The following is a 243,793-nucleotide window of genomic DNA, read 5'->3' on the forward strand; positions in this document are numbered from 1 at the left end:
TTTGACTTCCTCCTTGCTAATTTGGATCCCTTTTATTTCTTAAAAAAAATTTTTTTAATGTTTATTTATTTTTGAGAGACAGAGCATGAGTGGGGAAGGGACAGAGAGAGAGGGAGACACAGAATCTGAAGCAGGCTCCAGGCTCTGAGCTGTTAGCACAGAGCCTGATGCAGGGCTCAAACCCATGAACCCTGAGATACGACCTGAGCCGAAGTCAGATGCCCAATTGACTGAGCCACCCAGGTGCCCCAGATCCCTTTTATTTCTTTGTGTTGTCTGATTGCTAAGTTTAGGACTTCCAACACTATGTTGAATAACAGTGGTAAGAGTGGGCATCCTTATTGTGTTCCTGACCTTAGGGGGAAAGCTCTCAGTTTTTCCCCATTGAGGATGATATTAGCAGTGGATCTTTCATATATGGCCTTTATGATCTTGAGGTATTATCCTTCTGTAAGGACCTTGGTTTCTCACTGGCTGTTAGCTGGAGGCTGCTCCAATATAGCACACTGAGAGGGCAATAAATAGAGTCTTCCAGAAAAATAGAAGTCACATCTTTTTAACATAATCATGGAAGTGACATCCTGTCACCAACATCTGTTGGTTAGAAGTCACTAGGCTAGCCCATTCATGGGGAGGAGATTACACAAGGATATGAATACTAGATGCTGGAATAATTGATGGCCATCTTAGAAGTATATCTCCCACAGAAGGCATGGTTTAGTGGCAGGTTGGGTCTAGATGGACCAAGGGGAAAAAGTAGCTTGTGAAATTTTCTTCATCTTTCCTGTATCAAACTGTATCTCTTTCTTCCTTCTGTCTTTCACATCAGCCTCTCTCCCCTTCATGAAGAGAGACATAAAGGTCCCTCTCACAGTAAGTTTTTTATCTGAGTTGTTTTTGTTTTTATTTTATTTTATTTTATTTTTTTGAGAGAGAGAGCAAGCACTCGAGCTAGGGAGGGGCAGTGGGAGAGGAAGAGAGAATCCTAAGCAGACTCCACACCCAACACGGAGCCCAACATGGGGCTTGATCCCATGATGGGGGCTTGATCCCACAACCCTGGGATCATGACCTGGGCTGAAATCAAGAGTTGGACACTCTACCAACTAAGCCACCCAGGTGCCCCTTGAATATTTTTTATTGTTGTTAAGAGATTTAATTAAGGCTTCTTCCTGAATCATTTAGTGTTTATAGCTTATTTAAAAAAACATTTTATTATGGAAATTGAGACAGACACAAAAGTAGAATGCTATCATGAACCGTATGTACCTTTCACCCACCTTAAACTATTTATTTATTTATTTTTTACCAATCTTACAAGTATACTCTACATACAATAAAATACACTCATTTTAAATGTATAGTTTGTATTCTGTCGGATGCCTATATCCTAACAATCAAGAAGATATAGAACATTTTCACTCCAAAGTTACCTTGTGCCCCTGTTTAATCAGTCCCCATCCCAGTCCTAGGAAGTACCCATCTGATTTCTATTGTTGTGGGTTCATTTTGCCTATTGTAAAATGTCATAGAAATGTTTGGATTCTTTTGATCACCATGTTTTTGAGATTCATCCCTGTTGCATATTTCAGTAATTCAGAGTTTTTCAGCCTTGGCACTGTGGACATTTTGGGCTGGATAATTTGTTTTGCAGACTGTCCTGTGTATTGCAGGATATTTAGTAGCATCCCTGACCTCTATCCACTAGATGCCCATAGCATTCTCCTCCCTTCCTTTGATTGTAACAATCAAAAATGTCTCCAGACATTGCCACCTATACACTAGGGGACAAAATCCCCTCCCTTGACTGGTATATAACCTTTACAGTAGTTGATCCTTTTTATTGTTGGGCAGTATTCCACTGTATGGCTACACTACAATTTATCCATTTACTGATTGATGGATATTTGGGCTGTGTCCAGTTTACTTTCAGTTTCGGGCTGTTATAGATAGAGTTGCTATTAACCTTCATAGGAAGTCTTTGTATAGACATGTTTTTATTCAGGATAAATATCTAGGAGTTAGATTGCTGGGTCTTAAGATAAATAAATGCTTAACTTTAAAAGAAACTGCCAAATTGTTTGTACATTTTTATAGTCCCACCACTATGGGAGTTTCAGTTGGTCTGCATCCTTGCCAACATTTGATACTTATTCTTTTTAATTTTAGCCATTAGTGTAGGTGTGTTATTTGTCACTTTAATTTTCATTTTCCTGATGACTGATAGTGTTGAGCATCTTTTTATGTGCTTGTTGTAAAGTGTCTCTTCAAATCTTTTGTCCATTTTTTCATTGCATTATGTCTTATTGAGTTTCCTTTGTCTTTTCCCCTATGTGTGCATAAACATATTTAAGAAATTAAATATTAAGAAAGACAATTAAGACAATTGAAATAATGAATACACCTTTATATAGTTTCTTATTTATTTATTTATTTATTTTTAATGCTTATTTTTGAGAGAGAGACAGAGAAACAGAGTGTGAGTGAGGGAGGGGCAAAGAGAGAGGGTCAGATAGAAAACCTGAAGCAGATTTCAGGCTCTGAGCTATCAGCACAGAGCCCAACATGGGGCTTGAACCCATGAAACATGAGATCATGACCTGAACTGAAGTTGGACACTTAACCAACTGAGCCACCCAGGCACCTTACCATGCGTCTTTTCTGACCACAATGCTGTGAAACTAGAAATGAGTCATAAGAAAAAAATCTAGAAACAACACAAGTGCATAGAGTTAAATAACATGCTACCAAACAATGAATGTGTCAACCAAGATGTCAAAGAGGAAATAAAATAATACATGGAGAGAAATGAAAATGAAAATACAAGGGTTCAAAATCTTTGGGATGCAGCAAAAACTTTTCTAAGAAGGAAATTTATAGCAATACAAGCCTGCTGCAAGAAGCAAGAAAAATCCCAAATAAGCAACCTAGCCTTATCCCCAAAAGAACTGGAGAAAGAACAAACACACCCAAAACCAGTAGAAGGAAGGAAATAATAAAGATTAAAACAGAAATAAATGAAATAGAAACTAAAAAAAAAACAAAACAAAAAACAACCCAGTAAAATAGGTTAATGAAACCAGGAGCTGACTCTTTGAAAAAATAACAAAATTGAAAAATCTTTACCCAGACTCATCAAAAATAAAAGCAGAGAGAGAGAGAGAGGACTCAAATAAGCAAAATCAAAGATGAAAGAGGAGCAATAACAACTGACACCACAGAAATACAAAGGATTATGAGAATATTATGAAAAATTATGTGCCAACAAACTGGGCAACCTAGAAAAAGTGGATAAATTCCTAGAAACATATAACTTTCCAAAATTGAATCAGAAAGAAATAGAAAATTTGAACAGACTGATTACAGCAATGAAATAGAATCAGCAATCAATCAACTCCCAACAAACAAAATTCTGGGATCCGATGTCTTCACAGGTGAATTCTACTAAACATTTAAAGAAAAGTTGATACATACTCTTCTCAAACTATTCCAAAACATGTAAGAGGAAGGAAAACTTCCAAATGCATTCTATGAAGCTAGCATTACTCTGACCCCAAAGCCAGATAAAGACGGTACAAAAAAAGAATTACAAGCCAGTATCTCTGATGAACATAGATGCAAAAGTCCTTTACAAAGTATTAGCAGGGGTGCTTGGCTGGCTCAGTTAGAAGAGTATATGACCCTTGATCTCAGGGTTGTGAGTTCAAGTCTCATGTTGGGTCTAGAGATTACCTAAAAAAATTATTAGCAAACCAAATCCAACAATATATTTAAAAATTCATTCACCACAAGTAAGTGGGATTTATTCCTGAGATGCAAGAGTGGTTCAGTATTTGTAAATCACTCACTGTGATAATCATATCAGCAAGAGAAGGGATAACCATATGATCATTTCAGTAGATGCAGAAGAAGCATTTGATGAAGTGTAATATCCATTTTTGATAAAAACTCTCAACAAAGTAGGATTAAAGGGAACATGCCTCAATATTATAAAGGCCACGTATGAAAAGCACACAGCTAAAATCACTCAATGGTAAAAAACTGAGAGCTTTTCCTCTAAGATCAGGAACAAGGCAAGGATGTCTACTTTCACCACTTTTATTCAACATAGTACTGAAAGTCCTAGCCACAGCAATCAGACAAGAAAAAGAAATAAAAGGCATCCATATTGGTAAGGAAGAAGCAGAACTTTCAGTGTTTACAAGATGGCATGATACTATATGTAGAAAACCCAAGACTCCACCGAAAAACTTCTAGAATTGATAAATGAATTCAGTAAGGTCATAGGATACAAAGTTAACATATAGAAATCCATTGCATTTTTATACACTAATAATGAAGTAGCAGAAAGAGAAATTAAGAAAACAATGCCATTTACAATTGCACCAAAAAGAATAAAATTAACCAAGAAGGTGAAAGACCAGTATTCTGAAAACTAAACAACATTGATGAAAGCAATTGAAGATGACACAAACAAACGGAAAGATATTCCATGTTCATGGATTGGGAGAACAAATATTGTTAAAATGTCCATACTACCCAAAGCAATCTACACATTTAATGCATCCCTGTCAAAACACCAATGCCATTTTTCACAGAACTAGACAAATAATCCTAAAATTTGTGTAGAACCACAAAAGACCCTGGATTGCCAAAGAGTCTTGAAAAAGAAGAACAAAACTGGAAGTATCACAATCCCAGATTTCAAGATATACTGTAAAGCTGTAGTAATTAAAACAGTGTGGTCTTGGCACAAAAATAGACACATAAAACAATAGTACAGAATAAAGAGCCCAGAAATAAACCCACAATTATATGGTTAATTAAATTAAAGCAAAGGAGGCCAGAATATGCAATGGGAAAAAGTCTCTTCAACAAATGATGGTGGGAAGACTGGACAGCTGTATGCAAAAGAATGAAACTGGACCACTTTCTTTCACCATACACAAAAATAACCGTAAAATGAATTAAAGACCTAAATGTGAGACCTGAAACCATAAAAATCCCAGAAGACAGCACAGGGGGTAATTTCTCTGATATCAGTTGTATGTAGCAACAGCTTTCTAGATATATCTTCTAAGGCAAGGGAAACAAAAGCAAAAATAAACTATTAGGAATGCATCAAAATAAAAAGCTTCTGCACAGCAAAGGAAACAATCAACAAAACAAAAAGCATACTGAATGGGAGAAGATAATTGCAAACAACATATCTGATAAGAGGTAAGTATCCAAAATATATAAAGAACTTATAGGGGTGCCTGGGTGGCTCAGTCGGTTAAGCATCCGCTTCAGCTCAGGTCATGATCTCACAGTCTGTGAGTTCAAGTCCCGCATCAGGCTCTGTGCTGACAGCTCAGAGCCTGGAGCCTGCTTCAGATTCTGTGTCTCTCTCTCTCTCTGCCCCTCCCCTGCTCATGCTCTGTCTCTCTCTGTCTCAGAAATAAATAAAAACATTAAAAAAAAAAAAAAAAAGAACTTCTACAGCTCAACACAAAAAAACCCCAAATAATGCAGTGTAAAAATGGTCAGAAAACATGAACAGACATTTCTGCAAAGAAGACAGCCACATGTCCAGCAGACACATGAAAAGAATCTCAACATCACTCATCATCAGGAAAATACAAATCAAAACCATGAGATATGACCTCACACCTGTCAGAATGGCTAAAATAAGAAACAAGAAACAACAAGTATTGGTAAGGATGTAGACAAAAAGGAACCCTTGTGCACTGTTGGTAGGAATGCAAGCTGGAGCAGCCATTGTGGAAAACAGAATGGCAGTCTTCAAAAGATTAAAAATAGAGTTCGCGTATGATCCAGTAATTCCACTTTTAGGTATTTACCCAAAGAATATGAAAATGCTAATTCTAAAAGATATGTGCACCCCTGTGTTTATCATAGCATTATTCACAATAGCCAAATTATGGAAGCAGCCCAATAGATGAATGGATAAAGATGTGTGTGTGTGTGTGTGTGTGTGTATGTGTGTGTATGTGTGTGTGTGTGTGTGTGTGTGTATAATAGTTATTACTCAGCCATAAAAAAAGAATGAAATCTTGCCATTTGCATCAACGTGGATGGATCTCAACGGTATACTGCTCAGTAAATAACTCAGAGAAAAAAACATACCATGTGATTTCACTCGTGTGGAATTTAAGAAACAAAACAAGTGAACAAAGAAAAAAGACAAATGAAACACCAGACTCTTAACTATAGAGAACAAACTGGTGGTTACCAGAGGGGAGGTAGTTAGGGGAATAGGTGAAATAGGTGAAGGAGATTAAGAGTACATTTATTTTGGGGCGCCTGGGTGGCGCAGTCGGTTAAGCATCCGACTTCAGCCAGGTCACGATCTCGCGGTCCGTGAGTTCAAGCCCCGCGTCAGGCTCTGGGCTGATGGCTCAGAGCCTGGAGCCTGTTTCCAATTCTGTGTCTCCCTCTTTCTCTGCCCCTCCCCCGTTCATGCTCTGTCTCTCTCTGTCCCAAAAATAAATAAACGTTGAAAAAAAAATCTTTAAATAAAAGAGTACATTTATTTTGAGGAGCACTGAATAATGTATAGAATTATTGAATCACTATATTGTACACCTGAAACTAATAAAACACTGTATGTTAATTATACTGCAGTAAAAATAAAAGAATGATAAAATATTAAAAAGTATATACCAAGAACTCTTGTGGGTGCCTGGGTGGCCCAGTTGGTTAGCATCTGACTCTTGGTTTCAGCTCACATCATGATCTCACAGTTAGCAGTGCAGAGCCTGCTTGGGATTCTCCCTCTCTCCCTCTCTGCCCCTCCCCCACTCGTCTCTGTCTCAAATAAATAAACTTAAAAAAAAATTTACAATTCAATTATAAAGAGTCAAATATCCCAGTTTTAAAAATTGACAAAAGATTTGAATGGATGTTTCTCCAAATTGTGGCAAATGGAAAATAAACATGAAAATATGCTTAACATCATCTGGCATCAGGGAAATGCAAATCAAAAGCACCATGAGATACCACCTTACACCCACCAGGATAGCTGTACTCAGAAAGGTAATGACAAGTTGGCGGGGATGCAGAGAAATTGGAACCCTTGTGCCCTACTGGTGGGAATGTAAAATGGTGTAACTGCTTTGTAAAACAGTTTGGAAATTCCTCAAAAGATTAAACATAGAAAATATATGACCCAGCAATTTTACTCCTAAGTGTGTGTGTGTGTATATATGTATGTATATGTGTATGTAAATATGTATGTGTGTGTACATGTAATCGTGTATATATATATATATATATATATATCCGAGAAAAATGAAAATACATCCATACAAAAACTCGTATACAAATATTCATAACAGCATTATTCATAATAGTGAAAAATGGAAACAACCCAAATGTCTATCAGCTGATGAATAAATGGATAAATAAATGTGGTTCTTTTGGTAAGGGATGTTATTTGGTATTTTAAAAAATACTGTTACTTGCTACAACATCTTGAAAATATTCTAAGTGAAAGAAGCTGGTCACAAAAGACCAGTTGTTATATGGTTTCTACTATATGAGGTATCTAGAAAAGACAAATGCTCCTTGACCTAGTCTCAACTTTACCCTTTAATGGGGGGGGGGGGCATTAACACATTAAATTAAAAACAGCATATTAGCAAAATTGTTCATTGTACTCAGATGAAGATGATGGTGACTAGTAATAGTTCATCTTTATTTCATACCTTATAGATCTTTTCAATGATTATTTTTTTTAAAAATAGCATTTGGGGTACCTGCGTGGCTCAGTCAGTTAACCGTCCGACTTCAGGTCATGATCTTGCTGTTCATGGGTTCGAGCCCTGTGTCGGGCTCTGTCCTGACAGCTTCATCCTGGAGCCTGCTTTTGATTCTGTGTCTCCCTCTCTCTCTGCACCTCCCCCACTCATGTTCTGTCTCCCTGTGTCTCAAAAATGAATAAACACTAAAAAAAATTTTTTACAGGCACCTGGGTGGCTCAGTCGGTTGAGTGTCCAACTTCGGCTCCGGTCATGATCTCCCAGTCTGTGAGTTCGAGCCCCATGTCAGGCTCTATGCTGACAGGTCAGAGCCTGGAGCCTGCTTCGGATTCTGTGTCTCCCTCTCTCTCTGCCCCTCCCCCACTCTGTGTCTCTGTCTTTCTGTCTCTCTCTCTCTGTCAAAAATAAACATTAAAAAAATTTAAAAAAATTTTTTTTAATAAATAGTATTTATGGGATACATGGGGGGCTCAGTTGGTTGAGCATCCGTCTTCAGCTCGGGTCATGATCTCACTGTTTGTGAGTTCAAGCCCTACTTCGGGCTCTCTGCTGTCAGCATGGAGCCCACTTCAGATCCTCTGTCCCCCTCTCTATCTGCACCTCCCCTTCTCATACGCTGTCTCTCAAAAATAAACAAACAAAAAAAGATGGTGTTTATTCAGTGCTATTTATTCAATAAATAAGCAGCATTGAATAAATAGAAAAATAATATGGAAAGAAAAAAGTCTCTCAATCATAATCCCAAATAATTGATATAGTTAAACGTCAAGGATAAGGAACATAATAGTCCATTCCTAAATTAAAGGATCAGGGTAGTGTTAGGGTTATGAGTTAAGGATAGGGTTAGGGTTAGCCGTCATGCAAAATGGCTGTGAGGGAGTAGACATGGTAAGTAGCCAACTTCTGATGACTATGTAACTGGAGTAGGGCTGGTCTTGCACCTTTGTAAACACTTCCTGAATGTTGGGTATCAGGAGCCCAGAATTCACACTCTTCATTTGTGCTCAGAGCTTATCTTCCTGTGGAGGCTATAAAGCTGAATAGGAAAAATGTATTTTTTTTAAATTTATTTTTAGAGGGAAGGAGGGAGAAAAAGAGTGAGTGAGAGAGAGAGAGAGAGAGAGAGAGAGAGAATTCCAAGCAGGCTCCGCACTGTCAGAGAGGCTCGAATTCACAAATCATGAGATCATGACCTGAGCTAAAGTCAGACATGAACCAACTGAGCCACCCAGGTGCGAGCATACACAAGTTGGGGAGGGGCAGAGACCGAGACACAGAATATGAAGCAGGCTCCAGGCTCCCAGCTGTTAGCGCAGAGCCTGATGCAGGGCCAGAACCCACGAACCATGAGATCATGACCTGAGCCAGAGTCAGGCACTCAACTGAGTGAGCCACCCAGGCACCCTGAGGTAGCCTCCATTTTAATTTCCAGTTTGGATTAACTTTTTGAAAGGAGGAAGATGATAGAATAGTGTGGAGAATAGCCACTAGTGGAAAAAAGAAGAGTTAGAGATCTTGCACCAAATAATTTCCAGTTCTTCAGGGAAGTATGATTAACATTGAAGTCAGGGCACCTGGGTGGCTCAGTTGGTTAAACTGAGTTTAAAGTTGTGTCTCCCTTTCTCTTTGCCCCTCCCCCACTCATGCTTTCTCTCTCTCTCTCTCTCTCTCAAAAATAAACATTTAAAAATTAAAAAAACAAAAACATTGAAGTCAAATAGCCAGGGATCAAAATAGTCATAGTGTCCCTAGATCTGGAAGATGTTAGCCCATCATTTTCTAAATGACAACATGGAAGCTAAGAAAGGTTTAAGTGATTCCAAGGATGTAGAAAAAAACAAGATGGAACACAGGGTGCTGCAGTTCAATTTTAGATTCTAAATAGTTACATTTGTTTTATTTCCACACAAATAATATGGTTTGTATTACTTATATTAAAAAAAATTAAACAACCAAACTTTATGATAATAAAAGAAAAAGCTTTTGTTTCTCCTTCATCACTTTTTTGGAGCAAATTCTTTTTTTTTTTTTTTTTTTAATGTTTATTAATTTTGAGAGGGAGGCAGTGCATGCAAGTGAGTGTGGGTGGGGCAGAGAGAGAGAGAGAGAGAGAGAGAGAGAGAGAGGGAGAGTGAGAATCCCAAGCAGGCTCCGAGCTATCAGTGCAGAGTCCAACACAGAGTTTAAACCCATGAACCATGCATGACCTGAGCCAAAATCAAGAGTCAGATGCTTAACTGACTGAGCCACCCAGGCACCCCATTGGAGCAAATTCTTAACCACATTCCCTACCTGACTCAGTTTCCTCATATAAGGTAACTTAAATGATGTATGAAAAGTGTGGTTCTAAACTTTGCACATTAGAATCACCTGGGTAGTGTTTCAGTGCCCAAAGCTCAGGCCACAGTGCAGACATAGTATGACTCTGGAATTATTTTTTTAAGTTTCTCAAATAATTATAATGTGTAGCCAAGGTTGGGAGCTACTGAAGTTCTTTCAAGGCATATACTCATTTGATCTCAGATATTCTGACTTCAGTCATTTTGGGGTTATTGCGGCAATTCTAATTAGTGGGTATTGGCCTGAAATAAATTAGGTCACTTGGTTCTGATATTTCTGCTAATTGTGTACTATGTATGAGTAGGGTAGAGTCACCCTGGTGAGAAGACAGTTTGGTATATGGTGGGAGAAGCACTGAATTTGAAGGTGAAAGACCAGGCTTTAGTCATTATCCTGTCACAATCCTAGTCTATAATTTCAGTCAAGTCACAATACCACTGCTGTGATTCAGGTTTTTCCTTTGAGAGTTGGGGGGAGTTAGACTGATTATTATGCAAATTCCTTTCTAGCTCTTAAACTTCAAGTTTGTGAGTTAGTGGGGGTGGGGGAAGGGCAGTTGATGGATTTGTATGCCTTAAGAATAAGTGAGCAAGGGGGCAGGACACTGATAAAAGCATTGCTGAAGGAGCCAGCTGTGGGATGGGATGGGAGTGGGTGGGGAGGAACAGACTGGGTGAACAACAGAACCTGGAGATAAGGGAATGGGGTGGGAAAGGGTTGGGAAGCAAGTGTAGGAGACTGGCTGAAGGGAATATTGTTGAAGGTGGTGACAGTGGCTCAGCCCTTGGTAACAATGTGTTCCAGGTTCTTAACCTTACTGTCAAATGACTCAAGGAAAATGTGGTCAGAGGGGCTCTCCTCAGAACTAGGAGATAGAAAGCAGAGGCTATTTTTGTTGTTGCTTGCCTGAGATGGGGTAAGAGTAGAAATATACTTGCTGCTCAGTGTTTAAGAGGGTAGTAGGTAGCTGGCTTTTTTTTTTTTTTAATACATAATGCATGCATGTGGTTCAGAAATAAAAACATTATAAAAAAGATATACAGGGAAAAGTCTTGATCCCACCCTCAGCTCCCAGGATTTATTTATACCCTTCTCCCCATAACTTTTTAATATGAAAAAAAATGTTTTTAATACAAAAAAGTTGAAAGAATAATACAGTGATAATAGTTTGCTATATTTGCATCATCTGTTTACCTACCTATCTTTACTGAATACTTTGAAAATAAGTTGCAGACATTATGACATTTTATCCCTAAATACTTTGGCATGCATCTCCTAAGAATAAGGGCATTTGCTATACAATCATAAATAACATTACTACACCCAAGATGTTTTTAAAAATGCCCTAATATCTTCTGTTACTTCACATTCAGTTTTTCCCAACTGTCTTAATAATTTTATGGCTGTTTTCTTCAAAGCAGGTCTAAGTAACGTTTATGAATTGCATTTGGTGGTCATATTTGTAAAGTCTTTTAATTGAGAACTGTGTCTTCCCCCTATCTCTTCCCTTAAGATTTTGGGTTTTGAAGAGACCAGATTAGTTTTGTTGTAGCAAGCCACACATTCTAGATCTGATTATTTCTTCATGTAGTCAAATACTTCTTCATGTATTTGTTCTTTTTGCTCTATCTCCTGAATTTTCTATAAAGGAGAAATTACTTTTAAAGACTTTTTAGACCTAGGCTAGGCATTTTTACTAATAATCATCATAGATGATGACTGGTGTTTCAGGTAAAATCACATCAGAAGGCATAAATAAAAGGTCTCACTGTAATTGTTACTGGATTTGATCACCAGGTAAAGCTGGTGAATGTCATATCTTTCCACTCTAAAGATACTTGTTTTCTCTTTGCAATTAGAAAGTAATCTGTGGAATAATCCGTTTGCACCATGGGAGTCTTCTGTTCCCCAGCAGTTTTCACCAGATGGTTTTTAGCATCCTTTGATCATCCTTGCCTGAATCACTTACTTCATTGGAGGTTGCACAATGGTGATTTCAAAAATTCTTTCCTTCTGCATTTATTAACTAGCATTCTGATGTAAAGGAGAGCTTTCCCTCTTTACCAAGGATGAATGCTTCTTAAAAGACAAAGTAAATTTCTTGCTTCATTCTTTTTTCTTTAATTATCAATCTTCAGAGTAAGGAATTGATGTCATAGTTACACCTAATAGTGACTTTCTGAGTAATTTTTTTACTCTCTGAGCTATTATTTACTCTGAGCTATTATTATATATTTATGGATTTCTATTCATGGTATTTTAATCAATTTTAGTCATTAATTCTTTTTGATACTTAAATTGTCTCAAATTTGCCAGTAGAAACCCCTTAAACTGGCTCCTGGGTCCTTGTGATTTTGCTCCCTATTTGTGTGAGTGCTTCCTTGCCCTCCTCTGGTACAACATGTTTTTTTGTTTTGTTTTGTTTTTTTCCTAGTTTACCTTGAAGCTAATAATTTTTACTGTTTTGTGGGGTTTTTTTGTATTTCCTTCTAGAGGTTTTTTTTGTTTGTGGTTTTTTTTTTTTTTTTTTTTTTTTTTTTTTTGTCAGAGGGAGTGTGAGTGGGGAAGAGGCAGAGGGAGAAGAAAACAGAGAGACAATCGTAAGTAGGCTCCACGCTGACAGTGTGTAGCCTGATGCAGAGCTGTCTCATAAACTGTGAGATTATGAGCCCAAATCAAGAGTCAGATGCTTAACCAACTGAGCCACTCAGGCACCCCTAGAGTATTTTATTTTTAATACTAACATATATAAAATATTTTTCTCCTCTTTCCCCACTAAAAGTAGCATCCTGTAGTCAATGTTTTATTCCTTGTTTTTTCTTCTCTCAACAATATTATCTTGGAGATCATTCCACATCAGTGCATAGAGAGCGTCCATATTCTTGCTGCCTTTCCTTTTTATTAGATGTACTATAATTTGATCAGTCTCTGTTGATGGACATTTTGGTAGTTTCCTATCTTGCTCTTGCAAAAATGCTTTTATTGAATAACCTTATATATGTGTCATCTAGTAAGGGAGCAGGTTTATCTGTAGGATCAGTGCAGTCAAATGCTCTACCACTGAGCTGTACCCCCTCTTACAGGATCACCAACCAGAAGTGAGATTGCTGGGTTAATGGTATATGTAATTGTAATTTTGATAGATAATGCCTACTTGCTGATGTTAGACAACCACTAGCAATGAGTGAGAATGTCTGTTTTCCTATAGCCTTGCCAAGAGAGTGCATTATTATATTTTTGGATTTTCACTAATCTGATGAGTGAAAAAAATGTTTTCTTATGTGTGAAGTTTAACATTTTTTATATGTTTAAAGTTCATTTGTATTTCCTTTTCTTTGAATTTTATGATCATATTCTGTGCCCATTTTTGGACACAATACTTTGTCTAAATTGCTGTTCTCTTTATAATACCTATATATGCATACACATATACATACACAAACCTGTTTTTTTCTATAGTATGTTTATATATGGGAAATTTGCTCTTTCATTGTCAATATTTTTTCTTTGTCATTTTGTTTGTTGTTTGTTGGGTTTTTGTTTTGCTTTACTTATGGTATTTTTTGCCTTGCAGAATTCTTTGATTTTTATGTATTCAAATTTACCCATTTTTTTAATGGCTTTGGATTTTATGTCATAGTTAAAAAATCTCTACCCAGTCCAAGAGTATAAAAATTTCTTCTGTACTTTCTTCTAATACTTGTATGGTTTCATTTGTTGCATTGAAGTTTTGGATCCATTTGGAATTTATCTTGATGTGAGGTATAGCTCTAAGTTTATTTTTTCCCTAGGTGGCTACCTAGTCCCATTTAATGAAAAATCTGTTTCCCCCCACCTTTATGAGATACTAAAATTCTACATCCATTTTGATCACTTTTGGGGATTTTAGTCTTCCATTGGTCTCCCATCCGTTTATATGCCAGTACTCACAGTTTTAATTACTGAGGCATTATGTTTTGATATCTGGTAGGACTTGTCCTTTTCCCTACTCTTATTTTTCAGAGGTTTTTTTTTTTTTTTACTCTTTTTATTTCCATGTGAACTATAAAGTCAGCTTTTCCATTTTAAAAAAGTTAGAATTTTTCTTAATGTTTTATTTTATTTTTGAGAGAGGGAGAGAGTGCAAGCAGGGGAAGGGCGGGGGCGGGGGGACGGTGAGACACAGAATCCAAGCAGACTCCAGGCTTTGACAGAGCCCGACAAAGGACTCCAACCCACAAACCGTGAGATCAAGACCTGAGCCAGAGTCAGACACTTAACCAACTGAGCCACCCAGGCACCCCAAGAAGTTAGCATGTTTTAATAGGATTGTTAGATTCTAAATTAGGGAGAATTGATGTTTATGAGTCTTTTTTCCTCTCTCTCTCTCTCTCTCTCTGTCTCTCTCTCTCTTCCTGAGAGAGAGACCACGAGCTGGGGAGGGGCAGAGAGAGAAGGAGAGAATCTTAAACAGGCTTCATACTCAGCATGGCACCCAACACGGGGTTTGATCTCACAACTGTGAGATCCTGACCTGAGCTGAAATCAAGAGTCAAATGCTTAACCGACTGAGCCACCCAGGCACCCTGTGAGTCTTTTTGTCTAAGAATGTGGTGTGTCATTCCATTTGTTCAAGTCTTTTTTGTATTTGGATCCTTTATTAGTGTATTTAAAATTTCATCTTGTAACTCTACATTTTCTTTTTAGTTCAGTCCTAAATATTTTGTCCTTTTTGGGGCTGTTATAAATTAAATTTTTCCCCACATATTGATGATTGATTGCCTATGTAATAAAGCTGTTGTTTTCTGTATATTTTGTACCATTCTACTTTGCTGAATCTCTTATTTTTGCTGTTTTCTTGGTTGATTTTTCAAGATGTGCAAGAATACAATTATATCATCTGCTGATAGTGATAGTTTTACATTCTTCCCAATTTTTTACTATTATTAGTCTTGTTTAATTTCACTGACTTTATATACCTATGATAGAATGTTTAATAATATTTAGTAGATGTCTGCCCTCTTCCCAACTTTTCCCCATTAAGCAAGCTGCTGACTTTAGGCCAAAAAAAGATATATTTTGTCATGTTAAGGAAGTGTTTATATATTTGATTTTTTTTGAGAAGTGTTAAATTTTGTCAAATGACTTTAAGTATCTGTGGAGATGATCATATGACTTCTTCCCTTAGTTTCCTCATAGTGAGCCTTGCTTGTATTCCTAGACCAAACTCTACTTAATTATGATACATTCTTCATCTAATGTACTGTTGTATTCTATTTAAAATTTGATTTAGAATCTTGCATCAACATAAGAGAGATTATAGCTTTCTGCCTGCAGTGTGTATTAGCTTTTGATATTCATGCTATATTTGCTTCATAAAAAGATTTGGAAAGTTTGCTTTCTTTTTGTATGTTCTGGAACAGTTTCAGATCATTAGACTTAATCTGTTCTGTAAAGGGTTAATGTTTCCATTAAATTTGTGTGTGATGCTTTTGGGGGGCATTATATTTATATAGGTAGAGTGAACAAAAGCTTGAACAAAATAGTCTCTATGGTCCTTTTAATTTCCTTTGTTTCTGTGGCTATTTCCTTCTTATTTCTTATTTTATGTATTTGGACTTTCTCCCTTTACTAGATTAACTAGTAGTTTATTTTATTGGTTTTTCTTCCAATGTACCAATTTTTGGATTTATTTATTCTGTTTTTCTGGGTTTGGTTTTGTTTTGTTTTGTTTTTTGAGAGAGCGCAAGCAGGGGAGGGTCAGAGGGAGAGGGAGAAGCTCAAGCAGACTCCACCCCCAGCATAGAGCCCACCGTGGGGCTGGATCTCATGACCTTGAGATCATGATCTGAGCACAAGTCAAGAGTCAGATGCTTAACCAACTGAACCACCCAGGCGCCCCTCTTTTTCTGTTTGTTTGGTTTTTTTTTTTTTTATTAATTTCTCCTTTTATCTGTATTAATTCCTTCATTTTGATTTCTTTCAGTTCACCTTACAGGTTTTTTTCCTGACTTTTTGAGTCAGACATTTAACTCCTTCCTTTCTTTTCTTCTTTCTTTCTTTTCTTTCTTTTTCCTGATGTAGGTATTTATCGCTGTGAATTTTCTTCTTTACTGGTTTGGCTGTATTCTTTAGGTTCTAATATGTAGCATTTTCCTTATTTTGGCATTCTCTAGAAATTTTGCAATATTGATTTCTTTTTTAACCCAACTCCAAGGGTTTTGTTGTTGTTTTAAGGTGAAAAGGCCTTTGTTTCTTGATTTTATTTTAAATGTATAGTTTCAGTACATTGTACTGAATCAGAGTATTATTCTACTGTTACTTTTTGGATTTATAGAGTTTTTTTCTTTTTTAAATTCCAGTATAGAGTGTTATATTTGTTTCAAGTGTACAGTGTAGTGGTTCAACAATTCCATGTATTGCTCAGTGCTCATCAGGGTAAGTGTACTGTTAATCCCATTCACTATAGAGATTTTCTTTATGGCCTTTTAAAAAAATGTTTATTTATTTTTAAGAGAGAGAGTGTGCAGGCTGGGGAGGGGCAGAGAGAGACAAATAATCCCAAGCGGGCTTGCCACTGTCAGCATAGAACCCAGCACGAGACTCAAACCCACGAACCAAACTGAAATCATGACCTGAGCCAAAATCAAGAATTGGACGCTTAACAGATTGAGCCACCCAGGCATCCCTCTTGATGGCCTTTCTTAAGGTCATTTTTTGTTAATGTTCCATGGAGTTTTGAAAAATTAGCTTAGACTTAAATTAAAAAATAATTAAGGAGCATAGTTCTTTCCCTAAGAATTATTTATTAATGTGTAGTATATATATCCATTTAAAAATTTGAAATTATAAAATCAATATTTGACAATAATGTAAAACCATAACAGCCAAGTTAAAGACATTGTAGACTGATACTATCTTTTCTTTTTAAAATTTTCTTACTGTTTATTTATTTTTGAAAGAGAGAGAGCAAGCAAGCCAGGGAAGGGCAGAGAGAGAAGGAGACACAGAATCTGAAGCAGGCTCCAGGTTCTGAGCTGTCAGCACAGAGCCCAATGTGGAGCTCGAACCCTCGAACTGTGAGATCATGCCCTGGGCTAAATTCTGACTCTTAACCGACTGAGCCACCCCAGTGCCCCAGAGTGATACTACCTTATTAAAGTGGGAATATTTTTCTGAAGCATGCCAAAATTAGACACTTTCTATGCAAAATTTCTATGTGTACCATAAATAATACTTAGAAAAACTGAAAATTTAATGAAAAATAAAATAAAATTATATATAAAGTAGGAAAAAAGCTTAAATCTATACTTTATGAAGTTTATTTAAAAAATTTTTTTTAATGTTTATTCATTTTTGAGAGAGATAGAGCACAAGTGGGGGAGAATCAGAGAGAGAAGGAGACACCCAAAGCAGGCTCCAGGCTCTGAGCTGTTGCACAGAACCCAATGCAGGGCTCGAACCTATAAACGGTGAGATCATGACCCGAGCTGAAGTTGGACACTTAACCCGCTGAGCCACCCAGACACCCCATATACTTTATGAAGTTTAAAATGAGTTTTGAAATTATGTTAGAACAAGCGGGTCTTATATTTAGTGTGTGTAGAAAATATTTTGGTCTTGGCTCCAAGTATCTGCAAACAGTGTGGCATGATGATGTTAATTCATTTTAATTTGACAGGTTTAAAAATGGAGGTAAAGGGAGGAGGTCTCTAAGGCTTAGGGTCCCAGTTTCATGATCCTTTTTTTTTTTTTAATTTTTTAAAAATTTTATGTTTTTTTTATTTTAGTTTTGGGAGAGAGAGAGCATGCACACGCATGAATGGGGAAGGGGCAGAGAGAGAGGGAGACACAGAATCCAAAGCAGACTCCAGGCCTCGTGCTGTCAGCACAGAGCCCGATGCGGGGCTTGAACCCACAAACCACGAGATCATGACCTGAGCTGAAGTTGGATGCTTAACTGACTGAGCCACCCAGGTGCCCACCCCCCGCCCCAGTTTCATGATTCTTAAGCGAAGGCAGTATATGTCCTGGAGTTTGCTTCTATACTCTTTGAAATGCTTGTTGAATAGTGGTTTGATCTCAGAAAAAAGATATTCTTTGTAGACTTAATGAAAACTCTATTTTAACATTCTCTAAAGACGTCTAAGTTGACTTGGTAACTTGTATTTGCATTGGCTTCTGTTATAAAGATGTCACCTCTGTAATTTCTAATTTCTATATGATACTGCAACTTTCTCTTTGTCTCTCTTTTTTAGAATTTTTATTTGGCTGCTGCCTTTTGAAATACAGGCCCTAAAAATGCCAGCTTGTTTGGACTTAGAAGATGACCTGAATAAATGATAAAAAAATAAAGACATTTTGGTGAGTGAAATCTTTTGTGAAAGAGTGGTTAAGGCTCAACTTAATTCCAAGCAATGGAATGACTCTACTAAAGTTACGTAGCAAATTAAAAAACTGTTTCCTTTATCATCTAGTGTTTTGTCAAAGGAGAAGATGGTCCTTCAGCCAGTTATCGAAGGTATCAGTATATTTAATGAAGCCCCAAATTCACTAAGTTTGAGTGCCTTCTGTTCCTCTGGGGTTGAGAACTTGATCTATTTTTTTCTTTCTCTTCGAGAGTCCACATACCTCTTAGGAGGCACATCATAACATTTAAATGCATTTCAAATATCTGGTCTATTCCAGCACTGTACCAAACGCAGCATAGTTCACTCACACCTAGCATTGTACTAGTCAATCATGGGAGTTGTAGAAATTGAAAATTGGTGACTGGGCCTTATGCAGTTACAGTGTGTTTCATTTGGCATACAGAGTATTTTTATTTTCCGAAAATGTAAACCTATTTTAAAATCTGGAGATTTCACTGAATATATGGATCTTAGCCTTTTCTTAAAATTCAGAACATCTGCCCAACTCCTCCCATCCTTCCAAAAAGAAAGTAATAAGCTGGAGCAGAGGATAGTAGCTGCTTAGCATAGATGGGTATGTGAGTTTCCTGTTACCCAAATCATTCATACAGTGTGTGTAAATACGCTTAATATCCAGTGTTCTTCTCTTATTTTATCTGCCTAACCGCTATGAGTATGTAAGTTTGTGGTTTCTGATGCAGATCATAGTGTCTTGTCTTTTCAAATGGCAGCCAAGCTGATACTCTGAATAACCTGTAACAATCTTCTACCCATTATTCAGCTACCTGCACCAGTCCCTTCTGTTCATATGTAAATGTAAATCTGGTGCATATTAGCTGGGTATATATATAATATGTAAGGTATATAAATTTATATATTCATAAATAATATAAATTTATATATTTACAAATATATATGTTTAAATATATTTATTTATTTTTAACCCTACTGTGATTTGGAAGATGTTCATAAGTAAGCTTCTAAGCCTTCCTGATGTCTGTGGAGTTTTACCTTGGAGCAGCACTATGTTGCTGGTATGCTTGCTTTTTTCTTCCTTTTTTTTTTTTTTAAGCTTTTTATTATGAACAATTTCAAACATTTTATAAAATTATACTATAAACAAAAGTATAATAAGCACCTGTATACTAATCACCTATATTTAACCATTATTAAAATTTTGTCATATTTGCCTAATCTATTTTTCTCTTAATTATTTTAAAGTAAATTACAAGCATCCTGATGTTTTACCCCTGAATGCTTCAATATGCATCTCTTAGACAGAACATTGCCCTATATAACCATAACACCATTGTTATCACACCTAACAAAATTAGTGGTAGTTCACTAATTATCCTAAAAATGTGCTTTACATCTTTTTTCCAAACCAAGACCTAATAAAGGACCATACACTGCATTTGATTTTTAAAAAATTTTTTAAAAGCTCTTTTATTTTTTTTTATTTTTTATTTTTTCAACATTTTTTATTTATTTTTGGGAGAGACAGAGCATGAACAGGGGAGGGGCAGAGAGAGAGGGAGACACAGAATTGGAAACAGGCTCCAGGCTCTGAGCCATCAGCCCAGAGCCCGACGCAGGGCTCCAACTCACGGACCGCGAGATCGTGACCTGGCTTAACCGACTGCGCCACCCAGGCGCCCCAAAAGCTCTTTTAATGTAGAATAGTTTCACCCATCTCTTTCTTCCTTCATTACAACTGACTTACTGAAGAGGCCAAGCCAGTTATGCTGTAGAAATCCTACACTCTAGATTTGTCTGAATATTTCCTCATGATGTTATTTAAGTTATACCTCTGTCTCCTGTATAAAGATTTTATTATATTCAGGTTAAACATTTTTGGCACATTTCACATAATGTTTTATCCTTATTAATGATCCTTTTCTGAATTATTTTATCAACGATCACAAAATTGTGATTTTTCCAATGATATCATTCTTTTTACATTTAAGTTGGCTTTCTTCTTAAAAAAGAGCTTTCCTTTATCAACTGGAGCTATTTGGTTATCCTGAAATATTACCCTTAAATGATTTAGTTTGGAAATCTATTTCCAAAAGTAGAATAAATAATATGCTTGCTCTTTAAATTCTCCTGGATGTCACATTTATTCTTAGGTTCTTTACAAAAGATCAAAAGAATGAAATATGGCCTTTTGTAGCAACGTGGATGGAACTGGAGAGTGTTATGCTAAGTGAAATAAGTCATACAGAGAAAGAAAAATACCATATGTTTTCACTCTTATGTGGATCTTGAGAAACTTAACAGAAGACCATGGCGGAGGGGAAGGGAAAAAAAAAAGGTTAGGGAGGGAGCCAAAACATAAGAGACACTTAAAAACTGAGAACAAACTGAGGGTTGATGGGGGGTGGGAGGGGGTGATGGTGGGTGATGGGTATTGAGGAGGGCACCTGTTGGGATGAGCACTGGGTGTTGTATGGAAACCAATTTGACAATAAATTTCATATAAAAAAAAATCAAAAGAGCCCCTGTTAGAAGTGAAACCAACAGATAATCTGGAAGTTTATTATGTGGCGGGTGAGCAAATTAACTGGTGGTTAATCTTAAACCCAGAGAGATAGCACATGTTTTCTTGTGATGACCATAAATGAGCAAGTGAGTCTCAAACTGGTCAGCTGTAATGATTTCTGTCTCCAAGAGCAGTCACTGAACTGCATTTCACTCAAAATTAGTTAATTGTTTTGATTATAAATCCTTTGTTAAAGACTAGATTTTAAGTGGACGTTATGTCAATGAATATGTTATCGGGAAGAAGCTTCTTTAAAAAGTTTCTGGAGAGGAGGCCAGCAATTTTTCATACTTACTTTTAATTTCTTCATTTTTTAAGCACCTGTGTAGTGCCATAGTACTTTTAAACCAGTAATTCTTGAATTTGGATTAGTTGATTTGTTTTATCTGCCAGGAGATGGTTTTCCAAATTCAGATTCGCCAGCCTTCATGACATGACCGATGACCCCTTTAGAAGACAGATTTTTAGTTGATCTCTTTCTTTCCAGTAAAAGATTTCTTTTGGAAAACACTTCTTAAATTTTAAATTCTTTTCTTGTAGTTGTTCCAACTGGGGAGTAGCTATTAAATAGCTCTAGTATTTCAGGCAGTCTCAGCAATCAGTCGTTTTCCCGATGAGTAACAGCTTTTAAGCCCTAAAGTCTTTTTCAGTCTTGTTTATTTACCTCTAAAGTTCTTTAAAATCTGTAAGGAGCAGATGGCAGTTGACTAAAGGCAATGGTATTTATAAGGGATTTTCTGAATGCTGTTGTTTCTTAACCACCCAAGTCACACTATTCCTTTGTAACAGTCACAGTACTGGAAAAGGTGCTTTGCTCAAACGTAAGTTTTTTTGTTGTTGTTGTTTTATTGTTTTCATGTTTACTTACAACAGAGGAATTTTTCCCCCTAAGATTGCTTAAATTGGTTTTTGGAAATTCTTTGTTCTTGAAATTTAATTGACTGTTTAAAAAAGAAAAAGAGGGAATACAAACTGGTGCAGCCACTCTGGAAAACAGTATGGAGTTACCTCAAGAAACTAAAAATAGAACTACCATACGACCCAGCAATTGTACTACTGGGTGTTTATCCAAGGGATACAGGTGTGCTGTTTCGAAGGGACACATGCACCCCAATGTTTATAGCAGTACTATCAACAACTGCCAAAGTATGGAAAGAGCCCAAATGTCCTTCAATGGACGAATGGATAAAGGTGTTGTGTATATATACAATGGTATTGCTTGGAAATCAAAAAGAATGAAATCTTGCCAATTACAACTAAGTGGATGGAACTGGAGGGTATTATGATGCTAAAAGAAATTAGTCGGAGAAAGACAAATATCATATGACTTCATTCATATTAGGACTTTAAGATACAAAACAGATGAACATAAGGGAAAGGAAGCAAAAATAATATAACAACAGGGAGGGGGACAAAACATGAGAGACTCTTAAATGTGGAGAACAGAGGGTTGCTGGAAGGGTTGTGGGAGGGGGAATGGGCTAAATGGATAAGGGGCATTAAAGAATCTACTACTGAAATCATTGTTGAACCATATGCTAACTAACTTGGATGTAAACTTAAAAATAAATAAATTATTAATTAAAAAAATAAAATAGGGTGCCTGGGTGGCTCAGTCAGTTGAGCGTCTGACTTTGGCTCAGGTCATGATCTCACAGCTCGTGAGTTCAAGCCCTGCGTCGGGCTCTGTGCTGACAGCTCAGAGCCTGGAGCCTGCTTCGGATTCTGTGTCTCCCTCTCTCTCTGCCCCTAACCCACTCTCATTCTGTCTCTGTCTCTCTCAAAAATAAATAAACATTAAAAAAAAAAATAGGAAAGTCTTAAAATAAAATATACACCCTTCTATTAATTAGAATAACAAAGAACCAAAATTCAGAACTTGGGATAAACATGTATTTGAAACTAGATGGAAGGAGATTTACTAAAAGAGTAGAATTTTTAGTAGTAGACTAAACAGAAATTTCACTGAATGAGAGATCTAATTTGTAATTTCCTTTTTCCCTCATTGTAAAAGCTGCCAACAAGAAAAACAAACTGTTCAGAATAAATGGAGTAGGGGAACCTGTTTGCATCTATGTATCATGACTTTGATATCTAAAAGGCTGAAATGAGTAGAAAGAATATGAATATTAATATAAGTTCCCTGAACTAGATAATAGTTATTAGAATGAATAACTGAATCTAAGTGCTATATTCTATAAGTTTTCTATATTCTATCCTGTAAGTTTTCCATTTTTTTAATATCTGACAATTATATCCATTATCCATAATCTGACAATTATAAAAGTCCAGTTTTAAAGACTTTTGTTCCGGTTCTGCCTCATGGAATGGTAAAGTAGTAGTATTTTTTGTTTTGTGCACTTTTAAATCATCCGATAACCTGATTATTCAGTTGATCATATTTTAAATATTTTAGATAAATTTGCCTTAAAATTAAATTATTTATTCTACAACTGACACAAAAGATTAAAATTGTGATTTAAATTTGCTATATGAGTATCCACTTTGTTAGAAAAATGTATAAAGTTGGGGGGTATTTTATATACTCCAACATAATCTTAGGAATGAGAAGTAAGGTATGTAGATGCTTAATGTGTATTTTCTGTTTTATTATTATTATTATTATTGATGTAGATATGCTGGACTTCCGTCTTTAACATGGGCAAATAAAACCATATAGTATTTTGCTTTTACCAGAGTTTTACAACATGATAGCTTATTGAATTAGGGATATACTGCCAAAATAGTTTTAGAAATCACCCTATAAAAACCCAACAACTCTATCCTATACCTAAGCCAGTAGATCAGTTTGTAGGCATCTCTTTGCAGAACTGATATGCTAGTGTGAATTTGAGGTAAAATATTTAGTATTTAGGAAAGAATAAGAAACGATTCTTGCATGGGACACCTGGGTGGCTCAGTCGCTTAAGTGTCTGACTTCGGCTCAGGTCATGATCTCACGGTTCATGGGTTCGAGCATCCGGCTCTGTGCTGACAGCTCAGAGCCTGGAGCTTGCTTCGGATTCTGTGTCTCCCTCTCTCTCTGCCCCCTCCCTGGCTCACACTCTGCCTCTCTCTCTCTCTCTCTCTCTCTCTCTCTCTTTCTCCCTCTCTTAAAAATAAATAATAAAACATTAAAAACAAATTTAAAAAAATGATTATTGCATGTAAATCCTAAATGAAATGTCAAAGAAGAAGTAACTCAATAAAAGTATGTTATATTTAAACATTAAAAAAAAAGAAAAGTTAAACAGTTTTTAAAAGTTGATAATTTTTTTCCATTTATACTGGTATTATAACCTATTACAGCATATTTAGCTTTGCATGTCCCTAAATGACTTGTAGCATATTTGGAAAATAGGAAAAGAAAATTTACCAGCCTAGTACAATCACTGTTTGCATTTTAGTGAATTTATTTTCAGCCCTTTTTTTCTTATTTATCTTTAAAAAAAACCACATAGTTGTAATTCTGTAAGGAATGTTTTTAAATTAGAAGGGTTGTGTGAGGTTCTTATGTATCCATGTCATTCTGGCTTAACACAGATGCTAAAAAATGAATGTTCACTCACTTTTGGGTTAAGAAGTGATCATCAGTCCCAACGCTAATGGAGAAAATGGCCACATGGTGTGATTGTTAATACATGTATTCTTTGATAGACAGCATAATTGAAAATAACAGATAATGTGACTTCTCTAGATCTAAAAGTTGAAAAGTAATTTAGTTCTGTCCTGGACACAGTTCTTTCTTTCTATAAACATGTGTTAACTACTTATTTTCCTTTCCTAAAAGTATTTAAAAATGTTTTATTGTTTTGTTTCTAAATTATTATTTTTAGCCATATAACTATTAATAATGCTTTAAAAGTTATTTTATTTATTTTTTAAAGTTTATTTATTTTTGAGAGAGAGAGTGCATGCACACAAGCAGGGGAGGGGCAGAGAGAGAGGGAGACGCAGAACCTGATGTGGGGCTTGAACCTATGAACCATGAGATCATGACCAGAACTGAAGTCAGACGCTTAACCGACTGAGCCACCAAGGTGCCCCTAAAGTTATTTTAAAGGGTCCTCAAGACTTTAGGATTTTAGATAGTCCTCCAGATGTTTTTAGTTGGGTCAAGCTTTGCTTTGCAGGTTAGAAAAAGAGAATGGCTTTAGAAACCTTGGCTCCTCTGAAACTTTTGTCAGAACAGGAATAAGGGGAGTATTGGAGAGCCCTTTGCTCTGTGGGGTCAAAGGCTTATATAAATTAATTTTCAAAATATAACTTGTTTTATTTTCTTGTGATTGCTTTTTCCCTCCTCCCTGTATTCTAGGTAGCCTGACATAATAGACATAAACATTATAATATAATAAAAGGAACTTTATTTAAAACTGGTGAATTTTTATTTCAAGTATTTTTAAGAACTAATTATTATAGACTATCTTAGTTTATCCTCTCTGTAATTTCTTAATGTTTATAGTGTGCTTTCTTATTACTTGGGAAATAAATTATAGTTTTTACAGACCAATGGATTATACATTGTTGATTGTATAATTATGCATTGTAACACCCTTTTTGTATCTTCTCTTTTCAAAGGTTTGCTTATTCTCCATTTGGCATATGCTACTGGAATAATATTCACCATGGTTTTGGATGACCTTCCAAACTTAGAAGACATCTATACTTCCTTGTGTTCATCATCAGTGGAAGATTCAGAGATGGATTTTGATTCTGGACTAGAAGATGATGACACAAAAAGTGATAGTATTTTGGAGGATTCCACAATATTTGTGGCCTTCAAAGGAAATATAGGTGATAAAGACTTCAAATGGAAATTGGACACAATATTGGAGAATGTGCCCAATTTGTTACACATGGGTAATTTATTTATTATTTAATTATTTTTAAAATCATTTTAGTTTAATTATTTTTTCTTTTTCTTTTTTTTTGGGGGGGGGGAGAGAGTGAGCACATGCCAGTGGGGGAGGGGCGGAAAGAGAAAGAGAGAGAGAGAAAAGTTAAGCAGATTTAGTGCGGGGCTCAATCTCAAAACTGTGAGGTCATGACCTGGGCCGAAATCAAGAGTTGGATGCTTAATCTACTGAACCACCCCGGTGCCCCTCTTCTTGTTACTTTTTTAAAAAAATGTTTGCTCTTCTGTGATTGTCTTGAGTTTTACGAAGTAAAACTTTCCATACTGGATTGAAAGGCTGATTTTAAGTGCAGAATTGGAATTTTAGAATTTTTTTTTTATGGAGGTATAGTGGACATATAACATTACATTAGTTTCAGGTGTATAACTTACCATTCCATATTTGTATATATTGCGAAATGATCACCCACCACAATCTAGTTAACATCTGTCACCATACATAGTGACAGTTTTGTTGTGATGAGAACTTTTTTTTTTAATGTTTTTATTTATTTTTGAAAGAGCGCAAACAGGGGAGGGGCAGAGAGAGAGGGGGACAGAGGATCTGAAGCAGGCTCTGCACTGACAGCAGAGAGCCCAGCGAGGGTCTTGAACTCGCGAACCATGAGTTTATGACCTGAGCTAAAGTCAGACACCTAACCGACTGAGCCACCCAGATGTCCCTGCAATGAGAACTTTTAAGATATACTCTCTTAGCAACTTGCAAATATGCCATAGAGTATTACTAACTATGGTTACTTGCTGTATGTTATATCCCTGTGACAATAACTGAAACTTTGTATCTTTTGACCCCCTTTACCCATTTCACCTCCACCACCATTCCCTGTCCTGTCCCCTGTCAGCTACCAGTCTGTTCCCTGTATCTATGAGCTTGGTGTTTTTGGTTTTGTTTTGTCTTGTTTTTTCAGATTCCACATGTCTGTGAGATCATACAGTATTTGTCTTCTTCTGGCTACTTAATTCACTTTAGCATAATGCCCTCAAGGTCCATCCATGTTTCTTATAAATGGCAATATTCTTCTTTATGGCTGAATAACGCTCCATTATATGTATATACATACCATGTATATACATACCATGATTTTTTTGTTCATTCATGCATTCATACATCTGTGGACACTTAGGTTGTTACCTTGTCATTGTTCTTTAAATAATGCTGCAGTGAACATGGGGGTACAGATAATCTTTTTGAGTCAGTGTTTTTGTTTTCAGATAAACATTCAGAAGTGGAATTGCTAGATCATATGGTAGTTTTATTTTTAATTTTTGAGGAACCTCCATATGTTTTCCACAGTGGCTGCATCAGTTTATATTCTCACTAACAGTGCATAAGTGTTCCTCTTTCTTTACGTCCTTGCCAACACTTGTTATTTTTTGTTTTGTTAATAATAGCCATTGTAAAATTTTTTAAATATTTATTTTTTTTTGAGAGAGAGAGACACACACACACAGAATGGAAGCAGGGGAGGGCAGAGAGAGAGGGAGACACAGAATCTGAAGCAGGCTCCAAGCTGTCAGCACAGAGTCCAATGCAGGGTCAAACTCATGAACTGTGAGATTGTGACCTGAGCTGAAGTTGGATGCTTAACCAACTGAGCTACCCAGGTACCCCAGTAATAGCCATTCTAACAGGTGTGAGGTGATATCTCATTGTGGTTTTGATTTGCATTCCCCTAATGATTAGTGACATTGAGCACCTTTTATGTACCTGTTGGCCATGTGTATGTCTTCTTTGGAAAAAAGTCTGTTTAGATCTTCTGCCCATTTTTTTAATTGAGATTGTTTGGAATTTTATAATCAAGTTGTATGAGTTCTTTAGATATTCCTTATCAGATACATGATTTGCAAATATTTTATCACATTCAATATGTTACCTTTTCATTTTGTTGATGGTTTCCTTTGCTGTGCAGAAGGTTTTTAGTTTGATATAGTTCCACTTGTTTGTTTTTGTTGCCTTTGCTTTTTGTGTCACATTGAAAAAAATCATTGCCAAGACCAATGTTAAGGAGCTTACCACCTGTTTTCTTCTAGGAGTTTTATGGTTTCAGGTCTTACATTAAGTCTTTAATCCATTTTGAGTTAACTTTTGTGTATGGTGTAAGATAGTAATCCAGTTTCATTCCTTTGCATATGGCTGTCTGGTTTCCCCAGCATCATTTATTGAAGAGACTGTCCTTTCCCCATTGTGTTTTCTTGGCTCCTCTGTTGTAAATTAATTGACCATATACGTGTGGGTTTATTTCTGGGCTCTCTGTTCTGTTCCATTGATCTATGTGTTTTTATGCCAATACCATACTGTTATGATTACTATAGCTCTGATTTTTTTTTTTTTTAATGTTTATTTTTGAGAGAGACAGAGACCATGCGAGTGGGTTAGGGGCAGAGAGAGAGGGAGACACAGAATCCAAAGCAGGCTCCAGGCTCTGAACCCCAGCACAGAGCCCAATGTGGGGCTTGAACCCATGGACTGTGAGATCATGACCCGAACTGAAGTCGGATGCTTAACCAGCTAAACCACCCAGGGGCCCCGTAGACTGTACCTTTTGCTTTGACTCCCTCCTCTCCCACTCACTCAAACTCAGAAACTGTGAGATCATGACCTGAGCTGAAGTTGGATGCTCAACCAGTTGAGCCACCCAGGTGCCCCCCCCTTTTTTTTTAAATTTTTTTATAGCTTTGTAATACAGCTTGGAATCAGAGAGCTAGAATTTTTTTAATGTTTATTTTATTATTTTTTTTAAAGAGAGAATTAAACATTTTTTTTAATGTTTATTTTTGAGACAGAGGGAGACCAAGTGCGAGTGGGGGAGGGGCAGACAGAGAGGGAGACACAGAATCTGAAACAGGCTCCAGGCTCTGAGCTGTCCGCACAGAGCCCGATGCGGGGCTTGAACCCACGAACCATGAGATTATGACCTGAGCCAAAGTCGGATGCTTAACCGACTGAGCCTCCCCGGTGCCCCTTAAATGTTTATTTGTGAAAGAAAGAGTATGTGCACATGAGTAGGGGAGGGGTAGAGACAGAGGGAGAGAGAAAATCCCAAGCTGACAGCAGAGGGACCCAGTGTGGGGCTTGAACTCACAAACCATGAGATGATGACCTGAGCCAAAATCAAGAGTCAGATGCTTTAACCCACTGAGCCCCCCACGTGCCCCTAGAATTTTTTCTTTTAATAGAAATGCTGTTGTGTTTCTTTTAAGTACATGGAGAAACTGAACATAATAAGGTATTGTTTAACTGAACATAATAAGGTATATAATAATAGTAATCCTTAAATTATCTGCTCTAGTAGGTAGGAGTAATTCTCAAGACCCAATTTTATTTCTTGTTTTTAACTCTCTGGTCTTTAGTTTCCTTACCTGCAAAATGAAGAGGTTAGACTGGGTCTTAAAGGCCCCTAAAAGCTTAGAAAAATCTTACTTCATGGTTCTACTTAAAATGTACTTGAAATTTGCCTTCCTGAATTTTATTTATTTCTTATTTTTTAATGTTCACTTTTGAGAGAGAGACAGAAGGCAAGATGGGGAGGGGCAGAGAGAGGGAGACAGAGAATCTGAAGCCGGCTCCAGACTCTGAGCTGTCAACACAGAGCCCCAAATGCAGGGCTCGAACCCATAAACCGGGAGATCATGACCTGAGCTGAAGTCAGATGCTTAACCGACTGAGCCACCCAGGTGCCCCTTGTCTTCCTAAATTTTAGATCAGGCTGCCAACTGGCAACCTGTTGGATCCAGCCTGCAACCATGTGTTATGGCTCTACTTTAGTTTTGTTTGTTTTGATGTTTGAATTTCATCGCCAATGCTTTAAAAATTGAAATATTTTGCATACAAATCCAGATTTTGGATTTAACTCAAAAATGGAAAGATTTGATAACATTGAACTCTCTCCTTGTCCCAGGCAGTGCTGAGGAGCAGCTGCTATTGAGGGCAGGCCCTCATCTCAGATAGTTCCCATCTGGCCTCTTCATACACTTGGATTACCTGTCTAGGTCTTGTAGGCATTTGTGGTTTTGAAACTTGGTTAGAGGTTCTACATCATTTTTGGTTAGCACAGTTATCTAATCTCATCAGACATAGTACAAAGCCTAGATCTTACTAATTTTTTTAGGCTTGGTGGGTTTTTTTTGTTTGTTTTTTTTTTTTTGAGATTTGATGTCATTTTCTCAAGGGCTTTTTTATACCATGTAAAGAATAGTATTAGAGAATTTTATATGTTAAACTTACAGTTATTAACATCATTGTCACTCTAGTCTTATTCACAATATATTACAAGAGCCTTTCCAGGTTAGAGCAGCATACATGAAATTAAATTTTTATAGTCCTAATATATCATATTACACAGAGATAAGAGTGTCAATGAGCACGAAAGTGTTTATTGCTCTTATAATTACCCCCATTTTTTCTTGTTTGAGATTGCTGAATCAGGGGTGCCTGGCTGGCTCAGTTGGTAGAGCATGCAACTTTTTTAATTTTTTAAAATGTTTTTTATTTTTGAGAGAGACAGAGCACAAGCGGGGGAGGGGTGGAGAGAGAGGGAGACAGAAACTGAAGCAGCTCGAGGCTCTGAACGGTCAGCACAGAGCCCCATGTGGAGCTCAAACTCACAAACTGTAGATCATGACCTTAGCCAAAGTCGGACACTTAACTGACTGAGCCATTCAGACGTCCTTAGAGCATGCAACTCTTAATCTCCAAGTCATAAGTTAATCCCCTACTTTGGGTGTAGAACTTACATTAAGAAATTAAAATAAAAAAATAAAATAAAAAAATAAAATATGGATGGATAGCTGAATCAGTTTGTTTATGGCTTTCAAATAAATTGCCAAACCCAGATTTATGGTGTTATCAGATTGTATTCTTGGTCCACAAGTATTTTAAGTCAAATGTCAAGTATGATGGAAGTTAAAAAAACTTTTGATAAATATAACCATGTTATAAACAGGATTTTTCTACACCCATATCATAAATAGATAATACCATAAGCAATTTTTTTTTTTAATTTTTTTTTCAACGTTTATTTATTTTTGGGACAGAGAGAGACAGAGCATGAACGGGGGAGGGGCAGAGAGAGAGGGAGACACAGAATCGGAAACAGGCTCCAGGCTCCGAGCCATCAGCCCAGAGCCCGACGCGGGGCTCGAACTCATGGACCGCGAGATCGTGACCCGGCTGAAGTCGGACGCTTAACCGACTGCGCCACCCAGGCGCCCCTACCATAAGCAATTTTGATGTATGTCTAGACTTTGAATGAGATTCTGGTATTCTTTAGATTGGGCATATATACTCTGGAACTAGGATCCCTCGCTTCCTACCTTTTGCTTTTTGGAGGCATAAGTGTCATGGAAAGGAAATTGACCTGAGAATCAGAGCTGGGTATTAGTCCCATCTCTGGTGCTGCTAGGTGACCACAGGATTCTAGGCAGATCACTTAGCCTTTCTTGGCCTCAGCTTCCTCACATGTAAAATAGACTTGGACTAAATATTGCCTAATCTTAAGTTCTATAATTGTGTTACCTTACTGCGGTTAGCAAGTGGTCTTTTATATCCACATTAGAACAAGTGAACTCCATGTCTGGATAAATTAACTTTCAGTGTGTAGTGGTTTTGGAGGTGGAAGGGGCTTTAGGCAACATGTAGGCACTTTATCTATAGATATATCTGATTTTGACAACACATATGCCCATATGACCCATTTTCTTGATACTGGAATGCATAAATAGAGGATACCAAAGACTTAATTTAGCCAAGTTCATAACAAAAGGGAAAATTATTTTGCCTGGGGTTATTGAGAAAAAAAATTTTTTATGAGTTAACTGGGCCTGGGATTTGTTTTTCATCTGTAAAACACAATTACAAACAACATTTAACCTCCTCAGTTAAACTTTTGTACCTTCTTTTAAAAACGTATCCTGAAGTTTGCATTGACTTTTCAGACTTGCTGAAATGCAGGGTTTTCATATCCTACGTTTTTATTTATTTTTGGGACAGAGAGAGACAGAGCATGAACAGGGGAGGGGCAGAGAGAGAGGGAGACACAGAATCGGAAACAGGCTCCAGGCTCTGAGCCATCAGCCCAGAGCCCGACGCGGGGCTCGAACTCACGGACCGCGAGATCGTGACCTGGCTGAAGTCGGACGCTTAACCGACTGCGCCACCCAGGCGCCCCTTCATATCCTAACTGAAGCTTTGTTGTCAAATTATATTGTTTTTCCCTTCAGTGCGGTATGCTTCAATGAAAATTATACTCTTATTTAAAGCAGGAAAAAATTGGGGCGCCTGGGTGGCTCAGTCGGTCAATATCCAACTTTGGCTCAGGTCGTGATCTCATGGTTTGTGAGGTCGAGCCCTGTGTCGGGCTCTGTGCTGACAGCTCGGAGCCTGGAGCCAGCTTCAGATTCTGTGTCTCCCTCTCTCTCTGCCCCTCCCCTGCTCATGCTCTGTCTCTCTCTCTCATTAATAAATAAATGTTGGGGCGCCTGGGTGGCGCAGTCGGTTAAGCGTCCGACTTCAGCCAGGTCACGATCTCGCGGTCCGTGAGTTCGAGCCCCGCGTCGGGCTCTGGGCTGATGGCTTGGAGCCTGGAGCCTGTTTCAGATTCTGTGTCTCCCTCTCTCTCTGCCCCTCCCCTGTTCATGCTCTGTCTCTCTCTGTCCCAAAAATAAATAAAACGTTGAAAAAAAAATTAAAAAAAAATAAATAAATGTTAAAAAAAAAATAAAATTTTTTAAAGCAGGAAAAACTTTAAAATCAAAGACAAAAAAAGCCTTCTTCTTAAATTGAAGGATTTATGGGACACTGGAAGAAATATCTTCTTCCTGTCTTTGTGAATATCTTGTACAGAGATACTCATTATTTGTTTGTTTGTTTATTTATTTATTTTTAAGTAGGCTCCATGCCTAGTGTGGAGCCCAACATGGGGCTCAAACTCACAACCCTGAGATCATGACCTGAGCTGAGATCAGTTGGAAGCCTAACCAACTGAGCCACTCAGGTGCCCCAATACTAGTTAATATTTAAATAGGACTATGAACTGGCATAGTCTGCATACTGTATTTTTGTATTTATAGAATTTCAATGAAATGTGAGACTTAAATATTCTCATGATGCCAGTTCACATGTATTGAATGGAATCCAGAAATAGACCTTAGTCTATTCATTTAAACTTGTCTCTCTCTTTCTCTCTCTTGTAATCCTTACTCCATCTTACTACTTTCCATGTATTTACTGCATGTGTGTATATCAGGGCCTGTGCTAGGTTTTTGGCATATATTTTCTCATTTAGTGCTCACATTCTCATGAAATAGTTTTTTCATGGTTTTAAAGAAGAGAAAGGTAAGTTTCAGAAAGGTTGAATAATTTGTTCATGGCCACTCAGGTACTAAGTGCTAAAACTGGAATTAGATTTGAAGTCTATCTAATGCCAAAGACTAAGTTCTCACAGCTACTCCAAGGCAATGCTCTGCCTTGTTCTTTTGCTTTTGGTTAGTTTTGTTTGTTCCATGTCTTCTGGTGGTTAAAAGATTACTAATATTATTCACTTTCTTTCATGACCAAGAATCCAGCAAGCTAAAGGTACAGAAGGTGGAGCCCTGGAACAGCGTGCGTGTGACATTCAACATCCCCCGGGAAGCAGCGGAGCGGCTACGGATCCTGGCTCAGAGCAACAACCAGCAGCTTCGGGATCTGGGGATTCTCTCCGTTCAGATTGAAGGTGCCTATCTGGACCCAGATCATAACAACAGTAGAATGTAGCATGATTTTCTTTGCTGCTTTGTCTGTTCCCCTCCTGTTTCAGAATGCCAAGTAACTCACATAACCTGTACTTCCAATTGCCACACCTTAGGGTAAGGAGGGATTGAGGCTCTGTCTGGGTGATGGTTCCACATCCATAGCTTCAGACTCCATTCCCTTGGCTCATTTTGTCTGTCTGTCAGATTTGGATTTTATTGGCACCCTGACCAGGAACTGATTTGTCTTTTTTTTTTTTTTTAAGTTTATTTATTTATTTGAAGAGAGAGAGCATCAGCAGTGGAGAGGCAGAGAGAGAGGGAGAGAGAGAGAGAATCCCAAGCAGTCTCTGCACTGTTAGCATGGAGCCCAGCACGGGGCTTGAACTCACAAAGTGTGAGATCATGACCTGAGCTGAAATCAAAGAGCCAGGTGCTTAACCAACTGAGCCACGAAGGTGCCCTTTAACTTATCTGTTGTTTAAAGAATATCTAATTTCATTTGCTTCTGTCTACCAAATAAGCTTTAGTATTTATTTCTTTAGTCATCTAACAGAGATTAGGAGGCCCTAAATAGTCCTTTTCGTAGCAGTATTCATTTTTCAAATATTTTGCCAGAATGGTCTTTTCAAAATGAAAATACACACACACACACACACACACACACACACACACACACACACACACACACAGTATCCAGCTTAAAACCCCTGCTTTGGCTTGCTGTTATTCACAGAATAAAGACCAAACTTCTTACTCTAACCTCATGGAACTTGTGTGGTCTGACCTCTACTCTACCTTTCTCATCCAATCTTAACTCATCCAACCCTCCTCCTTGCTGTCTATTCCAGCCTCTCCAGCTTTCTTCTGGTTCCTTGAATATGCATTTCTTCCTCCTGCCATGGGCCCTTTGCATTTATGTATTCTCTATATGGAATATTGTCCCTTACCAATTCCGCCTTCCTTAGTTAACACCTACTCAGCCTTCACGTATTAGCTTAAATCTTCTTGAGGATATATTTTCTGAACTCCTTGACTAATTCAGAGTCCTTTGTTATATGCTGTCACAGAAGTCTGGTTTTTGTCCTTAGATCATTTATGTCACACTTTCATCAGAGCAATTGTTTCATTATTGTTTTATTCTCTCCTAGATTGCAAGCTCCAGTAGGGCAGAGACCATGTCTGGTTTTGCTCACTGTTGTAGTTCTGTTTTCCTGGAACGTGTTAGTTTCCTGAGTAAACATATGTTGAATGAAGGCAAGGGAAGCACACACATAATAGCATCACTTTGCTTTAGCACTTGGAATACAGTGATAAGTATAATATGGTCCTTGCTGTTATAAGCTCAAAAGAATTTCCTGATCTTGGTGAGGGAGACAAACCTGTGAGAGAGAAGTACCAGGAAGGGGGAAACACAGAGGAGGTTCTATCTTTGGAGGCCCTGTGAACTAGAACTTTTCTTCCCCTCCTGTATTGATGCAGACATAGTGGCAACCAGTGATTTCAGCCTTTCCTTCTACCGGTGGGCCAAACCTTCCTAACTCCGTGTTTGCTTAGAGCCTAAATGCGCCACAAAACCTTGGCAGCCAAAAAGGTTAATACTTCATATGCAGGAGTGAGACACATTTTGTGCAGTGTAGGATTGTACGTTGCTGTGCCCCAAAAGGGGCAATAGCAGCAAACAAATGAAGATTTAGAGAGGATTATAGGTAGAGAAATGGGGTAAATCCCATCATTTGATAAAAAAGGGAATAGAGGTTTAAACAACAACCAGCCTATTATGAAAAATGGTCGATTGTCTAAAAGGATCCAGAGAAGTAAAATTAATTCACAGCAATCTGTAGGATATAGGATGAACTTTTGGGAAGAGTGGAAGTAAAACAGCTGTTGGCTACATAGCACTATGTAGGCCGTTTATATTTTATGAAAACATAAGTGGTTTCTTAAACTCTAAACGTTTTATAGTCTGTTACCTATTTATGTGAGTTAAAAGGGCTTTGAAAACTTACATGGTAGTGTTTTCCACTGGAGAAAGGAAACACCAGTTTCTTCTTTTAATCAGACCTACTTCCCCTAAGTTCTTTTAAAAAGATAAGGTGCTGGCTCCCCTTTATAGCCGTAAATTAAAGCATAAGTACCATCAAGAAAGTAAAGTAGATAACATGTATTTCAAGAAATTGTGAAATTCACGTATGGTAGTGATTATCACATTACAGAAAAGGGTCCTTTAACTTTTAGGGTATGCATATGTGTCCCAGGTGATCTCCTTTTCTCTCTCTGTGCTCCCTCAGAATTCGGGCAGGAGTAAAAGTGGTGGCAGCAGCTTTGCTTTTGTGAAACTGGTAATAAGCTGATGCCTTTGTAAGTTGTAAGAGGTGTCTGCTGCAAGGGTGTAAGGTCAGGTTGCATAGCCTATTCTCCATAGAAGAACATTCCCTGTACCCTTTCTTTTTTGAGTTTTGGCCAGGGAGTTGGGAAGACATCTTTTTTGAGTATATTTTGTGTCCCCTCTATTAATTCATGGTGATTTAAAGCAGAAGTCTGCAAACTTTTTCTGTAAAGGGCCAGAGAATAAATTCTTTTGACTTTGTGGGCCCTAAGATCTCTGTCACAACGATTTCAGTCTACTTGCAGTGCAAACCAGCCATAAGCAATATGTAAGTGAATAAACATGGATGTGTTCCAGTTAATGTTACTTAAGTATATAGGCAGCAGACTAGACTGTAATGTGGGCCCATAGGCTGTGGTTTGCCGACCCCTAATCAGTGAGTTTGGGAGCCTGTAGTGATCTTTATGTGTGTTTCTTTGGCACCAGTTAGCTTATATGCAGTTGGCAAATAGGAGAATGATAGTACTATAATGTGAGAATTGTGTGTATTCATATAAAAAAGGCAAGAGAAGCTGAAATAGAATAGAAGGATGATTATAAGAAAAAAAAAAAGAAACTCAGCTACTGCATAGGTGGGAGTCCTTTCAGCTCTGTTTTAAGGTAATTAAGGATGAGAATTTAGATACCTTCCCCAGAAGTGCACCCCAAGTGCACTTGCATGGCTCTTGCTTGTGACAAGTTCACTTTCTCCTGTGTCTGCTTTAACGGCAGCCCCAATGGCTCAGAGCTTTACTGAATCTGCATTATCATAGCATCTTTAACCGGGCATTTCCACTGTAAATGTTCTTGGATATATTGCCTCCACCAGTTAATGTTTTCATTAGAACTCTGATTACAAAGCCACATACATTTTGAGTAAGTCCTAACAACATTGTTTTTCCCATAAAACCTATTATTTTCAGTGTGAGTTTTTATAGAATGTGGGGTTTCCCAGGAATGCATTCATCATTTGGAAAAATGCCTATAGTTCTTTGTAAGGTTATAAGATAACAATTCATAATATACTCAAATAGCTAATGAGTACCTACCATGTATTAGAGACTGTTCTCTGTATTAAGGATATAATTAGGGTGGCCATATAATTTATCATCTAAATTAGGACACTTTTGAGAGTAAAAGGGGTGCTATTTTTTTTTTAATTTTTTTTTAACGTTTATTTACTTTTGAGACAGAGACAGAGCATGAACTGGGGGGAGGGTCAGAGAGAGAGGGAGACACAGAATCTGAAACAGGCTCCAGGCTCTGAGCTGTCAGCACAGAGCCCGATGCGGGCTCGAATTCACGGACCGCGAGATCATGACCTGAGCTGAAGTTGGATGCTCAACCAACTGAACTACCCAGGCACCCCAAAGGGGTGCTATTAATAACTACCCCAGAACAAAAGATATAAAGGAACCAGGGCAGATTCATGGTTATCCTTGTATAGTAATGGATGAGGCAGACAATAAAACAAGTGAATGAGTAAGTCATTACATGGGATGTGCTCTGAAGAAATAACATGATATTCTGGGGTGCCTGGGAGGCTCAGTCAGTTAAGCATCCGACTTTGGCTCAGGTCATGGTCTCACGGTTTGTGAGTTCAGGCCCTGCGTCGGGCTCCATGCTGACAGCTCAGAGTCTGGAGGCTGCTTTGGATTCTGTGTCTCCCTCTCTCTCTCCCCTCCCCCCCCCCAAATAAATAAACATTAAAAAAAGGAAGAACATGATGTTCTGATAAGGGTGACCTACCCTTGGATAAGACAGTTGGAGGAGGTCTTTTGGAGCCTGTGACACTTAAGGTTACATGAACACTGAGAAGTTGGCTCATGTGAAGAGAGTAGAACTATTAGAGGCAACTATTTGCACATACTGTATGTGCAAAGGCCTTGGGGTGAGAAGCAGCTTTGTGTGCTTAAGAAATTTTTTAAAATGCCACTGAGGCTGAATCCTTATTATTGAAGGAGAATATAGTGTGAGTTGAGGTTAGAGCGGTAGGCAAGAGCCACATCTGAGCTCTTAAATATGGTAGCCACAAACCACGTATGGCTGTTGAGCATATGTGGCTAGTTCAAACTGACATGGGCTATATTGATATAGCATGGATATATTGAGTCAAATAAAGTATATTACAATTAATTTCACCTGGGGTTTTTTTTGTTTATCTTTTCACTGTGGCTTCTAGAAAAATTAAAATTATATGTGTGACTCATATTTCTGTTGAACAGCACTGGACTAGATAGATTACTAAGGCCTTTTATACCCTGTTAAGGAGTTTGGCTTTTATTTCTACAACAGTAGGAAGCATTGGAACAGTTTTAAACAGAGAACTGAAATAATCTCATGTCCATTTCAAGAATAAATACTCTTTCTGTTTAGAACGTCTTAGTGGGGAGCCTGGGTGGCTCAGTTGGTTAAGCGTCCATTTTTGGCTCAGGTCATGATCTCCAGGTTTGTGAGTTCGAGCCTCGCATTGGTTTCTGTGCTGACAGCTCGGAGCCTGGAGCCTGCTTTGGATTCTGTGTCTCCCTTTCTTTTGCCCCTCCCCCACTCGTGCTTTGTCTCTCTCTCTCTCTCTCTCTCTCTCTCACTCACTCTCACTCAAAAATAAATACACATTAAAATTTGTTTAAAAAAGAATGTCTTAAGTTTGGTATATTAATAGTTGCTTCATTTTATTGGAAACCTTCAAGGTCTGTATTCTCTTTTTCTTTTATTCCTAACTCCCAGAGGCAAACAGTTTAGAGCATCTTGTAACCCTGGTAATCAGTCCCTTATTAGTAGGATGTTTGTTCCCTGGGACCAACCAGCCTACCTGCCTGGTGGAAATACTTAATACAGAAGGGTGACTTATCAGTGATAAGACAGGAAACTACTGTGTCCTCATTAGCTTCCTACTTTATCATCTGGCTCTGTAATCCAGAACCCTACAGTACATAAGGAAGGATGCCAAAGAATGCTGCCTTTGACCTTCTTAGCCACTGGTTAGCTATACTTCTATCTGTCCACATGGTGGTGCTATCATCCACAGTAACAATAGTCAAAATTTTGGATTAAGCGCAGGAAGTCTCCTGAAATTTGTTTCTTTTTATCATTAAGCCAAGTAAAATTTAAGTAAGTTACCTCTAAGTTTAGGGTCTAATAAGTTGGAACACTTCTAGATGTTACCTACCAGGGTATTGTGAGGTTCAGATGAGATAAAATTTTGTAAGCATTAAAAACTTCATATGAGTGTTGGTCTTATAATTAGATGCTGCAAAAGTAGATTAGTAGCAATCTATCTACTCTTCATTGCATAAATATCTCTAATGGATATCTGTTTATGCTGCACTAGTTGAAAGGGAAATTGGATTTTGCTCACAAATACTACAGTGTCCCTATACCATCATATGTTCTTTCTCCATTAAACTTACTCTTTTCTCTACCTTCTGGTCATAAATTCCCAAAAGGTAATCTAGGAGTTTGAGAGTTTCTGAGAACATTTAATTCCTTCTTGCACACATGGACATGTACACACACATGCACACACTATGAGCTAGTTGAAAATAGTCACTCAGAGTTACAAACTCTCTCCTGACACCATACATCATTAATGATTGTCCATCTGCTGTATTGTGAGGATTGATTATGTTTTCCTTGTGCTTCATGTAAGTAAACTTACTCAAGTGAAGTTGAAGAAAGACCTATATAGTATTGAACCTCCCTTTTGTGTGGTTGGTAAAGTTACCATAGTTCTTTAAAAACACAGAAAACTAAAGTTTTTGTGTACTTGTTTTTATTTATTTTTTTTTTTAATTTTTTTTTTCAACGTTTATTTATTTTTGGGACAGAGAGAGACAGAGCATGAACGGGGGAGGGGCAGAGAGAGAGGGAGACACAGAATCGGAAACAGGCTCCAGGCTCTGAGCCATCAGCCCAGAACCTGACGCGGGGCTCGAACTCCCGGACCGCGAGATCGTGACCTGGCTGAAGTCGGACGCTTAACCGACTGCGCCACCCAGGCGCCCCTGTGTACTTGTTTTTAAAAAACATTTGCATCTTATTCTGATGGTTTCCTTCTTGTAACCTGTAATTTTTTCAGGGGAAGGTGCTATCAACCTGGCTTTGGCTCAGAACCGAAGCCAAGATGTGAGAATGAATGGACCCATGGGAGCCGGAAATTCAGTTAGGATGGAGGCGACATTTCCCATGGCAGGTGGTCCAGGTGAGATCTCCCACTCAGTTATATGACATTTTACTGGTTTCCTTTTTCCCTTTATCTGCTAATGTATGATCATTTGAGTTTTGCAAAATAGGTGGGGATTCCTGACACATCACTGTTTACTGATTTAAGAAAATAAGATTTAAATCACTCAGGAAGGTAGAATTGCAGAGCATGGGCTCATGCTTAAATGTAGATAGATGAGCACTGAGCTGTGCAGCAAACATTTGTTGAGTTCTTATTGTAGGACAGACTCTGCTCAAAGTGTTGGAGATAGAAGTGAATAAAATAGGGACACCTGGGTGGCTCAATCAGTTAAGCATCGCTCAGGTCATGATCTTGGCGGTTCATGGGTTTGAGCCCCTCGTCAGGCTCTGTGCTGACAGCTCAGAGCCTCGAGCCTGCTTTAAATTCTGTGTTTCCCTCTCTCTTTATCCCTCCCCAACTCGCACTCTGTCTCTGTCTCTCAAAAATAAATCAACATTAAAAAATTTTTGTTTTTAAAAAAATAAAATAAAGAAGATAAAATTAAAAAAAAAAGAAATGAATAAAATGTTTTTTATCTTCAGAATGTTTATAGTATAATGGAGTATGTAGCTTTCCAATTGCCACCCATTTTCTATGAGGCTGAGAATCTGAGCCAAGAGTTCTTTGTGTTTATGTGGAATCTGAAGAATATGTGGAAGAATATGTGTTTTTAGATATTTAGAATTTGAGAGAGTTATAAATTATTTGTTAACTTTTCTAGTAAAACTGAGATTTCTTCTTTAGAGAATGAACTCAACATTCTGTGAATCACAAAATATTAGAATTGAGTGGACTCTCTCATTTAAAGCTGAGGAAACTGAAGCTCACAGAAAGGAAGCAGTTTACCCAGGGTCAAGTAGAAATAGACTAATATCATGGATTTAACTCCTAGTCCAGTGCTCTTATCACTACATTAGTGGCTTTCAAACTTTTTCTGCTTTAGGACCTTTTATTCAAATAAACCAGAAAAGCACAGCTGCTGTGGTTGAAGCAGAGTAACCACCTGAAACTATACTGAGTCATTCACATTCCCACTTACCACAGTAGCTCTTGAAGAAATAGAGCAGAATGGAGAAACTTAATTTATAAAACCATTATTCCAAACTGTAGCTGAAGACTTGGCCATATAAAATTGGGACTAGATTTTTATCCTGGCAGTGCCATTTCCTGGTTACCTCAAGCTAGTCACCGTACCTCTCCAAGCAATAGTTTCTTCACCTAAAAAATCAGATAGTAATGCGTACAGTCTTTTGTGCTCATGTTTGAAGGTGGATGAGCCCTGAGCCATGTAGCTGACATTTACAGAGTTCCTATTATATGTCAGGACCTGTGCTGTTGAGCTGTTACGGAATACCACATGGTAGATAAACAGTACCTATCCTGGTACCTGTAGTAGGGAGTCAGTACAGTTATAGTTCTCCACAGAAATCTGAGCATTTGGTATTATGGTAGCTTAATGAGAGATAATCAGTGATGCTAGTGCCACTACTGAAGAACCAGAGTGGGAAAACTCTGGCCAAGTTGCATATAGTTAGTAAAAGAATAGATCTAGAATGAGAGACAAGAAATCTGGGTTTTAGTCTCAACTCCTGGACAAATGACTTAATATTTACTGGCCGTAATTGCCTGGAAACATATTTACGTCCTAGAAACAATGCTGTGGATCCCTTCCAGCCTTACATTTTTAGGACTCTATTAAAACTGACATCAACACACTAATGCAAGTATCTGGCAAGTAGCAGGCATATTTACTAAGCATCTCTAGGATGTAAGTGTAAATTATAGTGATATAGTTCATTGTCAACATAGGAAACTTAGAAGCTTAAGGTTGAAATCAAGTTAGATTGGAATTTAATGAAGGGTACTGATTGTGCTAATATATGTAATACAAAGTTGAAGGAATAATAAAGTTGAAGTAATGATCTGTAGTCATACCAACATTTTAACCCCTAGATATCTTTCTTTACTGCCAAGCGTACTTTAGGAATATTTTTCTCTGATGTCCATTGGGACAGTGATTGCAAATAAAATTTAATATTAGGTTGAACATTTATAAACAGAGAAAGTTTTAAGGGAAAGAGATCTTAACTACCCTCTAAAACAATAATAAATGACTTTGGAATTGTCTGTCTAGAATGTCTTGGATTGTCAATTATTCTTAGTATTACTTTCTTTTTTAGCACTGGCAACAGAAGTTGACTGATAAGCCAGAAGTCTTTTGTAATTAAAAGCCTTTTTTAATCTATAGGCTTTTTAAAAAAAATTTTTTGTAGCCATATAGAACTGCCAAGATTAGTAAGGGTGCCATAGTCATTTAGTCATGGTTTCTTGACCTTGTCACTGTTAATATTTTGGGCTGATCATCTTTTGCTGTGGGCAGCTGTCCTGTGCATTGTGGGATGTTTAGCAGCCTGCTTGGCCTCTACCTACCAGATGCCAATAGCACTACCACACCTTCCCCCCTAGTGCCAACAAAAATGTCTTCAGATGTTGCCAAACATTCTCTGGGGGACAAAATTGGCCCCAGTTGAGAACCATGGATCTCGTGCAGATTCCTACCTAGTGCTGGAATATATGTTAGAGTGTCACTACTGAACATGTAGTCAGCATGCTCTTGAACATTTCTGGAGATAGAAAGCTCATTGTAAACTGAGAAAACCTGTTTCTTATCTCCAGAGAACTTTCTTACTGTCTAATTACCATCTTTGAAAAATGGAGGGGGGTTTCTCAGAGACAAATCCAGTTATAGACAGATAAACATTTATCTAACTGTCCCAACTACAAAACACCCAAGAATGCTAGACAAAATATAACATTTAATGCATGGCTGACCTTGTAAGAACTCGAAATCCCCAGAGTGAAAAAGAAGTCAAAAATTAAAATTTAAGTAGCAGTAAACAAATGAAGAGATTCTGCAGGGACCAAAGGCTCTGAGTTTGAATGGCCAGGAAGGGATAAAATATGAAACCTTGGCTTGGGTCTACATAAAGAAGGAAGTTATCAATTTGAAACTAGAATTTTCAGTGAAAGGTAGATTAGAAAATTTTCACCCTCTGACACAGAGGGAGACAAATGCAAAACTTACGTGTCTTGGCCTGGGCTCTAGTTGGGAGGTGGGGAAATGGTGATTATGGAATTGTCTTTTCTACTCTGATTCATGTTGGACATTTAATATATTATTATTATTTTTTTAACATTTATTTATTTTTGAGACAGAGAGAGACAGAGCATGAACAGGGGAGGGGCAGAGAGAGAGGGAGACACAGAATCTGAAACAGGCTCCAGGCTCTGAGCTGTCAACACAGAGCCCAACGCGGGGCTCAAACTCACGGACCATGAGATCATGACCTGAGCCAAAGTCGGCCGCTTAACCTACTGAGCCACCCAGGCACCCTGGACATTTAATATATTATTGAAATGACCCTGGAACAGTCAAGCTAAATTATTAAGTGGTTCTAGACTGGTAATAATTGTTGATGCTCTGGAGGGACACATTCTCAACCTGAGCCATTGCAGACTTCTCATAGTTAAAGCCCTAGTATAAATGAGTTTATACTCCAGATTCATAAAATGTAGGACTAGACTCCCTCCCTCCAAAATTCTAGATAATTTGTAATAGGAGTATCAGGGTATTTAAAATGATGAAAATCACAAGAGAACAAGATACCATTAAAACAGAATTTTGGAATGGCACCTGGGTGGCTCAGTTGGTTAAGCATCCAACTTTGGCTCAGGTCATGATCTCCCCATTTGTGGGTTTGAGCCCCACATTGGGCTCTGTACTGATAGCTCAGAGCCTGGAGCCTGCTTCTGATTCTGTGTCTCCCTCTCCCTCTCTGCCTCTTCCACACTCATACTCTCTGTCTCTCTCAAAAGTAAATAAACATTAAATAAAATTTGAGGTGTGCCTAGGTGGGTCAGTCAGTTAAGCATCCGACTTCAGCTCAGGTCATGATCTTGCGGTTTGTGCAAGATCACTCACTCTCTCTCTGTCTCTCTCAAAAATAAAACATTAAAAAAAATTTTTTAATTAAAAAAAACCCAGAATTTTGGGGAAAAAACCCAGAACTTCTAGAAATTTAAAAATTATTGAAGTAAATAACTTGTTCAGCAAATTAGACACAGCTGAATTGGAAAGTTAATATGAAGAAATTACCCAGAATGCAGCAAATTAAAAATAAAGAGATGGGAATATGAAAGAGGTCAAGAGACATGATGGATAAAATGAGATTTAACATATATCTGAAAAGGGTTCCAGAAGAAGAAAATAAAGAAATTGAAGATGACAACAGAGAGAATGGCTGAAATTTTTTCCAACATTGGTGAAAGATGTGAATCCTCAGAAATACTGAGCAATATAAATTAAAATAAATCCATGTTTCACACAAATTTGAAAAACTATAAAACAAAAAGAGAATGTTAAAAGCAACTCACAATAAAGGATCAATTATTTACAAAGAGAAAACTATCAGATCACAGCTGATTTCTCAGTAGCAACCCTGGAAGCCAGGAAACATTGAAATAATATTTTCAAAGTGATGAGAAAATAATTGACAGCCTAGAATTTTAAACCTATCTGTACTATCAAGAGTAGTATAAAATACATTTTTGGGGCGCCTGGGTGGCTCAGTCGGTTAAGCGTCCGACTTTGGCTCAGGTCATGATCTCACGGTTGTGAGTTCGAGCCCCACATCTGGCTCTGTGCTGACAGCTCAGAGCCTGGAGCCTGCTTCAGATTCTGTCTCTCCATCTCTTGGCCCTTCACCTGCTCATGCTCTGTGTCTCTCTGTCTCTCAATAATAAATAAACATTAAAAAAAATTTTTTTTAAATACATTTTCAAAGACACTAAGTTACCATTGCCAGACTCTTGCTAATTGCAGTGCTCAAGAATCTACTTCAGGAAGAGGAAAATTGACCCTAAGATGGAAGAAATAAGATCCAAGAAGGAATGGTGAGCTAAATAATTGGTAAACATGGGGCAAATCTACATAAGTATTGGCTTATTTAGCAATACTTGAAATAAATACTTTAAAGCATACTCTTTAAATTATGTCTGTTGACATTTTAAAGATATCATTAAAATAATAGAAATAAAATGTATAACTTTTTTTTAAATCTTTTAATGTTTATTTTTGAGAGAGAGAGAGAGAGACAGAGTGCAAGTGGGCAAGGGGCAGAGAGAGATGGAGACACAGAATCTGAAGCAGGCTTCATGCTCTTAGCTGTCAGCACAGAGCCCGATGTGGGGCTCAAACCCATGAACCGTGAGATCATGACCTAAGCTGAAGTTGACCAAGGCACTCCTAAAATGTATAACTCCTAAACTAGTAGTGGAGGGGTAGAAAGGAAGGGCATGTTAGAAAAAATCCAGTAAAATCCAAGAAAATTAGGAAAACAGCATAGAAAAAATAGGAAATCACCATAGAAAGAAGGAGTAAAGAGCAGTGGTATCCTAAGATGATAAAATGAATCAAAATATATAGTAACAGTACAGGTAAACGTATTATGAACACTGGTAAAAAGATGGTGATTAATCAGATTGAATAATAATCTCAGGCTTACTAATGTGCTTTTACAGGAAGCACATAAAACATAAGAACACAGTTCATAGTTAAAAGGATGGAGGGGCGCCTGGGTGGCGCAGTCGGTTAAGCGTCCGACTTCAGCCAGGTCACGATCTCGCGGTCCGTGAGTTCGAGCCCCGCGTCGGGCTCTGGGCTGATGGCTCAGAGCCTGGAGCCTGTTTCCGATTCTGTGTCTCCCTCTCTCTCTGCCCCTCCCCCGTTCATGCTCTGTCTCTCTCTGTCCCAAAAATAAATAAAAAACGTTGAAAAAAAATTAAAAAAAAAAATAAAAGGATGGAAAAAAAGATAATACATGTGAATATTAACCAAGAAAAAGGGTATATCAACAGACTTTAAGATAAAAAGCATTAGGGTAAATAGGGTCTCTGTATGATATAAGAGGAAATACTCATCAGGAAGACAGCTAAACTTTTATGTACTTACTAACCTAGCCTTAAAATATGTGAGGCAAAAGTGGACAGAATTCATGGAGATATCACATCTTCAGAGACCTGTTAACACACCTGTGTTAGTAATTGATGTATTAAGCTTATTTTGAAAATTAGTAAGGATAAAACTTGAATAACATAAGAAAAAAAGTTTGACATAATGGAGGTATATAGAAAACATGCGCTACTAATTCGGGAATTTTAATTTTTTCAAGTACAAATGGAACATTTATACAAATTGACTATTGTGTGTTTCTAAAACCAAGTTTCATTAAATACCAAATATTGGTATCACACAGATCATGTTCTATGACCACAGTACAATTAAGTCAGTGGCAAACAAAACATAGCTAACCAAAATATGCTGTATTTTTAGAAAATGTAAAATATATTCTGAATATCCATGATTTAAAAGCAATCATGGTGGACAGCAAAAATACATACCAAATTTGTGAGATGTAACCAATACAGGGCTTGGAAGAAAATTTAAGCCCTAAGATAACTATATTAGAGCAGAACATGAACTGAAAATTAAGAATCTAAGTTTCTGACCTAAGAATTGAGAAAAAGAACAGAGTAATAATAACTTAGGAGGAAGGAAATAATAAAGATAAGAGCAGAGATAAAGTATAAATTAAAAATAGAACAAAGCAGCAAAACCAAAGATGTTTGTTTGAAAAAAACAACTAAAACTGATGAACCTGGTAAAACAAAAAGAAGTCATAAGCAATGTAAAGAAAGAAAAAAGTGTACACTTCAAAAGGGTGAATTTTGGGGCACCTGGGTGGCTCAGTAGGTTAAGCGGGTTAAGCGTCTGACTCTTTTTTTTTTTTAATTTTTTTTTTAACGTTTATTTATTTTTGAGACAGAGAGAGACAGAGCATGAACGGGGGAGGGTCAGAGAGAGGGAGACACAGAATCTGAAACAGGCTCCAGGCTCTGAGCTGTCAGCACAGAGCCCGACGCGGGGCTCGAACTCACGGACCGCGAGATCATGACCTGAGCCGAAGTCGGCCGCTTAACCGACTGAGCCACCCAGGCGCCCCTAAGCGTCTGACTCTTGATTTCAGCCCAGGTCATGATCTCATACTCCGTGAGATTGAGCCCCATATTGGGCTGTGTAGTCAGCACAGATTCTCTTCTTCCTCCCCCTCTGCCCCTGCCCAGCTTGTGCTTGCTCGCTCTCAAAAAATAAAAAAATAAAAAAATTTTTTTAAGGGTGAATTTTATGGTATGTCAGGGAAATACAAATCAAAACCACATTGAGATACCTCCTCATACCAGTCAGAGTGGCTAAAATTAACAACTCAGGAAACAACAGATGTTGACCAGGATGGGGAGAAATGGGAACCCTCTTGCTCTGTTGGTAGGGATGCAAACTGGTGCAGCCACTCTGGAAAACAGTATGGAGCTTCCTCAAAAAAAAAAAATTAAAAATAGAATTACCCTATGACCCAGCAATAGCACCACTAGGCATTTATCCACGGGATACAGGAGTGCTGATTCATAGGGGTACATGTACACCAATGTTTGGAGCAGTGCTATCAACAATAACCAAATTATGGAAAGAGCCCAGATGTCCATCAACTGATGAATGGGTAAAGAAGATGTGTCTTATATATACAATGGAATACTGCTTGGCAATGAGAAAGAATGAAATCATGCCATTTGCAGCAACATGGATGGGACTGAAGGGTATTGTGCTAAGTGAAATAAGTCAGAGACAGGTACCATAGGTTTTCACTCATATGTGGAATTTGAGAAACTTAACAGAAGACCATGGGGGAAGGGAAGGGGAAAAAATAGTCTCAAACAGAGAGGGAGGCAAACTATAAGAGACTCTTAAATATGGAGAACAAGCTGTGTTGATTGCGGGGGAGGGGTGGCGAGGAGGAAGGGAAAATAGGTGATGGGCATTGAGGAAGACACTTGTTGGGATGAGCACTGGGTGTTGTATGTAAGCGCTGGGATCATGGGAATCTACTCCCAAAGCCAAGAGCATACTGTATATACTGTATATTAGCTAACTTGACAATAAATTATATTTTTTAAAAAACTTAAAAAAGTAAAGTTTAGAAGTAGAATCATAAAAATTAAAAGGGTGAATTTTATACTATGTGAATTATATCTCAATGAATGGAAAAAAGTTGTGAATAACTTTAGCCTAATGAATTTTGAAGCAGCAGCAAATTAACAGTTTTCTTGAAAATATAATTTAACCAAAACTGACTTAAGAAAACTTGAAAAATCTGTACTTAAGAAATTGTGAAATAATTAAAAATCTGTGTCCTTATGAATTAATTAGCATAACCCACAGACCCAGATAGTTTCCAGGTAGGTTTACTAAGCATTTAAAGAACAGATACACATGTTCTTCCAGAGCATAGAAAAAGAGGAAAGATGCTTTTCTGCTCTATTTTGAAGTTACTTTTTAATCTTGATGCCAGAAAGCAAAGACATGAAGAGAGGATAATATATTTTCACTTATTAATATAGATGATAAATCCTATAAAGCCTTAGCAGTATCAGAAATTGGAAAGACACGGAACAAGAGGAGTTCTCAAATTGCTAGTTGGAATATAAATTGGAATAGCCACTTTTTTTTTTAAGTTTATTTATTTACCTAAGTAATCTCTTACCCAACATGAGGCTTGAACTCATGATCCCGAGATCAGGAGTCATATGCTCCTCTGACTGAGCCAGCCAGGCACCCCTGGCATAACCACTTATGAGAGCAGTTTGGCAATATCTAGTAAGATGGAAGATGCTTATAATTTAAAACCTAGGAATTCTGGGTATATAGTCTAAAGACACATGTCCACAAGAATACATGACATTGCAGAATTATAAGATTGAAAATTCAGGGCAGTGGGAGGGAGAATCTTACTATTCATCAGCAGGAGAATAAATGTGTGGGTTCCATAAAATAGCAGTCAGGATGGATGGATCTCAAAAAATAATATTAAGAGAAAAAGGAAACTGAAGAAGACAGACTTTGCCAGTTATACAAAGATTAAAAGCATACAGAAAAGCATACATACATTCCACATACGTAGAAAAGATAAACATGCATGTAACTATTAATCCCAATTATAAGAGAGTGGGAGTGGAAAGAGATTGGGAAGGAGTGGGGACTTCTGCTGTATCTACATATGTATCTGAAGGGAATGGGGCAAAATGTTAATTAACAAGGTGGATGATGGGTACATAAATTTTCCATACCTTTTTATCTTCTTGAAATATTTTACTTAAAAACAAATGTTGTGCCAATTCCAGTAGTCTATTCTACAGATTTTCTTTTTCCTTTAGGACTAATAAGGATGACCAGCCCTGCCACTGTTATGATACCCCAGAGTGGAAATGTGTCATCTTCCATGATGGCACCAGGCCCCAATTCAGAGCTGCAGCCCAGGACTCCTCGCCCTGCTTCTCAGTCAGGTAATGACCTCCAATCTTTGTGGCTTAAAGAGGCTGGAACTCTCTGCAGAGATCATTACAAAATTCAGCTATTTCTGATTCCACGTTCCTAACTGCCCAACTTAAATGCCACCTTCTTCACAAAATCTGCCCTATTTCTTCAAGTTGAAAGTCCATTTCCTTCTCAGAATTTCTCTTTCTCTTATCAGTTACAACCCAACATTCCTAACAATGCATTCCTTGGGCTACTTAGTCCTGCAAGATACTTCTTGGCAGAGAATTCCATAATAAATTTGGTAAGTGCATCATATGTTACCTCCTTCCTAGAGATTCAGAATTAATGTATTGGAGGCACTGGAAGTCCTGCCATGAAGAAACCTGTGTAAGGTGGTTAGGTTCAGTTGTTTCCCAAACCAAATTGACTGTATTTTGTTTTATTTTCTTATAACACTAATGAACATAGTTCCCAAGAATATGCTTTGGAAAATACTGCTCTCCACATTTTATGTTTGGCTCTTATATCCACTTTTGAACCATAAGCTCTTTCTAGACAATATTCGTCTTTCTGTCATCTTGGTGTGTTGCTTTGCATATAGAAGGTGTTCGCAAACATTTCATTGAAGGTACCAGGGGATTTTACTCTATATTTTTCACGATTGCCAGGACTACTGTAGGATCTAGGGTTGCAGTAGTTTAATTATTGCTTTGTTGACTGTCTTTAAACAGATTCAATGGATCCACTCCTCTCTGGGCTCCATATACAGCAGCAAAATCATCCCTCAGGATCTTTAGCTCCCCCGCACCACCCAATGCAGCCTGTCCCTGTGAATAGACAAATGAACCCAGCTAATTTTCCCCAGCTGCAGCAGCAGCAGCAGCAGCAGCAGCAGCAGCAGCAGCAACAACAACAACAACAGCAACAGCAGCAGCAGCAGCAGTTGCAGGCAAGACCCCCACAGCAGCATCAGCAGCAACAGCCACAGGGAATGAGACCCCAGTTTACTGCCCCAACTCAGGTGCCTGTTCCTCCAGGCTGGAACCAGCTGCCTTCTGGAGCCCTTCAGCCTCCTCCAGCCCAGGGTTCTCTGGGCACAATGACTGCAAGCCAAGGGTGGAAGAAGGCTCCCTTGCCTGGCCCAATGCAACAGCAGCTCCAGGCAAGACCATCCTTAGCCACGGTACAGACACCTTCCCACCCGCCCCCTCCATATCCCTTTGGCAGCCAGCAAGCCTCACAAGCCCATACAAACTTTCCTCAGATGAGCAACCCAGGCCAGTTCACAGCTCCTCAGATGAAGAGCTTGCAGGGAGGGCCCTCCAGGGTCCCAACCCCCCTGCAGCAGCCCCACCTCACCAACAAGTCTCCTGCCTCCTCACCCTCCTCCTTCCAGCAGGGATCCCCTGCATCCTCCCCAACGGTTAACCAAACTCAGCAGCAGATGGGACCAAGGCCACCTCAAAATAACCCACTTCCCCAGGGATTTCAGCAGCCCGTCAGCTCTCCCGGTCGGAATCCTATGGTTCAACAGGGAAATGTGCCACCTAACTTCATGGTGATGCAGCAGCAGCCACCAAACCAGGGGCCACAGAGTTTACATCCAGGCCTAGGAGGTGAGGAGCACTGAAGCTATTTGTGTTGATAAATTTACTGGAGATAGATCTTAGTAGAACTTCAATTTTTAGAGTTAATGGAGGGAGGATGTAATTATTTGGCTTTGTGGATATAGTGGTGACACTTGATGTAACTTAGTTAACTTGATACATTATTGACTTGATACATTATGCAGCATCTTACTGGTTACATTTAAGCTAGCCCTCTGGATGAAAATGCAGGTAAAACTCAATGTAGAGATTTTCATTTTGTTTTTTAAATTACTTTTGCTTGATCTTGGACTGATAAGATGTCCAGAAGAAACATGCATTTTATTAATTTAAATCGCTCAGTTGATGAAAAAAAATTAAGATTATGCAATAGAGCAAAAATGAAAAAAATAAATACAGGGTCTTTTGGGGAAAAGGCCCTTCGAGTTTTCAAGTTTGATTCTTCGTAAAGTAGTAAGCATGGTATTTGTTAAGTTTGATTAAAGTGTTAAAGGGGAATAATTTCAGAGATCATTGACTTTTATAGTTTATAATGCCAATGCCTGCTCCTTAGAGAGGGAATTCCACCAGTTATACCTAAAGGAGATTTATTTATTTATTTTGTAAGGTGCCTCTTGTATGAAGAAAAAGCAATGGAGCTTAATGTGTGAGAGGTAAAACGATTACAGTAAAACTTATCCATCTCCATGTTTATTATTTATCTTATTAATCATTGATCTAGTGCACATGAATGTGCTTGGAGCTTTTCAGTAAGGTATAGAGAGTGCCAGTAATACTGTCATCTGATGAACATATCCCCACCAAAAGACACCCATTGCCTACCCAGAAAAAAACCCTTGCATCTTTAGTGCAACATAGCAAAGGCATGTTCTCATGGTTTCTGGTGAAATTAAGTTGCTCATCAGTCTCTTCACTCTCTTGTAATTAATTTTACTGACGTGCAGGCTCTGATATTTAAATCCTAAGAAGTTTTTAGAAAATGCAAGAATGTTTCAGTTCCAAACTTCACTGTTCTGGGCATCTAGTCCTGGATCAGTGGAAGCTGGGTAGTCCCTCCTGCAAATGTGATTCCTGATTTAATTATAGTGGAAGCATGCAAATGGGGACTTGTCACTGCTAAAGAAAGGACAAATGCATATTTGTCTACAGAGTGTTTTTCAGGACATTGAAAAATTGGTCCTTAAAAATAAATGGACTAAAACAAAAATTTTTAAATGAGCTTTAGGTCTTGATGCTTTCATAGAGCAGATTATGTGCTCACGTAGGTGATCTGGCCACATCAAGGCCTATGTTATAAACAATGAGTGGGTTCTGAGATCCTCCTTCTTACAGATCTGTTTTCTGAAATTAAACCTTCCTATAAAAGGAAGTAATACTTTAGTAAGATTCCATTAAAGCATGGCTTTTGGTACCATAGCTGTCGGAATTGCAGCAAACCTTATAAGGGGAAGGCATGATGATAATTTAATATAGCCTCACTTTGAAGCTCCTATGGATTGTTGCTAATCTCCTGTCTCTTCCCAAGAGACGAGCACAATATTGGGGGAAGTTTTCCACAAAGGAGATTGTCATCCATTTCCCTCAATGGAAAAAAAATCACCTATTGTTAATATCAGGACCCAGCTCTTTGTTTTATAGTATTTCATACCAATTTGTTTGAATATGAGAGAATTTAGCGTATTACTTTGGTACCTATGTTAAAGTATGTAAAGTTTTGGGGTCTGTTGTATTACAGAGAAAAGTGAGCCCTAAACCTTGCTGTGACATGGCCTCAGATCACATTTAGGGAGCAGATTGCCATCTCTTCCTTGGCATGTTCTAAGTGTAAATTTTTTAGTATTTCTTTTTCATTTTGACAATGCTCATGTAAGAGATTGTGTTGATTTTTTTAACCATCTTTCCCAACCTTATTATTAAAGATCTTACCAGTGTGACAGAGAGAGCTAAGCCAGTGGAGACTTCATGCAGCTCATCCTTCCTTATTCATTCCACATCTAAGCAAGAGTATAAATTTGCTAGGTAACTGCCTTACTCATTGTTTTCTATTAAGGAATGCCTAAACGCCTCCCACCTGGCTTCTCAGCAGGACAGGCCAATCCGAACTTTATACAAGGTCAGGTGCCTTCGACCACAGCAACCACCCCTGGGAGTTCAGGAGCCCCTCAGCTGCAAGCAAATCAAACTGTCCAGCATGCAGGTTTGTTTTCTGTGATTTATTCAGCCAACATTTATTGAACATTGTGTGCTAGATACCATGATAGATAATAAGAATATACAGATAAATATAAATCCTGGTCCTTCTCTTAATCTCAAACCCAAATTATTCTTTCAGGGCAATAACTAATATATCAAAAGTAGGTACAGTGTCTTGGGAACCGAAGGAAAGGAAATTAAACTTGAGTTTGAGCAGGTTTCAGCAATTTTTTTTTTTTCCTGTAAAGGACTCCAGATAGTAAATATTTCAGACTTTGCAGATTATATGGTCTCTGTTGCAACTACTTAACTCTGCTATCACAGCACAAAAGTAGCCATAAACAATATGACAAATGAGCATGGCAGTGTTCCACACACTGTTTATTTAGAAGCTGGCAGTGGGCTTGATTTGGCTCATGGGCCATAGTTTGCCAACCCCCAAGTTAGTAAAAGGGCAAAAGGCATTTCTGGCAAAGGAAACTATAAGTACAGAGACACATGGCATTTTGGGCAACTGCACCTTTCAAAATCTCTCTATAGTACATGTTAGCTTTGTTTATGCAGAATGTCTAAATTCTGGTTTATAATGTGGTGTTTGAAGAACAGACTTTAATCAGTATAGATTTAATGCCGACAGTGTATTTGTGGAGAAATAGGATAGAGCAGAATGGCTAAAAAAATTTGTAAAACAGTGTTGTAATATGCCCAGACTTCATGTTTCTGGTTGCTTAGGCACCACATGGACTAATCTTATCCTTTCTCATTGAGCCAGATCGGAATGAAGTAAGTGCAAACATTTTCTGTGGAGAACTCCCCATCCCCACTTAAAGTTAATTTAGTTGTGTGATTCCAACTTTTAATGGTAAATCACTAAGGAACAAGAAAAGTTCTAACTTAGTTTTTTGTTTTTGTTTTTGTTTTTTAAAGTTCAAACTACCTCTTGAAGCGTGAGAGAAGGGCAGATTAAACTGTTTTACCCATCTGCCAATGCAAAACTGCATTCCTGGTTATGTGAATTTATGGTTTCTGTAGGAAGTTATGAATAGTGATAAAATCATTCATCATTCTTCCACCCAAGCACATCTATTTTGTATTTCTATATGGTGCCTTCCACAGGCACATACTGTTTAGACTTACACACTTCTCCTAAGATCGTTCTACTCCTGTCTCTCATTTTCTGTTCTCTTAACCCTACTTTATTTCTCTTGTTAGCTTTTAGTTCTCCTGAAAAAATATTTGTCTGTTACAGTCTCTTGCCAACTCCATAGAGTCAGGGGTTTGGTGTGTCTTGTTAATTGATACTACCTTAGCACCAAAAGTGTCTTGTGCATATTAGTTACTCAAGAAGTAATTAATGATTGAATGAGTATACACTGTATATTCAGTGTGTACAGAATATTCAGTTTATACAGTATATACAGTGATCATGGAGTTTAAGTTAAGAGTTTATAAGGCTAATGATCCCAAAATCTTTTTTGGGATTCAGAAAAACTGAATAATGTGAACAAGGGACAGTTTGTCCCCTGCCTCCCTGGCTGGAGTGTGGATTGGCCTCATAACTTCATTATGGCTGCCACTTTCTAGTCCTTACTTAAAAGTGACAAAGAGCTATAAAATAATCTAAAAGAGTATTCAGTAAAAAGGGGGAGATAATGCAAGTAATTATAGGAAAATCCTAAAGACCCAACAATAAGTAAACACTGCAGCAAGCCAGGCAATGTCTTTGTCTAAATTAGAAATAACTGAGAATAGGACATGTGCTTTATGATCCACCAGGGACTGCCACAGGGAAGGGTCAGTGAAGTTTTGTTTTTTGTTTGTTTGTTTCTTTGTTTGTTTGTTTTGGTGGATCGGAGATTTATTTAACACCAGCGGGCTCAGAGGAGACCATTTCTCCAAAGCTCTGAGCCTAGGGGTCAGTGAAGTTTTAACATCCCTTGGTAACTGTTCCTCTGTCTGCAGTTTCTGGGTTATCTGTCAGTTGACTTACACCAGAGGCTCAGCTTCAGATAAGGAATAAGGAATTTTTACCACACTGGGGCAGAGGAGACCTGTCCTTAGGAAGTATCAGGTGTTCTTTCCTTTCACGTGCAGCATCCAATACCACACATGTAAACTTTGAGAGTCATTAGTTTTCCAGGAAGCATGTTTAGCATTGCCAAGGTTTACCTAAGACAATGCATTACATTTGTTGTTTTCCTGACTCATCTACAGCAGAGCTTATTTCACCAGCCTACAGGGCTTTTCATTAATTTTCTTCACCTTAAAATAGCTACGTGTCATTTTCAAACAATGAGATGCTGCCTTTCTCTTTATTTCATCTGAAAGAAACTAAACTCTTGATCTTCAAAGTGTTATCTTTAAGTTACCAAATAGGAGTAAAGAAACCATTTCCCCTTCTCTGTTGTGTGGTCATTGGGAATGTAACCAATCATTCCACAGTCATGTCTCCATACTTCAAAAAAGCCACAGAAAATATGTCAAACATAGCATATTTATTTATGTTGGTCAGTGGATATATGGGTTATTGGTGTTTCTCCAATTAGAGTATCTTAATACCAATATAAGAGTATTTCTATCTGAAACTGTCCTTTTTTTGTTTGTTTGTTTAAGGTGGTCAAGGAGCTGGTCCTCCTCAAAACCAGATGCAGGTGTCCCACGGGCCACCAAATATGATGCAGCCCGGCCTCATGGGAATTCATGGCAACATGAACAGCCAGCAGGCTGGTAGTTCTGGGGTTCCTCAGGTGAACCTGGGCAACATGCAAGGCCAGCCCCAGCAGGGCCCACCATCTCAGCTGATGAGCATGCACCAGCAGATTGTGCCCTCCCAGGGCCAGATGGTCCAGCAGCAAGGAACCTTGAACCCTCAGAATCCTATGATCCTTTCAAGGGCCCAGCTTATGCCTCAGGGCCAGATGATGGTGAACCCTCAAAGCCAAAATCTTGGGCCCTCGCCTCAAAGGATGACCCCACCCAAGCAGATTCTTCCCCAACAGGGCCCACAAATGATGGCGCCACATAACCAGATGATGGGGCCTCAGGGGCAAGTTTTACTCCAACAGAACCCAATGATAGAGCAAATCATGACCAATCAGATGCAGGGGAATAAGCAACAGTTTAACACTCAGAACCAATCCAATGTCATGCCGGGACCAGCACAGATAATGAGGGGACCAACTCCAAACATGCAAGGAAACATGGTGCAGTTTACGGGACAGATATCAGGACAGATGCTGCCACAGCAAGGGCCCGTGAGCAACAGTCCATCTCAGGTTATGGGGATTCAGGGGCAGGTCTTGCGACCACCAGGGCCCAGCCCACACATGGCCCAGCAGCATGGCGATCCTGCTACTACAGCAAACAATGATGTCAGTTTGTCTCAGATGATGCCTGAGGTTAACATGCAACAAACCAACATGGTTCCCCCCCACGTGCAGGCCATGCAGGGAAACAGTGCCTCGGGAAACCACTTCTCAGGCCATGGGATGCCTTTCAATGCACCTTTCAGTGGAGCACCCAATGGAAATCAGATGTCCTGTGGTCAGAATCCTGGCTTCCCAGTCAATAAGGATGTCACACTAACAAGCCCATTGTTGGTCAACTTATTGCAGAGTGACATCTCTGCAGGCCATTTTGGGGTAAACAATAAGCAAAATAATACCAACGCAAATAAACCGAAGAAGAAGAAACCCCCTCGGAAGAAGAAAAATAGTCAGCAAGATCTAAAGTAGGTTGTGATAGTTTTGCCTCAAATTGTATTTATTTCTATGTGAACTTTTTTTGATGGAAAATTTTAAACGTGTATAAAATCAGAACAGTATGAAATCCCTCTGCTTCAACAATTACCAAGTCATAGTCTGTCTTGCCTTCATCTCCCATTACCTTTCTGATTATTTTAAAGCAAAATGACTGTGAATATTTTCAGTACTATGTACCTCTGAAAGATAAGGACAGGTTGGGTTTTTTTATTTTAATGAACACATAATACCATTAACATGTAGGAAAACGAACACTTTCTCCATAGTCTCACACACTCAGACAGTGTTCAAAGTTTTCTAATTATCTTAAATTAATTCTTTTTTTATCGTTTGTTCAAATAAGGAGCCAAACAAGGTTCATACATTGCAACTGACTGATCTACGTCTCTTAAGTCTATAGTCTCAGGGATTGTGGCACATAGAAACTGAAAAGTAGCCAGTGCTACCACATTACACTCCACAAAGCACTTCAGGGTTATAACAGCTACTAGGGAGCCAGAAAGGCCAAATGTGTTTTGGAAATGAAAACAGTTTATCAAAACTCCCCGCTCTCTCAAATGGAAATAGTTTTTTGGGGACACCTGTCTGTCTCAGTCTGTAGAGCATGCAACTCTTGATCTCAGGGTTGGGAGTTCAAGCCCCACGTTGGATGTAGAGATTACTTAAAGAAATAAAAATAAAATCTTTTTACAAAAAGAAATAATTTTTTGTACAGATGCCTTTCCTTCAAAGGCTCTCTATTTTGTGAAAAAAATAAGTAAGTAAAGGCTCTCCATCTCCATCATCCCTAGAAGCTTAAAGCCTCATTCTAACATGGTTGGACCTTTTAAATCAATTACCCCTTAAGTAAAGGTTCTCTAGGTGAGTTCTTTTGCAAGATCATAGCAGGAAGGACGATTAATTTATATGTCATGTCTTGAAGCTAAGTGTTAATCATATTTTTTTGACTTTGATAAAATGTTTCCAGAGGGCATATTGATTAAACTGGATTTTCTGCCTTTAAGAGACATTTGTTAATAGGGAATAGTGACTAATGAATGTAAAATGGGTTCATTGAAACAAATTGCTAGAACTGTAGGAGAGTTTTAGTTAAACAACCATAAATGTTCAAAATAAAACCCAACTGTCTCTGAGCCTTCCCACGATATTTCTTTGATTATACCATACTCACTTGCTGCTTCTTGAGTATTATAAATTAAAAGTCTGTGACTGTATATTAACAAACTATATTTTCCTAAATTCAGACCTAATAAGACCTTTAATTATCTAATTTTTCCAGTAGCTCTAAGTTAAATTCTTTACTGCTTTCAACCTGCTGTCCTGGGAGGGTATTTATTTCTCCCAGTAGTCTAAAATTGTAAGGCTATTCAGTTGCCATTAGTATGCATTCTTGCTGTCTTCACCAGCTCTGAGGAAGATCGCTTACTTGTTGGGGCTAGAAATTGTGGAAAGGACCTTATATAGGCATCAGGGTTCCTACAAAAGGGAGACAGTAGGTATAATAGGAAGAGCACTTGCTCCTAACTCTACCATTAGCTCACTGTAGAGCCTTGGACCTGTTTCTTACACCTCTCTGGGCCTTTGTTTTCTCATCTATAACATGAAGTGACTGGACCAGATATCTTGAGATTTTTTTAGCAGTGCAGTTCCATGAAAGTAGAGACCTACAGAATCCTTATAATTTGAAGTGAGAGAGAAGTCATAGAAGGAACAAATTGCTATAGGCATCTGGATGTGCTAAAGACCTGCTTCAAGCTCTAAATTTCCATGTGCTAGGACTTTTTAAAATGGATTTAAGGTAAGGCTTAGAAACCACACAGAATACAATGAGATCAAATACTGTCTAAAACTGGGTGACCAATATCAGGGCAAAGGGAAACTAAAGATAGGGAAGAAAGATACAGCCAGGAATAAGATTGCAAACCAAATGGATGTGAGTACATTGGTTCTTTGGGAATGTGGATGTTAGTAGATAACATTTTTTTTCGTTTCTTTTTCCCCACTAAAAATTCTAAGCTACAACCAGGTAAAAACGAAAGCATCCCAGAACCAGTGGGGATGTCTGCAAATACTCATTCTGTAGCAGAAATAATTAGCTTTGTTCTAGTATTCTCCATTTTTCTTTATTCCCTGGATACCATTTTCATCAGCCAACCTACAACTTCTTGCAAGGTGTTATGAATTGTGAGAGCTGCCGCTATAATATCCACAAAAAATAAACAATCTGGACTCCATGGTTGAAATTGATAACTATACCAAAGATAGTGTGGTTTCACAAGAATAATACTTTATAATGTTGATAGTCCAAACTATGATCAGGTCTTAAAACATTTAAGCGATGGATGATTACTTGAAAATCATTATGTCAGAAATTTGTAGAAAGCACTTTGAGTAAATAGCCATACTATTATTAGATTAAGTAGATTTTATTGTTTAATGAAATTGCTGGATTATTTTTATTCCAAACAGTGAATATTTTATCGGACTAGAGATATGGAAGTTACGATAAAGATGATAATGCAAACAGATTTTATGTCTTCAGAAATAGGGGAGAAGTTAAGCTACTTTCATGTATAAGCTAAGCAACTTACTCCCAAATGTATAATTTATTTTTTAGTACCCCAGATAATCGCCCAGCTGGGCTGGAGGACACGGATCAGCAGCCATTGCCTGGAGAACAAGGAATTAACTTGGACAACTCAGGCCCTAAACTGCCAGAATTTTCAAACCGACCACCAGGTGATAAAATGTTAGCTAAAGATTGCGTACTTTTCATCATTTATACAGCAGTACAAGGCTTCTCTTCAAGGAAACATTGGTATTTTATTTTGTCTCCTAACTAGGCTTCTTTAGCAATTAAATGTGTCTAATATTTGGAAACTTTGCCTTGATAGTAAGTAAAAATTTCAAATATGACTTCTGAAGGCATATGTATATGTAGTGTATACAGTTGACCCTTCAACAACATGGGTTTGAACTGCATTATCTACTTATATGCAAATTTTTTCAGTAAATACAGTAGTATAAATGTGCTCTCTTATGATTCTTAATAGCGTTTTCTTTTCTCTAGCTTACTTTACTATAAGAATACAGTATATTATACATATAACCCAGAATGTGTGTTAATCAACTGTTTATGTTATGTAAGGCTTCCAGTCCACAGGTAGGTTATTAGTACTTCAGTTTTGGAGGAGTCAGAAATCATACATGGATTCTCAACTGCACAGGGGGTCGGTATTCCTAACACCCACATTGTTCAAGGGTCAACTGTGTATAGATACTGCTCAGATTAGCCTTCTTGATATTAAGTCCTCATAAAGTCAGACTGAAATGTCAAGTGCTTCTTTATTCTTGTCAGTATCAAGATTCTAGTTGGCATCCAAATGGAGTAAGATTAAATGGAAAGGTGTTTTCACTCGAATCCTGCTTGCCTGCCTTTCCTGCAGCCTTTCCTATTGGGTTTTCTCGAAACAATGAATAGGGTTTACAATAAAAATTTTTTTTTTTTTAATTTTTTTTTTCAACGTTTATTTTTTTTGGGACAGAGAGAGACAGAGCATGAACGGGGGAGGGGCAGAGAGAGAGGGAGACACAGAATCGGAAACAGGCTCCAGGCTCCGAGCCATCAGCCCAGAGCCTGACGCGGGGCTCGAACTCACGGACCGCGAGATCGTGACCTGGCTGAAGTCGGACGCTCAACCGACTGCGCCACCCAGGCGCCCCTACAATAAAATTTTTTTAATAGAGTTTTTATTATGAATCTTTAAACATAAAAACTATATAAGAGTAATAAAAGAGACGCTCATGTACCTACCACCCAGCTGAATAATAAGTAAGATCACTATTGGTGAAGCCCCCTGTGTTGTACCCCTTTTTGGCTATAAAATAATATTATCCTCTAAATGTTGAAAAGAAAAAAACTTTCTAAAATTCATTTATTCCAACCTAGGTGTTATAGAAGAACTAAGGCCAGCTGCCACAATATCTCTATACTTGTTACTCTTGGCCTGAGCAGTGATTTGTAACCTTATTCCACTGTGACCCAGTCGAAGACACCCAAGCCTGTCATACTTAGGTCACTCTTCCCTGTGTGTACAAAGGATTATGTTTTGTTTCTTCCTCACTAGTTATTCCTCCTTTTTGACGTGTGAGAGTGACGTTATTTTGGGTATATACCGTAATCCACCCTTAATTTATGTATTTTAAAAGTGAACCAAAAAAAAAAAAAAGTAAATACACCATGATGTCATTACTACATGCTATTTATTACAAATTGTTTGGGAACACCACAATTCCAGTCAGTGAGTTGCAGCAATTGAGGCAGGGAGGTCACTAGTCTTGGCAGGTATATCTAGATGACATTATGAATAGGAAGATACCTTCTTCCCTCAAACACATGTGAATTCCTATATGAATCCCAGAGGTCCTTGCACACATCATTGCTTCCTTTCTAGAGTTTAAAAAGTAGGAACCTACGGGATGAATTTGGCCTATCATGTGTTTGAACTATCATGCAGTGTCTTAAACCAGATAAAAACCTGAATTTAGATACCTTTAGATAGAACATTAATTCTGCAGTTTGGCTCTGTCCACAGGACTACTACTGTCTTATACCAGACCACTTCTGTTCTTCACTACTGGCCTGGTGCCTAAAGGCATATGAGTTGCAACCCTTGATTAATAAATATGGGTTTGGGTTATGTTATAGACACTATGTGTGTTTTGGCTTTCATTCTCTACCATTATGTGACGGCAACCCTAATCTGTCTTCTTAACGTTAGTGCCCTTTGGACTGCTGCCTCCAGCTTCTGGAACCTTTATAGCAGCCATGCCCTCAGCTGTAACTTTTGAAAAGTTGCTGTATTATCTGCTCTGCTGTCTTTGGTATTTATTGTGCTACCTGGTGGGCTGATTTAAAGATAAAAGACATTTGTGACATAGCCCAACAACCATGGGCTTCTACAGAAATGACAATTTTCTTAATATGGGAACCTGAGTTAAACCTGTAGAAGTGCCATATTATTGTTGGCTCTATAATTGTAAAGAAGTGACTTGGGCCTGAAATAGAAAAGGATTTTTTAAAAAATCTCTAAAACTGAATTCTGTACATTGTACTCATTGGTGCCATGGTAATCTTTGGCCAGAAGACATTAATTAGGGTTGACCACAGGGTCTGACCCTGTGGATCAGCAGCATTTGGTAGCTCCTCTGTGAAAATCATGAACCATCATTTCTGCCAACTGCCAGAGCCAACTGTTTTTATTCCTGCGCCTTCTTAAAACTTCCCTTATGCATTTTTATGCAACAGTGGAATAAATCTAGTTTGTGAAATTGTATCCCAGCTATATCCCCACTTTTTCCCATGGAACTACCTTTATTCTTGGTTAATGATTTTTCCTTTCTGCTGATTGTGTAAAGCTCTGGTTCTAAAATGTCAAGTAAAAGCTTCACAAAAGAAGGAATCATTTGAACTGTTGCCTTCTGAAAATCTATAAGGCATTGTCCCTCAGTTCTTTTCCCAAAATTATTTTTTATTCCTGAGGGCAATGTTTCTGGCTTATTATTCTTCCTTTGTGGATTCATAGAAAATATTTCTCCAAATTCAGTTTTAACATGTAAGAAAGTAAATGGAAATTAATATCCATAAAAAAATCTTCAGTATCCTCAATTTATTTTCAATGTGTATATCAGCTTCTGTTAGCTCCTGCTCTTTATTAAATTGAACTACATCAGAGGGACAGTTTAGTTCATTTGGGTTCCCCAAAGGATTGAGCCTGAAGGATGCAGCATGATGTATGGAGCCAGTGGATTGGCGTCATTTTAAATCCCTCTTAAGGCATTGAATCCTAGAATTGTATATTTGCTTCTGTTGAAAGAATAAAAAGCCTATCTTTGATGCTGTTGTTTTCACAAAATCACACCTTAAAAAATTAATCTTGATAACAGAAAAAGTGAGTCCTAAATGCCTTACTTCATTCACAAGTACAGTGAAATATTTATTATTCCCACATGAGACCCCAGTGCTGGGTGGTCAGCTACTTGCTATTGATGGGAATTTTTCTCATTTCACCTGAATGTTTGGCTGGGATAGACTCAGCCACTTTCATTGCATAGCACAGAGTGTCTGTCTATTACAGTCTTAGTACAATAGTGCCTCATTCAGACCTTGAAGACTAAGGGGCTCCAGGTTCTTGATGCTTTGCTTTTTGCTTCCTTAAGCTGTGTGCCCCTTTGCTTATGTCGGATAATGAGGAGCTGCTCCTGCCCCCCTGGCAGTGGGCATGCCTAAGCTGTTTGTGCACTGTCTGGGCCACCTAGATGAGTATTGCTTGGCTATACTCTAAAAGTTGCTTTTCCTGCCGAAAATCTAACTTCCCTGATTTTGGGGGCTTGTTTTAGGTTATCCTTCTCAACCAGTTGAACAGAGGCCACTTCAGCAGATGCCTCCTCAGCTCATGCAGCATGTGGCACCCCCGCCACAGCCACCACAGCAGCAGCCGCAGCCACAACTGCCGCCACCACAGCAGCAGCCACCACCTCCCAGTCAGCCACAGTCGCAGCAGCAGCAGCAGCAGCAGCAGCAGCAACAACAACAACAAATGATGATGATGCTCATGATGCAGCAGGACCCCAAATCAGTTAGGCTTCCGGTCTCCCAAAGTGTCCACCCCCCACGGGGCCCCCTGAACCCAGACTCCCAGAGAATGCCCATGCAACAGAGCGGCAGCGTGCCTGTTATGGTCAGTTTGCAAGGACCTGCTTCCGTGCCACCATCACCTGATAAGCAAAGAATGCCAATACCTGTGAATACTCCTTTGGGAAGCAATTCAAGGAAAATGGTATACCAGGAGAACTCCCAGAATCCTTCTAGCTCACCACTGGGAGAAATGTCCTCGCTCCCTGAAGCAAGTGGCAGTGAAGTACCATCTGTCTCAGGAGGCCCAAATAACATGCCTTCACATTTAGTAGTTTCCCAGAATCAGTTAATGATGACAGGGCCAAAACCTGGACCATCGCCCCTTTCTGCAACTCAAGGTGCAACTCCCCAGCAACCCCCTGTAAATTCCCTGCCCAGCTCTCATGGCCACCATTTTCCAAATGTGGCTGCTCCAACCCAAACATCTAGGCCTAAAACACCGAACAGAGCCAGCCCCAGACCCTACTATCCTCAGACACCCAACAATCGCCCTCCTAGCACAGAACCTTCAGAAATCAGTCTGTCTCCAGAAAGACTCAATGCCTCCATTGCAGGACTCTTCCCCCCACAGATTAATATTCCTTTACCTCCTAGGCCAAATTTAAACAGGGGCTTTGATCAGCAGGGCCTAAATCCAACAACTTTAAAGGCCATTGGGCAAGCACCTTCGAATCTTACCATGAATAATCCTTCCAATTTTGCTGCCCCACAAACTCACAAATTAGATTCTGTGGTGGTGAATTCTGGAAAGCAGTCTAATTCTGGAGCAACAAAACGGGCTAGTCCGAGCAACAGTCGCAGGTCTAGTCCTGGGTCCAGTAGGAAAACTACCCCAAGTCCTGGGAGGCAAAATTCAAAAACCCCTAAACTTACTCTGGCCTCTCAAACAAACACAGCTCTGTTGCAGAATGTGGAGTTGCCAAGAAATGTATTGGTCAGTCCCACTCCTTTGGCCAATCCCCCTGTACCTGGGAGCTTCCCTAACAACAGTGGGCTGAATCCTCAGAATCCTACTATGCCTGTGGCTGCAGTGGGAGGTGTTCTGGAGGATAACAAGGAGAGCTTGAATGTGCCTCAGGACAGCGATTGCCAGAATTCCCAGGGTAGGAAGGAGCAGGTAAACATTGAGCTCAAAGCCCTCCCTGCCCAAGAAGTTAAAATGGTTGTTTCTGAAGATCAGTCTAAAAAGGACGGGCAATCTTTGGATCCTAACAAACTTCCCGGTGTCGAAGAGAACAAAAATTTGGTGTCTCCTGCTATGAGGGAAGCACCCACATCGTTAAGTCAACTTCTTGATAACTCTGGAGCTCCTAATGTGACCATTAAACCCCCTGGGCTTACAGATCTGGAAGTAACGCCTCCAGTAGTTTCTGGGGAGGACCTGAAAAAAGCATCTGTCATTCCCACACTGCAGGATCCGTCTTCTTCTAAAGAACCCTCTAATTCCCTAAATTTACCTCACACTAATGAGCCGTGTTCAACCCTTGTGCATCCAGAATTGAGTGAGGTCAGTTCTAATGTTGCACCAAGCATCCCTCCAGTAATGTCAAGACCTGTCAGCTCTTCCTCCATCTCTACTCCCTTGCCCCCAAATCAGATAACTGTTTTCGTTACTTCCAATCCTATCACGACTTCAGCTAATACATCAGCAGCTCTGCCGACTCACCTGCAGTCTGCATTGATGTCAACAGTCGTCACAATGCCCAATGTGGGTAGCAAGGTTATGGTTTCTGAGGGACAGTCAGCTGCTCAGTCTAATGCCCGGCCTCAGTTCATTACACCTGTGTTTATCAATTCATCCTCAATAATTCAGGTTATGAAAGGATCACAGCCAAGCACAATTCCTGCAGCCCCACTGACAACCAACTCTGGCTTGATGCCTCCCTCCGTTGCAGTTGTTGGCCCTTTACACATACCTCAGAACATAAAATTTTCTTCTGCTCCTGTACCACCTAGTGCCCCCTCCAGTAGTACTGCTCCAAATATACAGACTGGTCGACCCTTGGTCCTTAACTCACGAGCCACCCCTGTTCAGCTTCCTTCCCCCCCATGTACAACTTCTCCAGTTGTCCCTCCTCATCCCCCTGTCCAGCAAGTGAAAGAAATGAATCCAGATGAGGCTAGTCCTCAGGTGAGCACCTCAGCAGATCAGAGCACTCTTCCCTCTTCACAGTCAACCACAATTGTTTCTCCCCTTTTGACCAATAGTCCAGGCTCCTCTGTCAACCGGCGAAGCCCAGTCTCATCTAGTAAGGGCAAAGGAAAAGTGGACAAAATCGGCCAGATTTTGCTGACCAAGGCATGTAAGAAAGTTACAGGCTCTCTTGAGAAAGGGGAAGAGCAATATGGTGCAGATGGAGAGACTGAAGGCCAAGGGCTAGAGACCACAACTCCAGGGCTCATGGGAACAGAGCAGTTATCCACAGAGCTGGACAGTAAAACCCCAACACCCCCAGCACCCACTCTGATAAAAATGACCTCTAGCCCCGTGGGCCCGGGCTCCACCTCAGCAGGACCCAGCTTACCTGGCGGTACTCTCCCCACCAGTGTACGCTCGATAGTAACCACTCTGGTACCCTCTGAGCTCATCTCTGCGGCGCCGGCCACAAAAAACAATCATGTTGGCATAGCATCTGAGCCACTTGCGGGTGGCCTAGTGGAGGAGAAGGTGGGATCTCATCCAGAGCTTCTACCCAGCATAGGTATGTACTCGGGGCCTGGCATCATCTCCTCGTGTCAATTTTATGATGACCTATCCCACAAAAGAAAGCATGACTTCTCTTCTACTTGGTTGAAGAAGAGTGGGCTAAATGGCAATAGTGGTAGTTTCATTTATTAGAAGTACATTGGGAAATATACTTGAAAACCCATGTTAAGTTTACATTCATTAATAGGTTCTCTCTCAGCTCCTAAAATAATGGCAGACCTTTCATTTATATAAAGCTTTTCATTTTACAAGGAAACATCTTTACCTGTTATCTCACGTTATCTTGATACCAACCATGTCAGGGAGCCCTTAACCCAAGTCCGATTCCGTGAGTGAGAAGACTGAAACTCAGAGTTCAATATTTGTTCAAAGTTGATACTGTGAACCTTCAGTTTAACATTGTCTCTTAAAGGTGAATAGAAGTTTCTGCAAGCTCTCCTTACCATGATAATGACTTGCTCTTGACAGTTTCAGAGCAGGGTTCTCATAGCCCCTTCCTCATTATACTGTATCCCAGAGACTATTCCTTTCTGACTGTCTACTCCAGAGGAGAACTTTTCAGAAAACTAAGTTTCATGACAGTAGACACAGGAGAAGCAAAGTGGTTGAGAGACAGATAGGCTTGAGTTAGTATCACAGTGCCACCATTTACCAGCTCTATGGGTTTAAGTAAGTTGCTCAACTACTCCAAACTTGAGTTTCTTCCTTTTGTAACAAGGGAACAACAGTAGTTCTAAGAGTTCATTGAGATAATGCATATAATGTGCTTAGCACAGAATATAGTAATGAATAAATGGAAAAAAATTATTACTGATTTCTCTTTGACACAGTTTTTCATAAATTAGACCATTCCAATTCATGTATATCTAGTTCAAATTATTTCCTATGTACTGTTAAGATGGGCAAATGATGGGAGCGTAGGTATCCTTATGCCTCCCCTCCCCCCTTCACACCCCGCCACACCCCACCCCCCCTCCCCCACGCACACACACACGTCTCTCCTGTGAGACCTAAGTGATGCAGAAGCTCTATTTTCCCCAAGTGGAGTCAATCACACAATGCCGAAGCTGAGAAGGACCTTTGCTATATCCTAGGGCAGCTAACAGTGCTTTTCTCGTTGAATGCAAGCTAAAATGTTTTGAGTGGTAAGCACCTAGGAGGAGGGTCAGAAAGAACATAAGCTTCAGGTTATGATCAGAGTTCAAATTCTAGTTCCACTGGTTACTAATCACAGTTGGATAAATTCCTTAACGTCTTATAAGCCATGTACTTCACCTGTAAAACAGAGTTTGTAATTCCTACCTCCCAAAATATACAAAGATAAAAGGAGAAGACAGCATAATGTGGCCAGCACACTGCCTCACACAGAGCTTTAGAAAGGTTAATTCCCCCTCTCCCTCTTCAATGCTAGAGACACGGAGAGATAAAGACCCTTAAGGAGTTCATTGCCGTTGCAGGAGACAGAGACTTCACAGGGCTGGGTGCCCTAAGTTTCTGGTTCAAATTCTGTGAATGTAGATGACTCCTAAGAATGAAAAAGAAACGTGGTGTGAGTTAAATATATTTTCTGCTATTTAGTGTTTCTGTTGTACTTCTGGAGGGATCTGCCCACCCCCCCCCTCAACCCCCCCACTGCACACACATACCAAGAGAATAATGATGAAGTGATTAGGGAATATTTTTATATGGGTCATATATAATACTAGAGAAATATATGAGCTTTGGGAAGATGAACCTGCAGTTTAAAAAAACCTCAATTTTAAGATTGTTTCCATTCTTCTAGGTTTTTATCTTGAAAATGTGAGAGATCAATACTGGAGTTAAAAGTAGGATTTAAGATACGGTTTTAGGCTTTATCAGATAAACATCCAAAAAAAATTCTTTTTTAAATTTTTTTTTTCAACGTTTATTTATTTTTGGGACAGAGAGAGACAGAGCACGAACGGGGGAGGGGCAGAGAGAGAGAGGGAGACACAGAATCGGAAACAGGCTCCAGGCTCTGAGCCATCAGCCCAGAGCCCGACGCGGGGCTCGAACTCACGGACCTCGAGATCGTGACCTGGCTGAAGTCGGACGCCCAACCGACTGCGCCACCCAGGCGCCCCCCAAAAAAAATTCTTAACACAAAGGCATTATTGACTAAGCAGGGAGAGAAATATACAAAATTCACAATTTCCACAAGAGGATAAAACATTGTTACTAAGTTTATCTAGGATGTTAGACTGAAATGTCAAGATAGGAGGACATAATCCTTGAATGACTGTGGCATATCTATGCCCTTAATCTTTATTGTATGATCCAATAAGCCTCCATTCTAGAGTACATTGTGTATCCTGTTCCATTCCTCTTCAGGGACCTAAGTAGTCTCTGTCCTCCGAAGCCTAATTCTGATGTTTCTCCCTCTAATGTACCATCAGTTTTCTCAGTCTAGAATTGATCTCCTTTTCTTTCGATTCCCATAGCACTTTCTACCTTATGAATCTTCTTCATATAACATCCCAGTGGACTCCAGAGTACCACATTTGTGTATCTTATCTTTGATACTGGACTGAACAAAAAGAAAAATTAGTCTCTAACGGTGCCTGGAACAGCGCCTTGCCCCTAGGAAGTTCTTGGTAACTGTTTGTTATATAAGTAAATAACATCAAATAATGTATTCATCAAGTATGAATTGAATATCTGCTCAATGACCATCACTCTTTCCAGGTGCTATACAAAAGTACAAAATGAATTTTAAGATTCAAGTCTCAAGGGGTGTAGTCTTTAGAGGAATGAGAAATTTTTTAAATGCTGAGGTAAATGGTATCATTGTTCTCTGCAAGTGGTTCAGTTTGCCTACTAAGGTGTGTTTTGGGGGTTAAGTTTTGAAATGTCCTTTCAAGGCCAGTTTCAAGTACTGCCCTCCAAGCGTATATGTATTTCAGCAGTTACTTAGCCCTTGAGTCAGTCAATGCCTTCGGTTTTGTTGAGAAAAGAAAGTAAAAGGCCTGTATTTTTTTTTCCTTGCCTTAGCCCCTTCACCGAGTTTAGTTGCAAAGGAAACTCCAGCCACAACACCACAGGGGCCTGGTGCCAGACCAGGTAAGGCATGCTTTGGAAAAACTTCTCTGAGTGGAATGGATTATATGTGAAGGAACTGCTGCTGTCCTCAGGGTGCCAGGAAGTGACTGAAACTCTCTCACCTGCTGGCTTCAGAGCAGACCTCAGATGAGTGGCAGGGTTTGTGCAGGACTGTTAGGGTTCTTTTCCCCCCGACTGGCTTGCTGTCTTATGCGTTCCTGGTGTCAGCCAGGGAACCCAAGAAGGGTGTTGCGGTGCCCATTGTCTGCCACCTAGCTGTGGATGGTTTCCATTGGACTGTTTGCCCTGTTGCATGACCCCGGCACTCATAGCTGGCAGCTGACTGGCCCATGGTAACTTGCTAGGGTGGCAAGCATTCCTACACTCAGTAACTGCATATTCATGACAGGAGTGGAGGCTTGTTCTGAGAACCTCTGCTACAGTGAGGTAGCCACTTTTCCTGGGAGTCAGTCATTTCAGTCCTCTCTGGATGGCATTATGTTTCCCATGACCAAGAAATTGCAAATAGCATGAAGGATGGTGTTTCTGGAAGGTGGAGTCCATGGTAATCTGACAGATAATTGCTGTGGAATGCTGGGTCAGCTCAGAATGCGTGAGGATCTTGATGGCAATAACAGTACTGCCTTCATAGATAAATAGTGTAAGTGTGTTACAGTTTAATCTTGGCCTGGCCCTTTGTCACTGAACATATTGAGAGATAACCAAAAAAAAAAGTATGACACTTTTCACTCAGAGGTTAGAATCTCATTTACAGTCCAGTTCACACTTGAAAAAATTTGTAAGGAAAAAACAGTATTACCATGTTTAGCTTTGTGGGCCTAAATCAGTGAAATTAAGCTATAACTTGTGATTTTTTTAAAGATTTTATTTTTAAGTAATTGTTACACCCACAGTGGGGTTTGAACCCATGACCCCAAGATTAAGAGTCACATGCTCCACCAACTGAGCCAACCAGGCACCCTAACTTGTGTTTATTTTAAAAGCTGCTTCGGGTGCTATGTGCTATGTTATGTTCTATTGCACACTCTGGGTAAAATCAGGCTTCTGAAAAGAATGGTTGAGCAAAAAGCGTTTCTGCCATTCAGATTCTTCCTTTGCTACCAACTACCCACATGATGCATGACATTGTGCTAGGCACCTGACAAGGATAGGAGTGGAGCAAATCATTCACAGAAGGTATTAGATGGTAATGTTCATTTTTGGCGAGAAAAGGAGCAACTAAAAGAGGAAGGGAATTACATTTTCTGCCCCAATTCTTTACTCCAGAAAAATGTGCTTTACTATATCGTACATCTTCCTCAAAATAATTGGCCAAAGAATCCTATTGCTTTTAAAAGTTTGACTTAAATGAATCTCCTTAAAATACCCTCATAGTCACTGATTGCCTCACCAGATTCCTTTGATCTCTACTAATGTGAATTAGCTGTAATAGTGTTAAAGTTCTCAAAAGCACTGACTTTTGTTTCACATGAGCAAACTAATAAAATTTTTTGGTAATCAGCCTCTTTTGAGCTGTTTTCATTTTTGAGCACACATTACCTGAGTTTGTGTGCAGGCAACAGAGACCCAGTGAGTTGGTATCTATTTCAAGTGGAGGGTTTCCAGGTTTTATGGGTTAGATGTTGGGAGCTAAGTAGCAAATGAGAAGCGAGGATTCCCTCATCTTGCATTGAAGGCAGAGGGATGCAAGGGATTCCAGCATGAAGGCTGCATTGACATGAGTATCCTAACAATAACAACAGCTAATTTTGAGTTCTTACTAAGAGCCAGGTGCTGTACTGAGTTTTTATATATATTGTTCCATTTAATCTTAATTTTGAGGTGAGTAAAGTGGTTGTCCCCATTTTTCAGATGAGGCATTGAGCACAGAGAGTCAAGCACAGGGTTACATGGCTAATCAATGGCGTCAGAATTCTAACCTATGCACTCTGATTTCACTGCCTTCAAGGAAGTTAACGTGTAATCTCTGGGGTAGATGAGGCATGTACACTGAATCTGCTGTGCTGAATTCTCTATAAGGGGAGGCAGGAACAGGTACAGAGCTGTGGGAGGCCAGAAGCAGGAGAGATCACTGCTGTCTGGTGCATTAGGAAAGTCTTCTGGAAAGATGAAACTCTAAAAGTGATGTTTTTCTGCTGATGCTGAGAAAGAAGTGCCTGGTAAACCCATAGAGTATTCATTTAAGCAAAACCCTGCTAGACAAATTACTGAGATTTTCCTTTCTTAGAGGGTATTGTGGGGAGTTTGAGGAAGAGAGGAATGTAATGGAGTCTGTAGGCATTAGCTCAAAGCAAAGCAGTCTGCACTCTGTAACTCAGTGAGGAAGTCCTTTGGAGGAGAATGCATCCTTAATATATATTTAAGACATATTTTAAGATTACTGCCTTTAAAAACAAGTATGAAGAGGTTAGGGATATTTTAAGAAAGAAACCAATCTCTTCTACAAGAGAGGAAGAGGCTTATTTTACTAATCTAGTTATAGCTGGGTGAAATATGAACCAGGTAGTGTGAATCTAGTTCTATTGATCCAAACAGGATTATTTCACAGTGTGGAGTAGAAATAAAAATAGACCAAGTAAGTGTCTTATGCCCCAGACTACTGAGTTGTGTCCCTGCCAACTCTGTCTCCATACCATGTAGGGTGAGGATCCTGCTGGGCATGAAGACATGTTAGCCTAAATAGGGCATTTAGAATTCTGAGACACCTCCCTTCTCCCAGTGGACATAGACACCAGAAGCTCCCACATCTCATTTCTGTCCTTTGTATTTTTCACAGAACTTGAGGCAAATGCTGCCATGGTCTCTGGACAAAGGTAAGATGATCATTCTGCAGACTAAGCGTGAAAACGGCATAAGCCTCTTTGAAGGGAAGGGTATCGGCTTTCTCATCCTTTAAACCTCTCTTCACCTTGTCCTTTTTCCTTGACTCATTGTGCCAGTCTGTTTTCCCTGCTAAAACAGGGGAGCTGTCATGAGTCCTAACCCCTGAGAGGTAACATTTCCCTTAACAAAGCTTGGTGGCCAAGTTTCTACCTTTTTTGGTTGTTTTGAAAATTGAATGAGATAACATGTTCAGCACTCACCATAGTGAGTAAATAGTAAGTTCAGTATGTAAGAACTGTTGTTATATTGTCATTAATAATAGTCCTTGCAACACCTTCTAAAGCATAGCTGTTTGATCCTCCAGGCTTAAGAGAGAAAGCCAGACAGGGTCTGAACCCCAAAATTCATGCTTTTCCGGTTATACTACAAAGCCCCACATAACCTAATAAAATGAAATACACCTGTGGCTTCACTAACTCCATGGAAAGGAGGAGGAATAGTTCCAAAAGTAATTCCTTTTTTAATCTAGTAATGCATTGGATAACATTTTAGAGAATTTATCATATTTGTACAACTTAGTTTATAAAACACCTTCACAATCATTTTCTCATTTAATCCTATCCACCCTTTGAGGTGGTCATAATAACCAACATCTATCTGAATGCATCTCATGCTATGCACTGGGTTGCAAGCCGCTTAAGTGTATCATCTCATTGAATTTTCACAGTATCTATTAGGAAAGTAAATTCTGTCTTACCGGTAAGGAACCTGAAGCTCAGAGAAGTCAACTAAATTGCCCAAGGCCACAGATTGAGTAAATGGTGCAACTGATATCCAAACTCAGGTGCCCTGATTCCAGAACCCTCATACTTATGTATTGTAGCAGACAAAATGGGGATTATAGATCAAGAACCTGAAGCATAGAGGAAGTTAAATATCATGTCCAATAAGTATATAGGTAAGACTTGACCCCTTTTCTTCTGCCTCACAGATTCATTGGCATTCCTACTACATATTTCTCCCTGTTTTTATTTGAATTGGCTAATATTTGAATTCATTTGCCCTTACCAAGCATACTCCAGCTGTGTGGCTACACAAAGAAGATAATCAGATCAAAAAAGGGTATTTGTTTCCAGAGCTATCTGAGTACTGACCATATGAACAGCAGGACAGTACTTCTGTGGCTTTTGTTTTGCCAGGAGAAAGAGGCACCTCTGTTAGGAATCTTTCTTCCTCAGAGACTTTGACCATTTTCGGGGCTCCTAGCCAGAAAGCCATCCTTTACCATCTCTAAAAGGATGTGTGAATACCCCTGACTTACAGTTCTACCCCAGCTCTGGCCTTGCCTCTTCTTCACTTGACTTGGTTCATGGGGCAGTTGTTAGATACAAAGCAAGATGGTGAACAGTATGGCCAAATTCCCAGCTATCGTACCACCAGTGAAGGGTCCTATGGCAGGAATGAACAATGGAGGGGTAGAGGGAGTTCATAGGCCATGGTTAATGCCTCTAAGGAGCTCCTGATCTAGTGGAAGGCAGAAGATATTAAAATAAAATATGCTGTACAACCTGATGGGTGCTCTTGAATGCCAGATACAGACTGTGAACCCAAAAAGAAGAGACAGCTTTACTTGGGGAGTAAGGGTCAAGGAAGACTTCCCAGAAGAGACATCCCTTTAACCAGCTTGTTTTGTTGCATTACGTTTGTTTAAGTTCCATGCCTTACAAGCAAGTTTAATCAGCGTTTTTTCCCTAATGATTTTGACATGCATTTTTTTTGAACCATGCAAGTAGTAAAAAGTTTATTAAAGAAAATTTGAAATTCAGATCAGAGAATTAAAAAGAAGAAAATTACCAGAGCGCGTGAGTGGCTCAGTCAGTTAAGTGTCCGACTTCAGCTCAGGTTATGATCTTGCAGTTTGAAAGTTCAAGCCCTATGTCAGGCTCTGTGCTGACAACTCAGAGCCTGGAGCCTGTTTGGATTCTGTGTCTCCCACTCTCTCTGCCCCTCTCCCACTCTCACTCTGTCTCTCTCAAAAATAAATAATAAACTTTAAAAATTTTTTAAAGAAGAAATTACCAATAAACCAGTATTCCTACGACTCAGACAATATTCACTATGTATATTTTAGTTCATTTTCTACTTCTCTTCAGAGTATGTATACAGATAGGGAATATTTTATATGTAAACACTATAATATTTTTATATATAGTGATATATATATAAGCATTATACACACGTGTATTTCACACCCATTCATTCGTATGTAGTTACATATATATGCTCAACATGTATTATGACGAAAATAGGATTATACTATTCATAACACTGGTAACTTTTTTCCCACAGTAATGTGTCATGAACAGTTTTTATCATTAAATAGCTTTCTACAACATGATTTTTCATGACTGAATGTGAATGTGCCATGTTTTAGTTTTAAAATCTGTTGTAAAGCATTTAGGTCTTCTGTCTTTATTAGTACTTATATAATGCTTTGACATCCTGTGTGTAATTACAGCTCTGTAAAAAGATTTGTTTCCTTAGGCACCTAGAAATGGAATTGCTGAGCCAGAGGATTACACCAGGGTTTCTCAGCCTCAGCGTTATTGACAGCTTGGATCAGATAATTCTTTGTTGGGGTTGGGGGGGAAGAGCTGTCTCATGCATTATAGAATATTTAGTGGCATGCCTGGCCTCTGCCCAGAAGATGCCTGTAGCATCCCCCACTCAGTCACGGCAGTCATCTTAACAATCAGAAAAGTCTCCAGACATTTTTAAATTGCTAAATGTCTCCTGGGAGGCCAAAATGCCCCCTATTGATAACTGTTGGGTTACATAATTTACACTCTGATCAGGAGTTTCTGTCCTCATACCCTCAGTAGTACTGGATATTACCAATTTTAAATCTTTGCAAACTAAAAAAAGGGCATTGAGGTAGGGGTAATCAGTATACCCAGCAGTATATATACTCTGAATACATTCTCATGTGTATTCTATAATGTGACTTAGGCCATTATATGATTATACAGGCTCATAGAAAATACCAGTACATATTAGTAATTTCCTAAATTTCAGATACTATTAACTTTTGAAAAGGAATATTGTTATTTTAAGAAAAGGGTGAGGAAGTTTCGGAATTTTTATTCCAAGTTCTTAATTTCTTTTACCTGTTTTTCCACAATTTCACCAGCAATATGCTTTTTAGTATTTTATTTTACTACTGTAACAAGCTAGACTCACTTTTAAATTGTGAGTAATATAGAAGGTATTTTGTTTATTGTCCCAGAGTGGAATATTTTCTCTTCAGAATGACTGTATAGTTCTTAATCTCCTGCCTCACAAATGAAGCTCTATCTGAAGAGCTTTTTTGTGTGTGTGACTTGATTCCCTCTCCTTCTTGGAAACTTTGTGCTTCCCTCTGTCAGCAGTGAGCCCAAAGAGATCATTGAAAAGTCCAAAACCCCAAGCCGAAGAAACTCCCGAACTGAAGAGCCAACTGTGGCTTCTGAAAGCGTGGAAAATGGACATCGCAAGCGATCCTCTCGGCCTGCTTCAGCCTCCAGCTCTACTAAAGGTTAGCAGTGCAGTGTGGGTGCTTTTGTGGGTCAGATAGAAGAATGGGGTCTTTATCACCACAGCAGAGGACTTTGTCTTTTATCTATGCTTCTGTTACTTTGACTTCTACTGTCTGTCCCTCCTTTGTTTGTTAGTTCATTTACCTGTGTGTTTTCTGTGTATGTGCACAGAGCAGCAAGCACTGTTGGGGGAAAAAAAAAAAAAGAACATAACAGGGCAGATTGATTCGTGATCACCACTTCAGATATGTGCTCAATATGGCCCAGCCATCCTTCTGTGATCAACTCTCTTTTCCACTCCTCTGGCCCCTACTTTCTCTCCCCTCTCTCAGCAGAGACTCTCACCTCTCCACAGAGAAAATAGAACTGCTTCAGCTGTCACTACCAAGACCTAAATCTACTAGGATCCTCCTTTGCTCCTACTATACTAGAGCAGCTGTCCCTCCTCAAGTCTAAGGCCAGTTCCTCCACTTGTGCCTCTTTGATCCCATCTTCTCTGACCTTGTCAAGAACCTTACACTACTACCAGTTTTCTTTCCTGTATTGATTGCTGTCTCCTTTTTTAATTCATGATGTCCTTGGTTTCTGTGACCTAGAGCTCTCCATAGTTTTCTCTCTACCTCTCTGGCTTTTCCTGCTCAATCTCTGTAGCCAGTTATTAGATGTTGCCCTTCCTCACAGTTTGATCCTGAGTCACCCTTTCTCTTCAACTCTTTCCCTAATTGATCTCACTCATGCCCTTCTTTTTTAGTTACAACTTTTCACAGATGACTCCTAAATTTGCATTTCTAGTACAGACCTCTAAAAATCTTAGACAACTGCATGTACATCCTTACCAGGACTTCAAATTCAACATGTCTGAAACCAGACTTGTGATTTTCACCCCCACTATCAGGTCATCTGCCAGTGTTCCCCACCTCAGGGAATAGCACCACCATCTGTCGATTGGGCAAGTCCTCCTTGGCATCTCTCCCTCATCCTCACATCTCTCATGTTCGTTACCAAAAGCTGCTGATTTTATTTCAAGTGGCCCAAATTCATCCCCTTTTCCCCATCTTCATTGCTACTGTAGCTTAAAACCCTTTGGTGATTTACATTGTAATTTGGATTAAAGTCTGAAAGTACCAACATGGATTAGAAAGGTTCTATGTGGTCTGGCCCCTGTCAGCCTCTCCTGGCCTCATCTGACTTCCCTCAGCAACTCAGACATGCCGCCCTCTCGTCACAAGCCTGTGTGTGTGTACACCCACTGCAGGGAGTGTTTTTCCCTCTTCCTTCCTCCCTTCTCCTCATTAACCTACTCTTTGTACTTAGCTCACTTGACACTGCTATGAGGAATCACAGCCCCATTTCTCCTTCATAATACCACAGCTTTAATTTTATATTTATTTATGTGATAATTAATATACATGCCCTGTTAGGGCAGGAGTTTGTCTGGTTTTGCTCACCACTATATCCTCGGTACCTGGTACAGTGCCTTATACAAAGAGGTATATAATCAGTAACTATTATATTAATAACCATCTATCAAATATATATTAAGTACTTACTACATGCCAGGCTCTGGGGATGTAATAGTGAAAAGGGAGAGTCTCTGTCTTCATCATATCAGTTATATACCAGCCAGAAAGACAGACTAATACAGCGTGTTAAATGTTAAATGCTATGATAACAAACTTACATGGTACTGTAGGAGCATATTGCTGGGATGCTTTACTCCTCTGCCTAGTCATAGAAGGCTTTGAAAAAATGATGTTTAAGTTGAGACCTGAAGAATGAGGAGGCATTATCCAGGCTGTGGGAGTTGAATGAAATATTCTAGGCAAAAGTACGGCATGTGCAAAGGCCCAGATCTGAGGGAGAGTCATCCCCTCTGGGAATGTGCTGAGCTTGAGTAGCTCAGCTTAGGCAAGAGGTGGAATCCTGGCCAAGTGCCTGATACCAGCAGGGCTGCTGAGACGCAGTCCAGTACCATTGGGATGCCAACCTGAAGATGAGGGCAGGTTGTGGTGCGCCAACACAGACACTGACCTGAGAACTCAGCTGTTATTGGCAGGTTGTGTTTCTCGGCAAGAATTTCATGATTCCTCATGAGAGCCTCTGGGTAAGCCACAGGTCTACAGATCATACAGGTAAAGCAGAGGTGTAGAAGTTACCTTACCTCAGCCCATCAGAGAGGGAGGAACCTTTTTTCCTCTCCAGGCATACTGTGTACACCACAAGCAGAGTCCTCTTAGGTATCCCCACTTTGATGCCGAAATGGAATCAGCCACTTTTCTTCCTCCTCCCTGGGAATTATCTCCCAGGCAGAGATTTGTTTGGAAGGAAGCACTCCTTTCAGTATATTGAATACTAAACTTAGAACACTAAAGGGAAGATTCCTAGAGTTCTGTGGGAAAATCTGCTTCCCCTCAGTTCTTTGTATTCTTTATTTAATGTTTGTTTATGTATTTATTTAGAGAGGTTGAGACAGAGAGAGTGCAGGGGAGGTCAAAGAGAGAGGGAGAGAGAGAATGCCAAGCAGGCTCTGCGCTGCCAGCACAGAGCCCATTGTGGGGCCTGAACCCATGAACTGTGAGATCGTGACCTGAGCTGAAATCAAGAGTCAGACACTTAACCAGCTGAGCCACCCAGGTGCCCCTCAATTCTTTGTATTCTTTTGGCCCCTCACTTTCCCAAAGATCGAAGTTTTCTAGGCTATAGAATATGGTGTGTAATTACCTTTAAAGCAGGAAATAAGTGTTGACCTTTAGAGATGTCACACACCAGATTTTTGGAAACTTCATCTAAGTCCAAACCCTCAAGATAATAAGGATGTCATTTATAGTGTACCAGAAAGAATTAATCAAAGGAGCAGCTGGGACAGTTAAGAAGAGATGCCCAAATTAGGGCCAGTTTGTAGAGAACTGCCAGCCAAGCAAAGATGGAAAGCTGGAACGTGTTTTAGAAGAGGGTGGGGAGTAGGCGTGTACACTTAAGGACGTTGTCCCAAGGTGGTATTCATGTATTCCAACATGGTATTCATGGAATGCCTGCCCCATCCGTGTTCTGAAGCTTAGCAACTAGCTTAGTAAAGGTCATAATAACTTGAAAGCTTTGTGAGTTTGCATGGAGGGGTGCTGGATGTCTCCTGAGAAGATAAAGAGAGCTCCGGCCAAACCCCAGGAATCAGTCATGTACAGATCTCTACATCAGCTTCAAGCCCTCAGGCTCCCAGTTCTGAACTCCCAGGGTAAGTTACCTTTTGTACCCAAGATGAGTGCTATAGCTGTTTTGGGTTTTAAGTGCTAGAGCTCTTGGATCCAAATTAAAGAATAAATATGCATATTATTTGGGCTGCTATGTTGTATCCAAAACTCTGAACCAAAGTCATAAAATAACTTTTTGTGATGTATTTGAGCCCATACCCAGGGAATGATCATAAAATATCATGGTGGTTTCCTTCAAGTTTTGAGGGGAGAAAAAGGTTTGCCTTTTTTGCACTCATACAATGTGGGTCATATTTGCACAAACAGAATCAGAAATGGTCTGTGTTTTTCATGAGAACCTTGAAATCAGCTGAGAAATATGAGCGGTGTATAATGAGAAATACTGGTACATTTGTATTGTCAGAGAACCAGTGACATTAATTATGCTCCTGCTGTGAGAACAGAGTTTGCTTATCTCATGCTGGCCAAGGCCTCCTGTACTGCCAGGTTGGAGCAGGTGGGACAGATTATTTCTGGGCAAGTCTAGAGAGGCACACATGGTTAATAGGTCACTCTTTAACCTATTGTTTTGTTTTTGATTGTTGGGTTCCCCCCCCCCCATCCCACTTTTAATTACAGACACAAAAATTGGCTCTCACAAACTAGTGAGCTTCTTTTTAAAATTGCGCTTGATCAGGTGTGTTGTTACAAATATGCAAATGAGTAGTTCCACTTCCTGATATGAGGTGTTGCCTATTAACACAGAAATGATTTTTCTCATTTTTCTTGTCATTCTTCATTTACTCTTCTGTTAATAATAGTTTTTATATTATACTTTCAATTGGAAAAAAGATTAGTAGTTAAAAATGTAAAGTTCAATGCATAAGTTTGAAACCAGGGAAGGTATGCTAATATGAAGGAAGTTCAGAGCAACTTATAATCAGTAGCAGCTGTGGGTGTTCCTGGAATGCCTTAAGATGCCTCTGATAGCAAAGTGGGGTGAGAGTCCTACCCTCCCCACAGTCAGTGACTTGAGAAGCAACAATCTCAAAAAACAGACATTCTTAAAATGAAAATGTTATTGTGGAAATGTAAATGAACATAATATGGAGAAAACTCTGAACAGTAACTGCCTGAAACTGCACTCTTGTAGTAGCATCATTCAGAAACCAGCCATGAAAATTTTGAAAGGAAAGTTCCAGAATTTTCTTTACAAATAAATAGAAATCTTGGCTAGAAGTAGTACAGTAAAAAGCATAATGAAGTGAGCGAGGTCAAGGTCATTTTCTAAAACTCCTTGAACGGTAAAGGTAAACTCCACATAGTAGAAGATTTAATAAACCCTTGTACTGTAGATTTGGCCAAATTTGCTTAAGGTCAAAATGAGGCAACCAGTGTGTGTGTGTGTGGGGGGGGGGGATGCCCATGTCAAATTATAAATGTAAATGTTCTCCAAGGATGTATATACAACCATCTGAAAGACTGTTATTGACCCAGTTACTTACCATATACTTTGTTCTAAAATATTAATATAAATGATGTTACTTTTAGTCTTTGGACTACTTTTATATCTCTCAAGACATTAATTTGTAAAAATCGTTGATGGTTTAAAAAACTTGGATTTTCCAACAATGTATGTAATATTTATTTTGCTAGTATGGTATTGAGTATGGGACTTGGGAGTGGGATTATGCACAGTCAGTTAAGGTAGGCAGCCTTTAGGAACAGACTTGATGTACACTCTGAATGTACCATCAACCACTTCATTACTTCCCTAGAATTCCTTTACCTTCAAGAGGTAACCTCCAGATTCTCTTATTGTGTTCAGCGGAGTAGTAAAAGTTGTAACATTTTGGAGGAAGTATAAAGTTGAACTACAAAAACAAAAAACTCATCTTTTCAGATAGATTTATAAAGACTTCAAAAGTGACATTGTCCTGTGACCGAGATTGCCTAAATTTATCTAGCGAAGGTGATAAAGGACTTCAAAATCAGGTTGATACAGCTTTTTCCCTCATGGAAGTATAAAAGTGCACCCTACACCCATTTCCCAAACCTAACCCTAGCATCTAAAATATTATTTTTTTTGCAGTTTCTAGCACAAATCACTTGTTGATTCATGGTCCCACTCACTGATTCATCCTCAGAAGCAGAATCAGTCTGCCAGATCATTGGGTGCTTTGGAGCAGTGACAGATGGGAACAAACAAGGAAGGAGGAGGGGAAGAGGCTGGGGTGCTCTTCCCAGCCACATCCCTCAGTCCTTCATATCACAACAAAGAGAGGCTCCCAAAGTTGGCCTAATTAACAGATATCTTTCTAAGAATGAACACCCCATCAAGACAAAACCCTGTATATTTTTCCTGCAAATGACAAATTTGCTACAGTGAAAAGGAAACTTGAAAGCTGGACTGGGAGTTGATTATAGGGAACTGGGGTGGGTGTGAGACTCTTAGTTTATTTCATGGAATTAAAGAACACCATTATCAACATCCTGTCAGATTAACTGTCCTCTGATTAGCAAAAGACTATGGTGTAAATCAGAGAGACTGACCGTACCACATGGCACAAGCAGAGTGACCTTCCAGCAAGAAGATATATACACACTGGAATTTTCACCAACAGAAGCCCTAAAACATTACACAGGCCACTCCTCAGAAAGTCATTGAGCCTTATTACTTCCTAGCAATTACTATAGCTAACAGCAACATTTTTGCTTTTTGTATCTACATCTTAAGTCTGTGCTCTCAAAATATGATACAAAAGAGAAAAAAAATTTCTTAGAACACTGAATCTAACATGTAGCATCAGGAACTTTAGCCTAGGGGCACCTGGGTGGTTTAGTCGGTTAAGTGTCAAACTCTAGATCTCAGGTCATGATCTCACAGTTTGTGGGTTCAGGCCCTGTGTCAGGCTTTGCCCTGACAGTGTGGAGCCTGCTTGGGATTCTTTCACTCCCTCTCTCTCTGCCCCTCCCCTGCTCACTTGCTCTCTCTCAAAAAAAAAAAAAAAAAAAAAGAAAAGAAAAAAAGAAAATTTATTTATCCTAATTTCCAGAAATGAATAAAACTGATTCATCTTACATATTATTGTGTTAGATAGAAAATATTTTTTTCTCCTTGATGGGAAGTAATTTTAAAACATTATTTTCAGGGTGCCTTGGTGGCTCAGTCAGTTAAGCATCCAACTTCAGCTCAGGTCATGATCTCACAGTTTGTGGATTCGAGCCTGCGTTGGGCTCTGCACTGACAGCCCAGAGCCTGCAGCCCGCTTCAGATTCTGTATCTCCCTCTCTCTCTGCCCCTCCCCTGCTTGTGCTCTCTCTCAAAAATGAAAATAAAATAAACCTTTAAAAAGATAATAAACCTTTAAAACATTGTTTTCATATTAAGACCAAAAGATCTGTGGAACAACATGAAGAATCAGAGTGAATTTAATATAAGATTTTGTTTTTCTTAAATGTTTATTTTGAGAGAAACAGCAAGGGGGAGGAGTAGAGGAGAGAGAGAATCCCAAGCAGGCCCCATGCTGTCAGCACAAAGCCTGATACAAGACTCGATCTCATGAAGCATGAGATCATGACCTGAGCCGAAACCAAGAGTCAGACACTTAACCGACTGAGCCCCCCAGGCACCCCTAAGATCAATATAAAATTTTAAAGAAATGTTTACATTTGGAGAGCTTTAAGCTATTCATTGTACTCTGCTGTAGAAGACTTATGTGTGGAAAAGTTTTTGAGAAACATGATTTAAATATGGAATAAGATTGAGTTGATTGAAGACATTAAAAGAGGAATGAAAGGAACACATTTATTCCCTTTATGCCACTGTTCTCTGTGTTTAAGTTACTCAGGTCCCACCTCTTCCATGAAGCCTGCAGGCTCACCTGGACTCAGAGCAGGCTGTGGCTTGCTCTGAATTGCTTCTGTGCCTGTGTGTAGACACTTGACCAGGGATCGTGATCATACTATTTAGAGATTTTGATTATAGTACAGCAAGAGTTGCTTACTGCAAAATAATGGCTTGGCTCCAAAAGAGATCCAGAGGCTGGTTCTTTGCACTCTGGCACAGCTTACTCACTTGCTTGTAGCAACACTCATGGATGTATCACCAAAAGCACTCATTCTGTCATTTCACTGGGTGATAAGAACTGGTGATGGAGATTGTGGGGTTAATTGCCCAGCTCCAGATGCTCTCCCCACCCCTGCCTCTTTTTCCAACTGCTTATGTGTGCTCCATTTCCCACCACCTGTACCCTACGTCCCAAGTCTCCAAGGCCCTACTCTACAGGTCTAGGCCTGATACCCTCTCCACACTGAGCACTCCTTTTGAGGACCTTAGATTTATTCAGAGTCCAGTAGGACCCCACTCCGGCCAGCCCTGCTTCCTGTGGACTGCCTAAACAGCACTGCCATAAAGAGTTGCCTCAGCTGAGCATGTCCTTTCTTTCCCCCGACAGACATAACCAGTGCGGTGCAATCCAAGCGAAGAAAATCCAAGTAAACAAGCTGGACAGCGACTTGATCCTTGTAAATGTGTGTGAATTTTACAAAAAGCAATTTTGAGCTGTGACTTTTTAAAATCCATTTCTGTACAGTTAGTCATTTTAATAAAGCAGCCCTTTTCCTAGTCCCTGCAACCTGTTTCATAAAGTGCAATGGGGAAAGCAGAGTTGTTGAACCCTTTTTTGGTGTTGCAAGATGAAGTTCAAGGTTTCTAAAATGTTGCCATGTATTGAGAGGAGCTAATGCAATTATGTTATTAGTTTTCACATTTCCTAAGCAGCCTAGAGTACAGGGTGAGCATTTTTAGATCTTCTAATGATGTATTGTGCTGTGGAAGTTATGTGTGTGAATAGCAGTAGCGGGAGCAAAAAGAAGCTTCTCATTTGGAAATGTTGTAAATAATTTTATTATATAGTGTTTTGGATGTATTTGTTGTAGAAATGGACCAGTGAATAAAGAGAATCTAAGGGTTTGTACAATGTGAAATATTGAATGTGTTAAATAAATGTCATTGTCCTAGAACATAAATGTACGTTATTGGCAAGGGATTACTGGGTGAACAAACTCTTTGTTTGGACCATAGATGAATAGGAACAGCCTTCTTTGTAAATTAGAATTCCACCTTGTCCTTACTATACTGACTTTGAAGAAACTAGCCTGTTTCAGTGTTTCAGCACTGTACCAGGCACTTTGATAGATGTTGGTCAAATTTGTTTTGGATGCAAATAACAGAATCAACTTAGGATCAAAGGCCACCCAGAATTTTTTAGGGACAGGAAGCCATCAGTAACCCAGATGCACTTTTTCTCCACCTCTTACATATGTTTCTACAGTGACAGGATGGATTGCTTCAAAACAACTGTAAACATTTCCTCCATTCAACAGATAAGCCCAGACTAACCAGCAAGATTCTTTGTAACAGCATCAAGAATCTAGCCCACTTTAGAGAGAGCCAAAGCATAAGAGACTCTTATAAACTGAGAACAAACTGAGGGTTGATGGGGGGTGGGAGGGAGGGGAGGGTGGGTGATGGGTATTGAGGAGGGCACCTTTTGGGATGAGCACTGGGTGTTGTATGGAAACCAATTTGACAATAAATTTCATATATTAAAAAAAAAAAAAAAGAATCTAGCCCACTTTAGGTCAGCTTTCCACCTTCATTTCAGTTCTGTGGTTAGATCAGGTAGCTTCCAAATAAAAGTGGTCATTTTGTGTGGTATACTTCAAAGATGTCCACGACTTTTCCGCCCTTTGGGTACCCTGTTTCTCATCTACATTAGGCTTAGGGGTGATTTCTCATCAATATGCCCAGGTTTTGCCCTTTCCTGGCTTAATTCCTACCTAAAAATTATAGACTCCAAACCTGCTGCTTCTGCCCCCACCCTACTCTCAACCTTCAGTGAACTCTGATGCTTAGGGCTCTGTCCTTGTCTTGGTCTGGGCCTCTGCCTTCTGCTGTGTCTTCTACAGCTAGACACAGACTCATCCCTTCCCCTGCAGTCTCTCCTTGCCCTTGCCAGAACCTAATGCCTGAGACCATGACTCCGTCATGCTTATTCTCATCTGTGTTTCAATTGTCATTATAGATGTCTTGGGTTATAAGGATCCTCTGAAAGTAGTTATTTATGAGTCAGACCCCACAATTGTCTGGTTCTATTTCCAGCAAGCTCATCTTCCCTCTTCCTTCCCTGTATGTGACACACACAACCAGAACCAAAGCCAGCCTAGTAATAATCCCTATGCCAATACTGTGCTTGAGATTGCAGAGTGCTGCTTCTACTTTAGCTCTATACAGACAGAAAGCATAATGTGCTTTAAATAGATTTTTATTTATTTTTCTTTATATTAATTTTTTTCTCCCATAGAGGAATAACATCAAAATCTAACAATCAGAATCCTGTTATACACGTACACAGGCATGCCACATGACTGGATTGAGGTGGTTGTGTCCTTGAGTCTGTCAGCATGTCACAACATGGTCAACCAGAGTTGCCTCATTTCAGCCAGTCTCAAAATACATCCAAGAGGGATTCATTCAACTTGTTGGTTTCATTTGGAACTAGGTGGCAGCGCAAGAGGGAAGATACTAGGGGCTATGGTGTGTCTGCATTCAGTCCCCTCACATAAAGCCACATGGATCTGAAGAGGCATCCAAGAGCTCTAGTGGGGTTCTTGTTGCACCTAAGACATTCTAGGTCAGAACAAACTGATCAGGGTTCCAGGTGGGGGGTGGGGAGCAGGCATACCCCCAAACAGCAGCAAACTGCATTCATACACACATGGTACCCTGCGAGGGCCAAACTGGCAAAAGCTGGAAAGTGACAACCAGCTTGAAGAGAGCACTCAGACATATTGGGGAATTACTGTAAGTCACCCTTTGATGTACTTGGGTCTCACTGTAGAAACAGGGGTCTCTCTGACATACTTAGTTTTGGCAAAGTGCTAGTAATATTGACATTAATTAATACAACTTCTCCAGGGTCTCTGAAAACATCAGTCACGACAGACTCTCTTACCCCCTCCTGTCTAAGGTTGCATAGGACTTTATGAATTCTAGTTCCCTCGTGTATTCAAGTTCTGTGGTTTAAAAAAAAAATCCTGAAGCATGCTCAAGGTGAAAGGCACATACACAGTCAATACAGTATGATGAGGTCTGATGCTTCAGGAATCAGACTAGCAGGAGACTGAGTAGTGTTGGTTCATAGAAATCTATACACAATTAAAATATTGCCACACTTAAATGCTACCGAATCTGTAGGAAAGTACAAAAACATATGAGCCTTACAACCAGCCAGGTGATGACATTGGAGGGTTCTAGAACTACAGGAGCCTCCAGAAATATGTGTAAGGAGTCTCTTGAAATTTGAGCCAAATGTCCTATAACTTGCTCGCCCCCTCCACACCAGAAGGATCATGGGGACTGCTCACAACTGAGCCTATGCCCCAGCTGGCAGCAAAGGAGTAGGCAGGAAGAGCTGGAGGGAGCTTAAGCTCTCGGAAGTGCGGGAGACCCTAAGCTGGCTGTGAAGTGACCACGGGGTTGCTGAAAGAATAAAAGCAACTCTTTATAACTGAAGGAGAACCTTGGCAAGAGAAGCAAGGTTGTAACTACTGGGGTCCTAGTGGACTGGCTTAGGGACTTTGATCTCCTTTTACTGTAGATTTGGCTTGGATAGGAGACCCCAACAGGAACTTCCTTTGTCCCCACCCTGGCAACCATGGGGCTACCCCCTCCCTTATCCATATACCCAACACGAGCCTTGGGGCTATAAGATCAGGGAGGGCAGCTGCCTTTACCGTCATGAGATTATAGAGCTTTCCAACCAAGCCTCAGCTTGGTTGTGAGGCCTAGAAACCTGGAATTGGAATGAGGGGGAAGGCCTATGTAAGTATGTAACAGGAAATCTTAAAAGTGTCAAGGAAGAAAGCACACACTAAAAAAGGACAATTAGAGGAAAAGGGAAGCAACTCAGGATATCCCAAGAAGCTGTTGCTGGTGACTGAGCCCAAAATTCACTCCCACCATAAGAAGGAGAATGCTGTCTGCCTGTGACCCCACTGGTCTCACCCAGGGATTCAAGTTCCCTCCTCCAGTTGCTTACCGGAGAGGGGAAGGGGAACCATAGGGCCTCCATTTCTCCCCGTTGGACTAGAAAGGAAGAGAGCCCTGGGGGAGAAAATGAGGGGCCCCCTGGAAGCCCTGAACCTGGATAGGGACTGTTTGGGGTTTGGGACAGTGGGGCTCCTGGCTTCCTACCCGGGAGTGTTTATTAGCCATCCTGAGCAGAGTGAAATACAAGGCCAGAGGTGAAACATGAAGGCGGAGCTGTCAGTCTTGGGATGGCTTCACCCCACAGCTTGTCCTCCCCAGCATCATTCCCCTGCATTCTTACTCTGGAGTGTGCACTCTCCCTGCCTAGAAGCCCTCTGGCCTGCATCTCTCCTAAACTAGTTCTAGCACCTTGGGCACGTGAACATATGGCCAGGATGGCAGGGCCTTGCCCAGCCTCTATTCCTGGGGTGACATGTTGGGGGTAGGGCAACAAGGTACTAAGCCCTTCAGACTCAGGCGTTCAGAGGAGTGAATTTCAGAGGAGAGATATGGTAAATGGGATTATAAAAACTGGGGGCAGACTCCAGGCTCAAGCCCAAGAGGAGGGCTTGGCCACTGAGCAAGCACAGGGCCAGCTCCCATGGTGCCCTGCTCCCCACAGGTTTCTAACCTGTATGTCCTGTCTACATCTCCAGTAGGCTGCCTCTTACCCTTGATTCCCTCCACTTCTCCTTCTAACTCACATCTCACAGTCCTATTCCACATACTTTACCTTTACAGGCCTAAACAACTCCAAGGAGTCCAATCCCAGGGAAGAGGGAGGGGGGAGACTAAAGGCAGAGGCCTTTAGTCTCAGCCCCACCCCCTATCCGTTTGGGAGGGAATTACTGGGAATGAATAAGGGCAGGGGTGCGTGTAGTGCCAAACATGAGATAGGTGAGGCTGTAAAGTGGGAATTGAAGGCAGAGAAAAGAGCTAGGTCTGGGAGAAGAGGCTAGTGGAAGGAGTGAGCCAGAGGTACAGGAACGGAGGGCAAGGATGAAGAGGAAGTCGGGGTAGAGATGGGGACAGAGAGCAGAGAAGGAAGGAAGGATGGAATGTCAAGGGAGGGGGAGGAAATGGAGGATTAGATATCAGGCATGGGGTCGGAGGGTGGGCAGAGGGGCTTCAGAAGCGGATTAGAGGATCAGTGGTGGGAAAATCGAAGGAGGTGGGAGAGGGGGCTAGCACCCCACCTCTCTCAAGGAGGAGGGAGGTTGTAGTGTCCAACCCAAGTGGGCGGAGGGCGCTCCTCGCGCAACACACTGGCCGCGGCAGAGGGGCCCGACAGGGGTCCGGGATCCGCGAGGCGCTTGTGGTTCGGCCGGCGGATCCTCAGTAGTTGAACTGGCGCTGGCATGGCTGATAGACGAAGCTGCCCTGATGCTTGGGCCGGCGCGAACGGCTCTCGCGGGCGCGGTTCTGCCGTTGCACCACCTTGGCGCTCAGCGCGTGGCGCTCGGCGCGCTGCCGGGCCCGCTGTACCCGCCGCGCCTGGCCCGCCTTCTCTAGCAGTGCAGCCCGCGCCGGCAGAGGGGCGGCGGCGTGGTGCAGGGCCCGGGGCTCGCGACGGGCGGGCGCCAACTCCCTGCGGGGACAGAGCAGGGCTCGGTCGGGGCCGGACAGGTCCCGGGGCGGAGAGGAGCGCTGGCACCGCCCACCCAGTCCCCGCACCCTCGCTCCAGCGCAATGCTGTCTCTGCTCTTAGCAGGGCGCCCGGTGCCCTTCTTGTGGGCCCCAAGCCTTCCTCCGAGCCAGCCTGGAGACGCCTCCTCAGTTCTAACCCCTGTGACGATTAAACCGGACTCCAGGGAAGGCTCGGCTCCCACCTCCAATTCGGTCCTTACCTTCCGAGCTAGCCTCTGGAAACCCCACCCCTCCGGCGCTCCGGCCTCGCCCCTCCGCCAAACCCGCCCGAAGCCTCGGAGCTCCGTGTCTCCCCAGCCCTGTCGGGGCCAACAAGCCAGGCCTCTCCCTCTCTTAAAGCTCCGCCCCTTTACCCTCAGGCCCTCCCCTAGCCTCGTCCCCGCTCTTTGCCACGAAGACACGCCTCTAAAGGCCCCGCCTTCGACGCAGGGCGGGCTCCTGGGCGCGCTTCCCCCAGCCTCCCGGCCTGGACCCTTGCCTCCCGGACACGCTTCTCTAGGTCTCCAGGCTACGTCCCCGGCCCGCTCACCCTTCGCTAAGGTCGCCGTCAGGCAGGGCAGCGTCGGGATGCGGGGAAGGGGGCCCAGGCTCCAGCACTATGGTGCTGCCGGTGACGTAAACGGACATGCTGGGATGCTCGATGAGGAGGTCCTCCAGGGGGTTGCTCTGGAGGCGGGCGGGCCCGAGTCCGGGCCCCTCTGCAGTAAAACAGGCGGGAGGGGTAACAAACCAGCTCTCGTCCATCAAGGAGGGCGCGGGCGGAGGGCGGCCTGCGGGAGCAGGAGCGGCCCCGGGGCTGGGTGGAGCCGCGTAGCTGTCTACGGGGCGCGGGAGGGGTAGCCATGCGGAGGAGGGGGCGCAGCGGGGAGGGACACACACACACCGGACACAGTGGGGCGGGGAGAGAAAGGGCATCGTTAGTCAGACCCGCAGCCCCGCCTGCCGCGCCCACGGGGCACCCACGGGCCAGGAGTCTCGACCAGCTGCCCTAGGGCACATGAGGTGTGGGCCCCAACGCTGAGCTGCCAGGAGATGGCCCGGGCTTTGCATGGGATGGGGCCCTGTTACCCTGCCTTCACAGTCACTGCCTCAGCCCCAGTTTGCCCAGGAGGCCAGGCGAGCTTCCCAATCCCCCAGTAGCTCCCTTCCCCTCCGCAGCTCGGCCACCTGCCCATCACAGGCCCAGGAATCAGAGTCCTGGCCCCCGACTCAGGCCTCACCCGGCAGATCAATGATGAGCCAGCCGTCCACTTCATCCTCCTCGGAGACGAAGGCTCGGGGGCATCCGGGGTCCTCGGGGGGCGGGGGAGTACTGAAGAAGAGGCTGGTGAGGCGCTGGAACATGGTGGGAGAGTGAAACGGTCTCAGGGGGGCGCCCAGCGGCAGTGCAGATACCTGGGAGGTGCAGAGAGGAGTCACAGCGCCCACCCGACTCCCGGCTAGGGATATCACCCCCAGCCCTCAGAGCATAGTGAGAGTACGCTCTAAGGGATGTGTGGGGAAGCTCTGCGGTGTGTGCGTGTCCTGGTAAGTCCACCTGCTTTCATGCTTCTCTATTTTCTGCGTGACCTTAGGAAGTTATTTAACTCATCTGTGCTTTAGTTTTCTCATCTATCAAATGCCAGTGATAATAGTACCTTCCTCTGGGCCCTTATAAGAATTACACGAGCTAATAATAGTATCCTCCTCTGGGCTCTAATGAGAATTAAATGAGCTAAACACAAAGTGCTTAGAGCCGTACCAGGGCACAGAGTAAGCATTCAGTAAAAGAATCAACTAGTTAATTCTTAACATTATTGCATGCTCTAGGGGCATGGAAGGAGTGATATATATGACTAGACTCTATCAGGAAAGGTCTCCAGAGGGTTGGACATCCACGCTGAACCTTGAAGGGTAAATAGCAGTTCTCCGAGCAAGGAAGAAACTGTCTGATATTGTGATTACTTATTATCATAATACAGCTAACATTCATGTGCTAGGTACTGTGCTAAGCACTTTACCTATATTACCACAGGTACTTCTCACAACAACTCTAGGAAGTGGGTCTAATTATTATCCCTCTTTTACAGGTAAAGAAACTGCGGCTCAGAGAGGTAATGTAACTTGTGCAAAGTCTCACAGCTAATAAGACACAGAAGTTGGATTTAAACCCATACAGTCAGATTCCTGAGTCAGCACCCCCAATCACTATACTCCATTGCCTTTGCTGGGTATCTCTCTGGATTAGACAGTTTTAACTTGGTGACCTGGGTATTTTTCTGGGAAGAAGTTTTCATCATGATTTCCTAACATTACTCCTTGACCCCCCAGATTAGGAACCACTACTTGAGCCTGTGTGGCTTGTAAAGTACTGGCTAGCAGAAATCCCACAGAGCCGCTACCATGTGATTGCACAGCTCTCATCTGTGTCTGTCAGATGAGGTTCTAAGATCCTATTCCCATGGGCCCTCCCCCCTCTCACCCCCTATACCTAAGCTCCTGCTCAAGGGCAGCATTCCTGGCTAGGAGGAAGATCAGGTTGCCTGGCCTCAGAGAGACAGCAGGTCAGTGGGAGGTAATGATGAAGGGAGGGCCTATCAAACCCCAGGAGCCCTTAAGGATGAACAATGAGGGTAAGACCAGGACCCAACCCCTCAATCAGCCCTTCCCTGGATGAAAATAAGAAAGGAGATCCCCTGCTCCAGGAATAGAGATGTCAAGGAGGTGGCTATAGACCTGCCCTTCTCCCCACTTCAGCCTGCCTTAGGACTAGGCCTGGCTAGGAGTCCCCTGGATGTCCCAAAGCTTGAGCCTCCTCACCTATCCCCTGAAGATGGTCAACCATTTTGCTACTGAGACACTTGTCACCTTCCTCTAGGGATGTTTCCACATTTCCTGTAGAACTCCCTGAGGGCATGTCTACTTTTCTATTCCCTGGAGGCAGTCTACACTTACTGCTAACCCACCTGAGTTATTTCTATGCTTGTTGCTATCCCTCCCATTTCTGGGATATGTTTTCATATTTGCCACAGAATCATCCAACCTCCATAAACAGAGTATTTCCACATTTGCAAACCCACAGTGGGCTCCAGACAGAAGTATTCCCTGGGTGCTGGCTTCTCTGGTGGGAAATCTACAGAGATTATGATAAAAGGTTGGGCACCCCCAACTAGTGTCTGCCTGATACAAGCCACATATCCCAACCTGTCTGTCGGCCATAGGGAGTCAGTGATTCAGTTACCAAAAATCCTGAAAGTTTGGCCCCTCCTGAAGGAAGAGAAGGTTGGAGCCTTGGTGAGGGCCATCATATTCACCTGGCCCATTTTACAACCTGAGAATCAGAGGAAATCAGTCTATCCAAAGACACACACTAGATGGTGGCCAGGCAGGTCTAGTCCCAGGACACTAAACATCCAGCCCAGAGTATACATAGGAAGGCCTCAGCAAACAATCACCCAAAAATATAATGAGGCAGGGGAGATAGGGAGGTCAGAGAGGAGTCAGAACTTTTCAAGTTACTGCTCACCTCAAAACCCCTCTGCCCAGCTATAAAAGGGTTTAGAGTTCCTAACACCAAGATTCATCATGCATTTACCAGAGCACCCACTGTGTACCAGAACCCATTGGGGGTCTCCTCAAATTATAGACAGATTAAGGTAAAAGAGGTTCAGTGGGAGGAAGCTCCCTGCCTGAAGTCACACAGCAAATAAGTGACAGAGCCAGGAGTGACAGCAGCACCAGCCAGCCAGTGCCCACCCCCTCTCATGACCACTGGGGGAGCCTCCCAGATTTGCTTTCCCAGCTTTGCCAGCTTCCTGGTTCTCACATTCCCAGTTCTGCTCCAGGGAGAACCATTCCCTTTAATAACTACAGCAGCTGTGCCCAGAATAGCTCTTGAGCCCCAAGCCACTTCTACCCCACCCATCCTTTAGCAAAGCCCAGGCTGGGATGGGACTCTTGGCCCAGTCTCTGGGCCCATCCACTTGGAAAGCCAGAACTCTCCTTCTCCTACTCCCTTCTCCTGGCCCTCTCTGTAAGCAGAGAAGGGGGCAGCACAAGCCTAGTAATCACCAGCACTAGGCCAGGTCATGTCCTTCTCAGCTGACAATGCTAGGGGTTGGGGAGGTAATAAAGGGCCAAGCAGGGAACTCTCACCCTCCATCCTACCCCAACATCAGCCCCAGAGACACCCTGAGGCAGCCAATGACTCACCTTTCTGTGGTCAGAAATTTTGATGCAGCAATTTTATTGGGCTCTGGGTCTCCAAGGTTCAGAGTGAGGGTCAGGGCCACAAAAGGGGACCAGGTCTCCAGAGGCCTCCTGGAAAAAGATCCAGGAATGAGGGGACCTAAGAGCTCCATAAAATTTGGATGGCAATGAGCCCAAGGTGGAGGAGTCCCCAGTGTTAGGAGGATGTGTAACTTGTTACTTGTATTGAGTTCCTACTAGGCATGTGCCATGGCTAATGCATCTATCATTCACTCAGTAGGTATGACTCTAATTAGCTTCATGACCTGGAGTAAACAATTTCCCCCCTCTGTGCTTCAGTTTCCTCTTCGGTGAAATGGAGTCCAAGACCCCTTGTTTGGGGGTTGGGAGTGACATCCTCTAAAGCGCTGCACACAACAGCGATTAGGAAGATCAGGCTCCGGCTTGGTAGTCCCGGGGGTGCAGAGCTTGGAGCTGGAGAGAGGGTATTCCGCCATCTGGCGCTGCCCCCCAACGACCTAGAAGTGGAGCTCTGGGCTGCCTCTGAACTCCAACCTACAGCCAGCAGCGCCGCCCGGACCTAAGTAGGGGATCAGAGGCCTGACTACAGCACCTGGGTTAGCCCAGGAAACTGCCGAGGCCCTTCCGGGCCTGCTGCCTTTCAGCGTTCCTCACCCGTGAGCCAAGCCCCGACCCAGCGCTTACCGGGTCACCGGAGGACAGGCGACCCGAGCCGGGGGGGCGGTGCCGGCCTTGGTGACGTCTCAATGTCATATGCAAATAGAGAGACGTCACGGTCTACCAGCGTGCGGCAGCCAATCGGGAGATGGAAATGCAGCCCGGCCACCGCCGGCGGAGACAAAGACCCGGGAGCCGGGAGCTCGGGGCGTGTCCAGAGACGCGGGACCCCCTGGGCCGAAGCCGGTCTGGACTCACCTTGGGGAGGGGGAGGTACGGCGGGTGGGGTGGCTCTGAGGTAGTTGCGCGGCGGAGCGTCCGGGCGTCGGCGCTGATCACAGGCCGGGCTGCATCGCGGGGCTGGACTGGGAGGCGGCCGGGCTCCGGCTTGGAAGCTCGCGGCGGCTGCGCTCGCCTGCGGGGCTTTGAGACTGTGCAGCCGCTGCTGGGCTCACCGCACAAATTGGAACGTTCAAACAGCTGATTGTGACGTCACAAAGGAGCCCGCCCGCCTAGCGTCACCGGCCGGCGGAGCGGTGGCCAATCGCAAGCTTCGGATCCCCCCTCCCCACCCCCTCCGCGATCCGCTGGATAGTGGCTCCTTCCAGACTCCGAGCCTCGGGGGCCTCCCAGAGAGGCCACTGCTGAGTTCTTTGACCCCTAGCTCCAAGGGAAACCTACAGACCTCTTAATGAGGACGGTCCCCACTCCCTACGAGATCCCCATCTTCTGCATTTCCTGGATATGCCCTAGCGCCCTCACCTAGCCCACTGTCCCCCATATCCTTTCACAGGGATCCTCTCTCCAAATCCCCTAATCCGTACTCTTTTCTCAACTCCACGTCCGTGCACGTCCATTCTTCCCATCAACCTTCCCTCTTCTCTCACCTCACCCCTTCACATTCTCTGCTTTCCCCGCTCTATTTTTCCTGAGCCTGGCAGGCTTGGGAGGTACGGGACATCCCTTTCCCTGGTTCCAGGGGAGCACCCAGGAATGTAAAGGAATTGGCTCGGTTGACGGGAAGTTTTTCAGAATGGGACTTGAAGAGGAATTGCCCTGGACTGAATAGCCCATCTGGAGATGGCTCTGTACTGGAACATTTATGCTTTATTTAATCCACATTGCTACCAGGGCTGACAGGACAAGGATTATTAGGTCTGATTTACACACAGCGGAACTTACAGGCTCACAAATCTCACTGTTAGTATGTGGATTAATTTTCAATTATGCATTCAACAAAGATTTATTGAGTACCTAGTATTGCCACTGCCAGACCACTAACTGACATTTACTAAACACTGAGTGCCAGGCACCAATTGTACTCTATAACACTTTATATGTGTTTTGATTTTCACAACAACCCCAAAAGGTGAGTATTCTCCCCATTTTCCATTTGAGGACGCAGACTCAGCCTGACTTCCTACAGGTTGCGAAGCTATGGTAAATAGCAGAACCAGGATCTGAAACCATAGTTCCTGGCCCCAACCCTCTTCACTCTCTACATGCATCAGATTGTCCAAACCCCATAGTGCTTCAGCCTCCCCAGGGAAACCTAGGCCTAGTCCTGACTGCCTCAAACTTGCTGTGTGGCCTCAAGGAAGTCATGTTACCTCTGTGGCCCTCAATTTTTTTTTTCTGTCAAATTTAACATGTCCAAGCATCTAGAGATTCTTTCAAATTCTCTACCCTCAGGATTCTACCAAGCCCATGTTCTAGACCCTGTCTCTCCCAATGGCCTGGGAAATACCTAAGGTGAGACCACAAATACACATCCTCTGAATCTCCAGGGCTGGAGGTTCTGGGTCCTCTCTCAGTAGAGCAGGACTGGTGGGGGTGGGTCTGAGAGCTGCCCATCTGGCCCAACAGGAGGCAGGGAGTGAGCTAGGCCAGAGCTTCATGCTCTGCTGATAAAATCCTGCCCCAGCCTAGTCTGAAACTCCAGAGGGACTCCTCAGCCCTAGCAACTAGGAGGAGCCAGGAAATAAAACCCAGACGCTTCTGGGGGGAGGAGCAGCAGTGTTTTGGCCCTTGGTGTGGTGTCCCCAAAGTGTCATTCTGTGCAACCCTGAACCTCTGTTCTTTGCATCTACTTCTTGCTAACTTCATATCCTCTCTTGACCTCCTTGCTGACTTAAATGAAATAATCCCTAATACTCCTCTCTCATCACACCATTTGCCTCTTCTAAAAACTTCTGTGGCTCCCAACGTATCACACCCCTTAACACAGCATTTGTTAATTTGTTCAGCCTTCCATGAACCAGTCCTAGCTCTCTCCGGCTTCATCCCCACTTCTCCTGTATGCAGCTTGTGCTAATGTCAAATTCCTGTCTCCTTAACACTCTCCCACAGTTGTGGTATTGCTCAAGCTGTTTCCCTCTTGAGGGAATGCCCTCTTCAGGCCTTTGTGAATGCATATATTTTCTGTCTTCAGGACTCTACTCACACCTTCTTCCTCCAGGTAGCCTTCTCCACCCTACTTTGATGGACAGTCATTTATTCAATAAACAAGAGGTAGTGATGACTAAATGTGTGTGTGTGTGTGTGTGTGTGTGTGTGTGTTCCTAAATGGATGGTTGGCATCCCAAGGGCGTAATCTCTGTCCATATACTACCCCCACCCAGCCTATGCTGGGACTGGCAGAGTAGACTCCAATCAAAAGCTCAGCATTTACAGCTCAAGAAGGGTGGCTGGTATAGGAATCTTCACCTGGATCCTGGACCCTGGTGTAGGGAGCATTCTGTTGGGCACAGGATTTTCATTTCTCAAGCCCAGGGAAGGGGCCTCTGGCATACACTCTGATGAGCTAGATTCTGCTCCCAGCTTTGGCTGAACCCCATGTACAGGCTGCTAGGGCAGATCCCAGTCTTCCATTTCTCTGTAGAATCAGAGGTACCCATGGAAGTAGCGGTATCCTCTCCTGAAACCCCTAGGACCCATCCCTCTGCACTGTAGATTTATTATCAGGGTTGGAGGACACCTCAGATCTTAATTCATCCAAACTCCTTATCTTACAGGTGGAGAAACTGAGGCACACAGGCACAGAGAGGTCAAGTTACCTGCTTAGAATTGTAGACCAGCAGAGCTATCTATTGAACCTGGTGGCAAAGGAGTGGGGGAGGTTAGTATTCTGGGACCCTGGTCTGGACCTGAAGGTTGTAAAAAGAGGCAGTGGGCACCATGCTGGGGGTAATCCTGGAGACTTATTTCCAATTAGAGACTGCCATTGCTGGATAGACATGGATGTCTTCACATACACATGGAGGCATCCGTGTACAAACATACACACATGCACATGAACTCACACCCACGGAGTTAACAGATGCCCATACCCATCCAATCCCTGCTCAGACATAAGCACCTTCCCAGTTTTATGGGCTCCAGGATTGGAGGTCAAGAGGCCATCCTTCTATTCCTGTCTGGGCCTGAGGCTTGCCCTCACCAAACCCTGGGGCCTCACCAATGGCTTGGGGCCCCCCACTTCAAAGGACAGAGATGTGTCAGATGTGTCAGCCTGGGTGTGTCTTTCACAGACCTTGTGTGTACTTGAAGATATGAGCCTGCTGGAGAACTGCCTCACCATTCATCCCTTCTCCCTTTCCCCTCTCAGATAGACAGCAAGGCTGAGACAAAGACCACAGGGTAGCTTGGAATCTGAGTCAAAATCAGGAGTCCTGATCACTCAGAAGCATAGCCCTTCCCTGCCCTCCACTAGTCCCAGAACTACAGTTAAATGAGAAGATTAATTATGATACTATTGGGATTTCTATGTGCCAGGTACTATTCTAAGTCCTTACCCATGTCAATAATTAATTTAATCTTCACAACAACCCTCTATGTAGATAATAATTTTCTTTCCATTTTACTGGTACAAGAAACTGGGACAGAGATGGGAAAAAATTTAATTGGTAAAGCCAACTAGGGCATACATAATCCCCAAACTCCTCCCAAACCAAATGTTCTATACCTTAACCAGGAGCCATATATCCAGAATTTCTATTCAGATAGGTTTGTTGTCCAACTCAGAGGTGTTTAAATTGAGGATGATGTGTGTGTGTGTGTGTGTGTGTGTGTGTGTGTGTGAACACCTTGGCCTGATTGTCAGTAAATCCAAATTTCAGTCCTGGTTCTATCCTGGGCTCACTGCCTGGGTTCCTGGGTAAATCACTTTCTTTGTCAGTTTTCCCATCTGCAAAGTGGCTGGCCTCATGCTTCCTAAACGGTATCTCCAGTCCCAACCTTCAGGCATCCGAGTTTGTTTGTGTCTGTTTGTCCTCCCTGGAGGAAGGAATAGTCAGGACAGGATTCATTTCAGGAAGAGGAGGCAGGTGACAGGAAGTGAAATGCCTGGCTTGGTTTTAGTCCACCTGCCCATGATTTGAGGTTGGGGTGGTGACTTTGGGGTTCCTTGGGTATGTTTGAGTGTAGACAATTACCCAAGTGAGCTGCTCTGGTGTGAATGCCCTGCATGAATTCCCACATTTAGAACTTTTGAAAGGAAATGGTGGCATCCCTCCAGCTTTGAGGCTGGGAAGGAGAAAGTAGACAATGAGGTTCCCCCCTGCTGAGGCAGCCACTCTTCTAGGAGCAGATGGGCTCCCTGCAGCTCAGACCACCGCCCTCTTCTGCTCATAGCTCCTCCTTGGCTCCCTACCATCTCTAGGCTGCAATTCACACGGCAGACCAGGCATGCTCTCACGGTACTTGGTACACAGTAAACATTCAGTAAGTACTGACTCGAGGGGTGAGTGAAGCTGCCCTCACCCACTCATTTGGCCTTCTCCGTCAACACACACATACACACACACACACACACCATGCAAATGATCACACTCCAAGCTACCACCAGTTTTTCTGCTTCCAGGATTTTGCTCTCGAAGTTTCCTCTTCCTAGGGGGCCCGTCCCTCTCCCCCTACCTAATCTCCATGTGTCTAGATCCTCTTTATTCTTTATTAATTCTTTATTAATGTAATTGGCAGCTTATATTTATTGAGCATTTACTGTATGCCTGTCACACTCCAGGATGGACAGCGTTTCTATCCCCATTTTACAGATGAGGAAATTGAGTCTCAGACTGCTGAGGCCCAAGATCATGTTTCTGTATATATAGCAGTGTATAGAAATAATGGATGTACATCTGTGCACATATAATAATAAATAGTGTAAAAATTATAAAGCCTATGTGTGAAAATTTTACAGTATCTTTACCTAACATAAAATCATTTTCTCAAGCAGCATTCCCATGTTGGCCTTGGAGGAGCAAACTGCCATGTTTTGGAGAGGGCCACATGGCAAGGACCCAAGAGGGGCCTCTAGAAGCTGAGAGCAGCCCCCAGATAACAGATAGCAATAAAATAAGGATCTTAATAATATGGCTGCAAGGAAATGAATTCTGCCAACAACCTGAGGGAGCCTGGAAGAAAAAGTTTCCCTATTTGAGTCTTCAGATGAGGACACAGTGGTCAACACCTCAACTTCACCCTGTGGGTCCCTGAGCAGAGAACCCAAATGAGCTGTGCCTGGACTTCTGACTAATAAAACTGTAGCTAATAAGTAAGCGCTGTCTTGAGCCCCTAAGTTTGTGGAAGTTTGTAACACAACTATAGAAGACTTCTACACATGTGTTCAAAAAGTTTTTTGCATGAAAATCAAGAGGCAGCATGAGTTACTAATCTTACTCGAGTACATTTTGTCTTTTTTTTAAAGGTATTTTTAAAGTTTATTTATTATTTTGAGAGAGAGAAACAGAGAGAGAGAGAGAGAGAGAGAGCAAGTGGGGGAGGGCCAAAGAGAGAGGGAAAGAGAGAGAATGCCAAGCAGGCTCTTCACTGTCAGTGTAGAGCCCAGTGTGGGGCTCAGACTCACAAACTGCAAGATCATGACCTGAACTGAAGTCAGATGCTTAACCAACTGAGCCATCCAGGCGCCCCCAACTAGTACATTTTGTCTTCGTGCAAATATTTTTGTAAAACTCATAATAGTGTTACAAATGGGAAAACATCATTTTTTTTCTATCTTTTTTTCTTTTGCCAAAGTCATATACTTGAAATTAAGTAACTTCAATATGTGGGATGCAACTCTAGGTATATAGCAGCCAAAAGGCACTTCTTCCAGGAAGCTTTCCAAGATCTCTTTGGGAAGAAATAACTTCTCCCTTCTCACAGCCCCCAAAACATATTGTCTGCCTGTCCTTAGAGCATTATACACTTTCAATTCATCACACTCAGTAATGACTAGTTACTCTCTGGGAGACAGATGCCTTTTATATACTTGAGGATCTCTTTCAGTGTAAGCAGAAATATAATCAGAGACATTATAAAACAGGGAGATAGGGGCTATGACAGTGGGTAAGACAAGATGCTAGGGGAATCCAAAAAAAAAAAAAAAGAGAGAGAGAGAGAGAGAGATTCAAGGAAGGCTTCAGGGAAGAAAGGGCATCTGAGGTACACTTTGAAGGATGAGTAGAAGCTTGAGTAGGACAAATGGGCTGAATGCCCTGGAATATGATTTCAAATCAGGAGCCCTGCACCTTTGTCTTGGCTCTGTTTCTGATTTGCTATGTAATTTGGGGTGACTTTCTGTCCCTCTGTGGGTCTCTGTTTCTGTACAATGAGGGCATTAATGGGGAATTCCTTTGTCTGCTTTCTTGTCTTCTGCCCATGATTTTCTAAGGAGAGTTTTATTTTGTCTGACTGCTTTGTATGTGTGTGTGTGTGTGTGTGTGTGTGACACAAAAGTAGGATAACAGGATGACAGATACTGAATGGTAAGGTAGGGAGGATAAAGAAAACCAAAGCTGCGGGAAAGGGCCTCGGGGGACAATTTTTGATGGAAAGTGACAAGTTTGGTGAGTGAGGGGCACTGAGAGGCAACAATGTGGCTTGAGAGGGTTAATGAGAACAGGAGATTCTAGAGTGTTGACCTGGATTACAGACCCTCTGATGTCTTTCAAGAATTATAAATAAATATTAGAGTAATTTTTTTTAAGTCAACAAAAAAGTGCCTGTTTTGTGTTAGGTATTGTTCCAGGTACTTGGGACACATGAGAGAATGCAACAAAGGTCCCTGCCCTCATGGAGTTAACAGCCTAGCATTTTTTACCATTGCACCTGCATTCTGTCTGTGATCCTGGACAAGTCACTGCACCTCTCTGTGCCCGTCATCAACTGCCTCATGTGGGAATGAGCAGGCCCTACTCAGACATGGGTAACGGGCCTGGTGCACTGTAAATGCCAAACGGGACTCCCATCCTCAACCCACCACCCAGACAATAGAAAGGGCTGGAGGTTGACTTTTAATAATAAAGCACAAGAGGGAAAATGTGGAGGGATTTGAGCAGGGTGGTCAGGTGTCCTACCACACCAGGGCCTGGGCTAGCTACACAAACTGCTGCTGCTGCTGTTGCTGCTTGGTGGCGGCCTTGCTGGCAAGGTCCTTGGCCTCCTCTGTAGCTGCCAGTGCTGTCCCCCTTGCCTTCTCCTTGGCTTCCTTGGCTGTCTCAACAAGGGGTTCAGAAGGGGCCTCACCTTGCAGCTTGGCCAAGATGTATTCAAAGTCCTTCCTAGTCTTGGTCACAATTGCTCTTGAACCAGGCAAGGCCAAATTCGTGGACAGCTTTGGAGACACCAAATAAGCTGGAGGAGACCCAGGCTTCCCAGCGGATTTTGGTCCAGCCGCTGTTATCAGAGTTCACACAGTAAACACATAGTTCTTCCACCACCAGCAGCTGGGCCTGGTTGATGTTCCAGGTGAAGGTGGTCATGGTCTAGTTCTGTGGGTCCACAATAGAATCCTCCAGGATGTACACCGAGGGAGCAACACTGGCAGGAAGCAGTCGCTCCGCCCAGCAGGGCATCCTGTTGGTCTTGGTCAGGAGACACTGGGTCAGGGGCCACCTCCTGGTGCACTCCGTCTTCGGTCAAGACATGTTTGTTACAGGGATTCGGGTGCTGCTGCCGGAAGGCAGCCAACACTTGGTCCCAGGAACTGTGGAGCAAGCAAGCTCTGGCCCAGAAATACTTCACCATCTTCCTGACCCAGGGTGGGGGTGTGTGCTGGGGGGTGGGAGGTGGCGGGGGAAGAGAGGGGTGGGGTGGGGGCACCACACCCCGCCCAAGCACAAGCAGTAGCCCTGGCCATGAGGGGTTGTCTGGCCACAAGCCTAGAGCCATTTTAAAATTATTTTGGGGAGCTGGACTGTTGTTCTTGGATTTAATACATTTTCATTCATTTCTGAATAGATTAAAATGCACGTAATTCAAAAGCCTAGAGAATAAAAGGATATAGGTTTCCTTCTCATTTCTAACCCCAGTACCCTCCAATCAACTTCTGCTCCTTAGGGGTGACTGCTGTTACCCAGCTTCTTGTGTGAAGTGCTGGAAATATTCTTTACCTATACATATGGATATGTATGTACGTATATGTATATGTGATCACCCCATTTTGAACACAAACGAGAGCTGTGCATACTGTTCTGAAATTTGCTTTTTTTAAAATTTATTTTAATGTTTATTTATTTTTGAGAGAGACAGACAGAGTGTGAGTGGGGCAGGGGCAGAGAGAGAGGGAGACACAGAATCTGAAGCAGGCTCCAGGTCTGGGCTGTCAGCACAGAGCCCAATGCAGGCTCAAACTCATGAACTGTGAGATCATGACTTGAGCCAAAGCTGGACACTTAACCGACTGAGCTACCCAGGCACCCCTGAAATTTGCTTTTTATAAAAAAAAATGTTTAATGTTTATTCATTTTTGAGAGACAGAGAGAGACAGAGCATGAGCGGGGAAGGGGCAGAGAGAGAGGGAGACGCAGAATCTGAAGCAGGCTCCAGGCTGTGAGCTGTCAGCACAGAGCCTGACGTGAGGCTTGAACTCACGAACTGCGAGGTCATGACCTGAGCCGAAGTCAGACGCTCAACCGACTGAGCCACCCAGACGCCCTGAAATTTGCTTTTTTTAACTTAACAATATAACATGGAGATCAGTCCCTAATAGTACATAGTACTTCTTCATTCTTTGTTAATAACCACATAGTATTACATTATATCATAGTATGGATAGACTGAAGTTGTCCAATCAGTTCCCTGTAGCTGATCATTTGCTTTGTTTTCAACAATTTATTCTTTACATGGCAGTTCTTGAATGTGACATTGGAGGCTAAGCCTGGGCCATGTGGGGCCCTGGGATTTGTTTGGCTTATGGGAGTATTTGGATTATGGAATATGGGATCTTTGAAAGATAATGTCTCATTCTCTGACCAAGCTCTTCCTACCACCCTTTCCCTTGATTTTCTACTCACTCAACCTCTGGGCCCAGAATGGCAGCCTCAGCCCTTCACCATGACCTGCTCTCAGAGGTCCTCAGAACTCCTTCTACTCCATAAAACCCTCCTGGCCTGATTCCCTTGATTCAAGCCATGAGTCTACCAATGGGATCTTTGGGTAGAAAAGCTAGGGATAGAGACCCTGAATAGGTTGTAAATATTTATTGATCAATTCCTGAACTTACCTGGGCCTTCCTGCTTGTTCTTCATCTACTTGTCTGGTTTTGTATGGATTCTATTCTCCCTGTCTTCCAGAGGAATTCTCTGGGTCTCTCTCGGGGTAGGACCTTACTTGCGGGTCTTAAAAAAAAATGTGTCTTCCTGGGGTGCCTGGATGGCTCAGTCCGTCACGTGTCTGACTCTTGATTTCGGCTCAAGTCGTGATCCTGCGTTGAGGCTCCGAGTCAGGTTCCCAGCTGAGCTTGGAGCCTGCCTAAGATTCTCTCTCCCTCTCCCTCAACCCCTCCCCCTACTTGTGTATGCATGCACTCTCTCGTGCACGTGTTCTCTCTCTCTCAAAATAAATAAATAAACATTTTTTAAAATGTACCTTCTTGTGGGAGAAGAAACCCTTCTACCTGTAATGGGATTGCATGGAATGGTTATTTACAGATAATCTAGCGCGCTAAGTTTACAGATAAGGAAACTGAAGTGTGGATGAGGGGGAAGGGCTTACCCACGATAATCGAATGAGTGAGTGAAAGGGACAGGAAAGACACCGGAAGCTTTCATTTCCAGTTCTTACCCCTTCACTCTCTTCTCCAAGAGTTCAAACTCAGTCAACCTTTATTTTCAAACTCTAGTATATAAAGGTAACAGAATTGCAGTATTATTCATATGATGGATGACTACTTAGCAATAAAAAGGAATGAACTATAATACCTGTAAAAATATGGATGAACCTCAAAATATGATGCTGAACAGAAGAAACCAGATGCTAAAGAGTACATATCATATGATACCATTAGTATGAACTTCTAGAACAGGCAAAAGGAGTATGTATACTGACAGCAGGTCAATAGCTGCCTGTGATGGGTGGAAGGACCGACTGAGTACAAAGGGGAGCAAAGGAATTTTCTGGAGTGATGGAGTGCTCTATATTTTGACTGTGGGAGTGGTTACATGGTGTCAAAATTCATTACACCTCAGCAAAGTTGGCTTAAAAAGGAAAAAAAGGAAAAGAAGCAACATAGAAATATACTTACTCAATTTATTTAAGAAAGTACAATGTTACCACTGACCTACATGTACAAAACCAACATTGACCAACTCATTTGAGAAGGGGAAGTTTAGCAGTTCATAACCCTTAGACAAGATGTTTTCCATCTTTGAAATGAAGTTGTCACAGATTTTGATCATAACATCATTTTCCTTAGGCTTTTGTTCAAGAATTTCCTCTGTCTCAAAATCATTCCTGACTTAGGTTGGATTAAAAAGCTACTGACTACTACCTCTTTGCTCTATATCAGAGTGATTTATTAGCTTGACAGATTTAATTTTTCTACTGCAGAGGTCTTCAAAGTGTTTCAGTTCTGTCCTTAAGAAAGAAAAATCATTTGTACAAGTAATAACAACCATGGCTAATGTTAATTGATTGTTTTCTATGTTCCAGGAGGTATTCTCAATGGTTTTCATGTAATATTTCATTACAGCTTCAGAACAATCACATAAGGGAGCTACTCTTATTATCCCCGTCTTGTAGGCTTGGAAAATGAGGCACAGAGAGCTTGAATTATCTGCCCAAGGCTTGACAGCTACTAAGTGATAGACTGGGATATGAATCTTATTAGCCTGGCTCTAGAGCCCATCTAGCTGTTAAGCACTATATGGCATTGACAACCAACATGACTCAAGAGTGATAGGGAAGCCCTTTTACCTTAGGATCCCTTCCTCACTGGTACCGGAAATTCCACCATTATAGCTTCCTCCCTCACAGTTAAGCATTTCCCTGTTTAGATGCCTCCTAAAATACAACTAGTTAAGAGATTAGGGACACTAAATCCCTACACTTCTAGTTGACTGGGTTTTTTCACTGCACTCTCCACTGAATGGACTGAGAAACACAGACTGGGAGGTGGGAACAGGGCAGCAGCGCATTGAAGGGAATGAACAGGGAGGTAAAAGGTGGGAGCCAGATGTCCCAATTTTCCTAGGCTGGCTCTGTTCAACCTCACATCGACGGGGACTCTGGAAATATGACCCTATAGCTAATTGGCTCTGGTTCTCAGCCCAGAACTCTGGGAACAGGGAGTCAAGTGCATGAGAGGTGACAGGAGAGGCTCTTTGGAATGATGCTGGGAGTAGCTCAGCCTCTTTCTGAGCCAAGGTATTCCTTGGGGGAGGGCAGGTGGGACAAAGGGCGTGATATGAATCCTTCTCTCAGAAGAAGGAGAGTCAGCTTCAGCCTCACTCTTTTGCCTTGGGGTAGTTGAATTCTATCCATTTGAATTCTACTTTTTAAAATTAAAATGTATTTTAAATGATGCAACAATTTATGTAAATTGAAACAAACAAATTTTTTAATTAAAAACATTGTAAGTATAAAATTCAAACAATCAAGACAAAGTTAAAGTCCCTTGACCATCCATCATCCAATTCAAGAGACTTTCCACCACTGCCCCTGATTGGGAGTGTATCTTTTCCTTTTTTTTTAGACAGAGGGAGAAGGCAAGCAAGGGAGAGGGGCAGAGGGAGGGTGAGAGAGGGAGAATATTTCTCTTAAGTTTATTTATTTACTTTGAGAGAGAGAGAGAGCACACAAGCAAGTAAGGAAGGGAGAAAATCCCAAGCAGTCTCCACACTGCCAGCACGGAGCTCAATCCGGGGCTCGATGTGGGGCTTGATGTGGGACTTGATGTGGGGCTTGAACCCACAAACCATGAGATCACAACCTGAGTTGAAACCAGGAGTCAGATGCTTAATTGACTGAGCCACCCAGGCTCACTTAAGCAGGCTCCACGCTGAGTGCAGATCCTGATGTGGGGCTTGATCCCGCAACCCCGGGATCATGACCTGAGCCAAAATCAAGAGTCAGATGCTCAACCAATTGAGCCACTCATGTGCCCCTCCTTCCCTTTTTCTACTATATATATACATATGTGTGTGTGTGTGTGTGTGTGTGTGTATGGAGTGTTTTGTTTCATTGGGCTTGTTTTGCTTTTGCTTCTAGTTTTAGAATTATGCTTTACATTTTTTCATTTACTTAATTACAGGGACATAGTTCAGAATTCCAAAGGTTCAATAGGGAATATAGTAAAACCCAGGTGCCCCTCCCTCCCCTGTTCCCACCATCCAGTCTCCTCCCTGGAGGCAAACACTAATTCTAGTTTCCTGTTATTCCTTCCAGAGGTATTCTAGGCAGTTAAAATCCAGTGCATATATACTTATATGTATTTTTCACACAAATAGAGACACTGTTCTGCACCTAGTTTTTTTTTTTTTCACTTTACAGTGTATTTTGCAGACCTTTCCTTATCAGTAGCCTCACTTTTTTCTTACACATGCATAGTATCCCATTGTATTTATGCACAATGTGTGTCAATTCCCCTGTGGAAAGAAAGGTTGTTCTCAAGATTTTATTATTACAAATAATGCTGCAATTAATATTTGCATCGATTACTTTGCATATTTATTCATAAGATGAACATTTATTAGTGGGGATTAGTCAGGTGAGGTTATTTGAAAAGTTTAAATAGCATTTTAAATGTTGATTGATATTACCAAATAGGCTTTAGGATGTACCGATTTTTACTGCTTATAAGTTTGTTTTTACATAAATATATCATATTATATACTCTGTCCTGAACACTCACATTTTCCACTCAGCAATATGACTTGAGTTCTACCTATGTCAATACACATAGACACATAGACCTACCTACCTCATAAAAAAACTGCCTTCCAGTTTCCCATTGTGTGGCTGTAGATAGCCTATTTAACTGTAGATAGTTTATTGAGGGACATTTGGGTAATTTTCAATTTTTTGCTGCCATAAACAACACTACAATTACTATTTTTGTGTGAATAGAATAGATTCAGAGAAATGACTTACAAGACTGATAGGTATACATATTTTAAATTTCTTTTTAAAAATTTTTTTAATGTTTATTTATTTTTGAGAGAGAGAAACAGAGTGTGAGTGGGGGAGGGGCAGAAAGAGAGGGAGACACAGAATGTGAAGCAGGCTACAGGCTCTGAGCTGTCAGCACAGAGCCCGACAGGGGGACCGAACTCACCAACCGTGAGGTCATGACCTGAGCCGAAGTCGGACCTGTAACCAACTGAGCCACCCTGGGGCCCCTATATTTTAAATTTCAAAAAATGCTTTCCCAAAATGTGCCAGGTTAGACTTCCACCAATGGTGCATGAAAGCTTTAGGTTTACATCTAGAAGCAGCCTATGTGTTTCACCCAGAATCAAAGCTCAAAGTCCCAGTTATCACTGGGATCATCTAGGCCCTGAGCCTCTCTCTGCAGAATGTGAGTGGACAAGCTGAGTGTTGGGAAGGAGGAGCATAGGCTAGGGATAGTCTGTCCCCCATTAGGCAGATGGTCACCTAGGTAACATAGCCCTCTCCAAAGAAAAGGCAAGGCTACTTTGGGAAAGAGTGAGCTCCTCATCACTAGAAGTGTCTGAATGGAAGTTTGGTATCAACAAATGTTCCGAGCATGTGCTCGGTGCCAGATCTTGGGCTCGGTGTCTTGACTCAGAAATGTGTCATATCCATTTCCTGCCCTCCCAGAGCTTGATAATCATGGGATCTCACCCCACATCGGGCTCCATGCTGAGTGTGGAGCCTGCTCAAGATTCTCTCTCTCTCTCTCTCTCTCTCTCTCTCTCTCTCTCAATCTTTAAAAAAAAAAAAAGAAAAGAGAGAGTTGAAAGCTTAGCCGACTAAGCCACCCAGGTGCCCTCAAACATCCTTTAAAGGCACAACTGAACCTTCAACAGTTTGGGTTTTTAACAGATGTTTGGGGAGATGAAGACTTGGGTTTACATGAAGTTTGGGATTTGAACTGAGACCCTTGAAGAGCTATACCCGCAGTGATAGATTAGAAGAAAACAAACTTCTGACTACTAGCAAAGGAAACAAAAAAGGATATATGTCCATCTTGACCTGGCATTTGGGTGCGGGAAAGAAATGATCTGAGAATCTGAAACCACACTCCTGTCCTCGATGAGTCTGGAGTTCAAATTTATATCACCTGAATGGCTGGTAAACTTCAAGGCTGAGAAATTCACACAAAAGGAGATGTATTCCCAAACCAACTCTCAGATGCCTAGGAGAAACAAATGCAAATCTTCTCTGGATGTCCTCCACCCCAGTTTCAGGCTATACAGAATTCCTATGTATAAAGCCCTTCCAAACATTATTTAATAATCCACAAGGAGGGGCGCCTGGGTGGCGTAGTCGGTTAAGCGTCCGACTTCAGCCAGGTCACGATCTCGCGGTCCGTGAGTTCGAGCCCCGCGTCAGGCGCTGGGCTGATGGCTCAGAGCCTGGAGCCTGTTTCCGTTTCTGTGTCTCCCTCTCTCTCTGCCCCTCGCCCGTTCATGCTCTGTCTCTCTCTGTCCCAAAAATAAATAAACGTTGAAAAAAAAATTAAAAAAAAAAATCCACAAGGAAACAATTGATGAAATACACAAGGAAACAATCCACCATGAGCAAGATTCAGTAGACACAAGGAATCAGACTGCCAAAAACTTCAGATACTAGAATTATCAGATAGTGATTACCAAGTGCTGTTTAGAGACAGCTGCTTAGTGCTTTCTTTGGGAGTATGGAGAAAGAACCAACTCTCAGGTGGAACCAAAGTCTTCATAGAGATGGAAACTTGAAGAATGTGCCTTGAAAGATAAGTAGGACTTTGCCAAGTGAGGACAAGTGCTGTTGGATAGCCAGTGGGGTGTACACAGTAGAATGTACCAAGGAAATGACAATTCATAGTTTATTTTCTCAGGTGCAAATAGGGCACAAAAGTGGGGGATGAGTCAAGGGAGGTAGGTAGGGGGTGTAGATCATGGTGGCCCTTGTGAGCCATCCTAAAGGACTTCAATTCTTAAACTAAGTGCAAAGGAAAGCCAGTGAAGAGTTTTAAGTGAAGGGTTTTAGGTGAAGGGTTAATGATACTCATTTGTTCGTTTATTCATTCATTAATTCATTCATTCATTCATTCAACCAAAGGGTATCAAACATAAAAAGTGGTTGTAGGATGGAGAATGGCAACAGGAGACCTGTTAGGAGAGTATAGTAGACATCTAGGGGAGGAATGCTAGTGGCTTAGACCAGGGCAGTGGCAGTGAAGATGGAGAGGAGTAGGTTGATTTGACTAATCTTTAGGCCAAAGCTTGAAGGTGGATTATGTACAAGGATGGCCATTGGGAGAGGTCAAGGCTAATTCTCAGGTTTTTAGTTGAACAACTGAAAGACTGGTGGTGCCATTGACAGAGATAAGGAATTAAGGAGGAAGAGTGAGTTGTTGAAAGGAAGATCATGAGCTCAGTTTTAGATATTTGGAATTTAGGGGTGTCTGGGTGACTCAGTCAGTTAAGCGTCCAACTTCGGCTCAGGTCATGATTTCACAGTTCATGGCTCTGAGAGCCTCATGTCAACTCTGTGCTGACAGCTCAGAGCCTGGAGCCTGCTTCAGATTCTGTGTCTCCCTCTCTCTCTTCCCCATCCCCCCTCAAAAATAAATAAACATTAAAAAATTTAGATATTTGGAATTTAAAGTGTCAATGTCTAGTTTGATACACATGTCTGAATATCAATAAGTGAAACCTGGGCTGGAAATAAAGAAATGAGAATCACCAAAATATAAATGGTAATTAAAGCCAGGGAAGAAATCCAGAGGCTGATTTCCATCTCCTGTTGTATTGGTTAGGAACTTTTGGTAGCAGGTGGCTAAAGACCCAACTCAGACGGGATTAAACTAGAAAAGAAATTTGGTTGAAATGTTTAGCACTAATTGCCCTCAGGCAAGGTTTGATCCAGTGTCTCAAATAATGGAACTAAGATCCAGTCTTTTCTAATTTTTCCAAAACACTTCCTAGGAGTTGGCTTAATTCTTGACAGAGTCTCTTTGTGACCACATGCTAGTGTAGGGGAATGGCTCTGCCTTGTCACCTGGTGACCTTACACGTATTCATTCATATAAGCCACATGGGCAAAGGTTTGAAAAACTTAATCTGAGTCTTGGCAGACTGCCTCATGACCCTCCCAGAACATGAGAGGATGGGAGGCTTGTAAGACTCTGATGCCATGTTCTCCGGGACTCCCTATCTCCCCTGGGAAGCTGTAATGAGAGTTTTCTTACTTCTTCCCAGGTTCTGAGGAGCTAATGGGACTTTCTACCCCATCCTACTAAGAATGGAGCTACAGAATAGAAAACCTGTTAACTGCAGCCTAGAATTGGCTCCTTAGCAACAAGGTGCCTACAACTCACGTTGCAATTGCCCAGCCCTTTTTGTTTCAGTGTCATCCTTTTTGGTGTGGGGTACAAGGATCACAGGGAGCTGGCTTATTCTTGTTGTGTATGTAAGTAATAAACTGCTTACATTGAACATGGCTCATTGTACCTTTACCAGTTGAATTAGGCTTTGGCCTTGGCCTTGCCTTATCTTGTCTTGTACATATAAATTGCCAGCTGCTTCTAGGTCTGGGTGCTTCCAAACTCAAACCCAGCAGAAAAGAAAAGACCCATTTCCCCAAATGGCTCAATCCAAAATTCCAGAATTGAGGTGTTTTGTTTTGTTTTGGTTTGGTTTTAGCTCTGTTGACCTGATTTGGGTCATATGCTTATTCCTGAACTAATCACTGTGGCTAGGTATTTGGAGTGTGTTGGTTAGTTTAAGCTGTTTAGGCCCATTCCTGGAAATGGGTTGAGGTCAATCCCACTCAAATTACATAGCTGAGAATTCAGGGTCCTATTTGGAAAAGGGAAGGGAAAGGTGGAATGGATGCTAGGAAGCAACAAGCAAAGCCCACTGTACCTGTCTCTTTTTCCAAAGCAGGGAAGTCTGTGTGTATTGGGGGGAAGGGCATGAGGGGTCTGAATGCATAGTTTGTGGAGGGTATGGTTCCTGAGGAGAGGGGTTCAGAGACAGGAGGCTGAGCTACAGGAAGCCAGTCTTTTCAGGTTGTAGTTCTAGTTTATATCTTGGTCTTGTTTTCCTAACAGAATGGCTTTTGCAATGGTGAGCATTTGTGGGTAGGAGACAGGAAGAAAATTGAGAGGGCTGGAGGCATAGAGTCCCAGAAATCTGTCTTCAGGACATTATGTAAGGCCAGGTTTCTGGTTCCTTTTGGGCCCTTACAACACTTGGGTGCAAGGGTTGAGGAGGGAGCTGGTGTGGGTCTCCTACTTGGTCTCACCAGACACCCAACCCAGGAAAAAGAGGGAGCTAGTATAGGAGACAGACGGTGAGAATCCTGGTTTCTGGAGAATCCTGGTTTCTCTGAGACTTAGTTTCCTAATCTGTACCATGAACTAGATCAGGTCTTTCCTACCTTATCAGTCTTAAGGATGCCTCCAATGATTTTTCCCTACATGCCATTGCCTTCCTCTCATCCTATTTATTGAGTTGTTACTGTTAATTTTTAAGTTTTTATATAGTTTGTTTTTTGATGAAAAAGCTACACATAGATCAAGCCAATGCTGTATCTTTAATTCTTCTTTTGTTTTTATAACAACCCTGTTTTCTTCCCCCCACTCTATTCTTATGTGTCTTTTGCTGATTTTCTTGAGTTCATTCTTTCTCATCCAGGTCATATCTTGCAAGTCTATGTGTGGGTTAATTTCTCTTTGCATAATCCAAGGAATTGTAAATTTTATCAAAGTCTGTTTGGCCATTGCTAAAGTGGGTTCAAAGTTGAAGACAAGGGTAATTCCTCCAGTCTCACCTCTTGCTCATTTCACCCCACATTGGCCTCCCTCATTGCAAACTCAATCCCTTCCTCCCCATACACCCCATTGACCATTGCCAATTCTTTATATCCATGGTTCCCTCTCAATCTTTAGGTATCAGCTTAAATATCACTTCCTCAAACAGGCTTCCATTGACTACCCAATCTAGTCAATAGTAGGTCCTCTGTCATTCATTGTCATTGCTCCTGGTCTGTTGCCCTCACAGGTCTAATCATAAACTCTAATTATTTTGTCTGATTACTTCCATTTTGTATGACTCCCTGCTAGACTATAAACTCCAATATGAGAGGGACTGTGTCTATCTTTCTCACCACCGTTATTAGTGGATATTTGCCTTTTTCTTCCCATTCAGTGTCCAATCACCCCTTGCCTTCACTCATATGATTTCACCCAGCTGCCTTCAGGGTGTGCTGTCCTAAGACAAATAGTAAATTCATCATCTGACTTCTCACAAATCCTTTTCTCTTGCTGTTTTCACACAGCCATGAGGCAGGCATGGGACCTAATCTCAATCAATCTCATGCTCTTTCCAAGAACTTTGGATCTTGAAAGAAAAGATACAAGGCCATGAAAAACTGGTTAACGTTCACTCATTCCACTGGCGGTGCCTAGTTGATGCGGCAGGTGCCTCCTGCTTCCCAGGCCCTGTATTGTTTATTTGGGCCCTGATTGTTCCAAGTCTGGTTTACTCAGTCTTCCCTTTAGCCCTGTGAAGTCCCGTGCCACCTCCTAGTCAACTTCCTTTATGTTAAAGGTGGCCAGAATCAGTTTGCTGTTTGGAATACAAGAAATGTACTGGATAGATTGTATCTCTACAGACTAGCATAGGACTCAGCAAAGGTAGGTGTCCAATAAATGCTAAAGGAACAATTACCCAGGTGTATGGCCTAAAACTGGTTACTTAATATCTTAGAGCCTCAATTTCTTCCTCCTGGGCAACCCACATACCATCTGGGATCTCTGGTTTCTCAGGACAGAAATCATCTTGCTTGTTCCTTTATTATCTCCCTTCTTTCAGTTCTCTACCCTCCCTTCTCAGCTACAAAACAACTTAACCCAACTCAACCCAAATTCCTCTCATTTTCTCAGGAAGAGCAGCTTAACCGCAATGTCTGGACCTGGTTATGCTGTTTACAAGTTGTGTGACCTTAAACAAATTGCTGAACTTCTTTGTTCTTCAGTTTCCTCATGCGCAGGTGGTGATAGGGAAATTATAGTAGTTGTAATAATATATAATACATATGCTGATATATAAGAGTAATATATAATATATATCATATATATAATATATAATATATAGTAATATATAATCTATATAATAAATAATAGTATATACTATATATACATATATATTATATACATATATACTGAGATAAAACATGTGAAGCACTTAAAATAATGCTTAACACATAGTAAGCACTCAATAATGATAGCTATTATTACTATTTTCATCTTTTTGTTGCATAAGAAACTGGATACCTACACCTTCAGGGTAATGTTCTTCAAAATATGGCACCTGAACCACCAATATCAGAATAAACTGGAGAGATTAAAAGTGCAGGTTCCTGGGTTCCTTCCCAGACCTAGTGAATCACAGTTTCTAGGGCAGAGCTAGGAAATTTACATTTGAAAAATATATCTCCCAAATGATTGTTCATTTTTTATTTTTTCTTTAAAAAATTTTTTTTAATGTTTATTTATTTTTGAGACAGAGAGACAGAGCATGAATGGGGGAGGGTCAGAGAGAGAGGGAGACACAGAATCTGAAGCAGGCTCCAGGCTCTGAGCTGTCAGCACAGAGCCCGAAGCGGGGCTCGAACTCACGTACCGTGAGATCCTGACCTGAGCTAAAGTCGGCCACTTAACTGACTGAGCCACCCAGGTGCCCCTAAAATTCACCCATTTAAAGTATACAGCTCGGTGGTTTTGGTATATTCACAGAGTTGTACAACCATCACCACAATCTGATTTTAGAACATTTTTATCATTCCCAAAAGAAATCCTGTACTCATTAGCAGTCATTTCCTATTCTCTACCCCGCCAACCACCTCGGCTTTAGACAACCACTAATCTGCGTTCGATCTCTATAGATTTGCCTATTCTGGACATTTCACATAAATGGAATTATATACAATACGTGGTCTTTTGTGTTTGGCTTATTTTACTTAGCATGTTGTCAAGGTTCATCTATGTTCATCTATGTAGCAAGTATCAGTACATTTTTTTTTTTTTTTTACTCAATGATAGTCCATTGGATAGATATACCACATTTTGTTCATCCATTCATAACAAACAAAATGGATATTTTCCTTGTTTCCACTTTTTGGGTATTATGAATAATAACTATGAAACAAGCTGTGAACATTCATGTACAATTTTTGTATGGATATCTGTTTCATTTCTCTTGGAAATTAGCTAGGAGTTTAATTTTTAGTTCATATGGCAATTCTATGTTTAACATTTTGAGGAACTGCCAAACTGTTTTCCAAAGTGGGGGCAGCATTTTATATTCCCACCACCAATACATGAGGGTTCCAATTTCTCCACTTCCTTGCCAATACTTGTTATTATCTGCCTTTTATTGTAGCCACCTTCATAGGTGAGAGGTAATATCTCATTGCGGCTTTGACTTGTATTTCGCTAGTAACTAATGATGTTGAGCATCTTTTCACATGCTTATTGGCCATTTGTGTCTCTTTTGGAGATATGTCTAGTCCAATCCATTGCCCATTTTTTTTTTTTTTTTACAGATTTTAAGTAATCTCTACACCCAACCTGGGGCTCAAATGTACAATTCCAAGATCAAGAATAACATGCTCCACCAACTGAGCCAGCCGGGCACCCCATCCTTGCCCATTTTTAATTGGGTTATTTATTTTCCATTATTGAGTTATAAGAGTTCTTCATATATTCTGAATAAAAGTCCCTAATAAGATATATGATTTGCAGATATTTTCTTCCATTCTGTGAGTTGTCTTTTTATTTCTTGATAGTTCCCTTTGAGGCACAAGTTTTTAATTTTGTGAAATTCAATTTATTTATTTCTTCTTTTGTTGCCTGTGCTTTTGGTATCTAAAAAACCATTGCCTAACTCAAGGTCATGAAGGTGTACTCCTATGTTTTCTTCTAGGTGTCTTACAGTTCTAGTTCTAATATTTAGGTCTATGATCCATGCAAACTCATGTTTAAGAACCACTAGTTTGGGTCTACCTAAAATGTTTTTTCCTAAAGACAATCCTCACCCTAAGAAGAACTTTTAAGTCATCTGTAGGATGATGTAAACAAAAATAAAACAGCTAACTAATATATACCAAGCAAATGGTATGGACTAACCATTTTACATTACATAATCTTGTTCAATCTTCACCAAGAGGTTTGTGTTATAATCACCTCCACTTTTCATGATGTAATACACTTCACTCTATGATGATGTAATACATATATCTCCTCCTTTTATGTCAAAGAGGATACCAACACTTGTATCTTCAGGAAGGGAGGTTATACAGACTAAATAAGGTCATTTGTGTTAAAAGTATGGCACAGTGCTTGGCAGAACAGGGCTCAAAGGATGAGAATGCCTCTTTCTATTCCTTTCTAATTGCCTCTCCCACTGAAGACCTACCCCTCCCATTGGTCAAGAAAGCTATCAGCTCCAGGGCTGATTTTTGTATTCTCCTAGCATCCTGCTCCGTTTTTTCCCTTTACTCATTATGATTTGTGATTTTACTTTTGTGTTACTCTTAAGATTATCACATCTCTTCAGCTACTTTCCAACTTCCAAAAAGGCATAAGGTGCAATTTTGCCACTGGAATATTCCCCAATACCCTGTATAGAGCCTGGGGATATAGTGATCTTTTAAAAATATATAGCTGACTGGGGCACCTGGGTGGCTCAGTTGGTTAAGAGACCAACTCTTGATTTCAGCTCAGACCACGATCTCATGGTTTGTGAGTTGGAGCCCTGCATTGGGCTCCATGCTGTCAGTGTGGAGCCTGTTCTCTTTCTCTCTCAGCCCCTCCCCTACTCAATCTCTCTCTCTCTCTCTCAAAATAAAGAAAGAAATTAAAAATATATATACACCTGACTACATCACTTTTTGGTCTAAAATCCTCCAATGGCACATGGATTACCCTTTGAATAAATTCCCAAATTCCCAACTATGGCAAACAAGTCCCTACCTAATTGGCCACGATCTGCCTCTCCCCCATACCTTCTATTACTCTCTCCACTTGGAACACACTTGTTTTCTCTCTCAAACACATTTACTGTTTCCTTATTCAGAATCTGTTTCCTCCACTTGTCAGCTCTGATTAGTTTCTCATCCTTTATGTGTCAGCTCAAATGTCACCTCTTCCCAGAGACTTCCCTGACTGCCCTGTCCAGTGCTACCACCACACTTCCACCAAGTTATTCTTTTTTTCCCCCACCAAGTTATTCTTGATCATACAAGCTGTTTCATCTTATCTACAGACCTGAAATTTTCTTATGTATTTATTTAATATTAATTATTGTAGCTAACATTTAAGCACTCAAATAAGCACTTTTGATACATTAATTAATGAAGTAGTGTGCCACTTAATGCTTATCAATGGGTTCTCCAAAGTCCAAAACTCTGATTTGTAGTGCCTGATTTCTGTGTGTAAACACACTCATTGGGAGGGATTTCAAGATACTAACCTGACAACACCAGTATAGGAATTGATGGGCAGTGGCACGCCATTATACAATATTTGCCATAGTGATACAGTAGTGATAAATAACCTCAAAAACAAGAACCATATGATCCTCTCAATAGATGCAGAGAAAGCATTTGACAAAATACAGCATTCTTTCTTGATAAAAACCCTCAAGAAAGTAGGGATAGAAGGAGCATACCTCAAGATCATAAAAGCCATATATGAATGACCCAATGCTAATATCATCCTCAATGGGGAAAAACTGAGAGCTTCCCCCTAAGGTCAGGAACAAGACAGGGATGTCCACTCTCGCCACTGTTATTCAACATAGTATTGGAAACATTAGCCTCTGAAATCAGACAGCACAAAGAAATAAAAGACATCCAAATCATCCAGGAGGAGGTCAAACTTTCACTCTTCGCAGATGACATGATACTCTATATGGAAAACTCTAAAGATTCCACCAAAAAACTGCTAGAACTGATTCATGAATTCAGCAAAGTTGCAGGATATAAAAATCAATGCACAGAAATCAGTTGCATTCCTATACACCAACAATGAAGTAACAGAAAGAGAAATCAAGGAATCGATCCCATTTACAATTGCACCAAAAACCCATAAAATATCTAGGAATAAATCTAACCAAAGAAGTGATAAATCTATACACTGAAAACTACAGAAAGCTTATGAAAGAAATTGAAGAAGACACAAAAAAATGGGAAAAGATTCCATGCTCCTGGATAGGAAGAACAAATATTGTTAAAATGTTGATACTACCCAAAGCAATCTACATATTCAATGCAATCCCTGTCAAAATAACACCAGCATTCTTCACAGAGCTAGAACAAATAATCCCAAAATTTGTATGGAACCAGAAAAGACTCCGAATAGCCAAAGCAATCTTGAAAAAGAAAACCAAAGCAGGAGGCACCACCATCCCGGACTTCAAGCTATACTACAAAGCTGTAATCATCAAGACAGTATGGTACTGGAACAAGGACAGACACTCAGATCAGTGGAACAGAACAGAGAACCCAGAAATGGACCCACAAACGTATGGCCAACTAATCTCTGACAAAGCAGGAAAGAATATCCAATGGAATAAAGACAGTCTCTTCAGCAAGTGGTGCTGGGAAAACTGGACAGCGACATGCAGAAGAATGAACCTGGACTACTTTCTTACACCATACACAAAAATAAACTCAAAATGGATGAAAGACCTAAATGTAAGACAAGAAACCGTCAAAATCCTTGAGGAGAAAGCAGGCAACAACCTCTTTGACCTTGGTCATAGCAACTTCTTACTCAACGTGTCTCTGGAGTCAAGGGAAACAAAAGCAAAAATGAACTACTGGGACCTCATCAAAATAAAAAGGTTCTGCACAGCTCAGGAAACAATCAGCAAAACTAAAAGGCAACTGATAGAATGGGAGAAGATATTTGCAAATGACATATCAGATAAAAGGTTAGTATCCAAAACCTAGAAAGAACTTATCAAATTCAACACCCCAAAACCAAATAATCCAGTGAAGAAATGGGCAAAAGACATGAATAGACACTTCTCCAAAGAAGACATCCAAATGGCCAACCGACACATGGAAAAATGCTCAACATCACTCATCATCAGGGAAATACAAATCAAAACCACCATGAGATACCACCTCACACCTGTTAGAATGGCTAACATTAACAACTCAGGCAACAACAGATGTTGGTGAGGATGCGGAGAAAGAGGATCTCTTTTGCATTGTTGGTGGGAATGCAAGCTGGTGCAGCCACTCTGGAAAACAGTATGGAGGTTCCTCAAAAGACTAAAAATAGAACTCCCCTAGACCCAGCAATTGCACTACTAGGCATTTACCCATGGGATACAGGTGTGCTGTTTCGAAAGGACACATGCACCCCCATGTTTATAGTAGCAAGATCAACAATAGCCAAAGTATGGAAAGAGCCCAAATGTCCATCGATGGATGAATGGATAAAGAAGATGTGGTATATATATACAATAGAGTATTACTCAGCAATCAAACAGAATGAAATCTTGCCATTTGCAACTACATAGATGGAACTGGAGGGTATCATGCTAGATGAAATTAGTCAGAGAAAGACAAATATCATATGACTTCATTCATATGATGACTTTAAGAGACAAAACAGATGAACATAAGGGAAGGGAAACAAAAATAATATAAAAACAGGGATGGGCTAAATGGGTAAGGAGCACTAAGGAATCTATCCCTGAAATTATTGTTGCACTATATGCTAACTAATTTGGATGTAAATTTAAAAAAAAATTAAATTAAAAAAAAAGAGCACAGATAAAACAAAAGTGTAGTAAAAAAGTAAGTAATAAGTTTTGAGTATTTATTACCTTGTTTTAATATAACTTATTAAATTGTAAGTTTATGTAATTTAATTTTTGATAATGGCTGTGTTTTAAAAGCGACCAGCAAAATTTCTAAACATTCCTCAATCCTTTCTGGCTAGCTCATAAGGACCGGCTAACATGCAGCGTTATTTTCCACATGAGGTACCTGAGGCACAGAAAGATTAAGCAACTTGTTCAAGGCTGCAGAGCAAACAGAGCACTCCAAAACGTGTCCTCAGAACACAATATAGAACTGCAGAATACATAAATGAGTACGTATTTAATATTATTTTTAAAACATAAAAGGGAAATATCCTAACATTTAAAACTTACACAAAAGAGTGAAATTAACAACTACTCAAAACTTGCTCATTATTCTAGTAAGATACGCCTTCACTTGCTTACTTAGCAGCGCCGAGCGCTTTTACGAAACACCTGCTTTCTTAAGGGACGTCGCCCAACCCTTTACTACAAGCTTGAGAAGCCCCGCTCTACGTCGCCCCGCCCCGTCTCACCGCAAAGCTTCCTGGGAGTGGTAGTCCCCAGTATGGGTGCTCCTGTGGCAGCAGCAAGGCGCGCCTGGCCGCGGAACTACAGAGGGTGGCGCACAGGTCGCGAGGCTTTTCCGCCTCACGTTTCCCTCCCCGCCTGCGCGCCCACCCCAGCTATCATGGCGGCTCCCTTGGCTCTGGTGCTGGTAGTGGCCGTGACCGTGCGGGCGGCCTTGTTCCGCTCCAGTCTGGCCGAATTCATTTCCGAACGGGTGGAGGTGGTGTCCCCACTGAGTTCTTGGAAGAGAGGTGAGGCCACTGGCTGGAGTAGGTGGCCAGGCCCCGCCTGTGCTCTCCTGGCCTCAGTGAATGGGAGGCGGGGGCAGTGGCCTCAAGCACAAGATTCTGAGGGAATTGACCCGCTCTGGCGCCCTCGGGGAGGGTGGGAGGGCGGAGCCTGAGGGCGGGGCTGCCGAGGGGAGGGGGCGTAGGACTGTGGTGCCAGGTTTGGGCCCTAGGGGCCTACTCACCTGAGGCGTGGGGAGCTGAGGGGGTGTGTCCCCCTCGGGTCCTGAGCAGAGGGGCGTGGCCTGAGAAAGGATAGATATAAGAAAAAGGCGTGCTGGGTGGATTGGGATTTGCAGAGGTGATTCGGTTTTGGTGAGGGATTGCAGGTGGTGCCCCCTGGGGTATGGGATAGTGTGTGAGGGGTTCCCTGAGTGAGGGGACCTATCTTGCCTAAGCCAGTAGAGTGTGTGAGTGTGCTTAGACGCGTGTTCTCGGTCTGGGACTTGTACTACAGCATTTCCTACTGTTTCTTAAATTCTTCATCCACTATTTTATACCAGTGCCTACAGTGAGACAGAATTTGTGCTGAAGGATCCACAGGCTAGTGGGAGAGACAGATAGTTATAATCCTTTTTGGAAAATGTTCTTCCCGTGTACATCCAGTTCCTTTCTTGGAGTTTCAACCCTGAAGGAAGTGTCCTCTCTTTTTCCAGTTTCCTAAGGATGTGGGCTGCGAGCTAACTGTTGAGGGATGTAGAATTTGGAAAGGGAGATTAGAGAAAGAATTCCTGGTAGCGGAAGGTAAACAGGACCAAGAAAATGTTGAAGGGTGCAAAATGTACAAAGTGAAGGAGAAATGGGGTAGGGGTTAGGTTAGGGCCAGAATTTAAGACTTATAAAAAAAACTTTCTTTACTTAAGTACAGTGTACATCAATGCACGTATAATAAGTGTCGAACTCAGTGAATTTTTATAAACTGTATACACATGTAGCCAGCACCCCTAGCCAGCACCCAGATCGAAAAACAAAACATTACAGGAGTAACAGCACCCCAGAAGTTCTCTTTGTGTCCCTGAACTTTAAATGCTAGAGTTTTGATGTTATCCCATAGACATTCTGGAATGGGGAATGGCATAATGAATGGTTGTTTTATGAATAATTCAAGCTTAGGTTTCTAAAAATACTATATATGAAAGACTATGGTAAGCCTCTGATCCCCAAGTTATTCTGTGTGTTAGATGGTGTTATTTCCCCCATTTTACAGATGAGGAAACCAAAATTTAGAGAAGTTAAGTAATATGCCCAGGTTTCCCAGTTGACAAATGGCGATAAAGGTAGTAGTAATTCTTATGTGTGATGGTGAGAGCTTACACTTGATAATCCTTGCATATAATATTTGCATATAGTTATTTGTTGAACCAACTGAATTGTTTGGGTTGAAGCCACTTGGTCCCTGCTTTCTTCTGGCTACCAAAAGCCCCAAGGCAGTATTAGGCCCTCCTTCCTCTGTTCTCTTAGCACTTTATACATAACTTCTATTAAGAGTATGTCTCACTTTTTATTATAATTATTTGTTTATATCTGGTTTCTCCATTGTACTATGAGTTCCTTGCAGGCCAAAACTGTTTTACTCATTACTGAATCCTTTGTGCCTTGCATAGAGTAATTAGTTGTATTGTTACTATTAAATAAATGTTGAAGAAAAGAAAACATAAGATCTGGTTACATATAGGAAGGCCAGGGTGAAGGATCCTAAGATGAGGCAATATAATATGGTGATTAAGAGCACAGGGTCTGGGATCTTTAAAAGGGTTTGAGTCTTCTTTTGCTTCTCTACATGTATCTGTATGATCTCCAACATAATTTTTCTCATCTGTAAAATAGGAAGTTATAATGTGTACCCCATTAAATGAGATAATCCATGTTTAAGCTCTTAGCACAATAATGAAAGCCAAAACAGCTAATTCTAGGATTTGGAATCTAAATAATCAGGAGAACAATTGTGATATTGGCTAAAATAGGTGAGTTAGAAAGGATAGCAGTAAGTGTTTGATGTATGTATAGGATGATAGTATGATATTCAGAGGTTTAGGTCTGGAGCTTGGGGCCAGTGTCAGAGCTAGAGAGAGATTTGCTAATCACCTATCTGAATCTGATGGGGTCAGAATAATTATTTGTCCTGTTTTAAGCGGGGTTGGTACATCTGTATCACTTGTCTTCAGAGTATACTTTATTTTTTTTATTATTTTTTTTTTTTTAATTTTTTTTTTCAACGTTTATTTATTTTTGGGACAGAGAGAGACAGAGCATGAACGGGGGAGGGGCAGAGAGAGAGGGAGACACAGAATCAGAAACAGGCTCCAGGCTCTGAGCCATCAGCCCAGAGCCTGACGCGGGGCTCGAACTCCCGGACCGCGAGATCGTGACCTGGGTGAAGTCGGACGCTTAACCGACTGCGCCACCCAGGCGCCCCCAGAGTATACTTTAAGACAGGATATTTTAAAAAGCAGGTGATTGTATTTAACTCTAAAAGGCAGGCATTTAAAAATACTGAAGTAGGAGCCCCTCTGGTTTCACATGGCATTCATTCATTCCACATGAGTTTTTTGAGTGACCAGTTGTTTGGGTGAAGGACTGTGAATCCAAATAGATTTTGGTTGACTGTAACCATAGAGTGATTTTTAATGGGAATAAATGAGAAGTTGTAAACTTGGAGGAGATGATTCTTGTCTTCAAATATCTGAAGGGTTTTAACTTGGCATGTTGTCAATTCTTTCGTGTGTAGATGACAGAATCCCAACTCAAACTGCGCAAATTATAATAAAAAGTGAACTTATTGGCCTACATAACAGAACAATTCAGGCAGGGTAGATGGTGACTTCAAATCTAGCTAGATCCAGAGACTCAATGATCTCATCATGACTAATTCTTTCTCTATCTTGGCATTGACTGCATTCAGGAGGGCTCTTCTTGGGTATTGGCAAGATTGGCCCCAATAGTCTCTGACTTTTATATCCTCACAGTGTCAGGTCCAGTGGAAGGAGAGTGACTGTTCTTCAACAAACGTAACGAAAGCCTTGGAATTGAGTCACATTGAACTTATTTGGGTTATATGCCAATTCTTAAGCCAATTACTGTGGTCAGCCTAAGTCATGTATCCATATACATGACATAGGATACAGTGTATCCTACTGGTCACTCAGTTGGTGGAGCGTGTGACTCTGGATCTTGGGATTGTGGGTTTGTGCTCCATGTTGGGTGTAGAGATTACTTAATAAAACCTTAAAAATAATATCTATCTATCTACATCTTTGGAGAGGGGACAACCTTCCAAACTATGGAAGAGGGGGCACCCTATAGGAAGACCAGAGTGCTATTACCAGAAGAGGGGGAAATTGATGCTGGGTAGGTGAAAATAACGGATACCCATTATAATAGGAAAGACATTTTTTCTATGTCATTCATTTCTACAGACCCATCAGTTTATTTGGTAGTTCAACTAAAATTTATATAAATATTTTACTTGACAAAAATGCAAGCATGTGCTTCTCAGACAGTAACTAACACTAATATAATGCTTTCTATATGACAGGCACTGTTCTAAGCATTTTAGATATGTCTAAGAACTAATTTAATCACCACAATGGCCCTAAGATGTAAATAGTTTTATGTGTAAATACCCCATTTTATAGATGAGAAAATGGAAGCACAGAGAGATTAAGTCACATACATAATGTTTTATGTGAATAGCTGGGAGTCTTTAGGCGTTGCTGTTCCACCAGAGTGCACTCTATACCATCTTGCATAGAAATCTGTCAGAAATAATTTTGGAACTTTTTTTTAAATCATATATTTTTTTAATCATATATTTTAATCAAATATATCATATATATTTTTTAATCATATATATTCCTCAGCCTTTGCTCTAATGATTAGGAATCAATATGGGTTTAGCTTCTTGAGTTTAGGGTAGAGCCCAAGCTATAAGTGCTTATTTAGAAACCCACCTCCAATGCAGCTATGAGGGTCAGGATCAGGAAGAACACTTCTGATAGCACTACTTTAAAAAAACCAGAACTTTTATTGTTAAACAAAATGGAGAATTAATAAACCACACACAACAATGTATTGCACAGTGAATTATTATAAGCAAAACACATTTGTAGGCATCATCCAAATCAAGAATCAGAACTTTGTCACTTATTCCAGAAGCCCTTATGTATGCCCCATTTTAGGCACAGCCCCTTGGCACCTTCATTAAATAACCATTATCCTGACTTTTACAGTCATGACATCTTTTTTTTTTTTTTAATTTATTTATTTTGAGAGACACAGAGACAGTGCAAGTTGGGGAGGTACAGAGAGAGAGGGAGACAGAGAATCCCAAGCAGGCTCTGTACTGTCTGCTTGGAGTCTGACGTGGGGCTTGAACTTATGAAACTGTGAGATCATAACCTGAGCTGAAACCAAGAGTCAGATGTTTGAGCCACCCAGGTGCCCCCATGACATCTTTTTTTTTTTTTTTAAGTTTGTTTGTTTGTTTGTTTGTTTAGAGAGAGAGAGAGAACAAGCCGGGGAGGGGTAGAGAGAAGGAGAGTGTGAGAATCCCAAGCAGGCTCCACACTGTCAGCACAGCCCCCAACATGGGACTTGAACTCATGAACCATGAGATCATGACCTGAGCTGAAATCAGGAGTTGGATGCTTAACCATCTGAGCCATCCAGGCATCCCTATACTTATGACATTTTTACATCCTCTTTGTTTTATTGCTTTGATGAGTGTCCCTAGTTGCTATAGCTTAGTGTTGCCCTTAAACGTTTTTATATGTGGTTTAAGTCTCCCCTAATCTTTAAGGTCCCCATCCATCCCATCCTTTTCTTATCTGTTGAAGAACCCAGACCATTTGACCTCTAGTGTTTCCCATAGTTTGGACGTTACTGATTGTATATTCATGGTTCAGTTTAACATATTCGTGTGTTCATTGTGTTTCCTGCAAATTGGCAGTGGGATCCAGAGACTGGATACCACTACTTTTTTTGTTTTTTAGCTTTTTACTTGAAATAATTTTATATTTATAAAACATTTGCAAAGATAGTACAGAGATATCATGTATACCCTTCATCCAGCTTCCCTTCATGTTTACATCCTGCATAGAGTACATTGGTCAGAACTAAGACAATACTAAGACAATAATGTCCATATAATACCATTAAACAAATTGTAGTTGCTCAGAGTTTACCATTTTCCCACTATTCTTTTCCTGTTCTAGCATCTGATTTAGGATCATATATTGCATTTAGTGGTGGGCCCTCATTCTTTTTCTATTGGTGAGAGTTCCTCAGCTTTGCGTTGTCTTTTATGACTGTGACACTTTTGAAACATACCGGTCAAGTATTGTACAAACAATGTCTCCCAATTTGGGTTTGTCTAATGTTTCTCATAGTAAGATTGAGATCGTGGATTTTGGGGAAAAGTTCCACTGAAATGATGTGATCTTCTCAATGTATTGGATTGAGGTACATCATATTGAAATGGCTTATTACTGATGATGTTAACCTTAATCCCTTGGTTATGATAGTATCTGCCTGGTTTCTCCACTGTAAAGTTACTATTTTCCCTTTTTAATTTATAAACATTTGGGGGGATATATGTAGGGGCTCTGTATATATCTTGTTTCTCTCTAAAGTTTTTACTCACTACTTTTTGCACTTATGGGTTGATGATCTTGCCTGCAGCAGTCATTACTATGGTGTTCTAATGATGACTTTTCTATTGCCCTCATTCCTTCTTCATTATGAATTGGAATCTTCTGTAAGGAAGAGTTGTCCCTTCTTCCTTATTTATTTAACATCTGTATGGACTTATAGGTATTTATTTTATTCTCTGTGTTATAATCCATATTATCTTTATTTTGATGCTCAAAATCTTTGGCCATTGCGACCTCTTTCAGGTTGACTCCTTTGTCCTTGGACATACTTTCCTCACTATTTTGTTTGTTTGTTTTGTTTTGTTCTGGTGTTTTTAATACTTCATTACTTTCTGGAACCACAAGATGCTTTAGTCTTACCTTATTTTTCTCTTGGTCTAGCCCTGGAATTGACCACTTCTCCAAGGAATCCTGGTTTCTTTTATTGAAAAAAGTTATTTAGAAAGCAAGTTCTGGATGCTAGGTGTGTTCATTGCTATGGGAATGACACTGTCTCTTGGGCCTTCTGCGCTAGAAATATAGATACTACTTATTTTGAACAAGCTTAATGCATGCCCTTCTTGATATGGGAAGCTCAAAGACCATGTTTGCCTTTTTTTTTTTAATGATTATTTTTGAGAGAGAGAAAGCGCGAGTGAGTGAACGTGAGTGGGGGAGGGGCATAGAGAGAGAGGGAGACACAGAATGTGATACAGACCTCAGGCACTGAGCTGTCAGCACAGAGCCCGACACAAGGCTCAAACTCATGAACCCCGAGATCATGACCTGAGCTGAAGTCAGAAGCTTAACCGACAGGTGCCCCAGACAATGTTTGTCTTATGCTACATAATATGTTTTTATTATCACCCATAAGAAAAATATGTAAAGGTAACTAAATAAGAATTTTTACTTCATGGGATTTATCAGTTAAGAGTTGAGACACTTGGGGTACCTGGGTGGCTTATTTGGTTAAGCGTCCTACTTCAGCTCAGGTCATGATCTCGCAGTTTGTGAGTTCAAGCCCCACGTTGGGGTCTGTGCTGACAGCTCAGAGCCTGGAGTCTGCTTCAGATTCTGTTTCTCCCTCTCTCTCTGCTCTTCCCCCGCTCATGCTCTGTCTCTCTCTCCTTCAAAAATAAATACACATTAAAAAAAAAAAAGAGTTGAGACACTTTATTGGGGTGCCTGGCTGGCTCAGTTGGTAGAGTATGTCTCTTGATCTTGGGGTTGTAAGTTCAAGTCTCACGTTGGGTATAGACATTACTTAAAAATAAAATCTTAAAAAAAAAAAAGAGTTGAGACCCTATAAAAAAACCCTTATATTTTAGAATAGTCAGCAATAATTAATTAGTTTTTATGGTCAACTATTCTGAAGCATTAGTTGTTGGATAATAATCCCATGAAGCTGAAATTTTATTCAATTTATCTGGTGTACTTTTTACAGGTGTTATTTTGGGGGGTACTCTAGGAAAAAGAATGGCTTAAAGCTATGAGTTCTTTGTATTGTTGTTGTTTTGAGTATTTTGTTTTTCTCTCCAAACAGACATTTTATGAAACCTATGTTAAAATGTTCCCAGCAAAATATTATTGGAACATATATGTTATATATGTTAGAATTTGGGGCCCTGGTTTTTCTTTTATACATGGAGTAAATTCACCATCACATTCTAGAGGATTTTGTTACTCTGTAATTCAGATGTTCCCAAATGTACTGCAGACCATGCCAAAATTTTCAATCATGTGCACCAAAGTAAGGACATTATAAGTTTATCATAAATATCAATGTATTCAAGTAAAAATATTTTGAGTTGATGCTCTTCCTACACTTTTTAATGTTATAGATGGTAGGAGTAAATGATAGTTTGTTTGTTTTTTTTTATTTATTTTATTTATTTTTTTTAATTTTTTTTAACGTTTATTTATTTTTGAGACAGAGAGAGACAGAGCATGCATGGGGGAGGGTCAGAGAGAGGGAGGCACAGAATCTGAAACAGGCTCCAGGCTCTGAGCTGGCAGCACAGAGCCCGACGCGGGGCTCGAACTCATGGACCGCGAGATCATGACCTGAGCCGAAGTCGGACGCCTAACCGACTGAGCCACCCAGGCGCCCCAGTTTGTTTGTTTTTTAATGTTTCCATGAGGTTAACTCTTTCCTTAGATCAATTATTTATTAAGTAATATGAGTTCATATTTAATCATCATGATAGCAGTGCCACATTCTAAGCACTTGCCAGAAAACACATTAACAAATTTTGAGGTGTACAGTATCCTAGCAAAAGCATATCTGAGAGAAATTACATTTTAGACAATTGCCTAAAAAGTATGCAATCTCCCTCTGGATTAAACCAGTGGAGAGTGATGTCTATGGACAGCATCTTACTGGTCCTCTGTTGAATTGCTTATACTGCTCTGTGGTAGGATGCCATTGACTTAGGTGGGGAGTTGCCCTGTGAAGTGGCCTGATGAATCATCTCCTGGGGTCTCCAGTAAAGCTGTTAGTGAAGGGTTGAATAGTTGTGTTACACAGCAACCTCTTTATGTGGCTCCGTGGGGCAAATTTCTTTCTGGTCCTAGTATAAGGACCAGTTATAGCTGTCTTGAGCAATAGCATTTTTTTATTTTAACAGCTAGTATGAACTCTGTAACTGATTAAGTTTCCTTCTAGGGTGGGTCCATTTAAGCCCACTCATTATAAATATATATTTTTGGAACAGGCTTTGTAACTTTGATTTTGTTTTATTTATCTTTGAATAGGTAATTCTATCACAGGATTCAAAAACCAGTGGTGCAAAAGGCTATATGATTAAAAGGCACCTTTCCATACCACTTTCCTATAACCACCCACTTGTGTTCCCTGGAGGGACCAGATTCTTACGTATATCAGTTTCTTACATGTACTTCTGAGATTTTAGGCATATATAAGCTCATACCTTTTATAGTTTTTTGTGTGTCCGTTTATGTTTTTTCTTATCCTTCACTCATTTTTTAAAAATTAAATTTCCTGTTTCTTTCTAATAATTATGAAATAGTACTCATTGCTAAAGATTCAGAAAATGAAGAAAGGTAAAAGAAACTAAACATCTTCTGTAATCTTATCAGCAGAGATGGTTGCTGTATTTTAAATTTTTATTTATTTTGTTTAATGCCTAAGGTTTATGTTTAATTTGAGGCATTTCTCATTGAATACATATTCATTTTCTCTCAAATAATTAAATGGATCAAGGCTTATAAATATTTAAAATATTTATTTAAAATAAGTATTTAAAATAAGTATTTAAAATAAAATTTGATCATACTGACATACTGTGTTATGACCTGCTTTTCATTTTTTTTTTTCCATTTTTTTAACGTTTGTTTATTTTTGAGACAGAGAGAGACAGAGCATGAACGGGGGAGGGGCAGAGAGAGAGGGAGACACAGAATCGGAAGCAGGCTCCAGGCTCTGAGCCATCAGCCCAGAGTCCGACGCGGGGCTCGAACTCACGGACCGTGAGATCGTGACCTGAGCTGAAGTCGGACGCTTAACCGACTGAGCCACCCAGGCGCCCCAACCTGCTTTTCATTTAAGAGTATTTCATGGCCATCTTTCTTTTAGTAAATGCATATCTGTAATGTGCTTTTTTATTTTTTTTTTTTTATTTTTTTTTTTTTTAATTTTTTTTTTCAACGTTTATTTATTTTTGGGACAGAGAGAGACAGAGCACGAACAGGGGAGGGGCAGAGAGAGAGGGAGACACAGAATGGGAAACAGGCTCCAGGCTCCGAGCCATCAGCCCAGAGCCTGACGCGGGGCTCGAACCCCGGACCGCGAGATCGTGACCTGGCTGAAGTCGGACGCTTAACCGACTGCGCCACCCAGGCGCCCCATGCTTTTTTATTTTAACTCTTAATTTTGAAACAATTTTAGATTTCAAAAAGTTGCAAAAATGGTACAGAATTCCTGTTTACCCAGTACTCAACTTCTTCTAATGTTAACATCCTTCATAACCATAGTACACTGACCTAGCACAGAAAATTATTATTCATACAATACTAATAACTAATCTGTTATTAGAATTTTATCAATTATACCAGTAATGTCATTTTTATGGTCCAAGATTCAGTCCACAATCCCACACTGCATTCAGTTATTATGTATCCTTAGTCTCTTCCAATCTGGGACACTTCCTCAGTCTTAACTTTTTTTAAGTTTATTTATTTATTTTGAGAGAGAGAGGGAGACAGAGAATCCCAAGCAGGCTCTGAGCTGTCAGTGCAGAGCCTGACATGGGGCTCAAATCTCATGAACCATGAGATCATGACCTGAGCCGAAATCAAGAGTCAGATGCTTAGCTGACTGCGCCCCCAGGGCACCCCTCAGTCTTAACATTTTTGAAGTGCACTGGCCGGCTATTTTGTCTCTCAATTTGGGTTTTCCTGATGTTTTCTCATGATTAGATTGAAATTATGCTTTTTTGGCCAGGGTACCACATTTTTGGCAAGGGTACCACATTTTTGGCATAAGGACTACAGAAGTGTTTATCCCCATCTCAGTGAATCATTTCAGGAGGTACTTGATGTTGATAGTGTGAACTGTCCAACGTTATTACTGGTGATGTTAACTTTGGTCACACGATTAAGGTAGTGAGTGCCAAGTTTGTCCATATAAAATTATTTCCCCCCTTGCAAATATGGCTTCTCATCATATTTTTTCTCCCTGATTTTAGTATCCCTTGATGATCTTGCCTTTCACAATTATTACTGTGAGGTCTCCCAAATGGTGATTTTCTATTTCCATCTTTCCTTCTACATTTGATACTTATAGTTCTCTGTAAGGAAGAGCTTTCTTTGCTCATCCACTTATTTATATTCATTTATATCATAGTATGATTTTTAACTATGAAATATTTCTATGTATCTATCCACACATCCACATATATACATATCATAATTTATTTAGATAAATCTCTATTAATGGACATTGAGATGATGATTATTATTTTAATATTTATTTATTTTTGAGAGAGAGACAGACAGAGTGAGAGTGGAGAGGGGCAGAGAGAGAGGGAGACACAGAATGTGAAGCAGGCTCCAGGCTCTGAGCTGTCAGCACAGGGCCCGAGGTGGGCCGGGCTCGAACTCACTAACAGCAAGATCATGACCTGAGCCAAAGTCAGATGCTTAACCAGTTGAGCCACCCAGGCACCCCTGGGATTATTTTTTTAAGTTTATTTATTTTGAGAAAGAGAGCTGATGCACAAGTGGGGGAGGGGCAGAGAGAGATTGAGAGAGAGAGAGAGAGAGAGAACAGAGAGGATCCCAAGCAGGCTCTCCACTGTTAGCACGGAGCTGGATGTGGGGCTGGTCATGACCTGAGCCAAAGTTGGACGCTTAACTGACTGAGCTACCCAGGCGTCCCAAGGAATTATTTTTATTTTTTTAATGCTCTGAGCACCATAATGAACATACACTTATTTCCCTAAGATAAATTGCCCTAAGAACAATCATTTCAGTGTCAAAAGTACTTAAAAAGTACATATTTCCCTGTAGAAAATTTAATGCAAATGTCACTCAAGCAACATATGAAAGTGCCCATTTCCCCACACTAGGGACAACATTTCTCAACTTCTAATATGTTGTCTTATTATTTTGGGGAATGTGGCAAAATATACATAAAGGAAACACTTTTTAGAGTGGGTGGAAATTACAGTGAGATCAAAGAAAGCTCATAGTTTAACAAAATTTTCTCCTGAGAGCTGCCCCACAGTGAAAATAGATGCTCTGTATGGAAAAAAGTTTCATGTCATCTGAAATGTTCAAATCAAGATTTAAAGCCACTTGCTGGGATTGAGGTAAAGGGGGTTGGACAAACTGTGAGTCCCTTCTTGTTCCTGGGAGTATCTAATACATTGGTCTCTGGCCATCTGCATATGTCTCTGAACTTGGATGAAGTGAAGTGAACTTGGATGTCTTACTTTTCAGTGGTTGAAGGCCTTTCACTGTTGGACTTGGGAGTGTCTCCGTATTCTGGAGCAGTATTTCATGAAGTAAGTGTTCTTGTTTTCTTTTCTGGGTATTAAGAGTAGTTTATAGTCACAAATACCAAAGCCTAACCTCCATTTTGTACAAACATTTGAAAACATCTATTTTTGAAAATCATATTTAGAAACAGACCTTTTTTAGATGTCCTCTGCATAAGAAGGAGGTTTCACAATTGCAGTGGAAATGATCCAGATCAAGATTGTGATTTGCGGAAGCAGATGAGACTTCTGTAGAAGTTACCATTTTTATTGGCAAATAAATCGTAAACAGTTCCCAGTGCACAAATAAGTTGTATGCTAATTGGCCTGTAATTGGTTCTTTGGAACATGCTTTTCCATGAAAACTGTGTTAGCAATGCTGGTTTCTTAGAAAGTCACAAAAGCCTGTTTAACCCATAAAATTAGTTCTTAAGAATGCTAAAGTCATTGTTGGGTCACCATCATCTCTTGCGTGGGCTCCTGCAACAGCTTCCTGACGAGTCTTGCTCCATTCGGTCTTGCTCCTTTACTTTTAATTCTGCAGTCAGAGTCATCTTTCTGAAATGTGAATCTGATTTTGTCAGCTCACCACTGAACTCAGGATAAAATCCAAACACCTTAGGGAGTATACAAAGCCCTGTGGGCCCTGCTTACCACATTAACCACATTTCTTTCCACTCTCACCTCCCCATTATTATTGGTTACATTGTTTTAAAGTACAAGTCTTCTAATTTGAAATTTTAACCCCTCAGTTTTACAGTTGTATCCTTCATACATACTTTGAACACAAATTTGTTTGTTTGTTTGTTTGTTTGTTTGTTTGTTTGTTTTTTCTGTCTAGTATTTTGAAAGCATTCAGCTTGGTTCTCATGGAAATAACAACAGGCTTTTGCATTCATATTAGTTAGCTTGTATTACTGTCTAATTGAGCCACAATAATAAGAGCAGCTAGCAGAAACAGGGACAATTTAAGACTCTTAATAAGCACACAATTCAGTTATTGGGAACAGATATGTGTGTGGGCATATAAAAGCATAGCCCACTAGCCACAAGGGCCCAGTGTGGAGGATGCCTTGGGCAGTATGTTTTCTAGACAGAATAGGAACTCCCTGAGAGAGTTCTCACATACATTCATAATGCTCCAGCACTGTATTCTCTCTTACCTGTGTTTCTTTGCTCATGCTCTTGTCTCCTTATGGAAGGCTATTCTTCCCTCTTTTGGTGATTAGCTTTACTATTTAGGTATTAGCTTAGAGTTTACCTCCTTCTAGAAATCGTTCTTCCTGAACATCTTCCAAAGCATCTTGTGCTTATACTTTTAATGGCTCATATCATACTCTTGAAATTGCCTCTGTACTTGTTTTACCTAGTATGCTATATGTTCCTCAGAACAGGTACTGGCACCTTTTCATTAAGTATTCCTAGTCCCTAGTCCTGTATCTACAGATGTATTCCAATCCCTCCCTTCCTTCTGTCTTTTAATAAAGATTTGTTAAGTACATACCAAATGCCAGCTACCCTGGTAGGTGTTAGGGATACAAAACAAGACACGGTCCTTGGCCTCATGGTGCTTATTTCTGAGAGCACAAAGAAAAAAAAAAGTTAGTAAAAAGAAAACAGATTTCAGAGCAAAGAATATTGCCAGAAGTAAAGAGGTTTATTGCATAATGATAAGGGTGTCAATTCTCAAGAGAACATAACAATCCTAATGTGTATGCACCTAATAACAGAGTTTCAAAATACATGGAAACTGACAGAACTGCAAGGAGAAATAGACAAATCCACAATTATAGTCAGAGGTTTCAATATCCTTCTCTCAGGGATTCATAGGACAAGCAGACAAAATCAACAAGGCTGTAGAAGCCTTGAATAGCATGTCAACCAACTTGACCTCATTGACATTTATAGAACATTCTGTCCAACAACAGCAAAACACATAATCTTTTCAAGTGTACATGGAACATCTGCAAGATAGACCATATTCTGGGTCATAAAACAAGGCTTAATGAATTTAAAAGGATTGAAGTCATAGAAAGTATATTCTTTGACCACAATAGAATTAAATAAAAAACTAATACCAGAAAGATGTCTGGAAAGTCCCCAAATATTTGGAAACTAAGTATTCTCCTCAATAACCCATGGATCAAAGAAGAAATCAGAAGGGAAATTAGAAAGTATTTGAACTGAATGAAAATGAAAGCACAACCTATTGAAATATGTGGGATGTCAGTAAGCAGTACTCAGGGGAAATATATAGTGCTAAATGCCTATATTGGAAAAGAAGAAAGGTCTCAAACTGATGACCTCTGTTTTTACCTTAAGAAACTAGGAAAATATGGGCACAAAAACAGACAGATCAATGGAACAGAATAGAGAACCCAGAAATGGACCCACAAACGTATGGCCAACTAATCTCTGACAAAGCAGGAAAGAATATCCAATGGAATAAAGACAGTCTCTTCAGCAAGTGGTGCTGGGAAAACTGGACAGCGACATGCAGAAGAATGAACCTGGACTACTTTCTTACACCATACACAAAAATAAACTCAAAATGGATGAAAGACCTAAATGTAAGACAAGAAACCGTCAAAATCCTTGAGGAGAAAGCAGGCAACAACCTCTTTGACCTTGGCCACAGCAACTTCTTACTCAACGTGTCTCTGGAGTCAAGGGAAACAAAAGCAAAAATGAACTACTGGGACCTCATCAAAATAAAAAGCTTCTGCACAGCTCAGGAAACAATCAGCAAAACTAAAAGGCAACTGACAGAATGGGAGAAGATATTTGCAAATGACATATCAGATAAAAGGTTAGTATCCAAAACCTAGAAAGAACTTATCAAATTCAACACCCAAAAACCAAATAATCCAGTGAAGAAATGGGCAAAAGACATGAATAGACACTTCTCCAAAGAAGACGTCCAAATGGCCAACCGACACATGGAAAAATGCTCAACATCACTCATCATCAGGGAAATACAAATCAAAACCACCATGAGATACCACCTCACACTTGTTAGAATGGCTAACATTAACAATTCAGGCAACAACAGATGTTGGTGAGGATGCGGAGAAAGAGGATCTCTTTTGCATTGTTGGTGGGAATGCAAACTGGTGCAGCCACTCTGGAAAACAGTATGGAGGTTCCTCAAAAGACTAAAAATAGAACTCCCCTAGACCCAGCAATTGCACTACTAGGTATTTATCCAAAGGATATAGGTATGCTGTTTCGAAGGGGCACATGCACCCCGATGTTTATAGCAGCACTATCAACAATAGCCAAAGTATGGAAAGAGCCCAAATGTCCATCGATGGATGAATGGATAAAGAAGATGTGGTGTATATATACAATGGAGTATTACTCAGCAATCAAACAGAATGAAATCTTGCCATTTACAACTGCGTGGATGGAACTAGAGGGTATTATGCTAAGTGAAACTAGTCAGAGAAAGACAAATATCATATGACTTCACATATGATGACTTTAAGACACAGAACAGATGAACACAAGGGAAGGGAAGCAAAAATAATATAAAAACAGGGAGGGGGACAAAACATAAGAGACTCATAAATATGGAGAACAAACAGGGTTACTGGAGGGGGTGTGGGAGGGGGGATGGACTAAATGGGTAAGGGGCATTAAGGAGTCTACTCCTGAAATCATTGTTACATTATATGCTAACTAATTTGGATATAAATTTTAAAAATGACATTAAAATAAAAAAAATAAAATTGCCTTGTTCTTTAAAAAAATAAATTAGGAAAAGAAGATAAATTAACCTCAAAGTAAGCAGAATAAAAGAAATAAGATCTGAGTGAAAGCAAATGAAACAGGAAAACAATATTGAAAATCACTGAAACAAAGTTGGTTCTTTGGGATGAACAGTCAAATTGATAAACTTTTGGGAATTGGGATATATTCAATATCTTGGTTGTGGTAATGGTTTCATGGGTGTATACATAGGCCAAAACTTATCAAATTGTATACTTTAGGGGCTCCTGGGTGGCTCAGTTGGTTAAATGTCTGACTTCAGCTCAGGTCATGATCTCATGGTTTGTGAGTTTGAGCCCCATGTCGGGCTCTGCGCTGTCAGCACAGAGCCCACTTCATGTCCTCTGTCTCCCTCTCTCTCTGCTCCCCCCCACTCACATTCTCTGTCTCTCAAAACATAAATAAACATTAAAAAAGTATACTTTAAATATATATAGTTTATTTTATACTAATTATATTTCCATAAAACTAAAGTTAAAAAAAAAAGTGAGATTTCAGTTAAATGGTAAGTAAGTACATGTAGAAAAATAAAACTGGGTACAGGGATAAAGAGTGACAGTCAGGGCTGCCTGGGTGGCTCAGTTGGTTAAGTGTCTGACTCTTGGTTTCAGCTCAGTTCATGATGTCATGGTTCATGAGCTCAAGCTCCACATCAGGCTCCATGCTGACACAATAGAAACTGTTTGGGATTCTCTCTCTCCCTCTCTCTCTGCCCCTCCCCTGCACTCACTCACTCCTTCAAAATAAACTTAATAAAAAAAAGAGTGACAGTTGGGGTGCCTGGGTGGCTAAGTCAGTCAAGTGTCTGACTTGGGCTTAGGTCATCATCTTGTGGTTTGTGGGTTCAAGCCCTGCGTTGGGCTCTTTGCTGACAGCTCAGAACCTGGAGCCTACTTCGGATTTTGTGTCTCCCTCTCTCTCTCTGCCCCTCCCCTGTTCACACTCAGTCTCTCTCTGTCTCTCAAAAATAAATGTTAAAAAAAAGAGAGTGAAAGTCATGTATGTGTCACTGTTTTAGATAGTGTGTTCAGGGAAGGCACTCTGAAAAAGTGAAATTTGAGTAAGAGATCTAAATGAAGCCAGCATATCATAGCATCTATGATGGCCCTGATTTGGGAATGCACTTGGCATTTGTGAGTGGAAAAAGAAGGCAAGTGTTAAGGCAGAATGAACAAAGAGGAGAATAATAAAGACAAATTATGCAAAGTTAGGAGTCAGATTATGTAGCACTTTTTATACACATGGTTAGGAGTTTGGTTCTTCTCTCTCTCTCTCTCTCTCCCTCTCTCTCTCTCTCTCTACCTACCTACCTATCTATCTTTAGTGTTATTATTTTTTTTAGTGTAATTATTTTAATGTCCAAAATTTATAATATGAAGACCAGAGCTTCCTCCTAGACTCAAATTTATAAATTCTTATAAATTGAGATACTTCTTATCTAATGTGGTTTCTAGGAAGAATTCATTCAAGTCCTCAGTGGTCATTTGCTCAAATGGAATTATGTTCTTCATCTTCTCTAGCTCTCTCGTATTCCTCAATCCTGGCCTTGGAGAGAGGTAAAAACTCAGCACAACTTTTTACATCTTTTTTCATAGCATCCTGGCATACGAGCCTTCAGGGCATTAAACTTCTCAAAGTCATTTGCCAAGTCAGCCTTTACCACATTGGCCTTGTATGAGCCCAGTTGATAGCGGGTAGATTCTTAGGTAGAGTAGCCAGTGTGGTTATAAGGGTCTCATTCCAAGACTTTAGGGAATTAACAGTGGTCTTTTGGTCTCAGGGTATGATCTTTCCAAGGGCTACTCAGTAAATGCCTATTAGAGAAAGTTTTTGCCCAGCCATCTTGAGATCCTTCACTAATCTTGGTGGCCCACGGTAGCAACTAGATTTTGTTTTTACTATGCTGGGAAGATATGGAGACTTTTAAGCCAGGAGAGGAGTGATCATATTTATTTTACATTTGATAAATATTGCTGTAGATACTGTAAGGGGAATTGACTCTAGGGACAAGAGGTGAAGCAGGAAAATGATTAGGAAGGATGCCTATGCATTAGTCTAAGCAGGATGATGGTGGCTTGGGACTAGTGTAGTAACAATGAAGATGGTGAAAAGTGATTAGATTCTTTAAAAAAGTAATTAAATTCTGGTTATACTTTTAGAAGTAGACTTGTTAATAGATTTGATATGAGATACGAAGGCAAGAGAAGATTCAAGGATATGATTCAAGAAGAGCAGGTTTTTTGTCCTGAGCAACTGAATAACTGAGGTTATTTAATGAGATGAGGCATACTGAGGGAGGAGCAGTTTTTAGGAGGGTAAGAAGTAAGAGTTCAGATTTCACCATATTAAGTTTGAAGACATCCAAATGACAATGGTAAGGCAACAGGCTATACAAATGTGAAACTCAAGAAGAGAGGTTCTGACTGGAGGTTTAAAATTGGGATCTGTAGGGGCGCCTGGGTGGCGCAGTCGGTTAAGCGTCCGACTTCAGCCAGGTCACGATCTCGCGACCCGTGAGTTCGAGCCCCGCGTCGGGCTCTGGGCTGATGGCTCAGAGCCTGGAGCCTGTTTCCGATTCTGTGTCTCCCTCTCTCTCTGCCCCTCCCCCATTCATGCTCTGTCTCTCTCTGTCCCAAAAATAAATAAACGTTGAAAAAAAAAAAAAAAAATAAAATTGGGATCTGTCAGCCTATAGATGATATTTGAAAGCATGGGACTTGGAAACCAATTTGACAATAAATTTCATATTACAAAAGAAACTAACAACTGAAAAAACAAACATGGGACTTGATGTAATCACCTAGTGTGATAGCCAGCCTCCATGATGGACCCCAAAGATTTCTACCTCTGGTATTCACACTTGTGGTCCTCTCCCATATCATACCAGAGTTGGCTTGTATGACTGAAAAAAAAATATGCAGAAATAATGGTATGTCACTTCATAAATTAGGTTATAAAAGACACTGTAGCTTACATCTTGGACTTTCTCTTGAAAAGATAGACAATAGACAATCTTGTTAAGGAATTTGCTCTAAAGGAGGGCAGAGAAATGGTATGGCAGATATCTGCTGAAGGCAGATATCTCATGAAGTTTTAAATATGAGAATCTGCCCTATATTTATTGTGGCACTGTTTACAATGGCCAAGATGTGGAAGCATGCGTGCATGCATGCGCGCGCACACACACACACACACACACACACACACACACACACACACATACACACACATTGGAATATTATTTAGCCATAAAAAAGAATGGGATCTTGGCATTTGCAGCAACACGGATGGACCTAGAGGGTATTGTGCTAAGTGAAATAAGTCAGACAAAGACAAATACCATATGATTTCACTTACATGTGGAGTCTAAAAAACCCAAACAAATGAATAAACTAACAAAAAGCAGAAACAGACCCATAAATATAGAGAACAAACTGATGGTTGCCAGAGTGGAGTGGAGTGGGGTGGGGGAGATGGGCAAAATGGGTGAAGAGGAGTGATATAGGCTTTCAATTATGGAATAAAAGGGACAGCATAGGGAATGTAGTCAGAGGTATCATAATAGCATTGTATGGTGACAGATGATAGCCACACTTGTGGGGTGCATAACATAATATATAAACTTGTTGAATCACCATGTTGTACACCTGAAACTAATGTAGCACTGTGTGTCAACTATGCTTCAGTGAAAAAAAAAAAAAAAAAGAACATGTGGCTCAGTCAGTAGAGCATGTGACTCTTAATCTCAGGGTTGGGAGTTCAAGCCCCACATTGGGTGTAGAATCTGTTTTAAAAAAACATGTAAAAACTCTCAAAACTTACTCAAATAAAAAAATAGCAAAAAAAAAAAATTGAGAATCTGTGTATATAGTTGCTGATGGGAATAATCCTGTGGATAGAGAAGTTGGTGATGTAGGGAAGAGAATAATTGAATGAGCATTGTCTTTGAGGAGGCAGGAAGGAATGAGATGCAGTTCATAAGGGGAGAATTTGACTTTAGGTAAGAAGAAAGTAAGTTCATCTGTTGTTAATAAGAGAGAATATAGGTAGAGATAAAGGATGTTGGTCAGTGGGTAGTGGGAAAATAAGGTGGTTCTCATTTAATTGTTTCTTTTCTCAGTGAAATAAGAAATGAAGTTGTCAGATGACAGTGAGGAGTGGGGAGGGAAGTTGGAGGTTGAGGACAGGGGAAGATGTGAAACAGTCCTGTCAGAAAGAATATGTCAAATGAATGGAAGAGCTGTATTTAGCCATTTAACCATTATTTAAAATGTTTCTCTGGGAAAATGCGTTCTTAGCTATAGTGAGGGAGTCTAGAACATATTCTTACTCCTTACTGGTGTGTGTGTGTGTGTGTGTATATAAGTAAAAGGGGATAATGGTATGAGATAGTAATTTCCTGCTATTAGAAGCCATGTTAACTCTCTATACTTGTGTAAGATAACTTCTTGGGGACTGAACAGTTGCTTCCCCCAAACGTAGTGGGGATGACCTCAAACTCGGAGTCCCTTGCTCCTCTTTCCTGAATATGGGTTAATTTGCTTGTAAGCTCAGTGTTCTTAAATCAAGAGCTACCTGTGTTTCAATATAGTTTGTTTAAATAATAAAGCATAAAGAAATAAAATTAAGGGTGCCTGGGTAGCTTAGTCGGTTGAGCATCCAACTTGATTTTGGCTCAGGTCATGATCCCAGGGTCATGGGGTTGAGCCTGCATTGGGCTCTGTGCTGAGTGTGGAGCCTGTTTAAGATTCTCTCTCTCTCTCTCTCTCTCTCTCTCTCTCTCTCTCTCTCTCTCTCTGCCCCTCTGCCCTTCTCCCCCACTTGTGCTCTCTCTCTCTCCGAAATAAAAGAAAAAGAAAAAAAATATATCAAGCCAAGTGAAAAGAGTATTTTGGAAGAGAAAGTTCATCATTCCTTTGCCTTTTATTTTTTTTAATCTTCAGCTGATTTTACCATCTAGTTCTTAGGGAAAAGTAAGAATATGTTAAAGGGGAGAAGAAAAATCTGCACAGGAGAGAAAAAGAGAATTGTGGCAACCACATTAGATTTTATGACTACCTTCAACAAATGTTTCTATTTTGTGTTTAGCCAAGTAATGATCATAAAATTGTGAGTTCATTCAAAATTTACCCTACCCTGACCGGGAATGGTTACTCACATGGAAATGTAGCTTGAAGACAAATTATATTCAGTGTATACTTCTCTATAATAATATGATATACAGTTAAACTACCGTGGGCATGTTAGTTCATTATGGAAACCAGCCCATTTGCTGATAGGCTTTTTGAGAACTATTTGTTCTGTCATTTCTGAGACCTACTTAGTGCCACTCTAAACTATCTAAAGCATCAAAGCACTTTGAAAGCAGGCTATTGGTAATATAAATATCAAGTTACTACTTCTTACTGACAAAGATAAATGCAAAAAAGAATCCATTAGTAGATAGTTGTAAAACATTTAGTTCTTTTAGAACTTTGGAAGGCAAAGTTGATGCCCTTGTTTTCAAAAGGAGGTAAAAAGTTGATCTCAGGTAGCTAACATATTGAGGTTTACTGTATGTTAGGCACTGTGCTAAGTAAGCACTTGTGCCCATTACCACTTACTCCTCCCAAGAACCCTGTGAAAGGTCACTATTCTTCTTCTTTTTTTTTTTTTTATGTTTATTTTTGAGAGAGAAAGAGAGACAGAGTGTGAGCAGGGAGAGAGACACAGAATCCAAAGTAGGCTCCAGGCTCTGAGCTGTTAGCACAGAGCCCGACGTGGGCCCCAAACCCACAAACCGTGAGATCATGACCTGAGCCAAAGTTGGACACTTAACCATCTGAGCCACCCAGGCACCCCGAAAATAGGTGGCTATTCTTATTTTATAGCTGAGGAAACTAAGGCTTGGAAGAGAAAAGTACACAGGTGGAACCTGGATTTAAACCTGAGTTTGACCCCAAAACCTTGTTCTTTCTACTACACTAGCTAAAAAGCATGTTAGTGACCTTTGCAATATTACAGGATATATTTTTGCAAGTGATTGGGAGTTGGAAAGAGGCGCTCCTGAGTCACCAGCAAAAACTCACTAAAACCAAGTCATGCACTATCTTTCTGGTTCTGGCGGATTGGTGAACTGGCTTATAGTAGCAGATCAGCCCTCCTGCCAAGAAAAAATAGGAAAGGAGGATGAATAGAAAAAAAAATATCTATTTGATGGTATTGGAAAGTATCAAGATAGCCAGGATTATTGAGGGGCTGAGATCCCAGAGGAAAATACAAAATGTGAGACTGACAGTCTGAGCTGCTTTCTCTTTGATGTATTTATCAATTTGTAAGTGGCATAGGCTGAGATTAGAGAAAGAGAACAGAAATTGGCTGTTAAGAGGCTAAGGAGCTAAGTAGAGCTATTGGAAGTCTCACAGTGCTGGAGAAATAACAAAATCAAATGCATGGCCAACCAAGGTGGCAGGGCTCTGGTAAACATCTTCGCTTCCAATTGGGTCCTCCGAAGGACTACACTGAAGGAAGGAATAAGGGTAAATGACATATAGATATTACAAAAAAATAAATCAAAGGGGCACCTGGGTGGCTCAGTCCATTAAGCATCCGACTCCTGTTTTCAGCTTAGGCTATGATCCCAGGGTTGTGGGATTGAGCCCTGCATAGGGTTCCACGCTGAGAGTGGAGCCTCCCTCTGCCCCTTTTTCCCAGTTGTGCACTCTTTCTCTCTCTCTCTCACTCTCTCACACAGACAGACAGACAGACAGACACACACACACACACACACACACACACACACACACACACAGATCTAGCTTAATTAGCTAAACTAATTAGATTAAGGTGATGCTATTCTATTCTAATTGCTTGCCAGAAATGTAAAGAAATCTTTTCTGGAAGAAAATAGCCTTGTCCAGAACCTCTAAAATTTTTCATATCTGTAATGTCCATCATTCAACCAAAAGTTACCAAGCATAATAAAAGAGAAAAAAAAAAATAGACACTACAGATTCACGGGCGATTCAGATATTGGAGCTGTCAAACTTAGACTGTAAGATAACTGTGGTCAGTGATTAATATGCACAAAAAATAAGTGATGAGGCAGAGAATTTCTCCAGGGAACTGGAATATATAATAATGAATCAAATGGAAATTCTAGAACTGGGAAACATAATAGCAAATTAAGAATGCAATAGGCACAGTTAACAGCCAATTACACAAAGCTAAAGAGAAGACTCATGGGGCACCTGACTGGCTCAATCAGTAAAGCATGTGACTCTTGATCTTAGGGTTGTGTGTTCCAGCCCCACATTGGGTGTAGAGTTTACTTGAAAAATAAATAAAATCTTGGGACATTTGGGTGGCTCAGTCGGTTAGGTGTCCGACTCTTGATTTCGGCTCACGTCATGATCTCACTGTTCATGAGTTCGAGGCCTGCTTGGGATTCTCTGTCTCCCTCTCTCTCTGCCCTTCCCCCATGCATGCATGCTTACTCTTGCTCTCTCAAAAATAAATAAACAAAAAAATAAAAAAATAAATCTTTGAGAAAAAAAGAGAGAGGATTCATGATCTGGAAGATAGGTCTGTAGAAAATATCTAGACTAAAGCTTGGAGAGAAAAGGATAGAAAAGAGAAAAAAAAAGAGAGATCTATGAGATATAAAACATCTCAGAAGACAGAAGAAGGGAAAACATTTCCCAGCTTATTTTATGAGTTCAGCAATCTTGGTCCACTATGGAGTTCCCCTTGGCTATTCTGTATGCCTTAGAATTAAAGTTTACCTCATACCTTTACTACTCTTGAAACTGATAACAGTAAGATTTAAGTTAATTTGTTTATTTGTTTTTCTCCTACAGACTCCATTAATAATATACCTCTTTCATTTCCTGATTGACTATGCTGAATTGGTATTTATGGTAAGTAACCTTCCACATGAAATCAACATGTATATATCTTTATAGTCTTTTATCTTGTTGTTTTTAAGAAAAATTATCTTTTAGGAACTTAGGAGTTGCTCAGAGTGTGAAAGCAAAAACCTATCCTTAATTGAATTCAAGGAACTGTGATATATTATGGAAGTATGGGGAGTAGTCTCTGACATCTGACCAGTTCTAATTCCTTATACTTTTAAAATTTGGTTTCTGGACTATGTAGTCTCAAACTTTCTAGTGCCAAAATTCTATGATTGGCTTTAATTGTAGTGTCAGTGTAGAGGGCATCCTGAAGTTCCTAAGCATTCTGCCAAAAGATTCCGTGCAGTGGACATAGGCCTGATGAGACTCTTAGGAGCAATAACCTTCAAAGTTGAGATGACAGGGCTGTTTTGAGAGATAGGAATTTGAAACACTTGCCTAATGTAGAGTTGAAAATCTGGGTCAAATAGAAGATCCAATGAGGTCTTCCTTAATAATTATAATGGCTGCTGTTTATTGAGGACTTATTTAGTGCTGGGCACTTGACATACATCAGGCCTGCAAAGTATTGGGTATTATTCCTACTTTATAGAAAACTTAAGTAACTTGCAATTAAAGAACAGATGTGGTACACCAGGCTAACATAAGCCTTGATGGGTCCTTATCCTCAAGGTTTTCCAGTCAAATCTCCCTGAAAGGCTTTATCTTTGGGTAGTCAAAGTGAGGCTTGAGGTTCTGCCTGACTGGACAAATTAATTACCAAATAGCCCACCACCATCCAAAACCTCTAGGCCCTGGCAGCATTTCCTCACTCTTATACTATTGTTTCTCTTTCTTTTGACAGGTAACTGATGCACTCACTGCCATTGCCCTGTATTTTGCAATCCAAGACTTCAATAAAGTTGTGGTAAGTAGTCAGTGGGTGAGACAAAACTGGTGGAATTTTTTGGTAGCCTTCTGGTCTCTGTTATTACAAAAAATCAAAGGTCATGTACTTAAGGATCTAACTGTTTAAAAATACTAAGAAATAGGAATGAAGCTTCTGGCCTGTTAAGCCAGCTCTGCAATGGCCAAACCTAAACCAACAAGACAGCTTCACTAATAGATACAGAAAGGTCAGTTTAATCTCTGTAGCTTAATATCCACTCACCTGTGCAACTTTAGACTTTCTGGAGCAGAGTTGAACTACAATTATAGTAATGAGGACCCTTAATAATCTTCCTTTCATGAGTATAGCTTTTAACTCACTGTGTTATGCCTATCTGAGGTAAAATTGGATTCCCAATGTAGTTTCTGTTTCCCTACAGAGAACAATCTTATTTGGAAAATTTGGCATGTAGTAAATGCCTGTAGAAAGTTTTTTTTTTTTTTAAATCAGGTGTAATCTTTTTTTTTTTTTTTAAGTTTATTTATTTATTTTGAGAGATAGTGAGCAAGCAGGGGAGTGGCAGAGAGAGATGGAGAGAGAGAGAGAGAGAGAGAGAGAGAGAGAGAAAGAAAGAATTCCAAGCAGGCTCCATGCTGCCGGTGCGGAGCCCGACATGGGGCTCGAATCTACAAACTATGAGATCATAACCTGAGCTGAAATCAAGAGTCAGACATTTAACTGACTGAGCCACCCAGGTGCCCCCTTTTTTAAAATTAGTTTTGAGAGAGAAGGAGAGAAAGCACGTGAACAGGAAAGGGGGAGGGAAAGAGAGAGAGAGGGAGAGAGGATCCGAAGTGGGCTCTGTGCTGACAGCAGAGAGCCCGATGTAGAGGCTTGAACTCATGAACTGTGAGATCATGACCTGGGCCGAAGCCAGACACTTAACCCACTGAGCCACCCAGCGCCCCGCCTGTAGAAAGTATTGATGAAGTATTGATGTAAACTTTAGTCTTAATCCGTATGTAATAGCCAAAGGGAGTGATATATCGTGACCATTTTCATTTTCCTGGGTTCTGAGAGAGTTAACAGATTAACCATGTGTACTATCCATGTAGTTATTTTAAAAATTGGCTGCAGTCCTCCTTGACTGGCTGGGAGCCACTGAGATTAACTGAGGAGAGAGAAGGCTGCATCCCACTGGTGTTGTCTGTGGTTTATTTTCACATCTGTTACCAAGTAATAGAACCAGAAGTAGCAGTCTGCCTTTCTGTGGCACTGGTCATTAGTAACAAAGCTAGTGAATTCTACAATTATGGACCTCAAAGAGATTTACAAAATATCTGGATTGGGAGTTCTTAAATTGGGGTCCGTTTATAGGCTTAATAGCCCTATAAGACCAGAGAGTGTACATCTTAAACCAGTGGAGCATTTGGGACATAAACAAACCTGAGGGCATTATGCTAAGTAAAATAAGTCGACAAAGACAAATCTTGTATGACCTTATTTATATGTGGAATCTAAAAAAGTAAAACTGGGAAGCCTGATTGGCTTAGGCAGTAGAACATGTGACTCTTGATCTCAAAGTCGTGAGTTCAAGCTCCACATTGGGCATAGAGCTTACTTTAAGTAAACAAATAAATAAAAAGTCAAACTCCTAGAAACAGAGTAGATTGGTGGTTGACAGGGGGTGGGTTTGGAGATAGGGGAAATGGGAGGGTATTGGTCAAAGGGTACAAACTTTGGTTGTAAGATGAGTAAGTTCTGGAGATCTAATGTATAGCATGGTGACTATAGTTAACAATATTATATACTTGAAAGTTGCTAAAGGAGTATATCTTAAATGCTCTTACCACACACACACACACACACACACACACACACACACAGGAATTAGGTGAGGTGATGGGTGTGTTAACTAACCTTATTGCGGTAATCATTTTACAATATGTACATGTATTAAATCTTATTGTACATTTAAACTTACACAATGTCATATGTCAGTTGTATTTCAGTAGGATTGGAAAAGAAAAGAAAATTTTAGGGACTGAGGTGAAATGCTTCAACAGGATTCCTTTGAGGGCTAGAGATGAAATAATTGGGTGTGAAATTCATAAGCTGAGGAATGCAGAGATAAATTAGCAGTGGTTATTTTCTTCCCCAAGATAGATTGTGTATGTAGACCATAGTCTTTGTTCTTTGAAGTTATATGCTAAAATATTTAGGGGTGAAATGTCATGATATCCACAGCTTACTTTCAAATAGTTCAGAAAAAGAATTTGCATGTTTGCGTATGTATGTGTAGAGATAAAGGAAATGTGGCAAAATGTTAACAATTAGTGGATCTAGGTGTTTTATTTATAAACTTTTCTATAGTTTATAAATTTTCAATAAAAAACACTGGGGAAAAAGTAGATCTGTGTCTGTACCCACCAGTGTATATGTATACACGTGCATGTGCACACACACACACACACACACACACACACACATACACATACATATACACAGTATAGATGTGATATATGGGAATATCCAAGGGAGGGTTGGTAGCTTTCATTTAAGAACACGGCTAGATCTTTTCAACCAAAATGTAAAACTGAAATGTGTTTTAGTGAAAGTTGATTAGAGATGCCAACATCATATGTACTCCTTTTTTTGCTGTTCAACTGTCATAAACATACCACGCATACACCCTAATTAAAACCATTTTTTAATGGTGAGAGAAGCTTAAGGGTAACTAATGAAGCTAGGTTTCATTTAATTTCCTAATAAAGTTAGACGTCAGGGTCAGTAGAAGAGATCCCTTTAATTTAGAGCAATGATAATTTTAATTCATTTGTTTATTATTTGAGTTTATATGGAAACATACAGAGAATTTTTTTTCTTTGTGTGATTTAAAGAGGTTGAGAGAAAACCAAATGAGCTGTTGTTGATACCCTGTTTTTTAACACACCAAAACATTCTGTTGTCACCAAGACTGAATTGAAATTTGGAGTAGTTTTGTTTCTCCATCCTCAGAATTCAGCCTATTGGAACTTAGGTTTCTTGGGCAGAACAAGAGTTTTATTTACACTGTGTCAAAAATTAACTCATTCTGAATGGCAGATTTTTGATGATGTGGATAGAGTATCAGCACATATCTTTCCCCAAATCTTCCCCACTTTGTCAGAATGGGCCCATATAGCATATGGAAGAATTTTAGTCTTGCTGGGATTTAAGACCAGATCCCTGGTAACAAAGCTGTGTCTATACTCAAAACGTGTTATGGAAAACTATGGTGCAAAGGTGGGTTCCATTCCTAGCCCTTCTCCAGCTGTTAGCCTATGGAATATGAATGCTGATTGATTGTGACCAGTGGATTCTCACATTTTACATCTACCTTACTTGACAAAAGCATTGTTGTTAATCTAGTCTGTCCTTTGCTGAGATTGTACTTTCTATTTGGGACTCAGAATTCGTGTTAGAAAGTTGCTTGTAGTTTGAGAGAGAGTGATAAAAATGTGTCTTCCCTTAATGTGATTAGAGGGTTGTAAATTTGGAGCATAGACTCCTGAGCTTGGAATGTGGTGAGGCTAACAGAGATGTGGTGGGGGAGGAGTATTCACTACTCTACCTCTGGACACCCTAGTTTTGGGGGTTGCAAATTGGTATAGACACAGATTCAATTATTAGAAAAAGCTGTTTATTTGAAGCAGGGGAATAATGTCCTTGTAAAACCAAATCTTGTAAGGACAAGGAAAAGCTGCATAGAGAAGTGGATAGAAGGGAAAGAAAACTCCACCCTGGAGATTTATTTTTTAATTAAAAATGTCTATTGAAATACAACACACATATGGAAAAGTGCACAGGCACCTGTGTATGAGGTGATTAATGATCACAGAGGTAATGATCACTCAGGTAATTTCCTTTTAGGCCACTTTTAATCTCTCTTATGATAGTTTTAAATCTCATCATTGTCAAGGCTGCTGAATATATAGAAATGTTTATCTTTGGATTTTAACTTGTACTCCTTAACCTCACTTATTTTTATACCTTAACATTTTCTTAGTGTGTGTGTATTTGCTTTTCCTTTGACTTTTAGCCATTTTCCTGTCTCTGACTGGATCCAGTGGGGATTTTTAAAAGGGAGTTTGGCTGTTCTTCGGGGGAGCTGAGTCAATAATTGGGACCATGAGGCCAGGCATCATGGGGGCTTTGCTGGTGAGCTTGGGGGGAGACAAAAAGAGATAGCAGAGAATCTGGGGACTGCTGACCTGATTGCCTTTCTCTCCTGCAGGCTCTCCTTTTATCAATCTTTCTGTTTCAAAGTATTTTGGAAGATTGGAGTTATTAGGAAGTACTTTTCTTTAGTTGTTGGCATAGGGTCACCTCTGCCCAGGATCTGCACATACCTGTTTAGCTGTCCCCATCCCTTCCTATAGTCCTGATGGCAGGCTTCCAGCCTGGGGACTGGGTCTGCATTCCCACCTGTATCTCTGGCTGCTCCTGGATTGACTCCCTGCTTCCCTTCAACAGGCTTCTTTGAAGATCTGCCCCCAGCCAGGTGGCCTTCTTTTTGCAGGAACTCAGGGACCCTTAGCTAGCAGGGCCTCCTTCCTCTACCACTGCTGCAGCTGTCCTCGCTAAGTGCTCTGTCTGCTGAGCCAGCCCCCTCCTCTCTGATAAAAGCACTGTAGTTTATATATTGTCTTTTTAATTAAACAATCTCAGATGTGCATGGTAGCCTAACTTTTATCAATAATAATTCCCACTGTTTAACCTGAACTCTCAGAGATGATCAAAGGAGGTTTTTGAAGGTTGTTCTGGTTTTCTGATTAACCCTTTACTACTAAATTTGTGCAAGAAATCTGGGCTTACCTGTGTTCCTGTGATAACTTCTCTACTTTCTTTTGAATTGAAAAATGGATCTTTAAATTTTTTTTTAATTTTCCATTTTAAAAAATTCTGAAATACCTAAGACATACAAAAATATGTAAAGAATAATATGTACTGTGAACTTACTTCAACTTAAAAAATAAAACATTACACATAAAGTTGCCTCTGAGACTTTCATCTCCTTATTCTTCCTGTCACCAGTTACCACTGTTGTGAATTTAGTGTTTATTGTCCCCACACAGGGCCTTAACTTCTACTACTTTTGCATATATACCTAAATAACACGTAGTATTATTTTGCATGCTTTTAACTTTGTGTAAATGGTATAGTGCAATGTTCTGTACATGCATTTTTTTATCATTAAATCTTTAATCCTGCACACTTGCTACTCTGACATCTCTGCACTACTCTCTTTTATAATCGGTTGCAGCCTTGAATTTATCCTGTCGAAATAAGATTCTTGGGCCATTAAATCAGCAAGGCTACCCATTTGGGGTTCAGAGGCTTTTTCCATCTATAGTCTGACCCATGTTTGCTTATAGGGTTGCCTAACCTTTTTTCATTCTGGAGTACACCCATGAACTTGTTGGGACATACCAGGGGAAGGCAAGAGCTTTCCACCCCCGTCTCACTCCCTCCTGACTCTCCAGCTGCCCAGCCACACCCAGCCCTCCTCCTTTTCTTCATCATGGCCATTCCCCACTTCCTCTGTGGGAGTCAAAAACTTGAAACAGGAGAACATGGAAGAAAACCTGGGATACTGTGACATTCAGGGGATCATTTTACTTTGCATGAAAATATTTCACTTTGCTGATGGAAGGAGTTCTTAGGCCACTCATGGTAACTCTTCAACAGGGCTGGGAACATTGCTTTGCCATTTATTCATTCAGTCATTCAATAGATATTTATTGTTTGCTCACTGTGCCAGGTATTGGAAATTATTGGCAAAAACATGGTCCCTGTCCTCATGGAACTCATAGTCTAGTGAGGGAGACAGATATTAGTCACATAAATAAAAAAGTCATAACTGTGAACAGCGCTATGACAGAATGTGTATTAATAGGGACATTTTACCTACTTGAAGGGGGTTAGTGTGCCTTCCTGAGGAAGAAATGATTTAACAGATCTAAAGACTATGTGGGAGCTAATAAGGAAAGAGAAGAAGAGGTTGTTCCAATTCAAATATAAAGGCCTGGGAGCAGGAGGGGTATGGCATGTTCATGGTGCCAGAACCCAGAAAATGAGAGGTGAGGCGAGAGGTGGGTATGAGATGAACCTGGAGAGGTAGGGCCAGACCAGGTGGGGCCATGTGGGCCATGGAAGGACTACTGTCTTCATTCTAAAAGCAATGGGAATTAATGTGTTTTGTCATTTTTTTTTTTCCAGTTTAAAAAGCAGAAACTCCTCCTAGAACTAGACCAGTATGCCCCAGATGTGGCCGAACTCATCCGAACCCCTATGGAAATGCGTTACATCCCTCTGAAAGTGGCCCTGTTGTAAGTATTATTTGACAAAACAGGGCTCGGTGCCAGTGAATGCGAGGAAAATCTGATGAGACTTTCTCATGTTGTTTGTTGTATTTTTGGAGATCTGTGGTCTTAGTCATCAAGTACTTGCTGTGGTTCTGTTGCACAACTGGGGTTCTGGCCAGCAAAAGAGACAGAGCCATTCTGTCTCTTTTGGGACAAAGCTTCACACAGGGACATGCACAATCAGCCCTTCACAAATGCTTTTTCACTCCACACTGATCTGGGCTCCAGCCTACTTGTAACCCATGTTTCTTTAAAAAAAAAACAAAAAAACAAAAAAACAAAGTTCTTTAATTGTATATATGGATTGAATAAAATTCCAATCTTTATATGGCCATTATTTTGAGCATCTCCTATGTTTCATATACAGTTAGTCCCCCATTTGTAGTTTAGAAAACTATAGCTAGATAGACCCATCCCAGCTGGGTGACCAGTATGGGAGAGTGGAACTTATTGAAGCTCTTTAAAAGAATTCTCTAGGAGTACTCAGTGCTGCCTGTAAGTTTAATTCTTTCAGGTTATTCTTGTTTATATAGAGATAGGCAAATGTGAATAATTATTCAGTCAGCTTATAGTCATTGAATATGAATAATATACTAGCTTCTAGGGATATACTGTAAACAAGATGGGCAAATTTCCTCATGGAAAAACATGACCTTAGAACTTCAGAATTAGAAGGGACTTGTGAGGACAGCTTATTCAACCCTCTGCTTTGTATGTGTATCTCCTGTTCAGTATTAGGTGGTGTGCAGCTGCTTTTTGAACATCACCTGCTGTTTAGAAATGGCTTTCTTCCCCTCTCCCACCAAACAGCTTTCATTTCTATGTATTTCAGAAATACTAGCAAGAACTACCTAATTAGAACCAGAGGTTTAGCAACATTATGAATCCCTTATGGACTCATTTATCTCCTGGGGATACTTTTATAATAGCAGCAGCCATTTCTTTAAAGGTTGTATAACAAGCCTGTCTGTAATTCTTGAAAAAAAACACCAACAATTTCTGGGCCTTTGGTTTTTAGAACTGCTACTCTTACAGCCTTGGGAGGTATTGGATTTAAGGTCTTTACTGGTGAATAATAATTATAATCTCTCCCTGAGACACTGGTATGTTTCTTCCTATCTAATAATCAGAATTATGTAACTGGTTTCCCTTTTCACTTTGTCTGCCAGGAAACTCAGAGCCAGATTTGAAGCTGATTATTACAGTGCTGTAGAAAACCCATTTGGTCTTTTTTCTCTGGCCTTTTTTTTTTTTTTTTAATGTTTTTTCTAGTCTTGATTTTTTTTGTTTCTATTTTTATTTTCCTATTATTTTTTATTACCTGTTTTCATTTGAGCTGCCTCAAATCTTCTGAAGAAGAGGATAGAAATAAAATAATAATCTATTTTGACTACACAAGATTTCCCTAATCAGCATTTTAAATTCATTGCTCAGTCCATTCCTTCCCACCTCAAGACAAGACTAGGTTTTTGAGCTTAATTCCTTCCAGTAGAAGTTCAAGATGTCCTGTGAAGTTCCATGACAACCAGCTCATTGAATTCAGTAGATACCCTGTACTTGGGATCTAGCTTGGTGGATACAGCTTGACTACTAAGAGGGCTAAACCAAAGCTACTCTGACCTCTCAGAGGAACGGGGGGGTGGGGGGGTATCCTGTGTCAGAGCTTAGGAGCCCAATTGAGGAAAAATTACCTCCTGGTTTTCAAAGACAACTGTAGCCATTCCTAAAATATATGGCTCTGTGGGAGTTGGTAAAATTTTATCACTTATGAGATCTGAAGTACTAGAAAGAACATAGGCTTTAGAGCCAGGAGGTACTGATTTTGAATGTATTTATTAACTTGTGAAGCCTTGGGCAAATTACTTAACCACTGAGTCTCAGTTTCCTCATCGGAGGAATAATGGTATCGCTAGTTTACTGGATCTCTGTGATGATTTACCACACAGCACAGACTAGGCAGTGAATGTTCGGTGTCTTATATTAATTGGTGCCAACACCATTTCATTCTCTTTACTTAAGAGAACTCATTTCTAAGAATTGCCTTCCCTTGAGTATGGTTTTAGTAAATCCCTTGACTTGCCTACCTGTGGTGGCCAGGACTCCCTGGTCCTTTGACTGGGATTACTGATGCCAATTTTGTATGTTTTTTCCCCCAGCTATCTCTTAAATCCCTACACGGTCTTGTCTTGTGTTGCCAAGTCTACCTGTGCCATCAATAACACCCTCATTGCCTTCTTCATTTTGACCACGATAAAAGGTAAGGCCCCAAAGGAAAGCCCAAAGCTCGGTCCCAGACTTGATTTGTGTAGGGTTTTGTAATACTTCTTCTGTGGATTAAAAAAAAAAAAAAACCAACACTTAAGAACATATTTTTTAATTACACAAATAATACAGGATTATTATAGGAAATTTAGGTAAGCTAAGAGAAAAAAAAATTAGAAGATGCTGAAATTCTACTACTCAAGAGAGTTACTGTTAATAGAGTTGGAAAAAAACAAACAATGGGGCACCTGCCTGGGTCAGTTGGAAGAGCATGGGACTCTTGATCTTGGGGTCCTGAGTTTGAGCCCCATGTTGGGTCTACGTAGAGATTACTTTAAAAAATAAGCAAATAAACTTTAAAAAAACAAACAAAAAACTGAGAAAAAGCTTATAATGAGAAGAGCAGTCCTTTGCCTCTCTTCCCATCCCTAGTTCAACTTCAAAAGAACTACTTTCTGGCTTTTGCTGGTATTTACTTCCATATTTCTTTTCTTTTATTTTTTTCAAAAAATTTTTAATGTTTACTTATTTATTTTGAGAGAGAAAGAGAAAGCAGGGAAAGGGCAGAGAAAGGGAGAAATAGAGAATACTAAGCAGGCCCCATGCTGCCAGCACAGAGCCTGATGCAGGGCTCGAACCCACGAACTGTGAGATCATGACCTGAGCTGAAACCAAGAGTCGGAGGCCTAACCAACTGAGCCACCCAGGTGCCCTACTTCCATATTTCTAAGATCTCATATTGCTATTTCATGAATTATATATTGTAGACATTATCTATTGCATTCCGTATGGGAGATAAAAATTCAGCTCTTTTGTATCATGTCTTCACTTCCCTTTTACCTAAGAGAAGTTATATCACAGTCTTGATTAAATCAGTAGTTGGTACCTGTATTTTATGACACAGTATGTATTATTCATTGTTGGGCAAAGTAGTAACTATGATTACTTTTTCTTTCTTGTATAACCTTTTCTTCTTCCTGGGGTTAATAATTATCTTTTGGGGGGGCACCTGGGTGACTCAAAAGGTTAAGCATCCGACTCTTGGTTTTGGCTCAGTTCATGAGATCAAGTCCCACACTGGGCTCTGTGCTGACAGTGCAGAGCCTGCTTGGGATTCCCTCTCTCTCCCTTTCTCTCTGCCCCTCCCCCACTTATGTGTAGGGTCTCCCTCTCTCTCTCTCTCAAAATAAATAAAAATTAAAAAATAATAATAATAATAATTTTTTTTGCTTGTTTTTGCTTAGTCTTTTTGTCCCAATCCCTATTTTCCCCTAGTTGTTCTGCTAGATCTATCAAGTGCCTAACAATAGTTTTTAAAAAATGCTTATTTATTTATGTTTAGAGTTTTAAAATTTGCTTGAGAGAGAGACAGAGTGTGTGAGTGGGGGACAGGCAGAGAGAGAAGAGAAAGAGAATCCCAAGCAGGCTCCCTTGTTGTCAGCACAGAGCCTAATGTGGGGCTTGATCTCACAAACGGTGAGACCATGACCTGAGCTGAAATCAAGAATGGGATGCCTGACGGACTAAGTCACCTAGGCGCCCCTAAAAAATGTTTAAATGCATCAAATATTCTATCAGTTCCATTTTTTATCTGAAGACTTCTCTCACACATCCTGCATCCTGCCCCAATCTTCCCTGTTTTTTTCTGGGCCTGGTGCAAAGCTGTCATACTGGGACTCCCCTTTACAATTCTCCTGTGTCATTTCCCTTCTTTCCTGGATTCCTTCTCTCCTTCATTGATTTTTTTCCTCTGTTTTGCTAAAGTGTCTCCTCTAGTAGTTTCCTAAGAAAGGGTGTAAGAGGTACATATTTTGAATCATTCTTCGTCTGAACACAGTCTTTATTCTAGTTTAGCACCAAATTAATAGTTGGGGCAAAGTACAGAATTCTAGACCAGAAAAACTTTTCCTTCAGAATTTGGAGGTATTGCTTCACTGTCTTCTCGCATCCTGGTTGCTATTCAGCAGTTTGATGCCATTATATGTAACCTATTTTTTTCTGAAAGATTTAGGATCTCCTTTTTGTCCTCAGTGTTTTGAAATTTTATGATGCTATGTCTTGACATGGGTCTTTTTAAATTTATTATGCTTGGTACTTGGGAGACTCTTTCAGTATGGACACCAGTGTCCTTTAGTTCTAGAAGGTGTTCTTGTACTATTTTTCAAATTCTTTCCTCTCTGTTTTCTCTGTCCTCTTGTTTGGGACATGTATTGGATATTGGCCTTTCTTGATTAGTCTAATTTGCATATATTATTTTCAGTGGACTTTTCCATTTTTTTTTGCTTATTTACTTCCTCTTACTTTTGCTGGGATACTACTGTGTTTCTGTTTATTTTTTATTTTTATTTTTTATTTGAGAAAGAGAAACAGAGACTGACTCTTAATCAGGCTCCACGCTCAGCACAGAGCCTGATGTGAGGCTCAATCCCATGATCCTGGGATTATGACCTGAGCTGAAATCAAGAGTCATATGCTCAACTGACTGAGCTACCCAAGTACCCCACTGCTGTGTTTTTATCTTCTAACTCTACTATTGAATTTTTAATTTTTTTAAAGTTTGTTTATTTATTTTGAGAGAGAGAGCATGAGTGAGAGAGAGGGAGAGAGAGAGAGAATCCCAGGTAGGCTCTGCACTGTCAGCATAGAGCCAGATGCAGGGCTTGAACCCATGAATTGTGAGGTCATGACCTAAGCAGAAATTGAATGCTTAACTAACTGAGCCACCCAGGTGTCTGAATTTTTAAATTGCATATATATATATTTTTTTTAATCTGTTTTTATTTTTTTATGCCTATTTTTAAGTTAAACTCTATGCCCAATGTGGGGCTCAAACTCATTACCCTGAGATCAAGACTCACATGCTCTACCGACTAAGCCAGCCAGATGCCCCTATTTTTTTATTTTAAAGTTCTTTCTTTGTCTCCAGTTGTTTCTTTGAAGCATCCTATTATTATTTTATCACCACAGTATCCTCTCTTCTCCCTTTGAGTTTTGGTTGTTTTTGTTTGTTTGTTTGTTTGTTTGTTTTTTAGTTTACATCAGTTGTAAGCACAGTCCCTTTGTCTTCCTGGACCCCCACTCCCCACCTGCCCTTTTTCTTTTCCTTTTTGTTTCGGTCTCTGTCTTTCACATGGGAGGATTTTCTCTTATTTTTGATGATCCTTGGCTGTTTGTCTATTATTTAAAACTGAGGCACTAACACGTTCATTCAAGACTCTGTGAATGGGCAGGAATCAGGCTCACTGTAAGGAGATCTGGCAGTGTGGGCTGACCTTTTTTCTTGGAGGTATCCCTAAATGTCTTCATTTATAATAGGTTTTCTTTTCCTCTGGAATACTTTAATTTTTCCAAAGAAGAATCTTCCAATTTTCTGCCTAAGGGTAACCAAGATGAAGTTTTGGTGGGGTGGGGGGCTTATGTGACCAATTGCTAGAGTTGAAAGAGCAGGAACAGGGGCCACAACTGACTGCAATATAGAGACTTTATGTAATCTCATTACTTTTCAGCCCACACTTCCTCTCAGCCCATTACTATGAATAGTATCCTCTAGACCTGTGTCTCTTTAGTGTTCTCTGAAACTGTAGTTTCTGGGGGTGGAGTAGAAGGTAGAAAGATGGGGTATGTAGGGGTAGTCATTGGACTGCACATAGATGAGATGTGACCTGGGGTTCTGACATCTGTTTCAGCTTGATTTTCATCTCTGTACCCCCACTTTCCATAGTACCTGATGCCTTCAAGGTGCTGAGTTTCTTGGAAGTTCTAGGGGGTGAGTTAGCCTGATTTTTATTGCTGTTCCTGTCTCTAGGCCATTAAACTATAATTTCTTCCATGTGGCTCAGTCATTTATCCCTCTTTCACCTGTTTCCGCTATTGTATTAAACTTCATTTTGCTCTAATCCTCTCTCTTTTGTTGTTTAAGACTAGTTTTATTCCTTTATTGTCATTTTAATGAGGTTTTTGGAGGGAGGATATGCATGTGATCATTCTACCACTTTTAACTGGAATTCTTTTAGCATTTAGGGTATATATTTCCAGACTTTTTCCCTCATTTTTCTTTCAGACTTTTAAATATTACTGTTATCAATCAACTGTTGCTATAAAAATTGTTGTTTAACAAATTACTCCAAAACTCAGTGGCTTAGAACAACAATAAACTTTTACTTGACTCATATATCTGTAAGTCAGTCAGGGGTCAGTTGATCTAGGTTACACTTGGCTAGGCAGTTTGTTGGTTTCATTGGGACTCATTCATGTACCAGTGGCTAGCTATAGTTTGCTAATCTAGGCGGGACCCTTCTCCACATGTCTGTCATCCTGCTGGACCAGGGAACTGAATTAGGCATGTTCTTTTCATAGAGCAGAGGCACAACTGTGAGCAAGCCCAATCAGGCATGCAGTTTTAAGTTTCTGGTTATACCACATGTGCTAACATCCCATTGATCAAAACAACACCTGGCCGAGCTTAGGAGTGGAGACTTCTATCTTGTCCACAATGGAAGGGCGCTACAAAGTTCTATGACAAAGAGCCTGAACACAGAGGGGGTGGAGAATTGAGGTCAATAGTGTAATCTACTATGTATGGCGGTAAACATCTAGTCTGTCTTTTTTTTTTTTTTACTTTTTTTTTTTTACTATTTATTTTTGAGAAAGAGAGTGTGAGCTGGGGAGGGGCAGAGAGAGAGGGAGACATAATTTGAAACAGGCTCCAGGTTCCAAGCTATCAGCACAGAGCCTGATATGGGGCTGGAACTCATGAATCATGAGATCACGACCTGAGCCCATGACCTCAGCCGAAGTCAGACATTTAACTGACTGAGCCACCCAGGCCACCCCGCCCCATCTGTCATTTTTAATGGCTGCATACTATTCCATTTTATGGATGCAATGTGTAGAAATTCTTTAACCAACTTCTATTAAATAGGTAATTTTTTACTTTTCAGCTGTTTAAATAACACTGCAATTGGTTTTCTATTGTATAGTAATTTCCACACCATGTACAGTTATTTTCTTATAATGAAGTCTTGGAAATAGAATTGTGTGACTGAATGTATATCTTCTTTAGGATTTCTGAAATTTATTGCTAAATTGCCTTCAAGAGTTTCACCAATTTATACTCTCTTAAGTATATGAGAGTCCTTATTTCACCACCTTGTTGCTGACTAGTTTGCACACTCAGGAAATGAAGAATCAAAAGGTGTACATAGAACTTTTTACTTAGAGTTTACATACCCTTTCTAGGGTGGCATGAGAATGACTTAGGTCGTCATAAGACGTTGTTTCTCTTTGCAGTGGTTGTGGGTAGTCTTTCTGTAGGCTGTTTAACTTATTATCCATGACTAGATATTTTCTTGTTATGAAAATTGTGGTCATTTTGTCAGAAATAACTCTGAAATAGTGAAGACTCTTTGCTATCTGTGAATACTGCCTGCCTCAGTCCCTGTTTCCAGAGTGTTGGGCTCAGGTAGATTCATTGATCAAGGTGTCTGGCATCCATTAAAATAAGGACTCTAGGGGCGCCTGGGTGGCTCAATCAGTTAAACGTCCGACTCTTGATTTTGGCTCAGGTCACGGTCCCAGAGTTGTGGGATTGAGCCCTGTGTCGGGCTCCACGCTGGGCATGGAGCTTGCTTAGGATTCTCTCTCTCCCTCTTCCTCTGCCCCTACTGCCCCCCCCCCCCCCCGCCAATAAATAAATAAAGACTGTGCTGCAGCCTGGCAGAAGGGACTGAGCACCAGCCTTTGGAAATGCCACCTTTAAAATAGCCAAGTACAACGATGGAAAGACTGAAGACATAGCCTCTGAAGTTACATGTAATAGGAATCTCACACAAAAATGTGAAATATGCTGTTTTAAAAAATGTCTTTTGTATGTTTTTTTAAATCAATGGAAAGGTTTTGTTTTGGGAGAAAAACATGTGAAAAAGTTATATGTATCTCTTATAGCCACATTGTTTTTGGTTCCACAGAATAAAAATCTTTATATTATATCCATATTTCTGTTGTATGAATTCACAGACATTTTTATAATGTTATACACACAATTTTGTTTTACTTTTATCACTTATTTCATGTGAATTTTGTAGTGTTGGTCACATATTTGTCAGTTTCTTTAAATCTAAATTTAGTTTTTGTTTGTTTGTTTTTGGGTTTTTTTGTTTTGTTTTGTTTTAATTTTAGTAGTTCACCTAAGTAGTTGAAGTACTTGGTAAGAATAAAAGAAATTCATTGGAGGTGCCTGGGTGGCTCAGTCAGTTAAGCGTCTGACTTCAGCTCAGGTCATGATCTCATGATTTGTGAGTTCAAGCCCCGTGTTGGGCTCTGTGGTGACAGCTCAGAGCCTGGAGCCCATTTAGGATTCTGTGTCTCCCTCTCTCTCTGCCCCTCCCCTGCTCATGCTCTTTCTCTCTCTCCTTAAAAAATAAATAAACATTAAAAAGATTTTTAAAAAGAATAAAAGAAATTCAAATGTATAAAATGAGATGTAAAAGTCTTTCATCAGCCCACCCCACCTCCTCTTCCATTTCTTAGTATGTTCGTCATGGAGTACCAGACCTCTTCCGTTGTTGGCAGCTATACACAGAGGCCATCACAAATAATAGTCTGTTAAAATCTGTTAAAATATTCAAAGAATTCTATTTTAGTTGGGTCTCTGACCCATCCTAACTCTTTGAGTGTATTAATAATCTCTACTAACAGAATATACAGTAAAGTTGGTTCACTTGTAAAATCTGTAAGTCACTTTTCTACATTGCACATTTGCACCACGTAATTAAATTTTAATGAAATTAGGAAAGGAATTTCATTTAGAGAAGAAAACAGGAGAATTCACAAAAAAGGAATATAAATGACTAAAAAATATGGAAAAATACTGAAGTCCATAGATAATTAATAAAAGCAAATTGAAATAACACAGGCTTATTTTTTTCCCCCTTTCAAACTGGCAAAGATTTTAGAAGATAATTCTCAGTGCTGACAAAGGTGCTATCAAATAGACATTCTCCCAGATGGCAAGTTGACTTAGAAATTAGTACAGGCCTCTTGGGAAACAGTTTGGCAGTAGTCTTAAAATTTTTCTACTTTTGATTTATTCTGCTTATGAGAACCTATCTGAAAGCAATGCAGAAATACAGGTAAAGCTTTATGATACAAAGTCATTAATGCAGGATGATTTATAATGACTGGAAAAAATGGAAAATACTTCAAAATAGAGAAATGGCTACGTAAAACATGGTTTACCCATGTAGTTCAATCCCATACAGTTTGGCCATGCACATGGTGCTTAAAAATAAGTGTAGATTGTGTGAGAATACTTATTTTTTAAGGCAGAATACAAAATTGTATACTTAAAAAATTTTTAATATTTATTATTTTTGAGAGAGAGTGCGAGCTGGGGAGGGGCAGAGAGAGAGAGGGAGACACAGAATCTGAACCAGGCTCCAGGCTGTGAGCTGTCAGCACAAAGCCTGATGCGGGGCTCCAGCTCACAAACTGTGAGATCATGACCTGAGCCGAAGTCGGACGCTTAACCGACTGAGCCACCCAGGCGCCCCACAAGATTGTATATTTTAATAAAATATAATCTCAACTATGTTAAAACAACAACAAAAATAGTTTCCAAAAGAGTGATGCTTGTTTCTGGAGAGTAAGCTCATGTTTCTATTTCCTTTTCATACCTGTTTTTTTTCCCCAAAGTTTCTTCAGTGAGCACATAATTAAAATTAATTTTACCTGACTGATAAGAAGTTAGGGACAGTGTGGGAATGTAAGCTGATGCAGCCACTCTGGAAAACAGTATGGAGGTTCCTCAAAAGACTAAAAATAGAACTACCCTACAACCCAGCAATTGCACTACTAGGTATTTATCCAAGGGATACAGGTGTGCTGTTTCGAGGGACACATGCAACCCCATGTTTATAGCAGCACTATCCACAATAGCCAAAGTATGGAAAGAGCCCAAATGTCCATCGATGGATGAATGGATAAAGAAGATATGGTATATATATATACACCATATAGAAGATACCATAAAGAAGATATGGTATATATATATACCATATATATATATATATATATATATATATATATATATATATATGTATGTATATATATATGGATTACTCGGCAATCAATGAAATTACATAATCAAAAAGAATGAAATCTTGCCATTTGCAACTACGTGGATGGAACTGGAGGGTATTATGCTAAGTGAAATTAGTCAGAGAAAAACAAAAATCATATGACTTTACTCATATGAGGACTTTAAGAGACAAAACAGATGAACATAAGGGAAGGGAAACAAAAATCATATAAAATCAAGGAGGGGGACAAAGCATAAGAGACTCATAAATGTGGAGAACGAACAGAGGGTTGCTGGAGGGGGTGTGGGAGGGGGGATGGGCTACATGGGTAAGGGGCATTAGGGAATCTACTCCTGAAATCATTGTTGCACTATATGCTAACTAATTTGGATGTAAATTGTAAAAAATAGAATTAAAAAAAAAAAAAGAAGTTAGGGACAGTGGAAGAAAACTTGGCAACTCTCTTCCCAGACTTCCATGGAGCTAGTGTCCTACAGAACAGAGTGGCCTCATTGGCTCTGTCCCCTTCTCCTACTTGCTCTCCTCTGGCCTCCTTTGTGACAGTCCAGGGTTAGCTGGGACACATCGAGAGCTACAGGCCAGGACACGGCCCAGCCATTGTATTACAACGTACTTTTTGGGGTGTTGGCTAGCAAGCAGGCCTAAGGGCAGGGTTGATGTTATTTTAGTGGAGCAGTCTGGGTTTCATTTCAAAGGTTGGGGCTTTTGGTCAAGGGCTACCCTGCGTTTCAGTGAGCTAATTAAAATATTCCATCCCTGTGAAGTAGTCTTTATTGGGCTTTAAAAAGGAAAAAAAAACAGATGTTAATAGGTAGTCCTGAGATGTTTCAAACTAGGAATTCCTGAGGTTTGCAGCCCAAGGACCCTTCCAGCTCTCCTTGTCCCACCAAAAGAGGTGTGTGTGTCAGGACTCGCTTCTGGAGGAAAAAGAAGGATCAGTACTATCAGAGGTAGTGCTTGGTGATTAAGAGCTCAGGCTGATCTGATGGCAGACCGATCTGGTAGCTAATTCCAGCTCCTCCACTTCCTGGCTGTGCCACCTTGACCAAGTCAGTGAACTGTTCCGGGCCTCAATTTTCTTATCTGTAGCATGGGAATTGAAACAGTTCCTATGGCGTAGAGCAAATGTAAAGAATGAATGAAATGGTGCATGTCAAATATAGCATGGGATGGGGGATGTACTAAGAGCTCAGTGAATGATGATGCTGGTTGCTACTCTTTATAATATCCTCTTTTTTAAAAGATCCCTCAGGGGGCGCCTGGGTGGCGCAGTCGGTTAAACGTCCGACTTCAGCCAGGTCACGATCTCGCGGTCCGTGAGTTCGAGCCCCGCGTCAGGCTCTGGGCTGATGGCTCAGAGCCTGGAGCCTGTTTCAGATTCTGTGTCTCCCTCTCTCTCTGCCCCTCCCCCGTTCATGCTCTGTCTCTCTCTGTCCCAAAAATAAATAAATGTTGAAAAAAAAAATTTTAAAAGATCCCTCAGGATTGACAGGGGCTCCCTGAGCCTTCTGGGGAGAACTTGGAGGTTTAAATGAGAGATTCTCTTCCTGGAGCTCAGCCCTGGAAGAACAGTTGGAGAGTGATGATCCTTAGTCCTGGACCCATCCATATGGGGTCCCTCTAGGGTAAAGCTCTGCCCATGAAGAAAGTCTTAGAGGACAGGACCCTAGGATAAAGCAGTCTGGGTTTTTTGTTTGTTTCGTTTTGTTTTGTTTGTGTCAGATCAACCCAGTTTCAAAAACTGCTAGTTTCTAGTTACCAGTTCTGTAGCCTTGGGCAAATCACAAAGCTTCAAGAGCTTCAGTTTGATCATATAGATAATGTCTGCCTCATAGATAAGCGGAAGAATAAGCAAGAAATATAAAACACTTAGCATACTGCCTTAGCAGAGCCCATTCAACAAATAGTTGCTTGGCTTATTATGATTTTTATGATACGGGTGTGGATTGAGATCAAGAAAGGAACCTAGTGATGCAGTTAAAGCGAGTGGGGTTTGGAATGAGACTGTCTGGTTTCAAATCCTGTTATTATTATTCACTTGTTTTGTGACCCTGGGCAAACAACCTTTCTGTCCTTCAGTATCCTTTTCTATAAAATGGGAATAGTAGTAGTACCCACTTCATAGAGTTATTGGAGGGACTAAATAACTTAATATGTGTAAACTGCTTGCAGTTATAGCAGGAGAATGTGCTCAATAAATTATTGTCATCACTGATGTGGATGGACTACTCCGAGACAGCCTGCCCCATTAAAAGAGTGCTTGGCAACGAATTTGGTATAGCAGACCAGGCCCCAGCATCGGCTCCTCCTTCCCAGCAATCTTGCTTGTTGGTTAGGCCCTATGCAATTTCCTCTTCTGAGGGAAGATGTCCCATGGGACCTTTTCACCACATTTCCGTCTGTCCCGCTGCCTGTCCTGGTATAGGTCACTGTCCATGACCCCTCTCTGCTCATTCCACTTGTAGTCCGTATCTTGAACCAGCCCCCAGAGCCCCACCCTGTCTACATTCCTGTGCTATCCTGTAGCTCTGCTACCTATCCAGGCCCAGATTGCTTCAAGATGCAGTCCCTGGAGGCATTGTTACCCCACGTCTTGCCAAGGCTTGTCTTGTCCCCCACCCTGACACAGGTAGAGAGTTGGAAAACATACTCAAAGCTAGATGGGTAGGTAATGAAATTCCCTGAATACTATAGCCAGTGTACATGCACATTTGACTGATTTACTTTAATACTCCGATCCTAAGCCCAGAGACTAGGGCTGGGACAGAAAACCTAGTATCTGAGCTGTACCAGCAGAAAAACAGTAGATTATCTTTTTTTGGCAAAACCCATAGTCCTCTTGGAATAGTTCCTCCTGGTTAGATGAACAAGATACCCTAGGTCTTGTCCAGATAAGGCTGCAGTTTCAGACGTTATGTGAAATGTCATGTCTAGGCCTGTAGCTGGATGCTTTGGGGTGATTGTGCAATCTAAGTCTGCTGTCATCTGACCCCTACCTACCTGCTTGCTGAGACTTTGTAGATTAACTGTTTATTGAAGTATAACATAAATACAGGAAGTGCATAAATCATTAGTGTGCAGTTCCATGAATTCTCACAAAATGATGAATAATCCACACTCCAATTAAGAAACAGAATGTTGGGGGCGCCTGGGTGGCTCAGTCGGTTAAGTGTCTGACTTTGGCTCAGGTCATGATCTCACAGTTTGTGAGTTCGAGCCCCATGTTGGGCTTGTTGCTTTCAGCTCAGAGCCTGGAGCCTGCTTCAGATTCTTTCTTTCTTTCTTTCTCTCTCTCTCTCTCTCTCTCTCTCTCTCTCTCTCTCTCTCTCTCTCTGCCCCTCACCCACTCAGGCTCTGTCTCTCTCACTCTTAAAAATAAATAAACATTAAAAAAAATTTTTTTTTAAGAAACAGTGTTGCGGGGGGCCTGGGTGGCTCAGTTAAGCATTCAACTTAGGCTTAGGTCATGATCTCGCAGTTTGTGGGTTCGAGCCCTGCACTGGGCTCTGTACTGACAGCTCAGAGCCTGGAGCCTGCTCCCAATTCTGTGTCTCCCTCTCTCTCTGCCCCTCCCCCGCTCACACTCTGTCTGTCTCTCTCTCTCAAAAATAAATAAACATTAAAAGAAAAAAGAAAGAAACAGAATGTTGGGGCGCCTGGCTGGTTCAGTCGGTTGAATATCCAACTCTTGATTTTGGCTCAGGTCATGATCTTGTGGTTTCATGGGTTCCAGCTCCACATCGGGCTCTGCGCTGACAGGGTGTTACCTCCTTGAAATTTTCTCTGTCACTCTCTCTCTCTCTCTCTCTCTCTCTCTCATAAATAAATAAACATTAAAAAAAAAAAAGAAACAATATTACCAACATCCATAAGAGCCCCTTTTGTGCCCTCTTCCAGACATTCCTCCCAACTCTCACCCTGTTTTTGCCCATCAGGCTAATGACAGTCCCATCCATGCTCAGTGCACCCTTCTGTCATCTGTCGCCCTCCTGCCTGTGCACATGCTGTTCCCTTGGACTGCTGGGCCTTACCTAAACATTGTTCAAAACTTAGGTGTCATTCCCCTGATGGGCTAGCTTCATACTTTTCTCCCTCCATATTTTGCCACTGGTTACTGGGATCTCCACAAGGACAGAGACTGTCTCAGTCGCCAGTTTCCCTGGCACCCAGCACAGGCTTGGCATAGAGCAGGCACTCCAAAATGTTTGCATATTGAATAGTTTGTCTAAAATACTTGAAGTCACCTTTTTCTTTCTTTCTTTCTTTCTTTCTTTCTTTCTTTCTTTCTTTCTTTCTTTCCTCTTTCTCTTTCTCCTTCCTTCCTTCCTTCCTTCCTTCCTTCCTTCTTTTTTTTTTTCTTTTCTTTCTTTCCTCTTTTAGTAGGTTCAACACTCAGCATGGAGCTTGAACTCACTACCCTGAGATTAAGAATTGCATGCTCTGGAGCACCTGGGTGGTTCAGTCGGTTAAGCGTCCCATTTTGATTTCAACTCAGGTCATGATCTCATGGTTCATGGCACCAAGCCCCACGTTGGGCTCTGTGCTGACAGCTCAGAGCCTGCTTGGGATTTTTTCTTTCTGCCCCTCCCCTGCTCATTCTCTCCCTCTCTCTCAAAATAAATAAATGAGCTTTAAAAAAAAAATGTATGCTCTACTGACTGAGCCAGTCAGGCACCCCACCTTTTACTTTTCTTCATCTTTCCTGACCTTGCCCCAAGTACATATCATCATCCTTCTGCTTTCCTAACCCACCCACCATGCCCCTTCTAGCTTTTTTCAAAACACATCAGCTCTGAGTCTCTTGTGTGTCTTCATACTCCCCCTCACTTTTGCTCAGACTATGTATTTGCCCCATCCACACCTGCCCCAGCATCCCACACATCAGGCTCCTGACTGTTGTAATGCCATGTTTCTGCCCCCGGACCACAGGCCTCCACCATCCAATAGTTTACTCCACAGAGAGCATTCTCTGTGCCCAGCCTCCTTCCCTAAGTCCTCAACTTCTATTCAGTAGGCTCTGTTGTTTTCAAGTGTCAGATTTCTTTTGTGCTTTGCCCACGTTTCATTACCTGTGTTTTACACTTCCTAAGTTCTCCTTCCTCAAGAACATTGGTTTCAACTAGACTTACAGGGGTGCTCGTTTAGCAATATATACAAGTATCAAATCATTATGCTGTACACCTGAAAGTTATACAATGTTATGTCAGTTATATCTCAATAAAAAAGAAACATTGGTTTTCTTTAATGTGCTTGGATTTTCAAAGGGATTCATATGTGTCACTGAATGATATTCATTCATTCATCAGGTGTGCCAGGCACTGTGCTAGGTGTTGGAGATTCAAAGTGAAGAGGGGTTTATTGCCCTTGAGAAACTCATAGACAAATGGGGAGAGAGAACAACATTAGCAAATTATTATAAAGATGGTATCAGTATTGAATGAGGGTATTGAATGAATTTAGAGAATGGACACTGGAATCATCTGAGTGGTTTTGTTACTTAAAATGATAATGTTACTTAACCTTCTGTTTCTGTATCTTGATTTCTTTACCTGTGAAAACAGAGCTTTCACAAGGTTATTGTGATGTTTACTGAAGGCTTTTATGTTGTTGTTGTTGTTGTTGTTGTTTGAGTTCAGCACTGTTCTGAATACAGAGGAGAGGTGCCTGACACCTAGTAAGTGACCACTGTTAGCTGTAATCACTATTGTTATCATCTCTGCTTAGGCCTCATTAGAGAAAGTGACATTTTAATTGTCCACTGGGAATGGGTCTGCACTAGAAGGAGGGCAGGGAAGGATAGCTTGGGCAGAAGGAATAGGCTGAGAACAGACACAGAATGAAAAGGCATGGTGTTTCAGAAATTAGGGAATGGTCCAGAGTAGCTGGAGGATGGGGTGGGTGTAGGAGAACAGTGAGAGGTGGTAAAGCTGGAGAAATAAAATAAGACCCAGATAGTGAAGGGCCTCGTTTGCCGTTGGAGTTTGGACTTAATCCAGTAGATGAAACGGAATCATCAGAAATGTTTAAAGAGAGGCCTGTCACAATCTAATCTGTTTTAGAAGGATCCTTCTGGTACTTCTCTGGAGGATTACATGGGAGGAGATTGGGGAGACCACTGGGGAGAAGGAAGAGGCTGCTGAAAACGTGTGGCAACAGATGATGAGAGCAGGAACTGCAGTGGTGGATGTTCCAGGGGTCGATCAACAGGACATGACTGGTAGAAGGAGTGTGGGCGTGGAGGGGTGAAGGGTCACTGCAGTAAGCAAGGAGATGTTGCTGCCACTTACTGGTAGAGAATAGCAGAAGGAACAGATTTTTCCTGACTATTGATTTCATCTAAGGAAGGAAGAGTGCTTCTTCCCAATCCAGGGAGCAAGTCTCTGAAACTCATGAGTCCATTTTATAATGCTATGAGCGCTTTCTTCTCTATTGGCCCTTATAGATAGTCAGCTGCTCCAGACAAGTAATTACTGAGCTCAGGCAATTAGGACAGGAGGTGACTGTGTTTATTTCACTCCCTGGTGTCTTCTGGGAGAGAGAGGGGTGAAAGTCACATGTTTGTTTTCACCACTTTTATAAGAATGGATGGAGTTGGAGCATTAGCCTCCCTCCTCTGGTAAGAGCCTGTTTCTCTTGCACCCCAGTCTCTATAGAAAGTCATGTTAAATTTAAAAGTGCTTTCCATTTTTTTTTCCTCCCTTAGCTGGTTTTCCACACAATGTCATTCAGATTTTGGCCAAGTCAGGGAATCTTGAGCCCAGCTTAGCTGTCAGACTCCAGAACAGCCCCTTCTCCACCACTGCCATCTCCCTATCTCAGAATTGACCTGGTTCTGGTTCTAGGTGTCTGTGGCTCAGCGGGAATGTGGGGGCCTCTGCTGGTGGCACAGCTTGGCTAGGCATGATCCTGTCCCTGCTCAGTCATGTTTACAAGCACCCTGGACACAGGACATCATGCCTGGCACTGATCAGCAATGCAAAACAGCCCAGCCCAGCCCTTAGAATTCTGTCCTTGGTCTTTTATTTCCAGCTTCCTCCTTTTTCTGCCTTCCTTCCACTTTCTTTCAACCAGGAATTGTTCCTAGCTGATGAGTTTCTTTGGTTTGAGGTATGAAGCCCTCAGAGTTCTCTTGTCTCCACTCACTCTCCTGTAAAGTAGTCATATTTGTAACCCTCCTCTTCCAAGGTGGCTCTTAGATCAAGGAAATAGACTACTTTGGTGGGCAAAAAATCCTATGGATCATGTCCTTCTGTTTGTTTCTGGAGCTGGGTTGGGAGAGGGTAAAACTCCTGAGTGGAGGTACTGGTTACTCCTTTAATTAAACACCATTGAGAGGATATCTTATTTCCAGTAAACAGTTGACCTACACTAATGAGAGTGACCACAAGACCTGTCAGTTATGAAACATTATCATCACAAGATAACAGCCTTGAACTGTCACTCTACTGATTTCTGGGCCACTCTGAAACCTCTGTTGCTAATTTGTGTTCTCTAGCTTTGGTTTTAGGGTACTCTGTTGTCTAAAACATCTGAAAGAGACTAGCTATTTGGTTTTTTAAAAAAGAAATCAGTTTTTTCTTATGACATAAACAAAGGATGTTCATTATAGAAAACTTAGAGGGATGCCTGGGTGGCTCAGTCGGTTAAGTGTCCAACTACGGCTCAGCTCATGATCTCACAGTTCATGGGTTTGAGCCCCACGTTGGGCTCTGTGCTGACAGATTCTGTGTCTCCCTCTCTCTCTGCCCCTCCCTCACTCATGTTCTGTCTCTATCTCTCAAAAATAAATGAAACATTAAAAAAATTTCAAAAAAAGAAAACTTAGAAAATACAGAGAAGCAAAAATTAAAAAAAAATTAGTAATCCAACCACTGAGAAAAAAAAAACCACTGTGAACTTTGGGCCTCGTCTTTTAGTCTTTTTTTTTTTTTAATTTACTTATGCATGTGTTTTTTTTTTTTTTTAAGTTTATTTATTTATTTTGAGAGAGAGAGTGCATACAAGGGAGGGGCAGAGAGAGAGGGAGAGAGAGAATCCCAAGCAGGCCCCGTGCTATTCATGCAGAGCCTGACACAGGGCTTGAACCCATGAATTGAGAGATCATGACCTGAGCCAAAATCAAGAGTCAGGCACGTAACTGACTGAGCCACTCAGGCATACCCTGCATGTTTTCTTTTAAATGAGATCATAGTGTATATCTCTTTTATAACTTTCAATTAATAGGATGTTATAAATATCTTTCCATGTCATTGCAAATTTGTTGTAACATCATGTTTAATAATTCCATAGTGGGCCATTTTATGTAGGAAATGGGGAAATTATTAATAAAAATTAATATACTTTAATGATAAACACATGACCTGAAGATAGTCCATAAGGAAAGGGTATTGTAAAATAAGGATAGGTTTCATAGCTCTGAATTGCTTAAGCAATAATTGTGGACTTAGTTGATAAGTTAAATTGGACATAGATATTAATAGACTTGATCCCTTTATTCAGTCTGAAAATTTTACAGGAAACATACTTGAGGGGTCTCAGGTTGCTAAAGGTAAATGGTTTTGAGTTCTTAGGTTTCCTTTCATGGGAAATCAATCTGTGAGTTTACATAGCACCTTGTGCACCAGGAGATATTTGACAAGAGCTTATTTGACCAGTTACAGAAAGTTTCTTGTTTTTGGGACTTGCTGAGTCTAATCCTGATTGATAAAGCTGGATTCTTTCTTTCTTTTTTCTTTCTTTTTTTTTTTTTTTTCCTTTTACAGGTAGTGCCTTCCTCAGTGCTATTTTTCTTGCCTTAGCAACATACCAGTCTCTGTACCCACTCACCTTGTTTGTTCCAGGACTCCTCTATCTCCTCCAGGTAAGCACTTGCTGGTCAGAAGCCAACACTCAAGTGACATTTAATACATGGCCCAGTCACTGCCTGGGGCAATGAAGGACATGGCTCAATAAAGGCAATGGGACCGGGTCCCTGTCTCACATGTACTTGCTTCTACTTGAAAACACAAACAAAGAAACTTGACTAACTTTAAACAAAATGGGCGTAGTGACCATTAAGTTCTAATTATGCATAACATTGCAAATGTTTAAGTGTATTTCATTTTATGTGTGTGTAGTTGGAATCTACCAACCATCTTGCATTTTCCTTCTCTCATCTAATATTCATAGACCCCTCTTTGAGCTCATTTTTAAAAAACTTTTCTGTATAACAGCACTCATCATGTAAGGTTCTTGTAGGAATTAAACGTTGTGGGTGTACGTAATGCAATCCTGGGACCATGGTGAGTGATCAATAAATATTAATTGAAGAATACAGATTGCTGATATTTACTGAGAACTTACTATGTCTGACACTATACTGAGCACTTTGCAGGCATCATTTCATTTCAACCTCATAAGAACTTTTGATGTAGGTCATAGTGTTAGCCATGTATTAGTCTATTATTAGCCATAATACATCCATGAATTGCAGCTGGAATATTGGCCGGCATAGTTACTTGCCTAAGGTGACATGGCCAACAAATGACAGTGCTGAGATATGAACTCAAGCATCCTGATGCAAGAACTTGCCCTCTGACTGTCTGCCTTTTCCACACCAATGAGAATACACATATTTCCTCAAGAGCAAGTAACCATTTTCAGGTCCTGCATGGTCCAAATCCGTTTTTAGAAGAGAAACATTTCTTGAAAGTGTACAGAGGACAGTGCCACAATTCAAACCAAGAAATATCTGATTTCAGAGCTTTTGTTCTCAATTATAAACACTGTTTCTGGGATGCCTAGGTGGCTCAGTCAGTTAAGTGTCCTATTCTTGATTTCAGCTCAAGTCATGATGATCTTATGGTTCATGAGTTTGAGCCCCATATTGGGCTCTGTGCTGATGGGGCAAAGCCTGCTTGGGATTCTCTCTCCTCCTCTCTTTCTGCTCCACACCCTCTCTCTCTCAAAATAAATAAGTCAACTTAAAAAAAAAAAAAAGCACTGTTCCTAAAACTGAGTGTATACCTCCATTTATTGGAATAGGCTATATGCTTGTCATTTTAAGTGACTTCATAATATGTCTTTGTCTTGATGTACACAGTGATTCATGATTAGCTTGGTCTTCATCCTGTTTAGGGAATTTGAGATATGCCCTGGTTGTCATTGATATAAATAGTATAGAAAGTTAGTTTTCTTTATTTCCTTAAAGTATGTAACTCCAGGTGACTCACTGGACCCAAAGGTGTGAGAATTTTCTTAGTCCTTATTATGCAAGACCAGAGTGTTCACCAAAAAGCTTGAGCCCATTTGTAGTACCACCAAAAGTGTCTAGAGTGAACCACGGGCGCCTGGCTGGCTCAGTTGATAGAGCATTCAACTCTTGATCTTGAGGTTGGAAGTTTGAGCCCCATGTTGCATGTAGAGATTACTTTAAAATAAAATCTTTAAAAACAGTAAAATAAAATAAAGTGTAGTGAACCATTTCCTCCCAGGCTGCCAGCACTGGCTTTTCAAATTTGAGTTATGGTTGCTAGTCTAATAGATGTTTCATTGCACTGTGAAGTTATTTTGCTTTGATTCTCTTTCTAGATTCTTGTTGAATCCAAGAATTTTTCCACATAATAGTATGCTGTTTGCATTTCCTTTATTACTTCATACTTACAGTTCATTCTTTAGAAAGTCTGAGCACTAGGAGAAATGGATACAACCATGTGGGCTCAATTCCACAGCCCTGGGATCATGACTGGAGCCAAAATCAAAAGTTGGATACTCAACCAACTGAGCCACCTAGGTGCCCCAGTGAAGCTTTTTTTACAATCTGTGATTGAAACAACTAATGGACCTTCTAGAATGATTTGTGTGAACTGCTCTGTGCTTGCTTGCTAGTGAATATTTGTTTAATAAATGTTAAGTATGCCAGAATCTGGTCTGGAACTTGTTTGCTTTGCAGCAAGATTGTAGAGTGGGAGCTAGCCTTCATCCACCTCAGACTTCTTTCAAGGCAACTGTTGAAGAACCTGAATTGCGTACTTTAAAATAGTTAAACATGTGGTGTGTGAATTTCACCTCAAAAAAGAAAAATCTAATACTAATATTAGCTTTTTGCTACAATTTTTCTAGCTTTGACCATTGGGGGGGCTCTTTGAGATTGGCTTTTGTGTTTTTTTGACTAGCCTTGTCTTCTTGAGCCTTTCTTTCCTTTCTTTCTGGTGCCTCAAGATGTTCCAGGTTCATCTTGTATTTTCCCTGCTCCAGCCCTGGAATCAATTCTTCAAGGACTCTTGGTTGCTTTTATTGGTGAAAGTTATTGAGAAACCGAGGATTATAGGTCTGCTTATTGTTATCTGGGCGGCATTGCTTCTAACAGACAGCTGTGAAATACATGTATGTATACTAACCCCGCCCCTACGTCTGTAATTCGTTTTCTCCTTATCTCTTCATACTGATACCTGTTTACACTGATACCAGTGAGTCCAGTCTGACACCAAAGGGTTCACTTTAGTCTGTCCCTTTTCCTTGTGTATAATTTTTCTCTAATGGTTGGAAGCCCAACTTTCATTATCTGCAGTATATTTGCTAATATGTTCAGTTCTAAAATCAACATAAAGTGGTTCTAGAATTTCTGTGAGAAATACCCAGGTCAGAAATATATGTACTGGGTCGCCTGGCTGGCTCTGTCGGTGGAGCATGTGACTCTTGATCTTGGAGTAATGAGTTCGAGCCCCACTTTGGATGTAGAGATTACTTAAATAAATAAATAAATCTTTTTTAAAAAAAGAAATATATCTACTGACTTGATTATAACACGTATGTGTAGTTCTTTTTGTCTTTAGCATTACAGAATTCCATCAGGTTACTATTTCTCAAAGTCACTCAGGTTAGTTTTCTTCTCCCATGTAACCCTTCAATGTAGGTATCTTATTAATTTGACATATAGTTAGGCTCATTTATTACTGCTTGTATTAATTTTGGATTTCCCCTACACCTTGGTCGATTTTAGTTTTTTGGTTTTTGGGGGGGTATGTGAAGAGACTAAGAAATATTGCTGTGGTTCTAAGAATCAGCTATACAAAAAACATATTCAGAGAAGTATTACCCTGCCCTCATCCCTGCTATCTTGTTCTTTTCTTTTTCCTTCTTCCTCTGTCACTCCAAGTAACTGGTTTTAGTTTCTGGTTTATCCTTCTTGTATTTCTTTTGCACAAATGAGCAGACACATGTGTATTTCCTTCTTTCGCATATGAAGGATAGCATACTCTAGGTACTCTTTTGTGCTTTGCTTTTTTTACTATTATTTCCTGGAAGTCACTGTATATTGATACATAGAGATCTTCTTTTTTACAGCAGCATAGGACTTCATTATATGGACGTACCATAGTTTCTTCAACTTTTCTCCTTTGTATGGGAATTTAGATCGTTTCCAGTATTTTGCTATTATAGTTAATGCTTTAATGAGTAACCTTGCATATATGTATTTTCGTGTTGTTGGAGGGATATCTTCAAGGTAGATTTCTAGAAATAGAATTACTGGATCCAAAGGTAAGTATATATGTAGTTTTTTTTAGGTCTTTTTAAATTTCCCTCCATAAGGATTGTATAATTTTTTATTCTTATGTATGACATAAGAATGTATGACATTGCCTATTTTTCCACAGCCTTGCTAATAGAATGTGTTGTCACATTAAATAATCTTTGCCAGTCTGATTCTGAGAAATGGTATCTCAGTGTTGTTTTAATTTGCATTTTTTAAAATATGAGTGAGTTTGAACATGTTTTCATATTTGTGGATTGTCTATTCATTTTTTCTGCTCATTTTTCTGTTGCATTTTGATCTATTTTCTCTCCATTTTGAAGAATCCTTTATATATTAGAATTATTATTAACCCTTTGTCTGCAAATATTTTCTTCTAGTTTTTCATTTGTCTTTTGACTTATTTATGGTGTTTTTCTTTTAACAGCTTTTATTGTTTATCAAGATATAGTTTACATAGCAAACAATTGACCTATTTAAAGTATACAATTCAGTGATTTTTAGTGTATTCACGGAGTTGTGCAGCCATTACCACAATCAATTCTACAACATTTTTATAACCCAGAAAGAAACCCTATGCCCATTAAGTCACTCTCTGTTTTTCCCCAGTTCCCCTTTCCCCTCTAGCTCTAAGCAACCAGTATTCCGCTTTTTGCCTTTATATGCTGTCCTGGACATTTCATATAAATAGAATCATACAATATGTGGTCTTTTGTGACTGATTTATTTCACTTAGCATGATGTTTTCAAGGTTCATCTCTGTTGTGGCACGTATTAGTACTTCATTCCTTGCATGTTTATATTTCCATATAAACTTTAATCTTGTATAATTCCATAAAATAGCTTGTTGGCATTTTTACTGGGATTGCATTATTGCATTGAATTAATGAATTTTTTATGTTTCAAATTTTTATTTAAATCTAGTTAGTTAACATATAGTATAATATTGATTTCAGGAGTAGAATTTAGTGATTCATCACATACATGAAACACCAGTGCTCATCACAACAAGTACCCTCCTTAATACCCATCATCCATTTAGCCTACCCCCCACCCACCTCTCCTCCAGCAACCCTTAGTTTGTTCTCTGTAGTTAAGAGTCTCTTGGGGCACCTCGGTGGCTCATTTAAGCATCCAACTTTGGCTCAGGTCATGATCTCATGGCTCGTGAGTTGGAGCCTCATATCGGGCTCTGTGCTGACATCTGGAGCCTGCTTCAGATTCTGTCTCTCTGCCTCTCCCTCGCTCATGCTCTGTCTCTCTCTCTCAAAAATAAATAAACATTAAAAAAAAAAAGGAGTCTCTTATGGTTTGCCTCCCGCCTCTTTTTTCTTCCTTCCCCTATGTTCATCTTAAATTCCACACATGAGTGAAATCATATGGTATTTGTCTTTCTCTGACTCACTTATTTTGCTTAGCATAATACACTCTAGATCCATTCACGTCATTGCATATGGCAAGACTTCATTCTTTTTGATGGCTGAGTAATATGATTTACTTTTAAACTGTTTGTGATACATATATTAATAGCTTTTCTTACGTTGCATTAACCTTGATTTTTGAATATGTCCAACCTAGTTATAACCCAATTTTATCATATATTGCTGAATATATTAGGTAATACTTCGTTTAGTATTTTTGTATTCGTGTTGGTAAATGGTTTTGGTATCAAGCTTATGATATTTGCTGTGAAAGAATTAATGTAAGATTAGAATCACCTTGAATGTTGGTAGAACTTTCCTGTAAAACTGGCTGGGCCTGCTCTTTTTTTTTTTTTTTTCCTTCCAAGTTTTTATTTAAATTCAAGTTAATTATCATATAGTGCAGTATTGGTTTCAGGAGTAGAATTTAGTGATTCATCACTTACATATAACACCCAGTGTTCATCACAAGTGCCCTCCTTAATGCCCATCACCCATTTAGCCCATCACCTCACCCAGTTTCCCTCCAGCAACCCTCAGTTTGTTCTCTATAGTTGAGGGTCTCTCATGGTTTGCCTCCCTCTGTTTTTACCTTGTTTTATTTTTCCTTCCCTTTCCCTGTGTTCATCTGTTTTGTTTCTTAAATTCCACATATGAGTAAAATCATATGGTATTTGTCTTTCTCTGCCTGACTTATTTTGCTTAGGGCCTACTCTTTATGGGAAAAATTTTCATTACTAATTCAGTTTCTTAAATGCTTATAGGACCATTCAAATTTTGTTTCTTCTTGAATTAGTTTTTCCCTAATTTTTTCATGCTTTAGAAAAGTTGGAAGACTAGTATAATAAGTACCTTTTATTTAGATTACCCAGTTACCATTTTGCCACATTTTCTGTATCTATCTGGATATACAGATTTTTTTCTTTTCTTTTCTTTTTTTTTTCCCTGACTCATTCTCAAAGAAGTTACAAATTTATTAAAAGTGTGCTCTTCAGGGGCACCTGGGTGGCTCAGTTGGTTAAGTGTCCAACCCTTGAATTGGCTCAGGTCATGATCTCATGGTTTGTGGGATTGAGCCCTGTGTCAGGCTCAGTGCTGCAGTGAAGCCTACTTGGGATTCTCTTTCCCTGTGCACCTTCCCTCCCACCCCCCCAGCCCAATAAATAAATAAACTTTTTTAAACCTTTAAAAAGAAAATGTGTTATTCATATTTCCTACTTGGTTCCTGATTGTTGTCTCTGTGATCTATCAGTTATCTACTGATGATGGTTATGTTCATTTTTCCTTTGTAGCCCTGTCCATGTTTGTTTTATATATTTGAGACTGTGTTATTAGGTACATACAGGTTTAAAGCTGTTACATCTTTCTGATGAATTGCACCTTTTATCATTATGAAACATCTTAATTTCTGTAATACTTTTTACATCAAAGTTTATTTTATCTGGTAATAGTATAATTAAACTTGTTTTCTTTTGGTTAGGGTTTAACACAAGGAAATCCTTTTCAGTCCTTTGATTTTCCATTTTTCTGTGTCCTGTGCTTTGCAGAAGGGATCTTGAAGTTTAAGCTGATAACTTCTTTCTGTCCTTGACATCCCTAAATGTACCATTTTGCCCTCTCTCCTAGCGGCAGTATATACCTGTGAAAGTGAAGAGCAAAGCTTTCTGGATCTTCTCTTGGGAGTATGCCATGATGTACGTGGGAAGCCTAGTGGTAATCATTTGCCTCTCCTTCTTCCTTCTCAGCTCCTGGGACTTCATCCCTGCAGTATATGGCTTCATGTAAGTAATGACTTCATTAGAAAACTCTAGAAGCTAATTTGTTTTTCACAACTCCAGGTGGAATCAGAGGGTGCGCAACCATAGGGAGCATCAAGATACAGGGGTCCTTAAACTTCAGTGTGCACCAGAAACACCTGCAGGGCTTATTAACACCCAGATTTCTGGGCCCCACCCCTAGAGGTTTTGATTAAGTAAATTTGGGATAGGAACCAAGAATTTACATTTCTAACAAGTTTTCAGGTGATGCTGATGCTGCTGGTCCAGGGAAGAGCAGACTTTGAGAACCACAGGTCTAGTGCGTACCTTTGATCCTGTGAGATTAAAGAGCACTCTCTAGGAACATCTGAAGCAACTACCAGCCTCTGCCTGGAAGGGTTTGGCTCAGTCCTAAACAGGAATGGATACATTCCTCTACTGCAAGAGGGTCTCTGACAGTTTTAAAATAAAGCCACCTCCCACGTGTCAAACTTTTAGAGAAAATAAAAATGGAGTATGAATTCTGCAGACGTTTCCCAGTACTCTCTGTGTAGTATGCTGAGGAGGACAGGAAGGTCGCTGCTCAAGCCTCAGGGACCTCACAGCCCATTGAGGTGATAGTTAAATCTGTCAGGGTGGGGAGGGGATCTGGAGGGGCAGACTCCCCTTTGGAATTCTGGACTGCTAATTTGTGTTAAATCCTGGCTATGCATAACTTGTAGCTCTTCATGCTGAGCTTTAAGTAAGAGTTTGTAATGCCAGTGAAAAGCTTTTCCTGGTTTTTGCTGGCCCACAGGATTGTGTTCTTTACCTCATTTCACAGAAAAGGAAATGTAGTCACAGCAGGAGGCAAAGAATTGCTCTGGGTGGAGGCCTTGGTCAGTGCACTCTGACCATGAGCCATTGCCTATTTCTTCCTTCTTCATGCTCCACTTACTGCCCTTTTAAAATCGTGAATTGACATCAGTTCCAATTCTGTGTTTTTGAAAATAAGACATATAATGTAAATTTTTAGAAGAGCCAGATTTGCAACCAATCTTTATCTAATAGAACTAGACAAAAGTTTTCCAGTGAAACCCTTATTTCTCAAATGAGATCCGGGATCCTAGCTGGAACCTGCCGGTGCTTCCTCAAGACTCCAGAAGTCACTGCAGTGTCAGGCACTCAGTCTCTGGCTCCTGTTGTCAGGATGTGGAGCAAGAATGGGGAGCAGCAGGATCTTTGAGCTCGCTCCTCTGGGCAAGTCTTTGGAATGCCCCAAATAGATACTGTCTGTTTAAAACCCATTCCTCTCTTGTATATCCTGGGTATCTCCTAAATTTAAACATATATATTTTAGGCAGTAAAAGAGGGGCTGGTCTTTTGACTTCTAGCCCAAATCCTGCCTCATTTCAGATCTTTGATGCATGCCAGAATTTGGTTTAGTTGATATTTGTTATGGGTTATCATTCTCTGTTTCTCTGCCTCTTGTTTTTATTAATTACCTATATCCAGGGTGCCTGTAGGGCCCCTCACATCCTGATAACTGTGGGGACAAAGTCATCTTTGGCTGCCCAATAGTGACCAGATTCTTTAGGAGAAAACCAGGTCAAGGCAGACCATTTAAAATTTGGCTCTCTTTTTTTCTCCCTCTTTGTTTTCTTCATTCCAGACTTTCTGTTCCAGATCTCACTCCAAACATCGGTCTTTTTTGGTACTTCTTCGCGGAGATGTTTGAGCACTTCAGCCTCTTCTTTGTATGTGTGTTTCAGATCAACGTCTTCTTCTACACCATTCCCTTAGCCATAAAGCTAAAGTAAGTGGTTGGACCTGCTGTTTCTTTGTCTGCAGAGCCATTTGTAGTCTTACAGGCACCTTTCAAACTAGGAGTATCCTCTCTCACGTTTATGCCATCTTTCTCCAGGGAACCCTACCTTTAATGGCCTCAGGTGCCAGTAGCCATAGCCAGCAATTGAGTCACACATGAGTGCAGGCTGCAGGGAGCACCCTGATATTTCCCCTAGCTTCACTTTGAGCCCACAGTGCTACTGAACCCACTTGCTATTTTGGATAGAGGAAGGGTTTGGAGTTATAAAGGGTCTTTAGAAAAAGTGCATCTAGCCCAGTGACAATGGATACTCAGGATGTGTTAGTTGGGAGGTTGGCCACCTGCAGGTCTGTTTAATCTTCTGATCAATTTCCTTTAAGACTTGTCTCTTCTGCAGCAGAAGAAAACTAACATGTATTGAGCCTGGCTCCATCCCAGCCCTTTTTAGGTTTTCTGAAATGTATTTATACCTAACCCTTCTGGCATCTCTTGGAAGTAGGCATCATTTTATTATCATTACGCCCATTTTATAGTTGAGGAAATGGACATTCAGAGAAGTGGAGTGATTTTCCCAGAGTCACACAGCTAGTAAGTAGTGGAGCTGAGATTCAGACCAAAGTTTGTCTCCAACATCTATACTCATCCCCTGGCACTATGCCAAACTCCTGAGAGAGATCACTTGTAGTAGTCCCTGGAAAATGTTCTATTACCAGAGCAGGGAAAAGAGGCACTGAAGCATACAGATATGCATTGATAGTCCAGGGAACCTAGAAGAGAGTTTGGTTTAAATTTCAAGAACCTGAGTTCTCTGTTCTAACCTTCCTGCCAGTCTTCATGGCCAGTGTACCAATGCACATGGTTCCCATTCTGTAAAAGCTCAGAGCTCATGCCTCCTTCCCATGACAGAGCCTTGGCCTGGCATCTGACAGAAAACTTTCCTTGGCCTGGCAGTCTCTGGAACTCTGGCAGCCTTGCCCAGCCAAGCTCTCCAGCTATCTGTCACACCCAGTCTCTGCCCTTGATCTGGTCAGGCCTAGCCACTGGGCTGAGAGAAGCTGGGAGCCTGGAACACCTTTCCTCACTCTGTAGCACCTTTCATTGTCTGCGTGTGAAAGGCCACAGGTGCTTCTGGGTAGACTACAGCAGCACTGTCACGTGACCCCCCCCCCCCCCCCACCTCCACCCACCCCAGGCCAGGGCCTCAGGGTTGTGGGGACAGACTATATGAAGTGACTTTCTCCACTGCTGCCTTCCTATGGCTGGATCTGAAGCTCCACTGACTCTCCAGCCCCTGCAGTGTTTGCTTCCAGTGCTAGCTTTGTGGGAACAGGGCCCTTCTGACCAACTCTCCCCAGACAGTATTGCAGGGGATTCTAGTCTCCATGTTTCTTGTCACTGGATTTTCACTGGCCTTTTCATAGGCCATTAAGCTCTTCATGCAGCTCTTACCAGCTACCTAAAAAGCCCACAGCCAGTGATTTGAATTGTTTTTAGGAAGATGCTCACTGGGCTAGCTGGACCCTTCGAGAGCCTATAGCACTGAAACTTGCCAGGCTGAGTCTGAAGCATTTGTTGTGTAAAACTGCTAGAGTGTTTGGGGCGTGTACATGTTTGTCTCCACATCTCAGACTTACACCCATTGAGTCACCCTGACCTTTGCCCTGCAAGACATAACTGCCATTAATCTCTGAAGAAAGCCTTTATGAGCTGGGCATCCAGGTAGTGTGCAGAAGTAGGCCACATGCATGTTGTTTAGGTACAGCTGGGGAGGGTGTAGATCTGGCCTCTCTGTTGGCTTCCTTGTAGCACTTGGTCAGCCCTCGGAGGAACGCTGGAGATTGAGCTCTGTCCACACCCTTCCTGACCAGAGCTGTGATCACGCTAGGCACTCAGGAGAACAGTCTTGGTGCTGCTCAGGAGTTCTGGAGATAAACAGTTCCACCGCTTACTAACTCACCTACCTTATCTGAACCTCTTTCCTCATCTGCAAAGTATGGGTGATGATATTGCCTACCTCAAGGAGTAGGGGAGGTATAGTGAGGATCCCATGTGACAGCACAAGGAGAGGGCCTAGGACGGAACTTGTCACAGCATGAGGGTTTAGGAAATGCTAGCTGTTATTGTTGTTTAAGGTAACAAAACTCCAGTTCCAGCCCAAAAGCGCTGAAAAGCTGCCTGCAGCTCTCACTTCTCTTTCTGGAAAGGAGCTCATCATAGCTAAGTGTGTGTAGACTCCACTGGCCTTACTGTCAGAGAAAAAGAGCATCAGCAAGGAGGCACTTCCTGCCCTGGGGTCTGGGTGTCAGAGGGGCCTCTGGCAAGGGAGGCTGCCTGATTACTCTGACAGCAGCTATGAAAGCCCAGTAATGAAGCTGACTTCATTTGTTTTCTTCCTCAGTGACTCTTGCCGGGGAAGGCTCAGAACTGGGGTGTGGGGGGCAATGGGCTGTTGCTCTAGTGTTTGCTGGGCCCTCCTCACCACCTCTGGGCAACTCTGTGTCCTTGCAGTTTTCTGCTTTGCTGCTTGGTCTGGTCCCATGTCTTCTGGGTAGCAGAGCCAGCCCCTACCTGAAGTCCACTTGAGAGTATTTTGGGGTTTGAGGGATGGGGTCAGGAGTCTTGGGTGTGCCTGGTCCCTGACTGATCTCTCCCTCTCTGCCTGCCCCACCCCACCCCAGGGAGCACCCTGTCTTCTTCATGTTCATTCAGATTGCCATCATCTCCATCTTCAAGTCCTACCCAACAGTGGGGGACGTGGCCCTCTACATGGCCTTCTTCCCTGTGTGGAACCATCTCTACAGATGTGAGTACTCCCACCTCTAACCCTGTGGTGGCAGATTTGTGTCAGCCTGGTCCCTGGATAAGACAGACACGGAAAAGGAGATTGATAGGCATTTGCCTGGCATCTGGTGTGCTGGCAGCACCGGGAGAGAGGGAATGACACGAGGCAGTGTCCGCCTGCTGGGTACTACAGACTAGTGATGGTAATAAAAATAACTACCATATTTTGGTCACTTAGTACCTACCTGGCCACTGTGGTTTTAGGAGTGTTACATGCATTAGGTCATTTTATCTTCACACCAGTCTTGGAGGGAAAAATAACACCATTTTGCAGATTAAAAAACTGAGGTACAGAAAGGTAGAGCCACTTGTTCAAGATTATATGACAGGTAAGTGGAAGGGCTTGCTGTGAGCCTGTAGCTAGTGCTATCCAGTAGGATTATCTGTGGTGATGGAAATGTTCTATATCTGCACAGTACAATAGGATAGCCACTAGTATGACTAAGAAACTGAATTTTTTTTGAAGACTTTATTTAAAAAAAATTAATGTTCATTTTTGAGAGAGAGGGAGAGAGAGAGCAAGTGTGAGCAAGGGAGGAGCAGAGAAAGAGGGAGACACAGAATCTGAAGAATGCTCCAGGCTCTGAGGTGTCAGCACAGAGCCTGACGTGGGGCTCAAACTCACGAACCATGAGATCATGACCTGAGCCAAAGTCAGACGCTTAACGAACTGAGCTACCCAGGTGCCCCTGAAGATTTTATTTTATTATTATTTTTTAAATAATCTCAGTGTGTAGAGCTCAAACTCACAGCTCTGAGATCAAGAGTTCCAAGCTCTAATGACTGAGCCAGCCAGGAGCTTGTAGAGAAACTGAATTTTTAACTGAAATGTAGTTAAATTTAAAAAGTCACACATGGCTGGTAGCTACTGCATTGGACAGTGGAACACTAGACCTTGGTCTTTGAACCATTTCCCAGCATTGCACCTAAATGTTTATAGAACACTGGACATCTATCTGCTCTGAAGACCCCTGCAGCTCTAACCATGTCCCTCCTCAGAAGATGGCATACAGTGGGCTAGTTATGCTTCCGAGGCTGCCAGTATTTTCCTCAGTTGGGCTTTTAGCCCTCTGCATGGGTTCTCTTCAGTGTTTGTGGGCTCCCTGGGGGCAGACTTATGATTCACTCACCTCTGTGTCCCCAGCACCCAGGATCAGACCTGACCCACACAACTCAGCACATGTTTTTGGGTGAGTTTTTAAGCCCTGTAATAAACAGGCAGTGTCAGTGCCCAATACTCGATTCTCTAATCTAAAATGGGAAGGGAGCTATGGAATTTTCCTTGCCTGCAGTGAGTGCACAGCCAGGTATCAAGAGTGAACTTGGGGAGGACAGGCTTCAGAGGAAGGAAATCTTTGTTATTGTTTGGGGATGCCTGGGTGTCAACCAGGAAGTGAAACTGACCAGCTGCCAGAAGGAAACCTACCTGTAAGACTGGGCCTCTGAGCTAAGGTAAACAGCAGAGTGGGCGGGCAAGGCACACTGCTCTTGGTGGTGGCCTGTGGGGCAGTGACCAGTCCTGCCTGATTGGGAGGAGTAAGTGGCGTTTTCTGCCTATGACATCCTCATTGCACAGATAAGAATCACCCAGTCCAGCAGGCTCAGAGTCAGTCTGGTGCCCCCGCCCCCCAGCAGAGTAGCCAGTGACAAATCATGAGGCCACCAAACATGTGGACATGCCCCAGTTTGTGACAGTGTGGGTCTTGGGGACATTGATCCTCTTTCCTCAGAAGTAGAGTCATTTTTTTCTTAGCTGTCTCTTGCCCTTAATAATCTTTCATCCCGGGGTGCCTGTGTGGCTCAGTTGGTTGAGCATCCGTCCGACTTTGGTTCAGGTCATGTTCTCAAGGCTCGTGAGTTCGAGCCCCACATCGGGCTCTGTGCTGACAGCTCAGAGCCTGGAGCGTGGTTTGGATTCTGTGTCTCCCTCTCTCTCTGCCCCTCCCCTGCTCATGCTCGCTCTCGCTCTCTCTCTCTCTCTCTCTCTCTCTCAATAATAAACATTCAAAAAAATTTTTTTTAAAAATATTTCATCCCATATTGCTGAACACAGTCTGGAGCCAGAAAGACTTGAATCTGGATCCTGGCTTTCCCATTACCAGCTCTCTCTTTTTAGGAAATTCATCTAACCTTTCTGAGTCACTCGGTTTTTAATCTGTAAAATGGGGAGAATATCTTCCAGGGGTGTTTTAAGTTTGAGAAATAATGTATATAAATAGCACTGCAGTTACCATTAGTAAGAATCATGCAGGGGGGGTTTCCTACATAATTCCGTGATCAAAGCTTCAGGATTGGTAGAGTCATTCAGGGTCATTGGAATGAACATACTTTTCAAAGCTTGAAATAAGCTATTTTATGCCCTCCGGGTTGACGCAAAGAAATTAAGGATGGGGTTCCCAGAAACCTAGATGATCTAATAGATGCTGTTGCTGGCTGTCTGGGCGAATAGTTTACAGTTCAGCTTGACTGAAGACTCTGCATAGAATGTGGGCTGCCCTCTGCCACCACCCCCGCCCCCCTACAGCCCCCTGCCCCCAGTGGCCAGCAACTGTGGCAGAGAATATTCATGCTCAGGGTATCTGTTTGGGTCATGACAGCTGTGAGTCATTACATTCAGCCAAGAGCATCTCCATCCTAGTCCTTTGGACCCATGAGTGGAGACTGAGAAGTCTGTGAGTCTAGGGTGAAGGTACTCAGACTTGTAATGTGGCTAAGAATTCAGTTTAAACATTAGTTGCCAGTGCTAACATGCCTGCTCACACATTCACCTTTTTGTTTTCCTGTCCTGGCCAGTGGGGAGGAGACGAGGTATGTCGGCCCTGCCCCAAGTATAGGCCCCAGACGCTGGGACTCTGTGGTGCTTGGGATCAGGATGAGTCATACAGACACACAATTGTGGTGTTAGGGAACAGCCTGCTGGCAGAGCTGGTGCTAGCCTACAGTGGTCCAGCTGAAAGATCCAGTTACCAAAGGCTGTATTCGTGTGTGTGTTGTTTTTATTAACTATTGTATAAATATAAGAGACTGTGGATTAAAAAACCAGACAAATTAAAGAGAATAATAACATAATAAGCACCTTTGAAGCTCCCAGTCCCCCTCCCCCCCCCCCCCCACTCCTGCCAGTTGGACTGGATTCTTCAAGTGGAATTTTATTTCTGAGTGACTGAGGCTCAGAGAGGGAAGGTGACTTGCCTGAAGTTTCAGCTTGTCAGCAACCGAGGCAGAGACTGGATAAGCCACCGTGGGTGTAGTAGGGAATCTGATTCCATCTGACCCAGTAAGTCTAAGGAAGGGTGAGCTTTTCGTCTCATTAGGTCCTGGTCATCTCTGACACCTGGTGCCTGGAACAAGCTGTCCTGTGCCCCAGGTCCCAGCTCTGTGTGTTCTGGTGTATAGCTTTAATCCTCTGGCCTGTCAGCCAGCAAGAGTGAGTAGCAGCTCCCGGTTCTTGCAAAGGTCACCACAGGCCAGAAGCCAACTGGATGCTGGTGACAGTTCCTCCAGGCACATGGGAATGTATCTTTGCAGCTGTTTGTAATTGCAGCCAGGAGCCTCATGGGAGCCTTCCCAGTCTCTGTGCACTTTGTTACCTTCTTGTCACCCTGTCTGAAATCCAGAGTGGCTAGAGGCAGGGAACAAAGGCCTACCTGGGCTCTCAGGCCACAGGATTTGTTTTAGGAATAGCATAGATTTTTTTCAGCCCAGGGGATCAGAAAGAACCACTGAGAAATGTAAATAGTGATGTGGGAGTGGAGGAATGGCAAAGGTTTCTTCTCCTTTCTTGAGGTTGTAACATTGTTTAATAATAGTAATTCTCCGTGCACATAACCCTTTCCCATACTTCTTGTTCTGGGAGCAAGGAGGAGGCTTTCCCTACAGTCTCGGGAAGGCTTGAGTCAGGGCTTTACCCTCCCAGCTTTGAAAACCCAGAATCATGGAACTTTCAGGTCAGGAAAAAAGGACCCCGCAAGCTCTCCGTGCCAGTGTTTCCAAAGTACGGGAGTTCACAGACCACTAACATTTTTTTTTAAACTCTGGTGACAGAGTTGCCAACTTATTTTGCTGACAACATTAAAACAGTCAACTGCCAGCCATTCATCACCATTTCATAAAAGGACTTTTTAAAAAAATTTTTTTAATGTTTATTTATTTTTTAAGAATGAGAAAGAGCATGAGTGGGGGAGAGGCAGAGAGAGAGGGAGACACAGAATCCAAAGTAGGCTCCAGGTTCTGAGCTGTCAGCACAGAGCCCGATGCGGGGATCGAACTCACAGAACATGAGATCATGACCTGAGCTGAAGTCGGACGCCTAACTGACTGAGCCACCCAGGTGCCCCCATAAAAGGACTTTTTTTTTTAATTTTTTTTTTCAACGTTTATTTATTTTTGGGACAGAGAGAGACAGAGCATGAACGGGGGAGGGGCAGAGAGAGAGGGAGACACAGAATCGGAAACAGGCTCCAGGCTCCGAGCCATCAGCCCAGAGCCTGACGCGGGGCTCGAACTCACGGACCGCGAGATCGTGACCTGGCTGAAGTCGGACGCTTAACCGACTGCGCCACCCAGGCGCCCCCATAAAAGGACTTTTTAAAAAAATGTTTATTTTGAGAGAGAGAGACATAGAGTGAGAGTGGGGAAGGGGCAGAGAGAGAGAGGAAGGAGGGAGGGAGAGAGGGAGGGAGGGGGAGAGAGAGAGAGAGAGAGAGAGAGAGAGAGAGAGAGAGAGAGAGAGAGAGAGAGAGTGAGTATCTCAAACAGGCTCCAGGCTTGATCTCACGAACCATGAAATCATGACCTGAGCCGAAATCCAAAGTCAGATGCTTAACGGACTGAGCCACCCAAGCACCCTGAGAAAGGACTTTTTAACAACAATCAGGAACAAAGAGACACCTGTCACTTCTCATGAATCTTAAATTCAAAACATTCGCCTTTAACAAGAACTCTGAACTACCTTGTTCTGATTATTGTGACTGTGACACAGACCAGTGAAATCTGTCGCAGACTGGTCTGGATGTCTTATTTGCCAGGGGTCTGCAGCTGTCATCCTTTGGTTGGAAGTGCTGGCTGCATATTGGACTCACCAGAGAAGCAGTTACAAACTAATACGGGTATCTAGGCCCCACCCCGAGACACTCTGATATACTTAGTCCAGGTAGGGCTCCCCCGGTGATTTTATTTTGCAGCCAGAATTGAGAATCACATGTGTAATCCAGTCCCCCTTCTGATGCATGAAACCCTGGTATAGCAGTTCTACCAAGTGTGCGTACAGCCAGGACAAACGACCTCAATGTTTGGGAGGCTCCCATCTCTTAAGTCTCCCCAGACTCTGATTTGGAGGAAGGGATTTCCTAAAGGTCAGGATCAGAGAGGGGAAGGGAACTTCTGTTCATTAAGTGCCTGCTGGGACCCAGACCCAGTGGTAAGTTGTTTTTTTTAAAGGTGCTCTTGGGGCGCCTGGGTGGCTCAGTTGGCTAAGCGTCCGACTTCGGCTCAGGTCACGATCTCACAGCCCGTGAGTTCGAGCCCCGCGTCAGGCTCTGGGCTGATGGCTCAGAGCCTGGAGCCTGCTTCCGATTCTGTGTCTCCCTCTCTCTCTGCCCTTCCCCCGTTCATGCTCTGTCTCTCTGTGTCTCAAAAATAAATAAACGTTAAAAAAAATTTTTTTAAGGTGCTCTCTTAGTTTATTTTAAGTAATACTTATTACTTTCTTTAAAATACAATAAAGTGTAAAGAAAGAAATAAAAATAGCACATAATCCTACTGTCACATACCCCTAATTGAGTTAAAAGGTAGGAGGAGCACAGTGTGATAGGCAGAAAATGCTCCCTCCCACAAAGATGTCCACATAATCCCCAGAACCTGTGAATATATTACCTTATGTGGCAAAAGGACTTAAAGTTAAGGCTTTTCAGATGGGGAAATTAGTCTGGATTATCCAGGTGAGCCCAGTGTAATCTGCAAGGGCCCTTAGAAAGTGGAAGAGCTGGAGGAGGGAAATCTCTTCCATATGGTTTTGCTGTGAACCTGAAGCTGCTCTAAAAACTAAAGTCTATTTTTCTAAAAAAAAAGTGGAAGAGGGAAGCAAAAGAGGAGGTCTGAGTGATGCAGGGTAGCAAGGACTTATTTGGCATTGCTGGGTGGAGTAGGAAGGGGGTTGTGAGGTGAACTCAGGCTGCTGCCTCGCTGCAAAGGCAAACGGATGGCTTCTGCCCTAGAGTTTCCAGCGGGCACACAGGTACCTTGATTTTATAGCCTGTGAGACCCAGAACTGTAATATAAGCTGTATTGTTTAAACCACCAAGTTTGTGGTGATTTGTTACAGCAGCCTTAGAAAATAGTAATATATCTGTGCCGGGTTTTTCACATATCTTGTTTAATTCATGTAACCTCCTATGAAGTAGACCCTATTCTAGCCCTGTTTTAGAGATAGGAAAGCTGAGACAGAGAAACTTGCTGGCAGAGCAGGGATTTTAACCAAGGTCTTTGTATTTCTGAGGCCAAGTTTGGGCTGCACTGTCCTGCTCCTTACCTCCAGCTGCACTCTGCCTGCCTGCCTGCCCATACCACCGTGTGTAGCAGGTCCTCCCTGGGGCTTTGGGGAGAGCCTCTCCCTGGTGGGATTCTTCAATCCTTCTGGGAGTGTGGGGCGGTGATGTTAGAGGGAGGGTGTCAGAAGAGCTCTTCAAATCCTCCAAGGAAGAGTGAAGGACATTTGAAGAGCAAGGCAGACAACCTAAGACGTGAGTTAAGGAAAATGGAAAGCATTTCCTAAGACCCAGGGCTGTGGCACCACAGAGACTCACCGTGGGGCTCTAATCTCCATAGGTTCACACTGCCCTTCCTGTCCATGATCCCATGTGGACAGACAGCACCCTGCTTGGGGATGGGAGAAATTACCCTTGGACACCCCTAGATTGTGGGGCAGAGGGCATTGTCTTGCTAAAACGCTCCCTTTGTGGTACCCAGAGGCATTCACAGCATTGCCACCTGTAACTAGCCAGGCCCACAGTGGGAGGTGCAGAGTCCAAACGTAGGACTTCACACCAGCTTTGGGCATGGGGAGCCATTGACTCAAGGGTTTGAGGCTTGCCTCTTGGCACCCCAGAGTCTCTGAATCTGGGGGAGGGTTTCTGCCTTTGAGCTACCCAGGCTCTCCCTGGGCTTCTTCGTCCTGTGGAGCCATGCCCATAAGAAAGGGTTCCAAGGAGAATCAACGTTTGGTTAACTGTGAGTGTCTGTCTTTGCAGTCCTGAGAAACATCTTTGTCCTCGCCTGCATCATTATCGTCTGCTCCCTGCTCTTCCCTGTCCTGTGGCACCTCTGGATTTATGCAGGAAGTGCCAACTCTAATTTCTTTTATGCCATCACATTGACCTTCAACGTTGGGCAGGTAAGAGCACTGCACGGGGATTCATTTTGTAGCCTCAGACATTCAGCAGAGGCCCTGGGTTCTGCAAACTAGGGGTTTGGGTGTGAGTGAGGGGACAGTTTGCCTGAAGTAGCTCATGGTCCAGTAGAGAGGATTAAAGAGAGCAAAGGAAAGGTGAATTCAGCCAGCATTTACTGGGCACCATGCTGAGCTATCACCCCATTGATTCTCACAGCAAGTCTGTGAGATAGTGTTATCACTAGTTTACAAATAGTAACGGAGCCTCACACAGGTTGTCTCTTGCCCAAGGTCATCGGAGGAGCCAAGAACCAAATTCAGGGAAGGCTCCATTTCTGAGGCCACCCTCTTTCTATAACAGTGCCTGGGCTGTGTGTCACTGTACTGAGTGCAGTGTGTGTAGTGGGCAGAGGCAGGAGGAGGAGAGACTTTTCAGACTCTGGGAGAGCAGGGGCAAAGGCAGCAAGATGAGAAAATAGTTCGGTCTAGCTGTTGGGTAAGTCTGGAGCACAGATGGTGGGGCTGGGAATAGTGGGTGAGGTGGCTGTAGGGGTCAGAGGTACCAGCTAGGAACTCTGATCTCCCCCTGACCCAGGGGAACCCCTCCCTTGGTGCCATAGAGCAGTGGTTCTCAGAGCGAGAGGGTGGTTGTTAAGAATGCAGATTCCCTGTTAGTGTTTTAAATCCTATGGTTACGTTATGACTGTCACAATTACATGGCTTTGATTGTTAAAAAAACAAACACAAAACATTCTCTGACCCTACTCCCAAGAATGTTGAGTCAATAGATGTGGAAAACAGCGTCAGGAGTTTGTATTTTTAATAAGCTTTCTCAGAGACTCTGTTGCAGGTGGTCTAGCAAACTTTTCTGAAGTTCCCTTAGGTCAGCTCTGTCCTCCTTGTGCGGTCTTATGAGAATCAGTTGTACCATTTACCATTTCAATGGCTGTTGGTGCAGCCAGGCATTTCCTGTGCGTTATGGGCTGGATGGGAAGCCAGGCTAGCTGGAGAGACTAATGATGCCAGTGAAGAGTCCCCGGAGGAGATCCTTCCCTCCAAGGTTAGCTGCTGGGAAAGAAGGAGGGAGGAGTTTGGGCTTTTGCAGTGAGTGATGGGTCTGGTATTTCCTGCACGGACATTTCTGGACAATTAACGTCCAGCCCAGCTATTTATCTTGGTTTGTGAACAGCAGGAAGAGAGACAGAGGGCCCTGTAGCCCGGGTGGGACTGTGCCGGAGGGTCTGCTCGGCCTGTCGCACACAGGCTGTTCATGGTAGATGCTCGGCACCTCCTGTGTCCTGTGCCGACAGAAATCTGCAGGATTCAACTTAACACCTCGAGAAAATCCAAAAGGTTGCTCTGGCCCCTGTGTCTTGCTGAAATCCCTTAATTATCCTTTGAAAGTGATGGCTGGCATGTGAGGGCATTGGACCTGCCCTGGGCCTCTGTGGGGCTTGGCAATCTCCACTGAAATAGTCCACAGCTTGTCATCAGGTCATAAGTGTCAGGTGTGGGTCAGAAATACAGTTGCAGTGATTATGAAGTATTTGTGGAACTTGCCAGATAACAGCTTTTTCCCCCTGTGGTTGCCATTAGGAGGGAGGGTCTCTGTAAATGGCATGGGAGGTGTTTGCAAGTGCTCAGGTGACTTCTAAGGCAGGAGAGACTGAATTGTTGGAAAATAGGGCTGGGGTTGGGAATGAAAGGAGTGTGCTAGTGGCTGAGCTATGGAGAAAATTCAGGCTGAGCTCTTGGCATTGTCTTTTACCTTTTTTCTTTTAATCTCTTTTTAAAATGTACTTTTAGTCACACAAGTAATACATGAATTCACTGCTGGGATGAGAAAGCAAACAAAATAGAAGCATATGGAACAAAAAGTAAAGGTCCATGTCTTCCCACCCCAGGGCATATATCATGATCAGGATCAGTTTGATGCATCTTTGCAGACATTCTCTGTGCTTTTACAGACAGCTCTCAGTACGTATGCACACATACAGAACTTTCTTGTTTATATAAAGAAATGGCCTCCTACTCTAGGTGCTGCTAGTTGGCTTGCAGTTTTTCACTTGGTGATCTCCTCTTGATAATGGTTCTCAGAGGCTGTGGGTAGGAGGAGCTTGATTTATTTGACTAGGTAGGCCCCTACTGATGGACGTTGAGGTTGCTTCTGGTGGTTCTGCTATAAACAGCATAAATGCTATAAATGCCTTGGGCATCCCTCCATTGAATCTCATATAGTGTTTTCTTTTTCTTTTTCTTTCTTTTTCTTTTTTCTTTTTTTTTTCTTTTCCTGGTTTCCTCTCCTCTCCTCGTTTCCTCTCCTCTCCTCGTTTCCTCTCCTCTCCTCGTTTCCTCTCCTCTCCTCGTTTCCTCTCCTCTCCTCGTTTCCTCTCCTCTCCTCGTTTCCTCTCCTCTCCTCGTTTCCTCTCCTCTCCTCGTTTCCTCTCCTCTCCTCGTTTCCTCTCCTCTCCTCGTTTCCTCTCCTCTCCTCGTTTCCTCTCCTCTCCTCGTTTCCTCTCCTCTCCTCGTTTCCTCTCCTCTCCTCGTTTCCTCTCCTCTCCTCGTTTCCTCTCCTCTCCTCGTTTCCTCTCCTCTCCTCGTTTCCTCTCCTTGTTTCCTCTCCTCTCCTCGTTTCCTCTCCTCTCCTCGTTTCCTCTCCTCTCCTCTTTTTCTTTTTCTTTTCTAAGATTTTTATTTATTTATTTTGAGAGAGAGTGAGAAAGCTCCAGCAGGGGAGGGGCAGAGAGAGAGGCATGAGCGAAAATCCCAAACAGGCTCGGCACTGTCTCCACAGAGCCCGATGTGGGACTCAAACTCATGAACCGTGAGATCATGGCCTCAGCCAAAGTCGGATGCTTAACCAACAGACCCACCCAGGTGCCCCTCATATACCATTTTCTTAAGATAAACTCCAGGTGGTGGGATTTACTGGGTCAGAGGACATGTGCATTGTGCATTTTTGGCAGATATTGCCATGTTGCCCTTCAGACAGGTCATACCAACCTCCTTGGCTCTTAGCTGTGGTCTGTAGGGCTTATAAACTGGAAGTTTGTGCAGACATTGGCACACCTTTGTCATCGGCCACCTTGGGTCTGGACTCTGTGGCTCTGAGTCAGACAACTTTGTCAGGTCGAGTGTTTTCTGGGACTGCTGGCTTTGTTTGGGCTTTGTGGCTGCTGCTGCCAGCTCACTAAAGGGACATATCACATGGGGCACTTATTCACCAAGGCAGTCACTCAAGTCCTGTCCCTGTCCTGGAGGATTGACTGAGGTAGAAGAGTGCCCCTCATGAGGGTTATACACACCTGCCTTCAGGCTGTTTGGGAGCAACAGAGGACAAATATGAGACATTTAGAATTTTAGTAAACTGTTGAGTATCTGCTCCTTAAAAAGACCTTCCACAAGGTTCCCCTGCCTCACTGTCTCTTCTTAGCCCCGTTTGTTTCTTCCAAGCACTTATCCCAGTTTGTAACTTTACATTACTTGCTTCTCTCTCTGCCTCCCAGACCAGACCTGCTTGTAAGCTTCTTGCCAGCAGAGATCTGCCTGTCCTTCCCACTGCAGGCAGCTTTGGGTTTGGCAGAGGGCAGGTGTTTAGCAAACACTTGTTGAATGAATGAATGAAACAAAGATAGCCAGGGAGAACATTGTGTGATTAATGGCCAAGTGGGGAGAGTAACCGCTGGAGGAATCTAGAGGGAATCTTTCCTGTTGTAAGTGGTCAGGGAATGCCCTGGGGAGCAAGGAGTAGCAGCTGGGCCTTTTAAACTTGGAGAGTGAAAGGTCTGGGAAGTGGGCAGGTTGGGGGCCAGGGCACCCCTCTGGCAGAGGTTAGTGGCTAGCAGCTCTGTCCTTAACCCTTCTCCAGCTTCTGCCAGAACCTGGTCTCTGTGGCTGATGAAGCCCCTACATGTCCTCCACAGCTCAAGCCAGGTCCACTTCCATCTGACCTACAGTCAGTGCTGCCATTGAGATGTATGGCATTTGGGGACATACCTTCAATCCCACAGCTGGCTGTTTTCAGCTCTTCTAGCTGGAATGATGTCTTAGAGTTCTTGGTCCTCCCTCTCCCCTCCCTGGGCAAGACTGATCAAGCTGTCCTGGGAAGAGCTGGATTTTCAGCAGGCATCAGGAGCCCAGTCCATCATTGCTGAATGCAGAGACCACCTTGACCCACAGATTTTAAGTCCTGCTCTGTTTGAGTTGGTCAGTGCCACACTTTGTTATACAACAATCTGTGTTGGTAAATTCTTAGTTACACTGGCAGATAAACCAGTGACTTAGGTTCCATCCTTTCCCCTTGGGGCCATTAAGTATTTTTCAGCATGTGGCATGGATCATTTGTTAATTATAATTGTGCCTCAGAGTCAGTAACCAGGAAATGACAACAGTAAAACATCCATAGGGTGTGAGTGCATGCACGCTCATGCACATGTGTAAGAAAGGTGGGGGAGGAGGAGAGATTGAGGTAGATTGGTTGGTTGAGGTCCTCTTCTACTTCCTCACTCTGTGACCTTCAGCAAGTAACTTGACTTCTTTGATTTGCAGTGTTCTTTTTTTTTATGGGCAGAAAACTTTTTGATTTTTAAAAAAATTTTTTTAAACTTACTATTTTTTAAATTTAAATCCAAGTTAGTTAATATATAGTGTAATAACGGTCTCAGGAGTAGAATTTAGTGATTTATCACTTACATATAACACCCAGTGCTTATCCCAACAAGTACCCTCCTTAATGCCCCTCGCCCATTTAGCCTATCCCCCCCACCCCGCCAGCAACCCTCAGTTTGTTCTCTGTATTTAAGAATCTCTTAGGATTTGTCTCCCTCTCTGTTTTTATATTATTTTTGCTTCCCTTCCCTTATGTTCATCTGTTTTGTATCTTAAATTCCACATATGAGTGAAGTCATAATTATGATTATTTGTCTTTCTCTGACTGACTTATTGGGTTGTAGTGTTCTTAAAACCAGGGATGACAACCCAGCCTCCCTGGATTTGGGCATGTGTAGGTCCTGTTGCTATTATCATATGTTAACATGAGAAGTAGCACCAGTGACCTGCTATTCAGATACCCAGAGCAAATTCCCAGGGAAACATTCGGACAAAACAAACTTCTTCCCTTTTTTTTTTTAAAACAAAAAAACAAAACTCGTTTCTTCTGCAGGTCAGCAACCAGCAGAAGAAAAATAGTCATCAAAGATTATAAACAAAACGTAACGTGTTTAAATTTAGCTTTTTTAAAGGAGTAAGATAAAACATCCGACTCACCCTAATTCATCTTAAAAACAGGAAACATAAGGAAATCTCCCCCTAAAATTATAATTAATAGTGGCTCATGTTTAAAGTGTGCCTACTAGGAGCCAGGCCCGTATGATCCCTTTAATCTTCTGGATCATGTGCTTGTGTGGCCTTCTGGACCTTTCCCTGTACATTCCCATGTACTTGTGTGCTCCTGGAGAAGAGCTTTATTTGTGTGTGTGTGTGTGTGTGTGTGTGTGTGTGTGTGTGTGTGTTTTATTATTGGCAACATGATGGAGTATGACTTTTTTCCTTTCAATAAAACATCTTGGTGATCTTTTCTTGTTTGTATAAGAGGGAAGTGCCTCACCACAGTTGATGGAGCTGCTCCCCTCCTGATAGCTTCTTAAGCTGTTTTTCTTTGTTCTCGTATAATAAGGAATACACTTAGTCCCCTTATAACTGCCTTTTGAGGGAGGCACCAGTACAAATGACCAAGTGGAGGCCTGGAAGTCCCCAAGCTCTGAGGGGTGTGTTTATTTATGCTCATTTGTCGTGTCCTCTTGTTACACTGGAGGTTCCATGAGGGCAGCTCTAGGTCTGTCTTCTTCACAAGTGTATCACCAGCACCAGGAATATTCAGTGACTGTTTATTGATAAATAAATGGAATGAGCTGGAATCTGAAACCACATTTTATGACCAGTGATCCCGTATAATCCTGTGTACCCTAACCTCCCAGTCCTAGTATCTGTTTAGGACAAAGCTGGGCCTGTGGCAGGTCCTGCTGGATTCCTAGGGGGTCAGAGCCAGACCCCACGTGGCTGACCCTGAAAGCCCTGCTCCTGTTCTGTGTCCGTGTCCAAAATGGATCCCCAGTGTCCAGAGAGTGTCCCAGCAGGTCCATGAACTGCTGCCTCCTCACCATGGGCTGCCGGCTCTGATCCCTTCTCCTTGTAGTATAGAACCTGTAGATCCTAGGCTGGCCCTGCCTTGGCCATTCTGCTGTCTTCAAGGAAGCCTGGAGCCCTGGGGTCCTGCCACAAGCCCTCTGACATGTTGGGTCCTGCTCAGGACTGGCTTATTTGCTCCAGCACAAATGAAACCACAGTCCTGTCTCCTGGAATTACCTTTTAGTTGGTCTGGTGTGTCATTCTGGGGAATGGGACAATGAGGAAATAAATGTCTGGGGACATGTTGGGCAGATCATCAGTGTTTGGGTGGTGCATAGCCCCCATTTGTGGACAGCCAGGGCCCATTTCAGATTTAATCCTTGCTTTGTGTGTGGTCCTGACTGCAAGATCCAGGGTATGTGTGTGGGGCGGTGGGGGAAGAGGTCTTCCTCCTGACACGAGGGGCCTGTGGCCCAGGCTGGAGCCCTTGCTGTCGTCCAGCTCAGTGTGTGTGTTTACTTTGCTTTCCTTCCAGGTGGCATTTTGCCAGGTCTTCATTCATTCCTTCATCCCTCCTGTCTTCAAACTCTGTACTCAGCATCCCAAGCGTGGCTCTCACAGGCTCTTCCCTGCCTTCTCTCCTCCTACAGCCAGAGTGACAGGAAAAGCCTGAGCTAAATATAGGGGGGCAAGGCCAGCAGAAAGCCTGGGTTTGGAGGTCTAGCCTCGATGGTGACTCCCAGCCCCTCTGTCATGGCTTGCTGGCCTTAGGCAAGTCACATAAGTTCTTGGGCCTAATTAATTTATTTGTATATATTGGGCATTTGTTATGTGCCAGGCACTCTGCTAGCACAGTGTGAATGAGACACAGCCCTGCCTCCTCGGAGCCCAAGGTCTGTGGGAGAGAAAGAAAAGGAACTGGTCAGGGTCAGGGCAGCTGGGTGGTGCTGTGGATGGGTTAAAGAGGCTGGGGAGCTCAGAACTGAGGCAGGTAAGGAAGCTTCTGTGGGGAGGCAGCCTGTACGTGGCATCCCCGGGGCAGGTAGATGCAAACCTGGCTCTGGGTGGTGAGACCTGGGAGGAAGAGAGCATGAGTGAGGGAGTGTGGAAGGCAGTTCTGCGGGGCTGGCATGCCCTGCCAGAGGGTGGGAGCCCTAGCATGCTGAGTACTGGGCTGAGTCTGTGGTTTTAGGCTGAGGATAACTGTGATCCCATCTTTGCTTGGAAAACCTCACCATGCCAGGAGGGGGAGAGGTGAGGGGTGTGAGCTGGAATCTGGAGCCCAGGGAGGCTGTTTAAATCTGGTGAGAGGTGATAGCGGCCTCTGTTTCTCTGCCTACAAGAAGGGTGGCTGTGAGGACTCAGTACAGGGTTGGGTGGGGAAAGCTTTTGTGAATTGAAAAGAGCCACCTGGATGACAATTGCCATCATACCGGCTTTGGTCTTACACTGTGGCCTTCCAGACCCCAAGACGGAGGTATAGTGACTTTCCTGTTACTTTGCATCTTTAGAGATAGAGGGTGGAGCTCGGTTCTCCGCCATCATCTCCCGCATGTGTCCACTCAGGCCTGAGTTGGGTCACGCCAAAGCCCCGTCCAGCTCCACGAGTCAGCCGTCGGCCCCTCTGGCTCCCACGTTCCTGGACCCCAGGCAGCGTGGGCAGAGGATGCTGTGCTTTGATTGTTGATGGAAACAACCACGTGAGCTCCCGCAGGTGCAGGTTAGCTGTCCAGTGTCAGCATCTCCAGCCCAAGCAGTAGACCTGGGGAACTGCGACATGCCTGGGGTGACAGCAGCTGCTTCTCTGGGAAGTGGCAGCCTAGGTGCCAGTGTTGGCCGAGGCTGCTCTTGTGAGCCCCACAGCTTCTAGACGCACCAAGGTAACAGCCTTCACTGGTTCGGATGTCTCTGATACTTATTTTGCCTTTTCCCAAAAAACTCTCTTTCTGGCTAAGTGTCAGGACTGGGGCCTGGGAGCACAGGCTCATCAGGGGTGTTAGTGTAGACCAAGGGCCAGCATGGGCCCATAACAGGACCCAGGTACAGACCTTTTGCTCCCCAGAATCCTTAACTGGGAGGGGCTGTGGGGAGGATGGGAAGAAGTAGGGCTTGGGCCTCAGGCAGGACTGGCATTGCAGCCCAAATGCTTCCCTTACTCCCATGTGACCCTGGGCAAGACCCTTGAGCTTGGAGTTTGCTCATCTCTGAGTGGGGCTTATAAACTCTACCCCAGAATGTTGTGAAAATTCAGTGATGTGCTTTTTTTAAATTCAAGTCCAGTTGACACACAATGTTACATTGGTTTCAGGTGTACAGCCTAGTGATTGGACAGCTCACTTATGCTGTGCCTAGAAGTGTAACTGCCATCTGTCCCCATACAGCGCTATTACAGTGCCATTGACTGGTCCCTGTGCTGTACCTTTCATTCCTGTGACTTTTCATTCCATGATGGGAAGCCTGTACTTCCCACTGCCCTTCACCCATTTTGCCCATCCCCCAACCCTCTAATGATTTTTTTAATTAAAGAGCCTGGTCCGGAGCAGCTACCCAGAAGTTGTTGGTTTCCGTGTCTCTCCACTTCCCCACCCTGTAATGGAGCATGTTCTAACCATTTTATTCCACTTGTGAAGTGCCTCTCCCTGTCACTGGCCATCCTTTTATCAGCTACCTCATTAAATCTTCATCGTGGCCCAAAAGATAGTGCTGGAACCGTCATGGCTGCCAGTGAGAGAAATGTGGTCTGACTGAGCCCTCACAAGGGGGAGGGGACCAGCAAAGCACTCCCAGAGTGCCAGCCCTTTCCTGGGTCTGGGGTCACAGAGCTGGAGCAGATGCCATCCCATCTGGTTGGGAGGCCAACAGGAAGTGACTTCATCCCAGGGATCACATAACTGAGGATGGGGTTAGGGAAGAATCTGGGGCAGGAGATGCAGATGATTCCTTTCTAGGGATAAGCAGGAGCCCTTTGTGGGAAGAGCCATTCCAGCTGAGGCAGTGAGGTGTGGCCACAAAGTGTTTTCAGGACCAGGCTGTGTTCAGGGCTCCTTGGCCATGTGGGTGTGGTGCGGAGCAGAGTGGGGCACTGGGGGCTTCTGAGCAGACAAGTGAAGGGTTCGTTCGTGTGTGTGTGTGTGTGTGTGTGTGTGTGTGGGTGGGTGGGAGAGAGACAGACAGACAGACAGACACTGAGAACCTGAGAGAGATCCCTCAGGGGCCAGGAGGATGCAGTAGGCCTTCTAGAAAGAGGTGGCAGTGGGAGGGATAAAAGGAGGCTGAGTTGGAAGTCTGAGGAAGGGGATTGGCAGGACTTGGTTGATGGCAAGAGAGAAGCTAAGGAGTCCAGCCACAGCTCTTAAGGGCCACTTTAAAGAATGGGCTTCTCAGGTGCCTGGCCAGCTCAGTCAGTACAGCATGTGACCCTAGATCTCAGGGTCATGTGTTCGAGCCCCACATTGGGCATGGAGTCTTCTTAAAATAAAAAATAAATAAAAATAAAAGAATGGGCTGTTCTTCAGGTCTCTGAAAACACACAGGGACAGAGCAAAGACTGGGGGAGCCACCATTGTGAGTAAACTAGTTTTATCACTCACTTTACAGATGAGGAAAATGCAGCTTAGATTTGGGAAAGTGACTTACATAGGGTCACACAACCACTAACTTGTCCATGCTCTTTCCATTGCTCCTTGCCCAACTTCCCCCACCTAGACTGGGCAGAGGGGCTCTGGATCTGTAGCTGCTGTGTTGCTTGAATCCCAGGGCCTGAAATCCCTGCTCCTTAGCCCAAATGGAAAGCCCCAAGGTCAGAAGAGGGAGGTTGTCTTGGCCAGCCTGTTACTAGCTAGGGGTGTCTCAAAGAGCCAAGCCTCCAGGCCAGCCTGGTGTCCCCAAGATGCCTTCCCCATAGGCCAGGGTCAGGTCACCCAATCGGGAACACTGACCTTTGGTTCCAGACAGATCAAGCTGGCACACAGGACTCTTCCCTCCATACCACCCTCCCCTTACACTTTATCATGAAAATTTTCACAGACACAGCAAAGTTGAAAGATTTAACATTGAACGCCCATATACCTACCACCTAGACTCTACCGTTAACATTTTACTATACTTTTGTGATCACAAATTATCCATCCCTCAATCCCTTATTTTAATCATTATTACACTATATGTTAACTAATTTGGATTTAAATAAAATTTAAAAAAACCCCACAAAGTATAGATATCACTATATTGCCTGCTAAATATCTTAGCATGTATATTATTAACCAGAGCTCAATACTTACTTACATTTTTCTTATATGAAATTTATATAAGGTGAAAAACACAAATCTTAACATGTACATTTTCTTTTTTTTCTTTTTTTATAATTTTTTAATTTTTTCAATATATGAAGTTTATTGTCAAATTGGTTTCCATACAACACCCAGTGCTCATCCCAAAAGGTGCCCTCCTCAATACCCATAACATGTACATTTTCTGAAGCTGCCTTTCATTCAGCAAAAATTTTATATTTATTTATTTTGAGAGAGAACATGCACACACAAGCGTGAGTGGGGAAAGGAAAGAGAGAGAGGGAGAGAGAAAATCCTAAGCAGGTTCCATGCTGTCAGCTCAGAGCCCAATGTGGGGCTCAGTCCCATGAACTGTGAGATCATGACCTGAGCTGAAATCAAGAGTTGGACACTTAACTGATTCAGCCACCCAGGTACCCCAGCAGCAAAATATTTTTGAGATTCATTTATATAGCTGCAGATAATAACACATTGCTTTTTTAAAATAAACTTTTAAATTCCAGAATAACTTTAGATATAGAAAGTTCCCATATGCTCCACACCCATGATCTAAGCCAGGGAACTACATTACATTTAAGTGTCCTGTCTCCCCCATGTCCTCTGCCTGCTTTCTCAGTCTTTCCTAATTTCTCATGACCTGGACAGTCTTGAGGAGCACTGGCCAAGTATCTTATAGAGTGTCCCCATTTTGGACTTCTTACGCTTTTCTTTTTGTAAGTTGGGGGTTTGGATTTTTGGAATGCTCAGTCGGTACATGCTAGCCACCTGATTTCATGATGATGTTACCCTTCATTTGTTCAAGACAGTGTTTGCGGGGCTTCTTCAGGATAGAATTACTATTTTCTCTTTCCCTGCTCTGTTCTTTGGAAGTAAGTTACCTCTCCTAGCCCACCCTTGGGGGCAGAGGGTGGGGAGTAGGAAGAACTAAGCTCCACCTCCTGGGTGAGGTATGTTATTTGGAATTCTTCTGTAACGACTCCAAAAGCAATTCTCTCTCATTTATTTATTCAGTCATGTATGAGCTGGTTGCTTTTAATTTATTTCTTTAATCAATATAATACATATACATAATTTACAATGTTAAGGATTATAAGGAAAAAGAATGGTTCCCTAAGGGCTTAGTTGTTTTGTTACTTGTAAATAACATACATACTGTGGTTTTTTCCCCCATTTTATATTAAATTGAACTATATGAACTTTCCAATATGCAACCATTTTTGATCTGCAAAATGGCCATTTCATATGGTTCAACCTAATACCTTGTATTTTGACTTTCTAATCCTCGTGCTGCTGATTTTGTGTGACACTGGAGTTGGTTCATTTGTTTTATTGTGAATTGTGACTTTGCATATGATCCTCATCACATCTGGCTCCCAGCTTAGCCACAGCTCCAGACCAGACACCTTGGGCCTAGGTGAGAAAGGGGCTGCAGATTGTGAGGTCAGCCTTTGCTGTGGTAACTGCCCGGCACGGGCAGCTGTGGGGCAAAGCCTTGGGGGCTCCCTGGACTGTCAGCTCCACGGATACCCTCAGCTGCTAGTTCTCTGCCCTGTGGCAGACTGGGCCCCAGGTATATCACCTTGCTGCAGGGTCACGGCCACTAGGCCAGCTCTCATGTGTAGTCTCAGGCCAACTATTGAACCTTTTGTGCCTCAGTTTCCTCTGGTGTAGGTCCTCAGCTTTTCCTTCAGGCCCCTCTGTGTTCTCCTTCCTGCCCACAGTATGAAGCTGTCCAGGACAGGGGTCTCCGGAGGTCAGAGGCCAAGATCCCAGGCTCAGCTCAACCTCTGACCTGCTCTAAGACCCTAGCCGGGTGTTCCCCCTCCACTCCTCCACTGGGCTTCCATCTTCCCATCTATGCCAACAAGGTGGTTGATACTAATGGTCTAAGAGGCCTCTAAGTGGCTGAGAAATGGGGCTGTGAGCCCCTCTCCCCACATCCTGCCATGCAGCAGGGCTCTGCCCCAGGCACTGGGAGTCTTGGGATGAATAGGATTGTAAAACAGCACAAGTCCTTATTCCTCTCTGGGCTTCTGTGAGGGGGATAGTACTGAGCTTCTGGGGCCCTTTGGATTCTGTGGCCTATCCAGGAAAGGCCGACTGAGCTGGTCACGGATACCATGGTGGCAGAACGCCTCGGGGACCCTGCCCAGTCCAGGGGAGGAGGCACAATCATCAGTCACACAGATGAAAGAAAAACTGCAATTTGGATGAGTTTGTGTTACCAAGTAGAGGTTAATGGGGCCAAGACCCAATCTGGGCTTCTCTAGTAGAAGTGGGCTTCTCTAGTAGAAGTAGAGGGCTTCTCTAAGGAAGTGACCTTTCCTGAGACCTGAAGGGTAAGCAGATGTTGGCTGGATGAAAGGGAAGAGAACATTGCAGGCAGAGGAAACAGCAGAGATCCTGCAGCAAAAGGAAAGAAGCCAGTGTGGCTGGAGCTGAGTGAGGTGGAGCAGGCGAGAGGGTGAGGCATGCACATGGGGCAGGGACCAGGTACAAGGCCTCAGAGCCCCAAAAGAGTCTGATCTTCATCCTAGGAGCCCTAGGAAGCCTTTGGAGGACTTTTAGCTGGGAAGTAATAGGCCTAGATTTATTTTGAGAAGCAACCTCTGGCTGCGAGAGAGAATGGACTGGTGGGGTCAGGGGTGCGGGAGGCCTGAGACCAAGGAGCCCAGAGCAGAGATTGATGTTGTTTCGATGACAGTGGCTTTGTCCAGGGTGTTAGCTGTAAGAACAGGTAGAAATGGGTGGATCTGAGTTTGGGAGATAAAACTGCCAGGACTTAGTGGCCTTGTGTCCAGAAGTATCAGGTTATTCTGTGGCCTAAGAACCTGGAGGGAAGATGGGGGCATGGGTTCACCATGGGAGCAACAGCTTTGACCGGGGGCTCAGCTGTACCATGGAGGAGCCTGTGGGCACCCAAGAGGTGAGGTTGGAAGGGCTACTGGCTGCAGAGGTACATTCTGGAGTGCAGAGGCCAGGGCCTGGGAAGGTGGCGTGAACCCCACAGGGGTGGAGAGGGGCAATACAGGGGCACAGGGGTGGATAGGGGCAATGCAAGACCTTGTGGGGTCAGTTGTAGGCCCTGAGGTAGGAGTCCCTGGGCAGGGTCACCCCAACACCCGCCTACCCTCTCAGAGACCCAAGGTTCAGGGGTAGGTTCTTCAGAGCTTCTCATACCTTCTCTCTCCCCCCAGATCCTGCTCATCTCCGATTACTTCTATGCCTTCCTGCGGCGGGAGTACTACCTCACACACGGTCTCTACTTGACTGCCAAGGATGGCACGGAGGCCATGCTTGTGCTCAAGTAGGCCTGGATGGGCACAGGGCTGCATGGACTTCAGGGGGTGGAAGGGCCAGAAGCTGGGCCAAGCCCCCTAGCCAGAGTTGCCAGCAGAGGAGGCCTCTGGCAGATGAGGTTCGAGTCCAGGGTTACAAATCTCTGGCACCAGAGAGGAGCCATGGCTGGCAGCAAGGCCAATGGGGAATAGCCAGGAGCTCCTCCACTTGGACCCCCACTTTGTGGTTCTGCACACCGGGGAGCCCCCTCCGAGGCTCGAAAGGGGAAGAAGCAGGTGAGCAGGGTTTGTTAGGTTGTGACTACTTAATAAATGGTTTTTTGTTACAAAGAAATCGATCCTGGGCCCACACTGCACTCCTGGAAGGGGTGGGCTTGGCCCCTAACACCACCGTGGTATACTACACACTGGTGTGGGTTTCTAGAATGAGCCCCAAGTCCACAACACGCAAGTTTGTGCCCTAGCCAGCTGAGACTGGTGTAGGGCAGCCTACTCCCACCCCACCCCCCAGCAGCTCCCACCCCCCCCCCCCCCCCCATTCCCCAAGCAGCTGGAGGCAAAGGGCCAGGCGGGCCTGAGCAATCTTTATTCTGCAGAGGGACAATGACCACAGATCCGTACACCTTGTCAAGACCAGGTGAGCCAGGGGCCAGTCTTTCAGGGGTGGGCAGGTCCAGGCAGGGGGGCAGCGCCTCAGGTGAGGGAGGGGCAGATGGGCAGGGGCCTAAAAAAAGAAAAAGACAAACCACACGGAGCAGGGGTGCTGGGAGCTCTTCCCTATCCTCCCGCATCCCAGCCAGCACCCAGAGGGGTAACCCTAACAATGACTGGCCCAGGACCCACCCACAGGCAGAGTAGGTGTGGTTGGTGTGCCCTGGCTAGGAGGCGGCATCCCTGCCCAGCCCACTCAGAGCAGAGACCGTTAAGTTCAGGAGCCAGGAGCTCCCTGGGTAGAGCCTGACAGGCCCCCCCCCCCCTTCCCAGGCCAACCCCTCCCCCCCCCCCTACTGCTGCTTCAGAAGCCGAAGGTTTCCTGGGAGGCGTAGACCATGTAGAGGAAGCCATCGTCATCCTTCTCCTGCTCGTAGATGTCGGCGATGGGCGTAGACACGCTCACCATGCTGTGCTGGTTCACCAGCAGGAAGAAGGCCTGCGTGGGGTTCAGCTGCAGGCGGCGCCTGGGGTGGCAGAAGGACATGTCAACTGTGAGGGGCCAGGCTCCTGGGTGGGTGGTGCCCTGACCACACCCCCCGCCCCATCCCCAATGATTCTGAGACCACCCCCATCCCAGCCCTTTCTGGAGGCACTCACCTCTGACCTGACACAGACCCCAGCCCTGACCTTTCCCAACCTACCTAGGACTGGGATCCAAAGCCCGGGCCCAAGTCCCACCCTCCCCCAGAAGGCCCCAAGCCCCTTCTGACTGCTGCTGCCCACGCACCGGATGATCTTGACCAACTCGCTCATGTTGACATGGTCTGGCACCAGGAACTTGGTCTTGTCTAGGACTGGCAGCTGCTTCTCACCCTTGTAGCGCTCGATGATCACCTAGGGGTGGGGCAGGGGATGCGTGAGATGGGCGGGGCCTGGAGCCACAGGGTGGGAGGGGGCGGTGGGACTCACCGGGATCTTGCTGGGGTGCTGGTCGCGGATCTGCTGCACCTCCTTACAGCGGTCGGCTGCGGACAGGAGACAGGCAGTAAGGCCAAGAGGTCCCGCTTGCCCCGCCTGTCGCCGGCCCCGCCCCCCGGGCTCCCGCCCCCGGGGCCGTCAGGCCCCAGGGCCTGGCACCGGCTGGACTGGGAGGCGAGGCCCCGGCCCAGGCCAGAACCTGCCCCCCGGCCCCGGGGGGTCCAGCCTGAGTCTGACGTCACGGGGCTGACGTCGCCTGCAGCAGTCAGGGTCAGTCGTGGTCCCCACCTCCCCCCCACCCCGCGTCCCCGCTCCGCACCCACAGACTGCCCGCCGGGCCTCACCGAAGGTCCGCCGCTGCTTGAAAGGCCGGTCCGAGGGCATCGCGCGGGCCCGGCGGGGCGCGCAGGCCGGGGCTCCGGGACGCGCGGCTTGGGGGCTCTGGATGAGATTCGGGGGCTCCGCGCCTCGCGCTCAAGGGCTCCGGTTCTCGAGCTGAGCCTGGCGGCGGTGGCTCGGGGAGGTAACTCGCCCGGGTGACGTCAGGTCACAACATTCCTTAAAGGGGAGGCCGGCGCACTGCTCCCATTGGGCCGACGCAAAACCCGCCCGCCTGGGCCTGTGACGTCATGGCGCAGAGAGCTGGACTCCAAGCCAGCACCGCGGAGGGGTGGGGCGGGGCTCCCAGGTCGCGTCACAGTCCTGTGACGTCATGAGCTGCCGGCCCATCTCCCCGAGGCCGGCCCATCTCCCCGAGGCCGGGGCTGAGAGACTGACTGGCAAGCCTGCCGGGAGTTGAGAGAGCTGACTCGCAGCTCTGACAGCGGGAGAGCGCGCGGGCCAGTCTGGGGCTCAGCATTTTCCGTTCCCCCTGCTGCTAAGTCATCCCACAGCACACTGGGAGGCCGTTCCCTTCAAGCGATGGTGTGAGGCGCTGGAGGTGATGATGGCAGTAAACCCAAAAACCTCGCCTCCATGGAGCTCATGGTTAGAGAAAGAAAGCTAGGGTCGGGAGGATTACAACTTGAAAACAAGATGCTAAAAAGGAACACACAGGTTTTCAAAGGAATTTCTAGAATTGAAAAAGCTATTTAAATTCAAGTCTGAAAGGATCAGGCAAGAAAGTAGATGGGACACAGCAGAAGATAAGTCACGCAACTGGAGGATTGAAAGGAAGCAACCAGAGAAACAAGGTGATAGACCTTCTAAAAGGGGAAGTGATAGGAATAGGGAAGCGAGAAGACCCGCAGGTCCAATCAGAATTCCAAAAGGAGAGAAAAGAAGTGGGAGAGGCAGTTCTTGAAGAGCTTCCAGACTTGATTAAAGACCAGGATCCTTACATAAAATCCAGAGCAGGATAAATAAAAGTAGCATCGTGGCACTTTGTAATGAGTTTGCAGAACTCTAAAGAGAAGAAGAAAAATGGTGAGCAACTAAGCTGGTAAACATGTAGGTAAATAAACAGTGGAACATGAACAGTGATGATTAATCTGGGGAGTTACAAAAGGAGGACAGGACACAACCGGAAGACTGGAGAGAGTAATCCGTTCAAGTGTTCTAAGAGGCTTGATATATTTGAGGGGGGCAGGATAAAGATACTGATAATTTACAAAGCTTTGTGAATTCAGGAAGTGTGTATTTCAGACACTTACAAGGGAATCACTAAAAGAATAGCAAGTGTAACTGCCAATAGAGAAAAGGAGAAAAAAAAGTAAAAAGAATGGTATATAAATGATGCAAAACCAGAGTAAATGTAAAACATGAGTAACAATGTTTTACATTCACTTATTAAAAACATGATCAGGGGCGCCTGGGTGGCTCAGTTGGTTGAGCGTCCGACTTCAGCTCAGGTCATGATCTCATACTCCCTGAGTTCGAGCCCGACCTTGGGCTCTGTGCTGACAGCTCAGAGCCTGGAGCCCGCTTCAGATTCTGTGTCTTCCCCTCTCTCTGCCTGTCTCCTGGCTCATGCTCTGTCTCTGTCTCAAAAATAAATAACATTGGGGCGCCTGGGTGGCAGGCTCAGTTGGTTAAGTGTCCAGCTTCAGCTCAGGTCATGATCTCACAGTCTGAGTTTGAGCCCTGCGTCAGGCTCTGTGCTGACGGCTCAGAGCCTGGAGCCTGCTTTGGATTCTGTGTCTCCCTCTCTCTCTGCCCCTCCCCTGCTCATGCTCTGTCTCTGTCTCAAAAATAAATAAAAACATTTAAAAAATAAATAACATTAAAAAAATTAAAAATAAATAAACCATGATCAGACTGGCCAAGAAAAATAAATGCAGCTCTATATGCTGTTTACAAGAGGACATTTAAAACTTAAGGGCACCAAAAGTAAAATGATGGGAAAAGGTATACTAGAGAAAAGCTAACCCGAAGGTATAGCTATAGCAAAATCAGACAGAAAAGGCCTTAAGGTAAAAAACATTATTAGAGATCCAGAGGATGACCAATAAATGATGAAAAGTACAACTTGTAGGAAGACAACAATTCTTATAAAACATACAAGTTAGAGGTCTAAAAGGCTGGATGTATAAAACAAAAGTGATAGGATACAAGGAGAAATTGCCAGATCTTCCATCATAGTGAGAGATTTAAGACTTCTTTCAGTAACTGATAGACCCAACAGCCAAAAAAAGATACAGAAAGATATTAATAATCCTGATCAATGAACCCTGATGGAACCCTGAACCCAGTATTGCTACTTTCAAGCACACAAGAAACATTTACCAAAAAATGACATAAAAAATGGCCCCAACTTGAATCTCAACAGGTATCGAATAGTTTCATAAAGACCATATTCTGTGACCACAGACCAGACCCAAATAAATTCTAAATGTTTGGACACATAAACATCTAAAAAACATTTTACTCAAAGATGAAATCCTATTGAAATGAAAACTATTTAGATCAAAAAAATGAGAATACACTTAAAAACTCAGGGTTGGGGGAATACAACTAAAGCAGCCTGTAGAAGATTTATAGCCTTATTAATTATAGTAGGTAAGAACTACAGAAAATCTACAAGCAGAGTATTAAAGAATTATAAAAAAGTAACAGTGTCAACCCAAAGAAAGTGGAAAGAAGAGCAGAAATTGATGAAATAGAAGACAAAAATACTAAGACCAGAAAGCAAAGCTGGATCTTTGAAAAGACACACAGAATAAACATTAATGTGCCAAATAGAACTGCTATCATTTCTAGCAGAAATGATAAAAATAAGAATGTTATAAACTTTATGCCAGTAAATTTAAAACTTAGATAAGATGGACAATTTTCTAGAAAAAGAAATTTGCCAAAACTATTTCAAAAAGAAATAGACAAAGTGAGTAGCAATATGCCTCAAAAAATTGATCCAGATGGTTTTTGAGGGGAGTTCTCCCTGCCACCCCAAGACCAACCAAACAAACGAAAACAAACCTGCAACAAACATCGTACTTAATGGTAAAACACCATACTCTATGGTATGGTGAATTCTATGGTATATTCATTTCAGTGAAATGAATTCACTGAATATAATGCAACATTGTATTGAGGTCCCAGCCAGAACACCAGGCCAAGAAGCAGCAGGAGCATAACCACCACACACAGCAAGAAGATGCAGAGGAATCCACAAACAATAGAAGACTGCTAACTAACATGAAGTCTGACAACACAGCATACCATGTTTTAGAGGAAGATGGGAAATGGGAAATGGGAACTCTCTACACTGCTGAAGGGAGTGTAAAGTCTTTCAGCCATACTGAAGAGTGATTTGGCAGAATCTACCCAAACAGGAATCCCACTTGCTGTGTCCCATGTGAGCTCAAGGGAACACAGTTAAGTATGTTCATTGGAGCATTTTCCTAACAGCAAAAAATTGGGACCACCTATATGTCCTACTGAAGATGTTGGGTATTCCTATCACATAGCAACACATGGTGAGAGAAGGGCTCTCAGCAAACTTTCCCTTTAAAAGGCCAGACAGTAAATAGGTTTGGCTTTCCAGGCCATATGGCCCTCTGCAACTACTCCTTTGTTGCTGTTGGCTTGTGGAAGCAGCCTTTACCCCGAAAGGGCATGGTTGTATCCCAATAAAACTTTATTTGCTAAAACAGATTTGGCCTGAGGCTTTAATTTGCTGACTCTTGATCTAGAGCTGTGTCAAAATGGACAAATCTCACAAACACAAAGTTGCACCAGAGTATAATCAGAGCCATTAAGTGCAGCTGAAAGAATTAGGTCGGCCAAGGCCTTGGGGGAAGTTGTTACACCTCTCCTTGCTCCACTAAGCCCTAGGCTGAGGCTATGGTGGGGGAGGGCCCATCCCCCAAATCCCAAGGTCTGTGCTCACTCTTGCTCTTACCTGACCGGTCAGCAGGACTGACACTCCACCGCCAGCTCTGGTTTCTCTCCCACTGTTCCTCCTTTCCCTCATCTCCACAGAATCCAAGGCCCGGTCTACTCCGTGTCTCTACTTGAAAGCCTAGCAGACATTTGAAATTTAGCTTCCCCCAAATCAACCCATGCTCTTTCCCTAAAATGTGCACCAGTTGTAATCTTCCCTGTCTCCATCCGTGTCATCTTGGACCCCTTTCTTTCCTTCACCACCCCCATAGCCAGTCCATGCCCAAACCCTCCTGGTTCACATTTCAAAATATCTCGACAATCTAACCAATTCTTACCACTTCTACCACTGCCTTCGGGCCAGAGCTGCCATCATCTCTTGCCTGACTACTGTCAGCATCTCCCATCTGGTCTCCTCGCTTTGGCTTTGCCCGCCTCATTTGGTCCCACTACACTGACAGCAGCTTTCCTGTGCACGGAAGTCGGGTCAGCTGATTCTGTACCCCACACGTTCAGAGCAAAAGTCAAAGGCTGAACAGTGGCCCAAGAGGCTTGTGAGATCTTGCTTCTTACTCTCTCCTACTCTCTCCTGGCCTCATCTACTCCTTGCCCCCTAGGCTTCAGCTACACTGATCTTCTCACTCTTCCTGAATCAGACACACTTGTGCCCCAGGGCCTTTCAGTACTTACTCTTCCCTTTGCCTAGAGCGTTCTTCCTCAAGATCTCTGTGTGGCTCTCAGGTCTCCTCAGGGAGGCTTTCCTGAATGATCTTATTTAATGTTGCAGTCCCCACCCCGGTTACTCCCTATCCTCCCTCCAATGCCTTATTTTTTTGACAGAATAGTTAGCAACTTCTAATATACTATATAATTTTTCTAAGCATTACAAAAATCTTCAGGCATACAGAACACTTGAAATGATTGTTCAGCAATCACCAATATACACAGCAGTTACATTCTATACTTAATGCTTGCCCTATTTGCTTTATCATCTGTACATCCACCCACCCAATCTTTTTTATACATTTCAATTGCAATCCAATATGCATTTATTTTTATTAACTTAAAAAAATATTTATTTTGGGAGAATGCAAGCAGGGCTTGGGCAGAGAGAGGGGAACAGAAGATCTGAAGTAGGCTTTGCGCTGACAGGCTGACAGCAGTGAGCCCCCATGTGGGGCTTGAACTCACAAACCACAAGATCATGACGTGAGGAGAAGTCAGAGATGCTCAACCAACTGAGCCACCCAGTTGCCCCTCCAATATCCATTTGTGATAAAAACTCTCAACAAAGTGGGTATAGAGGAAACCTATCCCAACATAATAAAGGCCACATGTATGACAAGCCGACAGCTAACATACTCAATAATAAAAAGTTGAAAGCTTTTCCTTTAAGATCAGGAACAAGACAAAGATGCCCCCTCTTGCCATTTTTATTCAACACCATCTTGGAAATTCTAGCCAGAGCAATCAGGCAAGAAATAAAAGGCATCTAAATTGGAAAGGAAGATGAAGGTGGCTCAGTCGGTTAAGCGTCCGACTTCCGCTCAGGTCAGGATCTCGCTGGGTTTGTGAGTTCGAGCCCCGCGTTGGGCTCTGTGCTAACAGCTCAGAGCCTGGAGCCTCCTTCAGATTCTGTGCCTCCTCCTCTCTCTGCCCCTCCCATGCTCATCTCTGTTTCTCTCTGTCTCCCAATAATAAATAAATGTTAAAAAAAATTTTAATTGGAAAGGAAGAAGTAAAACTGTCGCTGTTTGCAGATGACAGGATATTATATATAGAAAACCCTAAAGACTCCACCAAAAAACTGTTAAAACTCATAAATTCGGTAAAGTTGCAAGATACAAAATCAATATACAAAAGTCTGAGTTTTTTTTTTTTTTCAATTAATTTATTTTTGAGAGTGAGCGAGCAAGCAGGGGAGGGACAGAGAGAGGGAGAATCCCAAGCAGGCTCCACACTCAGTGCAGATTCTGATGCAGGGCTCAATCTAACGAACCTTGAGATCATGACGTGAGCCAAAGTCAAGGGTCCGATGCTTAACTGACTGAGCCACCTGAGCACCCTGTTTTTTGTTTCTTTGTTTTTTTTTTTTGTTTTTGTTTTTTTTTTTTTTTTAAGTAGGCTCCATGCCCAGTGTGGGGCCCAACACAGGGCTTGAATTCATGACCTTGAGATCAAGACCTGAGCTGAGATTAAGACCTGAACTGAGATCAAGATAGTGGCACACTAAACTGACTTGAGGCACCCAGGTGCCCCAAATCTGTTGTGTTTCTATATGCTAATAATGAACTATCAGAAAGAGAAATTAAGGGACGCCTGGGTGGCTCAGTTGGTTAAGTGTCTCACTCGGTTTCAGCTCAGGTCATGATTTCACAGTTTTGTGGGTTTGAGCCCCACATTGGGCTCTGTGCTGACAATGGGGATTCTCTCTCTCTGCTGCTCCCCCACTCACTCTGTCTCTGTCTCTCTCAAAAATAAATAAATGAGCTTAAAAAATTATTTTAAAAAAGCAATTAAAATACCATTTGAAATTGCATCACTCCCCTGCACTCTCTAAAAAAATAAGTAAAAAAAAAAAAAATAAGGGGCACCTGTGTGGCTTAGTTGGTTGAATCTGACTCTTGATTTCGGTCCAGGTCATGATCGAGGTCATGGGATCGAGCCCCAAATTAGGCTGTGCCCTGATATCATGGAGCCTGCTTGAGATTCTCTCTCTCCCTCTGCCCCTGCCCTACTCTTAAAAAAAAAAAAAATTGCATCAAAATGAATAAGATACCTAGGAATACATTTAACAAAGGAGGGGAAAGTCTTGTATACTAAAACCGTAAGACATTGATGAAAGAAATCGAAGACATGAATAAATGGATATTCTGTACTCATGAACTGGAAGAATTAATATTGTTAAAATGTCTCTATACCCAAAGCAATCTACAGATTCAATGCAATCCCTATTAAAATTCCAATGGCATTTTTCACAGAAATAGAACAAATGATCCTAAAATTTGTATGGAACCACAAATTATCTGGAAAAGCCAAAGCAGCCTTGAGAAAGAACAAAGCTGGAGGCAAACTATATCACAAAGTTATAGTAATCAAAATAGTATGGCATTAGCATAAAAACACATAGATCATGGGTGCCTGGGTGGCTCAGTGGGTTCAAGCCCTGCATTGGGCTCCGCACTGCCAGTGTGGAGCCTACTTGAGATTCTCTCTCCCACTCTCTCTCTCTGCCCTCCCATGCACGTGCTTGCTCTCTCAGAATAAACAAACTTAAAAAAAATCAGTGGAGAATAGAGATCCCAGAAATAAACCCATGCATATATGATCAATTGATTTATAACCAAGAAGCCAAGAATACACAGTAGCAGAAAGGACAGTCTCTTCAGTAAATGATTTTGGGGAAATTGGACCATGACTTATACCATAATGAAAACTAACTCAAAATGGATTGAAGACTGAATGCAAGACCCGAAACCATAAAACTCCTATAAGAAAGCATACGTGGTAAGCTCCTTGACATTGGTGTTGGTGATGATTTGGGGATTTGATACCAAAAGCAAAGGTAACAATAGTAAAAACAAACAAGTGGGACCACATTGAACTAAAAAGCTTCTGCACAGCAAAGGAAACCACCGACACGATGAAAAGACAATGAATTAAAATATTTGCAAATCATATATTTGATAAGGGGTTAATATCCAAAGTATATAAAGAACTCCTACAACTCAATAGCAAACAAAACAAACAAACAAAAAAACCCAACCAATCTGATTAAAAAATCGTTAGAAGACCTGAACATTTTTCCATAGAAGATGTACAGATGGCCAACAAATGAAAAGATGCTCGACATTACTAATCATCAGGGAAATATAAATCAAAACCACAATGAGATATCACCTCACACCTGGCTATCTATCACCAGCATGACAAGAAATAACAAGTACTGACAAGGATGTAGAGAAAAGGGAACCCACTAACAGTGGTAATGTGAATTTGTTCTGCTGCTGTGGAAAACAGTATGGAGGTTCCTCCAAAAATTAAAGATAGAAATCTAGCAATTCCACCTCTGAATATTTATCTGAAGGAAACAAAATCTCTAGAAAAGATATATGCACCCCGATGTTTATTGCAGCATTATTTACAATAGCCAAGATATGGAAACAATCTAAGTGACCACTGGTAGATGAATGGATAAAGAAAATGTCACACACACGTGCATGCACACACACACGATATGGAATATTATTAATCCATAAAGAATGGAATCTTGCCATTTGTGACAACATGGATGGGCCATGATCTCACTGATATGTGGAATCTAAAAAACAAACAAGCTCAGAGATACAGAGAACAGATTGATGGTTACCATAGGCTAGAGAGTGGGGTGGGGCAAAATGAGTGAAAGGGGTTAAAAATCACAAAGTTTCAGTTATAAATAAGTCAAGGGGATGTAATGTACAGCATGGTGACTATGATTAGTAATGTTGTAGTATATATTTAAATGTTGCTAAAGAGTAGATCTTAAAAGAAAAAAAATTTGTAACTATGTATGCTGATGGTTTTTAATCAGACTTATTGCGGCGATCATTTCACAATATATACAAATATTGAATCATTATGTTGTAAACCCAAAACTAACATGTTATATGTCAATTATGTCTCAATAAAAAGAGGAAAAAAACCAGTAAGTTGCAGACATCAATTCACTTTATCCTCAAACCCTTTATATCCATATCAATATTTGTTTTTAATTTTTTTACAGGGATAAAATTTACATATAACTAAGCATAGATGTTAAGCGTGTGTCTGATGAATTTTCACAAGTACACACACCTGTGTAATCCAAACTCCTACCAAGATACAGAACACTACCATCACCTCTTTAGAAAGTTCCGTCTTGCCCCTTCTCAGTCCATATCCACCCTCACCTCCAGAGGCAACCACCATTCTGAGATTTTCACCGTAGATTAAAATGAGCTCATCTAGAATGTCATATAAATAGAACCACACACAGTACGTGCTTTTGTTTCTGGCTTCTTTACTTCAATATAAGCATTTTGAAGTTCATGTTCTTGCAGATATCAGTAGACCATTTCTTTATATTGCAGAGAGCTTCCATTGGATGGGTGAACCACAGTTTGGTTATCCATTCTTCTACTGATGGACACCTGGGTGGTCCAGGTTTTGGCGATTGTAAATAAAGATGCCATGAACATTCCTGTAACGGTCTTTGTGTGGACACACTCATTTTATTTCACTTGGACAAATACCTAGGAGTGGAATTGCTGGCTTATAGAGTAGATGTGTGTTTGGTTTTAGAATTACTAATTTTTTTTCTCCTTTAAGTTTAGTTATTTTGAGAGAGTGTGTGTGTGCAGGAGGGGCAAAGAGAGAGGCAGAGAGCAAGAATCCCAAGCAGGCTCCACACTGTCAGTGTGAGGAGCCTGATGTGGGGCTTGAACTCACAAACTGTGAGATCATGACCGGAGCTGAAATTAGGTCGGGTGCTTAACTGACTGAGCCACCCAGACACCCTGGATCTTTTTCTAAAGTAGTGGTTCCATTTTAGATTCCTGTCAACGCTGTACACACATCTGTGTGTGGGAGCTCCTGTAGCTCTGTATCCTTGCCAGTATTTGGTGATGCCAAATTTTAATTTTAGCCACTCTGGTGGGTATGCAGTGGGATCTAATTGTGGGTTTAAATTTAATACGATATATAATTGTTATAAAAATTATTTTATTTCTCTATCCCAGCACCTAGAGTGTAGCACATGGCAGGTGCTCAGTAAATATTTGCTGGATGAGGACCTGTCCTCTGGACCTTCACAGTGCCATTTCTCTGGAATGTGTGGACTGCCCATCTGAGGGTCTGTCTCCCCTCTTCTGACTAGGACTCATAGGCCTCAGAAAAGGCAGAGAACTGGCCTTGACTGGCCCATCACATCAAAGTGGAGCAACCCTGCCTGAATGGCCACCAATTACTGTGTGACCATGGCAGGTTCCTTCTCGGAGCCTCTGTCTGCTCCCTTACACAGTGGCAGACAGATGTTGGGTCTAAAGTAGCTTTACTAATGGGGTGCCTGGGTGGCTCGGTTGATTAAATGTCCGACTTCGGCTCAGGTCATGATCGGCTCAGGCCGATCCCAAGTTCAAGCCCTGCATCGGGCTCTGTGCTGACAGCTCAGAGCCTGGAGCTGCTTGGGATTCTGTGTCTTCCTCTCTCTCTGCCCCTCCCCTGCTCGCAGTCTGTCTCTCTCTCAAAAATAAATAAATATTATAAAAAATTTTAAAGTAGCTTTACTACTTACTGGATAACTTTGAACAAATTCTTTCCCCCTGGAGCCAGTAACAGAACCTACCTCTGAGGTCAAGGATCAGCATCAGTGAATGACCAGGAGGGCATGGAGTTCTGGGGGAACAGGGCCTGGAACTTCATTCAGCACCCATCTTATTTAAGGCAATGAGCTCACTTGTAAAATGGGCCTCACTTTGGGAGGACCCAGGAGGAATGCGGTCTGAGTCAGGGTCATTATCTCTGAGTAAGGATTGGTTGTTCCTGTTTATAGACTCCAATTGGAATTTTCCCAAAGACTGGAAGGACTGAAATCTTCCCAGGGGTCCCCTAGCCTCCGGCTGGGGCACCCCACCCTCACTCTTCAAAGTCTCTCTGGCTTCACTGGGAAGTATAGGCCATGACCATCAAACCCACTGCCCATATGGGGCCTCACTCCCTCTGTTCCCTCCTTTCCCTCTAACCAGGGGCATGCTCACCCCTAACCACCCGCCTCCCTGAATGACAAGGCCCAGGTTGCTACCCTCTTACCCTCCCTCCTATGTCCTCACAGTCCCTGCCCTCCTAGACCCTGGCCCTCAGCGCTGGCCAGTCACCTGGTGAGGTTGCCTCCCCTTGGCCTTTCCAGCCTCTGGCTGTGCCTAAAAGATCTCATCCTGCCATGGGCCCCAGCTCTCCTCAGCCTGCTCAGCCCATTCACATCCATCAGTGCCTTCAACGTAAGCCTCAGGTCTGAGTCCTGCCTCCTGAACAGTTTGCCTCAGAATGTTTAGGCTTCTCAAACTCAACACGTGCAAGTGAAGCCCCATCTTCCCTAATACCTGCAGCTCCAGCTTCTCCCCTCACGTCCCATCACTCCAGCCTGACCCAGGCTTCAGCTGGGCTCTCCCCTTTGCTCCCGATCCAGTCACTGTCTGAGTCCTCTCAGGTCCACCCCAAGTCGCTCTCAGACCCATCTGTCCTCTCCCAACCCTCCCTCTGTCAGTCCACCAGGCCAGCTTTGCCTCCCACTTCCCAGGTCTCAGCCTAGACCACGCTTCACCACCACCCTTCTAACAAGACAAGGTTTCTGCTTCACCCTCTTCGGTTGCCAGTCCCTACCTGTCTCCACTTCCTCTTGCCCAGCACACATTCCACAGCCCACCACAATTCTTCCCAAAGTGCAGAACTCCCTCATTCTGCTGAATTAACCTGGGAACATCCCAGTCCTGGTTAAAGCCGGCTGACAGCTTGTTACGCAGCTGCGCCCCTGGCTGCAGATATGATGCAAAATTGCTGATTGCAACACAGCTCAGCTGGGCCCTGCCCACCCATCCCGAGTCACTTACCTGGCAAGCTCCAGTCCTCCTCTCCGGGCAGCTCCGGCTCGCCTTCCCTCGTCGTCCTCTGGGCCCTCACCCCGCCTCCCCTCAGGTGCAGTGGACCAGCGGGCCCTGCTCTAGCCTCAGCCAGCCCTTCACTCTGTGCCCCGGGGCACCCTTCCCCTCGTTTGCTCCGCCAGGAGGCCCCTCGTCTCTCACCAGCAAACAGTCACGTTCTGGTAACTCGCACCCCCCTCCATCTCCCACCCAACTTCTCCCTTCACAGCCCACCTGCCATGACTACTTTCTCCTTGAAATTCTTTCTTCTCTTGGCTTCTGTGGTGGAGACTGTTTTTACCTCCAGCAACAATTGTGCTCTCCCCCCTTGGAACAGAACCCTGAATGTCTCTTAGGGCAGCCATGCACCCAGCTTGATTTCCCAGCTTCCACTCCAGTTAAAAGTGGCAAGACGACTAAACTTTTGTCAGTAAAACATAAGTGTTATGGGACAAGATCATCCTACAGGACACGGTGGGTGTCTAAAACAGCAAGATCTTCAACCGGGTGGAAATCAAGTCTGAGATGCTCAGTCACCACCTGGACAAGTTCATCCCCCTCAGGTAGCCTGCTTAGCTGTTATAAAGGCACAGGCTGCTCTGAGGGGGGAAAAAAAAGTGGAAAGTGCTCGATGGGACTTGTGGGAAATCTCCTTAAAGGGAAAGAGGACATCCTTCTGCAGCCCCGCCCTCCATCAGGTGCCTGAAACTTGTGACGGCTGGGGCTCTAGTAGCTAATCTTGGATCATAAGGACAAGGGCTACACCCTGGGAATGGTGGGGCAGAAAGTTTAAAGAGCCTGGGTCCCTGATGACTTTGTGGAGCCACCATTCCATCCTGGACCACATGGACTCATGAACCATGAAATCATGATCTGAGCCAAAGTTGGATGTTCAGCCGACTGAGCCACCTGGGTGCCCCTGCCTTCATGTTTCTAAACACTATAGTTGTCCTGTTATTTCTGTAGTTCTTACCACAGAAGGGGATTTGACTCTTGCCTCCCTCACCCTTCCCATCGTCCAGCAGCTATAGCACCATTTAGGGTGTATTGTATTTTGCCTACAAAACTATGCACAGCTGAGCCACACGATATGTCCTAGATTTGCTTTTTATTGTACAATTTTTTTATTTTCTGGGGTTTGGGCTTAAGTTTTCATTTTGTTTTTCGTGCCCCAATATTAAATTATCCCTAAATTTTTCGCACAACTAAAAATCTCTCTGAATCCATTCAAATACATATAATACTCTAGCAGTTTTTTTCTTTTTGGAAACATCCTTCTCCTGTTTAGGACTTCTCTCTGGGTTTACTGCCCCAGGCCCTTCACCATTATCCTGAGATATCCCTTTTGTCTTTCTTGTGTTGGAGTCTCAAGTTGCCCGAACCCCATGTCTTACTTTCTTTGCTCCATGCCCTTGTTTTGATGTATATTCTTCCATAGCTTCCTGAGGAAGGGTGTGTGGTGGAAAAATATGTGACCTTATATGTCTGAAAATATTTACCTTACTCTCACACTTAACTAATAGTTTGGCTGGAATAGGACTTTAGGTTGTAAACAATTTTTTTAGCAGAATTTTAAAGGCATTGCTGCACTCTCTTTGTTTCTAGTGATGCTATGGGTCCAATGCTGTTGTAATTTCTAATCCTTCGTACATGGTTTCTTCTCTCTCTGGATTGTGTCTGTCCAAAATGTTCTGAGATCTCATGATGATGGGGCCTGGCGTGGGTCTTTTTAAAATTAATTACTCTGGGGGCGCCTGGGTGGCTCAGTCGGTTAAGCGTCCGACTTCAGCTCAGGTCACGATCTCACGGTCCGTGAGTTCGAGCCCCGTGTCAGGCTCTGTGCTGATGGCTCAGAGCCTGAAGCCTGCTTCCGATTCTGTGTCTCCCTCTCTCTGCCCCTCCCCCGTTCATGCTCTGTCTGTCTCAAAAATAAATGTATGTTAAAAAAAATTTTAAAAATAAAATCACTATAAAAAATAAATTAATTAAAAAAATAAAATTAATTACTCTGGACATTCGGATCTTTTGATCTGGAAACTTAGGTCCTTAGTCTTGGAAACTTTTCTTACAGTCTCTTGCTGGTATTTTCAACCCTCTGTTTTCTCTTTCTGGAACTTCTGTTAATCAGATGTTGAATATCCCAGACCAATCCCTTAATTTTCTTAACTTTTCCATTTTTTCTTCCTTTTTTCCACTTTTAGGGAGATTTTCTCAACTTTATCTTGCAACTCTTCTGTTGAAATTATTCCCCTCATATTTTTAATCTTTCAAGAGTTTTTCCTTGTCTCTGGATATTGTTATAACCTCTTGAACTCACAACCCTGGTATGTGTGTGTAAGGCTGTATAGGTCAGTGTTTTTCCACTCTAGGTGCATGTCAAAAAACCTGGGAAGCTTTTACAAACTAATGATGTTCAGGGATTACGCTTTAATTGATCCAAAGATGGATCCCAAACACAATTTTGTTTTGTTTTTTTTTTTAACTGTTGTCTCATCTCCACTAGACATAAGCTGTTACTATTCCTTTACGTCTAGACGGGCCTGGCGCATAGTAGGCACCACTAAATAACTGCTGAATGAATGAACAAAGCACTGCTTTGTAAAGGAAGATTGTAAAATAAGAACAAATTCCAGGCAATATGCTACTTTGTCTATAATGTTTTCTCTAAATATATTTGAAAACCTAATAATACATGAAAACCAAACAAGTCTTGTAGGACAAAAAAAGTATTTGAAATCCAGAGGTTTTAAAAAATCATGAAATTCCTATTTCTTCTTGCCTTTTAGACAAGTTTTTAATAACATATTTCTTGTGAACTAGGAAGTTAAAGTCTAATAATTTTCATCTGTTTCTGCTGAAGCCCCAAGGCAATAGTGGCCTATGCTGAGGAGAGGAGCAGGACCAGTGCAGGACTGCAAAACAAGGGGCCCCAAAGTGAGTCCAGACTTCTGCCTGTAAAAGAGGTGGAAGCTTCTGCTTCACCTTGAGTCGACAGACGGAAAGTGTGTAGAGGGGACCCTGAGAACCAGAGGCCAAAAGCACAGTTATGAGGGGCCAGCCAGGGAGAGCGCATCGTCCAAAGTAAGGGAGTGGCAGGTAGGACAAGACAGGTCTTGAAAACTCACCACAGATGAGCCAGAAGGACGAATTTCAGCTTTAAACACATGCCAGGCTTAGAGAGCCAGAACTCGTTCACAACAGTCCTGGTAAAGTACACACTTTCCATCTCATTCTCCTTATGGCAACATGGGGCCAAAGAGGGGACAGCACCAAGTGGGGAAACAGGGTCAAGCACCTGGTAGATGAGGGGCAGTCTCCATCTCCATATTCGGTTCAAAATTTTGTCGTCACACCAGACTGGGCACATCATCTCCAGTGGGCCTTCAAGGCCCTGGGAATGAGGAGAGAAGCCTCGAGACTTGCCTGACATCCCATCCAGGGGCAAGGGAAGCACGAGCCCCAGAGAATCAATGTAAAGACAGTGGGAGACCATAATAAAGTTGCCTTTTGATCCAACTGAGCTTGTTTAACACAACAGTTGAACAAACTAGCACTTTGTGTTTGGTGTTACTTTCCTTCTCAGTTGAATATGATTGATCAGTTTAAGTTCACGGACACTGGATTGTGGCTCTACTGATTTGACATGTTTGGCAACTTCATGATTTCTACCTGCCATAATGATTGAATTTAGGAGATCTGCATTTCTCTTTTCACCCCCTGGTAATTCACCAGAAGCTGAATTTGGTGTGGAAAGATGGTTTGGGATTCTCAGTGAAAAAATGTACAAAAGTAGTTGGTTTGAGTCCAACATACGTTAACAGGAGAAAGCCTGTAATTCCCGCAGTGCTTTAAAAAGACATTTTTGGAGAAAGGCAATACCGGCTCACGGAGGAACATCAGAATTTCCAGGCACAGTGCCAAGTGCTGAGGTGTTTGGTTGAATGATGGATGGAGCTGCACCTTGGAGCGTGAAGATCATACCTGAAGGAGTCTGAACAGGGGTTGCCTCTGGGGAGTAGGGGTGGAGACTGGCTGGGAAGCAGGACAGCATTCAGGGTGAGGTGATCTTGAATAGGGGGCTCAGCTGGCTGGTGTAAGCCCTTGTCATATGCCATTTACTGTAAGTAAATCTTACCCGCCCTCCAGAAAAGATAAACTGGTTACTGGCACACATGTTGAAGTGTTTAGGAGTGTGTACTATCTGCCGCTGTCCTTTGAAATGCATCAAAAAATGGATGGATAAAGGAATGGGTAGTTATAATAGAAATGTAGCAGAATGTTAATTGTAGAATTAAATGGAGGTATATAATTATTTCAACTTCTCTGTATCTTTGAAAATCATGCTAGCAGTGGGCACATCCACATATTATACTGGCAAATGTACTTCTGAAACCCAGAAGTGATGTTCTTCCCTTCACACACACTAAGGTTGTCAGTTTCCAACCTTAGTAGGTATTATATTCCCATACACTTGCTACTTTAAGTACAGGCTATTTACATATGTTCTATCATCATTTAAACTTAAAAAAAAATTTTTTTCTTAAGTTTATTTATTTAGCATGGGCGGGGGAGGGGGAGGGAGAGAGGGAGAGAGAATCTCAAGTAGGCTCCATACCATCAGTGCAGAGCCTGATGAGGGGCTCAAAACCATGAACCATGAGATCATGACCTGAGCTGAAACCGAGTCAGATGCTTAACCGACTGAGCCATCCAGGCGCCCCCACCATCATTTAAATTTTTAATTAAAAACCAGAGTTTTTACATCTTAAGATGAGTTCAGGGAGTTCTACACATTGTTATCACAAACTGGAGTGCATCCAATGCAGGCTTCCCATGTGTAAAGAAATCCCATTGCCGAGGGGACTCAGAGGCAGAGTATCTTTATGTTCATGAGTCATCTTGTTTTCCCTAAAGCCAGACTGAGCCTAAACCTTCCTTAGGATCTTGGGGGATCCTTTAAGGCAAACAAGAGGGTGTGTGAGAAGGACTAAGGGAAGAAAGGAGGGGGAGGTCTTCAAGACCTGCTCTGGAGCCAGACCACCTCCTTCCCCAGGGACAGGGCCCCTTCCCTCTTCTAGAAATCAGACTGTGCCACCAGATAATCTAAGTTGACCAGACCGTCTTCCCCATTGTCCTTTTTGGAGAAACTCAAGCCAGGACACAGGAAACTTAGATTCCAGCCTAAAAAAGCCTGACAACAAAGAGAAGATACCAGTGACTATACCTCACTTTCTTTAAATCAATCAATACTGATCCAAGGTCATTTTGCTCTGGTCCTATAATCACCCTCTCCTCAGGTGTTCTTCCTGAGTCCACAGGGACAGGGCAAACATGCTGTGGTTTCCTAGAAAATCAGTTTTCCTTGGAGATTTGGGGAAAACTATCTGAAAGGATTACTGCCATATTAAGACAAATATGGATATATTATGGAGTGGAAAATCCCTATCATCTTTCACTAAAAAGGGAGTGTTTGAAGAAATTTTGCTGAACCCTTATGAACTACACCCCTGGGCTCCCAAGGGTACATCTTTTACTCCCCTGACACCATTAAGGAAACTTCACTGGAAAATTCAGAGAGATATTTTTGCTAGATGGAAGAACCCACTGTAGACAAAGGTTACTTTTGGCGAATGAAGGACAATGAAGGGGGACTTCAAAGTTTATACTACACAGTTATCAATCTTTTCCCTCTTGTTTCCAAGGTAACAAAAAAGACAAAAAACCTAATAAAAAATAAATACATGTGGTTTCTGGGGGGAAAAATCCCAGAGTGCTACCGGATGATGGGGCCCAGAGCCTCACAGAGTAGCAGGCATGTTCTGGGACCCACACACGAGTCTGAGGGAAGGCACACATTTACCCAGGATGTGGTCACTCAGGTAAACAGGACCAGTGGGGATTTCTTGGAAGAAGGTGCAGAAAAAACAGTTTCTGGAGTCTGAGACTCTGTCACAGTTGTGAGACCTAAGGCAAGTCATTCTCTAGACCCCAATTTCCTCATCTTTAATATGGCTTTCACACTGTCTGTAGCGTTTTGTGAGGATGATATAAGCCAAGGTATGTAACATACCTGGTGCATTCTGGGTACTCAACAAATATCACTCCTTTCCTATCCCCAGTATAGTAGAAAAAAATAACCTTTTAAAACATTGGTGGCAGTGGGAAATGTTGAGAGGGATGGCTAGGGACAAGAGGCCCAGAAACCAGGGTACCAGTTATAAACAAGACTCAGTTCAGCATGTGTGGCCACAGGTGCAGTAAGGAGCAGGTCTCTCTGAACCATGGGCACAATCTGCCATCGCGGCCAGAGGCAGCACTGGGGCTCAGCAATTAGACCACGTGATTACACAGGAAGAGAGAGGCAGAGAGGCCTTTTCAACCTAGTGTTTAAAGACACACAGCAGGGTAAGCATTTCAGTTATTTTTAGTTAAAGAAAAACAGCCTTTTCCAAGGGTGACGAAGTGAGCTGAAGGTCAGAAGGAAGCAGGGTGTGGACTACTCAAAGCTCTTGCTCCAAAATCTGGAGATGAGGAAAGAAGGCCCACCCAAGAACTCAAGGGTGACTGGCCAGCAGAGGGACGACTTTGATGACTTTGGTCACTGGACTGGTCTAAGTAGGATCAAAGGTGATTTCCACCTGCCAGTTGGTTGACATGCTTAACATTATTATTCTTGGGGGCTATTAAATTAAGGAATGATGCACGGAGCCAAGAGAGTGGCTTATTCAGTTGGATTCTGAATCACAATCAGGAAATAGTCTTTATCTGCAAAAGAGAAAAATGAAAAAATAAATCACTAAGTGTAAAATGGGAGAAAACACACTAGAAAGGAAATCATCCAATCACCAACCATAAAAGGGGAGGGGAACAATAAAAAGCATCAATGCTCAGGCTACTTCCAACTGCTGGGGAAACAGAAGATGAACTTGCAAGTTTCCCTGAGGGTGGGGGTAGGGCTCCGGTAGGTGTGGCTGCTGGAGAGCAAGCCCCTCCTCCTACCTGGCAGCAGGGCCTTGCAGTGTATTCTCTTTTCTAATCTTCACAGTACTGACAGGGAGGTAGGATTATCACCCCTGTTTTCTGGGTAGGAAAACTCAGGTTCAAAGACTTTAAATGAATTGCTTATGGCAGTGGTTCTCAAAAGAAAGGGCATCTGAATCACCGGCAGGGCTGGGCCCGATCCCTAGCCCTTTGGATTCAGTAGATCTGGAGTGGAGCCCAAGAATTTGCATTTTTAATTAGGTTTTTAATTTTAATTACAGGATGGTTAAAATAATTTGCATTAAAAAAAATTTTTTTTTTAAGTTTATTTATTTTTGGGACAGAGAGAGACAGAGCATGAACGGGGGAGGGGCAGAGAGAGGGGGAGACACAGAATCGGAAATAGGCTCCAGGCTCCGAGCCATCAGCCCAGAGCCTGACGCGGGGCTCGAACTCACGGACCGCGAGATCGTGACCTGAGCTGAAGTCGGACACCCAACTGACTGCGCCACCCAGGCGCCCCAATAATTTGCATTTTTTTAAACAAGTTCCCAGGTGATGCTGATGCCGCAAGTTCTGGGACAACCACTGGTTTAAGAATACCCAGCTAGTTAGTGTCAAAAATGGAATTCCAAACTCAACCCTACTGGTTTTGGGTTAATGTCAGTTCTGTCACAAGCTCAGCTGCTGGCCTTCAAGTCTTCTGGATGAGGAAAATTTCAAGGGCACCAGGTCAAATGGAGCCAAAGGTATCTCAATTCTAGTTCTGGGGATCCAGCCCGGCAAGGAAGAATGTCCACATGAAATCATAGCTAGTCCAAGCTCTCAGGGGTGAGCCTGACTGCTCTTCTTATCATAGAAACAAAAATTGGAGAAGCAGAGTGTTTCAACATTGCCCACTTAACCAAACCCCAAACATTTACTAAGGCTTCCATGTGCCTAGCCCCAGGCCAACCCCTTCTCATATGGTACCTCAGTAAATCACTCTGTGAGACAGATACTAGTGTTTTCCATTTCATTGAGGCTCAGAGAGTGAAATGACTTGCCCAAGCCAAGGCAAAAATGCAGAGCTGGGTAGCTAGGTAGCTAGCTGGGTTTGACCCAGATAACACTGAACGCTTCTGATCTGCCCTCTGCTGAACAAGGGAGAAATGGCAGGACCTTGGCCTTGTTTGCTTTGTGTGTGCTGATTCAAGCCTAAAGTTTGCTTCTTCCCATGACAACAGACTGTTGCAGATAGGAGGAAACAGATTTTACAAGATTAATAATTTCATGACTAAGTAATCTGTATAAGTTAAATCACTTAAAAATATAAACAGAAATAATTAACAAGTCACCAAGAGAAAGAGACACAATTAGCAATACTAGAGTCTTTTTTCCAAATAATCAAACTCTAAATTCAATACTATCACTATAAGAGCTTTGTGGGAAGCAGAGTGTTAAAGCTTGATTATGCTGCATTAACTTGGCTTTATATTAGTTAGGTTAATAAATGAAAACCAAAGTCTGTTTTTTTAGTCTTTTCACATGGGCTATTCTTGGCCAGGATGGGATGAAATTTGGTACACATATGGAGGGCCAGACGGTCTGAAACTATCTTTGCTATTTGTGGTCTGGGAGGCAGCTTCTGTCTGATCAACGAGAAAGATGAGGTGGAAGAAGGGGACAGTGGACTTCCTTCCTGGGCAGCGCTCCTCCAAGTTGTTCCCAAGGTGTGGGGTGGGGTGCTAATTACAGTCTCAGAAGGACCCACCTCAAACATGCGGCAACTAGGCCTGTTCTAGGCTGGGGGCTGTCCCTGTGGGGCTTGTGCTCTGCGGAAATCCTAAGGCATTCTGGCCCTAATACTTTAGAGGCTCCTGCCCTGCCCTCCTCGCCCCCTCCCCCCCACCCCACGTATTTTTGCCATATCAAAGTGGGTGTGTCAAGGTATCAAATCATTGGTTTTCATCCTAAATACCATGTCCCACAGACATTCCTGACCCTCATCCCCCACTGGTGACCCCACCTCTTACTCCCACAGTGGGGTGTCAACAATGGAGGGAGATCTAGGGAGTCATTCATATATTTATTAATCAATTATGTGTTAAATGTATACTATGTGCTTACAAATCTCTGTCCTCTTGGAACTGTGTAGGCGGGGAGACAGACTTAAAATACAGATAAGCAGGCTGGTTGGCTAAATGAAAAGGCAAGATGGAGCACTGGTAGCAGCAGGACGGCTGGAGAGGTGGTGAGGGTGTTCAGAAGGAACTTTCACTGTGTTTAAGGCAACCTCAAGAAGTCACACACCTCTCCAGTATAAAGGAATGTGAGGCACTGTCAGAGTGTGAGTGTCAGACAGAGTGAGCGAGCAAGTGAGAGTGAGAGGGTGTGCACATCCTCCCTGCAGGCCTCTGTGTGTCGCTTAGGAAGGGTCCAGCCACTCCATCCTCACCTCCACTGACAAGGCTGAGAGGCTTCTGGGCCTGTGAACCCCAAGAAGAACCTCTAACGTGGGAGTTGCCAATCCTGGACTCAAGTAGCAACTACACCCGTTAACTCTGAATGCCTTTGGGTCCTTAAGGGCAAGTTGAAGATGCCTTTGCAGCCAAGCTGAGAATGGACAGTCAGGAGCTTCCAGATGACTCTGTGGGTCCAGAGGAGACATTCTCAGAAGCTTTAAGTCAAGAGAAATTGTCCATGGAGAATCGAATTTGGAAACCACATCATTTGTCTTTGCCTCACAACGTGTGCCCTCATGTGGGCACAAAGTCTACTCTGACACACAGGGTCAACAGAGACCATTCCTAGCCTAACTTTTAGGGATATGGAGGTTTGTGTAGCCATACAACATGAAATCTTGGGACGGATCTGAGTTCAAATATTTCTGAGCCTTTCTGCCTCACCCAAAGCCGACCCCTCAATCAATGGGGTGTCTCAGGGGACGAGAGCAGTATAATACTCTACTTGATGCTTTACAGATGTGGAAATCGGGGTTCAGACTTTGGTTGATGTAAAGTCACACTCAAGGGGAAATAGCTTCTGTCTGCTGCAATCTGGTTTTCCTCACAGAACCAGAGCATCATAATAGGTTGGCAAGTGATACATTAGACACTGATTAAACTGATACACAGTGTATGGCATGTTTTTGGAATAAATGCCACTGAAGTGATCTTATGTTCTCTGTTATCAACCAGCTCTGTCCCCACCCCTCTAGGGAGTGTCCCAGGGAGACTGTGGGCCCCTGTGACTTGGTCAATGGTTCTCTCCTTTGTATCCTTTCAAGTAGCAGAACTGGGCCAGAACAGGCTTGGGAATAGAACCAACATTGCTCTGCTACTTGGGTGGCTGACCCCACATCAAGTTACTCCAGAATTCTGCAGCCAGCCTCCCTGCCACCTGTGTTGCCAAGCCAAGCCCAAGGACCTTCAGCATCCCTAGCCTCCCTATCTCCCTCCTTCATCTAGAACCCAGTCACAATCATACCACCTTCTTGCCTTTAGAACTCTCACAGGGTCAAGTCCACACAGCTGAGTTTGGTGTTTGACACCTCTTGGCCAAATGTCCTACCTCTCTTTCTTCATACACATATACTGATGGCCTAGATGAGCTATACAAGCATCATCGCGTGCACACCTAACTCCTGCACACTCACAACTATGTGGCTCACCCAAAAAAGACGGAGGGAGAGAAGAAACAATATAAAAATAGTCCTGGAAAATCAATCTGTCTACCACCCAGTCTGTAAATGTGAGTGAGGTGATGTAGGCCGGGACAGGTGGCCCTGATATTCCCTCCTGCAGTCCCAGTCCTTGTGGGCTTCTCCCAGGAGGAGCATCTCATCATGTGCAAATGATCCTCAAGGCACAGGTACTGTTTGTACGCACAGCTCCTAAATGCAGACCAAGCACTGCATGAGAAACAAAAGCAGCAATCTGTTCCAATGCTGGAGGAAAAGCTGACCATACGGGGCCCAGAGAGACAGGACTGAGGGATGGACTGACTTTATTTAATGTTTATTTTTGAGAAAGAGCGAGCAAGAGAGGGGGAGGGGCAGAAAGAGAGGGAGACAAAGGATCCAAAGCAGGCTCTGTGCTGACAGCAGGGAGCACGATGCAGGGCTTGAACTCATGAACCATGAGATGATGACCTGAGCCAAAGTCGATGCTTAACCTACTGAGCCACCCTGGCATCCTAGGACTATACTTTAGAAGTGGGCAATTTAACTTTTTTTCAAGGATAAAATGACTGTACGTATTTTTACCTTATGCTTTGAATTTTAAATCACTAAATTCTTTTTCCTTCAAACACAGCTTTCCCACCCCTCCAACTTGCTTACACTCTTTCTTGTGCCTCCTAGATTTAGCTCGAATGTTCCCTCTTCTGGGAAGACCTAATCATACCTTCCTCTATGTTTCATGAGATCACGATTCCCCTCTGTGTCCTAGAATCTAGTACAGGGTCTGGTCTAGAGTCACAGTGAACAAGTATTTGCTGGGGATGCCAACCAGAGACTGGCCAGGCAGTGAGGCATATTACCTCTGAACCTTCAACTCTTCAGTCCTTTCCATGGCACCTGTGGAGACACCAATGTGCCAAGCCTTCCTGATAAGCGGCACAGAATATGCTGTGACAGTCTGCTCCCAAGTGGGAATAGGGAAGACCTCTTACCTGGTGCAACCATAATTTCATTTTTCTTGGAGCGAATTCGAAGAAAGGTGAGGTCATTCTGGGGGTCGATTTCACGCACGGTGCTCCGGGCCTTCAAGATGAAGTTGTGCATGAGGTTGGCATACTGTGTGGTGGTGGGATTGTCCATGGTGCTCTTGATGGGAATGCCTGAGGGAGAGCAGAGACTGAACAGGATGTTGAAGCCCTTTTCTGCCCAGCTCCCAACACTGCACCCTTAATTCAAGAGTACTGGACTGACAGTTAACAATCAATGTCAGTATTTACTGAGGGCTTAACAGGCACAGTGCTGAGCACTTTAACTATGGCAGTGCCAGTCCCCAGAACTACTCTGGGGGTGGTATCACCATCTTCACTCGCCAATGAAGCAACAGAAGCTCTGAGTGGTCACACAGCCGATAAGCAGTGGGGCTAGGATTCGAATGTACGCCTGTGGGCTCTGCTGCTGGGTTCCTCTTTTCTTGGCACTGTCTTGACTGGCTTCTAGCAATAAAAGGAGAGACTATCATTCAGAACATTTGGAACCTGAACAAGGAGGGCAGCTCTTACAAATTGGTAAATATTGAAAAGTAGGAAGAAGAAAAAGGTCAGCTTGTGCCAAGACATTACCATCTCTAGTGTTTTGATCCAGTTCCCACCAATGGAGGCTTTGGGCCCAGTTGTAAACACATTGTCTATACACATGATTGTGCCCCTCAAATTTAAGCCTGTTTCTCTGTCTGCATATACACTTGTAAACAGCATTGCTATTGCTTTCAAAGAGCCCACAAATGGACCTTCCACAGAGTTAATCATTCCTCTATTGTTGGTACGTAGGCTGGATTTTTTTACTTAATTACTAAGCAGCGAACACCATTGTGTACGAAGCCTTTTCTGTTTTGAGGATTGTTTCCTTGCAATGAACTATTAAATGGATCTCTCTTACTAGACAGTGCCTATTGTCATGGAGGTGAAGAATCGGGCTCAGCCTGAGCCACCTCAGGACACAACTAAATCATCAGGTATCTATGAATCACCGTGACATATTAGCAGGTTCCAATGAGGAGGCCTTAAGTGCCCAGCTGACAGGCACTTGTGGGGAATATGGCACAAGTGGCTCCTCACATGTAAGTGGCTAGATTTGGGGGCTGACAACCCTGCTGATCTGGCCCACAAGTGACCAGCTTAAAGACTGGCCAAAGGCAATCACCCTCAGGCCTTCTCACAGGTGGCAAGAAACTGGCCCAATCTTTTCTTCTTAGGGAGCAGGAACACGAGATTGGGCAGAAGAGGACATAGTGGCAAGAGAGGCAGCTGAGTCAGAGAGACTGCTTTGAGCGAAGTGAAGTCATGAAGACAGACCATAGTGATCACTTGCCTTTAAGGGATGAGACGGTGCTTGGTTCGGCAGCACATATGCTAAGGGACAAGAGGACTAGATCACTAGCGCTGCTACTGGATCCTGGATGACAACAATGTGCCCACCAGGGCCCCTGGAGACCTCACTTCATAGCAGACTTTCCCGAGGATGGCCTATGAGCAGCTACAGTGATGACTGAGTAGAAACTCTGACCTGGACAAATACCCTGGGCTCTGTCTCTTCATAGCTATGTGGCCTCAGACATGTGACTTAACCTAAACCTCTATTTCTTCATCTGTAAAATGATACTTGTGCTGTGAGGATTAAATATGGCTAATTCATTTAAGAATATTTAGGAAAGAGAGTATGAATGTAATAAATGTTGATTTGTTATCAACATCACCACACAATAAATCCCATCCCCACCCAGGGTACTTGAAGGGCCAGTATCAAGGCCTGGCAAAGTCTGCATGATCAAACCTCTTATCCTTCTCTTCTTATATACCACAAGGCCACCTTCTTTCAGGTTTCTCTGCCTGGAACTTTCCTTCCTTCCTCATTCTTTTGTGATTCCCACTGATTCCTCAGGTTTCCATTTTCTGGTGTATCTACCCAGCCCCAGATGTGGTCAATGCCCCCATTTTACCATCCCACATGATTTTCCTTTGGAGCATTTTCTTTGGAGTTTGACACCTCACCATTATGGAAGTGATCATTATGACTATAAGCTTCCTGGGGTCAGGACCAGGTCTGCTACACTCACCATTGTCCTTAAAGAGACTCCATTAAGCATTTATTGCTGGTGACAAATGAGTGCTCTCAAGGGCTTCTTTCAGCAATTCAAATACTGTCATGATTTTTATCACATTTCTACTAAGTGAGAGGTGTATGAAGGAGACAAGAAACTAACTACTTGATGGCTCACTTTAAAAACAAAAGAAAACATTAGAGGTGGTGAGGGGGCAGAACAGGGACCAAAACTGGGGAGAATTTCAAATAAGGATAAGAGATTTAAGTCCAGATTCAGACAGTGTCAGAACTGCGGACATCTCAAAGATAGCCTAATGATTAGGTCGCCTGCTTCAAGCTTCTTCCTTTACACATTGGGACTGTGCAGTCTGCAGAAGTAGCTGGTCACAAGGCAGCAGGATTTCTAACCTGGGGCTCAGATCTGTCAAGACCAAAGTTGTATAACCAGATATTCCCACCAAACCCAGCCTCATCAATCAACAATAAAGAACATTAACAATATTTAACAGAGGCAGTAGCCCCTCACCTTATCTGCGGTATCACTTTCCATGGTTTTGGTTACCTGCATCAACTCTGGTCTGAAAGCAGATGATTCTCCTGATCAGGTCAACAGTGGCCTACCACTACGTCACAATGCCTGTATGTCATTCACCTGAGTTCATTTCATCACATAGGCAATTTTATCATCTCACATCATCCCAAGAAGGGTGAATACAGTATAATATGGTATTTTGAGAGAGACCATATTCACCTTTTATTATAGTATAGTGTTATAGTTGTTTACTATTAGTTATTGTTAACCTCTTACTGTGCCTAATTTACTAATTTAACTTTATCACAAGTGTGTACATGTAGGAAAAAACCACAGTGTACATAGGGTTGGGTACTATCCCGGTTTCAGGCATCCACTGGGGGTTTTGGAATGTACCCCCCACCCCCCGCCCCACCACAGACAAGGTGTGTGGGGGGACTACTATTTATTAAGCACCAACTACATGTCAACATTGTTCTAGGTGCTGGGGATACAGTAGTGAACACAAGAGACAAATTTCTAACCTCATGAAGCTTACACATTTGAGTCTTTTATGCTGCCCCGTGTGGGTAGCAGCAGAAGATGGCAGGTGGTCTGACCAGGTACAAATGGAATGAAATATTCCTTAAGTTCTTGGCAATTTTGCTTAAATTCACACTTTTATTGTGAAACAGTTAAATATGGCCAACTCAGAGAAGTCAAAAGGTAGTGGCAGGTGTTTGGCAAGTGACTAGGATAAGGGTGTGTCACGAGTTCAGGGCCAAAAGCAATCAGTCTGGACTGGAGTGATCAGGAAAGGCATCCTGCAAGAAGAGGCCCCTGAGTTGAATTATGGGGGTAGGAAAACCCTACAGGGGATAATAGGAATCCCTAACTAATCATCCTTTTTATTTTAACTGTTTATTTTTGAGAGAGAGAGAGACAGAATCCGAAACAGGCTCCAGGCTCTGAGCTGTCAGCACAGAGCCCAACGCGGGGCTCGAACTTGGGATCGGCGAGATCATGACCTGAGCTGAAGTCAGATGCTCAACTGACTGAGCTACCCAGGCACCCCCCTAACTGATCATCCTTAATGGAAGCTTCCAGAAAGCTTAAAGGCTCTATAGAGCAGTGAGTTCTGACCATCTCCATTCACAGTTGGCTGACCTTGGGCAGGTCATCAGCTCTGGGTTTCTCATATGGAAAATGGGCAATACCCCTGCCTGGCAGGGGCACTGTATAAAATGTAAATGAGGACTAAAGTGGGAGCTCTGTGAATGGGACACAAATTAAAAATAAATAAATACATACACATGATAATTTTAACATTTATATGGCATTTACTATACATCAGGTACTGTTCTAAAAGCTTCCCTGGAAGGTAGTATATTATCCACATTTTACAGATGAGGAAACTGGAACAGAAAGGTTAAATAACTAGCCCAAGATCACACATCTGATAAGTAGAGTCAGGATTCAAACCTACGCAGTCTGGTTCTGTGTTCTATATTCTTAGTCACTAGGCAATACTGCCACATTCGTTTATGAAAAAGAAGTGCTCATTAGTATCCAAAAGGTAAGCAGTTGAGGCTCTATTTTCCCAATGAAAAAGCTCAAGTTTTGAGACCATTTTAAGGTAAGAATGAAGGTTGTGGTTTGCAAATACTGATGGAGGCCTATTCCCTCCCCATTTGGGGAACAACCCCGGGAGCTGTTCCCTACCCATTTGGGGTCAAAAATGTCCAGTCCAAGGGGCACCTGGGAGGCTCAGTCAGTTAAGTGTCTGCCTTTGGCTCAGGTCATGATCTCATGGTTCGTGAGTTCGAGCCCTGAATTGGGATCTCTGCTGTCAGCATGGAGCCTGCTTTGGATCCTCTGTCTCCTCTCTCTGCCCTGCCACTGAGCATGCATGCTCGCTCTCGCTCTCTTTCGCAAAAATAAGTAAACTTAAAAAAAATGTCCAGTCCAAGAAAGAAGAAAGTCTCTCTCTGGGTGATACACAAATGGTCTTTTAGGTCTTGGAGTAAGAAACACCCAGAAGAAACTACCTGGATCAACCATTCCACTAATAGCAGTTGAGGTCTGAAGAGGGGAAGAGGAAGTGCCAGGTCCTCCAGCTGATCAGTGGCAAACTTGAACTGGGACCTGCACCTGCTTCCACAATGTCCTGAGGGCTCCCACCTTCCACAATGTCCTGAGGGCTCCCACCATGCTGCCTGCTTCGATTGCAGGGTATAATTAGAGTCTGACAGAGCTGGAGAGCATGTACTGCCTAGTTCTAGGCTGGCCAGGGTCTGACAACTTGGAAAACAACATTTTTTTTTTTTTAACTTTTATTTTAGAGAAAAAGAACACAGAAGCTTGAGTGTGAGTGGGGGAGAGGGGCAGAGGGAGAGAGAGAACCCCAAAGCAGGCTCCACGAGCAGCATGGAGCATGAGGCGGGGCTCGATACCACAACCCTGGGATCATGACCTGAGCCAAAATCAAGAGTCAGATGCTCAACCGACTGAGCCACCCAGGTACCCTGGAAAACAATATTCTTTTATTTTCTTTTTTTAATTTTTAATGTTTATTAATTTTTGAGAGAGAGAGAGAGAGAGAGAAAGAGAGTGTGCACAAGTGGGGGAGGGGCAGAGAGAGAGAGAGAGAGAGAGAGAGAGAGAGAGAGAGAGAGAATCCAAAGCAGGCTCCAGGCTCTGAGCTGTCAGCGCAGAGCCTCATGTAGGGCTCGAACCCACAAACCACGAGACCATGACCTGAGCCGAAGTTGGACACCTGACCAACTGAGCCACCCAGACACCCCTGGAAAACAATATTCTGAGGACATGCCACTTTCACTTTTTCATTCTTGATGACTTTCATTTTGCTCTATTACGTAGGCATTATTGAGAATTCTCCCCTTTCTAAAAACAAGGCCTAGAATGATAACGTATCCACGCAGGGCTCTCAAGAAGTCCCAAACAAATCAGAGTTGACTAAACGCTGATTGGGGGAGCCCAGCTGGGCTGACCCTGGGCATGGCCTGGGCCAGACCAGCAGCTACTCTGATCCTTCACAGTACAGTGTGTGAGAATGCAAGTGCATTCAGACAGACTTGGAATGAAACCTTGGCTCTGTAATGGCAGGCAAATCAATTAAATGTCTAGACTCCATGTTCTCCACTACAAAATGGAGACAACAGGGCTGCCTTACGGAACAAATGAAACAATATGTTTATAAAGCACCAGCCTGTGGCCTGGCATGAAACAAGTGTGTGATAAATGTTAGTCCATTGTAGCTTGGGAAAATTAGTAACTGTACTCTTTGGGATGTTTAAAAAAAAATGCTATAGAAGAGGAGGGAAAAGCTATAGGCCAGAGTATTATCTAGCAAAAAAGCAGAAACAGGGGTGCCTGGCTGGCTCAGTTGGTAGAGCATGTGACTCTTGATCTCTGGGTCATGAGTTTGAGCCCCACACTATGGGTAGAGTTTACTTAAAAAAAAAAAAAAAAAAAAAAGTAGAGGGGCACCTGGCACTTAAATGGCTCAGTTGGTTGAGCATCCAACTCTTGATTTCGGCTCAGGTCATGACCTCACAGTTTTTGTGGGTTTGAGCCCCACATCTATCTCTGTGCTGACGGTGCAGAGACTGCTTGGGATTCTCTCTCTCCCTCTCTGCCCCTCCTCAACTTGTGTTTTTTTTCTCTGTCTCTCACACACAAAATAAATAAAAAACTTTTTTAAAAAGTAGAAACAGGGGCGCCTGGGTGGCGCAGTCGGTTAAGCGTCCGACTTCAGCCAGGTCACGATCTCGCGGTCCGTGAGTTCGAGCCCCGCGTCAGGCTCTGGGCTGATGGCTCAGAGCCTGGAGCCTGTTTCCGATTCTGTGTCTCCCTCTCTCTCTGCCCCTCCCCCGTTCATGCTCTGTCTCTCTCTGTCCCAAAAATAAATAAACGTTGAAAAAAAAAAAAAGTAGAAACAATATGAATGGGGGATGTCTGATAAACATTGAACTGGTAGTTAAAAAATTTGGTCATGTAAATTATGAAGGAAAAAAGCCAAAAAACAACCTCATGAATAAATATGCAAAAGAGTAAGAGAAGACATACCTGTACAAGGGCTAAAAAAAAGCATGGCACATTAAAAAGTATGATCTGTTAGGGCAGTGGGACTGAGTGAATTTTTACTTTTTTAAACTTTGGAATTCCAACTATAGTGCTGGGACACTGGAAATGTTTTAAAAAGGGTAAAAATTAGATCCCATATATGAAGGGGCTTAGTAAACAGTGTCAGGCTCTATTTGGGCTGTTTTCTGGGGGTCTGCCTGCGTGCAGGTCATAGCCAAAGGGAGGGGGTACCTTCTGTGTTCACCACGATGATTCCCTGTACTCCCTTCTGGCTCTGAAGTCGCTTCAGTGTCTCTTCCACCTCTGCCTGCCAGAGAGAACAAGACCAAAGTTAAGAAGGGCCAGTAAGACTGGATTAATTCCCTCACACTCCTGGCAAATGAATCATATATTTGTCTTCCAATAACAAACAACACCCAGGCACTAGGTACCTCCTCAAAGCCCCCAGGCTTGTTCGGAGTGGTCCCTAGGCCATTTCCAGCACTTAAACCCCAGCATGGGGCGGGGCTACTCCAGGCCCTTTGCCTATCAGGCACTATTTTCCCTCCCTGCTTAGCTGTTTGGGAGCAGAATATAAATACCATTCTTGGAGTATAGAGGCATCCATGACTCACATATTTGGTACACCTCAGGAAAGGACTCTGGTGATTTGAAAAAAACCCAAACAGTGGTGTCTTAACAGGAAGAGGACTAAGTTGTCACTTGTGGCCCAAACAGCACAACTGAAAACATTCTAAAGAAGAAAAGTGACTCCATTGAGAAGAAAAGCTAGTAAAAACAAGATACAAAGGGCCAGTCAGATGTCTGTGGCTGGATACTCCCTTTGCATGCTTTTGGCTTCCATGATCTTACTTGCTTTCTGCCTCTACCAACTGCCTGCAGAGCACCACCCTTTTTCTTTTGTCTCTCAACCTCCTACCATCCCAACCATAAAAGAAGACTGATGCCAAAGTTCAGGGCTCAGGCTTTGGAGGTGACTCTGCTGGGCTGGCACCGGTGCGAAATAAACAGTCTTTTCTGATTCCCTGAGCGCATGTCGCTTGTCTCTTCCAGGGCACCAAGTATTTGCTCTAACACCATGAGGATAAATTCAGTGACTTAATAAGCTAGCATCTGAGAGTGTAACACATGGCACACAGCCTGGGGAAGGGGCTCATTAATCCTGATTCTCCAAAAACTAGCACATGGCATTTGGGTCCTCACCCTGCCATGCCAGGCCTTCTATATGATCACTCCTATCTCTTTACCCTTCCTTCAACTCTCCATCTCCATTCCCATACCTATCTCTACATCTTTTTTACCCTAACAAAGAAATCCAACAAATTCTTCTAGGCCATTTAAGACATCACCTCATCCATGAAGCTTTTACTGATCCTCAACTCAGGGGAGTCTGCCCATTTCTGACTCCCCAAGCTCTTTTTTTTTTTTTTAATTTTTTTTTTCAACGTTTTTATTTTATTTTTGGGACAGAGAGAGACAGAGCATGAACGGGGGAGGGGCAGAGAGAGAGGGAGACACAGAATTGGAAACAGGCTCCAGGCTCTGAGCCATCAGCCCAGAGCCCAACGCGGGGCTCGAACTCCCGGACGAGAGATCGTGACCTGGCTGAAGTCGGACGCTTAACCGACTGTGCCACCCAGGTGCCCCAACTCCCCAAGCTCTTGACTAGAAATGCATTAGGTACTGGTTTACTTAGAGTTTCTACAATGCTCTGCAGAGTTAGGTGCTCAATAAACAGCTGCTTAACTGAACTGCGCCTGTTTCTGTGGATGGAAACTGGCCTTCAAGTGTGCTTGTTTTTAGGAGGCTCCTTCCAGACAGGTCCAGAATCCAGTCAGAAGCTACTCAAAGTCTGAGTTGGGACTATGTTGAAAACAGAGGCTCCATCTGCCTAAAAAAAGTGGTTCCCCACCCCCAAGGGCTAATGGGTTGGCCTGAAGAGGAGGAGCTTCTAAACAGTAGATGGACCTAGCACAATGAAGTATTGTTTTTCTAGTAGGCATAAGACTGACAATCCAGTCACTACCACCCACTCCCCAATGATATAAGAATACTCAAATGCTGGAGAGAAGGGCAAACAAGTTCTTCCTACAAAATGGCAAATAGCCTGAAGCCTCATAAATCTGGAGCCTGGGTAAAAGGACAGGGCTAGCTCTGTGGATTTGAGTACAATGTAATGGGTCATGCATGTATGAGGTCATAATTCATTCAACAGACTTTCACTGAGCTCCTATTAAGTGCTATTCTGGAGAGGAGGGGTAAAGTGTGATAGTGGTAAATATTACACAGTACTCAACCTGACCTGGTAACTTTCCTGAAATTCATCCTAAGGAAATAACTTAAAGGAAGAATACAACAATACTGCAGTGACACCTTGCAGTAGCAAAAAGTAGAAAGAGCCAAAAATGCCCAATCATTAGGAAAAAAAGCCAAATAAACAATGGAATGTCCATTCATACGAATTTAACACACAAAAATAACAATGGTGATCAGAATATTTATACCACCACAAAAGTATGACATAACATTAAGTGAAAGCAGCTAAAATGCAAAAATAAAGTGCTTGATGATATGAACCATATGAACCATATGAAACCATATGAACCATATGAACCATATGAAAATTAGAGAGTTAGGGGGCGCCTGGGTGGCTCAGTTGGTTAAACGTCTGACTTCGGCTCAAGTTGTCATCTCACCATTCGTGAGTTCAAGCCCCACGTTGGGCTCTGTGCTGACAGCTCAGAACCTGGAGCCTGCTTTGGATTCTGTGTCTCCCTCTCTCTCTCTGCCCCTCCCTAGCTCGTTCTCTTTCTCTCAAAAATAAATAAAAACATTAAAAAAAATCAGAGAGTTAGGACTTTGAAAAAAATAGGAGCCACATTGAGAGCAGGAAATTATAGATAAGGTTTTCTTTCTTTTTTTTTCAAAACAGACTCTTTTTCTTCTAATATGTTGTTTCTACTTAAAAACATTTTTTAACCCTTCTCCGTGCATCCAAGAAAGAGATCTCTAACATGGAGACCACAGGGCTCTCTGACATACTCAACATCGACAGCCCAGCCAATCTGCAATCAACCTAGAGAAGGGAAAGAAAGCTAAAATCAAAGATGTCAGAATAGAGGTCTGAAATATCCCCTGGAGACTACAAAGTGGGGCTGAAATGAAAAAGATGAATTATTTCATGACTGTTATACTTCAGCCCCACTTCGGGTATATGGGTACCTTCTATGTGCCAGACATTGTTTTAGGTCTGGGGATGCTGTAGTGAACAAAATCTAACAAAAAACCCATGCCTTCATGAAGCTGACATGGAGGGAAGAGCAGACATTAAACAAAGAAATAAGTGAAGTATAAATGTCAGATATAGTAGGGAAGGGGCATCTGGAATGCAAGGACTGATGGCAATTTTAAATAAGTGTCAGCAAAGTCCTCACTAAGGTGATAGTTGAGTAGAGATCTGAAGAAAATGAGGGAGCTAATGTGGATTTCTAGGGAGAGTGTTCCAGGCAATGCGAAGAGCAAATACAAGAGCCCTGAGATAGCATGCTCCAGGGCTCAAAGGAACCAGTGTGGCTGAAGTGCAGTGAGCGGCAGGTGACCAGATGAGAGAGATCAGAGAGGCAGCCATGGTCAGATTAGATTTCAGTGGGCTTGGTAGACCACAGCAATGAATGGTTTTTAATGAGGATGATATGGGGAGCCACTAGCAGGCTCTGACATGAGGAATGACAAGATCTGTTTCAAAAGAATGGCTCCGGTTGCTATGTGGAGAAAAGACTGCAGGGGGCAAGCACGGCCTGTCTGGGCCCTGGCCTGTGCTGCTCTGTCTGAAGGAAGCAACCTTTTCTCCCTGACTCACTGCTTGATGTAACTAACGCCCAGCTCTCTGGACTCAACTCATGAGCCTCCTGCCCCTCTTCTGGGCACCCTTGGCACCCCACCTTCACAGCACTTACCACAATGGGATGTAACTATCTGTGTGCTAAACCCAAAGCACCCCAGGAACAGGGACCTAGACTTTATAATCCCACTATTCAGCACCATAAAGACTCAATAAATGCTTAATGAGCAAATAAAAATCACTTCTACAACTACGTTTTACAAAAATCAACCTTTTTAAGTATAGGAGGGGAGACATGGCCTTACAGTACCCAAGGTAAACAAGAGCTAGGGTTTAGGTGGTCCTAAGTTTAATGAGAACCTGCCACTGAGATCTGGCTTCTTAAAAAGTAAACACACCAATTATGCATTGACCTGCTCAGTAGATCAGATACTGGGATAAATGTTTTCAGACACCTCTCTCATCTGAACCTTTCGTGGTTAGTATGATCTTCATTTTACAATGAAGAAATGGAGATTCAGAAAGAAGAGTTTTGCCCAAAGATCTGTAGCAGGTCAAGAGAAGAGCTGAATATACCACTGACCACAACTGATAAGGTCCTTGCCCTCAGGGAGCTCACATTCTGGCGAAAAGATGTTCAAAAAACAAGTAACCAAGATTACTGCAGGGTAGAGGGACAGGGCTGGGCAGGGTGCAGGAGAATGCTACTTTGGCTAGTACCAGGAACACTTGAGGATGTAATCTTTAAGCCAAGAACTAAATGATGAGAAAGAAGAGCACTCCAGGCAAAGGACTGAAAGCAAAGCAGTGCAAGGAACAAGTTTGGCATGTTCAAGGAATACAGAGGACTGGTATTGCCAATGTTTTCTGACTCTTTACTAATCTGATATGCACAAATCATATAACAACAGTATAACAGTCAACTTATATATATATAAGAAAGTCAACTTAATTTCATTTTTAAGAATTATCAGTGAAATTGAAATGAACTTTACTGTTTACATCTCTCCATTTTGAGTCTTCTGATTTTTTCCACATTTCTATTGATTTTCAAAAACTTTGTATGTTAGAAACATTAGACTTTTGTCCATCACATAAATTACACTTCCCTCCCTTTTTCATTTAATCTTCTGATTTTCTTCAATAATCAGAAGTTTAAAAATTTTTACATAGTCAAATTAAATAAAAATAGTTTTCTGTAAGACTAGAGAAAAGCTTTTCCAACTTGACCCCAACCACCAGGATGGGGCTAGGCCTGGATGAGTGGGGACCATGAGGTCTAGAGGGGTCTCCAGGAGACACAGGGCACCAATTACCTACCTGGGTTCAGGAGAAACTGCTTAAAACAAACCACAAGTTCAGCCCTAAAAGAGCGAAGAAGAAAAACAAATGATGCCCCAAAGCCACAAGCAGAAACAGGGACATTTACAGATGGGAAAGGATAGTCCTAGGCAGGCATCCCAGTCATGCCACCTCTAGCTCAAAGTTTGTTGTTTCTGCAGAGCTAGCCAACTGGTATCAGAAATATCTGACTGGATATGCAGTTCCCCAGGGTTGACTTACATCTCCAACTTCCTGTCCTAGAGGGAGCCCAACTGGTATCCTCAGCATCCTGGGTAGTAGGTACTACTAACATGGGTGTCTGTATGTTCTTTAGTTCCCAGGTGCATGTTGCTGACAGATGGAAAAACAAATAGCAGTAAAACTCCAGGATTACTTGTTAGTTCAGCCTGGTAGCAATAACTATCTGAAGCAAATAGTTAACAAAGAAACCGTGACCAATCTGACTACTAAGCATAAACATTTTAATTTGTATAAAACAAAAATGAATCAAAAGGACAGAAAAACATGTGCATCTGATATAACAAAAGAGTAATTCCAAAATATCATACAAAATGACTACGAAAAATAGAAAGTCTAGCGCCTGGATGGCTCGGTCAGTTGAGCATCGACTCAATCTCGGCTCAGGTCATGGTCTCATGGTTCATGAGATTGAGCTCTGTGTAGGGCTCTGCACTATCTGCTTGGGATTCCCTCTCTCGCTCTTTCTTTGCCCCTCCCCTGCTCATGCTCTCTCTCTCTCTCTCTCTCTCTCTCTCTCTCTCTCTCTCTCTCACAGTAAATAAATAAGCTTAAACAAAAAAAATCTAAAAGTTAAGTGGGCACTTGTGATGAGCACTGGGTGTTGTAAAAGTTAAGTGGGCCAAAAGGATACTAGTAAAAAATACACCTAAGAGAAAATACAACCATACAGAAAAATGTTCACTGTTTCCTATAAATAAAAAAATGAAAAATTACAGCAATGCTGAAGTATCTTTTTAAATGCTGGCAGTTATGGCAAACCTGGTACAAAGGCAATCTGACCTTTTGGTAAAGCCACAGGACAACACTACTGCAAGACCCATAAGTGTGTTGGTCCAGTGGCCTCAGAAATTCTTTTCCTGAGAATTTCTCCTAAGGAAATAATCTAAATTTTTCAAAAAGAAAAACAGGGGCACCTGGGTGACTCAGTCATTTAAGTGTCTGACTCTTGATTTCGGCTCAGGTCCCCATCCCAGGGTTGTGGGATCAAGCCATCCATCTGGCTCCATGTTGGAATGTGGAGTCTGCTTAAGATTCTCTCTTCCCCTCTGCCCCTCCCCTGCCTTGTGCTCTCTAAAATAACATAACATAACATAACATAACATAACATAACATAACATAACATAACATAACATAAGAAAAACTCTACATATACAGAAATACTCATCACATCATTACCTCTACTAATGAAGAGTTAGAAGCAACCCAAACGTATGCCAGGGGGAATGGTTTGTCAAATTATGGTACAACTATTTTACTATTATGCAGTCACTAAAAATCACAAAGATGATGTAGCAAGAAGGTTCAATGTCTTTGGATACTAAAACAAAAAAGAATAGAATGTACATCTTGAAAAATATGCATATGTGAACCAAGAGGAAGGAGAACATACAGAGTTGAAAATAGTTGTGTGGTGGAGTAAGACTAGATAGAATTATGGATGATTTTTATATCACCATAAAAAGGGCAATTTGGCAGTTTCTACCAAACTAAACTATGGATGCCAGAAGTAGCACTTCTAGGAATCTACCCTATAAACACTACATAAAACACTAGCATGAGCACACACACATACACAAAAAGACAATAGTTACTGCAAAACTGTCTAGAGTGGAAAACTGTAAATCACCTAAATGTATATATACTGCAATGGAATATCATACAATCCTTAAAAAGAATAAAGATTTGTATATATTGCCATGGAAAAATGTTTGATATTTTTAAGTGAACAGAGTAAGCTGCAGGAGATCTCTCTATATATAGCCTAAAGTAAACTTAATATGTAGAAACATGTATGTTCCAGTTTCATGTGATAAACAAGCTTATATGTACATGTGGTTATGCACTAATCAAACCTAGAAGAAAACAGCCAAATGCCAACAGTTGTTGGCACACATCATAGGGGTGTGAGATAGGTACTTCACGTACTTTTTGCATTACATGCTTCAATATACTTGATATGCCTGAATTGGTTAAAATGTGCGTCTAAATATGTTTTGTTTTCATGAGTATAAACACACAATAGCATGGTACAGGTTGCAGTAAGCCACCATTTGTGTCAGAAAAAGAGGGAGCATATACATGCCTGTTGACATATAAAGAACTTTCAACTCTGGAGACAAAGGCTAGGGGTCAGGGTTGGGTGGGAGATTTATTTTTCAGTTAGATCCTTTCAGATTATTGTTTTTACTGTGTTGCGGGTATTATCTGTTAAAATTTTTCTTTACAGTTTTAAAGTTACATATGTTTGAAACATTACATGTTTTTAGTGATGTAATCATATTCTTTGTGGTGTAATAATAAATGAAAAAAGCCGAGACCACAACTGTACATTTAGTAGGAGCTAAACTATATCAAAGGAAAGCTGAAGGCAGAAAGACTGGACAAATGTCTAATTGTAAGTGCTTGCCTTTAGGTCATGACACCGTTCCTTTCTCCTTTTCAATTTTTCCTGTGGGTTTTACGGTTTTTAAATAAGATTTTTGATTTCACATTTAATAAGTCTTTTCAAGTTTCCCCAAGTCGGGAGGATTAAAAACATGAGAAAACAAACCAATAAAGTCATAAAGAGCCCACACAGTTCCTGCCAGCAACGCTTTGGGATGCCCAAGGGTGGACCCCGCCGGTTTGATTCATGCACCAAATCCCAGACGCTCGAAAGAACCACAGGGACAGAAAGGTGTCAATCAAGCTTCTGGGGTTCAAATCAACCTCCGCCATTTCCCAAGAGAAGGCATTTAGTTTCACTCGGCTTTAGCTTTCAAGTATGTCAAATGGGGATAATGGTCGTACCTACCTCACAGAACTGTGGTGAGGAGGAAAGCCAAAATACGTAAAGCGCTTAGCAGCGTCGAACACAAATTAAGCTTCCAGGAAACCTTATCGTTATTGTTATCGCGCTACAAGGCCCAGGACTCTAAACTGTAAGGGCCTCTCGGCTGGCCTCCCCCTCTCTCTCAGACCCTGGCCGAGGCCGGAGCTCCCGCTTCCGGTCAAGAGCCTGCGAGACGGGTGGCCCCGCCTTGGTCCCCTCGGTCCCCAGTCCGGGTCTCGAGGCCCGCGCTACCCGGGTTCCGTCCTCCAGTCAGTTGGGGTCCGGCCCCGCCCCGGCCCGCGGATTCCCAGCCCGGCACTCTGAGACGACCCCAGAGAATGAAAGGCTAGACGCAGGGTGGTGGGCGGTCGTACTCGACCACCCTACGGCCACCAACCACAAGCTCTAGGCGGACACTCACCATCTCCGACCGATCCAGTAGCTCCGCGACCCCGGCACTCAGCCCAGTCCCGGTACCTTTCGCGCCTGCGCACAACACCCTGTCAAAACGGACAGCTCCGAGAGCCTACCAGGACCCAGCGTGGGACTGACGGCCGGGCGGGTCTAGTCAGCTCCCCCACGGCTCATAAGGAATTTGCCAGGCCCTGTCCCATAGTGAAAAGCAGAGGAACGGTTCAGCTGTGGAAAATTCCCAGCTCCTGTGCCAAAAGATGGTGTCAGAAGAGGTTTTCAACTCTCCACCGAGGTCTGAGATGGCGCCGGAAATCCTGGGTGGACGGTTGTGGGCGAGTGTGAAGGCAAAGAAGGGGTGTTGCTGAGACCCCATTTGTGCCCTGATTAAGGCAAAGTGAGTCTTTGAGCCAAAATGCGCCCAACGCATGGTAAAGTCGGGGAGTGGGACTGGAGTCAGGTGTCTTTGGGGTCTTCAGAGCGACCCCCTTGGAAATATTCCAGGCAGGTTCTCAGATGGAGTGGTCAGGGCTGAGCTGGGAGTCTGCAGGTTTAGATCTCCAAGCTCAGCCCCACCCCTGGGTTACCTTGGAGAAGCCACTTTACATCTCTGTTTTCTCATTTTCTCACCTTTATAAGGGGGGAGCCTTCTTTGCAGAGCCCTACGTTTGTCCTATTTTCTGTTCTTTAGCCTTTATTAGAAAACATTCGATGGAATAAATTTGAAGATCTAATTGGTTTTATTAC

The 243,793-nt window shown here is 42.0% G+C and overlaps 5 protein-coding genes, 1 long non-coding RNA gene and 2 pseudogenes across 23 annotated transcripts in view; 3 read left to right on the plus strand and 5 right to left on the minus strand.

Annotated features, from left to right (window-relative positions):
- NCOA6 (nuclear receptor coactivator 6) overlaps window positions 1-84,355 on the plus strand; it is a 108,432-nt gene extending 24,077 nt beyond the window's left edge. For 3 of the 10 annotated variants that reach the window (XM_047853905.1, XM_047853906.1, XM_047853907.1), the window contains 14 exons: window positions 18,341-18,446; window positions 25,614-25,895; window positions 33,507-33,662; window positions 40,125-40,247; window positions 49,596-49,724; window positions 50,430-51,314; window positions 53,356-53,502; window positions 56,112-57,228; window positions 59,877-59,998; window positions 63,659-66,658; window positions 69,676-69,744; window positions 72,521-72,557; window positions 75,993-76,141; window positions 83,788-84,355. In XM_047853905.1, the coding sequence (XP_047709861.1) occupies window positions 25,661-25,895; window positions 33,507-33,662; window positions 40,125-40,247; window positions 49,596-49,724; window positions 50,430-51,314; window positions 53,356-53,502; window positions 56,112-57,228; window positions 59,877-59,998; window positions 63,659-66,658; window positions 69,676-69,744; window positions 72,521-72,557; window positions 75,993-76,141; window positions 83,788-83,831 (6,213 nt within the window). In that variant the 5' untranslated portion in view covers window positions 18,341-18,446; window positions 25,614-25,660 and the 3' untranslated portion in view covers window positions 83,832-84,355. Of the gene's footprint in view, window positions 1-18,340; window positions 18,447-19,511; window positions 19,528-25,613; window positions 25,896-33,506; window positions 33,663-40,124; window positions 40,248-49,595; window positions 49,725-50,429; window positions 51,315-53,355; window positions 53,503-56,111; window positions 57,229-59,876; window positions 59,999-63,658; window positions 66,659-69,675; window positions 69,745-72,520; window positions 72,558-75,992; window positions 76,142-83,787 lie in introns of those variants that run through there. The other 7 variants (XM_047853914.1, XM_047853910.1, XM_047853911.1 and 4 more) reach the window with 7 other exon arrangements.
- Window positions 84,356-85,621: 1,266 nt separating this feature from the next.
- Window positions 85,622-94,328, minus strand: TP53INP2 (tumor protein p53 inducible nuclear protein 2). 6 transcript variants are annotated; one of them, XM_047853916.1, is made up of 5 exons: window positions 94,197-94,328; window positions 93,264-93,371; window positions 90,293-90,467; window positions 89,602-89,890; window positions 85,622-89,013 (listed from the first exon to the last, which is right to left on the minus strand). In XM_047853916.1, exons 3-5 carry the CDS (start codon window positions 90,414-90,416, stop codon window positions 88,761-88,763), a joined length of 666 nt encoding a protein of 221 aa, XP_047709872.1. In that variant the 5' UTR covers window positions 90,417-90,467; window positions 93,264-93,371; window positions 94,197-94,328; the 3' UTR covers window positions 85,622-88,760. The 6 variants fall into 6 exon arrangements, with proteins under 6 accessions (XP_047709872.1, XP_047709873.1, XP_047709877.1 ...); XM_047853917.1 differs by lacking the exon at window positions 94,197-94,328 and adding an exon at window positions 93,874-94,026; XM_047853921.1 differs by lacking the exon at window positions 94,197-94,328 and adding an exon at window positions 93,966-93,983.
- On the plus strand, window positions 90,395-99,380 carry LOC125162647 (uncharacterized). Its single transcript, XR_007151116.1, has 3 exons — window positions 90,395-90,599; window positions 91,142-97,056; window positions 99,172-99,380. It is a non-coding gene; the product is annotated as an uncharacterized LOC125162647 (long non-coding RNA).
- Window positions 99,381-101,254: 1,874 nt separating this feature from the next.
- LOC125162794 (PRELI domain-containing protein 1, mitochondrial-like) lies at window positions 101,255-101,963 on the minus strand (annotated as a pseudogene).
- A 17,919-nt stretch (window positions 101,964-119,882) lies between these two features.
- Window positions 119,883-202,766, plus strand: PIGU (phosphatidylinositol glycan anchor biosynthesis class U). Its single transcript, XM_047853974.1, has 12 exons — window positions 119,883-120,027; window positions 131,655-131,719; window positions 143,302-143,361; window positions 144,203-144,265; window positions 150,488-150,597; window positions 152,790-152,890; window positions 169,757-169,854; window positions 176,553-176,707; window positions 178,335-178,478; window positions 181,169-181,293; window positions 188,579-188,721; window positions 202,331-202,766. The coding sequence occupies exons 1-12, from the start codon at window positions 119,898-119,900 to the stop codon at window positions 202,442-202,444; spliced, it is 1,308 nt and encodes a 435-aa protein (XP_047709930.1). The 5' UTR covers window positions 119,883-119,897; the 3' UTR covers window positions 202,445-202,766.
- LOC125162031 (ATP synthase subunit d, mitochondrial-like) lies at window positions 136,879-137,305 on the minus strand (annotated as a pseudogene).
- Window positions 202,767-202,995: 229 nt separating the features above from the next.
- MAP1LC3A (microtubule associated protein 1 light chain 3 alpha) lies at window positions 202,996-205,695 on the minus strand. Its single transcript, XM_047851132.1, has 5 exons — window positions 204,409-205,695; window positions 204,056-204,111; window positions 203,874-203,980; window positions 203,441-203,610; window positions 202,996-203,156 (listed from the first exon to the last, which is right to left on the minus strand). Exons 1-4 carry the CDS (start codon window positions 204,446-204,448, stop codon window positions 203,448-203,450), a joined length of 366 nt encoding a protein of 121 aa, XP_047707088.1. The 5' UTR covers window positions 204,449-205,695; the 3' UTR covers window positions 202,996-203,156; window positions 203,441-203,447.
- A 16,750-nt stretch (window positions 205,696-222,445) lies between these two features.
- Window positions 222,446-243,207, minus strand: DYNLRB1 (dynein light chain roadblock-type 1). Of its 4 annotated transcripts, XM_047854678.1 has the most exons (6): window positions 242,618-242,829; window positions 239,803-239,913; window positions 234,630-234,705; window positions 228,052-228,174; window positions 227,674-227,841; window positions 222,446-222,804 (listed from the first exon to the last, which is right to left on the minus strand). In XM_047854678.1, the coding sequence occupies exons 2-6, from the start codon at window positions 239,848-239,850 to the stop codon at window positions 222,761-222,763; spliced, it is 459 nt and encodes a 152-aa protein (XP_047710634.1). In that variant the 5' UTR covers window positions 239,851-239,913; window positions 242,618-242,829; the 3' UTR covers window positions 222,446-222,760. The 4 variants fall into 4 exon arrangements, with proteins under 4 accessions (XP_047710634.1, XP_047710635.1, XP_047710638.1 ...); XM_047854679.1 differs by lacking the exons at window positions 239,803-239,913; window positions 242,618-242,829 and adding an exon at window positions 243,057-243,207; XM_047854682.1 differs by lacking the exons at window positions 228,052-228,174; window positions 239,803-239,913; window positions 242,618-242,829 and adding an exon at window positions 243,057-243,192.
- Window positions 243,208-243,793: the final 586 nt, after the last annotated feature.

Source organism: Prionailurus viverrinus, chromosome A3 (genome assembly GCF_022837055.1).
Source record: "Prionailurus viverrinus isolate Anna chromosome A3, UM_Priviv_1.0, whole genome shotgun sequence".
Lineage (NCBI taxonomy): Eukaryota > Metazoa > Chordata > Mammalia > Carnivora > Felidae > Prionailurus > Prionailurus viverrinus.

Excerpts from the sequence above, each read along its gene's own strand:
- PIGU (XM_047853974.1), top strand. The coding sequence starts at position 119,898 with ATGGCGGCTCCCTTGGCTCTGGTGCTGGTAGTGGCCGTGACCGTGCGG. Across the intron at positions 120,028-131,654 it reads ACTGAGTTCTTGGAAGAGAG|TGGTTGAAGGCCTTTCACTG; the intron begins GTGAGGCCACTG and ends CTTACTTTTCAG. Across the intron at positions 188,722-202,330 it reads TGACCTTCAACGTTGGGCAG|ATCCTGCTCATCTCCGATTA; the intron begins GTAAGAGCACTG and ends CTCTCCCCCCAG.
- MAP1LC3A (XM_047851132.1), bottom strand. The coding sequence starts at position 204,448 with ATGCCCTCGGACCGGCCTTTCAAGCAGCGGCGGACCTTCG. Across the intron at positions 204,112-204,408 it reads CAAGCAGCGGCGGACCTTCG|CCGACCGCTGTAAGGAGGTG; the intron begins GTGAGGCCCGGC and ends TCCTGTCCGCAG. Across the intron at positions 203,981-204,055 it reads AGCACCCCAGCAAGATCCCG|GTGATCATCGAGCGCTACAA; the intron begins GTGAGTCCCACC and ends CCCCACCCCTAG.
- DYNLRB1 (XM_047854678.1), bottom strand. The coding sequence starts at position 239,850 with ATGCTGAGGATACCAGTTGGGCTCCCTCTAGGACAGGAAGTTGGAGAT. Across the intron at positions 234,706-239,802 it reads TAGGACAGGAAGTTGGAGAT|GCAGAGGTGGAAGAGACACT; the intron begins GTAAGTCAACCC and ends TCTCTCTGGCAG. Across the intron at positions 227,842-228,051 it reads GAGCTTCTGTTGCTTCATTG|GCATTCCCATCAAGAGCACC; the intron begins GCGAGTGAAGAT and ends GCTCTCCCTCAG.
- TP53INP2 (XM_047853916.1), bottom strand. The coding sequence starts at position 90,416 with ATGTTCCAGCGCCTCACCAGCCTCTTCTTCAGTACTCCCCCGCCCCCC. Across the intron at positions 89,891-90,292 it reads GCTCATCATTGATCTGCCGG|ACAGCTACGCGGCTCCACCC; the intron begins GTGAGGCCTGAG and ends CGCGCCCCGTAG. Across the intron at positions 89,014-89,601 it reads GACGGCGACCTTAGCGAAGG|GGAGTTGGCGCCCGCCCGTC; the intron begins GTGAGCGGGCCG and ends CTGTCCCCGCAG.